This window comes from Diceros bicornis, chromosome 5, assembly GCF_020826845.1.
Source record: "Diceros bicornis minor isolate mBicDic1 chromosome 5, mDicBic1.mat.cur, whole genome shotgun sequence".
In the NCBI taxonomy this organism is placed as follows: Eukaryota; Metazoa; Chordata; class Mammalia; order Perissodactyla; family Rhinocerotidae; genus Diceros; species Diceros bicornis.
Genome location: NC_080744.1, coordinates 21,564,789 through 21,853,146, shown reverse-complemented (window position 1 = coordinate 21,853,146; position 288,358 = coordinate 21,564,789).

Sequence of the window (288,358 nt, the reverse complement as noted above, 5' to 3'; positions counted from 1 at the left end):
AATGAATAGTGTAGTCAGTGTGCCACCAATGGGGATGGTGTACTGTGAGCCATTCAGAGTCTCCTCTGCTTTTCCTCGTGGAGTATAAAACCCAGAGTATGTAGGAAATGAGCAATCTTGAAGGCATAATTTGGCTGTAACTGTAGCTCATGAGCAGAAGTTGGAGTCTGAACCAGATCTCATGACTTCCCTGCTTTTCCTCTTGCCTCACTCTGCTTAATGGTGTTTTGCCTGCAGTACCAAATGTGAGAGCCAAATCGAAGCCTGAAACGTTTGCTGCACGTACAGTTTAATAGGTGCAAGTACATTGCTCCTAGAAAAGTAAAATTCCTACTGAACAAACACTGAATTGGGTTTGCATATCCATATTAGAATAATGAACTCTCAGCTAATCTAATAGACTATGCACAAAACCTTAAAAAATACTGGATATTCTTGCTAGCATTGCTTATTAGTGGTTTGCAGAAGGAATTCTCGTTCTGCATTCCTCTCCAGTAAAAACCGAATTCTGTCGGTACATTCAAAAAACCAGTTAGAGTGATATCGGAGGAAAAAATGACAATGTACTGTCCACATACAAGTGCATTCATCTTGTCTCCAAGCAAACCTAAGCTTGATTCATGAGCCTCCTTGGTTAATATCTCATAATATATTTCTTCTCATTTATTTTACTCCATTGTTTGCAATTTCATTATATAATTTAAATTGTGTTGTCTGTGAACTGTATAGCTCGTCTTGTGAATTTGTTCTGTCAGTAAGATTACTTCTTTGTGTGTGTCTATTAAAATTTTAATGAAAGTTTCACTAGTAGGGAAGCTAGGAGTACTTTCAGAAAATTATTTAGTACATGTTCTTCATGTCGATGAAGACGGAGAAAGGTAAGGTAAATGATGGAGGGATATGATTTGAGCACAGTATTCTAACAAAGATTTGACAATGATCATTAATGTTATTACTATTACTATTATTATTTTATGAGCATTTCCTCCTTCTAGATATCCTTTTGTGAAGAAAAAGAAAACCTAATAAGAGGAATAACCAGGCAATTTTTCCCTCAAAACCCCTTTATCTTCCCATCAAATCCTGATACTCATACAGGGCAGTGAGCCTCTGAAAATAATGGTTTGCGGCCTTGGTAACTGAAGGCAAGAAGCAATATAACCATTGCCGGATCTTATGATGGGAATGAAATAAACTTCTGTCACTACTTTTTATCTTCTTTCTCAATCCTTTCACACCTTCAAATCATTCTTCGGTTTCCAGCCTTTAGCATTGCACTTTATTTCTTTTTCCCAAAAATGTTGCGCCAAGGTCTACAGCCAGAGGGAAAGTTTGCAGAGGACTAAGATTCTTTCTCAAAACTGCTTTAGGTGAGGTTTTTGCATACATTGGTTTGGATCTGCAAAGCTTAAATGGCACTGAATTCATGACTCCAACTCACACAGTTTTAATCTTCCTGTTGAGATGAAGATGGTCTGATAACAGCACCCTCCCAAAATGACCCAAAAGTCCCTTTGGCTGGCATCCAAGTCTCCTTCTTGCCAGCTCCTAGCCATCCACCACCCCCTCATAGCATGTTTTTCTTTATTCATAAATATTATTACCTCAGCTCTCTGGAATGTAGTGAATTTAAAACATTTTAAACCGTCAGGAGACGTTGGATAATTTCCATAGTGTCTCGAGCAGACCTCAGTTGGAGAGGTACCAAGAAAGTTGTGTTTTCAGATCTCCTTTCCTTCTCCTTGCCAGAAACTCCCAATGTTGGAGGGTCTTCCTTGAGTATGACAGTATTTTGTACTGTAAGTCTTCCTATCTTAAAAAGTAATGGCCCCATAGAGGAAAAAGGCATTAATTAAGTTAGTTATCTATAAGGGTCTACATGAATTCTTGCATCTGAGCTCATGTTCTTTCCTTGACATGTAGCTTAGAGTATCAACGGAATGCTGCTTGTTATTGGAAAAAATTAGGCAGGCTATTGTGGTTATTGCATTGGGCATTCTCAGGGGCAGGCATGGTTAGGTAAAAAATCTCTATGAGAACCATAGAGAGATTATGGAGATAATGTTTGCAAGCAAAGAGAAAAGAGGCCCAGAAAGGAGATGAGATGAGAGATGGAATTACAGAACTCACTTCTTCATTCTATTACTCAGGGCCATGGAGTACATCAGGACACTACATATAGCCCCCCGGGATATAAAGTTAAACTAAATCTTCTATCCTGTGCCTTTTAAACTCTGTAACCTAATCATCACATCTTTGAAATGGTTTCCAAATTATTGAAATCACCAGATCTATTGTTAGGTCTAGGGTACATATATAAATATGTATAATATACATATGTACATATATAAACAGGTATACAAATATATATAATAACATCATCATCAGACTGGCATGGGGGTTTTATCAACTTTTTCTTTTGCTTCCACCTGACTGGCTTCCGCCAAATTGAGGCCTATATCATTCCATTTCTGCAGCCAAAAAGAAACTCAATAATCATACTCAGCCCCAGATATCGAATAACGTTCTATTCTAGGGAAATCATTTAACTTTCGTCAATTGTGTATTGAAGGGGTGAAGAAGGTGCCGTTGAAGTGACTGATGCAACATTATACTATAAGACACTCTATTCCTTTTCCAGATGGCTGGGAACATGATTTCTAATAAAACAACCGGAGAAAAACACATTTAAAAAAGAAAAGATGAGAAACTGGGTGAGGGGTATACAGGAACTCTCCGTATTGTCTTTGCAACTTTTCTGTAAATCTAAAATTATGTCAAAATAAAAAGTTTCTTAAAATAACAGAAAAGAAAAAGAAGATGGAGAAGGAGAAGAGAAAGGGAGAGACCATGATAATAAGGCTCGATGAAAAGTCAGGAAAGATGAGTGACTTTTCATGAGTTCCCTCTCCTCGCCAGACACCGAGATAACGCCTCACATTTTTTTGTGCATTAATTCTGACACCATTCTTATGAGGTAGATATTATTATTCTCATTTTAAGATGAAGCACACCAGGCTTCTAGAGAACAAAAATGTATCAAGATCACAGAGACAGGAAGCTACCCAGCTAGAATTTGACTCCATGTGTCCTAGATTTAGAATTCTCTTCTAATATAACATTGTGTATCAATTATACCTTGACAAAAAAAAGAAAAGCATTCTCTGAGTTTTTCCTCAGGTCCACTTTCACTGTTTGCTGCTCCCCGTGGTGTTCCCTTTTGCCCCACAACGATTTGATAGACGGGTGTCCAAGCAAACCCTCATTCTGCTCAGTTGCTGCGATTTTTTGCTTTGGCATAAAATATGCTATCCTTGTCAAACACCCAGCTCTGTGTTTAACTTTGTAAGGCAGTGAGTTCAAGGAAAACCCAGCTGAGGTACCCAACCCTCAGCGCTGTGATAGTTGCATTTTATATCAAATAGTCCTCTAAAATTCTCTTTGACAAGTAGGATCCACACTCCCTCACGTTAAATTGTTAATGGCTTCCCTTGTGGTTGGCTTCTGGTGCTGATTTCATCGTAATTTACACTCCTCATTTTATGTCACTAAAATTGTCTAGAATAACATCACTGTCCTTGGCTAGAAGCCCTTGATGTGCCCAAGAAACAAGGTGTCTGCTCACCTAAACCTATTGCTGTCTCTCTTGCTCTTTCATTCTTGTTCTCCCTCTCTCTGGCTGTTTCTTTTCTCTCTTTCATTTTTTTCCACTCTGCTTGTAATGTTTCTATTGTTTCTTAAAACATACTCCAAGTGAATCTGCAACATATCCATGTTATTAGTTGGCAGATATTCCAAAACAATGTATCTGATCTTGAAATCTTCAGTTGCAATTGAGTGATGTATTTCATTACAGATTTGTGCATCCTTGTTGTATAACTGTTAGCTATCTCAACCTTTGGGAAAGGGGGAAATAACCAACACAATACCTTTTCCTTCAGTGCTTTAGGCAGGTTTTGTGTTTGTTTGTTTTTTTAATGCTCAAAACATTCTGCTTAGACAATGACCTTATTTCAATTTGAGTATACAAATTCCTCCAGTTTTCATAACAAGGATCCATACTTTAGAATGACCTTCTCTGTAATGCAGCACAGGAATTATTCATTCCTCTCAACATTCTCTCAAAGGCTGAAGTTACTTAAAAGGAAAGATTTTATTCTTCAGATGTCCTGGTACCTACTAGAGTTGATGCAGTATACTCTAAAAATTTATTCTTCTAAAACACAGATTAACAGTGCTCTTCTCTCATTTGAGATGTATAAATCCACAACGCTGTACTCTGAGACAAAAACAAAACAAAAAACATAAAAGGAAAGTTTTCCCTTACTTCTTTCAATCAGTCTATTTGTGATGATCAGGCATATTTCCCACCACCAGACCCCACATATCCATTTCCCCACAGAAGTTCATGTTCTGGAGTTCTCTTTGATAGCAAACCTAGAAGGGTGTAGGACAAGGCCACCATTAATTAGTCCTATAGGAGGGTCACCATAGAGCTGACCCTCCAAACAAGCACATTTTGACAGCAAAACTGAAAGCTATTAATAACATATGCTGGGAAAACACGTATGAACTAGGATTGTCGTAGGTAAGCTGGGATGTACTGTCACTTTTTTGTCTGGTATAATTATTAATAGTATCTGCTTTCACTCTCAAAGTGATCCCATTTGGGGCAATAGATTACATTAATGGTTCTCATGCTTTTCAGTCTCAAGACTGCTTTACCCTAGTAGAAATTAATTAGGATCCAAAATAGTTTTAGTTTATATGGATTATAACTCTCGGCATTTACATGTTATAAGTTAAAACTGAGACATTTTTAAAATACGTATTTATGAATTCATTTAGAAATAAAAATAAATACATGTTTACATAAATAGCATATTTTTACAAATTCTATTTTCCAGAAGGTGACATTGTTTTACATTTTGGAAATCTCTTTAACGTCTAGCCAAATAGAAGACAGCTGGATTCTCACGTTTGCTCCAAGATTCAATCTGTTGTGATATCACATGTTATGTAGCTTTTGGAAAACTCTCATGAGAATATGAGAGTGAAAAAAGCAAATAACATCTTGGTATTATACTGAAAATCATTTTGACCTTGCAGACTCCTTAGCTACCCTTCGGGAACTGCTGTGTTATCGTCTCCTTACTTACAGGCAAGAGGAGGCTTCTTAACGGAGCTTCCTAGAACTGGCAAGACCACATGGGCCTTTTCTTGTTGTTTTCTCTGCCTAGAACACACTCCCCCTTCATCTTCAAGGGACCACTTCCTTTATATCATTCACGTTTTAACTTGAATGTAATTTCCTACAGAAATTCTTCCCTGACCTCCAGGAGACTATGCCAGAGACTTTTGCCATTTGTTTTGAAGGATCACTGTGCTTCCTTCATCATAGTACTTACTGTAGTTTCATGTCATTGCTGATGGAAATATCTGTCTACTCACAGCCTGTAAGTCTCAAGATGGTGAGGACTAGGTCTCTATCCTTCTGAATGCCTTAGACCCCTCGGCCATCCTGACTTCCCAATCTATCCTTCTCAATATTGTGTTCTTACCACCAGAATAGTGCCTGACACAGAATAAAAGCTTAATAAATATTTCATGTTCAAATTACTTGTTGAACGAACCACTTAAGGATATGCCTAACCTTCATATCCTGAAAACCAGGGCATCTGTGACTGGACAGAGATGAGGCTACTGTCTGTGACAGAATAAAACTCAACATCTGACGTAAATCTCCTAATTTTAGTAAAGCTGCATTAAACACTTAGATACAGACCTAATTATAACAAGGACAAAGTAAAGGCAGACAAAAGATTTGAAAAGTGATGAGACTTGGGCTACTTCAGAAGCTTTTTATGAATAAAAAGCAGCTAGGTTGCAGCATTCACATATTACTTGTCTTACTTATATTACATAGTCCTTTGGTATCTCATCCTCAGTGAACTCCCCCTCTGCTAAATTTCTTCGCACTGAGTGTTTTATATCCCTAAGATCCTTTTCATATATTGCCCATATACTGTCATGATTTTTCATGAGCTCTGTCATATCCTTTACTAGATAATAAATTTGAGAGCTTATACTCTGTGCCTTATAATTTTTTCTGTCCCCATAATACCTATAGAGGACAACATCCTGCACATAGTAGGCACTGACAAATAGGTATGCATGATATAGAGGTATACATTAGTAGAACACTAGATAACATCGTTTACCATATTAAAAGAAAGCAAAAACAACAAAAAATTGTTGTGTGAACTACGCAAAAGTTTGAAGACAAAAAAAATCTATTCTTGGAACCCTGCCATGTTTCCTGCCTGGGATCCTTTGTGATGAATGCCTAACCTTTAGCAACTTTGATACCCATGGGTATTCATGAGGGAACAGAGGTCCAATTCCACAGCACAGTCTCAGCCTCAGGGTTCAGCCCATCTCATCCTCTTTGAGTTATGGGTCCCTGTTCTTTTACTCAGATTTATGAATTCAGACAGCATCATAGGAGGCAGGTACAGCACATAAATCAAATAACACAGGCACACGGGACAAGCTGCAAAATTATCATTGTCCCTTTGCACACTTCACAATGTCAGAGTGAGGATATGTCTGATAGTTTTGAAACTTGAAACAGTTAACATGACTCATTAAGTCATAGCTTTTTATATGGGTTTCATTTAGGCACAAGAAAAAGACTGGTTTCATATATTTCTGCATTCAACAATAAATTTATAACCTAACTGCATAATATACAACATGGGATTCTATTTGTTAGAAAACGGTGTTGGACTAGACATTCTCCAAAGTTCATCTCATTCTAAAATTCTACAATTCAGTGAGATAATATTTTAATTGTTTGATATTGTTTGATAACAGTGGCCCTGAGAGCATTAAAAACAATTTTCCCCATCAAAAATAACAACATTTAGTGTTTCTCAACGGATCTCCACCATTCAGAGAATAAATAGTGATAAGCGTCAGCAAAGAAAAGCATTACCTTTACACTAACAGATTTTGAATGGCCTATATCAAAATAACTCCACATAAGTGTGGCACAGATAATTGGTTTTCCGTCAAAGACTCATGTCCTGTCTAGGATTTTAGAGCTGTTGCTGGGAACTGACTGCTCAGACAGTGTTTCCAAGTCCAAGTTCTCTTTGCGTCTATGTGGCCGTGTAACATGGCCATGCAACTGTGCCAATGGCATTTGAGCACAAAGATATATATCACTTCCAGGACTAGCCCATACAAGACTCTCAAAAAATCCTTCATGCCCTCCCTCTTGACACTCAGAGCAAACTCGGAAACTGCACAATGTAGATAACAGAGTCTCCATCCGCCTGGGGCCCTGAATAACTGCAGGGAGCAGAGCTCCCTTCCCACTCCATGAACAACCTACCCTACCCCTGACCACTAATAACTGAAATTTACAAGAGTGAGAAATATGCTTCTATTCTGTAAGCCACTGGTATTTTGGAATTTATTACTTATATAGCAGCTACTACTATTGTAGCCAGTACAATTGAGCTTACACTATTTCTTCCAAACAAATCATAACAAAAAGTGCTATTTTTTGTAGAAATTTTAAGAATGTTTTCTTTTTCCTCCCACAAATCTTGACATAGGTGCACATTTGTTAAAAGCAAAAGGATGTGTTTTGGTTAAAATGCTAAACTTTAAGTCCCTAAGATACTTAAATATTAAATTCTGAAGAGAATTTAATATCGACATAGAGTGAGGTCATGCAGAAATAGGATTTCTACTACGTTCATTATAACAAAAAATAAAAACAAAGTTTCCTAGAAGGGTTAGACACAGAGTAGTTCTCATGTAGGAGTAACTACATTTTTCCCCAGGATCTGTCTGTCATTTCAATTAAACTAACTGATCTTTCCATGTTGGTAAAAGTGAAATTTGGGGAAACAGTTTCCCTTGTCATTTCTATTCTTCCGAAAGGCGAAAAATAACTCTTTGATGCTCTATTTTTGACTAAAAATTTTTCACAGCTGTCCAGAGAGATGAGGGTCCTCAATGCTATAACAGTTTGAGGGTCTGCACAGGGCCCCACCATCCATTTCCTCTCTCTGCTTGGGAGTCTTTACACACTTACACAGATGTATCAGTAGTTTTGTTTCCCCATCCTCTTATTCTCGCTCAAAATTTGCCCAGATACGATTCAGCTTCAGGTTTGTACATTTCCCTGCAGGAAATTTCCTAAACACATACTGCTTCTCTGTCTTTCTTCCTAACACACCTGAATCTTTGGAATTTAGTACCTCTTCTCCTTGAGTTATTTCTGTTACAGAATGGTACCAAGTCTTGATTTTACCTATGCTATCATATTCACTTTATTACTTTACAATCTCAAGTTCACTTTCTTTATTGGCTATACTTTGTGCTATAATTTATAGACATTTGAGTCACTAAATATTGTTTTCAGTCCTCATGCCAATTATTTCCTTTTGTGATCACTTTCTGTTGTCATTGTACCCTTATCATATGATAGTTTTGATTTATACAGTTTCTTCAGGAAATTCATGGGAAATTTTGTCAAATGTTGAAGAAATCAATTATTCTACAACATTTTTCCCTGAAATATCAACCTACTAGTTGTCTCTTGAAGAGAAACTGTAGTTGTTTTAACTCAAAATTATCAACTTTGAGATTCTTCTATCGTGTCTTAGACCTAGATTATATGTGTTTATTACTAATGATCATCATATACTTTTCTGAAAGCTATTTACTACTCAATTGATATCGAATTTATATGCCTGAGTTTGCACATTTTTGCTTTTTAGGATTTGGACATTTATCCATTTCCAGTCTTACGACACCAACCCCATTTTTCATCTCTCTACATGATTAATTGTAGTGGCTGTGGAATAATATGCAATTTCCTGGCATAAATTAATCTGAGTTCTGTGCTTCCCTCCTATATCCTAACGTTATCTGGTCAACGATTCCTGCTTCCTATATGATATCATTATCTGGTCAAAAATTTGAAGGTCTTTTTCTAGATTAAAGTAAGAAGGAGTTGAGTTGTTTGTCCCTCTCTGTTATCTTTTATCATCCTTCCCAACAACAAGCCTATTCTTTCCTTACTAACCTTGTTGGTTGGGTGATAAACTTAAAAACACACTTTCTGGTTGTTGTGAATATGTGTAGACATTAAACAGGTCATTTGGAGTTGTAGCTAAATGGACGTTATTCTGATAGTTTCAGACTTATGTTGTTTGTGCCCTTGGTCACGTGCAGATTTTTCTGTAAATTGTCCATGTCTTTTTAAAGTTTTGGTTCATGTAAAAGCATCTTATTATCATTATATTGGTTTAATAAAGGAATTTTTGGAAGCCTAGAAGTTAAATGACAAAAGAATGAAATAAGCAAAGATATATGTTTGTAATGCCTGGAGGAGAATCTTTTAAAACCCATTCTCATGATCCTTTCCTTGGGTTTCTTTCTTGCATGCTTTTCCAAAGCAATCTCATCCTATAATATGTGTTCACGTAACGAGAGCGTTGTATGTGGTTATGTCCACAGCTGTGCAACCCTGGGAATTTTAAGAATAAGTGTCAGTGAGCTTCAATTACACTCGCGCTCGACTGGGACCTACTTGCATTTCATTTTGCTTGCCTTTTTTAGTTTCAATGAAATTTCTACCTCAAGAGGTTTACCTGGTTTCAGATCAAAACTTTGAAAAAGGTTGATGTTGTCAAGCTTCTGAGGAGAGCTTAGGGTCTTTAGAGTTGATACCTTTCAAAGATTTTTCTGGGATCTAGAATTTCCCTTCAATGTGAAAGATATATTCCATAAACAGAGGAGTTTTCAACTTTACGGCTTTCAGTTCCTTTAGAACTATATTACCTTCAAAAGCACGTTTTGATTTTGGTTTTGGTTTTACATTTCAACCAAGATCACTGCTATTAGGCCATAAACTCTGTGCAAGCTATTTCAAAGTATCCACGGAAAACGAGAAAGTCTTTCATACTTTTCAAAAAAATTTAATTCATAAGGGAAAATGAATACTGAAGCCCGTAGATACCATGGCTACAAGAGAAGTTGTTCAGTTGTTGCCCCAGGCCCTCATAAAATACCACTGGCCTTTGTAATCTTGGCAATCTTGTTTTTCTTTACTTCCTACTGCTGTTTACACACCTCTTTTCACTTGTTTTGTCATCTGGTTCAGAACAACAAAAATACATATTTTCTTATTTTGCCCAATACATTCAATGGAGGCTCTGTTTCAACAATTCGTATGAGAACAAGAATGACTTTCTCCATTCCTTCTTGATCAGAGTCCTAAAGAAGCTCTACGCATGGTAATAATTTACTTAGTGAGTACATATTAACTGTGAAAGCAACATTAAAAATTTCTTTTCATTTCTCAAAAACTGATTGCTTTTAGGCTTGTAATTTATTTTAATTGAATGCTGAGAGAATTGCTGGCTGTAAAACAGAGGAAAACCGTTCATTTGGGTCTAAAAAATGAATGCAAACCCAAATGCTCGCAGGGGTCAGGCAGGGAATATAAATGAGTGAAGTCGACAAGCTAGATTCAGCAATGAGGCTCAGGCCTCATCTAAGAGAGGGCGCCCGCTGCCAAGAGCTGACTAGCCAGTGGGGCCTTAAGGGATTTAGGTTTCTGTTTCCAAATCTTCCAAGTTTTAAAAGGATGCCAGGAACCTGGATTTTTATGTGAAAGATGCTGCTTTTCAAATGTTGGCAACAAACTCAAAATATTTAAAAACCCTCTGCACACCAAAAAAAAAAAACGAAAGGAAAAGAAACACACTTGAGGGTAGATCAGGCCTGGACATCAGCATTTCACTACTTGTGTTCTAGGTAAGAAAATGAGTTTTGCTCTCAGTAGAAATGGTCTTCAGCTTTTTGTTTTGACTTCATTCTCTTTTATTGCATCTTTCTTCTATTCTATTCCCTCATGCATCACTATTGAAAGAGTTCAAGATAACATGAAATTAGGAGATTATCTACATATATAAAATTATTAATATTATGTACTAATAATACATAAGTATATGTATATATGCAAATATACTTTTGGCGGCCAAAGAAGAGAGCAAAGCAAGTGTTTACTTTTTTCAGAAATCTTGAAGTAGGAAAATTTCCTGAACCTCTAAAAGGTAGTGCCATTCAGCAGACACATGAGTATAAAGATCAGCACGCTCCGTCATTGTGAAGGAAGGCCAGCCAATCTGAGTATGCATGGATCTGTGTGTTTATTTATAGTAGTAACCCTACAGCACTGGATACGCTCTGATTAGTTTGCACTGTACCATGGCAATTTGTTCCATTGTGGAATTCAAAACAGCTTCTGTATTTTTTTTCCTTCTACCTTTTAAATCTCCATTTCAGAGATTCCCTGATTATGTGATGGTGGCATTTTTTTGTATATGTGTGAAAATTTTCACTAAGCCTAAATAGGATGACTCTAAATAGTCACAACTCTAATTGATTCTCATTCTTCCTCCAGTATTAGAAATTATATATGGTGTCTACTACGTGCCTCTCGTGTTATGAAAAATGAATTAAATTAAATTAACATATTAGATTTTTCGTATTACTGAGTCAATTTTTTCTTTCTTTTCTCACGACATAAGAAGAATAAAATAAGAATAATAACATCAGTTGATTAGATGTCTATATTCATGAGACCTATTAATTGGTTTTAGTTTAGTTGTTCAGGTTATAAAGCAGCTAGTCAGTTTGGTTAACTGATTTCATAAAATAATCTTTGGGGAAAAATAATCAACCATGTCAGTTTTATTTGGTACCTATTAGTTAACTATTATATTCTGTTTCCCCTAAATATTTTGGGTGGTATAAGGACAGCTTTATGTATTAAATGACCAGCTGATAAGTAAAACATATCTATCAATGGGTTTCTTTGTCTAAATTAGTTTAAACAAATGCTTTTTAAATAAATTATTAAAGAAATTATTTCTTTTTCATATATAGCCTTAATTTTGTTACCTCTAATTTTTAAATACTAGATTTGGCCCAACTTGTAAGGATAATTCTCTTCCAATATATATTTGTATTTATATGTTTTAATCTTATTTGACTTTTCCCTCAAGCCTTTCTTTGACTCATTCTTTTTCTCTTCAGAGTCATATTCCTTTTGAGTCTTACAATTACTTTCTACTTAGTTACTATAAAGAAACCATTTAGTCCCTCCACCTCAACAAATAACAATTTGACCCAAATTGTTATTAGTTCTTTTATCAACATTCAGAAGAAAACAGGCATAAAACTTCATTACCTTAAGTTAGGTGATGATTTCTTAGATATGACAGCAAAAGGGATAATAGAAAAAAATAGATAAATTGGACTACATACAAGCTGAAAACTTTCATGCTGCAAAAGATACCATTAAGGAAGTGAAAAGACAACTCAAGGACTGAGAGAAAATATTTGTAAATCATATATCTGGATAAGAGATTTGAATCCAGAATATATGAGAATACATAACAATATATAAAGAATTTCTACAACTCAATAATAAACAGATAAATATTCCAGTTAAAAAATAGATAAAGGATTTGAAGGGATTTTTCAAAGAAGATAAACACATGGCATGAAAAGATGCTCAACATCCTTAGCCACTAGGGAAATACAAATCAAGACCCGATGAGATTCCACTTTACACTCACTAGGATGAGCATATGGAGAAATTGGGACCCTCATACATTTTTGGTTGGAATATAAAAAGGTGCAGCCACTTTGGAAAACAGTTTGTCGGTTCCTCAAAGGGTTAATTACAGATTTATCATCTGACCCAATAATTCCACTGCTAGCTATAAACCCAAGAGAAATGAAAACAGGTTTTGTCCACCCAAAACCTTGGACAGATGATCACAATAGCCAAAAAGTGTAAACAACCCAAATTTCCATCAATTGATGAATGGATGAATAAAATGTAATATATCCACATAATGGACATACAGTATTGAATAGAAGTTGTGAGAGCAGACATACCTATCATTTCCTGATCCTCGGGGAAAGTCGTTCACTCTTTCACCATTAACTATGTTGTTAGCTATGAGTTTTTCATACATGCTATTTATCTGGTTGAAGTTCCCTCTATTCACAGTTTGTCGAGCATTTTTATCATGCAAGAGTGTTGGATATTGTCAAATCTCTTTTGCTGCATCTATTAACGTGATCATATGGTTTTGGTCCTTTTTCTAGTAATATGGTATATTACATTGATGGATTATTAGATGTTAAGCCAATCTTGTATTCCTGGGATAAATCTCACATGCTCATGGTGTATAATCTTTCTTATATTGCTGAACTTGATTTGCTAGTACATCGTTGAGGATTTCTTCTACATTCATAAGAAATGTTGGTCTGTAGTTTTCTTTCATTGTAATATTGTGGTCTGGTTTTGTATTAAGGAAATAACAGACTAATAGAATGAGTTGGTAAATGTTCCCTCCTTTTATTTTTTGAAAGAGTTTGTGAAGGATTCATGTAAATTCTTTAAACGTCTGGTAGAATTCACTAAAAAAGCCGTCTGGGCCTGGGCTTTTCTTCTGGGAAATTTTTAAACTACTAATTCAATCATGTTATAGGTCTATTCAGATTTTCTATTTCTTTTGAGTCAGTTTCAGTAATGTATGTCTTTCTAGGATTTTGTCTATTTCATTCACATTATCTAATTTGTTGGCATACGATGGTTTATAGTATTCCCTTATAATCTTTTTTCTTTCTGAAAAGTTGCTCATGAAGCCCCCTCTTTTATCCCTGATTTTAATCATTTGAGTCATCTCCTTATTTTTTTCGTTAGTCCAGCTAAAAGTTTGTCAATTTCTTTGATATCAAAAAATCAACTTTTGATTTCATTGATTTTTCTACAATTCTACACAAACTCTCTCAGAAAATTAAAGAGAACGGAATACTTCTCAACTTATTCTGTGAGGCCAGCATTATTCTGACAGCAAACCCACAAAAATATTTCAAGAAAAGATAATTTCCCTTGTAAACACATATGCAAAAATTCTATTAAAAATTTAGCAAGTCAATGCAGCAACATACAAAAAGATAATATATTATGGCCAAATGTGATTTATTGCAGAAGTGAAAGTTTGGTTTTACAGTAGAAAATCATTGTGATTCATCATATTAACAGACTGAAAAAGTAAAACCATACGATCGTCTCAGCAGACACAAAATAAGCTTTTGATAACATTCCAAATCTATCCTTAATAAAAACTCTCAGTGGGGCCAGCCTGGTGACGTAAGTGGTTAAGTGCTCGTGCTCCGCTTCAGCAGCCCAGGGTTCTCAGGTTCGGATCCCAGGTGCGCACCGACACACCACTTGTTAAGCCATGCTATGGCAGCATCCCATATAAAGTAGAGGAAGATGGGCATGGATGTTAGCCCAGGGCCAATCTTCCTCAGCAAAAAAGAGGAGGATTGGCATCGGATGTTAGCTCAGGGCTAGTCCTCCTCATTAAAAAAAAAAAAAAAACAGCTCTTAGCAAACTAGGAAGAGAGGAAGAGTTTCTCAACCTCATCAAAGATACCTATGGAAAACCTACAGCTAATATCATACTTAAAGGTGAAAGACTGTATGCTTTCACCCTGAGATGAGGGACAAAGCAAGAATGTCTGCTCTCATCACTTCTATTCAATATTGTACTGGGTGTAGTTCTAGTTAATGTAATAAGGCAAGCCAAGTGAATAGAAGGCATCAAGACTGGAAAGAAAGAAGTAAACTAACCTTTTTTCTCAGATGATATGACCATCCACAGAAGAAATCCAATTGAATTTACAAAACGAGTTACTGGAACTAAGAGATTTTTACAAGACTGTACAATACAAGATCTATATACCAAAATCAATGGGAAATTGGAAACTAAAGTTTTAAAATACCATTTACAACAGTTTCAAAATATTAAATACTCATGTAAAAATCTAATGAAAGATGTACAAGACTTATATGCTGAAAATGACAAAACACCATTGGGAGAAATTAAAACAGACCTAAATAAATGTGTTCATTAATTAGAAAACTCAATATTGTTAAGATGTTAATTCTCCCCAATTTGATTTATAGATTCAACGCTATCCCAACAAAATTGCAGCAGCCTTTTTCTTAGATACAAACAAGCTTTTCTACAATTCATATAGAAAGACAACAGAACTAAAATAGCCAAAACAACTCTGAGGAAGAAAAACAAAGTGGGAAAAGTTACACTACCTGACTCCATAAATTATTATAAAGTTACAATATTGAGACAGGATGGTACTACATCAATATAGACAAAGAGATGAAGGGAACCAAATGGAAATTTCAAAAGCAGACCCACACTTCTATTGTCAATTGACTTTTTTTTTTTTTGAGGAAGACTGGTCCTGACAATCTGTTGACAATCTTCCTCTTTTTTCTTTTTTCTCCCCAAAGCCCCAGCACATAGTTGTATATCCTAGTTGTAGGTCCTTCTATTTCTTCTACGTGGGATGCCATCTCAGCACGGCTTGATGAGCAGTAGGTCCATGCCCAAGATCCAAACTGACAAACCTCGGGCCACTAAAGCGGAAGGCCAAACTTAACCGCTATGCTACGCACCACTGGGCCGGCCATGTCAATTGACTTTTGAACAAGCTGCAAAGGCACTTCAATGAAAACAAGGATAGTCTTTTCATGAAATGGTGCTAGAATAATTGGGTATCCATATACAAAACTGAACTTTGATTACTACCTCACATCATATACAAAAACTAATTTAAAACAGATTGTAGGCACACATGAAAGACCCAAAATTTAAATTTCTAGAAGAAAACACAAGAGAGAATCTTTGTGGCCTTGGGTTAGGAAATAACTTCTTAGATACAACACAAAAGCAAAATCCATAAAAAAAATTAGAAAATGAACTTCATCAAAATTAAGGACTTCTGTTTTCATGAGACAGCAGTAGAAGAGCGAAAAGGCAAGTTCTAGATGGGGGAATACATTTGAAAACCATAGATCTGATACAGGACTTATATACGTAATAAGTAAAGCACTCCCAAAGCTCAATAATAAAGAACAAACAACTCAATAGAAAAATAGGCAAATGATATGAACAGACCAAAAAAGGTAAATTAATTGAAAATAAGCACACACAAAATACTCATCATCATTACTCATTAGGGAAATCCAAATTAAAAACCATAACGAGATACCTCTACACACCTATTAGTGTATTTAAAATTTAAAAAACTAACCATGCCCAGGGTTAGCAAGAATATGGAGTAACTGGGGCTCACACCTACTACTTATAAGCTCCTTGAGGGCAGCATCTGACTCTAATTCAGCTCATTAACCCTATTAGTAACAAATTTAGTATTTAGGAAACTTAATAGTCTATAATTTGTTAATAACTAACCAATTCTGACAACGTAAAACCAATTTATATCTCTAATCATAGTACTAAGATAAAAATTCTCCAAGTTCAAATGCCATGTCTAAATCACTCTGCCATTTATTATAATCCTAAATACACAAATTTATATTGATCAAAAATAAGTAATTACTAATAGGTGCTTCTCTGTTCTATTTTCCCCCAAATTCTATAATTTTATGATGATGGAATTCTATTCCTCAAGTCATTTTCCTGTTTGGAGACTTTGAACTAAAATACGTAAATTCTTACATAAAGGAAAAACCAACAGGGAGAATGTAAAAAACAAGCCCCCTAAAGATCTTCCTTTATCATTTAAATTATAAAGCAATGTCCTCTGGCCATTTCTTCCCTCACAGTGCATGGTCCCTCATGCCAGTTCTGATACTTCAGTTGGTTTTCATTGCATGCACTTGGAATGATTCTGCTATAGGGAACTGGCTAATATGCCCTCAGTCACAAGTTTAACAATTTAGAGAATCTTCTAGTTTTTACAGTGAGAATGAGAGTATCTTTTACTTAAATGTGGCTCATTAGCTAAAACTTGAAAAGCTTTTAACAGCCTTTTTGAACCTACTTTCCAGTTATGAAATTCAATATTCCTATGCTAGAGTAGCAAACATTCCTCGTGGAACGTGATTTTTTATTATCGACACGGTGCATATACCAAGGTGATACCCACATGATTATTTTTTATAATCTGTGCAGGCAAGGAGACTTCATTTGTCTCAGGACCAAGACAACTACACATGCATCTTCCATTAGTTTCCTCTCTCTCTGAATTTAAGATGGGATAAAATTGATAATTTTTCACTTTACTGGGTATTTTGCTGCAAAAACTATTTATCATTCTGCAAATATATGCATTTGGTGAATCCCTGAACTTGTTGCTATATCTAAGAGCTGCACATAGAAAATTAAATAGCTCTGGTTCCTACCCACTAAGAGATTATAATCAGTTACTGATATGAGAGTAGGTATTAAATTTACTCCGCAGAATTGGAATGTCAAGTATGAGGTATGGATTATAGAACCTCACCTAGCCATCTGGCAGAAATAAAGCTCTTAAAAAGACAAAATATTGGTGGAAAATCACCAAGTAAATAATTGTAAAATGGGCTACTGATTTTTGTCCTATGTTAGTTGTTAAGAGATATTTGATATTTAAAATAAACCTTGGAAGATGTAAAGCAAGAAGCAGTAAATACAAGATGCATGCAGACGGACCTTCTTAAAGAGGTGAAACACACCTATTCTTAGCAAATTGGTGCTTTTAAGAACAGGATAAAAAGATTTGATAAACCCTGAAATTCTGCATAGAGGTAATTTATATAGCAAGGAAAGTTTCTGCTACTGTTCACATATGAATTCCCTGCAAAGCTTTTGTTGTTTTGGAACAGTAGTAATCATACTTTCAAATGAGTTGCATCTAAAGGGACAGAAACAATTAAATAATGTTAACTGATTATAATGAGTAAAAAACATGCGTAACTCCAGTGGAAACCACTTGTGTGCTAACGATTTCCACTATGGGGTAAATAGGTTGCTAACATTTTGCATGTCTACTCTGCATATGTTACAGAAAATTATTGTCAAGATGTCTAAGCTGTGAAGACGGATTTGTGGTTTGAGGAGCCAAATGGGAGACTAGAGCGGTAGAGAACGGATTGCCATAGAGACCACTCTTGTGGGCAAACCCCTCAAGTTCAAAAACCTGCAGCTGTTTAGTCTCACGATGATAAAATATAATGTTCCACTGATCAGCTAAAAGCTATCTACTTGGCTCCAAATGAGAGAGACAAAAGACCTACTTGCCGAACTCTGAAAAATAGAAATTTAGTTTTGAGAGGCAGACTTGAATGAGCTAAGAGGAAGAGAAAAAAAGCAGAGTGAGAAAATGGGGAGACTTGCCAAATTGAGGAGCTGTGGGCTGAGGTTTCAGAACTCCTTACTCCTGACTTAGCCCCGGGAAGGGGTAGGATTCAAGTGCAATTAACTGAGGTGGGGAGGGGGGAGGTGATAAGCAGGTTCTCATATTAAGTTGGGAATTAGATTAAATTTCCAAGTTCATCAGGGAGAAGCCACAAAGATGTATTTAAAATTTGCTAAACTCTTGGGAAGACAAAGCCCTTTAAAAAAGGTAAAAGAAATATGAAGGATATAGTTCCTCTTTCCTTTCCTCTAAGAAAAGAATGAGAGTCATTTATTACCCTTAATTATTATAGTCAGACTCCCTTGATTCACCTGGCAACAAATTGGCTTATCAGCCAGGGACTATTAATTGTACATTGACATCAAGTTGAACACTGTATGTCTTCAATAAACTCAATGAATAATAACTTTACATTTGTACAGAGCTTTATAAATTGAAAACTATTTTTAACAATATTCTTACTCTTCCTTTTGAGACCCCAGAGCAAGGGTTGGCAAATTATAGTCCATGGACCAAATCTGGCCAGCTGACTTCAGATAAATATTTATTGGGACGTAGCCATGCTCATTCTTTTATGCTCTGTCTATGGCTGCTTTTATGCTGCAAAAGTGGAGTTGATTAGTTACAGCAGAGACTGTGTAGCCTACAAAAACTAAAATATTTACTATCTAGTCCTTTATAGTAACAGTTAGCTAAGCTTTGCCCTACAGCTCTATATTGGTACCCTTTAAGTCACTTATCTTACTGGCCTATATTTTATAATGACATTTGTAATTGTACTATCATTTTCTAAAGTACAAACTACTTGAAGGCAAGAGCTGTGTTTGACTCATTTTTGTATTCACTGAAATACTTAAAACAGTAGATGATGAAAAACATTAATAATTTAATTTATCTTATTTGATTCTCTTAAAATCCTATAAGATTTAAATCCTCATCTTTCATATCTGGACATGAAATAAAATAAAGTGGCAGTTTGTCTTATTCTAACATGTAGCTGATTTTAAAATGCTATCCAAGTACATTAAAGAGTATGTATTTTTACTTTGTTTTTAAACATCACTGAACACAACATTTTATATTTTAAGACAATTCGTTGATGGTGTTGTACTTTACGTCTGCAATCAGAGCTTACCAAGTCAATGTGTAGTCAATATTTCATTACTCACTATGTATGTGGACGCTATTTATTTGGTTTATAGCTGCAATAATTGTTTTCAAGGCCTTTCTCTGTCTCTATCTATTCATAAACTAGTTAGACTCTTTAAAACAAGCATGTTGCATGTTGAGCCATTACTAGTAATGATTATCTATCAATAGCCTATAACAGCACCAACATAGAAACTATAAGGTCTTTTTAGTAAAGCTATCTTCCCATCTGAGGATGAGCTGTTCCTACAAGTCTCCTCTTCTTCCCCATCCTACCCCTCATCAGCACCTTTGGGCACAGGGAAAAGTACACCTAGAAAGGAAATTAAGTAAAGGTGGAGACTAATTCTCTAAAATCTCTTCCAAAAAGTAAAAGCAGAGACAATACTTTCTAACTAATTCTATGAGGCCAGTATTACCTTAATAACAAAATCAGAAAAGACATTACTAAGAAGGAAAATTACAGACTCCTATTTCTCGTGACCATAGATGCAAAAAATCCTCAGGAAGATATTAACAAATCAAATCCAAAAACATATAAAAAGAATTGTACACCATGACCAAGTGGGATTTGTTTGGGGTATGCAAGGCTGGTTCAACATTTGAAAATCTATTAATATAATCTACTACATCAATAGATTAAAGAAGAAAAATCCTATGTAATATAAATAGAAAGGATTTGACAAAAAAGGAAAAAGATTTGACAAAATCAGACACCCATTCACGATAAAAATTCTCTGAATATTAGGAATAAAGGGAAATTTTCTCAATTTGACAAAGAACATCTACAGAAAACCTAAAGCTAACCTTATACTTAATGGTGAGAAAATAAATGCTTTCCCCCTAAGATGGGGAACAAGATAAGGATGTAATCTCTCACCACTGCTATTTACTATCATACTGAGAGTCCTAGCCAATGCAATAAGACAAGAAAATGACATAAAAGGTATATAGATTAAGAAGGAAGAAATAAAACTGTCCTTATTTGGAGATATGATTTTCTATGTAGAAAATCTAGAAGAATAGACCAAAAAAAAAAAAAAAAACCAGGAACTAATAGGAAATTATAGCAAGGTTACAGAATAGAGTCAATATAGAAAAGTCAATTGCTTTCCTATATACTAGCAATGATAAATTGTAATTTGAAATTTAAAACAAAATGCCATTTGTATTAGTACCAAAAAATGAAATACTTAGGTATAAATCTAGCAAAATATGTGTAAGATCTTTATGAAGAAAACTATAAAACTATGATGAAAGAAATCAAAGATCTAAATAAATTGAAATATTCCAAGTTCATGAAAAGGATGACATTAATAAGATATCAATTTTCCCAAACGGATCTATAAATTCAATGCAATCCCAAACAAAATCTCAGCATGTTGTTTTGTGGATATCAACACACTGATTCAAAAGTTTATGTGAAAGACAAAAACCCAGAATAGCCAATGTAATACTGAAGAAAAATAAAGTCAGGAGACTGACACTACCTGACTTCAAGACTCACTATAAAGTTATCATGATCAAGATAGTGTGATCTTAGCAAAAGAATTGACAAATACACCAATGGAGCAGAATAGAAAGTCCAGAAATAAACCCACATATATATAGTCTTTGACTGATCTTTGACTAGGAGCAAAGGCAATTCAATAGAGAAAGAATAGTCTTTTCAACAAATGGTGCTGGAACAACTGGACAGCCACATGTAAAAAAAAAAAAGAATCTACATACAGACCTTACACCTTTTACAAAAATTAGCTCAAAGTGGATCAAAAACTTAAACGTCAAATGCAAAAATAGAAAATTTCTAGAAGATAAAATAGGAGAAAATCTAGATGACTCGAGTTTGGAGATGGCTTTTTACATATAACATAAAAATCATGATTCAAGAAAGATGAAATTGATAAATTGGACTCCACTAAAATTTAAAAATTCTGCTCTGTGAAAGACAGTGTTAAGAGAATGAAAAGACAAGCCACAGACCAAGAGAAAATATTTGCAAAACACATATCTGATACAGGACTTGTATTCAAAATACACAAAGAACTCTTAAAAATTCAACAATGAGAAAACAAAAGACCCAAGTAGAAAATGGGCCAAAGATCTGAATAGAAACCTCACCAAAGAAAATATATGGAAGATAAATAAGCAAATGAAAAGATTTTTGACATAATATAGCATTAGATAAGTGAAAATTAAAATGAGATATCACTACGTATCTATTAGAATCGGCAAAATCCAAAGCACTGACACACCGAATGTTGATGAGGATGTGGAGTAACAGGAACTCCCATTCATTGCTGGTGGGAATGCAAAATGGTACAGCCACTTTGGAAGACAGTCTGGCAGTTTCTTACAAAGTCAAACAAAGGTTTACCATATAATCCAGCACTCATACTCCTTGGTATTTACTCAAATGAATTGAAAACTTAAATCCACATAAAAACCTGTATGCAATGTTTGTAGCAACTTTATTCATAATTGCCAAAAATCAGAAACAACCAGATGTCCGTGAATAGGTGAATGGATAAACAAACTGTGGATATCCATGCAAGAAGTATTATTCAGCAATGAAAATAAATCAGCTATCAAGCTCTGAAAAGACATGGAGGAAACCTAAGTGCATATTGCTAAGTAAAAGAAATTAATCTGAAAAACATACATACTGTATGATTCCAACTATATATGACATTCTGCAAAAGGCAAAACTATGGAAACACTACAAAGATCAGTGGTTGCCAGGAGTTAAGGGGGAGGGGGCAAGGGGTCAATAGGTTAGTCATTGGGCATTTTTAGTGCAGTGAAACTATGGTACATAATACTGTAATGGTGGATACATGATATTATGCACTCATCAAAATCCAGAGAACTGTGCAAGAAAATATGAGCTGAGGTCATTACTTAATCGTATCAATATTGGTTTCTCAGTTGTACAAATACACCACATTAATGTAAGGTGTTAATAATAGGAGAAACTATGAGTGTGAGGGGTATATGGGAACTCTCTGTATTTGCTGCACGACTTCTCTGTATACCTAAAATTGCTTTAAAAACTAAAATTTATTTTAAAAGTAGAGAGGAGTTTTTTCCCTAAGATGTCCACTTGCACTAAAAATTAGCCTCCAGTTTTTCTGATTTCCCAAATTCTGTCCTTGACAACCTTGACCTTTGTCTATGTACTGACTCCTCCAGAAATGGATATTTTGCTTGACAGCCTGAGGGACTTTCCAGCCCTTTCCCACCTGGCCAAACATCAGTCTTGGTCTTGGGATTTCCTGTCCAAACTTGTCTGGATGATGAATAGTCATAACCATCTTGCTATACCTCCAAAGGATGGCAAGTAAGTATGATCTATGGTGCTGCCTTTTTGACACTCACACTACTGGGCACCCAGAGATGTCACTGAACATGTAGAAAGAATTATTATTATCCAGATCCCTGACCCAGAAATAGTAAGGCCTGATGCTTTCTCTCCTATCCAGGGCTGAAAACAGGTTCTCCTTGGCTACAGCAAATCTTGAACTTGTGCCTAGCCTGTCTTAGCCCAGCCCTTCGGGCGGCATTGCCTAAGAAGTCATAGTATGTTTAAAAGTCAGTCAGGAGTAAGTCAGAGAAAACCATGCTGGTATTCAAGAGATTCTTTCCACTCTCAGTGCTGCATTAACTACCTGGGCTCTCAAGCAAGCCACAATTCCTTGTCTAAGTTTCAATCTCCAAGATTTCTTTCAGCTGTTGTTTTCCTTCATTTAGCAGCACTCAGAGTTTCAGCATCTTCTTTTTTTCCTGCCAGCTTTATTGAGATATAATTGACTTATAACATTGTGTAATGTAAGGTGTACCATGTGTACAATGTGAGGTGTACATTGTGTAATGTTTAAGGTGTACAATGTGATGATTTGGTATACACATCCAACAAGTACATGAAAGGATGCTCAACATCACTAATCATCAGGGAAATGTAAATAAAAACCACAATGAGGTGCCATCTCACACTTGTTAGAACGGCTATCATCAAGAAGATAAGAGATAAATGCTGGTGAGGATGTGGAGAAAAGAGAACCCTGGCGCACTGATGATGGGAATGTAAATTGGTCAGCCACTACGGAAAACACTATGGAGGTTCCTCAAAAACTTAAAAATAGAACTACTATATGATCCAGCAATCACACTTTGTTATATATCCAAAGACGATGAAATCCCTATGTCGAAAAGATATCTGCACTCCCACACTCATTACATCATTATACACAATAGTCAATAACTATAATTGACAGTATTACAATGACTATTACAATTAGTGCAATATTACAATGTAACCTAAGTGTCCATTAGTGAAAGAATGGATAAAGAAAATGTGGTATATATGTACAATGGTATATTATTCAGCCATAAAAAAAGAAGGAAGTCCTGTTATTTGCAACAACATAGATGGACATTGAGGGTATCATGCTAAGTGAAATAAGTTCAGAATTTTCCTAAAGCATTTACTCTATTAGCCCCATATACAACTCCTTATTCTACCTTGCTTAGGGAGCTTTCTTAAATAGCTTCTTATCATTCAACCTTTTCACATGCCTAGCCAGTGGAGCTCAGGCAAGGTGAGCGTCACTCGTTGCTCCTATAGGTACCAGTACAGCCTTCACAAGAGCTTGCCTGCCCATTTAACGGTAAATGTGACTTCAATTTAAATATATTTGTACACCACGTCCTTTCAGAAAGGACGTTAAGTCAGCTTCTAAAATGACAAATACAATATAAAAAAAGTAGTAAAATACAAATTAAAGAAGATGTGTAGCTAAGAAGAGAGAACAAAAGCACCAATAAGAAAGCTCAATATGGTTTTGGGATTGAGCACAAAAACCATGTAAGCTTCCTGGAATCCAAGTCAAGGAAAGAATTGTGCACAAGTGTAGAAAGCATATCATTTCCCTGGGGAAAATAAAGGTTTGTCTAGGCCCAAACTTTTAATGAAAAATCTGATGTTAGGAAACTATACAGCAGGCATTGAAGGGTATGATATACAACATCTTCCATGGAAGTTTCATAGTAAATGCAAAAGTTATACAACTGCTTGTTTATATCTACCTTCCAAAAATCAAAAACATAGCAATACATTAAATGTTATTTTGAAAAAAAGAAAAAAGGCTCAATGATGTAGCTCTCTTATTTTCTCAATTAACTCAAGAATAGGTTGTGGAATACCTAGAAGTAGTAAAAGATGATATAAGATGTGAATTATCTTCCAGCCATTCAGGCTACTGACTGTAAATAGCTGTGAGATAATCTAAGAGTATAACCTCCAGAAAAGGTCTGGGGTAGTGACAACTTGAGATATCTTAGAATAGATCTAAATGCTTTGAATCACAGTAGAATAAATGATAGACTTAATATTCTGCTATTCACATTGGGCATTTTAATTTAGTTCTTGTTCATCTAGAAATCTATTTACCTCTATGTGTGATTGTGGGCTACAAAGGAATTATCAGGTAAAACCAACTTTTTCTTCAAGAAGAGCCTTTGCAAATATTTTAGCACTCCAATCAGTGTTTGCTTAAACTATTATCAGCAATGGCAACTGAAGACTGCATTGACTGTCTATTTTGCTCAGAGCAATGAGTTGTGCATTGAGAATAGCAAAAATGGGAAGTCTGCTTTTCAGTGGGGTTTACAACCTAGTTAAGGAGAAAGAGTATACACCCATAAGATTAAAAGCTAATGGGAAAATATAACTTAAATTTATAAGTTAAATGTCAAATGAATGACAGCCACAATTTTATCTTACTTGAAAACAATGATTAGGCTACTCGTTTATGATTAAAGCTTGTCTTCAATGCAACAAAATTTATAGCTATAACTTATTGTGTAAGAATACAGACACAAGAATAGGCAGCTGAGTTGTCTTGGTTGGTGCCTGGGACAGCTCACTGGGGTCTCTGTGCCTCACTCAGTCACCTTTCATGGGGCACCAGGTAATAAGTAGCTTGCTGGAGGGTGGTCCCACTGAGTATGAGAGCTACATCCCTCTGGAATACGACCCACTTCTACCCATTTCTTCTAGGAATTCCTATTGTACCCAACTCTATAACTTGATATCAATAATTCTTAGGTCACATATAATAAGAAATAGCTGTAAGCAGAGACACAAAATATATTTTTGAGATTTATGCATAATCAGCTCTCTGATTTGGTGCCTTCCTAGAAATTGATTTTAAGGCATCTCCTAATTTCCTAGTAGAGTGAAAAAGACACTAAGTTATACAAGAATGAAGAGAAGGGAACACTCCTTGAGGGCCGTGGGAGTTGAACAAAGCTTGTGAGAGAAGAGGAACATGAGCAAAGCTTGTGAGGAAAGAGGAACTTGAGAGGAAGGAAGAAAAGGATTTAGTTAAGCAGAGAGAAGGGGGCACTGGGGAACAATCACTATAGCAGGTTTGATGAGGCACTAGAACTACAGCCTCCAGAAGGACATTGACTCTCTTAATCTGCTTTCCTTATTTGTGTTGTGTTAGCAGAAAACTCCTCATTAGACTCATCTAGTTCATCTCAGGTTCTCCTTTCACCCAACTATGATAGCTCAAAATTTACATCCCCTTCCTTGCCCCCTGCTGAGTCCTAATTGTGACAAGGAGAGGTGAGTGACCTGTGGTCGATAGTATTTTTGTCAGAATCCTCTATCTTCCACATGCCAGCAGCTCATAAGCTTCATCGGCGTGATCTTTTCCTCCTGCGGTAGATGAAAAGTTTTTGGGTGAAGAGCAGAGGAAGTCCTCCCTATAAAAATTAAGAATAAGTTTTGTCTTAACCCATCAAGACGGATGGGCTGCTCAGCTTGGCATAGAAACTTCAAATTTCATCTTCCACAGTACTCTTCAGGCTGCCACAGTCTATAATAATTTGCGTGTCTTCTAGTTTATTTCCTTCAAGGTCACTTATCAGTACACACTGGAAATGAACTCAGGGAATCCTGAGGAATCCGTTGAATTTGGAAGGAATTTTCAGGATTCCAATATCCTACAGTTGGTAATAATTGTCTTGTAATTGAGGCAAGATTTAAAACTTCAATCTTTTTTATATGCGACATAACTATATCTATCTGTTTTATTTTCTTTGCTGCATTAGAGAAATTCAACACATTTGACATGGGGGGTTTAAAGCAGGGATGACTAAAAAGGAGAAACATGTTTGGGTGATACACTTTCCAGGCAGGGTCAAAGACTAAACATTACTCCCAGGAAAGTTGTCCAAGAAAGGGATAGAGTACGAGAAGAAGCCAGAGGTTAAGATGTAGCCTTTGGAGACCCGGCTTGGAATCCTGTCTCTACCACTGACCATTCTGTGGTCTTGCACATTTGTGACTATTATTATACCCTCAGGGAACAGATAACCTTAGGATCTTGGGGAATTTGTCACAGTTTCTAAACTCTCTTGGATGTCCTTGCCCATTCTAGATATAAATGCAAAAATGACTGGTTGTTGTCTTTCACAAATTCGGGTACCTTTTTTTTAATAAATCACAACCAAAAAGGTTTTAGTTGTGACAGTTCTGATGAGGTGTTAGTATTTTCTCTTCCAACAGAGAACTTTAAGTTTGTGGAAGTTCAGACATTAGTAAATAAACACATTAGAAACAGAGGAGGTCTCCTTGTGATCTTTAAAATCACACCACACTATTATTGTTATGTAAACAAGAGTCCTAATGGTTTAGAGATAAATACTGCCACAATTAGTCAAACCTCTCCTTCAGTGTCTTGGTGACCAAGCTGTTTACTGAGATGATAGTGAGAACACTTTGTACATTAGCTCCTTGTCAAGGCAAAGCTCTTTAACTGAGCAATTGTCCCTATCCAAATATTAAGGATGGTGCTGTCTCTTTATTTCTCCACCCATTTTCTCCCAAAGGATGGCTCAAGTTCTGCCTTTTCCATTGAGCATCCCTTGACAAATTAAGCCCATAATAAACTCTCCTTGATTTTTTTTTTGCATATTCATTCATTCAAAAAGCATTGAGAATTTACAAATACACACACACACACTACACACTTAAGCACACACACATTAAGCACAGTGACTACATGGTCAATGTTCAACGAATACTTATATGCTATTTTTATCAAATAAACGAATGCTGGCCATGTGTGAAGCATCTTACTAGCCCCTGTGTGGAAAGATGAATAAATATCTCCCTCTCGATAAGAGCTTAATATCCAGAGGTCTAAATAGATATGTATACTGATAACTGAAATGAAGTTAGTTCATGGCTGAGCGGAGTTTGAATAACAAACTAGGTAAATTCCAGATTTCTTCCAGGATGTTGCTATCCTCATCTCAAGTTGGCCCCAAAGTTTCCAGAAAAACCTACTAACAAATTCTTGGCCCCCTATCGTCAACTCTACTAATCTAATGAGTAGTAATGATGTCATACGGTTAAACACCAGTCTCATCTTTCATCAGAAGACTGGAGAACGGCTGTTCTAGAATCTGAATCAGTAGCTGTTTTGCCACTGGTTCCCAGTCACCGTTTTTCCCAAGAAGCCATGTATTTAAGTCTGTTCATCACGAGACACAGCAGGGATCCTGGAAGTGCCACGTCATTATTTTACACAAGTTTATGGTGTTCTCACCAAGTTTGCAATAAAAAGTGGCTCCCTGATGTAAAATTAGAATTTGTTTGCCATGACATTTAGTTAACAGTATCTATTAATTGGTTAAGAAAACCTTCCTTATCTTCTAGAAGAGGTGAATACTTGAAAGATAAATCCTTTGCACAGGATTTACTTAGAGCTGATCTTTATCTTTTTCTATTACTTTTAATGAGCTTACAGCTTACCTAGACTTGCTTAAAATTTTTTTCCAATAATAAAACCTGAATGAACTTTTATCCATTCTATAATAAAACTACTAAAATTACATAAAAAATATACTTTGTGCATGTGGTAGCTGTGTTCATTTCTATGTATAGAATCATAACTGGAAATCATTGATATTTGAGCAAAATTTATAAAGAAAAAAATTCAGTGAATTGCCTTAAAAAGGGGTTTGGGAACTTTAATTTTGAGCTAGAAATTCTTAAACAAAATTATTTGGTTTTACAACATCTAAATTTAAATTGTAAGTATGCACTAATATTTTAAGCAAAGAATGAAAGAAATGCTGTCCTTTTCCCCCACAAAATTCTAAAGTCAAATTACTCCACAATTTTCACATCATATAGCCTCTTGCAAGATGATCACAAAAAATTATTTTTGAGAAAATATTCCAGGATACCATCAGTTTTCTCGAAATCTTTATAAAACTTTTGATAATCAAATTGTATTTGACTCACTGGTACAGATGTTTTGCATTGAATTTGTTTATGTTCATCAAAAGATTGATAAGCAAAGTCTTGGTAGACAAGGGTAGATGCTAGCAGAGGGAGGGTTGTTCGAGTGAAAACTTATGTTACATTATTAGTAAAAGAAAATTCCCTTATAATAACTGTTACTTCTTTAGGCAACTTCTGTAACTGGAGAGACTGAGATAGGAGTGCTGAATATTCAGATGACAAGGATGACTTAGTAATTACCTCTTGTAGTGGATGCTGTAGTAGAACCCCAAGATCCCCTTTCAGGCTGAGCTGCTCATTCCCCCAGCTTCTGGGAGTGTTACCTGCTGACACCTCATAGCTGAGCCCCGGTCCAGAAATGGCCCACTACTGAAGACCTTATTATGCCCCTCCCTGGGGTTAGCCCTCACTCAATGTCTAGTTAACTAGGAGGACAAAAGCCCAGGAAACTTACTTCAATTGGAGCAATTCTGAAGAGCCAATTCCAATTTTAAATTTCCCCATGGGATAGTCTGAGTGCTCCCCTCCATTGTAATTACATCACAATTCAAATTTTCCCTCTACCCAGTCCTGTTCCTCTCACTCTTTTACAGGTGTTCTTCCAAGGAGCACTCCTTAATATATCACTGAATGCAAATCTCCATCTCAGAGACTGTTTCCAAGGAACCCAGACTGAAACTGTTGGTGCCTTGAGCGATCCTATTAAGGAAAACCTAAAATAAGAGTTTGGAGTTGGATCACCTACCAGCAGGCTGACAATAAAGAACAATCACTACTCGTAAGTGTAGTACTTACAGCCCATGGCATGAAGTGGGAATAATTGTTAAAAGAGTCATTGGTGATGAACTGGAATGGGATTTTACAGGAATGGAACACACTGGCAGGTGCAATATGTCAGTCATTTAGAGGTTTCAGAAAGCTAGCAATTATAAGGATTTTTAATATGAGATCTATTGATGCATTGGAGAAAGACAGCAAAGACTGAAGGTGAATAATCACCAATTTAAAGCGTGGAAGCAGAGAGCCTTCTTAGTTAAAAATCAGGCTTCTTAATATTTATTTATAAATATTTACTCAATAATACTTATTAATATAGCAGAGCTCCAGAAAATATTGAATTTGCAACACTGGCAAGTTGGCTACACTAGGTCATCATATAGTTGAAATGGAATTAGACCTTGAGATTGGGATGGAGATAATGATCAATGAACTTGAACTGATCAATGAACTTGAAAACCTTGAAATATGAAAATCCTCTGAACCCTTTGAGCCTGAGAACTGGACAACTCCTCCTCATTAAAAGTGGGTGCTCCTCCATCACTTAAAGATGTCTAGCATCCTCTGCCTGCAAGATAATATGCTTCCCCCGAACTTCCACCCTGAGGATCTGCATCCCCTTCCCTCCTGGACAGCAGATCAATAACAAAGATCAAGTCACAACAAAACTTAATCAAGGATGTTTTAGGAAGGGGAATATAACCCAAAGGAGCTTCAGGATCTTGTCAACATGTCCTGGAAGGATCTGGGAGAGTATATTAGCATAAAGTTAAATAAAGAAGATCCTGTTGAGATGGAAGCATTTCTCATGATACAGAAATCAGCCCTCTGGCAAGGACCCTGGAAGATGATGCTAATCCATTGCTAGGTTGGCTGTTAAAATCTTGGAGAAAGCAATGTCTACACTAAGTGATGTAGAAATGCCAGACAGGAGAAGTAGGGGTTGGAAGGCTCAAGGAAGTGGATATGGTAGAATGGATATACCACTGTATTAGTTTGCCATAACAAAATACCACAGATTGGGTGGCTTAATTTATTTTCTCACAGTTCTAGAGGCTACAAGTCCAAGATCAAGGTTTTGGCAGATTTGGTTTCTTCTGAGGCCTCTCTCCTTGACTTGCAGATGGCCGCCGTCTGGCTGTGTCTTCACATGGCCTTTTCTTTGTGTGCACACCCCTGGTGTCTCTGTGGGTTCAAATTTCCTCTTTTTATAAGGAGAACAATCAGATTAGATTAGGGCCCACCCTGATGGCCTCATTTTAACTTAAGCACCTCTTTAAAGATCTTATCTTCAAATACAGTCACAATCTGAGGTACTGGGGTTACGGCTTCAACATATGATTTTTGGGGAACACAATTTAGCCCATAATACTATGTAAAGCTAAAAAACTCATCAGCCAACTACATTCCAGGGCAGGGCCCAGAGGACACTCCTTTTCCCAAAGTGCTAATGGACGTGCTGGCAAGGAGGACACCTATTCCACTGAGTAACTCAGTGGTACCCCACGTAAGCTTGAGCAGACTCAGAATTCAAGAGCAAGTTTGTGCAGCCCCCTATGTTATGCACTCAGTTTGCAGTGTAGCCCCTTTCTCAGGTCACACCTGTGGCTACACAGGGGGATCCTTGTAACTAGCTGACAAGGAAGAACATGTGAGAGCTGGAAAAGAGCTACTGCTGCTGCACATCGGCCCCACTCAGGCATATTCCTGAAAGACAGTGGGAAGGAAGAACCTTCTCCTGATTATTCTCTCTGTGGAAAGATAAGTAGCCTGAGGTAAAAATAAACATGGATCCATGGGTAGTAACAAATAGCTTGGCTGGTTAGTCACAGGCCTGAAAGGACAAAGATTGGAATATTAGGTACAAGGAAGTAAAGACTTCACTCACCATGACTCCCAGTGACCCAATTGAAAGGGTTCTTTTATCTCATCCCCACAATTCTATGCTGAGAGGAAGCGGAGGTCCTGGTTTCTAGGCTGAGCGGCATTTCCACCTGAACCATTGTGAGAGTCCCATTAAGCTTGACCTACTCTGCCACCAACTCGTTTAGGTTCTTTGTGCCAAGAGACCAGCAGGCAGGAGAGGAACCACCTTCCTAGCAGAGAAGGAAAGATTGTGTTTGCACCAAGGTGGTTGCTACTCTTCTGCACAATTTTAACTTTAAATGAACAAGTACAGCAGTCACAGCCTGAGAAGGGTGTGAAGACTAGTTCTCAAAACCTGAGGACTGAGGGCCGGGGTCACATCACCAGATAAGCCAATAGATCAAAAGAGTTGCTAGCCAAGGGCAAAGGGAATCTAGGATGGGTAGATCAGGAGGGATGATGAATATCACCTGTAGCCCCAAGACTACCTGCTGTGACAGAAATTGTACTAATTTAAAAAAAATTTTTTTTTGCAATTTTCCTCAGAAAAAGAGACCAACCAGAATCCTGGAGGAACTGTTCCTACATTTGTTGAACTTATATAAAACAAGAGTGAACTGTAGTCAAAGCTGCGGTGTGTGCCACTGGGAACTTCCACTCCTAAAATTGCTGAAGCTGAAGAGAGCTGCCTTGCCCAGGGTTATTATACCGCTCCTCGGGAGCAGCCTGCATCCACTGACTGACTGATGGGGAACTTCGAAGGCCCCCGACCCCTTTGTTTCGGTACAGCACAATCTGAGCTATTCTGAAGAGTTCTTGCAGCTTCAGAGAGCTCCCTGGGATGACTGAATTCTCTGCTGCAACCACATCGCAGCTCAACATTTCCTGCTGCCAAATCCCGGTTCCCTTGCTCCATCACGGGTGTTGTTTCAGGAAGCACTTCCCAATAAATCTCCACACACAAATCTCCAGCTCAACACCAAGACATTGCTAATCCCACTACTGTACTCAGTACATCACCACTACCCCTACTACTGCTACTACTAGTAAATGCTTACCAATTGTGAAAATTTTCAAAGCCAAATGTGCTGTTCTTTTTTATATATATTCGCAATGACTTAATAGGAACATCTAACATTTATTGAATGCTAAAGTTGTGCCAGCCAGAACTCTGCATACGTTAAATCATGTAATCCTTAGAACTCCATGAAGGGATTCTATTAACAGTCCCTTAAATCAGAAAAGGAGGCTCAGACATCATGAGGTTAAATAAACTACCCCAAATTGCATAAGATGTAAATGGCGGCTGGGATTTAAACATGGGGACTGTGGTTCCAAAGCCCACGCTCTTAGACCTCTACCACTTTACTTCCTGCCTATAGTGTATGAAGTGACTTCATGGTTTGACCAACATTTTTTTCTAAACTTATTGTGATATTCCACTTGCGTCCCTCTGGTTTTGTTTGATGGAAGAAAGGTCAAGATGCAAAACTGGGGTAGCCGCTTTGTCATCATGGACTGTGTTCGTCATTCTAGACACATTCCTTTCTTCATGGAAGCTCCATCCTTTCTTGGAAAGCCTTTTTGTTTGCCAGAAGAGCACAATCACAATGGTTACACAGAGGTTATATATATATTCTGTGTACTGGTTGAAATTTGAAACTATCTAGTTATACTTTCACCTTTAAGAAGCACTACATATACTTATTTGAGGCTAAATCTACCTTGGCAAATTGGCAGCTTCGTGCTTCTAGCTTGCAATTCTATGCAGGACTTCAGTAACATCTTTTCAAATTAACATCTTTTCAAATTTAGTAAATTTGTCAGCAAAATGTAAAATGGGAAGGGTAGAGGCATATTATCAGAAGAATATTTCATTTTTAACATACTCTTTGACTTTTCTCTGTATTTTCTACTTTTCTCTGTAACTAACGGAAATTTCAACTGTCGGCCAGTGGCATAAACATAGGATATTTCTAGCATGTATATTTCTAGCATGTATTTTCTCACAAACATTTTTATGCCTTGTTACTAATGCTATGAACCTACCATAACCAGAACCCTTGCAGAGAGTATGGAAGGGAATAGGGAGGGCTTAAATTGTGGGCGCTACAGTACATCTGGACTATCCCGAAATCAAAAGCAACGGAAGAGAAAGATTGTCTCCACTCTAACCAATTTTCAGTTGACTCTTTTCTTCCATATTGGCTGACTCCTGAACAATAGATTGGACCCCAGCCTTGGATTCTAAATCTCTGTGGTGTCTACTGTGCAAATGCTTTCTACCCTTATAAGGTCTGAAAGCAGCCCTCCCTCCCGGAACGCATCACAGTCTGGTAGCACTCAGAGCTTTTAGCTTGTTAGTGCAAATCAACTTTTATTGCCTGCATTTGAGAGAAAAGGACAGCGAACTCACACATCCATACATTATTGGGGCTATTTGTAAAAGGTTAAAAAAGAAGAATGGAGGCAAAAACGGCAGCATTTTCTGAGGGCTTAAGAAATGACTTTGAAATCCACATGCACGCACACACACGGGCACACACACAGCAGCTGCTAGTGGTTCCTGATAGCACACCAAAGACAAACTACATGTTGGCTGAGTGATTTACTGTCAACACGGGATGACATTTTGACATGCACTGTTTTTATGTTTTCCCATTTTCTGTAGGAAATTTGTGGAACTTTTAAAGCTGTTTGACTCCAGAAGCATGCTTAGCTGCTCTGACCACTCAAACCCTGCAGACAGTAAGTGGCACAGGGTGGTAAAGAATTACCAATAAATTGGGAGTCGAGAAGCAAGAGTGATGAGTGAGGCGAGGGTTGATAGTAGAAACTTTGATTTGGCGGTTTATAAAGGTAACTGAATGTGACATTCAGTCATCTGGATTCTGAAATGGGCGAGTGCAAGGATTACAGATGATAGCTTTTAGTGAAGGGCAAAATCTTTTAAATCTTTTATGGCTGAAGTTTCAAGGCAAAGTCAAAACTAGATCAGAAGATAATCGATACTCTCAGGCTTACTAGGAGGGTTAGGGCATTTTTACTCAGAGCGCCCATCTTAGGAAATGGTTTTGGAAAACAATCTCAAGTAGAACCAGTAAAAGAGTCTTTTTTAAGGTGATGATAGAAAAATATATTGAAAAAATACAAAATAATCAGTGTTATAAGCATCTCATTTATCATATAAAACATGGTCACAATGGTTATCTGTGCAAATATCCAAAACTTCTACTGAGAAAAACCTTTGAATCCATCAGCTTTTTTCACACAAATTAGAGGATTTTGGTGATGAGAAGATGTTGTTTTCTTCTCACCTAGGGACTTGATGATACATTCTCTAGGCCATGGCTGGAACAAATTGGCAAGCGTGGTTCTTATAGTTGCACTTTTAAGAGATTTTTGCAAAAGTTGTGTTGTTGTTGTTGTTTGGTGAGGAAGATTGACCCTGAGCTAACATCTGTGCCAATCTTCCTCTATTTTGTATATGGGACGCCACCACCGTGTGGCTTGACGAGCAGCGTGTAGGTCTGCACCCAGGATTCGAACCTGCAAACCCTGGGTTGCCGAAACGGAGCACGCAAACTTAACCACTACGCCTCCGGGCCAGCCCCACAAAAGGCGTTTTTAAGCTAAGTCTAGTATATGCAAAAATTTGTTGTTGTTTTCCATCTGAAAATTAATTGTGAATCTCTTTTATAACTAAAATGTCATACTTGAATCTATTTGTTCAATAATGTGTATCAAGCCAAATGCTAGGAATACCATCTATGTAGATGCTTCCTACAGCTTGCTAGACATTTCTCCTCTCTCATAATTTATGTCCCACACCTGCCCTACCTCTCAGGTCGTGATTCTGCATCATATTTAAGTGTTAAAATCTAGATGTTGCCATTTTCCACTTCCCTGCATCTGTATCCCTCTTTACCTCATTCTCTATTATTGAAGAAACGTCCTCCATCTATTGAAAATCAAACTCCCCATCTGCTCCAGCCTTCTCACAGGTTTTGCATTCCTTTCTTGTTTTTTTTTTTTTGTGTGAGGAAGATCAGCCCTGAGTTAACACCCATGCCAATCCTCCTCTTTTTGCTGAGGAAGACCGGCCCTGAGCTAACATCTATTGCCAATCCTCCTCCTTTTTTTTTTTTTTTTCCTTTTTCTCCCCAAAGCCCCAGTAGATAGTTGTATGTCATAGTTGCACATCCTTCTAGTTGCTGTATGTGGGACGCAGCCTCAGCATGGCTGGACAAGTGGTGCGTCAGTGCGCGCCCGGGATCCGAACCCAGGCCGCTAGCAGCAGAGCGCGCGCAGTTAACCACTAAGCCACAGGGCCAGCCCTGCATCCCTTTCTTGATTGCATCATCAAACTCTTCCTCTGCCTTACCATTCCCATTAGCAATGAATGTGCTTGTCTTTACTATTCAAGAAGAATCCTCCAAGAATCTCATATTCCCCTCCAGATAGCCTCTTTTTTCCTATTCCTATTTAAGGAACAACTTTTCAAAAATTATTTATACCTGCCATCTCCACTATCTCACATCACATTTAATCCTCATTCCACTCCATTTTGGGCTACATCTCCCCTCTTGCACTCCACTGAAAAGCTATTTATTCCGAGGTTACCAATGATGTGTATCCTACTAAGAGGGCCTTTTTTCGCTTCTAATTTCATCTGCCTCTCGTTAATGTTCAGTGGATAGCCCACCCACGTCTTGAAATACTACCTTCCCTTGGCTTCTAGGACTTTGCCGTCTCCTAGTTTGTCTTTCACTTTTTTGACCTCACCTTCTCAGTTTTTTGTTAGTTTGTTTGTTTTCCTGATGACTCCAGAGCATGGTCCCAGAGTCTCTACACTTCTCTCCAGAGCCTTTCTTTATTAATGACCTCATCCATTCCCATGGCTTTAAATATCATGTCTTATCTCCAGCCCAAAGCTTTCCTCTGGGCTCAAAACTCAAATATCCAACTACACCTTGACCTCTCCAATTGGAAGATGATCTCACGATCATCTCCACTAAACAGGTTGGAATGCATTCCTTGGTTACTACATACTCCGCCTCTGATTTCTTCCCCAGCCTTCGTCTTCTGACTACATGGCACCAATTATCCAGTTGTTCAAGCCAGAAGGCTAAGAGTCACTTCTGATGCCTTCCTCTGCATTCCATACATTCAACTATCAGAAAATACTGACTCTTCTTCCTCCAAAATGTATTTAAAATCCATGTGCCCACTTTGATCTCTACTTTCCCTACCCCTAGTCCAATTTCCCATCACGTCTTGCTGAGACTAGTGCAATTCCCCCCATTGTATCTGCCTGCCGATACTCTGACCCTTCTACAATTCATTCTTCCCATGACAGCCAGGCCAATTGTTTTAAACATAAGTCATCTCCTCTCACTCCCTTGCCTATAAACTCATCAATGAATTTCCATTGCACTTGAGTAAAATCCAAATCCTCACATGGCCAGAGCCGTGTTCTCCACCTGCCACACTCCTTGTCCCCAATTCTCATTCTTTAGACCTGGGCAATTGACACTTTCTCAGAGAAGACATCTCTTACCACCTACATAGATTTCTAGGTATCAGGACTTTATTTCTTTCCTGGTACTCATTGCAACAATACGCTTCTTTTGTTTCCATTTGTTGATACCAGCTCTGGAGAGGAGGGACTATGATTGTTTTACTCGTTAATATACTATCCGGTACCTACTTTTGTGTCTGAAATATTTAACAGTCCAATAATTATATTTCAATCAATGAAGGAAGGAAGAAAAGAATATGCTTTTCAGCAAATTTACTGTCACTTGATCCAAATCATTCAGTTTCAAAATTAGGAATACCTGGTCTCAGCAAGTTATTTGTTCTGATGGCACATTTCACTGAAGGAAGAGCTGAGTATAGTTCACGTCTCTTGTCTTTCAGTCCATAGTTCCTTCATTTACAACACACAGTCACTCTATACAGTATTACTTTTGAAATCTATTTAATCTGTTTAATTTATCAAAATGGCCATTTAACTTCCTCTCCTAGAACAAACCTGAATTTCACTTGCAATTTTAGTTTCAAGCAAAGTATAAGCACTATATGATACTTATTTTTAAAAGTAGCCCTCATTAAGCAATGAATCTTTGTGCTTTGTATTCAGTTTTAAGTGCTCATGAAATGTTAAACATGATAATGAAAGTTTTGCAAATTCCACTATTTTCAAAGATTCTATCTTTCCTTAGCAGTTTGAATTATTTATACGATACACTTACTGACAATATAAATTCTAAGAATGACTAAACTGAATCACAAGTTTTCAGACAAGTTAACAATTAGCCCTTTTGGGCAACTGAATATTATCAAATATTATTAGATGTTAGAGGCATTTCATATTAAATGAAATTACGTGAGAATTCTAAGATGAGGTTTAGACTTGAATGTGTGATATGCATCCATCCTTCTGGAACTGGACAGACTTGTACAAAGGTCTGAACTCAAAGCAAACCAGCTCTGGCCTAATGACGATCTGGGAGGGACCTCATGAGAATTTTAATATGCTTCCACTTCTTTGCCCTTTTCATTTGGTTTTTAAGGAGATCTATAGTTATTGGATGACCACGAGGCCATATTGATATGTGACTATTGAATCAGTCATTTTTTTCATTAAATCAGAGCTTTTTCCTCCTGTGATCCTGATGATCAATATCTACACAATCAATTGGATAGAACACTCAGTCAATACGGCCTTGCCATGGAGAAGTCACTATTCATCTGATCCACATTTCTAAATGCTATATTTTTACCATAAAACCTGGCTTAAAATGGTTTTATTTTGGCAAATATCTGCCTTAATTCAGTATGAGAAAAATAGAAACATTTACCAAAAGAGCACATATTGCCCATGTTTAATAGGGAGCAAGGCGAAGAACCTTAATAGATGCTAATACAGAGCTCTGCTTGCTGCATGCCCTGTAGCACTTCTCTATCATAACTTTCAGCTTTTCATCTAGACTGTAAGTTACCTAAGGCAGTGTTGTAAACTGCATTATTGTCAAAAATATTCACCCACTCTCACTTGCAGGACCTCTTGACAGAAGGATTGTTCTTTCCACCTCATTGACAATTGGGTTGTAGATGTGACTTACTTTGACCAGTGAAATGGAAGTCAATGTAACATATGCCACTCCCAAGCAGAAATTTTAAAAGCTACACATGATTCTGCCATTGCTATTACCACTATAGTGATAGTGGCATGAGTGGACAGCGCCAGTTCCTTCAGCTTAAATTGCAAAATGAAGATTGACCTGGAGCAAAGCCACAGCCAACCATCAAAAGATATATAAGTAACAAATAAGCCTTTGTCATTAAAAGCATCTAAGATTTTTGGTGATTCTCTGTTATTAGAGTGAAACATACCTTAAGCTAACTAATATACATTATAGAACCTCAAATCCTGGCAGAATGTATGGTGCAAAGAAGATGATGATTTGTTGAATGAGCAAATGAACCAGAAAAAGAGACACTGGAAAGCATTTCTATTCATTATATTATTTTACCCCTTCACAAACCACTACTGGTAGAGAGATATAATGTATTTTCTTCACTAAGATAAAGAATTCAGGTCCAAAATAGAGATCTATTTAAGAGTAAGTTGTTACTACCATTGGTACTCTAAGAAAACTAGCAGCAATTTTTATACTTTGAGATTTCAAGGTTTTAAATATAGCAAAATATTCAAGTATATAAATTACAATTACTGCTGAATAAAGATCCCAGTTCTTACAGATTAAAGGGTAATCTCTATCCCTTAACTTTTCCTGCCTGAGGAGCTTTGATAAAAATAAATGATGTTGTGTTGCCTATGCTTATCAGACATGACCACACATTTCCTAAGGAGAACATTCATCAGACAGCCCTGTCGCCTGTGGGGGTTATATTCAATGTAATAGCAGTCAAGCTAGCCTTAATTAGTCCTGCACTTAATTTTGGTAAGCTCTTTGAGTATATTTATTTCTTCTCCCCAATTGAAATATGTTAAAGTATTAATATTTCGCAACACATCACAAGCAGTATCCTGAGGAATTTCTGTGCTTCGTGATCTTTGCAACCTCCTTTGTTATCTCCGTAGGACTGACTATTGGTCTCAGAGTCTTGCCTATTTCCCCTAGGAGTCCTACGTGGGGCAATCATGTACTCTCATCAAATATGATGCAGATGTTTAACTCCGGATTTAAATAGCACAGGGTAAGGAAGAAATCTGGCAACTATGCAGTGAAGTTCACCTGTATGTACAAATGTATTTGGATCTAAGTTGGGATGTCTCCATGATTGGCCACTGCAGTTTTCACTCATGGTTATAAATTGGTCATCTTGAAGACTCCTCCACAATCACAGCCATAAACAGAGAGTAATTTTCACCCTCCTCTAAGAGCAATCTGGAACTATAACCAAGCGTAGTACTAGGGAGCAGAAATCCATCTTTTGGCTCTGTCTGACAGGTCAGGAGCAGAGCTAACTACAAGGAACACTTTCTCCCCACCCCTACCTTTCCTTATCAGTGACACTTGGTTGGAACAAAAGTAGGGTGAGCCAAGATACAAAGATATTTCTGCAGTCATATAGTAACATGAATCACTGTTCTAAATAGGAGAGTATGCCTGTGGCTCTTATTAGTGTTAAAAAATATAAGAAAAAGAATGAAGAAATCAATGTGGTTTCAGATAATATCAAAGATCCATTTACCAACTAATCATTTAAATTCAAAATATCTCATTTGGGGAAGTTTGACAATAACATAGATGCTCAATGCTCTTATTTTTGTCTCCTAACAAATCACAGTGAAGACCTTCTTTGGTGCTTTTCCTTTCACTATATTCCACTCATGATTGAAAGCAAGTAATTTATAATGAATGATGCCTTCAAGGTAGAGTGAGATTGCTACCTGCTTTTATAGCTAGTAATGGAAAACTGCAGACATCGTGGGTAATAACTTACCTCATTAATTTTCTCAGACATGTTTTAGGCAATAAACACCTGATTTAAAAATTTGGGTGTACAGAAACACCTTGGCCTTTAGTGGAATATATCTGCTCCCATAATACCCCAACTTTTGACACATGTCCTATTTCCTATCTAGTGAATTAGGACATTCTGAGTATGGCTTTACCTTCTGTGGGATAATATATATGTGCCACTTTGCCTTGCTCTTATCGTGGAATCACATTTAATGAGAAAAATGCCTCTGTGTGGTTTGTGAATGGAACACAAAGGTAATTTCAGAACATTTGTCTGTAATTGGAGGGCCCTGCCTATGAAGCTACAAAGATTGGGTGACCCTGCAGACTCCTGTTTTGAGAAAGTAACTAAAGTGCTTATATTCAGGCGCTGTCAATATGTGAAAGTTTGCTCTGATGGGTGATTCAGAGAATAGCAATAATGATGATAATGACAATGATGATCATAATGAAAGTGGGCGTATTTTTGGAAAACAATGTTCTGCTTCATTCAAAGCCAACAAAACAGGGACACCAGGGAGCCTGATGGGCATAGAAACTGTCTACAAAGAGTTACAGTTCCTGCTGCCCTTCTCAGCCCCCCCAGCTACTGTGACTGAGCTCCCTCAAACACCTTTCCGATTTCCATGGTGCCCAAAAAGTTTACTTTTATCAAAAACAAAGTGAAACAAAGCAACCCTCTACTATTAACACTATCTTGACTGAAGAGAAAATCCACTGTCAGGGCTGCCCTCACCCAGTCACCTTCTAAGTTGCTCTACTAAGAGAGTAGCAGCTTCAGAAGATTCCTTTCCTGGTTTCCCAAGATGCCACAATCTCTCCTATATCCTTGGGGCTATAACACTTAGAGGTCTATTTATTGTTTAGAATGCAGTTCTGTATTCACAGCAGGTAACGGGAAGTATTCAGACACAATAAGGGAGCTCAAGTCGCCATTGAACATCAGGCTAGAGAAGCAGGAAGTCATTTGTACATTCTCAAATTTACGTGGGAAATTGGCTTTGTGCCTTACACAAAGAACCCCAGACAAATTGTCAAATTAATCTTTTTTGGCCTGCTATATCCCTCGTTTCTCCTTCCTCTGAAAAATTGTACTTTTCACTTGGCCTATCCTGCTCCTTGTTCTAATACAGCTATGCTTTCATTCAGTTTCCTTAAGAAAATAACAGCAGAACAGTGGTATGATTAATATAGCCATGTTGACAAGTATTCAAGCCTCAAGGCTGGAAAGTATCTTCAACAATGGCCTAGAACATTCTCATGATATCAGAGTCAGTAATCCTCTGCTTACTCTTTTTTTTCACTTGTTCCATTAAAAACTACAGCATCAAAAACAAATAAATCTAAAAACTCTGATTATCTGCCAGACAATCTGGAAAATTTATTGCTACTCTATCAGTCATTTAGTCCTACCACAGCTACTCCCCACAAGCTATCAAATTATCACTAGGTGCTATGAAAGTGGGAGGCCCATGTTTTTGTACTCTTGGGATTTATAATTTAGCTGGGGAGTCAGGAGGTAAAGGCATAGATAGTTGCATGACAAAGCAAGCCATCAGCAAAGGACATGCACATGATTCTGATTAAGTGTAAAATGGGTTGGATGACATAGTTTCTGGAGATCAAAGAAGGCGTATATGAGACTGGATCATGACAGACGTGACCAAGGTAGAGTAGGTAGTTCTGGAAAGAGCGAAGAGAAGGTTGGGGACTATTACGGGAGAAACAATATAAGCAAGGTGGAGAAACAGGAAGACTGCCCTATTGTAATTAGTGCACTCAAGTTAAGTGCACTCAAGTTAAGTGCACTCAAGTTAAAAGTCGAAGGATTATATAAAGAAGTAGCTAGCATTAAGTTGGAAAGATATATTTGGACTAGATTACTTAAGGACTTCAATTCCAAGTCATGAATCATCCTAAATTTCACTTCCAGTGCTACTGACAAGAAGGAAGGAAGAAAAGAAGAAAGGAAGGAAAATAAAAATACACATAGATAGATAGACAGATATAGATATATACACATATACATATACATGTATGCTCTTCTGTCCTTTATTTTAATTAAAGCTTAATTATATGTTATGATATAAGCACAAAAGTGGTACAATACAGTCTAAACAAAATTATCTATCCTCCAATTTATGACATAAGATTCCTCTGTCCTTCTATTATTTGTATGTGTATTTAAATTTAACTTAATATCATATATAAAAATTGCATACATTTCTGAATTTTGATTTACTTAAATTCTTAAAAGTCTTGAGAAGCACAAACATGGATTAAACCTTTGTAAGACTGCTGAGTGAACATATGGAGCAAAATATTAGAATATGATCACGTAGATTATAAAACCAAACGGAAACTTTGTTGTAAAATCAATAGAGAATATCAAAAAAAGAAAAAAACTGAAAAAAAGGGGAAGAGTGAAACTAGCACAGTAAAAGCAATTGAATGGATCTAGTCAATACAAATAATCACCAGGCTGGAATATACATATACGTAGAATAAACTGGAAATATGTGTTTTAGTTGTAGGCACTGCCATATACATGTTAAGGACGGTTGGATCATTGAATTATTTGTCTTATCTGGAAGAAAATGTTTGTTTTTATAATGAAAAATGAAAATATATAAACGAATTAATATTTTATTGATAATGATTAAGATCTGCTAGAATGGTAGACATTATGCTAGTTCTAACTGTTTAAATTTTTAGAAAACTATAGTACAGATTGTTGTCATCAAACTTTTAATATCAAGGGATTTAAATTTGGTCATCAATTTTTAACGTGCCCGATAATTTGGTGGTGCTATCCTGCAACACTAGAGTCTACGAGCAACAGGGAAGCACAGGGAATTTTAAGCAAAAAGTGATGTGGACACGACTGGACTTTAGAAAGATTAGCCTGACAACAGAGTGTTGTATAAATTGGAAAAAGGAGTTACTAGATTCTCCTTGGATGGAAACTTCCCTCATTAGCCAACTCTTAGCATTTTCTTATCATGCCCATCAGCATTCCAGTGACATTCCAATTTTTTGGTTTTGTTCTACCTAAATTCATATTTGCCCTAGTCCTATTGGGGAGCAGCAATTCGTATAGCTAGTTTTAAAGAACTTCAGGAAGACACTGTGCTGATTTTTTTTTTCATTCCTGTCCCTGACTTTTCCAGAAGATATATGAATGTGAAGTTTAAAGCTGTTCTCCAGCTCTCTCCGGTAGTAACTGCATTCCCTATTACTGACACTATCTCAGCATCAGTGGAGAATATACGAGGCTGCCAGCTCTTTCTTCTCTTCTGGCTTTGATCACTGCTCGTCTAAATAATATAGGAGATTTTCAGGATTGGGCTTTAGTGTCAATTTATCACAAAGGAAGCACTGTTGCTTGTTATTGGTTCAAGCTGCATTCCTGTGGAGGACTATTTTTGTATCAAAATTATTACCAACTTGGTAAATGATTCAGGCTTCAGTATATTCAAATGATGTCACATCATCGAGAAAAATCCACCCAAAGAATACATTTAGGTATCAAGCCTTTGAAAGTTCTCTAGACTAAGAAATCTCCAATTTCCCACCTCCAAATTGAATGAGAGAAGATTCTTTTAATTTCAGCTTTAAAGTTTCTATTCAGTTCCCTAAGCAGAAGGTAAGGAGGAAAGAAAAACAGAAGCTTTCAAGGAGATCTGTATCTCTTGCATAAAATGAACCAAAAAGTGGTATTAGTTTAAATTGTAGTAGCTTTGCAAACTAGTTCCTTTAAGACATTTGAACCTAACCTTAGATGACACCAAACTCTCTGAGTTCCCTGAAACTTTTAAATAACAGGCATTAACATGAAAATGAAACTAACTAAATAATAGAGACCTCCTTATGTTAATGACACAAAGTAACAATCCTTTTCTACCTAGGAGATGCAGAGGAGCAAAGTACTATTACTTTTTTTTTTATTTTCTTGGTGAGGAAGATTGTCCCTGAGCTAACATCTGTGCCAATTTTCCTTGATTTTGTATGTGGGATGCTGCCACAGCATGGCTTGATGAGCAGTGTGTAGGTCCCGGCCCGGGATCCAAACCCGCAAACTCCAGGCTGCTGAAGCGGAGCATGAGAATTTAACCACTATGCACCGGGCCAGCCTTGGTTTTTGTTATTTTTTTAATGATTCCCTCCCTCTCTACTCTCTTCCTCCCTTCCTTCCTTGCTTCTGTTAAAAAACTAACTGAGGCATATTAAATAATTTAAGAGTTTATTTGAGCAAAAATCTATTTGAATTGGGCAGCACCAAACCAGAAGTAGTTAGGAGATTTCTACCTACAGGAGCTCAAGAAGAGACTTTTATAGAGACAAGGCAGAAACAAGCAAGGAAATTATTGATTGGCTATAGCTTAAGTCCTAGTTGGCTGTTTTGTGATTGGTTGTCCTTGTTGTTTAGATTTCGTAACCCTGATGCATTTACGAGCTTAGATTTTGGTTTGCTTGCATAGGCTGCCATGTCATTAAAGCCACCTCAGTCTAATGGCCTCCTTGTTTAATTAATTTAACACTTCCTTCCTTTCTTTCTTTCTTGACATTAAGCATTGAAGATTTCCTAAGAAGGACTCCCCTCCCAGGAGTGGAGAAACAAGTCAGGATACAGATTTGGAGATGTACCCACACATACACACAAAATAATTGCTCTGTTCATCGTGTCACCTAAGAAAATTGACTCCTCATTCAGACTAATCTCCATCTGGTCTAAATAGCACCTCAACTGGTGTTGCTTTCTGTCTAATGAGAAAGAAACTCAAGGTATATATGGTTATAGATTTTTCCATATTTTTGCCAGCTCATTAAAAGCTGAAATTTTTCTACAATTCAATGAAAGGAAGAACTGAAGAGATTAACTCACCACTCTTCTAAAGTCTTTGTATTTTTAAAATGCTTTAAAACTGTATTTATAAAATGCTTAAAAACTTTCTAATTTCTAATAATCCAACTACCATTTAGTAATAATCACATTGTCTATAAAATGCATTTTAGACCTGGATAGTCAGCAAGTACATTATTTAAACCATCTAATGGTGTACTGTTTGTGAAGGGTCAGGGTTTATTAAAGCATTATTTTTCATTCACCACAAAGTTTGAAAGCTGTGAATTTGAAATATTCTTCTCAGCAAAAAAGAATGAACAAAAAATGACTTTGTTTAAAAAAAGGGCTTTAGTGGGGTGGAATTTAAAACATGGTTTAAATTTGATTTGTGACCTCAAGAAATAGAAAAAATCTAGTGTTGGCTTCTAATCAGTAAGTAATTCACACTTCAGACACCTTCTTGGCTGATCCCTGGTGGACTGGACATCTTTGAACAAAGATTCCTAAGGGCTCATTAGAGCTTTATCTTCCTGAAAGTAAAATCATTTCTCAGATATGAGAGAAGGCACAGAAGGAGCACTGGGGAATATGTGGTTGGCAAGTAAGTTGTCCAATTGATCAAAGACTTTAAATGGAGTTGATTGGTATATGGAAAAATGTGTTACACTCATAAATAAATCTGAAACATTAGATACAATGGAAGTCAACACATGTGATATAGAATACACTAGCATAGAGGTTTTTTCCATATATCCTCAGATAACAATATCAGGAAATCTAATAGGAAAAAATAGATTTCTGATTATCTTTGAATATATGCCAATCCATAGACTAGGTAGCAAAGTCAACTTGAAATTTTGAACAAGTAAGTAAATTTTATCTTCTACCCTCTGAAACTTGGTGACATGAGATTCATGTTTATAATGGGACAATAGAAATATATCATCTCCTCTAAAGACACAGTTTTGGTAGAGGCATATTGCTAAGAGTAGCAGGATCCAACACCTCTGCAGCCATGGCCACAGGAGAAACAAGCCATTTGGTCAAAAAACCTAAGAAGATTTTTTTTTTTGCCTACTCATATTTTCCATGCCCCTGATTAAGTAATATCCCATACCAATGCTGACAGAGAGAGAGGATTTCACAAAATTGTATTATTATCTAAATGACAATAAATTCCCGAGTCTCCTCTCATTATAGCTTCCTGTCAGTAGTACCTTTTCACTATATATATATATGTATATTAGGACTCAAGGGAAAACCTCACTGTTTCCTTGAAAAATCACCTTTAATATTCTAAATAGTCCATGGCAAGACTCCTTTCCTCTCCATGCTAAGTCTCAGAAATTCTAAATATATTTAGTACATAGGGCAAAAGATATCTCTTTGCTTCTCTCCTGTAACCTTGTGTATTGAGTGTGTGTAGAAAAGAGTAAGTGGAGGCAAAGATGGGAAGTGGATTTAATTAATCATGTTTTTGAAAAGAAGCATTCTAATTCAATTAAGTGGAAAGAAAAGGAAAAAGAACAGCCAGTTGAATATAATAATATCTTATGTTTCTAAAAAATGAAGTAGCTGAAAAAAATTAAGAACTTAGCATAGCATTTGCCACAGTACACACTCAACAAATGATAGCTTCCTTCTTTCTTCCATTTCCTTTCCAAATACAAGTTCCAAAATTTGAACAGAGGCACGAAGTTTCAATTCTATTGGAAACATAAACAAAAATTGGTGAAATTTATAACATTTGACAATTACAATCTCACAGAAGACCAAAGAAATAACGCCAAAAAAACACACAAAAACTATGTGGGATATTATTTTGTTTAATGAGGAAAATAAAACACTTTTTAATTTAAAGATACAGGAACTTGGGTAGGAGTGACAAGGTTAACTAGGAGTTTATGGTAATGAGCAAAGATAACATTAGATGTGGTTGGATGTATAAATAGCGTAATAGAGTGAACATATGTGACTTTGGAGTTAGAAATACCTCAACAATTTACGTAATCTCTCTGAGTTTTAGTTTCTTCATCAATAAAATAACAATGTCAACTTTTAAGGTCACTATAAGGATTAAACGAGATACTGTTGGTAAAAGCTAAGTAATACCTAGTAAATATGTAGAATTCAGTTCACTCTACTTTCCCTTCAGGTCAGGAACACACATTTCAAATAGTTTAAAGAAAACATTAGTATGGCACCCTGATAAGCGACTTTGGGAAAGAATGTGGCTTATGCAAGAGAGTCTAGAAAATGGTATTGAGACTACACAATTCCAAATGATCCATGAGAAACAAAAAAATATTCAAAGAAATCCTGCAGTTGGTCAGAGGGCTATCTGATTAGTTTAAATGTTATACCGACACGTGCATAATTTGGAAGAGGGACACAAAACCAAAAACTCACACAAAAGTTTGGCATTAACCTGTGAATTATTTAAAAAGATGAACACTAAAAATGATCTAAGACTTGGTGAGGGAAGAATTCAAAGAGAAAAGAAAAGAACACTTTTAAATCTACATTCTCAGCAGGATGACTAACAAGGAAGAGAGGGATGTGCCTGATGCTTAGGGAAAAGAATATCAGGACATCAGATGTCTGAGAGGATGCAAACCAATAATCACTTTCGGGAATGTGAATGGCCTTCAAATAAGGCATGGAAGAATAGGATAAAGAGGAATTATACCTTAGGATAAGGGAGCAGAAATTTTAAGAGTAATATCCCATTTTAAGTCATTCTTAAATAGATATTTATCCCCTATTAAGCATGTAGAAATGTGCTGGTAATGGAATGGAAATAAAGCAGATATAGTTGCTGTTTTTGTGGGGAGATAATAAATAAATAATCACATAGATAAATATACACAGCTGTATATCTGAAAACTGCCAGACCAGAAGTATTTCAACATTCAAAATTTTTTAGATTTCATAAAGGCAATATATGTATATACTGTGTATTAAAAAAAACAAAAACACAACAACAAGGCCTGTGGCAACACCCCATAATCAACAACATTAAAATTTCTTCAATAAAACATAGGAATAATCACCGAAAGTCAAATAAAAACTGTGAGTGTCATTACAGTTTATGTATACAGAAATAAACTGACAAATGAAACAGAGAGATAGAGATGATAAGCATTTTATTGCTTTTTATTTTTAACTTTTTTAAAGTTTCAAACATACACAGGTTCAAACTAACTAGACTTATAGTGTACATTCCATAAATGTTTACATCTTAGAGAAAGGGCTACATCAGCGAGAAGGGTAGCAGAACATGCCATCCCCAAATATGCCACTTTGGCATAAGGATCATTTTGAGCTGAAGGTAACTGAGAAGAAGCAGATACAAGAAAAGCTCTCTGCCCTCTATTTGCCTAGAAGCAGGACATAAATTTGTAAAGGTGTCCTCACCTCCTCTCTCTACCAGAAAGGACAAAAGCTACCCTTGTCGGCCCAGAGAGAGCACCAAAGGAATCTACCTAATAAACTTTACTAACTAGCCCTTATCTTTGATTAGTTCCCCCATATATTTACCTTCCAGGAATTTGCCACCTTAGAAACTCAAAGTCCTTTTCTTTTGTTATGTCGCTTCTCTAAAAATTTATTGTTCTTTTGTTAAGCTGGTATATAACCCTGAGTTCTAATCACCCCTTTGAGTTAGTCATCTCTGTGTAACTAAGCAGTAACCATTCAGTCTGAAATGCACAAATGGTGAAGGGAGGAATAGCCTGGATTGAAAAATGAAGCAAAGATTTGGAGGAGGTTGGAAATGTAGGAGAATAGAGCTTCCATGTCCAGAAAGTGACAGAAGCAAAATAATGGGCACAGGGGAAAAAGAAGTGATTAGTTAGCTACAGAGTAGACAGAGTGAAGGGAAGCTTCAGTTTGGGGGATGAGTCCAAAACTACCTCATGGGAAAATGAATTTCTGCTCCAGCATCTGCTTAGATATAGACTTGTTGGTCCTCAGAAGACTGAGAGTGTGGCCAATGGCAGACACTCAAAATTCTGTTCTGAAACTTTTTTCTGCAATATACTTTGCCTCCTTTTGGAGATTGGGACTTTGGCACATTTCTGGTTATCTAATTATCTATCTATCTATCTATCTATCTATCTAATTACCATCTTTTAATATCCATAATTTTTCAAATATTCTATACAATGACATAGATAGTATTGTAAATTATTTCAGCCCATGAGATATAACTCATTTGGACCTAGACATTTAAACAATTTGGTTAAAACATCCCACAGCATCCTAGAATGGCAAAAACCTAAAAGGCTTGGAAGCACTAAAGTTTTTTCTTCGAGTTGGTGCTAACTTCCTCTTTTAACCTGAACTTACGTGAGCCATTAGTTTTATCTTAGTGCCTCTACCACATCCCACACGCCTCTGTTGAGAATTAATATTTTGTGGCTTTTTTTTGTTATTTTGTGACTTTGAGTGTAATTGCATGAAGAAAAGACAGAGGGGTAACATGCCACCAGTGGTTAACAGTGAGAAGAAGAATGGGAAACTCTTGTTAATGTGGATGGCATAGAGAGTGGAGTACTGTAGATGCTTCAGCATGACACATCTCTGAAGCGTGTTGCTGAAGGGTAGGGTGTTGGAATCACCACAATGTAAGACTTAAAAATAGAGAAAGACAAGTTGTTGAAGGTTTTCAGTGACAATGATGAATACAAAAACAATGAAAAATAGAAAAACATGCATAGGGCAAAACCTAGATATCTTAACCACTTATTGATAAGTGAGTTTGACATTAGGAAGAGAATATAAGTACTGATTGATTTGTTGGTGATGAACAAGCTAGAATACACTAAGCAAAACAGAAATTGAATATGATTGGGATATTTGGAAAATTGTACATACAAAATTTAAAGAGAATCATCATGTAAAGTTTCAGAAAATCTATCGGAAAGGGGTTTATATAGATCATGATGCAGCTGAAAATCACCTTGATGGATTTGACAGGATAATATCTAAAAAAAAAAAACCTGCATCCTGAGCAAGTTTATAATGCTGATGCACTGGTGCTGTGTTCCTACAAAAACCTTAAATGTAGCCCCTGAGAGAACACCAACAGAGTAAGACATAAGGGATCCATTTCCTAGAAGCCAATACTGTGGGCACACACTAACTGAAGATGTCAGGGATTGAGCAAGCCTAAAGAACATTTAGTGAGGATAAATGTTAATGTTATTTGGTTCCCAAAATGTTTGTAAACTCATTAACATGAAAAAATAATTTAGCCTAGGGCCCCATCAGACAAGTTAATGCCATTAACAGTATCTTCAGTCAGTAATTTTTTACTTTTTAAACCATTGGTGACAGGTATCTCACTCTTGCCCAAAACAGCCTATGTCACTTTTGAGAAAATCTAATAGTAAGACAATTCTTCCTAATGTTGGGTTCAGTTTTGCCTTATTTTAACATATCTCAATTAGTTTAACTTCTAGCTTTGGATAGCAGCTGTTCAGACGTTTGAAGATGAGCTCTCAAAAGAAGTAGCTGTCATATCATTTCTTCTTCATGCTGCCTTCCCAGTTCCTTTGACAGTTCCTCATAGGACATTTCCTTAAATCCCCTAACCATTTTTGTCCTTCACCCCAGAAATACTACAGCCTATCAATATGTCTCAAAGTGCAGGATGCAGAAATTCACACATTGTTGGAAGAGGTCATCGAGAGGACATGACTGCCAGTTGACCCTCGAGCTGGACCTGGGAAACCAGAGGCTCCTTACCCCCTCTTCCGTCCTTGGAATGTATGTTTTGTCTACTGTTTCCAGAACTGGAGCTGTTTCAAGGACATAGCCTTGAAAGAGCAAGGTTTTGTTGGCACCATCTGGACTGTGTAAGTGACTGAACCCCGTTAAGGCCTCTATGTAAGTTTTTAAGATTCTGGTGAGTGGGTGCTGAGATCTACTTGTCTTGTGGCCACACAAGACAAGATTTGTACATAAGTGCTCTTGCTTGTTAAACCCGCCGCCTACCAATCCGGAGTGTTCTGGCTCTTTCTTCTGTCTCTCTTGCCCTCTGTGTACTGGGGCCAGTTTCAGATTTCACCCAGGAAGCTCCCAAGGTTGTGAACCAATGAACACACTTTAGGTGAGAGCTTATAAGCACACAACAGAATGGTTATTTTATCTCTCTTTTCCTGAACACTTTCTGTATTAATATAATCTTATGATACATAAAGCCGAGACAGGAAAGACATAGTAGTGCAAAATATATATATACAAAAATGTCTGACGTTTTTAACTGACTTTAAGCTTACTATGGGCCAATTCTGTGTCACAGCTGATCAACCGTTTAAGCAAATTCAAATGGCATTAGTTGAGGCATGATATCTAGATCTTAGAAATCAATATCCCTATTACACACTGCATTGATTACACCATGTCTGGAATACTGTTTCCATTCTTAGAAAACATTTATTGTTGAGATCTTGACAAACCAGTGTGTATTCAGAAAACAGTAGCCAGGAAGATAAGGATGGTCTTATAACCATGTGATCTGAAGAACTGCTGATGTAACGTGGCATCTCAGGTCAGGAGAAGGGGAACTCACCAGAGATGGCTGCTGTCAAAACCCTGAAGCACGACAGCCGGAAGAGAGTCATTCGTTGTGGTCGTTCTGTGAGGCAGACTAGACAAATGGGTGAAAGCTACAGGGAGGCAGAATTTGGAATAGCTACTCTGAGAGGTGCTAAATTCACTGTCACTGCAAGTATTCAGGTAGAGGTGGATTTCTATTTAGTAAAAATAGTGTGTTATGGATTCAGGCATTAGGTGCCAGTTTGAGTGAATCTGAGAATTTCTTTTCAAAAGCTAAACTAATATGATTACTAATACCAAAGTTCCGCATCAATTCAAGCGAAAACTGGGTATATTGCGAGTAAGATAACATAGATGCCGAAACAGAAAGCTACCTATGCATCATACAACACTCCTGCAAGTCACAGAAGAAGGTGTCCTAGGCCTGGCTGTAGCACTGGCCCATCCTTTCCTCATCTACTTTGATGCTAACCTCTTACAGGTTATTTTCTACAAACCTCTTCTGAGACTTCTGACCACTCTGTCCTGTACCTCCCAGTGTCTGATGCTCCCGGAAGCTGCAACTGAAGGAAGCAACAGGGTGGAGCCACTTAATTCCTTCAATTAGTTATCTTACATTCTAACCTCTGGAGGCCCTTTTGATAGTGTTTTTCTATATTGTTATAATTTTTTGATAAACTATTATATGTCATTTAAATCATTAAGAAAAATCATGTATGTTAGTATATATCCATACATGCATTTAATCAAGTGTATACAAATATTTATTTCAAATGTCACTGTGAAGTCATTTCTCAAAGCAGGCAAAAGGTAAGGTTTTTAATTTCTCTTTTCTTATCTAGTAAGTTAGAAATTAAATTAGTAAAAATGGAAGTTACGTATGAAATAATAAAAATGTAAGATTCTAAGCAGATGATAAATTGGGTATGTCTATGAGGAATAAAAACTGCTGAGAATCGCTTGTGTACCTAACAGACACTGATTTATAGCAATTTTTAAACATTACTTGTTAAAGAAGTATCACAGTTAGTATTTGATGTACCTATCCTTCTTTTTTTTTAAAACTATGGTTTGCCTGATAGTAAACAAGTATTGTAGGTGTTTCTTTCTTCTTGCCAGAAATCATACAAATAGAAAGCCTGCTATACCAGGCAGTTGGTAGATCTAATATTAAAGGATTTAAGAGTTTCCATAAAGTGAGAAAGGCTAAGTCATTATTATAAGTGACTTTTCTCTCTCTTACCATCTTAATCATGTCTTGGTGTATAATTAATAAGGAAACTATAAAGATATAAACCCCATAAACAATCCATATGGAGAGAAGTGCTTATGGATACAGGTCTTTGGTTACTTGACTACCAATCCCCCAAAAGTATGTATTGGTGAGAAATACTAGATAGATGAGGTGTATGAGCACAGAACTCAGGCATGGTTTTGCACTCTGAGAGCTCTGCTTCTCTTATTTCTGCCAACAACAAAGAAAAATGCCATTGTCCTGCTACAAGCATCTCAAGTAACAGATGCTCTCTAGATGAACAATAACGATGCCCTAAGAATTAAATAATGACAACACCATGGGACGGCAAATAAGACAATAGAACATGTAACTGGGGATAGCTATGACTTGGGTATTGTGAAATGTATGTGTTAATATTTTGCTTCAAAGATCGTGTATCAATAGTTCACTCTCAGTTGAATTAGTAAATTTGAATGAATTGTATTGGAATGCTAACTCACTGAACTAATTTTATGCAATGGCATAGATTGGATGTTTTTGATATATTTGATAAAACAGTGGAACTAACTGATCATGCGGTTCCACTAAGCGGAAATATTTCCAGAACAAACAGGACACAGAGAAATAAGTATGTCTGTCTGATAAAGGACCTGTAACAAATTTGAAGATTGAGATGCATCAAAGTGAAACTCATCATTTCGGCGACAGGTGTGGCTATGCATGCACTAGTTAAACATCTTAAATTACTGGGGATTTGTTATGCACGGCTGCTCTTGTTAGTTCAGAATAGAGTCATCCTGGATACTTGCGGCAAAACTTAGAGATTTTTTTTTAATACCTGTGATAGATAATTATAAATATTCAGAAGTGAACATTATTATTTTTTATTTTGAATAAGAAAACAGGAAAAATAAAGGAATCTTTACTAACATTCTGCTCACAATTAGCAAGGTAAAAGCTTGCAGCCTTATTCCCTACACAGCATGACCAACAAGATAAGATTTGGAGCTAAATTATGTTGTAAGTACTCTACAGAATAGTATAGAATGTCCAGAACATTAGTCTCCTCTACTGTACTTTCCACTTTACCTCAGCTCCTGCTCTTGTCTTCTCCAGGTCCTGAATGCTTCTGATGTGTGGCAGAATCTCTTCCTAGTGCATTTCAAAGCCAGAAGCACATATCTGATCACTGAAGCATGTTACAGTGTCCTCAGAGCCCTTTATTGTGTTTCAGTTCCCTTCCGAAACCATTATCTAATATTCCTTCTATTTCTTGACTCTTCAGCTCCAGTTTTGCTTCTGCTAATTTCATCCCAAGACAAAGCCAGACCATGATCTAGTGGTTAGAGCACAAGGTGTGGCAGGAGCTCATTTGGAGTCTCTGTTGCCCACGGAGTGTGTGATTCACTGCATGGTTCTGGGCGAGTTGCTTAGCCTCCATTGCCCCATATGAACCTGAGTCTTAATAATACCTACCTCACCAGGGGTTATGTGAATTCATTAATAAACTATCATTATCGGTCTTCATTATGCACCTGTGTGCAGCCCAAAACAATCCCTCTTGCTCTAATTGAGCAGTGTAGTGTGTGTTTTTTCCTGTGGTTTTATTTTTTATGTGTGGGGAGGGACCACCGTGTGTTTTCTCTACTCCTGCTCAAGACACTTATTAGGACCAGACCACTTTATCCGGGTAATTAGGCTTCATGGAATTTTTTACATCATACAGCAACATAGATGTTGACATTGAGAAATTAAAATGATGATTATTAGGCTGGGCTCCCATCCATTGCAAAGTGACGGGCTCATTTTTCTCTCTTCAAAACTGCCAGCTACCTGGTCCCCTTGCTTCTCAAAGCAGCAAAGTTTTAAAGAAGCGAGGAACATTACCCAAGCCACAGGGCAATAACTCTAATAAACTGCACCTGTGGATGACTCTCTGGTTTATTTATATACTGTATCACAGGTCATTAACAGAAAATAACCCACTGAGATACAACATTCTTGTTTACAGTGAGGTTCTGGTGGTGACAGCAGGAATATAAAACACAAAATCAACAGGGAACACTGAACTAATAAAAAGACAAGGGTCTATAAAGCATAGAAAAAAACAAAGCCAACTGTGCAGGCAAAAATAAAATAAAATAAACTTCCATCATAAAACAATCAAAAGCTACGGTATATTTATAGAGACTGGGGAACCCAAAGACCCACTGAGCTGGAATATTTATGGGTGTCAGATTGAAAGTCAGGAAATCTGTGTGCTGTTGGGAGTGAAAGCTTGATCAGTTGGATACGTCCTTAGAAAAACAGATTTGTTTCCCCTTCTTTTGGTTGTCCATATCAAACTTTCCAGCCAATAAGCTTTCAGATACATTGGTTATTAGGTTTTGGAATTAACTTTTCAAAAAATTAATGTATATTGAATTTAGAAAATGCTTGCTAAGAAATTCTTATGCTAAAATATAAAATTTTGACCATGCTACCACTATTATTCCACTTCTCTACCTTTATTGCTGAGAATGATGGAGGTTTTCTCCACAAAAAGTTGATCACTGGTAGGTAGTATAATTTTAAGTTTTATTGAGACCTTTTGCCTCTGTAAACCTTCCCAGTCCTGAATCACAGTATTTGAAATTCTATACCTTATTTTTACATATAACGCTACATCCCTCTATCACTCATCTCTTAAATGCTAGTACCTTAAAGTTGAATAATGCAAAATTCACAGCAAATGTTATCACAATAAGTGTTTAGGTGATTCTGGAAGAAAAGGAGAAGAGTAAGGGAAAGAAGGAAGGAAGGAGGGAGGGAGGAAGAAAAGAGAGGGAGGGAAGGAGAGAGAAGGAAGGAGGAAGGGAAGGAGGCAGGTGAGTTGGACTCTGAAAAGCACACAATTTACTTCTTAATCATTCCTAAGACTAGCTTAAACCATAGCCCTTTCAGTGCGTATACAACGACAGTGATGCAAACAGTACTTGATTTTAATCAAATTACGTATAGAGTTGCTGCAGGACAATTCGTAATCATCTCCATAACACACCTAAAGTTAGTCTTATTGCTTCCAGGTTTCTGTATTGTGCCTCTTCACCATAAGCATCTCATTTCTTTCTTTTAACAATTGTTTATTTTCTACTGAATGCACAACAAAAACAAACTAACAAAAAGAATAAAATGGGTCCGGTTTTCTAGGAATTTTCATCTATTTAGAAACTAAACTCCATGAAGGCAGAGACTGTTTTGCTCACTATTGTGTCTTCAGCACTTAGACTAACTCCAAGCACATGGTAAATGGTCAAAAATGTCTTAAATGAAGCAATGAATGAATGAATGAATGAAATAGAGCCGAGAAATGACATTAGGGCTATAGAAATCTAAGGGCAAAGAGAATGTGGTATATAAAGAGTCTAGTTCAGTGTCTGTCACATATAATTGCTCAATAAATAGTAGCTGTTTACTTTTTATAATGGAAGCTAATATTAGTAGACAAATATTTGCACAGATGTAGCAAAGTTCCTGGCTCAACAAGAGAAGGTTGGTTTAGGATAGATAAAGATTAGCAAGAGAAAGCAACCTAAGTAGAGAAAAATCATTATCTGAGGAACCAAGGGGTCAAAACTGCATAATATTCTGTTTAGTAAGTTTTGCTAATATCTATAAAATGATCACTGATCAGCCCATCTCCAATACTGCAAGCTTTTATAAAATGCCATTTTTAAGATGATACAGAACCTTTAGCTAATAAATGGCACAGATGCTGAAAATAGGCCAATCCCTATAAATGTATTAATTATTCACAGGTACCTTTGGATCCTAATCAAGCAAGGTGGGCCCCAGCTTTGTAAGATCAGAAGGGGTAGTTCGTGCCAACTTGTGGTAGTCTTTTCTTCATAGTCAGTTTTGAGAGTAATAAACCAAGATGGTGTCAATTAAAACAAAAAAAGACCCAGAAAACCTACTTCAGTGCACCAGGGTGCAGATTCCATGAGGCAACTTGCCAGTAGGAATCCCAGTAGCTATCACAATTACTGGAAAATTGCAAGCACCCAATATATTTGAATAAACGGAGGAGCAGCCAGTTCAAACTGCTTTCCTTTACACAGGCAGAAATTGAGGCCCGGAGAATTCACATGATTTGCTCAGACTCACAGAGCTTGTTAGTGGCAATGTTAGGCCTAGTCTTCTGATTCTTCGCCCAGCGTTGGGTCTTTCCTCCGTTTATTTTAGTTTATAGTGATTCCATTAAAGGAACTGGACCCACTAGCAGCTGCTCTCTAGATATTTTCCTGATTTGAGTCTTTAGCCACGAGACATACATCTCTATTCTTGTTTCTAGTGAGTGATGAACTGGCATCCGTGCACTTGTTTCTGAGGAGGAAATCATCTTGAGTTGAAACACAGCCAGACTGAGGAAGTCCTGCTGAGTCTGAAGGAAGTTCACTCATCCTTTGCAAATGCTCTGGAAGGAAGAAAAAATAATTCTCGTCTTTGCAGTTTAGCTAGCAAATATTGGGCAACAATCCATTGGATTATTTCCTATGCACCTGTATGTAAATAATCCGAATGGAACTGATTAACATTTAAATTCTAAGTTACTGAAGTATCCAAGGGGAAATTGATTAGATTGACTTGATTTGGTGCCAATATGATAAATGCCTTAATGTTTTAAACAAATTGAAGCAGCAATCTGTGATGATTTTGAAACATCACACTTTTTAAAATCCTCATTTTGAAATCTAGAAGAAAGTATCTTATGGCAAACAGTTTGTTTTCCTTCTCTTTAGCATCAAATAAATTTTTATGTTTATTTTTATAGCCATGGAGATACTAGCAATGGGTCACCACTGTGTTCCTCTAGTGGATTATTTCTAACCCAAATGGCTTTTTGTTGTTGTTGTTTGAAGAAACCAAGTGCCTTTGGGGATCAATGTGCTTGGAAAATATGTAAATGATAACTTTCCCTTGTCAATCTGGGGGTGACAATTCAGTAAACCCTTCATTTACATCATCTGTAGCATAATAGCATTTTAATTTAAAGTGAACCTTTTTGCTTAGCTCATATGTATCTTGAGCTTTTTAAGAGAAACTATTTACAGAGAAGTACAAAAGTCCCTAGAGATGCAACATCTCATTTTCAATTCCGTTGGCAGGAATACTAATTACATTATCACCTATTCAGCAGCATTCAGCAAAGTTATTTATTCATTCATCCTTAAGACCTGGGATGCCTACCAGGTCAGTTTCAATAAGCAGTACCTTCAGAATCTCTGCTGATGATACACACAGATAATTAGGTGTAGAGTTGTGAGAAAAATCTCACCCAAAAAAGCTCAGCCTTGGAGATTTGCCTTCTTCCTCATTCTCAGAGTGAAAGAGAAAATCCAATAGTTGCTAGAAACGGGGAAACATTTATCACCCAACTCTCTCATCTCCACAGCTTCTGGTTTCTTAATTGAAGTTTGATTTTAGTTCTTAGAACAGCAAGTGAAGTTGCTGACAGTTAATATTGAAATCAGGGTGAATGATCTTCTAAGATCGTCCTCGATGTGGTAAAAATATTCAGAATTTACATTTGGAACAATTCTGCACCTCAGATGATTTCAAAAGTGAATATTCCTTGTTTAATACTGCATACCTGTGAAATCTTTAATAATGATGATTTACACTGCATACCATCTTTTAGTAATCTTGCTCCATTGAGATGTTAAAGGAACTAGAGAAATGTAAATATGCATATTTTATTATGTATGTCAGATTTTTCTAGTGATATTAACTCAAAGGTATAGAGAAATGAGTGCCTGACAATGACTAGATCTTGGGAGAAGATAGTTCTGTAACATGCAAACAACGTGATTCCAGAAATTGCCCAATTTCACACGCTCATGGTAGCTTTGCTACAAAGCCAGATTTGCAGCAGTGAAAACTGCCTTCTGGTCCATCTCACTCAAAAGGTGGAGAAAAAATAAGGTTCTCACAGACCACAAAGCCAATTCCTGGTGGGATGATTAGAGCTAGCTTTTGCAACAGGTTTGGACTTTCTACCTTTTTGTCTCAAGGGATTTGTGAACGACCTTGGACTGGACTCAACATCTGGGCTTGATCTCATCCCATCCTATGTCCAAGCATCCCTTCCCTTCATTACAGGAAAATTCTATCTTCCCTCCCTACTAGAGGGCCTAATGGATCATACGTAGGAGAGGAGTTTCGCTCTCAAGGCGTTGCTGCACATTCCATGTCAAAAAGCAGCTGAAAGCCCAGTTAGAAATCTGAATTTTTGCACATCTTTAATGTCATTTCCCCCAGTAATAGAAGATAAAAATGGGTAGGCAGAACAAACTCACTAGGAAATACTTCTGAGACCTAAATGTTACAGAAAATTGTAACATTACAAATCTATTCCTTAGAGATTTAAAATTCTTAATGAAGATTCCAGAATTCCAAAGTTTTCTTGGTAGCAGCAGATGACAATGGAAAAAATTTTCCACTTTCTGAGTTCCTTTTCCTAAAGATTATTTTCTTTACTATAGATAATAGTGATTTGGGGGTATCAAAATTTCAGCATTCTTACTAATATTATAAGTAAAAGGCCAAAGAGAATTTGACTTGGGCAAAGAATATATCCAACTTCTCCTTAGGAATAGTCTTAACTTATATAATGGCTTCCTCTTTCTGGCTTCCTTTGGTGCATTCCTCTGTTGTGAATATAACAGCTCACATGACACTGGCTATGAGAAGAGTAAGCTGTGCTCTCTCTCAAGCTGCTGAAGACAGGAGGATGTTTGCATAGTTATACAGTTCAGATTTCATCAGGAAGTTGCTCTTCTGGTCGATAAGATGGAATATAATCTCTTCCCCATCCTGCAGTGGGGACAAAACATAGTGACAGAAACTGAAAGAGCGTAAAAGTTGTGTTGAAGAGAGAAAGGTGCAGGGCCAAGCAAGCAGGCATGCCACTCCTGGGAGAAGAGGCATTGATTAGATTTTAGAGTTTATTTGGAAGAAACAAAACTTCTCTCAAGCAAAACAATCAACAAATGCTTGAGATATAAAGTGAAGTTTCAGTGACTAAAAATGAATGGTTAAAATGTGCAAATATCAATAAAGGTCCTGGCAACAATGGTGCTTGACAGACTTACGTGGGATAAGGAACAGTATTCAGGTGAACAAAAGAAGATGAGTAGAACTTAGACACTGCAAAAACAAAAGGCATCCAGACTGAATTCACATTGAGATCCTTCTCCTGGACAAAACTACCTAAGAGCTTTCCCCAATTCTTTAGTGAAGAATGATATAAAAATAAATATATCTCTTCTAATCTGTTGTATATGATTATTCTTGAGTTAACAGTGAAATGTTTATAGTGCTCATTCTATAGTATGGATTAAGCTATTCCAGTGAATCATTTCACTGTATGCATGAAATTCTATGGCTATCTGGACTGGTAGGGACCCCTTATTATTGCAGTGAAGGTCTCGATGCTAGAATTACACAAATATGGAAACAGCTCACCTTCCAGAGGGCCAGGTATTACACGTTTCCACTTATTTTATGATATCAGCCACAAAGACACAGGAACTATACAAGATTGACTCTTTGGCTCATAACTATCCTTATAGGAGTCATGACTTTTCCAGCAATATGAGCATATGCTTGTCTTTTGAATTACATAATTATTTTTAATATATGTTCTAAGTTCATTTGGGACAGAACTGTTTAGTCAAAATATGATGTGTGTGTTTATGTGTGTCAGTGTGTGTGTGTTTGAGAGAGAGAGAGATGCCCTATTAACATCAAGCAAATGAGCTTTGTAGATAACAATCCAGGAGAAGTTGAAGTAAGAAAATAGTACCCACATTGTGGATTGTTTTTTTTTAATATTTTGCTTTGGCAGTACATAAATAGAAAGATGGGCTATGTCTAATATGCCTATGAATTCAGTATTTTTCAAAGGCATTGACTTGTGCCTGCTTTAATAATGAATTTCCGAACATCATGGTTAAGTATGTGGAGCAGAGCATCACCAGAGTGAAGTAATAGCTTAGGTGGAATTTGGATTCCAAAATAAAAATTATCTTTGAAAATCTCTTCAATCACCCAAAGTGTTAGTATTATACCCTCCCTCAGTAAGTCCAACACAACTGATTTTCCTTTCACTATAACAATAGATTGCCATTTCCTTGGCTGGGCATCAGATGAAATAATTTACCTGCACTTTTAAGGGCCATGTTGAATAGGAATGTGCATCTTTAATCAAAAGAAGCATACTCACATCAGTGAGATGCTTGCATTAGGAGAGGGCTACAGGGACTCTGTTCTCATGTCTCACTCTCATGCCAGCATTCCAGTCCTCCATCAAGTAGAATGCCAGCTGAAATATGAGTAATAATAAAATTGATTATAATGTGTGTATGTGTTGTCTTTAGCTGAGCATGTAGCATGAGTACACTGTGTGAATGCAACCCAACTGTAATGGATTCAATTTGGTCACTTTAATGGTCAGACTCTTTTTCAATCTGGTATTTGTTTCTGAACCACACAGATATTGCCTAATGTTTATTCAAACTTATCAATCCTAAGAATATTCTTTAAGTTTCTTCTTCTGGTAGCCCCCACTGTTCCACCTGCTGAGACTCAAACTAACACCAGTGTGTTTTAGGAACGTTTTTGTTGCTGCCGCAGTTAGATGCTTCCTCAGGGACCCCAGGAATAGCAACAACCCAGGAAACTCCATCAAGGTTATAGCTACCTGCCTGAGCCTTGGTTAATCTTCTAGAACTTGGAGCAGAGGTAAAGGGAGTGGGTGGAAACACACCTGAAAGTTCAGTTTGGAAGAGATCAGAACATTGTTTTGCTGTCTTACCAGTAAGGCTCCTGGCTTGCTGCACACTCTCAGACATCCCCAGTCATGTTCAAAAATAAGATCATGACATAGCACTATCTTCACAGAATTCTTTCTCACTGTTTCAGAGGTTCTCACTTAAAAAAAAAAGTGCTGTCAGGCTTGAATCCACTTGAATTGTCTAAAAACAATTACAGGAGCTTTTATCTGAGCATTTATTTTTAAGTATGCATTAAATCTTATCATTAGTGGCCTTGACGGTAAGCTCTAAGCTAGAGCTTCTAAATAGGAAAGGGTTCATTTTCTAAACAGGCCCTTGTGGGGAAATTGTCCCTTCATAACTGATGACTGATAGAATTCAGTGAACTAGAGCTTAATCTGAGCATTCTGGCCTCTTTGTGGTGTAATCTGATAGTGTGTACTGCAGGGCTTCCGACAGTTATGGTAAGAGATGCCACTCATTTATATTAAAAAATAAAAATGGTAATTTTTCATTTTTACCCTTTCTGGGTGATTGCTAAACTAACAACCACATTTGCATTTGACCCGAGCAATGATTATATAAAGAACAATCTGTAAGACTCAATAACCTTTAGAAGTTAATAGATATTAAATGACGTGCGAATAAAGAATGAAGACTGTATTTACATTCTAGAAGGAATGGTGCCAGAAGTGAGCATGAAACAGACAAGTTAATCTTTAGGAAGTATTATTCCCCTAGTAGAAAAAGAAGAAGGAAGAGAGAGTGGAGGAGAAGGAAGAAGGAAGGCAGGAAGGAATAGGAGGAGGAGAAGGACTTGATAAAACCTGTATTTAAATTTGATTTAAATTGCACTAAGATTTTTGCGAAAAAAAAGTGTAGACACATTCATACTTTTTAACTTTGGAAAAGAGCAGGTTAATAAGGGAAATGCCTTAATCTAAGGGAAACTTTTATCAGTGGGCAATCTTGGTTTTCATACGAGCAGAGTACAACTTAGCGAGAAGGGCACAGAGCTTGGAATCAGCGGAACCGGATAACAATTCCCTGACATTAGGCCAAATGCTTTGCTGCTGGGTCTTTGTTCCCTGGCTTGCAAAATGTACCATCATCTTTCCCACAGTTTGATTATGTGCAAAGTAGAGAATGTATATCAAAGTATTCCACAAATTATTCTTTTTTCAGTAAATCCTATTTGATGGAATAGAAATGAGTTCTACTTTCTACTCTGCTACTGGCGAAAAGCATGATCCGAGGCAATTTCTCACCTCTCTAGACAGGAGGAGAGAAGGGAGAGTGTGGACAAGATATCCCATTGTGGTTCCTTCCAGCTCAGAGGCCTGGTTATATAAGGCAGAAACTACAGGCCAGTAGCTGTTTCAACTAATTCTCCCAGTGACAGGTCAATTTCTAGAAAAAAAATTTTCTAAAGAGGCCCTTCGTGACCCAAAAGAGTTAATGTAGATTGCTAAACAGCCTAGTGACAGTCTGAGAATAGTGATATTTGGTTGACTATGACAAAGAATCTGATCTCCCCTTATTTGTAGTGCCAAAGCGGCATTGCATAAGCTGTCAAGCCCCAAGCACCAGAAACCTATCACCAAATATTAATTTACCTGTTGTGTGCATCCAATAACTGACAGCTCTGAGTCCCGTATCGTTTTTGGTGGCCTTCCTACTGACAAGTTCTTTGATTAAGAAAATAGTCAGCCAGAAAGCCAGTGTGTCCCTAATGTGGCCACCTCAGTTTAGCCTCCTTATTATGCTGGAATAGTTTCCTCTAAATTAGATTTCCTGTCTTCATAGTGGCAGTTTACATGAATTTAATACATTACAAAATGTTCAGTCCCCTTGAGATTCCGTGATAGATTGTGGTATTTGAAACTCATATTTCCATGGGAAATAAAAGCCTAGGCCACGGCCAAATATTTTATCAGCTTAACATTGTCTTAAGATAATGGCACTATTAATGCTTGTCACCCGTGTCTGCTTCCCAGGGCTTACATTGGCTCTTTTCTGCCTTCTGAACAAAGTGCTGAAAGTTTTAAAGCTTTGAGCTCTACTAACAGTAACCAACCCAGATAGATATCTTTTGTTCTACGTCGTCTGGCATATAATCATGCACAGCAGCCCCTCTATTATTTTCCCCTCACTGATACTGAATCTGATCACCAATCATGCTACAGAGGATGTGATCACTATGTATTACAGCTTGGCTATGATGGGCTGGTGATGGTCAAGGGAGGGTAGGACAACTGTGAGCTCTTACCTTAGGATGGCCGAAAGAAGGGAAAAAGTGTGAGGAAAAGGTAGAATTCATAACCCAAAGACTCAGCCAAATGAAATCTATAGCCCTAGGATTATCAAATTACCAGCTAGGAAATATCAGACGCTCCTGGATTAAACAGAAATGGGCAATTGGAGGTAGATTTTTCATTGGTTTATTCAGCTCCATTTAACTACATGGAGAATATAATAAACAAAATCAATGAGACTAATATATACATTTATGTTGACTCTTTTGCTTTCTTCTCTATCCATCTTCGCTATATTCTAGTTATTTGTTCAGGAGTTGAGTGCACACAGGTGGAAGGTTGTTTTCAACTTTCCAATTATATCAGTCTTTTTTCTTGTCCCATGACATTTTCCAAAGATAGAGTTTGTGTCCGGGCAAAGAGTACTTTGCTCCTGAAGGAATTCAGAAAGCGATATCTCAGTACACATTTCTGTTTTGCCCTCATGTTTAAATTCTGGTGCCTTAATAATCATCAACTAACTTCTGTCGGTAGGCTGTGCTCTACATAGTGACTGAAAGCCAAAACTGACTTTTCTGTTTTTAGTAATATTCCAACCATGGTCCAAATAGTAGCCACATATGCATGGCAGTGTTCAGGTGTGATGAGAATGTTCTATTGCTCTGATATGATATAAGCATGAAAGGGCTGAAATCAAAGAGTTGTTAGAGTCAAAAGCAGTGACTTAGAGATTGTTTTTCTAATTTGCATGTGAAAATCAATAGTTCACATTTAGTCACGTGCCAATATAAAAAAGTTAAAAAATGTGGAATCCAGTTTTAATAAAATGTCATCAGGATTGGAAAAGGACCAGTGTAAGTATATCTTGTAACTGCAGTGAGTCAAAATGACCCCGCTCATGTGTTCTGGGTAGTCGCAAATAATTCAGACTAGAATCATACTTACCTTTTCTGAAAAAAATTGCTCACAGACATTGTCAACCATAATAGTTGTACAATTTACATAAGTTTAAGGAAGTTACTTTCTGGGAGGAGGACAACAAAGTATGCTTCTCTGTTCATGGTATGAACTTTTTTGCTTGGAATTGGAAGCAAGGAGGGAGGAAAATACAGTAGTAGGAACACCTTACAACAAGCTGTAGCACTCATGGTATGTATTAGAAGTCTTTCTGAAAGAATTTTTAGTTTGCTTCATGAGTAACAGACAAGAACATGTCACACTCCTCTGATAACCATCTAGCTTAAGACATGACACAGATTGCTGGTCAGTTCTTTGGGAAGCAGAGATTTGCAGGGAAGAAGTTTATTGAGAGGTGCTCCTGAGATAATCATAAGCGGTGGCATAGGAAGAAAGCAGGATTGAGCAGAAGGAGAGGCTGAACTGTGATGTAGTCCCAGCTTTAGTCAGTCCTGATGAGAGCCCTGGAGTTGAGATGCCACTCAGAGTAGTTCTAACATGGACCAGTCACTGGATATGGACTACCCCTGAGAATGGCACATCATCTTAGGTGAGGCTCCTCTCTTTAGATGAGGGCAAGTCCCAGAGAGGGACACAGCTGACACTCTCAACCGTCAACACTCCCAACACTCCCAGAATGAGTGCCTCTGTCCCCGAGGCGGAATCTGGTTAGCACATCACAGCTCCATTACAGGAAGTGTGTGTGATAAGGAGGTAGTATGGTGGATTTGGGAACACATGTGCTTTGAATTCAGACAGATCTAGGTTCAAAGATTGCATCACAAAGTGACAAATTATTGTAATTCTGGTCAAATTATTTAACCTTTAGAAGTCCTGGTTCCTCATCTGAAAATTGAGAAATAAGAATATCTCTCTCACTCTGCTTTTACGATGATTAAATTATGTAATATATATAATGTGTTAGCATTGTGCCTGCAACATATTGGACATGCAATTCGTGTTTGTTCTATGCTTCTCCGCACTCCTTCCAAGTAAAATAAAAATTTGTCAACTAATAAGTATTTGTTGAGTATCTACTACTCTCTAACCACTGTGCTAGTAATGTTAGAGGATAAAAATAAATACAAGACACGTTCCTTGCCCTAAAGAGTACTTATTATCTAGTTAAACAAAACAAACACACATAAAACAATTGCAAACACACATAAAACATAAGAAAGTCTTTGAATATTAAATTAAACCTATGGCTATAGGAGAAGATCACTGACAGCCAGACTAATCAGGAAACAAACAACAAACAAGAACATTTCATAGAAGAGCTAATTCTTGAGCTGGACCTTAAAGGACAGGTTAAATTTAAATGCTTGGCAGGAGAAGTAAAGGATTCTAAATGAGGAAATCGTTACTGAAGACACATGAGAAAGAGCAGGGCTTTCTCTGACTTGAGTGTCATTTTGTATATGGAGCTACACAATCTTGAATAGCCATTCATAAACTGTCACCCTACAGTTCAACCTAATCCCTCTAGAGCTGTTGCAAAGCTGACTCTCTTTAACCTATTAAACCAACATTGGGCCTGTAAAAACTGAGATTTTGTGTGAGAAAGAGAGAAGCCAAGGTTTATTTCTATGGTCACACATTGATTTCTGACTTGTATTGACTTTCACATTATACCCTACTCTCCCATCAGCTAAGTCAGTTGTCCACTACAACTGGTTTATACAACTACTAAAATACTTAGTCATTGGCTGAATTGTAGTCGCATGAGTTGTATGCAGGTAAGTTCTCCATCTACTTCCTGCATGGCTGGTACTGATCCGCTACCGTCAGTATATGAAGGGCAGGGACTATGTCTTGTATTTTTCATTTCGGTATTCCCAGCATCCAGCACAAAATCATTACTTAATTGGGATTGGATAAAATGAACTTGATGACAGTAAATAGATTTGCCTAATCAGAGAATGTTGTGAAGTAAAAGGATGAAAGATCAGATAGTTGACAAAATTATGAAAGGCTTTGGGAAGTAGGTAGAGTAGCTTATACTCAAAGTAATAGTGATTGTGATTTTGGATCAGAAGAGCTATATAATCAAAATTATTTAATGTGGAAGAGTCTAATAGCAGATTAAAAGAGAGAAGAGACAGCCAGAAGCCATGGGGGAAAACTGACATAATTTTATTAGTAATTGGATGAAGTGTAATAGTATAAAGACACCTCCTAGATGAAAGGTCAAAATATAAGAAAACCCAGAAGTCATGGACACAAATATAACAGTTGAAAACAGTATAATAAATGTGTTCTCCAAGAATGAGAATTAGAAGGGGAGAACCCAAAACTAAGAACTAAGGCTTGGGGAATGCTCACAGCTGGTCAAATAACAGGAGAAAGAAGATCTGACATTATCTAGACACCGAAAGGAAAGGAGTGGTTCCACGAGGGTTGAGGTGGCGACGCACACCAAAATGTTACCAAAAGGTCCAGGGTAGTGAAAAAGCCACTGGACGTACTAATAAGGAAATGCTTTATGTCCTTTGAGAAAGCTGTGTTTCACATTAGTGATGAATTTGGAATGTATGTGGCTAATGGTTGAGGGAAGGAGAAAGTGGAGAAGATATGGAGGTCAGACACATTCATTATGATGGTTAATTTTATGTGTCAACTTGGCTAGGCTATGCTACCCAGTTGTTTGGTCAAACACCAAAGGTGTTTGAAGGTGTGAAGGTATTTTTTAGATGTAATTAGTATTTATATAAGTAGACTTTGAGTAAAGCAGATTATCCTCCTTAATGTGGGCGAGCCTCATCCAACCAGTCAAAGGCCTTAGGAGAAAAGACGGAGGTTCCCTGAGGAAGCAGGATTCTGTCTCCAGTCTGCCTTCAGGCTCAAAACTGAAACATTAGTTCTTCCCTGGGACTCCAGCCTGCCAGTCTACAGTACAGATTTAGGATTTGCCAGCCACCTCCACCTCTACCCAATCCCATGAGCCAATTCCTTAAAATGGGAATGTATATCTACATTCTATTGGTTCTATTTCTCTGGAGAACTCTGACTAATACAGGCATTGACCATTCATTTGAGAAGTTTTAAAGTGAAAAAGAGAAAAACAATGGTAGAGGAGTAGGAAGTCAAAATGTTATTTCTGAAATATAGGAGACAAATTTGAGAGCAAGATGACTTCTAGTTGCACTTTGCAACTACGCATTGTTGCCTAGACCCCCTCCAGCAATTAAGGACCAAAGTTGACTTCATCCAATGAGGTCAGATTATCCCCAAATCCACTTAAGACAAGGACCACATCCAGATGAGTCCACCCAAGACTTAATGGACTACTCTTATCATAGGGCTTCTGTGACTAATTCTTTAGACAAAACATATACAGCTAGATCTACCATGTTTCACTCTCTGTCATCTATTGTTGTTCCCAAAGTGTAGTACCATCTTGCAATGTACTACATTTCTGTATTCTCTTCTCCATTGTACTCAAAGCTTTCTTTTTCACTAGGCCAACCTCACATTGCATACCTGTTATCCAATCATGTCTAGGTCCTTACAATGTAGTCCTAAGCACCTTATACTTTCTTTATTTTAACAACTATTATACTGTGTTGTTATTGCTATGTACTTGTATATATCTCACACCAGACTAGACTCCGTGAGACCAGAGACAGTGTTTAGCAGCACCCTAATAAGCAGTCAACAGATATTTGTTTATGATAGAGTAAATGAATGAATGAATAATCTTTAATACAGTAGTCCATACTCATCAGTGAAGTTCTAACAGGAAATAGTATACTTGAATCAGGAAAACTCTAGGAGAGTTTATTTACAAAAGAATGGACCACAGTGGTATAGACAGGACATGGGAAACTACAAAGGGACAATGTGGGAACCTGGGACTCTCAAGGGAAAATTTATTGCCATCCTTAGGCCCAAACCAACAAGGTAAGGGAGAGATTACTAGAACCTGGAAAGAAAGAGAGTCAGAAGTAGAACAGGTCACTTTATGGGTAGTAATGTTCATTAGTCAATGAACACAGCCAGTCTGAGACTACCTCCCAGGGGGAGGCATCAGAGGAACAAATATCTTGATCTCAGGGTGGCCCCATGGCTTAGCGGTTAAGTGCATGCGTTTGGTTACTGGCGGCCCGGGTTCGGATCCCAGGTGCACACTGACACACCGCTTGGCAGGCCATGCTGAGGCAGCATCCCACATACAGCAACTAGCAGGATGTGCAACTATGACATATAACTATCTACCGGGGCTCTGAGGAGAAAAAGGGAAAAAAAGGAGGAGGATTGGCAATAGATGTTAGCTCAGGGCCGGTGTTCCTCAGCAAAAAGAGGAGGATTGGCATGGATGTTAGCTCAGGGCTGATCTTCCTCACACACACAAAAAAAATCTTGATCTCTCTCTCCCCTCTCTCTGGTATTTTCTTGGATTTCCTATTGGCTGGACTCAACTGGAAGCCATAAGGCAAGAACCTCCAGTTACAATTCGTACAGGTCAACACATGAGGCAGAGAGAGAGAGAATGGAGCCACCATTCTCTTTCTAACCATGTTTTCTAGCATTCAGTTTAGTGAATGAAATCTCCCAAATATGTTTTCTCATGTTTTTTTGTGAGAAATATCTTTGCCTTCCTCCCTACAAAGAAGTTGATTAATCCTTCAAGACCTGAGTCAGAAATATTCTTCCCAGTATCTTCTCCAATTCATCTCAGATGATATTAATTATAATATATGCAAATAATGCCATAGAATTTTTCTTATATTCACTGAGTAGTTATAGTAGTAGTAACAGCAGAAGTAGTCATAGTAGTTAATCATTTATTAAGAAAGTATTATAGGGGCAGGCCCAGTGGTGAAGCAGTTGGTTCACACGCTCTGCTTTGGCGGACTGGGGTTCGCTGGTTCAGATCCTGGGTGCAGACATGTGCACTGCTCGTCGGGCCATGCTGAGGCAGTGTCCCACATAGAGCAACCAGAGAGATGTACAACTATGACACATAACTATCTACTGGGGCTTTGGGGAGAAAAAAGGGAAAAAAAGGGAGGAAGATTGGCAACAGGTTTTGGCTCAGGGCCAATCTTCCTCAAAAAAAAAAAAAAGAATGTATTATGTTCTGGGAACTTTTTTGTTTTACATATATACAGTGTATTAATCAGCTTGGTCTGCCATAGCAAAATATCACAGACTGGGTGGCTTAAACAACAGACATTTATTTTCTCACACTTCTGGAGGCTAGATGTTCGAGATCAAAGTGCCAGTAGAGTTGGTTTGGTGAGACGTCTCTTCCTGGCTTGCAGATGGCCATCTTCTCGCTGTGTCCTCACATGGTCCTTCCTCTGTGTGCATGCAGAAAGAGAGCTCTGGTGTCTCTTCCTCTTCATATAAGGACACTAGCCTATTGATTTAGGGCCCCATCCTTAAGACCTCATTTAACCACAGTTATCCCCTTAAAGGCCTAATCTTCAAATACAGTCACATGAGGAGTTATAGTTTAAACATATAAATTTTGAGAGGACTCAATTCAGTCCATAACATACAAAATGTCATTTAATTTTTACAACAACCCATGAGACATATCCACATTTTACAGATAAAGGAACTGAAGATTAGGATTTATTTTACTTAGTCCTTATAGATAAAAAATGACAGAATCAGAATTTAAAGCTCAATCTGTTTTATTCCAAAACCTATGTTTTAAACCACTTCCTGCTAGTACCGTGAGTTGTGTGACTATCCACTAGGCTCCCGTATAGGCAGGGGCCATGTCCTACTCAGTTTTAAACTATAGCACCTTACATAGTGTTTGCCCCTTAGCAGACATTCCGCAAATCTTCCTAGAATTAAATATGAATGATACATAGAAAAAAAACAAAAAGGGCTTATAGTTTCAAAGCCCATTTATCAATCATAAATAATAGAAAAATACAAAATCTAAAACAAAGGAAAAGAAGGCAAAAGCTAAGTACAAGAAATAGTCATTTCGTTTCCTAGACATGCAATAGGTTTACTTTGATCCACTTCTCTCAGCTGGATTCAAGTTAATATTTCTTGTCTACTCACTATTTTGCTAAGAGCTATGAGATCAGCTTGGCTTTTTGGTTTTTTTTTTTTTTGAGTTTGAAACAGCCAGTCTCCTTTTCCTGGAACAGTCTTCTCCCGAAGCAAATACCTCTCTTTTGGAGCAAAGCCTCCCTCCTGGGGTTCTTTGTTCTGCCAGTGCTGAGTCCCTTTGAGCTTCTCTCTGGAGCAGGTCTGGAACCAGTCCCTCTCCCTTCTTTTGAACAGCTAAGCAAGTCGTCTCTCATCTTGGTTGCACTTGCTGTGCTAAAGTCATCACGTACAGTCACATCTCTCTGTCTCAGCTCTTTTCAATAAACCCCCTCCAGCAAAAGCTGGTTGAAAACCTAAGCAAGTTGACTTTTTTTTATGATAGGATTATTTTGATATAGAAGTAATATCTATATAAAAAGTGAATCACTTTACTATAAGCAAGTCCACTCCTTCACAAGCAATGCAGACATAAGACTCAACTTCGATGCTAAGTGGAGAATGAATCCAATGATCATAAACTGTCAAGATTTAGAAAGGATCTTAGACATTGTCAGACCAACTGCCTATCTAATGAAGAAATCCTAGTATAATATACTGGAAGTTAGTTGTCCAGAATTAAAACCTTTCATACTTTGAAAGAAGCACCTGGTTCTGTGTTGGACAGAGCTGTTAACAGAGCTGCCTTAAATTAAACTCAAATTTACTTCCCTCAAAATTTTATTATTCATTATTTTAAATAACATTTACTGACTCTGTGCTCGAGTCACAGGCACTGTCCTAGGTGCTAGAACTTCTACTCATTCATCTACTAAATTAAAATGCAATAACTCTACCTAATCATCTGTGTTGTCAGTTGAGAGGTCTGAAAACGGACTTCGAGTAGAAAAAGATGGAGAGCCCATTGGTGAGAAAGTGGAATAATTTTCACATGACTGAAATAGAAAGCCATAGAATACTTCAAAAAGGTATAGGAGTGGAGAATACATTTGGGTATGGGTGGCCATGGCTTGCGTTGGGTGTGAATTGGATGGTGAGAGGCAGTTGCAATAAGCAAAATAAATTTTGCCAAAAGTTACAGATAAACTATAAAAGTAGAATATATGATGGAAAGAAAAGAAAAATAAATCTCTACATAACTATAGAGCTTGAAATAGAAACATTTCATAACTTTTCTCCACCTCTCTTTTTCATAAGATAAACTCATCCCATTTGTTTTGTAGGGCTAGACCTACAAAACGTCCTCTGTCACTCCCTCACTTCTTCCACTCTCCCGACCAGCACATAGTGTGGATATTGCTGGAATCTGAAAGCAGCAAGAGCAGCAGGGTGGAGAAAATGCAGCGTGCTATAGGTCCCATCAGGACTGCCTTGTCCCGTGATCATGCACCTTTGTTTAACCTACTCAGTTATCCTCCCGGCCCCCTTTCACTCTAGAAATAGATATAGATAAAATGTTCTTATTGCCACCAAGTAGGAGTGGCCTTAATAGATAGCAATACTTTTATCTAGCTCCTATCAGAAAAAAAATGATAAATATAGAGTGTCTTAAAACCAGTATCATCATTTTTTGGTAAAATTTACATTACATGATACTAGATCATCCCCAAGAATGTTAAAACATATTGGTGTATTATCTATCATCTATATGTACGTTTATCTTATTGTCTAATTGTATCTATTACCTATCTTAAGAAATATCTCGTAACTCTATTGACCTCATCTATATCCTCAAGCAAGATAAACTTATTAAAAATATGTCTATGTTGCTATAATTATTTTTATTGTCCTTTCTCCAATTTCTCACCTCCCATTTTCTTCTCAACCTACTCCATTCAGACCATTCCAACAAACAATTTTCATTGACGTTATTAATGACACAGTTGAATATTTCTTGTTTTTCTTTAATGTCAACTTAATTTTAAAGGTAATAAATACAAGTGCTACAACATTCAAAACTGTACAAAAAGAGTCTAAAATAAAGTTCTCTCCCTACCTCTAACCCTAGCACCCAGTTCTCCTCCCTAAAGTAAATTGTTATGCAGTTTTTAGGCATGCATCTAGAGATATTTAATACACACAGGCAATTTTTTTTTCACATTTTTCTCAAATGGTAGCATGCACTCTTCTGTTCATTTCTTTTTTCACTTACTATATCTTGGCATCATTCCATATCAGTACGTAAAACAAAATTTCTTATTCTTGTTCCCCTCTTTCATTGTGTGCTTCTATATTATGTATTTAATTGGTCACCTATTGATGGACATTTTAGTATTTTTGATATTTCGCTATTACAAATGATTCTATAATAAATAACTGTACATATATTATTTCACACATATTGGAGTTTGTAGGATAAATTTTTTTAATGGAATTGCTAAGTCAAGGGATACGTGTATGTTTAGTCTTTGCTACATATTCCTAAATTGCCCTTCCTAGACATCATACTAAGTTATATTGTTTCCCAACACATTTATCAATGTAGTGTGTCGTCAATCTTTTTGATCTTTATCAGTCTAAAAAAGTGTATTTCACTGCAGTTATAATTTGCATTTCTCTGATTGTGATCGAGTTTGTGCAACTATTCACATATTTAAGAGCAATTTCATATCCTTTTCTGTGAACAGTATACACATTCTCTTTTCCCATTTTCTTATTGATCTGTTGGGCCATTTTATTAATAATTTGTGAGCATTTTTTATACAGTGGAAAAACTAGTCCTTTATCTGTGATATATGTGGGAAATATTTTTTCTCAACCTGGCCTTTGTCTAAAGGTATTTTCCCATGATTGTTTTTATTTTTATAGAGGCTAATGTATTAATCATTCTTTTAATGATTTCTCTGAGTGATACTAAGAATTCCTTCCTTGATGTAAAATTTTTTAAAAAATTCTCTAGTGGTTTACCTTTTACCTTTCATTTTTTTCTTTAAATTTTTGTCCTTCTAGAATCTGGTTTGCTGCAAGATAGGGCAGCCTTATAGTTGCAGTATCATTTATTGAATAATCTATCTTTTTATATTTCCCCCACTAATTCGAAATGGCAATTTTAACATGTATAAAATACATATATGAATCTATTTCTGGATTTATTCTTTTCAATTAAACTTCTACTCTCATGGCATAACCACACAGTTTTAATTATCAAAGTTCATAAAATATTTTGTCTAGAAAGGTTAGACTTTTCTCATTACCTTTCATTTTCAGACTATTCTTGACAATTGTTACTTGTTTATTTTTTCACATAAAATTTAGAATCACATTGTCTAATACTAAAAATAATCTTGTCATTTTTATTAGATCATTTTTATTTAGATCACGTGAAATTTGTAGGTTAATTTCAGGAAATTTGACATTATTATGATGTTGAATCACCTCATGTAAGGTCATGGTATGTTTTACCATTTGCTCAAGTCTTCTTTTTCTTTACTATTATTATTATTATTTTTATTTATTTATTTATCTTTTTGTGAGGAAGATCAGCCCTGAGCTAACATCCATTCCAATCCTCCTCATTTTGCTGAGGAAGACTGGCTCTGAGCTAACATCTATTGCCAATCCTCCTCCTTTTTTTTTCCCCAAAGACCCAGTAGACAGCTGCATGTCACAGTTGCACATCCCACTAGTTGCTATATGCGGGACGCCGCCTCAGCATGGCTGGAGAAGCGGTGCATTGGTGTGCGCCCGGAATCCGAACCCGGGCCACCAGTGGCGGACCGTGTGCACTTAACTGCTAAGCCACGGGGCCAGCCCCTCAAGACTTCTTTACCAATAACATTTTTAAGGTTTTTTTTCAAATATAAAAACTGCTCATTTCCTATTAATTGTATGCCTAAATATTTTATTACATTTATTGCTGTCATAAAGAGAGTTTTTCTTTCTTTATATTTCCTAATCTTACTTGAATGCATGGGGGCTATTAATTTTTTATATATTAATTTTATACACAGCCATTTAGCTGATATTTTATTAATTGTAGTTGTATCTCAGTCAGATTCCCTTTGGCATTGAAGGTATAAAAGCATATCATCAGTTTACAATGATAACTTCACCTCCTTCTTTCCAATTTGTATACTTCTATTTTCTTTTTTTTTTTTTTAATTTTTAATTTATTTATTTTTTCCCCCAAAGCCCCAGTAGATAGTTGTATGTCACAGCTGCACATCCTTCTAGTTGCCGCATGTGGGACGCGGCTTCAGCATGGCCGGAGAAGTGGTGCATCAGTGCGTGCCAGGGAACGAACCCAGGCCGCCAGCAGTGGAGCGCGCGCGCTCAACCGCTAAGCCCCTGGGCCGGCCCTATTTTCTTTTTCTTGCCTAATTGCTTTGTCTAATGCTTTTTCTTGCCTAATTGCTTTGTCTAATGCTTCTAGGACAGTGTTAAGTAACAGTAGTGATAGGAGACATTCTTGTCACATTCATAATTCTAATGCAATTCTCCCTAATGTTTCCACATTAAGCATAATACAAATTATTATAGGTTGAAATTGTATATGTGACCATGTTCAGAAGGTATCATATATTCCTATGTTATTAAGTTTTTATGAAGAATGGATATGAAACTTTATCAAATGAAATTTCAATATTGATAGTTATGATTACGTGAATTTTTTGCACTTTTAGTGTATTAATATACTATAACATATTAGCAGATTCCTAAAATGGAACCTTCCTGCATTCCTAGATTATCTCCATCTTCTCATGATATTACTCTGTTCAGGACTTTTACATCAATATTTAAAAGTGGTTTTAGTGTGGATTCTTCTCCCCCACCTAAGTTTTTATATCAGTGCCCGTGTTTCTATTTACAAAAATATTCAGAATTATCCTTAAAAAAATCAACAACTGGTTCAAATATATAAAAATACCAGGTAAATATTAAAATATTTTCAACATTGTTAAATATAGAATTAAATTGGCAATAAATTTATGAAAATTCTCATTGGCCAAGAGTTATTATAGAGTACGAATCTAGACAAGAAAGTAACAATGACACTGTGCATATATGTGTTTAGTGTGTTTATGTGTTTCTTCCAATAATTTGCAATTCTTTTTCTGGTATTAAAAAGGAAGAGTGATCTTAAAGTTGTTATTCTTGTCATCATGATTTAATATAAGAACTGTAAGATTTATCAGAATTATACACTTAATTATTTACCCATACAGTTCCTTTTCAATGCTATACAAACAGTGATTGTTAGTATATAAAGGATTTTTTCTTTCCCATTTCCCTCTCTCCTTCACCATCAATTTTATCAGACTATATTTTCTTTCTTAGTATTTAGCTTTTTACTGTTAAATGGCTTTACACTTCTATTACTAGACTTATTAGTTCTAAGTGTATATTTTGTTCCATGGTTATAAAATATTAAAGAAATAACCACACTTACTCTTTCTTTCTTGTACATACTTCCCCTGTCTTCCCAACTTTTCTTAGTTACATAATTTATTCTTTGTCAAGATTTACGACAATTGCATTCTATTCTGTAACTATAACTCCCACACTTGTTTGACTAGTAGTCTTGCAACCCTAAAACTTAGTCTTCCAATTGTAGCCCTACAATTATAGTTCTTACAACTCTAGTGTCTCAGTCCTACATTCCTAATGCTTTTCACCAGAACTTTCCCTAGAGTTTTTTATTCGTCTTTTGATTGCCTGAATATCAATTTCCAGCACTGTCTTCAAGAAGGCCTCAAGGTAATTATATTATCTGAGCTCTTGGATGTTCAAAAATATTTATTGCCTTTTATCTTAGAAAATAGATGCTGCTCTGCTATTTTCTGGTGTTGCATATTCTCATGGAAAAAGTCTGATTATGATCTCAACCATCAGAAAATACAGAATGACTTAGGCCAGATTGCAAATAAAAACAGCTATTGACATTCACATGTATTTGGGAATACAAACTCTCTGTAGGACTGTTTTTGTTGTTGCTGCTGCTGTTGTTGAAATATTTACTCTTACATCATGCTTCCACGAAAATTGGCATACATTAAATATATCATTCAATGCCAAATAGCAAATGTTAAGCAATGGGTACTCAAGCATTGTACATTTAACATTTAGAAAAAACAACAAAAAAAATTCCATTCCCTCTGGAATTCTTGCTGTTAAATACAGTGACGCATAACTTGGGATTCCTGTCACAAAGATTTCACAAGCAGCCTGTCCTGTGCAGGAGTCTGCCCTGAGCCAAGCTCTGCCTCTACCTTAGATAAGGTAACATTTTTCTTCCACTGAAAATCAGAGATTGTTAAATATTTCTAACATCTATCAATTTTATTTCCTTCCCTAAGTCGTACACTGTGTTATTTTGTTTTAGTGAGTCAATAGAGATCTTGACTTTAATAACTATGGACGCTATTTTGTATTCTAGTATCTTCAAAACACATGTGTGAAAAATGTGCCTTCAATGCCAATGGACTCACTGTTCTGGACATAATTATTGGATACCTAACTAATATTCCCTGATGAGATGTCTGTCAGTTGTAAAATCCTTAGTGAGACTGCTTAATGATGTTAGCTAATTTTACTGAGTACTAAGTGGCTGGCATTGTGTTAAGCCCTTTAACACATTTTATAGTTGAATGGCTTGGCACATTGAATCCCAACAGCAAAACTGGGATAGATACCCTCAATACTAACATTTTACAGTGAAGGAAGTTCAGTCCCAGAAAGGTTAAGTAACTCACCTAGGATCACACAGCTAGAGAGGGGCAGAGCCATAATGCAAAGCTAGGCATTCATATTCCAGAACCCAAGCACTTGACTGCTATTGTTAACCCAGCCACCCAGCTGATGTCCGGGATGACAGTGTTGTTACTAATACTAATTGTGTCTACATTTGATATCATTGAGAGAGGACTGTTTTGGTTTATCATTAGGCCCACAGATTTCCTTATTCTGGCTCATATTAGTAACATTAAAAGAATGGTTAATCCAGTAAAATTGGTGCACTGCTGTCAAAACAGTTATTTAGCGTTTGTAGTTGTTTGGATTTTTCACTTTTAAATCCATTATTTAGGGATAATATTAATATTTCTAGAGAGGTTGTTAAAGAATACAAGGTTGGCACACACACATCCACCCCCCCGACACACACACACGTGCATACTTTTGAGAATGGCAGTACTATAAATTTGAGATCTGTGCAAGGCTCTTTCCGTGTGTGTGTGTGTGTGTGTGTATGTGTGTGAGGAAGATCAGCCCTGAGCTAACATCGTTGCCAATCCTCCTCTTTTTGCTGAGGAAGATTGGCCCTGGGCTAACATCTGTGCCCATCTTCCTCTGCCTTATATGGGACGCCACCCTTATCAGCACGGCGGATAAGCACGGCATCCATCCGCGCCCGGGCCATGCGAACCCTGGGCTGCGGAAGCGGAGTGCGTGAACTTAACCGCTGCGCCACCAGGCCGGCCCCAAAGGCTTCTTTTATGCTTCAGATTATGCAGAAGCAGGACTGGGAGTGTGGCCCGACTGTGTACGTGCTTCATCTCTCACCTGTGCTCTTTGGGAAGCAACAGTAACAGCATCATTATCACATCCTCATGTTTTTCAACTTAGGGCATGATAAAGCTACAGTGAGAGCAATTTCTTTCAGGTAAATAAAAGTTTTGCCTCTTCTCTAGTAATTTGCAAAAATGAATAAACGCAAAACAAAACAGAAAAAAGAAACTTGAGTGTGTTGCTCTGAAAAATATGCTCCAATAGAGAAAACTTGGAAAAAAAAAAAAAAAACATTGTTATCAGGCAAAAAATAACACATTTGAATAAATATTTGTATACGTTTTCATAGTTTTCTGGCTTTGCTCCTTCATGTACCTTGCAGACAGTTAAAGAAACAACTATAAATCATAAACAAGGAATAAAATGAACTCCATGAAAGTCTCTGATTACTCCATTACTGAAATCCAGCTTAGCAATCATTTCCTTTCCTTCCCAGTATATTTCTATAAACAATCCAAAACAAACTTGTAGGATTTATAGAATGCATTTAATATAAATGAAAGTAGGACCATGCACAGAACTGGCAAGAAGTTAATTCATATTTCCCTCTAGCAAAAAAAATATGTATTTTGGGAAAACAACATATTCTTAAGAAGAAACACCATGAACACTGTGAAAGAATTTCAAATAACTTGATATAGGGTGACTCTGTGGGCTATGAACCAAATAGGAAGCTCATGGAATGAGTATTTTAATATTTTTCCTGCCACTGACTCTTGCGTGCACTTGAGGACATCACTTTACTCTGGTTTCTTTAATGATAAGAGTGATTAAATGACCAAGAGCCAGCCTAGTTGAAGGAATGACAAAAACTAATCTACCAGAAACGAAAATGTGTGGTTTTGGCTAAGTACATTTTGAAAATAATCTGTTAGAGTTATAGAGCTTTCATATTGTAATTGGAAGCCCCAAAGATCATACAATGGAGCCCACTTATTTTCTTCATCCATATATATTTGATCAAAATCATGATTTTATTATTCCTGTTTCTCCTAGGAAATCTGGACCCTCATATTTCCTTATGTTGGGGAATCTTCTAGACATCTTTACCTCTATACAAATTTCCTGTGACTAACCCAACACAAATTTCATCCATTATGGATATGTACACTCCAAATGTAATACAAAAAAATCAAGTGATTTGTAATTCATAACTCTAGATTATAACTGTATAAAGACTTGATCTAGTATTAATTAAAGATTACGTATGATTTTAAGTATATTCAAAATGCATAAGAACACCTGATAATGCAAGGCGATCCTCATGCTTCTTATAGTAGAAATATAATTTCAAATAAATTCCCATTATTGCCAAAAATATATTTTTGAAGTAACTGGATATTGGCTCCATTTTTGAAAAAGAAGTTCCAAGTGAGTTCACAGCAAGGTAGAAAATATGTATTTTTTTCAAGCGTGTTAGACAAGGCCACCAGAAACTATGTTAGGGGCTAAAATTAGCCATTGTAATAAAGCATAAGGCAATACTGTTATGTGCTGTCCACTGTGTTCCAATATATAATATGTTTTGATGGAATTCAGTAGTTTTGTAAGTTGGAGTCATTCAAAACACTTTTTTTCTTTGTCTATATGTGTAATGCTAAGCAATCAGTTTTATAGGCTTAGCACTTTTTAGTCGAGTGTTTGGTATAACTCAGGCACAGTCTTTGTGTAATTATTATAGACAGTCAAACATAAGGTATAAAGCATATATTATTGTATACTTAATATGCCATGTAGTTTTCAACTGAATTTAAGTCAGTTTTATACATAGAGTTTATGAATATCCCTTTAATTAAAAGCTACTTTAAGGCATCATCAATTAGTCACAACAACTATACCAACTCAGAAAATTTCAAATTGAAGTGGCAAGCTTAATTTATTGCACAATACAAGCAAAGAAGAATACACAGTAAGGAATAATTCCAAAATCCTACACCAAAATAACTGAAATTAAGTTTATCACTGGAGTGGCTATGGGAGAAAATATTACCATTAATGTTCTCTCTGGAGAATTTTAAAAACAATAAATACATTCATCTGTTGAATTTAGCATTGGTCTTATGTGAAAATTAAATAGTCATAAGTTCCATGCTTCTAATTCTCTGCTAGCTAAAATTACAATATTATTTGATTAATGATAGACACTGTGAACCCTTCTTATCAAAAAAATCCTGATGCATCAGAGAGTTATTGTAAGAGGTTTATGAATTCCTACATCCACCAAGTTTTGTAGACTAAATAAATCACACCCATATATTTGTTGCTATTTTTCAAATAGGGCTAGTGTTGAGAGTTTAGCTAAACTAATCCATGGTATTGCTACCTCGGCATTCATTTTGTTTGGCCAAGTGGCCTGCAAGGACCTTAAACTGACACTAGCTTGCTCTTACAAGTGTGTGCCCTGGATAATAGCCACAGATTCACAAGCTGTGTGTTCCTGATATGACTTGCCCAACAGCCCTTGTATTCAGCAGTCTCCCATGTCTCCCAGCACCTGAATGCCTTATGTGACCCCTAGACAAGACCCCCCTGAGACTTACCAAAACCCACATCTTTTGGGTTGAATTGACAAATCTGGCCCTAGCTGGGAAAGCCCAAAGCACCCCACTCAATAAAGACATGTACTCCAGGTCCGGCCTCTCTCTCTCTACACTCTGCCTTGACCTCCACGTTTGGCCCCTCAAGGTCTGCGCTGTACTTCCTCCAGGACCTGTGAGTAATAAACTTCTCTATTTCACTTTCTTTTGCGATCTGTTGTTGAACTGCGACTCACCATCCCGCACCCTGTGCTCCACTTAACAAATGTTAATTTAATAAAGTCATAACAGCTAGTCACCATTGTGTTTAATAAAACACAAGCTAATTAAACATATCTCACAAAGTCAGTGCCCCCCAGATTCCATGGGCTCCCTTACATTTCCCAGCCTCCACTGCAAACGGGTTAGTGCTATTAACTAGGCTTGGCCAATGGACCATAACAAGTGGTATGGGTCACTTCAGGGCCAGTCAGGGCAGTTAACAGCCTACTCCATTCCTCACTCCCCTCCTGCAATGACCTTAGAGTCCATGTCTTCTAAAGGGCATGACCATAGATGTAGGAAGATCACCTGATCCGTGCTGTTTCTATGTGAATGAGAAAGTAACCACCTTATGCCAAACAATGAAGGTTTCAGGTTTGTCTGCTGCAACAGCTAATGTTAATTATGCTGACCAATGCTAAGTGAAATACGCCAGTCCCAGAAGACAAAGACTGTATAATTTCACTTATGTGAGGTACCTAGTGTAGCCAGATTCATAGAGACAGAAAGAATGTTGGTTGCCAGGGGCTGGGGGCAGGAGGAGATGGAGAGTTGTTAAATGGGTATAGAGTTCCGTTTTTGCAAGATAAAAAGAGTACTGAAGATTAGTTGCACAACTATGTGAATGTACTTAATACTACTGAGCTGTGCATTTAAAAATGGTTAAGATGGTAAATTTTATGTTATGTATATTTTACCACAATTAAAATTAAAAATAAAGAAGGAAAGAATTAAGGTGTCGGGGTGAAAATTTATTCCACTTTTGGTAAAAATAAAAAATCTTACAAAAACGAAGCCTTTGTTGCACAGAACCACAAGGTGATTCCCTTAAGAGACTTCCAGAAGAGTTCTAAACTGTGGCCATATAATTGGCATAAGAATAGAACAGCTTTACCTAAAATGACTGTCTGGGTCCATTAGATGTCTGGAGAAAAAGTGCTTCCTGGCCAAATATTCCATCTTTGGAAATCACAGTGTCCTTTAGCGAGTTGAAAACTCTGAGAAATCCTGTAGAGAAAAAAAAAAAAAACTCCTAATTTGTGTAAGCCAGCCTTTCTTAATCATTTAGCTAATGGATTTTTTTTTTAAACAATACCTATCTCTATCACTATTTCTCCACAATGCTCTTTTCAAAATGCTGGAATAGCATCTCCAAACTGACATGTTAAACTCTTATGTTTGTTTACAAACTGCCTCATTTTTTTATACGTATTTATGATTATGCCTTGAAGAGCAAACTGCTATCTTTCATGATCAGATCTTATCTGGTATCACAGGAGTAGAGCTAAAAGTTGTGCCTGGCAGGTAAACACACACACACACATTATACAAACAGCCAACATTTAATTGAACACTTACTATGAGCCTGACCCTATTACATATACCTTACCTCACTAGTCATCACAACAGCCCTGTGACAAAGTGTTATTATCACCAGGGTTTTGAGCATGAGGAAACCGAGTTTCCAAGAGATTAAGGAACTTGGCCGAGGTCACATGGTAAGGAAAGAGGTATAGCCTAAATTTAAACCAGAGCTCTGAGACGCCAGCACCAAGCCCCAAACCATTATTTTATATTATAGAGTGGTTTTCTATAAGTTTAAATCTGAGTCAATCATGTGCTTTATTCCATAGAAAAAAACCTGCTCATCATAAGGGAAAACAGAAACATGCAACAACAAAAACAAAACCCACACCACCAGAAGAAATACGTGGACTTCCAAGTTTCCTAAAACTACAATTTTTATTTTAAAATTTTTAAAAGTCAGTTAATAGCCTTTGTGGACCTAAAAGTTGGAGAGAAATAATAGAGTTTTGAAAAAATAGAGACTCATTTATAATATACAACATGAAATGGCAGAGCATTGGGTTAAGGGCTAGGCTAAGAATTGGGAGACTTAGATTTTAATCCTGGGTCTGCCCTTAGCTAACTAGCCCTTATCTGGGCAACATCCATCCACCCTTTCATGCCTCAGTTTCCTCATTTTAAAAGTGTGGAGAGAGGTCAAACTATCTGATCTCTAAGGTCTTTTTCAAAGACCCAAACTTAGTACAATTCTGTGAATGTGCTCAGTGGAAGAACAGGGCAGGGGAGTCTCTACAACATGATGGAAAATGTATTCACCTTAAATTTGATAGATATCAGCTTTCTAAGTCCAAGATTCAGCTCGAAAAGGGGTCCTCTCTCCATCCAGATTCCTGTCTACTCTGTGACTGGCATCAAGAATGTTGACAAATTTTCCCACTCTTGAAGATGGAAGAAAAGAGAAAGAATAGCATTGGATGTGGAAGCCAGAATATAGGTCTCAGAAAGAAACACAATCAGCTGGCCTCTTCTTTCCGAATTTCATCTAGAATCATTATGAACAGTAGAAAAGTGATAGAAAAGAGGTATATATTTCCCCTGTCACCTCTGCACTTGTCCTGATGATGTTAAAAGGAGTAAGAAAGAAAAAAGAACCGTTGAGGTAGATCATATTCCTACACTATCACAAGGGTTTCTATTGAGGCAACAGGTTCAACAACAGACACACAAATAAAGAAAAGCAAAACAGGATTCATATGAGACATTATGTGTCACACACAGTAACTGGCATGGATAAGAGTGTAAGTAGCCAGCTTAAGCTTCTGGTCCCAGATTACCTTTGTATATTTAAGAAAAAGTACAAATCTAAGTAACATTTTGATGGAAAAAATATTGTTACTGCATATAAGCACCTGTCATGGGGTAGATGAATGTTTCCACAGTCTCCTTTAGTCTCAAAATGTCACTGCAAATATTAATACTGTTTATTGTGAGTCCCCCCCCCCAACTCTGTTCCACTCTTTCAATAGCTCTGCATTAAAAATTCAACTGGTAGGGCCGGCCCCGTGGCTTAGCAGTTAAGTGCGTGCGCTCCGCTACTGGCGGCCTGGGTTAGGATCCCAGGCGCGCACCACCGCACCGCTTCTCCGTCCATGCTGAGGCCGCTTCCCACATACAGCAACTAGAAGGATGTGCAGCTATGACATACAACTATCTACTGGGGCTTTGGGGAAAAAAAGGAGGAGGATTGGCAACAGATGTTAGCTCAGAGCCGGTCTTCCTCAGCAAAAAGAGGAGGATTAGCATGGATGTTAGCTCAGGGCTGATCTTTCTCACCAAAAAAAAAAAAAAAAAAAAAAAAAATTCAACTGGTAACTAAATAGCCTCTTCCAAGTTTTTGCTGCCTGGCATTTGGTGCTTTCATGCCTCTAAGTGGAAATACAGCCTTAATATTGCAAGGGGGGCTGTAGGGATTCCTTTCTTGAGTTACTAGTCCCTATATTGTTCTCTATCTCTCCATCCCTCCTCCTCCACTCAACCACTTCAACCTGAACTCTTCCCAGTCCTAGTTTTTTTCTTTTTTTTTTTTGTGAGGAGATCAGCCCTGAGCTAACATCCGCCAATCCTCCTCTTTTTTTTTTTTTTGCTGAGGAAGACGGCCCTGGGCTAACATCTGTGCCCATCTTCCTCCACTTTATATGGGACGCCGCCACAGCATGGCTTACCAAGCAGTGCGTCGGTGCGTGCCCGGGATCCGAACCAGCGAACCCCGGGCCGCCGCAGCGGAGCGCACGCACCCAACCGCTTGCGCCACCGGGCCGGCCCCATTCCCAGTCCTAGTTTTGTTACTGAGTTTTTGTCACTACCTCAGAGTGGATACCTGAGCCTTCATGTTCTCATAATTATAAATCACATTGTGTCAGATGATCTTTGTTCTCCTACAGTTGCTCACCAATGGCTTTCCACTTATCTAAATGAGGTTGTCTTTGCTTACCGTTCAACTCCCTAAGGCTCATGTCATCATCACTTGAATCAGTTGGAAGGTAACCATTTACAAGGCAAGAAGCCAATGGAGTCAGCTAGAATTTCTGTTTTTGTTTTTTTAAATTTTCTCCTCCACTTCTTCACATTAGATATGAGAGTTTACATTAGAAAAAGAAGCTTTTCGAACAGGTAGGTGGCATTCTTACTTGGTAGTTCCAAGTCAACTTCTACAGCGCATTCTCTCCTTTTCTCCTTTCACTTGACATGGTCTTTAAATAATGTCACACAGTTGCCTTCCCATAAACTAGCCATGGAAAACAGGCTCGGGGCTTAAAGTACCCCTCACACAGCAGGAGATGTATATGTTCTGGTATAAAAGAAAGTTCCAGGGACCCAGTAGAGACTAATAAGTCATTTCTAAAATATAAGTCTTTAAATAGCGTGAGACATTCACAATCTTTCTTCAAACTCAGCCTCATTTCTTTTATAAAGCTGTTCTCAAGAACTAGCTTCTCAAGTCTTAGACAAGAACACCTTGAGAGTGAAATATCAAACTCTCCAGTAAAGAAGGAGCCAGTACTTCATACAATCTCACTCTAGGTCGAGTCAGGAAGATTTGGGCGAGGGTGAACCAACATGGACAATTACTGTGGTTCTTCTCTCTTGGGTATTATGACCATGGGTCAGTTGGTAAACTGTTCTGGCCTCCACAGCTTCACCTGTTTTATGAAGTTTTAGTTCCAAAGTGTCATATCCTAGGGAGAGTTTAGAATCTCAGGGAGAGAAATAGGACCATCACCAACTTTATAGACTAGATATACTGTATCAAGTGTTTTTTAATGTATAATTATGCTTCGGTGCATATGTCTGTGTCTTGCAGTGTGCAGAGTTACTATAATTGGAATTGTACTATATGGCTATATAGGTCAATTGAAGCATAGGTGCTGACAAAAAAAAAATAAATTTTCTCACCCATATGCCATTTCAAGGACACCATTCTTTGATGGCACAGTGAAGGACTCTGTGGAAGTAAAGTCAAAAGCAGAAATGCGATCCATCCATTGAATACTGCCTTGATTAAACACAGACAACCTATCCCAGATAATTACATCATAAAGAAATGCCTTGAAATAAATTAATCAAAAAACGGAATGAGGTTAATAAATAAAATGGAAGAAAAAAGGGAAGAATAAAAGTTCAAGAAAATATAGAAGATGGGAAAAAAGTAAGAGGGAAAAAAAGGATGAAGAGGAGGGAAGGAAGAAAAAAGGTAGGAGAAAGTGGAAGAAGAAAAGGTCTCTCTGGAAGTCTTTCCATGTACCACAAGCTAGTTAATAATTTTATGAATTTAAAAATGTGGCATCATGATTTACAAAGGCAAACAAGTCTATGAAAACAAGAATCAGCTTTTCTTCTTTCAACCTGAATGAGTCCTGTGCCTTGTGGAGTACAATTCTAATGCTTTTAGAAAACCTGAAGTTTTCTCTTTCCTGGCCCTTGGGCCCATGCAGCCAGCAATTCCAATCCCATGAAAAAGTCATTGAAGCTAAAAAGCTACCATGCTAGGCCTTATGCAGAATGTTATAATATTTCTTCGGAGGGTTCTAATCCCTCTGTGGTCACACTCAGTATATACATTCTATTTGTAGAATTAGTGATAAAGAAAAAGAAAATAGAAAAAGTGGGAAAGAAAATGGATTGTTGGAGGGACTTAGATGAACTTTAGGAATAGCATGGAACTACTATAGTCGAATTCTTCTAGAGATAGAATGGAAATCTTTAATCTAATTTTGTTCATTTCAAGATACCCTGAGATTATCTAAACTTTCAATGCTCAGTTCAGTCATAAAACATATAATCTTAAAATGCTGAAAAGTTGAGAGGAAAGTTATTCTAACTGAAAATGTCATGATTTCAAGTATTCTCAAGTTTACTACTATTTCCACAAATAGTATGTGCATACTGTGTGTGACTGCAGAGGGATTAGAACACTAAATTGCTACTATTTACCCATGTTGTGCCTTGCCTAGCATGTAATAAATGCTCCATAAATGCTACTTATTATTATACTGTACTATGCCCAGCTCTAAAAACTGGAACAATCAGACCTTTTTTTTTTAAATGCATGTATTTAATAACTGACATACATAACTAGAAAATAAAAAAAAATTCAAGAACTAATTTAATATCTGGGTCACATTTATGGTTTGTAAATTTTTTGTGTGTGTGTAAGGAAGACTATCCCTGAGCTAACATCTGTGCCAATCTTCCTCTATTTTGTGTATGGGACTCCACCACAGCGTGGCTTAATGAGCGGTGTGTAGGTCCGTGCCCAAGATCCGGGCCCGTGAATCCTGGCCACCAAAGCGGAGGGTGCGAACATAACCACTATGACACTGGGTCGGCCCCAGTTTGTAAATTTTTATAAAAGGTTCTTTGTAGTGTTGCACAATGATTAAGAATACAAACTTAATGTCAGACACAGCTAGATGTGAAAACAACTCTGCCACTAACTATTCACCATGAGTACGGCCTGTACAAGGGCAGGGTGTAGCCAGTCTTGAGTCCTACCTTAACTAACCCCTGGGAAGGACCTCTGTGCTAAGAAGCACAAGCTGGGGAAGATGAGAAACTGTCTCCTGCCTGGCTGCCCACCTAGGTTCTCTCTGTGGCGTAGGAGCTGTGTGTAGCTAGGGGAAACGGGTGTCCCGCTGGCTGCTGCCACCACGCAGTATGGATATTCTGCATCCCAGAACCAGGGAGGATAGGATGGGCTGATGTTCACAGTTGCCATAACTACCCAGAATCGGTCTTCTGCCCTAGAAATCTGGGAGAGATGGGAGCTACCACTGACTTGCTGAGCCCGCCAGAGCAGCTTCCTTCAACACAGACCCAGCAGAAAAGTGGGACTTCTTTCTCCACCAACTTCTCTGCCCATTTCTTCCTGACTAGTTAGAGTCCTGGCAGAGGAACAGGGCTGGCCTGTCTGCCTCCAGTTACTCGATATAGATCTGTTACAGGACATAGCTGTGGAAAATGGGAACTGCCAATGTTCATTGGCTGCCAAAACCACCCAGAATAGCTCTTTCACCCTAGGGAGCTGTGGGAGATGTCAACTTCCATGTGGCTGTTGAGCCACTGAAACATTCTTCTGTAAGGCAGAGCTGTTGGAGAGGGGTGCAGTTGTGTTGAATGCCATAGTCCCTCATTGTTCTTATTGAGTTTCTGTACATTTTGGTGAATAAACGCTTCCAAATTTGCTGTGAGCCCTTTGATCAACCTCCAGGAGACTTTAAATGATTGCCTTTAGGGCTAATTTTGACCAGCATAAAAGATGTTTGTTTGGGAGAGAGCTTTCACTGAGTGCCTCATATCACTATTCTGGAAGTTAGCCTCCAATTCTGTCCATTTTTGGGTTACATATTTTGAAGTTATGTTGATAGGTACATTAAGGTTAATGATAGCTATATTTTCTTGTCAGGTTGTTCCTTTAAATATTATATACAATATCTCTTAATTCTTATACTGTTTTCATTTAAAGTCTATTTTGTTAAAATATAAATATCGTCACATCACTTTATTTTAGTTAATATATGAATGATAATACCTTTTCTATCACTTTATTTTAGCCTTTTTCTTAGTTTCTGTTTTTAATTTCCTTTCCTTTAAACTCTTTGATCTTTTGATTTATGAATTTTTATTAAATTATTTTCTCCATGTTTTGGAAATTAGACAATCTATATTCTTTTAGGTGATCCTTACAAAGAGTATACACAGTTAACCATGAATTAATCTAACATGTATCCACCCTCCTTCTGAATGTGATAAGAAACCCTAGCAGGGTCTAACCTTTCATTGAACAAACTCCTTCCTGATCTTGTTTGGTTGCTAGATTTTAGAGTTCTATTTAAAAGTGTTTATAATGTTTTGATTAGTGTTCTTATTTTACTGTATATGGTTAATTAGGTTTACTATTTTTTATCATATATCTTGGCTTCCTATTTTTCTGATAAGTTTATGCATTTAATAGCAATTTTATTGTCCATAGTTGATAAAATCTTAGTTTTGTATATGTTATGGATCTTTTTTCAACCACTTTGTATTATATTTCATATGTATAAGTCCTGGAATGAAATATGTACTTTTCCAAAGTTGAATTTAACTTGGAATAATCTAAAATGTTCTAAAAGGTAGTCTGTCTCTTTTTAAATATCAAAATTATAATATATGGTATGGAAATCTAGAAATGGCCACAGAAATTTTTTTCCCTAAGGATAAAACTCTGAAACTTCACTGCCCAATAGTTCAGGTTCTGAATATGTACCATCAACTTCAAATAACTGAGAGCTCTAGAATATTTCACCTAGCACCAGAAGAAGACATATTCTTTTCAAGTGCACGTGGGATATGTTTCAAGATAAACAATGTTCTAGGCCATAAAACAAGTCTCAGTAAGTATAAAAGGATTTAAAATATACAAAGTATATTTCCTGACCACAATGGATAAAATCAGAAATCAATAACAGAAATATATATGGAGAATTATCAAATATTTGGAAACCAAATAGCTCATCTTTAAATAATAAATAGGCACAAGAAATCAAAATGAGAAATAAGTATTCTGAAATAAACAAAAATAAAAAGACATAGCAAAATTGTGGGATGCTGGTAGAAGTAGCACTGAGGAGAAGATAGTTCTCAAACCAAGTATCTTAGCTTCCAACTTAAGAAATTAGGGGAAGAAATGAAACTCAAGTAAACAAAACAAAGGAAATAATAAAGATCAGGGTACAAATGAATGAAAGAGAAAACAGAAAAACAATAGAGAACATCAATGAAACCAAAAGCTGGCTCTTTGAGAAGATCAATAGAATTAATAAACCCTTAACCACACTGATCAGGAAAAAAAGGGATAAGACATAAATTGCCAATATCAGGAATGAGATAAACGATATCACTACAGATTCTATAGTAACTAAAATGATAATAAGGATATATTGTACACAACTTCCTGCCAATAAATTTTACAACTTGGATGAAATGAACATATTCCATGAAAGACACAAACTACCAAACTTCACTCAAGAAGAAACAGATAACATGAGTCATCCTATATCTATTAAAAGAAATTGAATTTGTAGTTTAAAACCTTCCCACAAAGAAAACTCCAGGCCCAGATAGATTCACTGGTGAATTATACGAAATATCTAGAGAAGAAATTCTACACAAACTCTTCTAGAAGAGTGAAAGGGAGAGAATATTTCCAAACTTATTCTATGAGGCCAGCATTACCCAGATGCTAAAATCAGACAAAAACATTACAAGGAAAGAAAACTACATATCAATATCCCCCTTAAACATAGATGAAAATGTTCTTACAAGAAGTTTAACAAATCAAATCCAACAATATATAAAAAGTATAATATATCATGACTATATTAGTTTTTTACTGCTACAAAACAAATTTCTGCAAACTTGGTAGCTTAAAACAATACAAATTCTCTAAGTCAGGAGTCCAGACATGGGTTAGATGGCTCCCTTGTTCAAGGTCTCAGGAGGCAGACTTGAAGGTGTCATCCAGGGCTGCAATCCCATCTGAGGCTCATAGTACCCTTCCAAGTTCATTCAGGTCATTGGCAAAATTAATTTCTTGTGGTTGTAGAACTGATATCTCCATTTTCTTGCTAGCTGTTTGTTTCGACAAATGTCCAAAGGCAATTCGATTGAGAGATGATAGTCTTTTCAATAAATTTGTACTAGAATAATTTTATATCCATATGCAAAACAAAAATTTTCACACCATAAAAAATGAAAAGACCCAAATGTAAAATGTAAAACTATGAAACTTCTAGAAGAAAATATAAAGGAAAATCTTTATGAAATTAGGTTAGGCAAAGATTTCTTAGCTAGGTCATAAAAAATATGTATAAAAGAAAATTGATAAATTGGACTTCTTCAAAATTGAAAACTTCTTCCCTTTGAAAGACATTGTACAGAGATGGAAAAGACAAGTCACAGACCTACAGAAAATATTTGCAAATCATCTCTCTGACAAAGGACCTATATCCACAATATATGAAGAATTCTCAAAACTAAATAATAAAAGAAATAACCCAATAAAAATGGCCAAAAGTTTTGAGTAAACACTTCATCAAAGATATATGAATAGGAAATAAGTACATGAAAGGATACTCAGCATCATTTTTCATTATGCAAATGCAAATTAAAGCCACAATTAGATACCCCTACACAGCTATTGAAATGGCTGGAATTAAAAAGACTGATCCTACATAGTGTCGGTAACCATGTGGAACAGCTGGAACTCTCCCACACTGCTCATGAGAATGCAAAATTGTATAACCACTTTCAAATGCAATTTTGCAATTTCTTTAAATTTAAGATGCATCTACCATATAAACAGTCATTCTCCTCCGAGGTATTTATCCAAGATAAATAAAATCATAAATCCATAAGAAGATTTGCACATGAATGTTCATAACAGTTATATTTGTAATAGGTAAAAACTGTAAACAACCCAAATGTCTTTCAACAGGTGAATGGATGAATAAATTGTGGTGTAGTCATACATTGGAATACTACTTAACGAGAAATAAGAATCAACTACTGATGCACAAAACAACATTGATGAATCTCAAAATAAATACGCTGAGTGAAAGAACCCAGACACTGACATCCCCTGTGAAAAAGAGTACAGAATGTGTGAGTCTTTTATATAAAATTACAAAAAGTGCAAACAAATCTGTAGGGAGAGAAAACAGAGCAGTGGCTGCTTGAGTATTAAGGGGCAGATAGAAGTGTGATGCATATGCTAATTGTCTTGATTATGGTGATAATTTCCTATATGTGTGTGAGTGTGTATCTGTGTGTATGTCACAACTTATTAAAGCGTACACTCTAAATATATTTTGTTTATTATATGTCAATTATACCTTGATAAAGACATACATTGCAATAACCTTTTAAGTAATTAAAGCAGTACTGAAATATCTCTCTTGCCATCCCTTCCTTACCAAAAGGCATTAAGCTCAGATCTTAAAATTTTCCAGACAATAGAATAAGAAAGCAAGCTACCAAAATTATTCATGAGGCTAATATATCTTTGATATTAAAACCAAAGAAGGAAGAACTGTACAGGGTAGAAAACAAAGGGCCAATCTCATTTAGGAGTATAGGTGCAAAAGTCCCAAATAAATTATTAACAAAGTAACTCTAATAAGAGATTGAAAATGAAAAATATTACATTGTGGCCATCAGTCATACATTGAAAGAGAAAAAGCACATCATTAACGTTCAGTAAAATTCCATATTCTCTCATAAATAAATATATCCGTACATAAGTACACCTATATGCTTGTATACATACATACATACATATACTTTACAACCTAAAGTGAGATACATCCTTAACCTGATAAAAGATATTTATCAAAACTTTAAAGCAACCTTTGTACACACTGATAAAGCATTGGAAGCATTCCTATTAAAATTGGGTACAAGACAACTATGTCCATTTCCACTATTAATGGACAATTCCACAAGAAATTAATAAAATTAAAACTACACATTAAGGTAATATTTTTACTCTTAAGTATAATATCACTGCTTTATAGTCAATAAGAAAAAACTTTCCCATCTCTTCTAACTAATGTTGTTAATTTTATTTCGCTTTGAACAATTTGTAAACTTTTGTTCTTATACCTGTATAAGTGCTATGCATATAAATATGTTTGCATATATTTCATTAATAGTTATAAAAACCTAAGTCAGCACTGAGGATAAACAATTTGTCTCCTAAAAAAATGGGTAGTGTAATCATTGAGTTTAAAAAACACCATTCTAAAGGGATCATCTATAGTGATATTCCCCAGGTTACTGACTCTTTCATGTTCTGTTTAATATTTGTATCAGTATTTAACATTAATAAATAATTTAGATGAAGACATGGAAATCATGTTGATAACATTTATGTATACAGAAGCCTCCCCTCACTCTTGGTTTTGCTTTTCACAGTTTCAGTTAACCACAGTCAACCATGGTCCAAAAATATTAAATGGAAAATTCCAGAAGTAAACAATCCATAATTCTTAAATTGAGTACAGTTCTGAGTAGTGTGATGGAATCTCGCACTGTCCCACTCCACCCCACCTGGGGTGTGAATCATCACTTTATCCAGCATATCCACTCTGTTTATGCTACCCATCCGTTAGTCACTTAGTAGCTGGCTCTGTTATTCAATCAACGGTGGTGGTATCTCAGGGCTTGTGTTCAAAGAACCCTTATTTTACTTAATAAAGGTCCCAAAGCACAAGAGTAACGATGCTGGCAATTCACATATGCGAAACAGGAGCCGTAAAGTGCTTCCTTTAAGTGAAAAGGTGAAAGTTCTCAACTTAAGGAAAGAAAAAATCATATGCTGAGGTTGCTAAGAGCTACAATAACTTTTATTATAGTATATTGCTATAATTGTTCTATTTTATCACTAGTTACTGCTGTTAATCTCTTACTGTGTCTAATTTATAAATTAAACTTTATCATAGGTATGTATGTATGTATAGGAAAAAACATAGTATATATAGGGTTCAGTACTATCCCTGGTTTCAGGCATCCAGTGGGGCTCTTGGACCATATCCTCCTTGGATAAGGGGGGACTATTGTATCCTAAAGTTGGTAGAGAGAGCTAATGCTGAATGAAGTAATGAGAATTTTTAAAATCTCTTTTATCTAGAATTCTGAGCTTCAAAATCAACAATGAAAATAACCATTGTAATTTTAAATCCTGTGTTAAGGTTTAAAAAATAACTATCTTGTTAAAATAATCTAAGAAAACATAATACCTTGATTGAAAGCAGTTCATACACAAAGTCTTTTGAATGAGCTGAACATATGCTCAATAAAGTCCAATCAGAGTCTAGGGTTGATAGGAACCTGGAAACCATATCACAAATAGCAACTGATCATGTCTTAACCTGGGCAAGAGAAAAGTTAGAAGGAGATATGCAAGCTCACATCATATATTTGAAGGATCCTCTTAGGAAGCAGGTTTTTAAAAACAATATTATACATGTTATTCACAAAAATGAATCATTGACTCACATGTCTTGAGGCTAGAGGAAATCAAAATGAACCTCGTGCATGTCAACCAGTGATTGGTGTTTCTTTTCTATGCTCCACCAGACTGTGCCAGATATAGAAAGTAGATCTACTATTTTGACTGAACTGAAATATCCATTCATTTTTATCACTTACAATGACTCAACAGCTATAATGAGACAATCCAGCCCATCTTTGAAAACTCATATCAGAAAGGTTTTCTTATCATCAAAGGGGGGAAATGTCCCTCAATATAACAGTCAGTTAATCCAGATAATCAAATTATCAAATAGGAACTCATTAGTGACTGATTTGTTAACTAGTCAGTTTGGTTAAATTGCTCATGGGAGAATTTGTGAGAAAATTCTCCGCACAGGTAACCAAGGAATTATGTTCCCTCAACAGAGACCCAGGGAGCACTTAGGATAGAGCAGGGAGACCATCAGGAATATCAGAAATTTGAAAAAGAAGTGCTTAGGGTTTAATGTTGCCAAGTTCAAGGCAAATTTTGTAGCTGGGAAAAAATGTCATAAATCGCATAATTTTGTCAACTATTCTCATAGCTGATGTCAATCAAAAGAAAAGAAAGAAGATATATTAGGGAAGGAGGGGGTGGAAGAATATTCTCCAATTGTCTTATTCTCTAGATTTTCAAGAGCAGAAAAAAGCATTCCCCTCCTAACAAACAAACCTCATGGCTCTTGCATGATGTTGTCTCAGATTACTTAATAAATAAAGGCCCAGCATTCAGGAGCTGCACTTAGCATCCTGTGGCCAGTAAATCCAGTCATTTCCACATTCTATTTTCTTGGTAATGCAAGGTGGCTAAGAAGAAAAAATGTCACCGGGCCTAGAGCAAGCAATCTACCACCCTTAATTCCCATCCCATTAGCTGCATAATGGTGTTTATGACCTTACTTTTATGATCTTAGAAGCTTTATTTTTCCCATTTCAGCATATAAAATTGAGGCAATGTACTGTACTTACATTTGTTTACCTCATTTTTCTAGTTAGAAATTATAAATGTTCCTGTCTGAATAATAACTAGATTCTGAGGCCTGTTTGGTAATTTTGTCCTTTTCTGTGACCTGTTTGGAAGATGGGAGATGAAAGGAGATTGATTTGAAAGAGGAGAGGGGCCGGCCCCGTGGCTTAGCAGTTAAGTGCACGCACTCCGCTACTGGCGGCCCAGGTTTGGATCCCGGGCGCGCACCAACACACCACTTGTCCGGCCATGCTTAGGCCGTGTCCCACATACAGCAACTAGAAGGATGTGCAACTATGACATACAACTGTCTACTGGGGCTGTAGGGAGAAAAAAGGGGAAAAAAAAAAGGTGGAGGATTGACAATAGATGTTAGCTTAGGGCCAGTCTCCCTCAGCAAAACGAGAAGGATTGGCATGGATGTTAGCTCAGGGCTGATCTTCCTCACAAAAAAAAAAAAAAAAGAGGAGAATGCATCTGGTATGTAGAAATAAGATAAGGATAGAAAAGAGCTCTTCTTATGTAAAAAAAGAAAAGAATCATTCTTTTCTTGTGCTTGTCTTTACTACCTGGCATGTTATGCATAGAAACTATTCAAAACAAAAATCTCTTCAAAACACCACTCTTCATATAGCCCAAGTGCTTCTTTAAGGTATAAAAAATATGGTACTTCTAGAAAAAAATTAAAGACCTTAATGGAGAATAAAATACTGTGCTTCACAATGCATGAGGGAGAGTGTACACGGACTAAGTAAAAATGTAATAAATCTATGTAATTTGTTCTGCCTTGGAAGAACCATCCTCTATTGAAAGTAGAAGCTATTAAGTCCCTAAACTCAGAGAGTCTTCACTATTTTTCATCAAAAGCAAACTTATATAAAAGATAAAGCAAGATGCTTACACCAAGAGCCATGGCATTTGTTCCTTATTAATCGTTTAACAAGGATTGCTGATTCCTTCTGCATCATTAGGCATCTTCAAAAATACTGTGGTATTGAGTCTGCTTTGGTCTCATGAATGACTAAAAGGAAAATCAGGAGAGTAAAGACTGAGGGAGAAATGGGACTGTTAAGCTGGAGAGAGACAATGACAATGAAGCCGCAGTTCCAAGATACCGCACATTGGCTATTTTCTAAATAATATAGGTCATTTGGAAACACTTTTCTAGCCCTAAAAAGTGGCTGCTGCCAACTTCTGTCCACTATTCAGTAACTCTGCAAGAGGAAGTCCTTAAGAAGAGACAACATGTCTTTTAGCATATTATATACTTTACAGACCCTGACATCATATTACTACTTGTACAGGGGCATTCTGCTCCAAACAAAACACATGCCAACAAGTTGCATGTAAATTTGCTTTTGGAAAAGTAGCTATATTTTAAATATTATAAGGAACTTGTTTTTGTTATTTTTAATGGAGTGAATCTTTTGATAATGAAGTTAACTTTCTCATAATCTTATGTTTATTATTTTTGCTTTGCTTAGAATTTTTTTAAGTCAACATTTGTTTTTTAGAACTCTGTCAAAGTAGAAAATGTGGCACTAAAGATTGAGAAGACAGAGGTCCTAATTCCATTTCTCTCACCAAGTACATTTGGCTACTCACTTTACCTGTTGGGCCTCAGTTTTCCTAACTGTCAAATGATCACAAAGTCCCTTGCAACTCCATAATTCTAACAGCTGTAGTATTTTTTTCAATACTTAAGTAAAAAAGAAATCTCTAACCTCTGCTGAACTGCCATATATAGTTGTCCAGCTGTTTACAACTAGGGGGCACCATTCTCATTGGAGACAATTTCCTAGCAGAGGGTACTAAATTGTCTTAGGGCAGGATATCTTTCCCTCAAGTGCCATATGGGCTAGCAGGGAACCTGTCAATTTCCTTAGCTTTTTGCTATCAAGAAACAACAGGAAATATTTCGTAAGCATGTATACAATGCCCACTATTTCACAGAAAGGTAACCTTGAAAAAGATAATTTCCGGATATAGAATTCAATTGTATATGACATGTCCTCCATTTCACTGGAAGAGTTTATAATGCATGGATCATGAAGATTGGATAAGAAGTATATTCCTAGTGACTGGTGTCCACTGAATACTCAAAACTTTTCCCAAAATGTTCTGGAATTCAATAGACCACTGAGGTTCTTTTATTATCCTAACAAGAGTGAAAAGTTTCCCCTAAAAATAGTCAGAAGTTTGTTTCCCGCCAGCTCGGTGTGTGGGGACTCAGAGCAGATTAATTGAGTCACAAAATAAATGAACGTGATATTTTTGCTACCTGCATTTTGTGGAGCAAAAAATCATGCCTGCTAAATATGTGAATATTTTATGAATAGTTCGTAATAACACACAGACATTTTCATTTCTATGTATATTCTTTGGTCGCTGAGAGCCCTGAATGACGGAATGTGGAGCAACCTGCACCAAAATCTCTTCATGATAGAGACCTTCTCTTCTCTTGGACGTCATCTCCTACTAATCAGAGTAAGTAAGGTGTAAGCTCTTTGAAAAGTGGGTTTATGAGAAACCTTACTACTTTTGGTAACAGTCACGTTGGTCCCAGGAATAAGGGGAGGAAGGAAGTTTGTGCTGTCTGGGTGCCTTACAACTTCCATCGAACTGGTTTCTCAGCGTCTGTTATGCAAACAAAGTCAAATTAATTAAGATGCCATCCAATGATGCATAAATCATAAACAGAAAGGGTACAGAAAAATATCCCTTTCTATGCCCTCTGTTATCCCATCTTGGAGGCCAAGCTTTGTCCTTGAATGAGCATAAATACCTCATATCTAAATGACTCACTGTCAGATGCTGGCTTTAAGTCTATTAGATTATCATCATGTCATCTTTGTTTTTGGCAGTGTTTGAAAGCACCTCTAGCAGCTTTATTTGAACACTGTTTTCATACCTAAAATCTTGAATCTGTAAAACAAACACACAAACATTTATAGACATCTTTATATCACTTCAAATTGTTATGATTAGTGTACACACTTTGAATATTATTACTTAAACAACCTCCAGCTGATGTTAAAAAAGTAACACTTTTGGAACAAGGCATTCTCCAAATGTTCTATTAAGGATGCTGTTTATTTATATCAGTGTATAGAAAAGTACAGCTGTACAAAACATAAATCAATGTCAAAAGTAAAAGGCATTAAAATTCATAAGGTTCATTTTCAGACATCAGAGCAAACTGTAGCTGAGAGTTTGTCACAGACTTAACATCAGCAATAAAATTATATAACTGCTGATGTCACGTTCTTTGAGGTACACTCAAAGGCATCTAAAATTTTACATCTTAGTTTGGCTTATTTTAAAACCAAACATATACTACTCTTAATTTTGTTTTTTATGATACCTAGAAGACCTGAATATAAAAACAGCATCAGAGGGGAAATAACTTGCAGTCCACAGAGTTTTAACCAACATGAAGAAATATATACATATGCATCCATTTTACTATTGATTAGGAAACCACAGGAATTAGTGTTGGTTTAACGCCTATTAAGGGAAACGGTGTTTTCTATAGCAGAATGAAGAAGGATAATTGCTAAGAGAGAAAGAACGAAAAACAAGTCATGCAGATACAAATATTCATTCACAGTTAGGTAATTTTCTGCTTTAGCTGTCACGTTTTTAAAGCTCTGGTGCCATTTGTCTCCAGGGATTTGTTAGATTTTGATTCCTACTTAAATACTCACCCGGTTTGGGAGAATATACGTTTGTCATATTATCTGGAAGTCTTTTGGTATTTTCTACCAAATTCCAATTATCTTGAAGGCAAGGACCACATAGCTACATCTGCATGTCCCCAAGACTCTGGGGTAAACTTGTTAGTGATTTTTTTTTTAGATGGTGGCATAGTGACACTGAGATCCATTACTGTGAAAATAGAGGTTGAGGTGAATCAGCCCATTTTTCTGTTCCGAGAAGGAATAATAGTGACAATCGCTTATACAGTCCTTACTGTGGACCAGACCCTGTTCTAAGCAAGTTACTCATAGAAACTCATTTAACTTCTTCTGCAGTCCTATGAGTTTGGAACTATTATGATCCCCATTTTACAGGAGAGGACACTGAAGCAGGGGGAGGTTATGTAGCTTGCCCAAGTCACACAGCTGAAGTCTGAGCAGACAGTGTGGTGCACGAGTTTGTTCTTTTAAGCACCACTTTACACTACCTCTCTCAGAGATTCACAAATGCACAATAATGCTGCAGGGGGCTGGTACTTTGATCCTCAATATCTTTCTCTAAGAAAATGTAGCCTACAGTCTGTAATCTATTAAAAGATATACGTCTTTGCACTGGAAATAACTGCAGAATAGTTTTCCATTTGGAGAACACATATTTCATACTCACTCCACTTCTCTTGGGACTTTGAGTAGGTTTATGAAAAATTTTATGCAAACACATACATATACACACTCTCATATGTACATAAACCACATTTATGTGGTAAAAACTTAGATTATATGTGTGAAATCACCACTGCCACACACAGAACCTGAATTCAAATGTCTTTCTTGAGAACATAAAAGAGAAAATAGAGTTTTGGAGGCGACGGAGGCAATCCACCCACAGCCATTACATAATTAGCCAAAGCTAATTTCAGTTGTTTTCCATTTGCCATGTACCATTCACAACATCCATTTCTGCGTTTATTAATGTAGCCAAAATGCCTCATTTTGTATTCTCCTTTGCTCACATCTTCATGCAGACGACAAGGGAGACAGCCTGCACAAAGCACGATTCTCAGGTACCGAGGCGCGTCCTCCGGCTCCCTGCGTCATGCGCAAGAGATGGATGTGCAGGTACCTCTGCTCCGCCAGGAGCGGCCTGCAGGACCGGTCCCCAACGCGGGCATCAGAGACGCAGCGCGTGGAATGCAGCCTAGTCTGACTGAGAACACCACCGTGAATACAAATGTGTTTAAAATGGCTGGCGCTGTACAAGAGTAAAGAAGAACCCTTCGAGCTTTTCATTTAGTCATAGGATCAGGAGGTCTCGTCACCCCAAATAGAGTAGAGAATTGAGGTAGTTTTCCAGCTGAGAGAGGCAAAGTAGGGAGATGGGGGAATGTTCTTTTTAAAAGAATAGAGCTCAGACTGAACTAATCCCCCACATGAATATATGCCTTAGGAAATAATTTTTATTAATGGCTGAATATTTTTACCTTCATCCACATGCACCCAAGTATTGGGTTTATGGTATTTAGTTGATGCATATATCACTGCGTCAAAGACAAGAGGGAAATCTAGCCTTAATAAAAAATGATTTATTAACTTCTCCACGTCCTATAAATTTAATATGCCATGGGTTCCTGCTCTCATTGCAGATTTCTTTTAGAAGTATATTTCTGAATATGAGCTCATAATATTTCTGAATAATGTATTGGTAAATACCAACAAAATGAAACATCTCTGCTGCACATAATCCACAGACACACGATGGGGGCGACTACGTGTCAGTTAGCCATGCTATTTATTTTGCATCCCTTCACTCTTAACCAGTTCATCACGCTCCTCAAGAGGAACAGCTGAAGCTGGTTTATATTGCTCCGTAATGTGAAGCACTGACATATTCATTTTCTGCACATAAAATAACACAACAATGATTTTTGTTGTCACTCTCTTCCTAAATCACACTCCCTGTTCTTAGTAGCATTATTATTATTATTTTTTGGTTAGGATGCAAACTAATTTCATTCATTTTTGGGGGGTCATAATCATAATAATAACAACAAAGTGTGACCTCTGTATAAATATAATTTTTCTTCTCCGTAATGGCACATAAAATCCATCCTACTTGGAAACTGCAGAGAGTAGAAGCACTATAAATGCTGGCCTCGGGGAATCTATGCTTCCTCCAAGATTTAAGGGGGAAATATTCAGAGGCCATGTTACTCAAACAAGACCCAACCATTTTTTGTTGTTAGTTTCTTTCCTTTTCTTTTCTGCAGAATATTACCTAAAGGTAGCTCTAAGCACTAAAGGATTGAGGTTTCTATTTAGTCTACAAGTGAACTAACAGGTTTTTTTCTACCTGTGGGTATCAAGTTGGGATTTCAGTTAGCTAAGCAGCTTTGGATCTAGAATAAAACACTTAAAGGACTAGGGAAAATGTAGGCAGCAAAAAATCTGCAGACTGTGGCCTTTCTTTCTTTCTTTTCTCTCTAATATGCTTTATTTTTCAGAACAGTTTAGATTTACAAAAAATTGAAAAGATAGCATGAAGAGTTCCCCCATCCGGTCTCCCCTATGCTCTCTCTTTTACGTGACTGTAATAAAAACTATGCATTATTATATTTCTCTGTTTTCCTATTGTGCTCGTGTGTGTCTATGCCTACTGTGCCTCAATAATTATTGGAGATAGAGAAATTGATATTTCATATTTTACATTGGGGAGTGAAAACCTATAGTACCGTGCTAAAATGCCATCCCAATGTGGCTTAAGAGGCCAAGAAAGCCTTTCAGTGGGGACACAGCCCAAGTGAGCTGGAAGTTGGCCAACCTCTGATCGAATTCCATCCTCTGGGGAGGACTACCATTCAAGTAAAGGATGGTACCTCTGCCATGAAAACCAGTGTGTTAAATCTGGAGCTGTTTCGAAGGGTCAAGGCAGGCAAGTCACATGGAAACGGTTGCTTAACGTTGTCAAATATTTAAACCTCTGATCTTTGAAATAAAGCATTGGGGCTAAATTATCTTTAAAGCCCCTTCACAGCCGTAATATTGTATGAGGCAGAGGTAGAAGTGCTCTATATGAAAGAAAAAAAATTCCCAGTCTGGATCCCTTGTCTCGCGCATTATCAAAAAAAAAATGAAAAAAGATTGAAACTATAGAATCTGTTCTAAGCCATATTTACTCCAAGATCACAAAAAATGGAGAAGTTTGAAGCAACTTGGAAGGCTTTTCGAAAAATGTCATGTCTTATATGCAGGAGACATAAATTTAAACTTATCCTTGCCTTTTCTTCCACCTCACTAAAGACAGGAGCTCTGAGTAATATTAGCCTGAGGGTGTGTTGTTTCTCCCTCACCATTTCTCTATCTTCTTTTCCTGTTAGGCTAATAAACAAATTCTGAAACTTGTGTTTCTGTCTCCCAAGACCCCGACTATGCAACAGGGAGCACTAGAAAAAGACCTGACTGACTCCTTAAAGTTACCCTGCGGATATTTGTCCATTTTGCTCTTATTTTGTCCTTAGATTGGCTTTAGGAATCTGTAGTCTGCGCTTCTCCAATATAGTTAGGGGTGGCAGAGGTGCTGTATGTGAGATTTGTACTTGTACCTATTTCCCAATTCCATCTGTTTTTAATATATTCTCTTGATAAAATTTTATCCCTTCTTTCCAGTCAGGCTTTTGCCTGATTTGATAGAGAGGCCCTCTGGCTCACGTTGAAATTGAAATGTATATCTTATTGTTTGCCTATATACCCAGATGTCCAGGCACTGAGTTTACTTTTATAAATGAAATATTGAAAACAAACATAGAGCATTGGGGATGCGGTTGCAAGGGACAGGATCAATGTTACTACGTTAGAAATGGTTAACGTAAGACCGGAAGCTTCTATATCTCAGGTGGCAGATCTGTGGGCTTCCCCGAACACACTTCTAGTAACAATTTTCTCATTGCATGAACTTTTCACAGGCTCCAGGCACCACACCATCAGCGTCAGAAAGTAGCACAGCAGTGTTGCACAGAAGAAAAAGCATACACTTGGGGGTTAGATCTGGATTTCATTCAGATTTTGCCATTTATAAGCTTCTTGACTTTGGCAAGTCATTTAACCTATCTGAAACTAACTTTTCTCACCTGAATTTTAATGCTTCCCCCATGGAAACATGATAAAGATGAAACCAACAATCCACTAAAGAGACTGAAGAAGTAGGCAATATCACAGGCCCTGGGGCTACAGTGGTGACTAAGAAAGACACTGTCTCCCCTCTCATGGGTTTTATAGTCCAGTGGAGAGGTATAGCCCATAAACAAGCAATTACAATACACTGTGATAGGCAAGTGGGAACAGAGGAGAGGGGCAAGTAACCCAGACCTGAGTGATTAGGGAGGTTTGCTGAATGAATACAGTGACATCTAAGCTGTTAATTAAAAGATGGATAAGGAATACCCACATATGTATAACGAGTTTAGCACTTGCCTGGTGCTTTATAAGAGTTCAATGAATTGCATTTCTCTTCCCCTTCCTTTCTGCTATGTCCCTTGAACCCCTTCAAAGAAATCCTACATAACGAGTTTCATTCATTGATTTAAAAAATATTTACTGAGCACCTGGTATACGCCAGGCTTAGTGCTAGTGACTAGGGATACATCTGTGACAAGGGGAGAGGCTCTGCCTTTCAGCAGTTTACGGTCTAACGCAGTCAGTTCAATACATCAAACCCAAGAGACCATTGCACTCATTCTGGAATGGGTAAGATTCATCTATTGCGCCCTTTAGAAAGAACCTGAAGAGACCCAAAATTTAAAGAGCCACACTGGTGCTGGAACACTTGACCCATATGCACTGACAACATAGATTTTGATCTATGCCTTTAAATTATTTCTTTTAATGAAAAAAAAAAGCATAAAAAGAAATATATCAGAAGACTTAGAAATGGCAGTGCCCTAGATTTCATTGCTTTCTTGGCAAATATGAGTAATATTCAACCACTTATTGGAAACATACCCATTCTAGGGGAAGAGAAAGGAAAAAAAAACAAAACCAGGGTGGTGGGTGATTTTTTTTAATATAGAGTCTGTCTCTCATTTTCTACAGATATGGCTGTAAAGAGAAAGATTCTGGCTTTTTTCTTTTGGAGGAATACCTATTGTGATTTCCTAGGCATATTAATTTGCTGCATTCACTGCAGAAGCTAATTCTTATTTTTTGGAATTAATTGAGCTGAAAGCTGGACTCATGACAGCCCGTCCTTTCGGTGGCCAGCACAGAAGCTGAGGACAGACGGCCATTTCAACTTTACTAGCCTGACATCCTGCATAATCAATGCACGTCAGCCACAAAGACTGACTGCCTGAGCTCATGCCCGTTTGCCAGTTGGCCGAGTTCCACTCACAAATTGGGATGCCAGTTCCACTAGGGCATACAAGTGTCAACAAAAGATCACTTCAAACAAGAAGCCTGCTCAGTTTTGCAAGAGCCATCATTTTGTTAGGGGAAAAAAAAAAAAAAGGAAAAGGTTTAAGATGGTTAATCTCATATTGCTGACAAATGGCTATTTACATCCCATCATACATTCAGCCTCAAGGGGCATTTTATTTAATGACTTAATGCAATCTTCCCTATCCTCTAAATTTGACTTTCAATCTCTGCATTTCAAATGAGGCAAAGAGGAGACGGTATGTTAATCCTGAGACTCACTGGAAATGTCCACTTTCTTCATTCCCATTATATGCATCAGATGTGGAAAGAGTAAGCAAAGCATTATCATGTGCATAATGTCTCTAGACACTAATTAGAATGGTGACTAGTGCACCTAACAAAATGCAAATACATTCTTTAATATTCAATTAACTCAGCAAATATTGGTTAAGTGCCAGGCACCCAGTAGGGACTGGTCTCACTGCCTGGAGTCTCTTCTCTTCCAGTGGAGCCTGCACACTGGCTGTCACACTAATCAAACTCACTAAAGCATGGGTCCCATCTCAGGAAGTCCATGCTCATTGCTCTTAAGGCTTGCCACTGACCACTGAATAATTTCCAACATTTACATGGAAGTGAAGACCTCTCATATTCTGGCTAAAATCAATGTTTTTATTCTCATAAATTCTTACAGATTCTCATAAAGGCTAAGTGGATGATCCCAAAATGTTCTCCATCTCTGCCTTGGATCTCATTGCATCTACAATGTCTTTCTCTATTCCCACCATCTCTAAATGTTGAAATTCTCCTCATCTCGGTAGAGACAAAATATCCCCTCAGATTCAAATAACTCTTTCAAGATCTACTATATGACGGCCCAGACCAGATGCTTTTATAAAAATTAACTCCTTTCATCCTCAATTCAAAGTTGAGATGAAGACATTGCTACCCCCAATTTTCATGTGTAGAACCACGTTGAGAGAAGCTGAGGACTGGCAAGGCAGCCAGTTGGTCATCGGCAGCGCTGAAGCCTGAACTCAGGCTCTCTGAACTCATGGATCTTCCACTCTCAGGCTTCCGTCTTCCTTACAAGACCTTTCCTGTCTTCATCTCCCCAAAGCATGTCCTTCCTCTGAAAGTTTATAACATTTAATCCAGGCCATTCTTGAGATTTTAATTGCTTTATATGTGCACTATTCAAAATTCATTAATTTAGTGAGCAATTCAATAACTTTAAGGAAACTGAAGATGATAATAATGGAAAGAAAAGAAGAGAAGGGGAATGAAGAGAAGAACAGCAAGCCTTTTCTGATCTCACCATATGTGTCAGAATTGGGGGCCGGCCCCGTGGCTTAGAGGTTAAGTGCACGCGCTCCGCTGCTGGCGACCCGGGTTCGGATCCCGGGCCCGCACCAACGCACTGCCTCTCCGACCATGCTGAGGCTGCGTCCCACATACAGCAACTAGAAAGATGTGCAGCTATGACATACAACTATTTACTGGGGCTTTGCAGGGAAAAAATAAATAAATAAAATTATTAAAAAAAAAAAAAAACAAGAACTATACTGAGTACTTTCACAGATGTGACCCTGGATCATTACAACAAGCCTCAAACACAGGTATTATTATCTCTGAAATATGGAAAAGCAAACTGAGCCTCAAAAAGGTTAAGTGATTTTCCCAAAATTTTAAGTCAGTTAGTTATTAGGTGAGGATTCAAACCTACTTGTTCTTTCATTCATCCAACAGCATAGTTGAGTGCCTGCTATGTGCCAGACACTGCTCTAACTGCTCTGTATCCGTAATAGAACAAAATAAACAGAAATGAGGAACTTATATTCTAATGAGGATGGACAGATAGTAAACAATAAGCCTAATTAAAAACAGAATATACCGTATGTTAGAAGATGAGATGGAGGTGAAAATTGAGCACAGTAAGGGAAATCAAAACACCAGGAGTGGGGGCCGGCCCGGTGGCGCAAGCGGTTAGGTGCGCGCGCTCCGCTGCGGCGGCCCGGGGTTCGCTGGTTCGGATCCCGGGCGCGCACCGACGCACTGCTTGGCAAGCCATGCTGTGGCGGCGTCCCATATAAAGTGGAGGAAGATGGGCACGGATGTTAGCCCAGGGCCGTCTTCCTCAGCAAAAAAAGAGGAGGATTGGCGGATGTTAGCACAGGGCTGATCTCCTCACAAAAAAAAAAAAAAAAAAAAACACCAGGAGTGGAGACTGGGTTTGCAATTCTAAAGAACATGGTCAACAGAGGAAGGCGAAGTTCAAGAAAAGAAATGAAGAACTGAGTGGATAAAGGGAAGGTCACTCCAGGCAGAAGTTAGAGTCACTATAAAGGCCCAAAGGTAAGATAGGTGAAAATGACACAACCTGGAAATTTTTTGATTTAGAAAGAGAAAATCTGTTTCTTACACATTCAAAAAAACCAAAAAAAGCAAAAAAAAATACCCTTCCTAAAGTGATAGGTAGTATGCGAAGCTATGCGTCCAGTATTATTATAAGTGAATCGCATGCATTTACATTTATTGCTCACAAGAAATAAGGTAGATACTCGCACAAGAAACAAGGTAGATACTCTCAGTGTTCCCACCTTTGCGATGAGGAAGATCTGGTAAGGAGTGGTAGGGATCTTGCTCACGGTCACACAGGTTTTAAAAGCTGGAGCTACGTATGAACCAAGGTGGTCTGGTTCAGAGCCTTGTTCTGAACTACAGTTGGGTTTCATTAGTTTCTACTGCTAAAGAGTATTCCATGTTATGAGTATATCACAATATATTTGTCTATTCTCTTGCGGATGGGCATTTTGAATGTTTCCAGCTTTGTTTTTATTATACATACTGCTGTTGTGACGTTTTTGTGTATCTGTGTGGCATTACATGCAAGAGTTTCCCTAGGTGTTGTAGAATGGCTGGGCCATAGAGTATATGCCAAAGAAATTGTGCACAGCCCTTTCCCATGCAAGACAAGGAGACAAGCACATTTTCACTTCATCCCTTACTCTTTCCCAGAATCACCCAGGATGATTTGGATTTTATTATTGTTTAAGATAACTCATGCATTCTCTATTTAATATTTTATATTTTTCTAAAATTATTTTTGATCATTGCCTTTAGTGTTTTATCACTGTTACAAAATTATTTGATTCTATTTTGAAGAGAATTTATTGCTCATTGCTTTTTTTACTATAATGTAGAATTAAAACAGTGAACATTTCAAAAACTGAATGAAATAAAAGTGGATCATATATGATTAAAAATATTACAGTTTATCCACACAATTAGGTATTTTGCATCACTAGAATAATATTTTCAAACATCATTTAATAAAAAAAGGAATAGTTCTGGTAGACCATGAGATAAATTCAGAATATTAAGTTCTATAATCCTAGTTTATAAATAGTGTATATATTATTTATAAAAATTATAATAATTATACTATACTTAGTATGTATTGTGCATTATATAATTACATATTTATATTGTATTGCAATTTATAAAATGACCAATATATAAAAAAAGATAAATTTACGTATATTTCATGCATATAAAGTTTTATTCGACTTACATTTAAAAGTACATCTGTATCTACATATTAATATCTATATCTATAATTTTAAAGGATTATAGCAGATTGTTTGTAAAAGAGCCTCAATTTCCCACCCTTCCCTTTGCAATGTGTCTTTGGAGATTCTACCACCAAGAAGTAGAATTTATTTTCCTGCTCTTTGATATGTGCTCTGATGAACAGAATTCAGTAGAATTGACACTGTGCCAGTCACAAGCCTAGGCCTCAAGAGCCCTTGAACATTTCTCTTTTCCCTCTTGGAATGCTACTTCTGTCAAGAGGACAATAAACTTGGGTTAGGCCACTGGGGGACAAGAGACCACATGGAACAGAGACAAGTCATCCAGGCTGAGGCCATCCTAGACTAGCCATGTTCTAGGAAGCCCCCAGCTGACCTGAGCTGCCCCATCAGCTAATGATAGTTGCAAAAATGAGCCCAGCTGAAATCAGCCAAGTCCAATCCTGATCAGAAGTACTATCCAGCTGACCTGTAAACCCAGGAGCATTAATAAATGATTACTTTTTTAAGTCATTGAGTTTTGAGATTTCGCAAGAGTTAATACGGGAATTTCTTTGAAAGATGGAATTAGGGTGATTTTTGTGTAATATATGTTCTTTTTATTTGTTTATATTTTTATCAATGAGCATGTTTTATATTTTTAAGAAAAGCTTAATAAAATTCTGAAAAGATATGCCTTGGATGACCTGTCACTATTCTTTCTAGATCTTGAAAAAAGAGGCAAAGCTATCAGCTACAGTGAGGAGAAGTTCAAAATCAGTATATGAATAACAGTACCTACAGGAGAATGTAGAATGAGGAAGGGTGGCATTTGACTAGAACTCCAGATCAAAGTGTTGACAGATATATCCTATGCTATTTTGTCACTATGGCAGTAACTTCTGCAAAAAAAGTGTATAAACTCATATCATTACAGAATCAGGAACCCACTTGAGTCCAGAGGAGAGTGAAAACATCCCCTGGTATCATTTTTCCGACATTATAGAGTCCTTCCCACCAGTGTCCAACTGTCTTCTTTGATTTCTCTTCTTGTTATTGACTGAACGTTTGTCCAAAATTTGTATGTTGAAATCCTAAACCCCAATGTGATAGTATTAGGGGGTGGGGCCTTTGGGAGGTGATTAGGTCATGAGAGTGGAGCCCTCATGAATGGGATTAATGCCCTTATAAGAAAAGACACTAGAGAGATGATCGCTCTTTCCACCATAGGAGGATACAATGAGAAAATGGTCATTTGCAACCCAGAAGAAAGTTCTCCCTAGAACCCAACCATGTTGGCACTCTGACCTCAGACTTCCAGCCTCCAGATGGTTTGTGTATAAACCACAAAATGTCTGTGGTTTATAAGCCACCTGTCTAGCTGTTCTGTTGTAGCAGCCTCAACTAAGACACCTCTTCCTTTTCTTCCAGCCCGTCCCTTCCAGCGACCCAGCTCCAGCCTGCTGCTCTACCCTGTGCTCAGCACACCAGTTTTTACTTTATGCCGCTGGTCTTTGAATTCAAGCCAGGAAATCTATTAGTCCTGTATCCCTGCGTTTTCGACAGTAAATGGAGTTTGCAGGGGGGCAACTTCCTCTTGCTACTATTGTTTGTCACTCCTAGCATACTTCTGACGCAATATTGCTGAAGGACCCCCCCCACCACCCCTGGAGAGAGGGTAAGATGGACAAAAGGGTGTAAAGGGGGCATAGAAAAGAGTGTGACCCCCCTGTGGGAATGGTTAATGTGGTCAAGAGAGCAGAGCACCACATCCTGCCCTGCCTGTGAAAGGAAGACTGGGACCTGTTCTTTCCTGATTATGGGCGAGTCCTATCAATTCTTATTTGTTTTTCCTTTTCGTGCCTACAGGCAACATTATGAAAATGGGCAAATCCTCTCTGACTCATTGTTTATATTATTGATGTCCAAAAGCCCGTCTAGTCCCAGAGTGGAGAGAATCCATACTTATAGGATGCACAGCAAATAATATACCAATTTTGTTTTTTCAGCTTGCTTTTTATTTCTTTTACCATATTCCCCTCTGTAATGTAGTGTGATGGTAGTAGTAGAGTGTAACTACTTGTCATTATGTCAACGGCTCTTTAAAGCCAAATATAGTCACTGAAACCTCAGATTCATATGAGCAGAAAGGGAGAAGCAGAATGGTATGGCCAGAAAGAGAAAATAGACATTTGGAAAGGCTTCTCTTACTGTGACAAGCAACCTTTAGTGATAACTGGATGAAAAAGAAAACTTGAGAGTTCAGGTTCAAGATGGTGACGGAGGAGGATCCTGAACTCACCTCCTCCCACACACACACACCGAATCTACAGCTACATATGGAACAATTTCTTTTGAAAGAAACCCAAAAACTACCTTAGCGACTCCTACACAACGGGCAGATGAGAAAAAAACCCACGTTATCAAATTGCGTAGGAAAGGCTAAGACACAATCTCACCATAAACCCCACCACAGGCGTGGGGACCCACAATTGGTAGGAAACTCAAAACCCCTGAGGAGTGAAGGGTTTGAACCCCATGTCTGACACCTCAGTTTTTAAGACCTGCACCCAAGAGATGAACCCCCAAAACAGCTTGTTTTGAAAGCCAATAGGTTTTGCATCCACCAGACCCACAGGCTATAGTGAATTTAGACGCCGTTCTTAAAGGTCTCCAGCGGATTCACCTGCCTACACTCCAGCGCCCAGTGCAGAGGCAGCCAACTGAAAAGTGCCTGGTCTTTCTGGGAAAGAGACCTATTTGCTCATCTTAAAGCCTCAGTCTGAGGGACAGGCATCTAATTTAACACACATATAGGAGCTTATTGAAATACTCTCCAAAGAGGAGGCTGGTGGGCGTCATCTTCGAGCTCTCCCTCTGCCTCACTCCAGGTCACGAGTATCTCTGTAAAGCAGCTTGACCATGAGTCTGACATCCTGGTTTTTGCAGCTGCAGCCTAGGAGACACAGCAGACTCACAACTACTCCGGTTGCATGTGTGAACTCTAAATAGTCATGAGACAGAAAAGAGTTGTGCCAAAAAGAAAAAAAAAATTTGAAAGATGGAACATCTGGAAATGACTGGAAGGTGACATACATTAAGAGCTGGATAGCTGCAAAGAAGGAACTAATCAGTGGTGAGGGCCTCACCTCTTTCAGGGCTGTCTGATGGGAAAAGAGATTCCAAGGAATTTCTGGATTCTCTAAACAAGTGTACAACAAGACAGACAAATACAAAACCCAATTCTACTGGCAAGATGGAGAACTGAATGACATGTATGTGCAAGTTCGTTATACTATTCTCTCTACTCTTGAGTGTTTGAAAATTTTCACAATATGTAAATGAAAAATAAATAAATTCTATATCAATAGTAGCTAGTAACAACCAAGAAAATCCGTCAATTTCAAAATGTTCCCAATGGGGCATCAGATTGGCAGATGTGCTCCTCAAATCCCCGCTGAAGTTACAATTTATACTTAAAATAATATATATTGAGAAATAGAAAAGCAGCCCCCATTTTAAGCCCATTTTGAGTAGGCCCACTGCTGTGATAGAACAATGTTGCCTCTTCTTTTCTGCATAACTAGGGAGTCATGGTACATATCCAGTTGTAAACCTGCTTTACAGAGACTTTTCTCATCATCTGAACTTGAAATGCTTGCAGTCAGGGTGTCAAGAATAATTGAAACTGTGTGTCTCAGCGTCTTGACTCGTAGGATGCCCAGAAGTGGCCCCAGAAGGGAAAATTGTAGGAGAAAAAATTATAGAAAGAGCACTTCATTTCCAAAAGTACCTGGAGTTTCTTTCATACATTTTAGGATATTTTCTGAAAATATATTCATATTTTTTCCCTTAAAGAAATATTCTGAACACTACTGGTTTTCAGATGAACTATCTACGGAATTAACCTCTCAGCCTTTTAGAAACCCATAGTGGGCGGCCTCCTTCCTCATCTTAATTTGTGATCTTTCCTGTGGCTATATATACAGAATATAACTCACTCATTTTCAGTTATATGGAGCTATAAAGAAAATACTGTTACACAACTAGGTATAATTTTGCAACCACTAAGTCAATAGGCGAGATATTTCAGATTGCTGGCAAATTCATTATTGCCTCCGACACTGTGTATCATCTGAATGAGATGCTCCCCTTTGTTTTAAACTCTCGGAAAAAAAAATGAAAAATGAGCTAGCAAGACCAAAGTAAATATTAATTCTCTTTTGTTTCAAGTCTTTTTCAGGTGTGTATTGATTGGAAACCAACTCAGCAATTTAATTAGAAATACAAGCTTTTCTCCTTCCCTTAGGTTCAGATCAAATTTACCAATGTTTTTTCTTAGATTTTGTTATGCTGAAGCTATAAACCTCAGAAAAGGAGTGAACTGCCAGGTAGTCTTTAATTTGTTCTGGAGTAATTATGATCTAGAGATCAGAGATAATAACCTGCTACTGTGCACTACATCGGCTTGTCCCTGGGGGCAGCTGTGGAAGTGATTGGTGACAATGTGCAGGGGCATAACCCTGAAACCCCACAGACACCACGACCACCACCAACTCCCTCAGTCGTTTACCAGTATTTTCTTAGGAAATCCACCTGGGGAATGCAAAATAGGATGCTTAGGACGATTTCTATTCACCAGTCCCAATAAATTGTTTTTGGTTTTTTGAAAACACAATTCCATTTTACTTAGAGTTCTTAATTAACAAAAAAGAAAAATGTTGGTGAAATAAACCCAAACAGATATCCAATTTCAAAGCAAAATATAAAATGATATTTTGTTTGGTTTGGGGGTATTCTTACTGAAGCAGGGCAAATACTAAGTGTTTATGTTCAAAGGCGAGATCTTCCATTCATTACGGCCTAAGTGTTCAGAAACAGCAGAGCGGTGAGCATATTTGTCTGATGAGACAAGATGGCCAGGGGCACTGTTGGTCAGAGAATGGGAAGGGCTCTTGGTTGCTGCCACCAGGACCCTGTGAAAGGCCTGAAAATACACTGATACCTTGGGCGATGGACCCTTGCACCCCTGGAATCACCGTGGCCAAATGAAAGCACACAGACTATCCAGGGTCGTCAGGCCAAGAGACCTGAAAAAGGGAAGCCAGTTCCAAGAACAAATTGTACTCATTTATGTAACCCAGCAAAGCCAATCGGACTGTAGCCTGTAGCAAAAGTCTACATTACTTCCAGATGCACATGTGCTCCTTCGCATAGTGTCGACATGATGTCAGACCATGGAGGGTTCCAGTCTGGGATCTCTTCTTACTTGTGTGGAACGGTAACTGTTTAAGACTGTTGCACCAGCGAGTGCAAAGGGGAGAGAAGGACTTTGTCTAGGAAAGTGATAACATATTAAATATTAATTCTATAGCCTCGTAGTGAAGACAGCAGACTCTGAAACCACGTTTCCTGGGCCTGAATCATAACTCCAAGACCTCTTAGACTTGGGCAAATTCCCTAAGGTGCCCAGGTCTCAGCTTCCTCATCTATGCAATAGGAAAATACTACAACTGTACCACGTAGGATTGCTTTGTGAGTCAAGCGAGCTATGACACACAAAACCTTAAAATAGTGCCTCACGGAGAGACTTCAGTACACGTCAGTCATTGTGACGGGAAATCCTGCTTTTCACTTCTCTCCAGCTTCTTCCTTTCAGATATCAAACTACGGAGGGAAAATACATCAGGCCTCCTTCCCCAGCAAAGACGAATTTCACAAACTTTGAAACACCGGAGTGGTTATCATGGTTCTCCAGGATTAGATGGCAGGGGGAAGGAGCCTGAGAAATAATGGAGACTTGAAAAAGCCCAAAGCAAGCATCAGGGAGCAGAGCGGCCTGGAGGCAGAGAGAAAGAGACATCTCGAAAGCCAGCAGAAATTAGAAAAGAATACAAGGAGAGAAACAACTCCCAAAGCAGAAGCAACGTAGAAGGAAACCAGAACCTTCCGTACAACACCAAATCAAAGGTTATTGTCCATAAGGTTGCTTGTTTATTTTCAAGACAGTTTTTTTCTTTTGGTCTGAATGAGGGTGTGGCAGGGGTGAAACAAAAGTACTATCTTGTTTTTTTCTTACCCTTATTGAGCTCTGTCTTTGAGAATTTGCTCCCCTAATTGTGTTTCTTCAGAAAAATTGGCTGCAAAAACAAAAAAGATCCCAAAATCCGAAGGATGTTTGCAATCAGCATCTGGACAAGACTATAGAAGGACAGCACAGGAGATTGTAAAGCTGGAATTTCTCTCTTATTAAGTCATCACTTATAAAATAAATGGAAATTGGGCTCGGTTGCTTTCCTTCAACAAATCATTTACTGGAAAGCGCTAGGGCAGGGATTATTTTCATCAACTAGTTTTTTGCCGTGTCAGATAATATTCAAAACAGCCTGTTACCATTTGCTTCTCTTCTGTGTTGAAAAATCACCGACAATATTCACATTCTTCTAAATAATTACCAAAAATATTTCACAGAACATCTGGAATTCTGGGAAAGATGTTAAAATGAACTACAAACTTGGAGAATTTTCCTAAACTGAATTATGCCTCCCCATTTCTGTCACTACCATTTAAATCATTGAATTTTTCACCACACAGTACTTCTTCTCATGGTTTTTCTTCTTAAAGAAACTTTTGCAAATGTGTTCTACATGTGCTGAAACCCCACACCATTTCAAGGCTTCCAGAGAAATTCTCGTGAACTTAAACCTTTCTCAAGGCACTAAACACTCATGTGTTGATTGACCTAGCAATTTACCTGGGTCTGATGGACTGTTCTCTCCAGTTCATTCGTAGCTTCTCTATAGTTAAATTAATACTAACTCCAAACTTGACGGTTACTAGAAATGGTACATTATCTTTTCTCCACCACATCCTCAATACACTTGAAAATCCCACACACTGGAGAGAATTACGTAAGAGGTTCAGGACTGTAGCTTCAGAAAGTATGCTTTCAATTGTTTGAATTATGCCCTAATTCTCTTTTTCTCTTAATGTTCTATAAATACAACATCCCTGTGAAAACAATTTCTTTAAAAAATGCAATTAAAAAGACTCACGTGAGGAATGTTTTGGATTTGTGCAGTTAAATAAAACATTTCTTCTTAGCCTCCTGCATTCTATCACAAAAATTATTTAATCAAAATAAAACTTTACATCACTAACTCTTTCAGCAAATAAACTACTTTTAGATGCCAAAAGTGATTTATATTATCTATTTTTTAAAATACTTTTGACATGATTAAAAACTATATCCCAAAGCAGCAGGGAAAAATTAGCTATTTATTAGAGAGTAAATAATTTATTCTTTCTTAAGACTATCTTCTATAAGTAGACATTGATATTCACATCAAGATTTGAAAAAATTTTTCCTTTGAAACTAATAATAATAATGTGAAACGTCTCTTTTTTACAGTTATCTTTGTATCCATTGAGTCTACTGTGTCCCAGACACTGTTAGGTATAGAATCTACAAAAATGAGTGAGGTCCAGTTCTTGCCATTGGTGAGTTTAGAGCATCACAGGAGAGAGAAAGAAAATCAGCCATCATTAAGTGGTTTTATTAATTCTATTCTAGGGGACCATGTACGACATCATAGCTGAGGAACCCTCAGTTCAGTCTTACGATGAGGTAGGGGTTATTCAGTCAACAATTACTTAGCATTTATTGAAAAGTTTCCTTGAAAATGTGTTCCTTGAGCAGAGCCCAGCAGGATACATTCGAGATGACCGGGTTGACAATGCGGGGGTAAAGAGATTGAGAGAAAACTATATACAGAGGCATGGAGGGAAGAAGATGGCATGTTTAGGAGACTCCAAAAAGATTAGCATGGTTGGAAGATAATGTGGTATATACGGAAAGGGTCAGCTTATGGATGTCCTTTTATGTGATCCTAAGGATTCTGAAGATCCTCCTGAAGGAGATGGTCCAGATGTACAAGTTATCGATCTATTGCCACTCAACTCCAAATCCACCCCTCATTGCCCTGCTTGTGATACTGAAACATTTCTCCATTGCCAGCTAGCATGATAGCAGGTCTCATCGATAGAGGATGCTGGAGGCACCATAGCTGAGGAAGGGGCTTTCCTCCTGGATTGTGCTGTACGTTTTGATGGCAGGCTGCTGGGTATTCCAGTGAGTGGCTTTCCAGAGAGTTCTGTCAGTGAGATACCTCAGCAAACTTCTCTGCCATGCAGTGGCTCATGTTCACACCCTCTTCAATGAGGGCTAGATATCAGCCTTGGTGGGGATGAGGAGACTCTTCCAGATTTGTTCCTACCTTGAATATTCTATTTCAGCCCTCCAGGCAGGGGCTATTCCTTATACTTTTTACATCTGCCAGTCCAATAACTCTAATCCCCTGTTATAGTTAATAATTCTTTATATTGAACTTTTCTGTTCCAATTACTGTGTTGTTTATGTCTTCTGATTAGATTCCTGTTGACTCAGAATTGGTACTGGAAGAGATCCCAGGAGACAGATGCAGAAAGGTGGGATTTGGGGATTGGTTTTGTCATGCCTCTGGCCTTGAGCTGAATGCTGAGCTCCTCGCCAATGGGGAATGGGATGCTAGAATCCATGGCATGCAGTGGCATCACAGTTAATCAAGCTGTCACCTGTGGTTGATTGTGATGAGGTGCCAACTGAAGCATGTGCCTTGGGAGCCCAAGTGGCTGTAGCACTTAACCGTTATGATAGTAATTCAAGGATGACTAGAAGGATTAGGAGGTGGGATGGATTCTTCTCAGTGTATTGGAGTCCTTACAGAAAGAAAATAATGAGTTTAGGTACTTTAACTCTCAGCTCAAGTCTAGGTTTGAGAACCAGAATCTCTTATTAAGTATAGCTATTGGCAGCTATGGCTGAAAATGGAATATAGCATTTAATTGTCCAGTTTTTTGATTTACAACAACAGTTAAATTTACAACCTCCCAAATTTCTTTTGTGAATCTCAGGGCATTGATTGGGAAAGTACAGGATCCTGAAATTTTGACTGAAGACAACTGATAGACCCAGAGGAAGATGACATTCTTCAAAGTCCCTGAGCCTCCTTTGCCAATGAAAGTAACTTGCCTTACAATGTCTGAGGATATTAGTCTTCCTCTGTTTGAAAGCCCTGTGATAACCTCACATGGGGCAGATACACTCAAAAGGGATGGTTGTTCTCCTCAAGAACCCCCACAACTACCCCATGTTGCTAGTAGACCATAACTAGGATGAAATCTCCGCATGCTCAACGGCAACAGGTACATACTATAACCCAGGAGAAAATAGCTTACACACCCAAAACATTGCAAGACTTGCTAACATATGTTGGTAGAAACCTTGGAAATACACAGGGGAGTAGATTCTAAGAGTGTTACCAAGGAGAATGGAAGATAACACTAGATCTAGCTTAATTTATTGATATACCTGGGCATACTAGAGATCCTGGATTTAATGTGTTAGCTCATAAGCTGGAGGTGGCTCTAGCTGGCTGGTTGGCTGAAACTTGGACTCACTGGTGACCTGCCATTAATGAGCTTTGACTGCCTTGGCATGATTTGTAGGAGAGAATCCAAAGACTTTGGAAGATAGGAATGTTCAACTGGATTTATTACATGTGACCTGCACCCCCTGCCAACTACATTTCACAAGAGAACCCAGAAGACACTCCTTCACTAAGGCATTGAGAAATACATTAGAGAAGAGAGCATCTGCATCCTTGAAAACTCCGTGGTTGTTCTCCTTATAGGCCAGGTGTGACCATGGGGGGAGGGGAAACACTCTGGCTAATACAGTAGGTAACTTGATTAAAGTCAAGCTTGGGGAAAAATATTAGTGGAAATGTGTAACATAGAACATAAATGGTAAGACTAGAAGGAAACCAGATAATAAGTTAAGGCTGTAATGCAGGTGAAAAATTATGAAAGACTAAACTAGGGCAGGAGAAGTGAGGATAGAAAAGAAGAAATGGATGAAAAAACATTTAGCCAGTAGACTACATATTGCTTAAATGTCCATCTAATATTGAGTATGAGGGAGAATGAGAAGTCCAAGCTAGTCTCTGTTTTCTTGTTTTCCTTGGATGATGAGGGGAATCATGGTATGATTCAGAATGATTTGAAATACAGGAAGCAGAGTGTTTTCTAAGGAATGTAATAAATTTGTTTTGGGAGTGTTGGGCTTAAAAATCCAGGTAAAAGTAGACAATGGCGCATGTAGATCTGGACTGTGAGAGAGAAATCTGAGCTCAAAATACAGTTTTATGCATCATTAATGTGCACATGGAAGCCTTGGACATATATAGTTTTGGTAGATTGTGCAGAAAGGAGAGAAAAGAGGCCAGAAAACAAAACCCCTGCAAACCAACATTTAACTGGTGAGTAGAGGAAGAGAAAACCAAGACACACAGAGAAGAAGCAACCAGAAATGTAGGAGGAAAAACATAAGAGAGGTCAACAAGGGGTCACCAACAGTGGAAACCCCACAGAATGTTTAAAGAACACAAGCTAAAGAGTGTCCATTGGAAGAATATACCCTTGGAAGTATATTGACAACCTTCTCAGGTCACAGGGGATTGAAGACATATTTCAGTGGGTGAGAAGTGACTTGGAGGTGAGGAAGTAGAGATGCTGTGGCAGACACTGTTTAGCCATCTTGAAACAATTCTTAACCACTTGTCCTTTACCTGTCTCCACACTATAAGCTATAACACCAAATCTCCTTTGCAAATAGGGTTCACCACTTATGAGCAACAAGCCCTAAAGGAAAATCTGCTGTGGGTCTTTTGGGAAAGATATTTTTCTCCCAGATAAAGATAATTATGGGTGGGGAGGCAGGGTATGGAGAGTGAAGAGCACTGGTCATATCCTTGCTTCCATTTAAGTTCAATTTTGATGCCTGATACGGCAGCAGCTATATTGGCACCATGAAGTGACAACCCTACAGAGGAAAAGCCATCATGTTGAGGATGACAAAATAGTAAAATGATCCTTAATGACATCTGTGACCAATACCAGTAAAAGTCTAACTCCAGATTTTTTATGTGAAAATATAAACTCTTAGGGGCTGGCCCAGTGGAGCAGCAGTTAAGTGCGCACACTCTGCTTCGGCAGCCCGGGGTTCGCAGGTTCGGATCCCAGGCTCGCACCAATGTACCACTTGTCAAGCCATGCTGTGGCAGCGTCCCATACAAAGTAGAGGGAGATGGGCACGGATGTTAGCTCAGGGTCAATCTTCCTCAGCAAAAAAGAGGAGGATTGGCATTGGATGTTAGCTCAGCGCTGACCTTCCTCATAAAAAAAAAAAAAAAAAAAAAAAAACCTCTTATTTATTTTAGTATTGGCCTGTCATGTTTTTTACAATTTGCAACTTAACTAGGATATAAGTAATTGAAATTTGTGGGAAGATGTGTTATGCTATTTTGCTTGGAAAGTTGGGTATTTGTTTTAATTTTATTTTTTATTTTAAGAAAGGAAACATCGGTGCTAATTTGTAAGCTAAAGAGAAGGAATCAATGGAGAGGGAAAAACTGGATATATAGGGAAGCAAGATAAGGAGTGACGGAGAAAGGTCTCAGACACGACTTAAGTGATGGAGAGTACAGGTGGAGAGATTAGCCCCACATAGATGGAGACAAACTTCCCTTCCTCTGGACACAGAGATAAATTTGGAGACAGAGTTGGAAGGAAAGGGCAGAGGGAAGCTCAGATTGTCAATTGTTGCCTGCTTCCTTGTAATATTCCCCAGGCAAGCCAACCTTGCCATTCAGTCCCACTCACCTAGTCTAGAAAGTCTCCTCCACCCTGCCAGGAACCCAAACCAGCTCCAAAAAACTGAATCACAATTAGACTAGTGATGGATTCATTTCTCTTGCCTCTCTCCTCCCCACAGCCTATCCTGAATTTCAGTACAGGATTTATTCAAAAGAATAAATCTACTGGTAAAATTGCAGGCAGGCAATGAGAAGAGCAATTTCAAGGACCTTCAAACCAGCCCTGTAACAGGCAGTGACCTATTTAGCCTTCAGGTGAGACAGGTCCTGCCAAAAGCCTCAGCACGTGCTTCTGTACTGTCCAGGAATTTAGGAAGGGGGTACGAGATCCCGGAGCAAAGGATGCAGTATCAGAACAAGCTTGACTTTCATTATTTGTATCTCTGGGTTATCTCGGGCTGCAGTGATTTAGTATTTTAAAATGAAATCTCAGTAGGACTATGTAAAAGCAAAAAAAAAAAAAAAAACAAAAAACCCTTCCTTTTTCTCCGCAATGAATATGGGAGTAAAAATTCAGCTACTGCTGAACTTTGCTGCCCACCTCGATTGTGTCACTTGGTTTGCACACTACTTATTGACCTTGAGGTTTAGCAATTGCAAAGGCTGATTTGATCAAAGATGGAACAAACTGTCTTATATTCTGACCTCCAGGAGTCACTTTGCCTATTTTAGGATTTTAGCGTCATAGCAAAATGGTCAAGTATTTCACAGTGCTGGCACGTTCTCCCTGGTAAACCTCAGGAGCAGTTTAGAGACTAGGGAAAGCTTTAAGCCTCTCCTCTTGGCTAGTGGGAAACTTTTAGGGAACTGGAATCACTACTGCCATCCACCCTCCTATCCCTGGAATTGGCTACAAAGGACTCTGCAGCCTCACATTCAATAGAGTTTAATGCACAGCACTTGCAAGAGGCTTCACGTGATCTGAAGAATTAGTATTCGTGGCTGGGCTGTGTCTAAGCCAATGCAAGGTGCACACTGCACTTTCAGAGGCAAAAGTTCACACCCTGAAGAACTTACATACTCCATTCAGTTCTAAGCATTATTCAGTGCTTACAAAGAGAGGGGGGAAAAGTAATGATGACCCTATTCCCTTATGGTAGACGCCAGGGAGTAAGTGTGTGTTTAGCCCCCTTTCAAGAAAGCAAGAGAAGGATCTGTCAAGTGCTGATTAGCAAATTTCCTTTCACAGATATAATGCAAGACCCACTATCACCTTCTGCTGTCCAAAATGAAGGAGAAAGTCAGAAAGCCAGGCAGGTGATATGAGAAAGCTTTCCTGAAAGGAGATACGGAATCACTAAGCATTGACAATGCTGAACTTGACTTGAGCCCTGTGCTCCTGGAAAAGAACTGTGGTCAAGAAGGCCCCTCTCTCCTTTGTGTTTCAGCAACTGGCTTACTGTAAAGAAACACACTTCTCCATATGACTTAGATAAGACTCTCAGGGACGGCCTCCTTGTTTGTCTACGACAAAGTTAGACGCAGACCCTCCAAATTCCTGTTCTTTGTCTTATAAGTGAATACCTGAACTGTTGTTCCCCACAGACCAATCTGGACAAAATACTTGCTAACTTGACTTGTCCAAACTTCCAGGCTTCTCCCAGCCCCACAGGACCCTGAACTTTGACCCACCCTCAGCCTGAGCTCCTTAAAGACCCCTCCTGAAAATCGGCTGACCACAGAGACAAGTGTTCCCTGATGACCTGTGCCCCACACCCGGTTCTTTCTAGCTTTGTTTACTCTTTCCTGTAAAAGAAAAGCCGTTTTCTGTCTGAACTTTGAGCTGCTTAGAGACCTTACGGTCTGAGCATTCTCCTATTGCAATAGTCTTTTCAAATAGTCTCTCCTTACCTAAGTCCAGAACTGTTTTTATTTAGCAAAACTTATGCTTACTTAGCTATAACTTTAAACATGTCTTTCTTCGTAGATAGCAGTTTAATCTGCATCTGTGTTACTAAACTAAATCTGAGGTCCAGAAGGCTGAATAATCTGACCAAGCACTCTCTGCCTCAAAATTCAAAGAACTTTGTAATTCTGATTTAATTTGTGACTAACTTTGTCTTGAGAAAGACAGTACAACATAACCTGTGCCCATTATGAAGCTATCACATAATACAAAATAAGGGGAGTGAGGAGATGGTGTTATAAAGTGGGGTACCCAGCGGGGCAGTGTAGTATGGAGAGAACCGTTGCTGGCCTGGGGACCAGGTGTCCCACTTTCCAAACCCACATCTATTAAGTGACCTTTAGAAGATGAGTTATTCTCTTTGGGGCCTCTGTAATTTTATCTGTAAAATGAGGGGATTGAACTTCATGATCTCTAACCTCCCTTCCAGCTCTAGAAGTCTATGATTCTAAAACAATTTAGAGTAAATCACAAAGATGGACCTTCAGGCGGTCAGATCAGCAAAGGTGACTTCAATGAGGGCTCCATGGTGTTATGGCCGGGGCCGTAATGAGATTTGTAATTAAATATAACAACATGGGGTCATAATCAGATCTCATGCTTCAGAAACCACATTAATCATGATAGGGATCAGGCAGGTCATTTTCCCCAGAACGCAATGGGGACCTTGAAAAGGAAAGTGAAGCATCCCTTTCCCTCTCCAGCTCTGAGCAGGATGCTCTACAGGGGGAAGCCTGGGCCAGGCTCGGAGACGAGCTTTAATCCTATGCTTCACTTTAGTTTCCTCCTGAGTAAACTGAGAAATATAGATCCATGCTCTCAAACTTTCCCAAAGTTTCTCTCTAAAATAAAGAGGAAGAAAATCTCTAAAATAAAGAGGAAGTTAAAGACCCCTGAAGGCTGCCAAAACATCCGTCATATTTTTATTTTCTTAAAAAGGAGTTGGCTATTTACTCCTACTCCTTATTATATCTAATTCTATCTCAAACTTATAATATTTAAAATAATTTATCACATCATAAAACTAATGACCCCTAATGACCGTAAAGTTTGGCTGTGACTTGAAGACACTGCAATGAGATGGGTAGGTAGGAGTCTGCAAAGAATAGATGTAGGTGTACCCCAGGTAGACCCTTCTAGAATTGATAGTCTATGATTCTTATATTTAGAAATGCCCTTGCTTCTGGAGTATTACTCTATCAAATCATAAACTCTGATGTGTGTGTGTGTGTCTGCGTCTGTGTGTATGTCTGTGTGTGGTGGAAGAATGAGTGTTGGTTAGGATGAGAAAGAGGGAGCAAGTCTGGAATAGGAAGTGGCAGGGAGGAGGCCTTTATAATGAGAATTTTGATTCCTAGGAGAAGGAAAAGCAGGCAAAATGAAGCCTCAGACTCCTTGGGGCTCAGATCAAATGCAGCAGCTCTCCCAGGCCTGAGGCAGCCCTGAGGCAGCCCTGAGGCACAGATACAATAAGATGGCACAGCCTAATAAATGCCTCAAACCCCGCTCTGTCTGATTCAAAACTAGCCCTTTACACAGTGCGATACCATCTATATTTAAAATGATGTCGTCTAGCCACGTTTCAGGCACGCGTGCCCATACCATTATCAGGGCCACTTGGGTGGCTCAAGGTGAGAAACAAACGAGCTCTAGCCCTGCACCTGCCTAAGTCTGCATCCCTGTGTTGAAAGATCTTGGACTTGTCCACAAAGGTCACATTGGTTTATCATGGAGCTGTCCCTTTCAAGGCTCCCCCAGTGTACCCTATGATCTTCCCAACCAACCCTCCCCCTGTTCAAGACTGTTGTACCTTTACGTTATACCCTTTCACATCAGAAACTTACTGAGGGGTCGTCTCAAGATGGGAAAGCAAGTTGAACAAGTTGCAGATCCTGCCCTCAAGTAAGGTACAGAAAGTTAAGTAGCTGATTACAACGCAATTCAATTCAATAGATTTATAAACTTCTTCTACTCCTGCCTCAACCCTGGAGCAGGCTCTAGCAAAAACAAAATCCTTCTTGATGCCTGCTTCTCTGAGAAAATGGATGCTAATTTAGAGACAACCTGAAGCTCCTAGGTTGACCCTGGTACGTAATGACTGTGGAATCTTCTTCAAAGTGCCAGAAACTAGACATCATAGAGAGACTTAGGAACGCTAAGGTCTACCATTAATTTGTTATTCAGTGGTTGAATATTTGAAATAATCCTTTTACTATCTGAATGTGTAGAATATTCTTCAGAAATTGGTCCAGTATAAAAACTGGTATAGAGCAACGTCTGCCTCTCTGATCTTATGGTCAGGTTTCAACAAATTCAACCTTCCAGAAGAGGAGAAAATGCCACCCAATCTAGGAAAAACAGCTGCCACAAAATTATAGTCTTTTGAGATACGGAATGCATTGGGCTAATTGTGCGCACATTATTTGGTAATTTTTTTTTCTTGGAATAGTTTAGTATTCTCCTAGGTGAGATAGTCAGAATAATGGCCCCCCAAAGATGTCTGCTTCTTCATCCTTGTAGCCTATGAATATGCTATGTTACTAGGCAAAGGGTAATTAAGATTGCAGATGGATTTAAAGTGCTAATCAGCTAACCTTGAGATGGAGAGATTATCCTGGGTTATCCAAGTGGGCCCAATGTAACTATGACGTATAAGTCGAAGAAGGAGGCAGAAGGAGGAGAACCAGAGAGACAGCAACATGAAAAGAACTCAACCCAATGTTGCTGGCTTTGAAGATGCAGGAAGAGGACTGGGAGCCTAGGAATGTGGGTAGTTTCTAGAAGCTGGAATGGACAAGGAACAGACTCTCCCCTAGTGCATCCATAAAAGAATACTGCCCTACGAACTCTTTGATTTTAGCTCATAAGACCCATTCTAAACTTCTCACCTCTAGAACTGTAAGATAATAAATTTGTGTTATTTTAAGCCTTTAAGTTTGCGGTAATTTGTTACAGCAGCCGTAGAAAACTAATACACTAGTTATATGGAATAGAGAAAAAAGCAGCTGAGGCAACCAACAGCTCAGATAGGGAATAGGGAGGCATAGACACAGCTGAAGTAGACCCATGGATAGCTGGAAGGAGTGCCTGAGGAGAGGAGAGAGTAAAACCACCAACCAGGAAAAAATTACAGCGTGGGGAGACCACAAACCACAATAAGCCCCAAGACAGAGGGGCATAAAACCACTAAGAAGTCAACTACAGAACAATGGGAGTTCTTTGAAAACTGCCTCTGAGGCATCATTTAATTCTAAAGTTGACTGCCTTATGTTCATAAAACTGGCCCTGAGTTGTCATGAAAAAGTTAAACTACATTTTGTGTATTCTTAGAAGGAAAGGAATTGTAGCTTATTTAGAACTATTTTAATTGCCAGAGCTAAGAGAGTTTTCACGTCTTACCTATTTTAACCTATGGCTGCATTTCTCAATCTTTTTTTTTTTTCTGCCCATAAATCATTTGCACGCATAAAAGCCACTCATTAACAGTAAGTTATTCTTAATTTGGGGACTCACTAGAAAAATGTGAATCCAAATCTCTGTGAAGTTGAGGGCACGTATAGCTTGAAAAATATCCTTTGGTTTCCATGACATTGCTTTCTCTTAGTTGTTCCTTTCCCGCACTAGCCACATCTTGTCTTCCTGCCTCAGTCTTCTCCACCCATTACATTTTTTTGGTTCTACTAGGTTGACTTTCCAATTTTTGTCCTTCTTACTCTCTATATGGTATGTGAGGTCCACCAAGTGGGTGACTTTCACCACCCTGTACATGCTGATGTCCCCAAGCCTTGTCCCTAACCCAGGAGTTCCTTCTGAGGTTCTGATCAGCATTTCCATCATTCGAATGCCCACAAGCATCAAAAATGCAAAATGCGTCCACATGAAGCTCATAATCTCTACTCTCCTTTGCTTCAGAAGTCTAGCTAGTCTTCATTCTTCGCCTCACGAATCGTAACACCGTGCATCCAATTGCTCAAACCAGAAAGCTAGATGTTGTCCTCTCTCTGAGTCCCACAGTCTTGACACCAAAATTGCAGGTAGGAGCACTTTTCTTAGGATTTATACATCCTTTATTATGGTACTTTTATGGTTGTTGTTGCTGCATCACAACATTCTAAAACTTAGTGACATAAAGCAACCATTTTATTATGCTCATTTATTCTGTAGGGCAGGAATTTGGACAGAAGACATTGAAGACAATGAAGTTGGCTTTTCTTTGCTTCATAGGTGATCTCAGGAAGATTCAAAGGCTGGGGATGATTCCACTGGCTGGGGGCTAGCATCCTCTGAAGGTGTCTTCACTCGTATTGTGGCTATCTTTGGAAAGCATAGTCTGCAACAAACACCATACTATTATGAATTTTTTTCTTTACATATCTATCTCTTTTGTCACATTACAATTGTTACAGACATTTACACTCACCCCTACTTTGAAATTATGATAGCTATTAGATCCACTGCTAGATCCTGTCATTTAATACATTAATAAAGAAGCACATATATATCACAAAATTTTAAAAATATTTTGGTAAAAATATTTAATGTGTTCTTCGTAATCCTATATATTTTTTGGTTAATACATTAAAAACGTTGTTTTGAGAAAGATTCCTCAGTCAATGGGATTCAGGCACAATAGAAAGCTAAGAACTGTGTTACTTTGAAAAAGCGAATAAGTTAATAGCAGAAACAAAATACTATTGGCATTTAGTGGTAAACTCTAGTTATGTAGATTTTTTCTTAATACAGACCACCTCACTTCCCAAGAATGCTAAACAAACATGGTGATACTCTCTTTGGCTAAAAATACATTTTATCTCGTTTGTTTTAGTCCCTATTTCTTTAGTGCTGGGGAATTCTGTAAGTATAATTACATAATAATTAAACAATAATTACAACAATATATTGTGGTTCCTGTACTGTAAGACTTTGACTAGGTCTAGATTCCATATGTAGAGGAAAAACAAACAAACAAATCTAGAGAAGGTCCATTTAGTCCTACATTTTCCACAATGAGTTCCTAAGAATGCTGGTTCTGCAACACATCAACAAACTATATAGGAAAAGGAAAAAAGAAAAAGGAAAGAAGAAAGGAAAGAAAGAAAAAAAGAAAATAAATTGGGTATTGTGTGGCCAACTTAGATGGGGAAACTCTTGGTTAAACCGAATATAAAAAGATTTCTTTGTAATTGGACGTCCACGTGCATAGTGGGTCGCTGAGAAGAGAGAAGAGAGAGTGTAGTGTTTTCCAAGCCTGCCTTCTCATGAGTATCACATTTTATGGAAAGACGGATCCAGTCCAGTTCCCTCACTATGCATCTGCAGAAATCAAGGTCCAAAAAGGGAAACGACATGCCCAAGGCCAGCCAGCTGTTGGGGGAGCAGGGCCAGAACTGGAACTTGTCTCCTGGCTCCCAGTCAAGGGCTGTTCCCACTCTCCCACCATGCCAATTAATTAAAAGTGCAGGTGCCTGCCTGTGCAGAAAAGAGCAACAGTCATAAATGGAAAAATCAGTTACAGACTGATTGTTGGAATAAATAATCTGAATGGGCAAGAGTGATGAGACAGAAGTAATCCTTCTTCTTAAATGAGAATTACTGACACATTCTTGGTATCTAAGCTCTCCATGAGCTTAGATACCAAAGGAGGGAGCTTTTCACCTCCCTCTGGTCCTGAGATCTCTGTAGGACTTGGAAGAGATGAGGCTTGAGGAAAGTGTGGCTCTTGGCAAGATATAGAGCAGATGGCTGAGTTCTACAGTCAAATAGAAAGCAGGCAGTGGTTTTCTACCCTTCCTACTGAGAAACCAAAGAGGAGAGTGTGGCCCTAACAGCTGACTTGGAGTACCACTATGTAAAATTCATTACTTGTAGATCTAACTCTTGTTTTCATTCACATCTACTGGTTGGAAAGAGTTTCTCCTCCTAAAATAGTCACTTTTAACATAACAGAGCAGATGAGAAACCCACAGGATTGTCGTAACAATCCTAAGGGCAGTCACCAGGATTTGTCTCATTTCCCCTCCTTCTCTACTCCCAGGATCTAACTTGTGCTGTAGCTAGCAGGAGCTTAAGGACTAACGACCAGCTCAATAAAATGGAGTTCTTAGTGGTAGGGTGCAAAAGATGATTGGAGATTCCAAGGCCATGAGGGAAGAGGAGAACAAATGGGTGGTCCAAAGAAGAATCTCCAAGGCCCTGAGGTAAAGGGCAATATCCGGGTCAGAGAACGGAGACTTCCGACCAGTAAGTGAAATGGGATGGCAGGCCAAGGAGGTGTGGGGAGGGAGCTGATGGAAGAGGGCATACAAAGACTGTTTTAAACTTTATTCTCAGCTATGCGTGAATGGCTAACAAATAGGCCATTGGGATTATAGACAGCATGGACTCTTCCTTCCAATAATGAAACATAGTGTTGGAATTATGGTATCTCACGACGGAAATGGTAGGACTGTTTTCAGATACTGTAGTAATCTCATTCAATCTGTACCATCCTTTGCTTCTATTGCAGCCACTTTACTGCAAAATTTAATAGTAACAGGATATGTGATTGGACTGCAAGGTAATTGTTGTGGTACTCTTAGAAATTCTCCTCAGAGATAATACAAAGTTGTCTATCATGTCCCAACAAAAATGCCAATTTTGAAAGGGAGGAGTGGGGAGGCGGGTAGTGAGACACTTTGAAAAACAAGCTAAATTAACTGAAAAACCCTGCCCACAATGAAAAGCAGAGAGAAAGCAAAAAAAGAACAACTCCTCATCTAAAAAGAACACATTCTGAGTGTGAAAGCTTCCAAGCCACATTACTGAGGTGAAGGGAATACATATTAGCAAAAATGACAAAGAAAATATTTCTGAAATGCTGACCGTTCCAGAGAGTAAGATCAAGTAGTTATGCTAATAATTCTAACGCGAAACAACAGCCAAATCTTTAGTTCAGAGATAATCCAGTCTCTACAAATTCCTCTTTCCACAAAATCTTCTTCTCCCCACCTTTTAAGCCGGGTAACTTGGAATTATCCCTCTGGAGAAAGTCAGCAACATTTTTCCTTTTGTCTTTTTACAAAGAAGACAGCTGGCTCAGATACCCCGCTCTGCAGCTAGCTAGGAGGCGAAGGACTCCCGCCGGGCGGGCTCTGCAGCTCCACTGGTGGGTCTCCACTGGTTTGTCCTTCAAAGTCCGGAGAATGACTATTCCATAATTCTCTCACCTGATTAATTCTTAACTATCAGCGTAATTACATTCTCCAGAAGGTAAATCGGTCTTATAAATCAGTCGTCGCTGACAGTTCACTGTGCGCGGCGCAATCGGCTCGGGTGGGTGGAGGGATGCTCGCCGAGCGCGGCGTCCTCCATCCCCGCTCCCGCCCCCGGAGCGCGGGACCCCCGCGCCCGCCGCCGCCTGGGGACAACCGGGCGAGCAGGAGGCGGGCCGAGGTTTGCAGAGGGCGCGATTTCCTTTCAAAGCAAGGCGAAAGGGAGATGGGGAGAAGAAGGCTTAGAGACTTCTCTATTAAAGCTGCGCTGAACTCTAGCCTTCTGGCAAGCTGCGGCAAGCCGCCAATTTGAAGCGTGTGAGCTTTAATCTGCTTCTGGCCTGATGGGCTCTGGGGTCCACAGGGAACTGGGAGGCATCCATTACGCCGGACCGAGGAGATGGAGCGTCTAGGAAATATGTTAATACCGGAGCCCTCCCCGCCCGCCCGTCCCTGCCCTTGCCTCGTCTGACAGCCTCAGGAAAAGTGACATTTCGGGAGTGTGTCGCTCCTATCAGGGCATCCAAAATTCTATTCATCCTATTAAACTTTATTTTACGTTTTTTTCAGGACTGTAATGAGCAATTCACTTGTCAAAAATGTGAGGTTTGGTTTTGTTTGTTTTTTTAATTCCTGGGGGGTGGTTTTTGTGCACAGAAAATCCCGCTTAACTTCTTAAACAATGTAACCACTAATGAAAGGTTTCTTTGTTTTCCAAATTGATACATGAAATATTCAAGTTATAAATTTAAAAATCCAGATTTCTTAGGCTTTTGATTTCCATCTATAAATCTTTTTTGTTTCATAAGTGTAGCAAATTTAGCAACAATTTTATCAAGGAGACTTTAGCTAATATTTGGTCCCATTGACAAAGCTTTTAAAAATATTTCAAATGTTTTAAACTGGATTTATACGTTAAATATATTCTATTTCCTATTTAAGTTCCTCAAAAGTCTGATTGACACACTTTCCTAGGTATTTTAGTATAATAACCCTTATAAATTAAACTCATACCATGGTGAACCCCATATTCTCTTAAATGTCCAAACTGAGTGTAGATCTAGTAAGATGTGAACTAAAAATTACAAATAGGAATCAATTACACAATTAACATGTTCAATTGGAATTATAAACTGACCTGTTTCTTTCATAGGCCCAATTCTCTTAAATGTCATAATACTTAAAGTATGAAAAATGCTCAGATTTCTTAATACTAAAATATCAATACTATGTATTTGGTTTTCTTAAATATTTCTATACTTATTTCTAAACCTTCCTCAAGATTTTCTTATTCATTAATAAAAAATATACATCTTAAATATAATTTGGGGATTGTCTTTCTAAAAGAATGGCCTCAGCTTGCTGAAGTCTCTTAAATAACCAAAGGATATCAGTCCTATTTGCTGTTCTGCAGTCTTGATGGAAAATGAGAAGTACTTTTCACTGTAGCTATATCAACAACTTCAAAATCTAAAGAAGGTGGCCGTGGCCCATGGCTTTCAGTTCTGAAATCTATCACCACCTAATTTTCAGGTCAGTTTAGAGTTTGCGACCACACCCAAACTGACTATAGCACTGAAGTGAATACTCCATACCTTTTCCTCTTAAGTTATATATGCTTCCCGGTCTAAACCTAAAGTTTAAAAAAATCATTTAAAAATCCTTTTTTTAAAATTATGAAGAACTTCAAACATACACAAAATTTTTTTTAAGAAGTTAATGAAACCCTTCTCCACATGCCCATCATTCACTTCTAACAACCATCAACTCATGACTAATCCTGTCCCATTCTCATACTTACCCACTTGCCTCTCCTGCGTTATTATGAAGCAAATCTTAGTTGTCAAATCCTTTTATCTGTAAATAAAAGATGAGGACTATTTTTTTTAAACATAGTCATTTACCATTACCACACATAAGAAAGTTGACAATAATTCCTTAATATTACCAAACATCCAGTGTATGAATTTCTGATTCTTTCATAAATGCAATAAAATTTATGGTACCGTTTGTTTGAATCAAGATCTGAAGGGGAAAAAAAAAAGATCCAGGTGCCAGCCTGGGGCACAGCATTAAGTTTGCATGCTCCTCTCCGCGGGTTCCGATCCTAGGCGCCAACCTACACACCGCTCATTGCCCATGCTGTGGCAGTGTCTCACATATAAAATAGAAGAAGATGGGCACAGATGTTAGTTCAGCGACAATCTTCCTCAAGCAAAAAAGAGGAATATCGGCAACAGATGTTAGCTCAGGGCCAATCTTCCTCACCAAAAATAAAATAAAGCAAAATGAAATAAAATAAAGAGATAGGTAGCTCTATTTTCAGATGTCTTGCTCTCCAGTGAAAAAGCATCATTCCCAGCTTGTGTAACCCACCAGTCCGTGCCTTAGAAGCCTTTATTTTAGGAGATAGTTAACAGGAAAGTGTTGAGGAAAGGACCCTTATGAAACTTTAATATCCTGTGCTCTAGAAAAATGAAAATGATTGCCTCTTTATGATTGCTGTGTCTGGGTAGAAATAAAAATTTTATTGGCAATTCTTGTGTGTCAGGTTCTGTTCAAAGCATTTTAATTTTATTAACACATATTAACTAATTTAATCCTTATATCAATAATATTACTCCCATTTTACAGATGAAGATACTGAGGCAAAGCATAATTAAGTATTGTGGCCACCATTATCCAATAAATAAGTAGATAAGATGAGATTCATATTCAGAGCCTGAGCCCCTAAGCACAACATGTTTTTGCTTGTGGAACTCACTCAGTATGGGAATTTCAAAAACGAAGTAACTCATCTCTGTTTTGAACAGCAAGGAACTTTTAAATCCCTGTATGGCATTGAGAAAACAAGGAAAGCAATTCATACAAACTAAGCACAAGAGCAATCAAAGATATTATTTCTGGCAAAGGGAAAAGATGATCTTATTTAGAAATGAAATACAGAGCTTTCACTTTAGAATGTACAGTACTAAAGTTTTAAAAGCATTCTGAATCTAAAGACAGTTGGAAACCAGTATGGTAGAGTAGCAAGTTTAGTTGGAATCAGACACATCTAAATACAAATCCAGCCTCTATCACTTACTAGCAATGTGTCCTTGGCATTTACTAACATCCCTGAAGCTTGGTTTCTTTCCCTGTAAAATGGGACGAGTACTATCAGTCCCTCCATTTAATTACTGAATTGCTAAATGATACCCTATACATATTCAATAAATGGTGGTTTCTGATCCCTTAACTTATGGAGAATTTTAATATTCAATTTCATGTATTTTTCAGTTAACTCTCTTTAACTCTGTAGAAAATTAAATGAATGTGAGTTAGCCTATAAATGTAAGCATTGTTTCTTTTAAACAAAGGATAATTATTTTTGTCATCCTAACCCAGGCCGATTCCTTATATTTCTGCAGAGTTCTCTAGGAAATAGGTAGGTAGAAAAATACAAGGCAACAACTTCCATTAGATGACAATTTGTAATATGGTGGGACCGTAGGGAATGCTGAGCAAAAGAGGGAAACTGGTCATATAGAGTGGAGAAGTCAAAAGCAGAGAGAAGAGGTGTTGTTTCCAATTCCTTTATCAAAGCAAGGCAATGGCATAGGGAGAAACTTCCACACAACTCAAGGCAGAAAGGAACGGAAAGAGAAGTGTTGGCACAGTCAATAACAGAAGCATCAAATTCACTGGCCAGTTGTGCCCATAAGCAGTTTATGTTTCTTTAATAACACACTGAAAACCACACACACAGTACTCATTTGCAGTATCCTTTCAACTACGTCATTGCTGCTGTTAAAATATTGGCCCTTTGCCTCCTGTGTTAGTCCCATGCACTTGCCACCGGTCACTTCCCATACCAGCACTCTGGCAAGTCCCTAACGCCACTCTCCAGCCAAGCTTCCAGGCATGGCAGCACCAAGGCATGAAACAGCAGGAGGAGGCCAGGCTGGCCTCTGTGCCCGTTCAAGATGAACCGTGAAGATTTTGCTCAACACATACAGGTGTAAGAAATGCCATATCTCCTTTATTTTTAAAAAACCAAAATTTAGGATTTCATAAATTTTATAATTTAAGCACCTAGTTGCTCACGTGCGAGATGCACTATACTTGCCAGAAAGTTTAGGGAAAGCTTCTATTCTAAAGTCAAGAATTTCTGCTGAGATTCAGTTGTCCAAATCATACGGTCAATCTAAATGAAGGACATCTACTTCCTATTCTAGCTGGGGCTTAGGGGATCTGTCATTTTTCATTCATCAAATAAATATTTAGGGAGCACATACTATGTGCCAGGCACTGTCCTAAAGACAGAGTATTGAACAAAATGGACAAAAATCCCTGCTTCCCCAGAACTTATTTGCCCTTGTGGTCCATTTCCCTCTTGTCCAAGTAGAAATTAAGTAAAGAATAATCAGTGCTAAGGAGAAGTGATGAACAGGGAAAAAAAAAAAGAGTCAGGGTGAAGGGCTGACGTTTTAGAAAGAAGGGCCATGGAAGACCTCACAGAGAAGGTGAGCAAAGACCTGCAGGAAATTGGAGATCAGCCACGTGACTCGGAGAAGAGCCACCCACACAGTAGAGACAGGGAGCAAAGGCCATGAGGTGGGAGAAAGCCTGGCTGGCAAAGCACTTGGAAGGCCGGTGGGGCCAAAGTGGAGTGAAAGAAGAAAGAGATAGAGATGAAGTCAGAGTTAAAGGCCCTAGATAAGAGGAGATCCCGCAGACTCTAACAAGGGCCCCTATGGCTGAGGCATCAAAGGGGGACACAGGTCCGTGTCATCCCACCCTCCCTCTGCCCACTAATCTCCTCTTTCCAGCAGTTCTGCATGAAGCTCACCTTCTTTCTCAGGGGTCAGCCCCTCTACTTTAAGAACCCCAGGCCATCCCTGTCCCCACAGGGAAGGCGGAACTCAATTTCAATCAGCCTAGAAAGCCAAACGAAAGCCTCAGAGCAAAATGCCAGACTCCTCTGTTTACTGACTGAAGGGAAAGGACCTTTTAAAATGGCCTGATGCAAGAGAGACCAGACCTCAGACCTCTGTGGCTCAACCTTCTAATTCTGATAAGAAAGGCTGAGGAGGGGAACGTTACCCTCCTGTGGAAGTGAGAACACAGAAATCAGCATCTCGGCAAATTACTCTGCGACTCTGGGGGATGTGGCACTTAACATGGTTTGTGGCAATTACTGACTTACTCTCTATCTCACCATCTTTAAACTGTGAACTCTATGAGGAAAAGGCTGAGCTTTATTTAATTTTCCATCTCCAGTTTCTATGACATAACTTGTCACAAGGTAGGTGTTCAATAAATGACTGTTGAGTAAGTGAAATCAGTGAATGACAGGGATAATAAATATTCATGTCTCTGCAAAAAGTTGGTTGCTTGTGAAAGCCAATGCAAAAGAGCGGGCATCATGATATGGCATAACCCATCTTGAATAGGTGACTCAAAAAAGTGAAAGAGTTACTGTGCCAGAAACTAAGGGTTGTTCTCCAATATCCATTCTCGTCACCCAAAGTTACATAATTTTTAGCTGGGCTCTGGTGCACCCAGAAAAAAATGATCACTTTTCCCATCATTTCCTGCATCTTGGTATGGTCACGAGATCAAGTTCTGGCTATGGGATATTTTGGACGGATGTGGAAATGATGTGTGTCCTTCAAAAGAAGAAAGTGTAATCCTGTACCCCTTTTACACATGTTGGAATGAGGATGCGATAGTGAACCATCTGGGATCACGCTGATCAAGCAATACCCTGTGGCTGGCAAAGTAAAGAGAGAGGAGAGTATGTCCCTGATACTGTCAAGTCTTTAAACAGATTTGGGTTACTTATGCCTGGACTGTGAAAATTACTGTCATTGCGGGTCTTGATTACAGCAAGTGAACACCTCTCCTAACTAACACTGATGGTCACTCAGTTTCCTACTTTATTAGGACTGACTCCCTCAGGGACCAGTATAGACTTTCTTGCTGAGTTAAGTGGAGAATAAACGTTGAGAATGCTTAAAAGAACTTCAAAATCATCAAAATGAATAACTATTTAGAAAAGATCAAGATTCATCCTTAATTTGCCACAAAATAACTGAAAAAATGTAAACTTTTTGGGTCCTGTCTCGTGTGCCATTAAAATATAGCACCATTTATAAATTCTGCATTTCTTCTTCAATTTGGCAAGATTTGTTGATTGTATAAAAAAGGACAGCATCCATTTTCCCCACTCCACCTCTCATTTCCCTATATTAACCTGACCTGCGGGTCTATGTTGACACAGCAAACAAAGACAAGGTCAAACATTACATGGTAAACTCAACCAGTAGAGAAAAACATGGTAACCGTCAGCCCTGTAGATTCTATAATCTAAATAGTTTTTTTCTGATTTATCCTCACCCCACTGCCACTGCCTCAGAGCCCCCTGAAAAATTCCTTGCCTTTAATCCCAGCTCCTTCCAATTAAGCAATTGGAAATCAGAGTGCTTTTTACAAAGTGGAAAAGTAACTATGTTCTTTGGCAGCTCAAGGATGCTTTAAAGATCTCTAATATCTTTGAGATATGGTTCCAAATCCAGAAATAGAAAGCATTTTGTGATTGAGCCTCTGCCTTCTGTGCAGCCCATCTTCCTTCATAGTCACTTCTTACCTCACTGAACTGCTCAACATTCCACAAATTCCTCCCACTCTCCCCTGTCTATGCTTTATGCGTGCTCTTGCTATCAACTTGAGCAGCATTTCTCCCAATGCATCTTATAGTACTTTCAATTCTTCCTTCTCTTTAATATTTTCTCTTATTTCCCCCTAAGAATCATTTTTCCACTGTGTTCCCAGAGCATCCTCTAGATACCTCTATAATGAGATTTAGAACTACACTGTTTATGTACCCATTCCTCTTAAATAGATCTTAACATGCTCTTGAAGGCAGGTGCCATGAGTCTGTATTTTTTCATTTCTTGTATCTAGCACCATGCATGCCATAGAGGAGCCACTCAGTAAATGTTAGATAAATGAATGAGACCTGATTATACAACTATCTCCTCATGTTAAAAAATATCTCCCTTTTTTCGCATTAGTATGTTTGGCTTGAAATATCTGGAATATTGACTCAATTCTCCCTTTTCACTTGAGTCTGTAGGTCAAACTAAGGCAGTTCCAGAAGGGACAGCAGGCATCTACAAAGGACCCCTGCCAACACTGATCACTTAACCAATCCAGAAGGGTGTCTGCTTGAAAGCAATGCCATTGCCTTTACTATCACAGAAATCCGAATCAGAACAGAAGGATTTATGCACACGCAGAATTCTTACTCACGACTATTAATAACATAGCAGAGGAATACAGGCAAAATTGTCACAGTTACATGCAAAATAACAACTGTAATTGGCAAAATTAAACTTCTAATAGCCAAAGCTATATCAAGGTGGCTGAACTCCTTTTGGAGCTGAAGTGACTTGGATAGTGGAAACCACGTCTGATGTATTTTAAGGTCTTCTGTTACCATATGTGCTCCACTCATAGTGACAGATGGGTATTGATATTTTTTTCTCAACTGCACAAAAGCTAGCTGAAGCATATGCAAAACTCTTAATGGCATTAAAGTTTTGCCAATTAAAAACATGTTCAAGCATTTGATACAGTACTTGATAACATGTTTCACAAGTTCCATGCTGAATTTTAAATCATGATTTTTATTAGATTGTTTGTCAAGCTAGTGTGACTAAAACAATTATCACATGGGTCATATTTTTAGCCCTTTTATCATTTTGGCACCTGTCAAATTTAATGATGAAAAAGCAGTAGAGTGATTAAACAGTTATAGAAAAAATAAAGTATTAAACTACAAATAGTATACATGAAAAGAGATCAGGTTTCATGTTTTCATTGTATCCCATATATTACTGAAGATAAACAGATTGGGAGGGCGTGTAAAGTAGGCCATTTGTAGAAAAGTATTCCCCCAACTGATTCTCCAAAGTTATTTATTTCTTTTAACTAATCATAAATTTAGAGCAATTCCTATTGGATGGGATGATTTTAAGAGATTGAGTTTCCTGAATTGTCTTAGCCAGTTTGGGCGTTTGTTTGATATCAGGATTTTAAGGGACTTTCAATGTGTTCCCTGCTCCTTGGGCTGGTCTGTCGACCTGGATCTCTCTGGATCTTTGACTGAGATCTTGAGAAAGGCTTTTTACCTTGTGATCCTCCTGTTTTTCCATTATTTATGCACAGGAATTTAAATGAATCAGTGGACTTTCTCCTGAAGATAGTGGAAATTTTCGAATGGGTCCACTTGCATATTTCAATACTTTTGCTGGTTTTCAGTTAACTGATTTTATCAACTTCTCTTTGCCGAGTTGCTATGTCTCTTGCAATGACCTCAAGAAGATATTAAGAGGAGGAAGGAAAATGGAGAGGAGACACAAATCAATAAGAAAGTTCCAAAATGATTTAGCATATGATTATTTTTAAATCCCTCCAGAATCAATCACACAAATGTATGGAAGTGATTTTCGGAGTTAACTTAGTTGAGGAAACATGATACTCAGAGAGGTGAAGACCGTTGCCTAAAGCCTCAGAGTCAATTGACAGATCCTGGATTAGAACTCTGGTCTTCTGACTCTTGTAGGGGAAAAAATACCTTGGGTACTACACCACTGCACATCTCACTGCCTGACAGCAACTGCTGCTCTGCCTTCCAGATGAAATTCTAGATCTATATACGATGCCTGTCTGCCCGACGGGCGAGGATAACACTGATGGTAGGAATCAAAAAGCCATAGAATATCAACAATGACAACTATAGGAAAAGACGGTGAATGTCTAGAAAAAGACTGAACTTTTCAGATTGGAACATTATACTATTCTCTAAGAGGGTTTGGTAATGCCTAACATTTATAGGGGCTGTCAAGTGACTGCCCTCCCAAATCTCTGTTCACAGCAATGAGTAGACATGAGCAGTGGCAATATTCTTAAATGACAATAGACTGAAAAGAGAGAAAAGTCTTCTCCAGCCTCAGTTCCCATTTTGCAGGCAACATAGGCTCTGCAGCCTGCTCCTGCTCCACAATGCACATCACTGAGTTGGTAGGCTACACTTTTTAGAGAGACCAACAGAAATTTTCATTCTGTTCTAACCATGGAAATGTCGCCAAAATCTGAAAGGCTGAACTCTGCAGGAATGAGAGAACAGTTGGCTCCTGCATCTGAAATAGGCTCTGGCAGTGGTGTTGCATGTAGCTAGGTCGCATTTTGCAAAATAGAAGCCATTATCTTTAGCATATCAACCAGACAAAATTAAATTGTAATTACATGGAGACATCCAAAAGCAAGCTATTTTGTCTTCAGTTAAATTCAAAGAAGTGTAATGGAGATTACCAATTTGAAAAGAAGTTTAGACAAGCAATAAACGCAGCTAGAAGAAACATGGAATTAGAAATTTAAAAACCACCAGTCTGAATTTTAATGACTGGTAAATAATATTTCAAAAATCCAAGTAATGTACTATAGTACGTTTTTCCAACTTTATAGGAAAGGAATGTGAATTTTCTTCATTTCACTGATTTATTAACCAAATTCTTTCATTAATAGATTTTTATTTGCTTTTTAAGAAGTAAATATAAAGATACTCCTATTGATAAAATGTTGTAAGGAGCTCATACACTGTCAGAAAATTGCTTAACCAAAGAAATAGATTAATGCCATTTTACTCTGCAGTCTTCTTTAGTATGAGAATTAGGCCTTTGCTGAGGGAGAAAAATATTTTTAGAAGAGATAAAAATCGAATCAGTCACTGTGGAGACTTTGAAACAATAATTTGTATCTATTTAAGATGGTCAAGAAGAAAAGGTAAGGAAAAGGTCATCCTCCAGGGCATTTCCCGATAATCAAATCCTTCCTGCCGGAACTTCAGTGGCTTTCTGTTTTACAGCCACTTGATTAGATTCTGATCAAAGGAGTTAACAGCCAGTTAACTTTGCAAACCTTAGTCTAAAATTTTGACCTACCAGACTTGAGAGTAAACTGCAAATGAGTTTTTTAAAATTCCATCTCTTGGGGCTGGCCCCATGGCGTAGCAGTTAAGCGCACTTGCTCCGCTGCTGGCGGCCTGGGGTTCAGATCCCGGGCGCGCACCCATGCACTGCTTGTCAGGCCATGCTGTGGCGGCTTCCCATATAAAGTGGAGGAAGATGGGCACATATGTTAGCCCAGGGCCAGTCTTCCTCAGCAGAAAGAGGAGGATTGGCATGGATGTTAGCTCAGGGCTGATCTTCCTCACAAAAAAAATAAAAAATAAAAATAAAATAAAATAAAATAAAATAAAATTCCACCTCTTTCAACAATCTCTAATGAAGCTAAAGGGGCATCAGCAGTTCTCCTTCTCAAGGTCTATTGCCACAATGGAATATAGCGTCAAAGACATTTTCCTGAACCTTCTTTCCAAAGTTCAGTAAGTATGTGTAACTTCTACACACACGTGCACACACCAGTTAGGAAAGAGACAAAAATTAAATAACATTTTGAAAAAAAAAATTTTAATCAGATGACACAAAAGAATACAAAAGGAATTATAAGTATCATGTTATTCATTTTATAGCTAATGTTAACTTTATACCCACAAAAAGAAATTGGGATCTAATTGTTTCCTCGCATATTTATTTTGGTGTAAATGTCACAAATAAGGCAATTGGCAGAATACATTCATCAAACAACGTGCTGACAAGTTTCCCTCTAGGTCGGGTGCCATTCAACCTCTGCCCATAGCACTGAGAGGCCTTTTAAGTTCAATTGTACAAATGAGGAATTTGGACATATTGCTACCTTTAAAAAGTTTCAAATCCAAGGATCAATGCCTCCTTCTCTGCCACTTATGCACATAGACAGATACTTGGCACCACCTTGATGGATGCAAGTGCTATTTGCCTTATACATGAATAACCCCAACCTCCCCTTGACGGACCTTTCATAATCCATGTTTTCATCTCTCCAACAATTTGCTTCTACCAGGTCAATCTGAGATCGTGGCAACCTATAATGGTCCTTGTGAATAAATAGAAAGCTAATATTTGAAAGAGATAAGGTGGCTGCCAAAGTTGGCTGATGTCCAAGACAGTAAGTAGTTTAGTTAGTGGAAGAAACCTGGGTTCAAGAGCATCCTCTAGGTGCAAAATTTCCTATAAGCACCCGAAAGAAAAAAACATGGTGTGTGTATGTCAGTTCACCATGAATATCAAAGCCTTGTTGAAAATAAACCTAGCATGAGACTAAAAGCAGCTGGCTTTTTTATTTTTTTATCTTATTTATAAGCCCATCAAATAGCTTAACTAACAAATGTACCAACTCATTCTCTGGCCTGGATTTGAGTTACATTTGGCCTTAACAAATACTGTCCAGATGTTGGCTAAATTGTGTCTGCTTTCAACAGAAGGTCAATAAACTGAGAAAACTGGGTTTGTGTTTCCTACAAATGTATTGATCCAAATCCTAAAAATGAAATTAAACCACAGTAGGGATAATCAGGTCTTGAGATAGGGAGAAAGAGCCAAACATTTTTCTCCTGCTTTCTGCAAGCACAACTATAATTTCTCCACATATTAATTTACATTTTGGAGAGGGCCAACGGTTGTTAAAGAAGAGGAAGAGGAGAGTGATGATGGGGAAATTAGGGGGAGAAGAGAACAAAAGAAGGAGGGTGAGAGACTGAAAAAAGGACTGAATGCAAGGCAAAGATAAAACATGCTAAATAATCAATGGCTACGCTACCCTCAAAACAACTACACAGAATCCCCACCAATCCTCTCTCTCCCCTTTTGCACACCTACACATTCCTGAAATTGTAGGGCTACCATAGATGCAAGTAATGTGCTGCGCAAGCATCTGTGCTTCATTTTCTTAACCCCTATAGCAATAATGAAATGTTTTTCTCACTTAAGATCCCAATGCTTAGGATTCTATAACCAAAGTAATGATCCAGAGGAATATAGTGTCACAGGGTATCTCTGGGCATCTTGTGATCATCTTTAAAACTGTCTTAATTCTTTCAGATCACTAGGAAGTTATTCAATATATACCATCTCACTATGCTAAATGGCATTTTACAAAGAGAAATGTATCATGATGGCGTAAATAAGACACTAATGGCGTTTGATTTGGCTAGAATTTGATTTTTTAAAAATTCTAAAATATACACAAAATGAAAAAAATGTTCAAAATATTTAGAGATAATCACACTTTATAATGGTTTTCTTAATATAAAATATACATCACATAAGTTATGCCAGCCTTAAAAAGATGTATGCTGGGAAAGAAAATAGAAGTATTATTTTATTTTAGATTTAGCTGAAGATCAGTCTACCAGAAATTTAATTACCCAGAACAGAGATTGAAACCAGAAAATCATGAGTTAAACCTTTCAGCTCAAGTAAAAGGGTCATAAAATGCAAGATTTTACTTATAAGAAAACCTTGAAGCCAAGAGATTGCCTTCACTTAGAATTGCTTGAAACACGTGGCAGCCAATTAGAAGAAGAAAAAACACACACTGATAGTAATGAGAAATGGCTGTTAAAAGAAGAGACCATAAGAAAAAAAGGAGTAAAACTGTGCTCTGGCATGATTTGGAGTGGAGGAAAATAACCCTAAGAGCCTTACTAGTTTCTAAAGGCCTTACTAAATTATAATTAAGCATAGTATTTTAACACATTTTGACAACATTGAAAGTCGAAGAAAATATTATCAATGAGACAAAAGAAAATATTATATATTTTGTAAAGATTTTCCTTGAAAAAATACTAAAATATACTGCTGATGCTTCAATGGGTGAAAATAGTGAGATAATATGAATGGGTATGAAAGAAAAAAAAATGAAAAGAGTAATCAATCAGATATTAGAGGATTAAGGGGCACCTGATTAGATCAGTAAATTCATGAATGCCAATATATTTCTTTACTTCTTTCACTGTGGAGAGAATATCTTGATGGAGGCAATTTTGGGTACAATGTTATCATATGTATAAGGCAGTCATTAAATTAATAGATGAAAATCTAAAAAAGGAAGATGGGCAGAGAATGCACCTTTATTCTGCTGAAGACAAATTATTGTCCCTTCCACAATAAAAGGGACTCTGATTGGAAATAAGAGTGGAGCAGAAGGAGAGAGAGGAGGAGTGGTGTGAGATGAAGCTGGGAATCTAAGTGGAGACGAGACCCTGTAAAGCCTTGTAGGCATGTTAAGGATATTGAATCTTCATGTTGTAAGTGAAAAGAACCCATCCAAGTGTTTTAAACAGGGAATTGACATGACTGTATTTGTGCTTCTATAAGGTCACTCTAGAAGTATGATAAGAAAGGATGTGGATCCTGGGAAAGTCCAGGAACAAGAAAACGTATTATGGTGGTAATGGAGGGGCAATATGGGAAGTGGAGATGAAGGATGACATAATGGGGCCAACCTGCAGAGAGGAGTTAAGAATGATCCTAAGTTTGGGGGTGATAAGTGATGTCTGGCATTAAGATAGTGAGCATGGAGATGAAGGAGAGATTATGAGTTTAGTTTTGGACATGATGAGTTTAAAGAAGTTTTAGGACATCTATGAACTAATGAATGCCCCTGGGCATACAAGTCTAGATCTTAGAGGATGGGTTTGGGCTATTTATATACTGAGTTCTAGATACAGAACCATAGAAATATTGTTTATGGGTCTGCTTAAGATGATTACTTCCCTTCTGTACCATAATTCATGTATGCCCCAAAATTCATATATTGAAATCCTAGCCCCGTACGTGATGGTATTAGGAGATGGGGGAGTTCAGGAGTTAATTAGGTCATGAGTGTAGAGCCCTCATGCATGGGATTAGTGCCCTCATAAAAGAAACTCCAAAGAGCTCTCTTGCCCTCTCTCCAGCATGTGAGGGTACAAGAAGATAAAGTCCATCTGCAACCCAGAAGAGAGCTCTCACCAGAACCTGACCATGCAGGCACCCTGATCTCAGACTTCCAGCCTCCAGGACTGTGAGAAATAAATCTGCTGTTTATAAGTCACTCAGTCTGTGGTACTTGGTTATAGCAGCCTGAACTAAGTCACTCAATGAGAGTTGCAATATTTTAGCAGTATGCTCAGAACTAGTGCTAACTATTACATAAAGTAATCAGAAAATCCTCTGAACTGAAATGAGAAACCTCTGATGAAGTTTTAGGTGAAATTATAATTGGGCAGCTGTATACATGTGAGCAAATTTTCTTATAACTTGATATGGATGTTTATTATCTGTTTGGGCCCGGACCCATAGATACATATGGCAGAAACTGTTGGTTACTGATTCAAGCATTCCTTATTCTTCTTTGTTACTAGAAACAACTTCCTTACGTGATTGAGAGGACACTCTCGTCCCAGTTTTTGGGGGGCTAAGCCAGTGGTTGGTTTAGAAGTGTTATCTTTTTCATTCCTAATAAAGCTTTTCCACTATAACTAAATAATAAAAAATAAAAAACTACCCAACAAGCTAAGAATTACTTATATTTAATATATATTAACACAAGAAATTCTGCATTCTCAGAGGATGGTACGTGCGTGCACTTTGTTCCTACTGTGGAATAAGCAGATGAAAAGCTCCACTGAGCAGGCCTGTGCATGTCTTGGTCAATGGCCCCCAACAGGCACTCAGTAATTGGTGCCTGAAAAGACGATGACCCAATGGAATTTCTGCATAGGGAAGCTGGGGCTTGTCATCCATTTCAGAAAGGCATCTAAAGCCCTCTGGAAAATATTTCCTTTCCCTTGGGAAGGAGATACTAGTAAAAATTATCTGTTTTTTATATCTCTGGACAATGTTGTGTCTGTCTTTGACACCAAATACTGTGGCATCTATCAAGCTGTAGCCTAAAGATGATGACACCAGAAGGATGCAGAGGTAAAAGAACCACAGAGAAGCAGAGCTAGCATGCTGGCTTGGAGCCCTCTAACCATGTAAGTTTCCCATGTGAGATGATAAACTTCGTTATTGTGCAGGCCAAGTTAGTTAAGATATCCTGTTATTTGTAGTCGCAGGCATTCTAATTTACAAAACACCACTTCCACTTGAAGATACCATGCTTCTAAGCATAACCAACTTGGTGAATATGTCAGATGACATCCAATTCCTGCAACTTATCCCTAAGTTTTGGAGAGAATATTCCAATATGCCTCAAACTATTAAAACTAAGGAGCCATAACGAACTAGCAAGGTGTCAGCATCCTGTGTTTTGTCAGACTATCTTTCATCATTTTCCACACATATAATTTACCAAGACAGCTGAGGGAACTTTCATTTTTTTTGAAGATTATCAGCCTAGCATTGTTATTACAGTAAATCTGCATCATGTATATAAGTAAGATGCAATGGGGTCAAGGTCCCCATAAATTAAATTGTGTCACAAACCCCATTATAGAGTTGACTTCTCCCTGGGTAGCACAATAATAGTATTCCTCTGCCCTGCCAAGTGAAGGCAGACTTTTAGAATTGATAAATAGAAATAAAAGCGTGTTAGCGAAACCAATAACCATGTCCCAAGTGCCATGATTTTTATTAATTTGGAAGTAAAGGAAATTACTTCCAGAAGAAGAGTAGAATTAAGGTCAACACCTTGATAACTACACTGTAATCTATGGCCATACCTAGATACCATCAATATACCAACAATCTTTCTGTACTAGCCAATGTGAATTAAATGAGAAGGTGATAGAAACATCATGTGTGATAGACTGATTGTTTTAATGGCCCTGATACTCCACCCAACACTGTATCCACACTCTTTGCCATATGACTTCATAATTCTAACTAAAGATACATAGTCTATTTTCCCACCCCTTGGATCTGGGATGTTCTTGTGAGTTGTTTTGGCAATGCAGCAGAAGAGATTGGTGTCCCAGCTTTCAACATAGATCTCAAGAGACCTTGTGTGTTCCTGCTTACTTTCTCTCTTGGTTCTCTCCATGAAAACATGCCTATGCTAGCCAGCTGGAGGATGAGAAGCATAGAATAGAGAGGAGTTTCCCCAGTCATCTCAGCCTAGGCTATCCTAGATCAGTAGACAGCCATGTGCCACCCAGACATGTGAGTGACCATAGCCCAAATCAGCAGAGTCACCGAGCTGATCCATATGTTTTCTTGAATAATACTTGCTAACATCAGCTGAGCTCAACCCAGATCATCTGAATCTCAGATCTCTAACCTAAATAAATTATTGTTGTTACTTGACATCGAGGTTTTTGTGGTTATTTATCATACAGCATTATTTTATCAAAGTTTAACTGATAAACCATGTGTTCATTACTCAGGTCTTTTATGTTAGCAATAATTTCTACAACACCCCATGTTTGTTTTTGTTTTTGTTTTTTAATGCAGTATTCTACTTGTTAAGAATGGAGATTTCAGAGATCATTCATTTGAATCTTCCTACCATAATAGCTCTTATTCTAGAGGTCAGGAAGTCACTGGGGTGGTGGGGAGATTCTGGCAGTTGCCAACAATTTCCATTCTAAACTATCCCCTAAACTGCAGACCACATATGGCCTACCACCTACTGATCGTGGCAAAGCCTTCTCAATTCAATATGTCAATAACTAAACTCATAATTTTTTCGGCAAACTTATTTCTCTTCCCCTATTCGCTGTCTAAATAAATGCCACTACCATCCTCACATTTGCTCAAACTCGGAAGTGGGTGTTGAACTCTTTCCTCTCGCTCTCCCTGCAAATCTAATCAATCACAGAATGCTGTAGATTATACATAAAAATATCAAGAATCCATCCACTTCTCTCCACATTGGGTGCACTACCCGGGTCCAAATAACTTTATCTGAGCTACTATAAACCAACTGAGGCAAATAGGCAATTCATTGGAGGTTATGGCCCACCTCCCAAAATCAAAAGCAAAGCTTCAGATCCTGGCTCAGAAATGACAAGAACCAGAGCAGCTCCTGAGATGTAGGCAGCTGGCATTAGTGGATAATCTGTGGTCTTGGATCAATTATTTTAATCCATTTTTCCGAGCTTGGTCACTCTCTTCGAGATATAAGGCCAAGGCAGACGGGCTGATCAGCTTAGCTTGGGTCATGTGCCACCCTTGCCTAGGGGAACACAAGTCACCTTACCTGACTATCCCACCTAAAAGGAAATCAAGATGCTGAGAACAAGAGAACAAGAGACTGAATGAATGCTGCATGGAAGAACAATATTGTCAACTTCTCTGGCATATCTGATTTCTTTCAAATATTCCTATTGTAGTTGTCAGAATCTCTGTTAATCTGTGTTTAAACTTTTATCATGGAAACCTGGTACTGCTGGGAAATGAATTGGTGTTGCACTTTGACATCTTCCAAGATTATCTTCTGACCTTATCTTTAAGCAGCTTCAGCATGTTGGGTGCAGAAAGAAGTCTTCCTGCATCAAGGTTACGTAATGACTCTGTTTCTCAACGCACATAAAACCAGTCATTTTAAGACTAAGGTTTATTCACTCCCCTCCTCCCAAATTTGCCTAATGAGCAGCTTTGCCTCTGAATATCATGGATTATTATCTTCCCATCCTGGAATATGGAAGGGAGTCTCATTTTTCATATAAAATTGATTATAAGTTCTCAACCTCCCACATTCTTTATGCAGGTCTATGGTATATATTTCTATTAAAGGCAAATAAAATGTGTTACAAGAAATGGAAACACAATTCAAAACTAGCTTAAATAAAAATGTAGGAGACGTGCGTGTGGATGCAGGTATTGGAGGAAAGCAGGTAATTTTAGAGATAGATACAAGATTTCTCATTTCCTGCCGAGTACTCAGATTTCAGGAAGTGAGCATCAAGGCAGCCTAGTGAATCTCAGCAGCAAGAATTCATAGATATTCACTCTTGTGCTTCACTGTCAATTTATCTCAGGTGCTCCACATATGTTGACTAATTTCACTTGTGACCAAATAAAGCAATTCTTAATGTCCCATTCCAAATTTCTTAAAATTTGCTTCAGAATTTTTTGTTTTTATTTTTGTTTTGTGTTTTCCCCTCTAGAGGAATAGATAATCTATAGATGAAACACTTCGGGCCACGTGTCTATATATGATTTAGTCAGCAAGGTGTGGGTTGGAGGTAGAAACCCTTCATAGAGCTCTGGGTAGGTGTGGCTATGGTAGACACTGTTGATTGCCTTCTCAACAGCCATTTCCTTCATCTCCTTGCTAACAAAGCCAATATGCCCAAGACAGTGAGTCTTAATGGACTAAATCAATCACAGTGTACTTTACCGGTAGCTGGCTTGGGCATGTGACCCAATTCTGCCCACTGACATGTAAAGGAAAGTCTGTTGAGAGGATCCTGGGGAATATTTTCTTCTATGATTCAAAGACATCCTAAGAATGAATTCTTTCTCTATACTTTCACTAGATATTGCCCAAGATTGCAAGATCTATGACCACAAAGGGATAAGTCGGAGGACTAAAATGATACTCTGATTATGTTGGAGAGAGCTTGATCTATGGTGATCTTGTTGATTTACTGACTTAATCAACAAATGTCCTACCAGGATTCCTCTTGTTATATAAGGTGATAATTCTTTCATTAAACTACTTTTAATTGAATATTCTATTACTTGTAATTGAAAGATCCTGTTATAGTGGATTTCTGTTTTCTGGGGCCATGGGATAGGAATGGTACCCAAGAAATGTCTAATATAGAAGGATAAAGCATAGTGCTTAGTTGTATGTCTATCTAATTATGACTATTTCTACCTCTTTGGAGATTCATGTATGCCAACATTTTAGATTCTTTAATAGGAGCCTCTGAGTGATTAAACTATTGATTAAAGTGACAACCTTCAAGAAACTATAAAACATAATTATTAATGTCTTCTAAAACCTAATCCCTAGCCCTAACCTTCATTTTTTATCTCTTTTCTTCAAAACTATAAATAAAGGATATGTACCAAATGTCAGATCCTATAAAATCTGAACATAGCAAATATTGGGTACTAACAAATTCTGTTACAGCCTTTCTTACTTTTTTCAAGGCATTTGGGGTCACCTATATTCTGTGTCCAGATTCTAGATGGTAGTGGAAATCAGAATTATTGTTTTAAGAGAAAATTCTTATGAAAATACAACGAGATCATCATGTCCTCCTCAAAATGGCTACCTTCAAGACAGTATCTCAACGTTTATACTAGAGTTATAGTAACTTTTAAATTGTAAAAAGAAAAAATTAAGTGTGAAAATAAGAAAACATTGATTATTTCTCTTGTCTTTCAAATGGAGAAAGTGGCACTAAAAGAAACAGTGACTTTCCTGAAGTCAAACAAGTTAATGAAATTTCTAGAATCTCTTTATCTTTTAATGTTTTGCGTGAATTTTTTTGTTAATTCACTGTATAGTCATAGATAATTGCAGACAAGTCCCATAATTTTATTATTCAGTTCCTTTATCAGGATTAAGGGGATTACAAATATGTTTTGAGTCTCTAATTTTTATTTCTTTTCCTCAACTTGCCCATCTCCCTTTCTACCTCCTCACTCTCACATACTGCTATTTAACTAGAGAAATATCTTTTTAACTTACATGAATTTATCTGTGAAGAGCAAATTTTTTCAAAGGAATATGTTCTCTGCTGGGACAGAGGTGCGCCATCAATTAAATAGCTTATTTATTTAGAACTAGAAACATGCATGGAACGGATGGGTGCAAACAAGTGTCCTGAGGTAAAAGTCCACTTTTGTAATTTGACACAATTTTTGCTAATATAGATAGTCCCACCCCTCGCTACAAATAAGTAGAAAAACTGGTTAAATCATGATAGCAAAAAAAGTCACTGTTTTTATATAACCAAAGAAATACAACTCAAGGAAAGCCAGAGCTATAATTGAATCCCCTGTATATAGAATAAAACATTGAAGAATTACTGTATCTGTGGAAAAATGCATTAGAAAATTCTCACCCAGTAGGCTGAGATTCTCCAGGTAAGCTTGCAAATTACCTATAACCATAGGTGGGGAAAATATCACTTAGAAGAAATTAAAACTGCAGACCAGCACTACACATGAGTATGAGGTTCAAATTTATCATATTTGCTTGATCGGGTTCTACAGAGACTGCTGGGTATCTATCACATATACACTCTCCCCTTCTTCCTTACTAACAGAATGCCTATGTTACTGGGGTTGAGAATGTGTCTCATTAAATTTCTATTTGGGGGGGATTACCTTGCAGCTAGGTGTGGTTATTCGAAAAATGCTGGCTAATTATCTGTAGTCAGATATCTTAGAATGCCCCTTAAATGGCAGGTAAGTACATTTGTTTTTCCTCCCACTTTCTCCTGCTTCCTCTTTTGAGGAAGGATGAGATAGTTTGAGCTCTAACAGTCAAAGAATGTAAGCTGTGTATCAAGGCTGGTAAAGTAGAGAGAAAATGAACCTGAGTCCCTGAGGACTTCATCAAGATGTACAGCAACCATGGGCTGCCTCCTTGCAAACTAATTTTAACCAAGAAAATTAACCTTTATATCTAGGATCCCTATTAATAGCAGCAAAATCAGTTCCAACTATTTTATATTGGATTACCAAACTGTAAAATTTACATAAAAATTTTCTGAGGCCTTTGTCAAAAGCAAAATGAAACTGCTTTATGAAGCACTCACTATTCTGAACACAAAGAATTTGCGTCTGCACGCACAAACACACACACCCAGAGGAGGTGTTCTCAAAATAAATAGATAAATAAACCAAATATATACACACACCACTGGGGGAAAAGAAAAGTCCACTAAGAGAGAAGATCAGCAGGAGAAACAAACAGGAGATTTAGCACCCCAAGATATAAAACTGTACAACAATAAAAAGAATCTATACAAATTTTAAAATTTTAATCATCATAGAGTTTAGACAGATCAGAAGTTGTAATGGGAGAAAAGAACAGTACTGTTTAAAACTACAGGATTTGAACTCCCAAAAAGAGAACCTTGAAATGAAAAAATCTAGCCATTAAAATACAAACACACACATACGCACAAACACAAATTAGTCAAAGCTAAAGCTAGATCTAGGAAACTATTTGGTATGTAGCACAAAGCAGTAAAAAAAAATGGGAAAGATGACAGAACTGTTAGATGAAAGGGAAGATAAAATAAGAAGGTCCAATCTATATTAATTGAATTTTCAGGAGAAGAAATTAGAGAATTGTGAAGAGGAAACATTTGAAGAAATAATTGTCAAGAATTTTCTAGAATTAAATTGAGATCTATGTGTTTAAAAGGGGTAACATGAGTACAAAATAGAAAAAAGTAAAACAAATACCTAGATATAGTGTTGGGAAAAAGCAAAACTTAAAGATAAAGATAAAAATCTTAAAATCAACCAATGAAAAATGCAGAATACCCAAATAAATAATCAGAAAACCTTGGAATAATATCTTCAAAGTGCTGAGGAAAATAACTGTTGGCGTAGAATCCATTACTTAAACAACTATTCAAGATGAAGGAAAAACTAAAAAATAAATACAGGCTGAGACATTTTACTACTCACAACCCCTGATGAAATATAAAATTTAATGAAGAGAAAATAGAAACTAGAAGGATGGATGGGTGCAAGAAACAAGGTAAGCAAGAAATTGATAAATATGTTGGTATACCTAAATAGTTATTAGATGTAAATACTACTACTAATAATAACTAATTTGGTAAAATAGTATGGAAGATGAGGATGAAGCTAAGTGTTTAATTGCTTGAGAATGGTCTAGAGATAAGAATTTTAGAATTTTTAAATCGACTATGTTTATAAATTTAAGGATGATCACAAAAAATAGATGCATAATATCTAGTTGCTAAAACAATAGAGGAAAAAAATAACACTTAAAGAAATCTAACAGAACAGGAGGCATGAGAAAAGGATAAAAGAAGCAAGAAAAATTACAAGCATGACAATACAAAAAAATCATTAAATAAAATAAAATGATGGCAATATTTCAAATACATCAGTAAGCGTAATAAATATTAACAGATTAAACTTGTCTGTTAACAGATTGTCAGTTTGAATAAAAATAATATTAATATTAAGCTGTATTAATTTTATAATAGACACATAAAATAAATGACAAAAAAGACTGAGAGTAAAGAGTAAGGAAAGAGATGTACCAGGGGAATAGTGTTCAGAAGAAAGATGATGTGACACCATTAATATTGGAGAAAAATAGGCTTTAACATAAAAAAAATATTCCAGGGGATGAAGATGTCATTGCTTAATAATAAAAGGAACAATTCACCAGGAACATATATCAATTTTGAACTGTATGCAACTTACATTATAACTACACAATATATAAAGCATTAATTGACAGAATTTTGAAAATAATTTTAAAAATTAACAACTATGGTTTGAGATATTACCATGACTCTCTCAGAAACCAAGAGATTAAGCAGAGAAAAGAAACATCAAAGATGTAGAAAATTTGAATGAAATAGTTAATAATCCTTTTCTAACAAATAGGGAATATTTACTCTTTTCAAGCACACAGGAACATTTACAAACATGAAATAGACAATTTCTATCTTATACACAATATTCAAAGATTAGAGAGAAAAAAACGCTTTCCACTTCTGTATGTGATTAGAATAACCTTGAAATCAAAACCAGAAGACAGCATGAGAAAGAAAACTTATATCCTAATCACACAAACTTGGCTTCAAACTTCTTAAACAAGTTATTAGCAAACCAAATTCAGTTTACTAAATTAGTTTTTTTACTACAAAAAAACACATTTTGTGATCAAGTAAGTTTTATCCCAGGAATGCAAGAATGGGTTAACATTAGAAAATGTATTAATGTAATTCATTACATTACCAGATAAATGTAGAAAAGCAATTTGGTCATTTCAATATATGCAGAAAAGAAAAAATTCAATACTGCTTTGTTAAAATCAAAACAAAGTGACAGCAACAACAACAGAAAACCCTCCTGGCAAAGTAGTATTGGAATGTAATTGTGTTAATCCAGTAAATAGTTTAAAGGTGAAAGATCAGAAATATTCCCTTTAAAGTCAGGGGAAAAAACAAGGCCACCTACTCTCTCCACTTCTTCAACATTTTCTGGAGCTCCTACCTAATGCAAGGTTCTGAGGAAAAGAAATATGAAGGAAATAAAACTTGTCAGATGACTAGATTATCTGCCTAGAAAATATATGTACACAAAATATTAGAACGAATAAAAGTTGAGTAAAATTGTAGGATCCTGAGTAAATATTTTAAAAGAGTGATATTAATATATAACAGCAACGATTGATTAGAAATTGTATGTAAATATAAATCTCATTGATAATTACATCACAAAGTTTGAGGAACCTGGGAATAAATCTAACAAAATAAGTAGAAGACATATAAGCATAAATTTGTACATTTCATTCTAGATTGAAAAATAGATAAGCAAGTTTTTATGGAAACTGATAAGCTGACTCTGATCCATATGGAAGAGTAAAGGTCCAAAGAATAACCAAGTTCATTTTGAAAAAGAATGTGAAGGCCCTACCAGAGAAAAATATTTATTATGAAACTATAGTAACTGTAGAAAACTTGGTTGGTGTCCATCTCAGGTCCTCAGGGATCCTTTTTACTGGCTGCTATGGTTGCTGCAACTAACTGCCGATTTCTGCACAGATTGTCTCCCTAGGACTGCCCTTGGGCAATAAGGGCTGCCCCAACAGAGAGAGTTCCGGAGTTACCACCCCCGCTCAACATGGCCTGGAGCAGTGACCATCTGCTGCAGAGGTACAAAAGCCCTACACCCTTGCTTCAAGACAGACAGATCTGCCTTGCAATCTATGTCCCAGAGTTCCTTGAGGGATCAGGCTGAGGCTAGATCTGAAAGCACCTTCTTCTTTTATATATATATAAGTTTTGTGTGTGTATATATATAATATATAATATAATATATGTTTTATTGAGGTAACATTGGTTTATAACATTGCATAGATTTCAGGTGTACAACATTATAATTTGACATCTGTGTATACTAGAGCGTACTCACCACCAAAAGTGTAGTTTCCATCTGTCACCATACAATTGACCCCCTTTATCCATTTTGCCCTCCTCCCACCCCGCTTCCTCTCTGGTAACCACCAATATATTGTCTGCTTCTATGAGTTTGTTTTTGTTTTGTTTTGTTTTTTCTATATTTCACATGTGAGTGAAATCATACGTATTTGTCTTTCTCTGTCTGACTTATATGCACCGTTATGTTCATTGCAGCATTGTCCACAGTAGCCAAGATATGGAAACAACTTAAGTGCCCATCGACAATGAATAGATGAAGAAGATGTGGTATATATACACAATGGAATACTACTCAGCCATAAAAAAGATGGAATCTTTCCATTTACAACAACACAGATGAACCTTGAAGGTATTATGAAAGCACTTTCTTATTGAGCTCCTCCCTCTTCTCTATCATGCTTTCCTCACTCCCTTATAGGCTTTTCCTGAATGTGTACCCTTAATAAATTCCTTGCACAAGAATCCTTGTTTCATTCTCCGCTTTTAGAAAACCTGACCTAAGATAAAAATTAAGAAAGTGTGTATTGACACAGATAGACAACTCAACCAATATAGCAAAATCATACATTGAGGAGGATATCAGAAGGACCAATAAATATATGAAAACATACTCAACCTCACCTAGTAATCAGAGAATGCAAATTAAATAGCACTGACCAAATTGGCAAACTTTTTAATGTCAGAAAATCCTAAGTGTTGATTAAGATGTGAGCAAATGAAAAATCTCATACATTGTTGGCGGGAAAGTAAATTTCTTAACAACTCATTTTGAAGAGCAGCTTATTAATATCTAATAAGACTGAAGATGTGCCTTAGCTATAACCTAGCAATTCCATTTTCAGGTGTACACCCAGGAGAATTCTCAGATATGTGCTTAGAGAGACATGAATGAGGATATTCACTGTGGCATTGTTTATAACAGTGAAAAACTGGAAACAGCTAAATACTTGTCAAGAAAGGAATGGATAAATTATGTATAATGTACCCATCATGTGCAGCAGTTAAAATAAATGATAACCAAATTTAGATATGTCAACATGGATAAATGCCAAAAACATAATTTTTAGTGAATAATGCAAGTTGAAGAAGGGTACCTTTATGGAAATTTTAGAAATGTAAGTATCAAACCAAATGATATAATATCTTGTTTATGGACATATGGATATATACATATATGTGAACATATTATATAAATATACATATATAATATGTTAATACTGTATAAAATATGTCAGGAAGGCACTTCAGAATAGTGACATGTCTGGGGGAGACATGAGAGTAAAGGATACAAGGGGCCTTCAACTCTAGTTTTAATTTTTATTTTACAAAAAGTGATCTGAAGCAGTATGGAAAATTGTAACAATTTGTTAAATCTGGGATGAAACACTTGCGTGTTTTTTACATTGCTCTCTGCACTTTTCTGTATGTCTGAAATATTTCATAATAGAAAACAAATAAAAGAGAAATGGTATTCAAAATATAATCAAACTCTAAATCTTGTTTCGATATAACCATCTGAATTGAAGTTTTTAGTCCTATTCTTGAAACGGTTGTGAAAAAGATATCCCATGTTGTAAAATATTCTCGAATTCATCTTCCTTTTTTATCCTTTTTTATCCTTTTTCATATACCTTCTCAGAAAAGTAGGAAGATGGTTTGCCACCTTTCCTTGGAACTCAAGATTTTCCTCTTCCTTCCTTCCCTCTGTTCTTCCTTCCCTTTCTCTATCCTTCCTCCCTCCATCTCTTCCTTCTTCCCTGTCTTCCTTGCCTTTTCCAAACGATATACAATAATCTCAATTTCTAATCTTTCCCTAATTCTTTTCCTAACTGCTAGAGTTGTCAAATAAAATACAAGGAGCTCAGTTAAATTTGAATTTCAGATAAATGAGGAATAGTATTTTTGCATAGGTTATATGTATACTAAAAAGTTTGTTTTCTATCTAAAATTCAAATTAACCGGCAGTCCTATATTTTTATATGCTAAATCTGGCAACCCTATTAACTTCAACTTATCATAATTCCAGTTTATTTACAGAGATCATCTATCACACAAATATTCTTTTTAATTCTCAAATATGTATACAGAATAGGTCTGATAGTCTTCTCATCTTACATCTGATGAACAAAGCTATCTGTCAAGGATAGATACCATCTATTTATTGAGGATGCTAATATCCTAGTACTAGTTCTAGTATTAAGGATGTGATTGTGACTAATTCAGGCACAAATTACTTAGATTTTAAGTACAAGATTCCCAAAGGCACAAGCTAGTGTTAGACCTGATACCTTTGTTTGAAGCAAGTTCTACAGGCACCCCAAATTTTACTTTTTGGGCTTTGCAAATGAATTAACTATTTGGCCTTGTCTGGGCTTCAAATTTCCTCTAAAGGAATAATGTCTTCTTTATGTGACATATTTGTCTTGTTTTGTTTCTTTCTGTGAGAAAAAATGTCACCTCCTAGATTGTCTTTATAATGCACCATGGTTCCCTTTTCTTTCAATCCGGTGCTTTCCAGAATGTGATCCTCCAAAGGTCCTCCTTTGGTCCTTACCATCTACCTCCCTAGCCTGTTTCTTTCCTTAACCGGTTCTCTTACAGAGATTCTCAGCCACTGAGCACAGTGGAAAAGAAATATTACTAAAAAATTTGAATGAGAGCATCATAGTAGGGGCACAATGCCAGTTGACTAAATGAAAGAAGGAAGGAATAATCCAAGGATCAGATATAGTAATTGTCCTTTAAAGTATTAACAATTTGCAAAGAAAATGGCAGCAATTATTTAAATGGTTAAACAGGCAAAAGTTAGCTTTTGGGTTCTGTATCTCCGTTTTCCAGTGGATTCTTTCACACTATTCCTGTAGAGGTGCTTTGAAATGTGCCTTCCCTACAAAGCACCCCTATTTGTTTTAAAATTGCCTGTGACTTAAGAAAAATAGAAATCACTATGGTATTAGAGTGGTGGTTCCTTGCATGCTTCTTCCTCTTTGAAATATCTTTCCTTTTTGCGATAAATAATCAAATAAAATGACAAATTTGTACCAATCTTTTATTTTCAAATTGGTCTTTGTTTATGTAGACTAACCACTCTGGAAGAAGAACCTTATGGTATTTGTTATTTCCTATTTTCTGTTCGTTTCCTTTTTGCCTTTACAAATTTTTAAACCTTATTATGAAATCAAATATATTCATAAATAAATAAAAAGAAAGAAAAGAAAAGAAAATAGAAAAGCAAACAACCATATATTTTTTCTATACATATATAGTATAGTGTTGATAAAATAAAATTTTTATGAAATCACTTACATACCGTTTTGGATTTTTTCTTAATATATGGAAAACATTATCCCTTCCTATTAAATATTCCATCACATTTTTTCCAATAGTTTCGTAGTACTGTATTATCTTTTTAAAATGAAAGTTTGACTTTTTTGAACATTTTTCACCCTTTGAAATTCTGAACTTTTATCTATAAAATAGAATTTGTGGAGAGAGAGAGGCATGGGGGTTGAGCGTGATGGAGTGTCTGTGAAAAAGAGTATGTTCTTGTCAGTGTAACTAATTCTACTGAGGACGAGAGGACAGTCACAATGTGAAACTATGTTTTACAACTCCAGGGATAAAAATCAGTGAAAGGAAAGGTGAAAATGATGAAAGTCAACGTGGTGACACTGTTAAAGATTTACCTCAATGTGCCTTTGTTAGTTAGAACTCAGTGTGCCACCTGCAAGAGGAAAAAAAATGAATTCACTTTATTGCACTCATCTATCATAGATAATACCCCGTACAAAAAGGTGGAAGGCAGTGGTGAACTTATAATCAGTCTGTGTACACATACAATAGGAAGGCAGTCTGGAAACCCGGCAGGCCTGGGAAATGAGTGGCTGTCATAAAAAGGACAATGACAGTCAACTGAGATCAGTGAGCTCGAAGCTCCAAAGAGAGGGGCAGGCCAACTTGATCTTTCTTTGTGTGCAGACTATTGGGTGTGCTCCATGCACCTTCAGACTTGGTGGGGAGTCACATTTAATTGCCAGACAAATGCAACCCACTCTGTCACCAACAGGAGGAAGTGAACTTGTAGCCCTTTAAAGGATTCCACAGAGAATACATTGCTCCTGTAATAGTGATGGATGGAGCCTGCCTCTCTCTGACCAACAGGGTATATTCCAAAGCTGCTGAGATCAATGCTTGTGTGTCAGAGCAACTGGTAGGAGCAAAATTTCTAGCAAATTCTGAAAAAGCTAATTTATTTAGGCAGTGTTTGTAACTTTCTAGCTATCCCCACAAAAAAGGCACTAGAATGTTTTTCTTACGAATTTCCCCTATTTTTTACCATATCCTTGAGAATTTTTATGACTCAAAAAGCAGTGATAGCTTTTTCTTCCCTTCCAGCTTTGTATATTGCACATGTACTTGCTTTTCTGGCATAAGGTTATGTTAAGAAGTTTAGCTCTCAGACAATACTATCTAAGAATGATAATGCATTGTCTGGTAAATGAAGTAGTGCCAAATTCTCCGTCTTTGAATATTTTCTTTAACCTCTGGATGGTCAACTTTTCAGCCTGTTCCCTAAAACTCATACTCATGTCACTTAGCCCTCCCCCTGTAATCCCTACCTGCATCCTCTAATGAGGGGTTCTGCTTTGCACCATTCTGGGACACTCAGGCAGTATGATGTCCTCTGTAGGGTCTTTATATATGTTTCATTCTCTTCTGATTTCCTATGAATGCACAGAGCAAAAGATGGATACTTGAAATATTTTGCAAAAAAGGAGTGGTGACCTTCCCCACCCCCTTTTAAAATTCCCGTCATTTTCTCCACCATGGAAGCTTCTTGCGTTCCTCCATGCTTTTTTGATGGTAGAGATTTACTCCATCCCTCCCTTGGAGGCTCTCCGTGCTGCAACCGTGTACCTTTCTCCACGATGGCCCACCATCAACGACACACCATGGCTAAGATAACGTCATAATTATTGATGAGGGAAGTACCTGATTTTTCAGAACTATACACTCCATTTTTTTTACAAGCCATTTCTAAATATTCCAGCCTGTATTCCACTAGACAACTTGACCATTTAACGCACTAAATATTTCTTGACCTTCATGTAGTACAAAACAGCCAAAAGAGTGAATTTACAATCACACAAAACAAGATGACGAATCAGATATAATTTTCTTCTTTTTGTTTTTGAGGAAAATGTTTAAAATTCTGAAAGAAAGGTATTTGGGGAATGCCGTTTTCAGAGAATCGGCAGAGGATGCATCTATCCGACCTATCATCAGGGTAGGGCTTCTTAGGGAGGCTGGCGTAGAGTCAGGTTTTTGATAAGGGAATACACGTGGCTTTGTAGACAAGGACTAGAAGGCTATTCTCAGCAAAAAGTAGAGCCATTCTTTGACAGGAATAAGAGAAAAGAAATAAAAAGGTGTCTAGGGTGAATGGCTTCTCTTTACCCCTTGGAACTCTCATTGTCCATCTGACAAATCATATCTATCCCAGTTTCCAAAGCTCTCTTCAAAGCTTAGGAAAACAACTGAAATCCACTCACGTCATTGTATCTGTCACAGAATGAGCCTCCTCTTTTCCCCCAGATGTATCTTGCAGTTTATGCAAATGTCAATTTAAATTGTGAACTGACTGATTAGAGAGCATGTATACTTCATATTTCCTCGGGGGGTATATCACATTTGCTAACGTACTACATGTTAAGCTATGTTCACACATAGACTCTAGGAAATGCAGGGCTTATATATAATGCACTGAAGTTTTGTTCCATTTCTGACACTTTCTGATGACATGAGTTTTGTCAAGTTACTTTTTCTCTCTCTGTCTCAATTGCCCCCTTTGTAAAATAAAGATAATTAAACTTACATTAAGAGTGTTGTGAGGATTAAATGAGGTCATGTTTGGGCAGCATTTTGCACAGTGTTTGGCACATAGTTATCAATAGGTGGTATCTTTTGTTATTGTTATTTTTCTAATTAACGTGGCAAGTTCCTTTTGCAAGTTCCTTGCAAAAGGAACTTGATCATGAATTATGAGTGTCAGAAATATAATGGTGGGTTCATATTCTGAACACCAATTATGCACAACTTTGTTGTGCATAACAACACACTGCTAAAATCTCTTCATTTCTTACTGGAGAAGAGAGAGGCCAGAATACACAGTCTGCGTATGTGGAAATAGGTATCGAAATGGTCTAATATTGTGAAATGTTTACATTTCCAGTGGGTTCATCAATAATTTTATTATTATAAATCTGGAATTAGGACTCTCAGTGTTTAAGAATTACTTACTAAATAATAGTACTTCTGTTTCAAGAAGGAGAGTTTTTGAACATTGTTTTGATTTAATACATTGAACTCTATCACACTTACAGTGTGTGCATATTGTTGGCGATCATTCTTAGGATCTTATTTCCCAGATGCTTTGGGATCAGCCCTTAACTAGGAAAGAGTTATTACTGCTCCATGAAGTTTGATATAGGAAGACTATTTGGGCAGTTTTTGCTTCATTAATACAAGTTTGGTTTGTTAAATCCCCAAGCATTGCTTTACAAGTCTTGAGATTAAAAATTAATTACAACAATTATCAACAAATACAAAAAGTCAAGAAAATAATGAAAGCCCATCTGTCTGCTTGGCTGTGGAAAGCATGACACTGTGGCAACAACAGAGAACTGCCATCTATTACAGTGAGCTCTAAAAGTAATCTACCACATATGCTAATTTTTACTTCTTTTGTGCAAAATATCTAAATTCCTCCTTAAAACAATTGAACTTCTCACCTGTTCACACACCGCAGTTTTATCTCTTAAGCAGAAATTGTTTACGTGAGTCACAGAAATACACCAGCACAGAAATTTTCAAGACGGTTGATTACGTTCCGTCCCTATTTGGAGAGATCTTGAGCAAAAGGACAAATGAAAGCCTTCTCAATGGTTCCTTCTATCAACTTTAAACTTTTAGGACATTTTGACTGTAGGTGAGACATTAAGCCTCTATGTGTGTGGAAGGAGGAAACTTGTTACACTAGATTATTTACATAAGATTAATTACAATTATATTTAAAATGGTCATTTGTTAACATAAAGTGATAATGTTTTCTATAAACAACTATTGTTTTCAAACATGTTTTATCTCTGACTGTCATACTGACACATTTATCATATGTATAAAAACCATGAATATTTAATTCACCTTTAAACAAAACTAAACAATAAATACTATAAAGATAGAACTGAAGAAGTAGTTCTTTTATGGTCAGAGAAAAAAACAAAATTTTTCAAATTGGTAGTTAAATGGATTTTATGTTTATTCCCAAGTGAGTCTGCTCCTCCAAAAAAAAATCTTCTGAATAATAAAGAGATATAATTAATGAAAAGAGAAGCTAATAAATATGTCAGAAATAATTTACTGTTTGTATTGTTGTAAACTGTTTGTATGGTTTGTATATATTCCAAATGCCTCTACAGGGATGCAAATGAACCTTCAAAATCAGGTTATTAATTTCAAAAAAAAGACTGTCCTCACAAGTATGGAAAAAATTATCACTGGATGTTAACATCTAGATTTCTAATAGTTTTTTGAAATTTGTTGGTTTCGCTTTTAAAGAAATTTAAATGATTTGTGTAACATCTAATTGGCTAAATGTGGTATGATTTTGTTGTGCATCACCTATAGACTTTTTAAGTCTTAATTAACTTAAAAGGAATATTACCTATGTTGAAGTTTGAAAATTAAATAGCACAGTCTTAAAGAACTAGTAGAAACACAAAAGAATGGACAGAAGGTGAATTAGTTACCCTGAAGTCTCTTCCTGCTAAAATGTAACCACAGCTTGGATAAGGTACAACAAATCTAGTTTTTAATGAATTGCTGAGTTTGCTAAACATAAGGGAAATTTCTAAAAAGAGAAAAAGTACCTACCTGAATTTAGAGCAGAAAATAATAAGAGGTATATGGAGTGGGGAATTTTAAAGGAGAGTTACCTTGAGGTAGATGCCTTCATCAGCATGGAGGCATCCCATGGAGGGAACATGCCTCCAGGCCTTGGCAAGATTGGGGCAAAACCTGAAACTCTTGCATTAACCATAAAATTACTAAAGAGAGCTAAGCAGCTCCAGGTCAGTACTGACCCTGGATATTACAGAATACTAAACTACTGCAGAGTAAAAGGTCTCTCATTTATGTTCTCAGAATTCATGCAGATTAGGTTCAACAAGAGAAGTCCACAAGGAAAATTCAATAAGCAAACATAGGAATAAGCACCCATAAGTGAGAGTCAACACAAATGAAGACAAACATAATAACCAACAAATTAATTCAGAATCCAGAATTATCAGATATGAAATATAAATTCCCTATATGTGAAATATTTAAAGAAATAAAAACATAGAATACAAAGGAGAAAGAAAAGAGAGATTATCAAATATCGTCAAAGAAATTTTAAAAATAAAACTTTCAGAAACTTTAGAAATGACAAATACAAATTTAAAATTCCCTGCATGGATTAAATAACAGATTAGACACAGCGAAAGAGATAATTAGTGAACTGGCAGATAGATCTGTAGAAATAATACAGAAAGCACAACAAGGAGAGAGAAAATATAAGAAAGAAGTTAAAAGACACAAAGTATACAGTAGGAAGGTCCAAATTACATATAATCAGATTTCCAGATGGAGAAATTTGAATCACTGACATTTTTTGGTGATGTGACTTTTGGCAAGTTATTTATTCTCGCTTTATCTCAATTTTTTCTGATGTAAAATAAAGGTAATTAGGCTTGCGTAAGACTGTTAGCTAGAATGGCTAGAAATAGCCATTAGAAAAAAAATACTAGAAATTTTCAGAGTTTATCAGAGACATGTAATGACATATACAGAAAGCACAGAATGTACTAAGAAGGATAATTTAGAAAAACAAAAATCCACACTTTGTAGTGAGACTGAAGACATAGAGAAGATCTTAAGCAAAAGATAAATGACAGTTCATGTGCAAAAAAAGACAATTAGATTAATAACAGACATCTCAAAAAGCAACAATAGAGCCTAAAAAATAGTGTAGCAATATTATCAAAATTCTGATAATAAATAGGTGTTATACTAGAATTGCATAATCATGAGATTTTTTTCAGTTATAAATCTAAAATATAGACATTTTCAGATTTTAAAACATGAAAAGATTTTTATGACCAACAAACTCTCACTAAGGGAATTTCTAAAGGTGATACTTTAGGAAGATTGAAAATGATATCTAAGATGCAAGAAGGAATTATGATGTCCTATATATGTCTGTTAGATCCATTTGCTCTATAGTATGGTTCAAGTCCAACATTTCCGTGTTGATTTTCTGTCTGGATGATCTATCCATTGCCGAAAGTGGAGTATTGAAGTCCCCTGTGATTATTGTATGTTGACTATTTCTCCCTTCAGATTTGTTAGCATTTGCTTAATATATTTAGGTACTCCAATGTTGGGTGCGTATATATTTACAGTTGCTATATCTTCTTGATAAGTTGACCTCTTTATCATTATATAATGACTGACTTTGACTCTAGTTAACATTTTTAGCTTAAAGGCTATTTTGTCTGATATAAGTACAGCTATCTCTGCTATCTTTTGGTTTCCACTTGAACAAAATATCTTTTTCCATCCCATCACTTTGAGCCTATGTGTCCTTAAAGCTGAAATTAGTCTCTTGTAGGCAGTACATATTTAGGTCTTGTTTTTTTATCCACCCAGCCACTCTGTGCCTTTTGATAGGAGAATGCAATCCATTTATATTTAGAGTAATTATTCATATGTAAGGACTTACTGATGCCATCTTATTGTTTTCTGGCTGTTTTGTAGTTCCCTAGTTCCTTTTTTCCTCTCGTGTTGCTTCCTTTGTGAACTGGTGATTTTTCATGGTGGTATGCTCTGATTCCCTTGTCTTTATCTTTCGTGATTACTATAAGTTTTTGTCTTGTGGTTACTATGGGACTTACAGAAAACATTTTATAGATATAACAGGCTAGTTTACTCTGATAACAACGTCAATCACATACAAAAACTCAACCCTTTCACTCTCCTCTTTTACGTTTTGAATGTCATAATTTACCTCTTTTTATATCATGTATTCATTAACAAATTATAGTAGCGATAGTTATTTGTGATACTTGTCCTTTAACCTTTATACTACAGCCAACAGTAGCAGAATCCACATTCTTCTCAAACATACCTGGGACATTCTCCAGGATAGATCATATGATAGGCTGCAAAAAACGTCTCAGCAAACTTAAGAAAACTGAAATCATACCAACTATCTTTTCTGACCACAATGGTATGAAACTAGAAATCAACAAGACGAAAACTGGAAATTTTGAAAATATGAGGAAATTAAACAATATACTTCTGAACAACCAATGGATCAAAGAGGAAATCGAAAAATATCTTGAAACAAATTAAAATGGAAACAACATACCAAAACTTACAGGATGCTGCAAAGCAGTTCTATTTTAGAAATTCTTACAGCACTCACAAAAATTAACTCAAAATGGATTAAAGACTTAAATGTAAGACCTGAAACCATAAATCTCTTGGAAGACAACATAGGAACAAAGCTTCTTGACATTGGTCTTGGCAATAAATTTTTGGATATGACACCAAAAACACAAACAACAAAGGCAAAAATAAATAAGTGGTACTGCATCAAACTAAAAATCTTTTGCACAGCAAAAGAAAACAATTAGCAAAATGAAAAGGCAACCTACTAAACAGGAGAAAAGATTTGCAAGCCACACATATGATAAGGGGTCAATATCCAAAATTTATAAAGAACTCATACAACTCAATAACAAAAAAAAGATAACCAATTTGCTTAAAAAACAAGCAGAGGAACTGAATAGACATTTTCCAAAGAAGACATACAAATGGCAAACAGCTATATGAAAAGATGTTCAACATCACTAATCATCAGAGAAATGCAAATCAAAACCACAATGAGCTATTACCTCACACCTGTTAGAATGGCTGTCATCAAAGGACAAGAAATAACAAGTGTTGGCAAAGGTGAGGAGAAGAGGGAACCCTTGTGCACTATTGGTGGGAATATACATTTGTGCAGCCACTATGGAAAACAACATGGAGATTCCTCAAAAAATTAAAAATAAAACTACCATATGATCAAGCAATCCTACTTCTGGGTATATATCTATCCAAAGGAAAGGAAAACAGGATATTGAGGAGGTGTCACCACTCCCATGTTTGTTGCAGCATTATTTACAATAGCCAAGATATGGAAACAACCTGTATTTGTCAATAGATAAATAGATAAAGAAGATGTGGATATATATACACAATGGAATATTCTTCAACCAAGATAAAGAAGGCAATCCTGCCATTTGTGACAACATAGATGGATCTTGAGGGCATTATGTTAAGTGAAATAAGTCAGACAGAGAAAGACAAGTACAGTATGATATCACTTATATGTGGAATCTAAAAAACTCAAATTTGCACAGAGTAGTTACCAAGGGCTGAGAGGTGGAGGAAATGGGGAAAGGTTAGTGAAAGAGTACAAACTTCCAGTTAGAAGATGAATAAATTCTGGGGATCTAATGTACAGCATTATGATTATAATTAACAATACTGTATTATATACTTGAAAGTTGCTAAGAGTACATCTTAAATGTTCTCACCACAAAAAAGAAATAGTAATTATGTGATGTGGTGGAGGTGTTAGCTAAAGCTACCATGGTAATCATGTTGCAATATATAAATGTATCAAATCAACACATTTTACACCTTAAATTTACAAAGTGTTATATGTCAATTATCTGTCAATAATGCTAGAAAAAATTTTTAAAAAGAAGGAATTGCGAGCAAAGAAATAAATATAGGTAAGTTTAAAGAAACATTGTATAGAGTTATTATGCTAATGATAATGTTTAATTTAGAGAGTTAAAACTGAAATGGAATTAAAATTTACTAAATTTGCCTGAAGAAGAAATATAAAATTTGAACAATCCTGCAATCATTAAAAAAATCTATTTATTAGACAAAAATTCTACCACAAAGAAAGTCCTAGGCCACTAGGGATTTACAAGAGAGATCTACCAAATTTTCAAAGAACTACAATCTTACATATGTTGTTTCCATAAACATATGAAAAGAGATCACTCTCAATTTGTCTATGACACTAAAACAATAATAGAATGATAAAAAAATACACTCTCATTCATGAACATAGATCAAAAATCTTTAAAAGTTTCTTAGAAAATAAACCTCAACAGTATGTTAAACTAAGTTGAATTTATTCAGGATATTTTGGTCTGATAAAGTGTCTAAATATAATCTACCACAATGACAGATAATAAGAGAAAATTCAAAAGGCCATTTACATAGCCTCAGATTAAACATTTAAAAAATTGAACTCCCCTTATGATAAAGAAATACTTCACAAAACATGAACTAGAAGAGAGAACATTCTTAATCTGATAAAGAGTATCTACAAGGGCCAGCCCCAGAAGCATAATGGTTAATTTCAGAGCGCTCTGCTTTGGTGTCCTGGGTTCAGTTCCCAGGCACAGACCTACACCACTTGCCTATCAGTGGCCATGCTGTGGTGGCAGCTCACATACAAAAAGAGGAAGATGGGCAACAGATGTTAGCTCAGGGCCAATCTTCCTTAGGAAAAAAAAAGAGTATCTACAAAAAACACAGAGTAAACATCATTCTTAAGGGATAAATTTCAAAAAAATGATTCTATTAATATCAGAAACAAGACAAAAATTCACCTTATCATCACATATGGAAATGCAACATTGTAAGAGATGACTTAATGAAGTAAGACAAGGATGAGAAAGTACATGAAGAATGAAAAAAAACAAGTAGAAATAAACTTATTTCTTAACCACAGATAATATACTTGCCTATGATTGTCTATATAGCAAATCCAAAATAATCTATAGGCAAATTAGTTCAAGTTAATAGAATTAATAAGAGAGTTTTACAAAATAATTGAATATAAGATGAATATGAACATTAAATTGCTTTTTATAGGTTCTAACAAAAAACAATAATAACAAAAAAATGTCTCTCATATTCCTCAAGAATTTACTCATGAGTCTTATTAAGAATAACTTCTCTCACTACTTTATTTAAAATTAAGGTCAACTACCAAAACCACTATCACTAACTATTAAGCTTCCTTGTTTGTTTGTTTATTTGTTGATAGCACTTTTCACTATTTTACTTATTTATTTTGTTTATTATCCATTTATCGTAGAATGTAAGGTCTATGAGAAAAGGATTTTTGTTAATTTTTTTATTGTTTATTCTCTTAATTTTTTTAACTGCTCTGTCCTGTGCACCTAGAGCAGTACCTGACACATAGTAGGGACTCAATGAGAATCTGTTGAATAAATTAATGTATATGCAAATATGCAAAATACACTACAATATCAACAAAATTTAAAGTACCAATGAATCTATGTAATTAAAGATGCAAAGGGTGAGATATAGTACTAAGTTGGTAAGTAGAAGTTCTCAATACTGAAAGATACAATTAATCTCCAAATGGATATTAAAGATTTAGGGCAATTTTAACCAAATTCCAGCAGCATTTTCAAGGAATTTGTCATTCTAATTTTAACATGTCTATGAAAGAACAAAGGAATAGCCAGGATCCTTCTAAAGAGAAAGAGAGGGAGGAGGAGAGGGAAGGTAGAGGAGAAGAAGGTAAAGGAGCTTGCTCAGATATTAAGACTTAGAATAAATAATGTCTTGCTATAAGCATAGAAAAAATGACGAATAGGACAGAGTAGAGAGTTCAGAAACAGCTCATCACATACCTGAAAATTCAATATCTAACAGGTGTGATATTGGAAATCACTGTAGAAAAGAGGGAATATTCAAATGCTGGGGCATTGCTTTTCTAAATTGAAACAAAAATAGATTTTTTTCATTTTCATGACACACAAAAATTAATTCCAGAAGAATTACAGCCATAAAGTAAATGGTACATTCTAATGCATTTAGAATAACATATAGGAAAATATTTTTGACCTTTAAAATGGGTAGAATTTCTTAAACAAGATACAAAAAAGATTTAACCATAAAAAGATTGATAAATTTAACTATATTAAAATCAATGACTTCTGTTTATCAAAAGACATCACAAATAAAGCAATCATTCAAGCCACAGATTAGGAGAATAAAATTAGTAACCTAATCTTTGAAGAAATACAAATCAATAAGGAAAGACAATCTATTAGAAATAAAAAGCACAAATGAATTAAAAATCATACTTTAGTAGAGGAATCAATAATGACAAACAATCAAGCAAAAAGATGCTAAACCTCATCGCAATCAAAGAAATATAAATTAAGTTGAAAAATGGACAATATTACACCCACTACATAGATGAAATTAGTAAGTCTGATAACACTGATAATACCAAGTGTTGGTAAGGCTATGGAGCAACATGAATCCTCATATACTACCAGTAAACGTATAAACTGGTTTAATAATTTTGGAAAACACTTTAGTATTGTCTTCTAAATTTGATCATATGCATAGTCTAGTATCAGTAAATGCCACTTGTAGATATATGATCTAGAAATTTTGACATGTACCAGTAGATATGTAAAAACTTGTTCATAGCCTTATTGTTAACAATAACAACCCAACTTTTCATGGCCCAGAGATGGATAAATAAACTGTGGTATATTTAGCTAATGAAATATTGTACATCAGTTAAAGAAGAGGTACAGTTATGAACAACAATATGGATAAATTCTAGTAATGAGTGAAAACAAGTTCCAGATGAGTGCATGTATATTTAAACAATATATTCTTTAGCAGTAACTTAGACATGTGGAAAACCTTTTTAAAATAAAAAATAAAGAAACAATGAACAGAAAATTTAGCAGTTGACTAGAATAAGGGAGGATGGAATGGAATACAGAAGGTCTAGAGTATAAAATAGAGAAGGAACACAGAGATGATTCAATAATATTACTGACATTCAGATTTAAATTGGGTGATGAATTACCGTGTGTACCTTTTGATACAATTATAAATTATTATATAAATTATCAGATGTTACCTAATAAAAAAGAAAAATAAAACAAGTAACATAAACAAAGCCCCCCAAAACTAAAGAAAACTAATACATAATAATATTTTTCCAGTAATGCCAACAGTTGGAAAATTAAGTAAATTTCTTTGTTAACGTTTTCTAAAAGATACCAAACTTCAAGTTTTCAGAAACTCATTTCACTGTGGGATATATAAACTGTGTAATAAGATAAAAGCTAATTTTTTATTTACACTTTTTATAAGGAATTACAAATGAATTATTAAATTTTTAAAGAAAAATATCCTAAAGAGGACATGATTTTGCACCAAATTTTCACCTTATGAATTATGGAATATCCTAGGTAAGACCACCGAATACATATATTTTATAGAAAAATGAAGTAGTACAGGAAACCAAAGTTAAAAATTACTTTTTTTTTAAAAAAAGCTCCTTGTCTTTTAGTAAATGTGGGAAGATTCACTAAAATATTTCTATTGTTACTAGTTGCTAGTGTCTGCAAAGACCACATTGTAATTCCAAAAAAATTTGGAAAAACACAAACATGACTTTAAAAGACACATGCAAATGCCCAATGAAATAACTAAGCTAATTGTCCATAAATGACAAAGAATCAAAGTGCAAGATGGCACAGCAGAGATTCTCAGTCTCTCAGGTCCCAAACCGACTCCAGAAACACGAATCAGTAATACTGCAGAAAATATGTACACAACAAAAACAACACACAAATGCAAATAAAATGAGGTACAGCTCAGCCATGTTCTGTGCTTATATTTTGTAACACCGGGTCTACTTTTACAGTGTAACTTTAGACTTTAGTAAACCTTTATTTGATTTTTCTTATGAAAAATCACCCCAAATCAAGCTTGGTCTCCTTTACCAAACACTAAAGTCAGTTTCCTTTGTTTTAACTCTGTCTTTGTGCTGCTTCTTTTCTTTATTTTGTAAACAGTAAGAGTTCTGTCGAAGCATCTTCCTCAGCTTTGGAAAGATTGAGTCTCTGGGTGAAAGAATTGCCCCTTGCCAGATTCACTCTAATTAAGAATTGTGGTGCCTTCTATGTGCAAAGTTCTTCTCTACGTGAATGAAACAGACAGTATAACGTAACTAATGAGGAATTTCTTAACTTACATAGACACTGAGAGTGCACTAGATAGAGATCAGACTGGAGTAGGGGAATTTGGGAAAAGATGTCATTTTTTTTTTACTATGGCACCCAAAATTATCTTTCATGAGAGGTTATTCTTAGGGTACAAGAGATCTCAGAAGAGGTATAAATTAAAGAGAAAACAAATAGAAATACGGAATCAATTAAATAAGAGTTAAGCAAGAAAAATTCAAGTTCTATTTCAAAATATAATAAAGAAAAGTGTTTACATTTTCAGTATTTTCAAAAATTGTTCAGTGTGTTTCAATGCACTATTCCTATGGAGAAAACAATAAACAGAAGATTCTTATCAGATATATTTTTGATAAAGCATCATGACAGACACTGTTTTTGAGGAAAAGGACATACTGAAACTCAAATATTTAAATATTCACAGACATGCTCTAATTTTTACAGGAAGAAAGAAGAATGGATGGTAATGGTATTTTTATTGCCAAGACAGACAAAGCATGAGACAAGATTGATTTGGGAGAGAGGAAGCAAGATGAACTATCGCAGAATGTGAAATTGAAGGCTACTTCCTGCCAACGTCTGTGGTGAAGGAAGACCAGAGACAACAGCTTCACAACAGGCACCAGCAGCCCTTCCTAACACTGGCTCTATGTGCTTCTGTAAAAATGGCTGTGTATCAAAGAGTGGGGAAATGTAATCATTATTTTTAGAAATGTTTAGACATTTTCCATTTCCTAGCTGACTATCATAATTTATTTCCCAAAGGGTTGTTCATCATCCATAAAAGTTGTGTAGGATTTGTGAAGCAATCTTGAGTTTATATCCTCTGGGATATTTTAGTGTAGAATCAGAAATAGCCTATGGTAATTTTATTTTAGTTTTTTTAATTCAACCTGGAGAAGAAAACTGTGTGTTGATGAATTGTATTGAAGGCACTCAGAACAGAATCACAATTGCAAGGGCTTTATTTTTTTTATCTCTTGAAAGTTTAAAATTCTGGAGGTCATTTGATAGTTGAGGTGCTATGCAATTAGTCTGTGGTGTTCAAAGAAGGACTGTCAGACACTGAAGGGGTTTGAATGGAGGGAGTGTGGGAGAGTCGCCCAGAGAAATGCAGCCATAGTAGATCTTGTTTTAGCTGCACCGTGCTGTATACTCTGTCAGAAGTATTCCTCAGTACTCTGTCTGGAGAAAGCCCAAAATGGCTGTGGGACCAGAGATTACAAATCAACCGCCATTGCTGCTCAAGTTTGATTGAGTTTGGATTCTTATGCTGGGCAGAAGTTCCCGTAATTGTTGTGTGAAATGTTGAGCCTGAGAAAATGGGTGGTTGTCACGGGTTTTCTCTATTCCCTTTAAACTAGTATTCGTAGAATCTTAAATAATTTGCATCTGAAAAGTTAGGCTACAGCAATGCCTTATCAACTGACCAGTTATTTTTAACATAATTGACAAGTTATTTCTTAACCAGGTAAAAATAGTAATAAAAAACACACAAAATATAGAAACAGAACAATGGCAATGGAGTGAGCCATCTAATATTTTCTTATTTTTCTTTCCATGCAATTTTTTCTCAGAAAACTAAGCCTTTGCATTAAATAATATTGATTCAGGCAGATTCTCCCAATTTGAGCATAGAAACATTTATTTATAGAAGATGGTGGTACCTCGTGTGTATTTACTAGTCCCTCACTACACATACTTCCACAGAACTTGAATACACACAAGAGAAAGAGGACAGAGTAAGCAGACTGGGTTTACATCCTGGCTGTGGCTCTGGCTCTTATTAGCTGGGACACCTGGGATGATAACTTTTTCCGCTGGTCCTCAGTTTTCTTGTTTGTAGTGTAGGACACAGTCTGCATAGTATAGCCCCCAAAATATACGCTAGATAGTTCACCACTGCACTTGGCATATGGCATGCACTAAAAGTTGATATATACAATGTTTTGGGCTTAAAATCAGTTTGTCATATTAAATACCTTATTAAAATGCATACAGTATCTTAAAATCGTAAATATTCTAGGAGTTAAACGGGGAAAAAGACAGGAGGCTAAAGACAGACCAAGATGCATGTTGCTGAGTAGGTGGTATATGGCTAAGAGCCACATTGTGTGGTTAATTTCAATACCAGTTGTATGGCTATAGTAGCTAATATTATTGTGTACTTAGTCTTCTGAACGCTTGATATGACTTAAGTCAACAAATCTTCAAAATAATCCTAGCAGGTAAGTACTGTTAATATCTTCCTTTCACATATGAGGAAATTGAAGCACCAAAAGATTAAGCAACGTGCCCTAAATCATGCAGCTAGTGAGTGACTGAGCTGGGATTCCAACCCAGGCAAGCTGGCACCAGTCTCAAAATCACTATGCCCTACGGTGTCTCCATATATTTTTACCAGTACACAGTAGATATATCTGGATATTATACATATTGAATAATCATACTTTTAGTGGGTTCAAGTTAGAGTGAGGACTAGGGTTAAATCAAAAATAAAATCTTATCCTTATATTATGCTATGCTATGACACAATCTATCATAAGCCACCTACATTCCCTTTTCATTTTCTAGCAAATACTACATTTTAATAAATTTAAAGAATATATCATGTGCCTGTCTTCATATGAAACTTGGAAATTTCTTAGATAATTAAACATAAAGAATGAAACACTGACCCAAATTCCGAGAGTGGGAACAGATGTTTTGGAGAGAAGAAAAGCATAAATGTTTCTAAGTCTTCCTGAGCTGTGTAAAATTTCTAAGAGGCCCTGAATGAAGATCATTCCAATTTTGAATTAAAAGCCTATAGGAAGAGTTTTCACCTCAGAAGAAAACACCAATAGATTCATCTACAGACTTTGGGGATTGAAGAGAATTTGTCTAAGTCGTGAGTATACATAAGTTTCCTCAAAAGTTCCAATTGGTAGTGGCTGAATAGAAGGCTGTGTTGAACACAATTTTGAGCTATATTTGGCTCACTGGGAAAGAATGCAACGCTCACTTAGTGACCTAATGCAGTCACTTAGTGACTTAAATGCAGAATTAGGGAATGGTAGCACAGATATCGTATATTTGCCATCCCCAGTATAGGTGACTTCTTTTCTTACATACTTTTGCTCCTCTCTGACCAACTGTCATCTTCCCACAAACAGAAACACACACACACACACACACACACACTCAGAACTTACCACCACCAGAAAAAGATCCTCCAATGAAATCCTGGGCCGGCCTTCAGACCCAAACTTCTGTGCTTCACAGAATTTTCAGTGTGGGGTCAGCTCATATTTAACAACCACCTTTATCAGCCTAAAAGAAGTGATAGTGCTATTGAGCCAAGAAGATGGAAAATACATATTTTTTTTTTGATACTTAAGACCTTACAGTCTATTTGTCTTCTTGGAAGTCTTTCAAGGATGAATAACATCTCTCTTAGCTTACATGAAAATCATGCTAGGTTTGCATGAATGGCATCGGGTGATATTGAGTTTCATGGACCCACAAATGGGGAGCTGGAGGATAGGAAGAAGGAAAGAGTAGGGGAAAGGGTGGGGAGGTACTGAACCGATTTTGGAGAGAGGAAGACTGGAAAAAGGGTTGAAAGAGGGAGAGAGAATATTCAGAGTAGGTCATTCACATAAGGAAATCCAGGAGGACTTGGAAAAAAGTGATATGCTGGGACAGACTTAGTGACCAGCACGGTTTTGTGCTAGGACTCTCCCATAAGTGACTATGTACAGATTATATAGTCTGTACTCAAAGTCCAATGGGCACCACCACCACCCTCCCCAGTATGCCAGTAGAGGGAACCTACTGTTTGAGGGAGCCAGGATCAGTTTTCTCTCATTATTATTTGAAAACATCAACTTTTCCAAGGCAAGCCATTTGTTTCTCTTTTTTTGCTTTTTAGTGAAGAGGAAACACAACTGTCAGTGGTTTATACTGGGAAAATCACTTAATAGGTTCCCCCCATTCAGACTGAGCTCCCCAAAGGGAGCGCAAAATGGCTTTTATTAAAACCATCTTCTATGGGGGCACTGCAAGAGGAATGCAACAAAACTTCTGAATGTTCTTTGAGTTACTATTCATAAAAGAAAAATAACAATTTGATAGTCTTTTCTATGGCTTAGTGCCATCATTAAAAATGGGAGACTGGTCTTAGCAAATGCCCCTTGCTTGAGAGATAAGTGGTAAAACATCAGTGGCCTCAGTATCTAATGATGCAAAACCAAGACTAAATTATTAATGCTACTTTAGTATGTCTGTGTTCTGGCTTTTGGAACACAGCTGTGCAACGGACTGGAGAGAACAATAGCTATGTTTTAGATAAAAGAAACCCAGGTAATACCTTGTTTGTATGTCGCATTTTCCAGTTCAAACATTTTTTGGTATTCACAGTTGGAGTAGAGCAGGATGCTAAGATTTCAACCAATGTTAAGCGTCTCTGAATAGGCTAATTTGGTTTACAGTGGATGGAAATGAAACTAAAAGAAACAAAAACACCTTGACACAAACCAACAGAACAGTCTGACCTTGGACAATGGCCTAGTAATAGCATAATAATAACCCTTAAAAAGCAGGAGGATCAGTTATTGGCGGTAGTTAGTCCTGTTTATTCTAAGCTCTGTTTACAAGACACAAAATGCAAGGAAGATTGGACAATTATCCACCTGATTTGATCAGTGTAGGCAGCCAAACCAGCTAATTCAGCAGGGAGATAGAGCCCTGACTAGCTACACTGATCAAATCAAGAGCATAACTGCCAGATCTCCCCCTTACTTTATGCCGAGTAGACGCTGCCTTGGGGAATGGCTTCGATTCAAAGGCTCTGACTGTTTGAAGTCCCCCCAAAGTCTGTTAATTGGAGCTCTTCAGATGCTTTGGACAGTTAAAATTGCATAGCTTGGTTTGGTTGGCTAATCAGTTCTCAGACACCATAAATTCAGCCACCTTAAAATGGTGGAAAAAAAGATCTTTGTAATAAAAATAATGATTATAATAGCCTGATTTTGCTGCTACCAAAGAAGTAAGCTTGCATTTGGGATACTCAGCTATTCTTCCACTTGGCAAAACAGCCAGGAAATGGGGAGATGAATTTTTCAGTTTAGAATAGTTTCAGATCTGAGTCCTATAAGCACAGGGTCACATGATAATTCCTTTAGTCAGCACCAAGTTTTATTAGTGTCAATAGTTAACAGAAGACTAAACACCAATTTTGGTGCTATATTCTAATTTTATCCCTGAAAAATTAATCTGGTAAGTTTTTCAGGGACATATATAATTTTTTTCTAAGAAATTATCTCCTTTATAAAACAGGAAGCTAGAGTGAGCAGACAGTACTGGGCACGTCTCAACGAAGTTAAAGGGACATGGTGTTCAGGATTAATGAAACTAACAGAATTCAGCACAAGTACTTGAAGAGCTATGTCTTAGTTTATTATCAAGAACGGTCCACTCAGCCCAAAATGCAGATCCAAGTCAAAATTGGTTAGACTCTTCTCTTGCAAATATGTGGATGGTTACCCCAAGTCTCTCTTTCTCTCTCTCTCTCTGTTGTGCTCAATTTTACGTCCTCATTTCTCACACCCTCAGTTATATTATCACCACCAAAACAAACACATATAATAGTTCTTTGAGTAAACTTTAGAAATCTCCATGCCCACAAGGTTCTTGGGACAAAGAAATGGGTGACTTTGACATAATCCTTTGTGGGTGATTGCCAATAAAGATAGTACCCCTGAAGAAATGAACTAAATTATTCCATATTCCTTCTCTGAAGGCTAGGTCAGAACTAAATCAGCTGCCGTAAAACAGCAAAGTCAAACGATTATGAGTGTTTATTCATTCGCAGCCCAGTTCATCATCTTCTAAGGGATAAGAGACCAAATCAACTTCATCCAGAATCTGGAAATATTTAGAGAAAGAAAGAAGAAGAAAAACTTTAGAGAAAGATCACTTACCAGAAGTGAATAAATTAACCGTTCATTTAATGAAATATTTATTGAGCACCTATTAAAACCCAGCATTGTTATTAGGCATATGAAGCATATGCAAACAAAAGTACAACTATCTATATAGTACTTAATAGTTAAACATTTCCATTTTTTTTTAGCATGACAACCCAGTAAAACAACTATTATTACCACCATCATTTCATAAATGAGAAATTTGCCCCTAAGGGAAATTAAGTGACTTAAAAAAGGTTTCTCAACTAGTTGGTAAGAAAAGCAGCCTGACTTCAAGGAACCTAACAAAGAATTAACTAACAATGCAACTAGTGAAACTATGCCATCAGGAAACATGTCACTATGAATGATTGGTGTGAAGTTAACAGCATAAAATTTCAGAGGCAGGAAAGATCAAGAAATATTTGATGGAAAAGGCGGAACTTGAGGACAACCAACAGGAATGACTGGGAATTGGATAAGCAGATAAGTGGTAGGGAACATTTCAGTTAAGGGAAATACTGTGAGTGTTCTGACTGGTTCAGAATTTATAATGTTGGAGGAGGATTTGCAAAAGTAATTTGGGAGCAGACTGTAAAAGGAATAATGGATTAAAGAGTTTGTGCTTCAACATCTAGGTGATGGGTAGGTATTTAAAGTTTTGAGTAGGGAATGGACATGAGAATAGAGTTTGGAGGAAGGTTAATTTGGCAATAGTCTACAATCTTTATTAAAGAAGAAAGAGGTTAGAGGCAGAGGTATGAGTTAGGAGACTACTGGGATCTTGTCTTAGTCCATTTGGTCTGTGCTAGTAAATACCATAAGCTGGGTGGTATGGTGGTATTTATTTCTCACAGTTGTGGAGAGAGTTATCTGGGATCTCTTTTATAAATGCACTAATCCCATATATGAGACCTAAGCACCTCTCAAAGGACCCACTTCCAAGTACCATCACAATCGGGATTAGATTTCAACATATGAATTTTGGGTGGGAACACAAACATTCAGTCTATAGCATTCTGCCCTTGGCCTCCAAAATTCATGTCCATCTCACGTGTCATCAACTCAAAAGTCTAAGTCCAAAGTCTCCACTAAAGATCCTCTAAATTAGATATGGGTGAACTCAAGGTATGATTCATTTTGAGACAAATTCCTCTCCAGTTGTGAATCTGTGAAATCAAACTTGTTATATGCTTTCAAACATGTTGTCTGTGAAATCAAATATCTCATATGCTGTGAAATCAAACATGTTATATGAAATCGAACATTGGAACACAATTGTGGGACAGGCATAGGATAGACATTCCCACTCCAAAAGGAAGAAATAGAAAAGAAGAAAGGAGTGAGAGGTCCCACCCACGCAAGTCCAAAACCCAATGGGGCAATTTCCATTAGACCTTAAGGCTCAAGAATAATCCTCTTTGGTTCCATGCTCTGCCCTCCAGGCCCACTAGAATGGGAGTCTTGCCTTTCAGATGCACTGGAGCCAGGGTCCTGCCTTTTGGACCCACTAGAGTGGCAGTCCTGCCCCCATGGATTTGGGTGACTCTTTAGCAGTTCTTTGCCTGGGCTTGCAGCTCTCTAGGGTTGGAGTCCTGAGCCCGTGGTTCTGCCAAGATGCCTTGTTCTTTGAAATCTTGTTGGAGGCAGCCATGCCCCCACAGCTCTGCTGAGCACAGCTTAAGCTGCATCTGGGCCCACAGAGCCACAACTGGGGTGGCCAGGGAAGGTGGCAATGGAGTGCAGGGAGCAGGAGCCCATGACGTGCGGTGGCACCAGGCAGGGTGCACCAAGGTCCCACAGGCACCAGTAGCCCCATGCACTCTGGACCTGTGATGAGAGGGCAGCTTGATGATCTCTGAATTGCCTTTGGGATCATTCTTCCATTGTCTTGGACAACAGCTCCTGGCTTTGGTCAAGATGGCTGATTAATCTCCTTATTAAATGGTCGTATAGCCGCACCCTTAGTGTTCTCTCTCAAACGGGCTTTCTCATTCTTTTCTGTATGGATAGGCTGAGAATTTTTTAAAGCTTTCAGCTCTGTTTCCCTTTTGATTAACAGTTCCGTCTTTAAATCATTTCTCTCTTATCACATTTTACTATAAGCATCCAGGAGAAACCAGGCTGCTTCTTCAACGTTTTGCTGAGCAATTTCCTCAGCCCAATATCCAATTTCATCACTCACAAGTTCTACCTTCAACAAAATGCTAGGACACGAACACAGTCCAGCCAAGTTCTTTGCCACTTGATAACAAGGATCACCTTTCCTTCAGTTTCCAACAACAAGTTCCTCATTTCCATCTGAGACCTCGTCAGAGTGGCCTTTACCATCCATATTTCTACCAATATTCTGTTCAGGATTACTTAATAATCTAAAAAGATTGAGGCTTTCTCTATAGTTCTCCTCTTTTCTTCCTGTGCTCTCGCCAGAACCGCCCTTAAGGGTCCAGTCTCAACAATGTACGCTTTTTCAAGCATGCACCTCAAAACTCTCCCAGCCTCTACAAATTACGCAGTTTCAAAGCTGCTTCCACATTTTTAGGTATACGTTACAGTAGCACCCCACTCTCAATACCAATTTCTTAGTCTGTTTGGGCTGCTGTAACAAAATACCATAGACTGAGTAGCAGTATATAAACAACAGAAATTTATTTCTCACAATTCTAGAGGTCGGGATGTCCAAGATCAAGGCATTAGCAGATTTAGTGTCTGATGAGAACCTGCTTCCTGGTTCATAGACAGTTGTCTTTTTGCTTGATATAATCTCACATGGCAGAAGGGACAAGGGACTTCTCTGAAGTCTCTTTTATAAAGTGGAGCTCTCATGGACCTAATGACCTTCCAAAGGCTCTATTTCCATATACTATCACATTGGGGATTAGATGTGCATATGAATTCTGGAGGGGACACAAACATTCAGTCTATACCAGACATCTTTTCCTAAAATAATGGAGATTGCCCTGTATGCCTTCAAGCATGGATTAGGGGTCAGGGGAATAATTCAAGCTGGGTAACAGCAGAAGAATTATATAACTAGGAGTCCATTTTATGGGACTATTCCACCTATTATATAATAGTTCATATAAGAAACATCAGATGTATAGAGGCCCCAAGAACTCATAGGTATTGTGAGGGAAAGCAGCACTCATCATTAAAGGATATGGAAGAACTGATGGATGAGCAAAGATTGAAAAACTGAAATGCATATAACAGCTTAAGTGGTGACTGAGAGAGGTGTGACAAGAGCCTGCATGCAAAAACTCCACAGAAGAAAGGGAATCATTTTGCCAGAGGACTAATAGATGGAAATAAAGAAGGAAGACATGGGACCACAGAGAATTTTGCCTGACAGACAGAGCTATTGAATAGTGGAGTGGGCTCACAAGGGAAGCTGTGGAAATTTCATCAGTCAGGACATATAAGGTGAGTTTGAACAAAGCAATAAAACATCTGCTGTGACAGCGGTTCTGCATCTGCATGAAAAGAACAGGATGGCCAAGTGGATCATTTCCACCACCAATGTAATTGACTCCACACTAAGTTAAATCAAAAATCATATGACACTTGCTTTGGTGACAGCATTTTTCATATCTCCCAGCAGGTAGAGAGTTCTCAAACACATATACCTCTTTTCTCAATCCCCATAAATGTTATTTCCATTTTTATCACCATCTTAAAGCCTCAAGCATCCCATTCCTTATCCGTTTACTCTCAACAGTTGACCTTGCCATCTAATTCACAGAAAATAAAAATCATCTCTCTCTCTCCCTCTCTCTGTCTCTGTCTCCTTGTCTCTGTCAGTGTCTCTCTCTTACACACACACACACACACACACACACACAAACTCTTTGTTTCCTTGTCATGATAGCCTCTATTGGTTACTTAGTTACCAGCCTCCACCTTTTCAGGTGTCAGGTGGTCTTCTGCTTGAGGAGGGGTACACATTCTGCAACCTCAATAAGTAAATCATCATTAGTATATGTCATGGTCATTTAAATTCTTCTTGCCAAGGATAGGTTTAGTAACGGACAAGTGTCACAATTCTGGCCAAAGAGACATCAGTAGAAGTCTTTTAGGAAGCTCCTGGTAATGTTTCCCTCACTCATCAAAGAGGTACAACTTTCATTCACATTAAGCTATTTGTATTATGGTTACCAAAATCTAACTGACAAAATCATTGCTCTCTTTTCATTTTTTATCCAAGATGACATCTTTGTGGCTTGGACTCCCTTGTCCAGTTCCTCTTTGAATGTTGTTGGTTATTCATTCCAAATCCATATTTCCCGCTATTTACTAGACATTTCCATGTGGATTTCATGGAAGTAACTCATTCAATTTGTCTAAAATAAGTATATTATCTCTGTCCAAATTGGTTCTTCTTACTGACATCTCTAGGATAATTTCACAACATTTATAAACTGGAAACTCTGAATTTATTTTAGATTTCTTGCTATCTCTCAAATCTCCACTTCTAATCAGTCAACAAATTCCATGAATTCTAGCCCCAAATGTTTATTGTATCTCTCTTTATTTTTTTATTTATGCTGCTCTACTTTAGTTGAGACTTTTATTTTCTACATTAAAAAGTATGCCCTAAAGTAACAGATTCAGGCTATTCAAGGTACTGATGATGTTGTTGAGACACAGCCCACGGGAAGTCTGGTAGAACTGTATAACTCGGATATTATTAGGGTCATGTTAATCTCAATCACAGTAAAATCTTGAATGACTACCTTTTACCCTAAGAGTCAGAAATCTTCAGTATGGTAAAGCAAGATCTTTTATTTGATAGTCATTTCTTCACACACCACTCTGAAATGATTGTGGTTACAATTTTTATGATTTCATTCCACAATTAATCAAGATCAGAAGGCATATGTTAACCAGCAGCTGTTTTCTGTGAATAAATCAGTAAAGAATAAAAAACTTTTATCCATACAACAACACCCTCCATTCTTGCTGGTGTACCTTTTCTACATCAAAGGCCATAAAATAATCTTTAACAAAATAAAAAATACATTCTCCTGTGTAAACAGAAGAAAAAGTCATTGAGCACATCTTCCTTTTTTATGTCATACACATATGCCAAGAAATAATTCCCGTTCTGAATATCAGTGGCGTCATCCAACAATAAATTTACAGGCCTGGAAGAGTAGCCTGTTCTATACAGAATGTTGAGGTGACATTGATTTCAAAACTCACACAATGAGAAGGAGAAAAGAATTCTAAGTAGAATGAACATGAAGAGTAAATTTAGGCCCTGAAGTCAAGGTGATCTTGTTCAAAAACAGAAAGATCAGTATGGTCACATAGCATATCTTGGAGGGAAGGAAAGGATAAAAGTTTGGGGAGGAAGACAAAGGCTGGCTTCTTTAGCATCATTTGGGAAAACTAAAGATACGATGTTTCAATATAAAGGTATATCTTAGATGTGGAATGGTGCGATTTGCATTTTAAAAAGATCTTTCTAGCTGTTTTTCAGAGAATAGACTATAAGAGAGCAACGGGGAGACAATTAGGAAATAATAGCCTAGAAGACAGACTTTGATAGCTTAGATTAAGGTCAAAGCAGTAGAGATGGTGGGAAGTGACTGGATTTAGGATAATTCTTTTTAAATTAGAGACATATTTGATAAATTGTGTGGATTTAAGGAAGGAGCTAAATCAGGACATTTCCTAATTTTTAATCTCATTGCTCAAATTTTATTTGGAATTCTCACAAAAACTTCAATTTCAATGTTTGAACTCTAATTCTTTATTTTCTTTTCCAAACCAACTCCTCCTGCATTCTCATTCTTAGGAATTGGCTTCCCTACGAATCCATCTATTCAGGCCAGAAAGTTGAGATCTGTTTTTGATCTGTCTATTATCCATGCCATATCTGTTGCCATTATCCCCAAAATCTAATCAGTTACCAAGCCCTGTCAATCAAACTTGCAAAAGATCTTGAACCTGTCCACTCCTCGTTATTTCTACTAAAAGCATCCTAACCCAAACTACAACTATCTCTTTCCTGGAAATTTATGATAATTAAGTAATTTACCTACATCTGCTCTTTATTTGCATATATTCATCATATAGTACCCAAAATGATCTTGTTAAAAAACAAAACTAACGTCAAACATCTTTTAAAACCCTTCAGTGACATCCTTTTGTTCTTGGGATGGGGTTCAAAATCTTTTAAGTGATGTACAAAGTTCTGCAGGATCTAGCTCCTGTGCACCTCCCCAGCCCTACCTCATACAACTCTCCTTCCAAGTCCCAGTGTTCCAGTCACACAGTCCGTACTTCCGTGGCTCAAAAGTCCCATACTTCTCCCTGCCTCAGGCCATTTGCATATACTGTTTCATCTGCCTGGTTTAACACTTCACTACTCAAATTCTCCCTTAAGATCCCAGGATAAATGTTATTTCTACAGTGAAGAAATTGCTTTCATATGTTTTCATAGCACTCTATACTCTTATCACATAATTAAAAAAATGACAATTACCTTTGTGAATATCTGTTGAATACCAGTGTGTCTCCCAATATACTGTCAGTCCTATGAGGAAAGGAAATGTGTCTGGTTTGCTTATCTATTCAGTCATTCCCTCCTCTCCTTCTCTAATAACTGTTTCTATTAAGTATATAACAATACTGTCTTTTAAGTAAAATGAAAGTCATTCAATATTTTTAACAAGGGAATAATATGATTCAATGTGATTAATAAAAACACAATTCTCCAATTACTCTGTGGAGAATGACCAGGTAAGCTAGAGGAAGTGTGGTGATAAGGAAATTGGAGATAAATGAGGAGGTAAGGAAGAAGGAGTGGAGAATGGGTACAGAAGGAGTAAAAGAAAGGTACAGGTATCAGTGAGAAGAGATAATTATGCAAGACTTTCCACGATGGTCTCATTTTCCCACTAAAACCTGGCAATGGGGGAAGTAGAGAAATGAGGAAATAGCTCAAAGGGGTGGGGTATCCAGGGAAGTTATGAAGATGAAACATGTTAGATCATGTTTTCATACTTTTCAGGAATAATCTATAGGGAAGGAAAGGTTGATGAGGTAGGAGTCAGAGAGGACAGGATAGTCTTCATCAGAGCACAAGTGGAGGAATCAGTCTTCAACAGAGTGGGTGGGGAAAACTTCCCTGAAACTGGAAGGAAGGAGAAGGCAGTTGCAAGAGAAAGTTAAGTTTGGTCCACTAGGAACTGAGTCATTTGCATCTGATGGCTTTTAATTTCTCAATTAAATATAATGCGAAGTCACCAGGTGAGAAGCAGAAGGAATAGCTTATGTGTGCTTTGAGGAGAAAAGATACAAAATAGTTATTTCTGAGAGTAGGACAGTAAACCTACTCAAGAAACATATTTGGAATTCCAGGCAGTGTTGAGTGACTGTTTGAGGATTGTGGACATGAATTTATACTGAAATTTATCAGTAGATAATTTTTTTTTCCGGAAAGATTTTGCTTATTAGGTACAGGTATAGAAAGATAGTTAAGTAAATGTGGGGCTGTAGGTTAGAAGTTGAGTACAACAGGGAGGGAGGATGACAGAGTTGAGGACATCCATAACGAAGTCTTTATAATGGTGGTAGTAGAAAGGAAATGAAAACAGAAAATGTTGATAAGGTCAATGGATTGGAAGTCCGGAGGAAATCAAAGGATTGTTACAGTGAGAGAACTTGAGAAAGTGACTGGAAGCTCTAAGGTAGTAGTGCCATACTTGGATGTTTGATACTGAAATTTAGAGGTGGTTCAATTTCTCATGATGATAAGATGCAGAATGTGACAAGGGAGTGGGTAGCTGAAGGACAGTGGATGAAAGGTAGATGAAAATGTGCAGAGGACAGGGTATTAGAGAGATCATCCACATACATGTCGGAATTATGAGGCCAATGGCAAGAGTTGAGACATGAGAATGACTGAGTCAGAATCAAAAATTTCAAGTGAATGAGGAAATGTCCCAAGTCTGAATCCGTAAGAGGAAGAGAGGAAAGGGAATATAGCCATATGGCATGTACATCTAAGAGAAGCAGATTTGTTTTGTTTTGTTTTACCTTGTTTTGCTGGAAAGTAGCAGAGTCTGAAATTAAAGAGCGTCAGCAAGCAAGCAAAACAGACCTGGATTCTGCCTTTGTGAGTTTACAGACTAGTGAGGGAGAAAGATATAAATCAAATAATTAAATAAATAAGTATGTAATTACAAACTCTGACAAGCACGATGAAGAAACAGGACAGGCCACTGTGAGAGCATGAAATACCGTTCAAACTGATCTGTGAGGTGGGAGTAAGCCCTGATGATGTGATCTTTGAGCAGAGGTCTGAAGGATGAGTGAGAGTTAATGAGACAAAGGATGGTTGAGGGGAAAGGTGAAAACACAAATCCGTAGTTTTTTAGGGTAGATATGAAAGGAAAACAAAAGGTCAGGAGAATAAAGGGAAATTTTGAGAGTGTCGAAAGTGACAGATGCAATGGATCAAGGAGAGAGCTGTACTTTTAAGAGCAAATGAGTTAGTGTGGGGACTAGGGATGATGTTAAGTTTAAAGGAAGGGCATAGAGAGAGTGAGTAGTGAGAGAGCTACTGGAGAGAAGGGAGTATGTAGAGAGCAGGAGAGTATCCTTCAGAGTTATGACCGTCAATGGTCTTCATAAAATCAAGCATGTGTCCAGATGAGTAGGTTGCATGAATGAAGTCATCATATGTATGAAGGTCTACTAGTGGTTTGGCTAAACTGTTAGACTTAGAAATAATATCATAATCCAGATGGCCAAGTCCTCATAAATATGGATGTTAGTGTGAAATTAGAGCAAAAAGATGGGACAAAAAGCAGTGCTTTGTCTCAGCGTGAAGGAATATGTTCTGTACAAATCATGTAAATTGTATAACCTCTGAATCTCGGTTTCACAACATGTAAAATGGGAATAATAAGGTTCAGGGCAGGCCTCTCCAAGATGTGCCACTCTGGTATGCAGATTATTTCGAGCTGAAAACAATAAAGGCTCAGAATACTATAAAAGAAACTTTGACCTCCTCCCACTTCCACACTAAGTACCTAAATGTATTTAAGGTAGCAGGCCTGGGGACAGGCCATCACCATAGATAACTCTGGGTATGGATAGACTGGGAGGGTCCTTGCTAAGCCCATTCTTATCAAAGTTCTATTTACCAAACATTTACATTTGTAAGGGAAATCTCCATTTGTAAATGTGTCTCTCTCTCTGTACTGGGAAGAAGGGGAGGATGACCTCATCTCTAGAAACTTATCAATGCTGAAGGTGAAGGTGAGGTCTTAAATCTGCATAATAACCTTACTCTTGTTTACTGTGCTTTTCTGATAATCTCGCATAACTGACTCCCCCCACCTCCAACACCCTTCTTTGTCTTTAGCTGAAGATAGTATTTAAGATGAGAACCTTTGCCATTTTGTCCAGTTACTCAGCTTTATCTCTCTCCCATGCATACAAGTTATAAAGCTTTGTTTGGTTTTCTCTTGTTATTCTGTCTCATGTCAATTTTATTTGTACCCCAGCCAGAAAGGACCCAGAGTGAGTAAAAGATATGTCTTCCTCCTCTACAAACCCCTTTCTTGAAAAGCTACTATGGAGATAGCTATAATGTGAAACATCCAGCAGAGTACCCAGCATATATTAGAGAATAAAGGATGGTTATATAAATTGTCACATTAATATTTATCATTAGTAATAATTGAAAGTTATATTATTGATTGTTTAAAGATTTCTATTTTATTCAGCAGCCTAACAAATATAGTATTACTATATTTATGTGCATATGAAGAAAGGAAGCAGCATTAGGAAGAGTGTCTAGCATGTAAATACTTAAGTTTTAAAGACATAGTTAGTTACAGAAGCAGAGCTCATACTACACAGGGATGGAGTGGGATGGGTGGGAGTAGGAAGACTCTCGATCCCTTCTTTGACAGCGCCTCTCTGAAAGGTACAGTCCTAGGAGACTCATCAACCAGCAAGTATCATAATTTCCCAGTCGAGGACGCAGAAGCACAAAGAGGCTTTGCACAAAGTCAAAGAACAATTCAACAGCAAAGGCAAGACCAGAGACACATGGTCATCGACTCCTATTTTACTGCTATATCCACTGGACCATACTGTCTCTCTTATAATTCCTTCATCCTTGGATATGGTGTCTCTGTTTCTCCTTATCTGAGTGGTTCAAATGAATGTTCCTGGGTCCAGAGGCCTAGTAAACACTGCGTATGATGATGTTCTTTCTTGTAAAATCCACCGTGTTGTGAGTTGAGCAAAGGGGTGGCTAGACCATGACTTGGGAGACAAATAGCACTCCAAAGAGATTACTGATGTGCCAAATCCCCACACACTCCTCAGTCCCGGCTCCCCTGCTGTGGCTCTTGGGGCCCCATAGTCACTTCTGGATGAAGCAGCCATGGTTACAAGCCCTTGCCCCTCACCTGGACCCCTAGAAGGCTGAACTAGTTGGGGCAGCCCTAATTCACAGGGTCGCTGTGAGAGGGGACAGCTAGCTTGTAAGGTAGCACTGTGCCTCTTATTTGGAAGCCCACTTAAGGCTGAGAGTAGTGGTGCTCCAAAGGCAGTATGCGCTCCTCCTGTCTGTAATATCCTCAGCTATTATCACAATGAGTATAGCACTTTAGGGGGTAACCCACTGATAGAGTCGAGCTTGACTCTGAAATGTACAGTAATGAACTGCAGCCGCTGTAGTGCTCTAAATCAAAGATTCCCAGCGCCAGCGAGGGAATGGGAAGGGTAGTACAGCCTCTCTGTAAGTACATTCTTTGCCAGGCTGCCTGCCTGTTCTCTTAAAAGTAAAATCCTATTATACCTGTGAAACCCCGCAGTGAGGGGCAGAGAGAGACAACCCTCACAAAGCGACTTGGGCAAATTCCTGGGATGTCAGGCCACTATGCAGAGCTTTCAGGGACAACAACTACCCCATTGGCTGAATCTCTTGAAAAGCACTAAAAATGAGCAGGTCATGGCATAAACCCCTCTCAGGCACTGCTGCTCTCTTGGGCAATCCCTGAGGGCCCATCAGAACAACAAAGCCGGGCATCTTGCAGAAATTTCCACCTTTTTAATCCAGCTAAAGAAATACATAGATTGGCCAACAAAAGCAGTTTTTGGTACACCAAAGCAGAAGATTTTAGAAAATTGCTGTGGTTTCTACTAAGTTTATAAGACAATCCCTATGCGGGAGTAAATGGGGAGATTTGGAGCCTGTGGAAAGTAAAATCTAATATAGGCGCTCTGGGAACCCTAACTATATTAATGCAAATTCATTTGAGAGGTTGCTAAATTATTTACATAGTTGTGGAGCTTGAAAACTTCCCCGTTCTCCCAGAAGCATTTCTTCATTAGGATTCCCTGGAAATCAGAGGGATAGCAAGCAAAGAGAATTAGGTCAGAGCTGCTGCCCCTTAACTGGCTACTAGTTGTTCATCCACAAGTTGAGAAGGTAGAAGGAGGACACGTCCTGATGTGGTGACACAAGGAACCCGAAGGATTATAATCCTCATCTTGCCTCTTCTGTGTCTTCCCTTCAAAATGTTCAGTAGTCCAGACCACAGTGAGGAGGCCAGGCATACCAGAACTGAGCTGAAGACACAGGACCTCTGCCTTCAGAACAGGAGGAAAGAATAGAAAACTTCTCCAAGCAGCAGAATAAGGGCCGTGAAATCGCTGTTCCACAAAAGCGTATTTTTTAGAACTGAAATCATCTGACCTTAAGGTTAGGGATGAGAGCATAAGGGAATTGTTCCTCTCTTCCTTCATCAGATTCCCATCTCAAGATTATTATTCCCTCCTTTTTTCCCTCTTTCTCAAAGTTAAGGCTGATATGTTAATAACCTGTCAACATGTCGCCACTAACACTCAGAATAAAAAGTAAATTATTATGAAGCTTTGCCCTTTTCCTAAAATTTCCAAAAATTCACACAGAAAAATTAACACTTATGCCTAAATATTTCAGATTATGAATCAACTGTCCACTTGACAATGGACTGCTGACCTGCTGATGTTCTTTTCTTCTTCTTCCTCAATGTCCTCATTGATCCAGATGGCTTTTCAAAATTTCTAGTGATTAAGCCTTTCAGGTTACAGTGCCCAGTGACAAAGTGGATTACCTAGATTTCATGAGAAAGCATCCGAAGTTTTCTTCTGGTACAGTCAGTCATTTTTCTGGACTCATTCCTGACCTCATCTTCTTTCTAGCATTTACGATATCTTGTACCACATTTTCTCTGAACAAGTATTATCCCTGGGTAATAGCTGAGACCTTGTTAATTCTTTGAGTTGTGTTCCAGGATATTTTGCTATTTAAATTGTATCACAGTATAGTATTGCTTAGGTATGTTAGTTCATTTGGAGAGATATCAAAGAGTTAACTTCGTTTTCTATTCCCAGTTTAACAAAGGTCTCATGGACGACGTGCTTCTACCAAGCTTACATTTTTAAATTTCCCATGTTTTGCATTCATTGCATGTTGACTACAGTGTAACAATGCCTTTATTTTTTTTTTTTTGGATTCTGCTAAGAAGATAACTTCAGAAAGTTCATATTCTATTCTTTCATTTGTATTGAAATTGAGTTCTCAAGATGACTGAAATGAGAAAGGTTAATTTTCTTCATGAGCAATGGACTGAAAAACAGCATTCTTATAAACCATTATCTTGGCTATAGAATACTATGAGCTTAAAAAATAATCAGTCTTTACCACTGAGAAAGTGGGTCATTATTCTTTCTCTTATTTCAGACATATCACACATACTCCTGGAAATGCTATTCAGTAGTGTATGTCGGTGCTTAGCTCTGTTACCAGTGGTATGGTGCCTGCCCTCTATGAGCTTATGATGAGTTAAAGAAAAGGGCGACACAAATGATGAAGCACAAATTCCGAAATTTAGTTAGAATCATTCCATGAACTCAGTGGTACAATTTGGAGATCAATGGCTTAAACAAAATGCAAAATCTAGGTCCCTAGAGCCCGGTTATTGCTGTTAGATGTTAAATAACAGCCAAAAGAAAAAGAAGGCCTTAATATTTTTAAAAATTAAATTAAAAATTTTTGAATATTACCTATGCATATTACATTTGTATGGTTAAAACATTAAAATAATGTAAAAAGATATAAATTGAGAGCTCGTATTCCTAACCATGTTCCTATCCACTCCTTCTCCCACCTCACTGTCTACTGGTTAGGACTTTAGATAGTTTCTCAAATATCTTTCCAGTGTTTCTCTAGGCAAATGCAAGCCAACATGAATATGTCGGGGGAAGAGGGAGAATCTCCCTCTGCCCTTTCCCTTAAGGTTCTTCTGGCTGGCCAAATAATCAACAAGACAGGTTAGCAGGAGAAAATAATACCAAGTTTAATAACATGTATACATGGGAGAAAGCAGGGACACTGCGTTTCTCAACACAATAGCAGAAATTCTCGTCTTAAATATCATTTTCAGCCAATGACAAAGGAGGATTTTGGGGGTGGGGGAGTCAGTTACAGGAGATTACCACTAAAGCACAGTAAATAAGAGTAAGGTTTATTATACAGCCCCAAGGCCTCATCTTCCACATTGATAAGTTACTAGAAATGAGCTCACCCCCCCTTTTTCTCAATACAGAGAGGGAGATACTTTTACAAATGGAGACTTCCCTTGTAAATGATTGTCTGACAACTCCTCGCAGGGCCATCCAAAGAATGTAGCCAGAGAGACAGGACTCCCGATAAGATGGGCTTGTTGGTGCCTTTTCTATTGTAACCTCTATCCTAAATTATCTTTTATAGCAGTCATGATAATAACCCCTTCCTAAAACAGATTTTTTGGTTTTAAATTCTTTAGGCAGTTTGGGAGGGGAAACTCAAATATTTTTCCTGAGCTCTCTGAGTCCTTATTGTCTTCAGCTCGAAATAATCCGCATATCAGAGTGGTGCTTCCTGGGGCAGCTTGCCCTGAGCACCATCAAATAGTTTGTGTTTTCTTACACAGAAAAATAGCTTACTAGGGACAATTTTTGCACTTTGTTTTTTCCACTTGAAACATATCCTGGGGATCTTTCAGATCAGGATATAGACAAAATTTTCATTCTTATTATAGCTACATATGTTCCATTGGCAGTTCAGCCATTGAGTGAATAGACCAGTTTATTTCACCGGGATCCAATCTGGAATCTGAATTATAGTCAGAAAGGTAGTCCTAACTCTTGTTAGCTAAGGCATTTACAGCAAAGACACTTCTTTCTAGGCATACACACTACAAGAGTGATTGTGAAAAATTGACATTTGAGGCGCAGGAAACTTTTCCTTTTAACTGCACTCACTCAAAGGTCAGCTTCAGAAAGATAATCTAGACATCTCAACAAGGTGACAGATGCTGGGTCCTTTGGCTGTGTTCATAAGAAGACTACATTTTCTCTAATCTGGTTTAATCTTGCTGTGTTGTACACATACATACGGACACAATGCCTGTACCTCTCCGAGACTTTAATTCCCACATATTAAGGGGAAAGAGTGATGGGTGACTGGTGATGTAGGTAGTGACTGTCCCCACGAAGAATCAAGGATACTGCAGTTCTTTATTTCTCCCCAAAGCAGCTGCACGTTGAAGTTATCAGACCATATCAGGCTTAAGGGACATTAAATGTCAGGAGAGCAGACCTGCTATAGAAAGCTGATGGGAGCTGCGGGAACCTTTAGTATCAAATGTTCTCCTGTATAATAATAGGCAGCAGCATCAATCTCAGAAATGCTGCTACAAATGTCAAAGAAAACCTTCCTCGTATATAGATTAAAGTTGCAGATAAAAACAGAGGACCAAATCAAAGCCCTAGTGTTCCTTTTCTGCAACCACCCTGCCAAAAAATGCAATTTCGGAGTTATCAAAAAATAGAATCTCTCAAACAGCATTCATAAAGTTTCACATTTTGGTGTTATCACAGGGGCTTATATTGAGAAAATGCTATTTCTTCCTTCTCTCCTATTCAAGGTTGAAGCAGCATCCTCTCTTTTCTCTCTAACAATGTTTACTTCAGAACGCCAAGCTTGGAGGCAAACAGCACCGTGTTCTGCAGAGCCGGAGAACCACATGCCAACGTGCATTTGCCATTTCCTAGGGACCTCCCCTTTTCAAAAGGATCTGGGAAATAAACTTTTTAAAGTGACCTCATGAAACTAACATCAATAACCCCTGAATAAAATCTCATCTGGTGGAGCAATTTAGACACCATAAATACAATGGAGTGCCAGTTGAGAAATCTCGGTGTAAAAATATAAGCAACGGAGTTTGGATTTATAAGGCCTCTTTTGGATGTGACAATTCAGACATTAAGCATTAAGAGTTCAATCTATCAAGCTGGGAAAAATTTTTTTTTTTTAGAAGGGAGAGGCAATATGACAAAAAGAAATTTTCCTTAGCTTTGGTTACGGTACAGAGATACACACAAACATATCGACATGTACATGCCTAAATGAAGAAGCTGTTGCTCCAGAAGGATACCTGCTGGGGTTACTTTAGGAATTTGCTACAGATTCCAGAGTAGGGAATGTCTTGGAAACAGAGGCAGCGACTCCATTGCTTCTACCCACTTATATTAAAAATGACCCTAATGCGTTTCCCTGACAAATGGTGTTCAGCATAATGTCATTTCCCCTGATGTTGCCCTCAAGAATATCTTGATGGTTGACATCCCTATATGACTGTGGTTATGGAAAGGACTTCATACATTTTTTGATAATCTGCATGTTTATTGTAGAAATACAGCTAAGGAGTTTTTTATAATAGCAAAGCATTTATGTGTAGAGATTTGTCTTTGATTTTCTTATGTTTCCCCAACTATGCTACTGTTTTCCTATGCACTTATGGGAATCTCTTATGCATTCTGCGACTCAGTTTCCTCCTCTCAACAAAGTGTATGGAGGAAAGTTTTTTAAAGATAAAGATTATTGGTATTATCACTGAGATCAAAGTGGTTTCAAAAGCTCTCCGTAAATCTGATAAATGGTCAACAAATGATACTACTTGTGAACTATGCCTTTGCCGTATGCTGTATAATTATTCTTTTGGCTATTAGGGTGGCAGTGCTATTAATGGCCATTGTTACTCAGACATCAAATCTTAGAACAGAATATTCTTAATTTTTTTTTCCCCTAATACATGTCATGTTATTAAAACAAAATTATAAATCGTTTACCAACTGTAGAGGAGGAAGAATTATTCCTCTACCTAGGTTCTTCTAGCTGGTTTAAGAATTAAATTGACGCGAGACAGAATAACAGGAGAAAATCAAAAAAATTTAATAACATGTATACATGGGAGAAAACTGAGTAACTCACCAGAATGGCAGAAGCCACTATCTTAAATACCATCTTCAGCTAAAGACAGAGGAGGATGTTGGGGGTAGTGGTTTGGGACTTCAAAGGGGAGGAAAGCAATTCACATGGAAATGGAAAAGCAAATGTTTGGTAAACAAATGTTGACCATGCCCTGTAAAGACAATGACAGAGGGAGAGAACTTTGATTAAAAGGCCCTTGTTAGGCTCCTCCCTGTCTACCACACCTAGTTTATATTACACTATAGTTATCTTATGGTATTAGCTCCTTCTTGGAACAGACTTTCTATCTTAAATTATTTTAGGAAATTAGGGGGAAGGTCAAAGTTTCTTTCAGAGTCTTTTGTTCTTAAAAATAATCAAGCCAAAGTGACACATATTGGGGTAGTAAATTCTGATTCCCCATACCTACTATATTAAGAGGAAATGTTAACTTAGGATATGGTATTTAGTGTATAAAATGCTTAGGAACAGAATAGTTCTTTTCAAAAAGCAGTAGCTTCCAAACAGTACCTAGCTGGATTTATGCTCCTTTTCTTGTATTCCGTACAATGTCACTTCATAGTTCAGCTCTCTACAGCTAACATTACTTTGAATGAATATCAAGTAGTTCTGTTACTTTAGCTCCTAACCTTCATTTCCACAGCCCCATTCCAAAGATTTCCAAGTGTCCCAAATTTACACCAGCTTGCAGTTCAAAACAAGAACTTGGAAAAGAGAGACTTGGCTATAGCTTCTTCTTAATCAGCTATCCTTCCAGATTGTCCTCTTCTAGATAAGAAAAAGATAAAGATAAAGAAATGATGATGTCAGATCTCTTTTCATCAGAGAGCAAACTCTTGGTTATACTCATCTTCCAAGCCAGGCAAAGTTTTATGAGTGATGATACATTTCAAAACCCTTCCCTTCATCCATTCGATCTTTTTATTTTCCCTCACTAGAATGTAAATTCCTTGAGGGCATACATGTTTATGTTGTGTTTTTTTTTTCACAGTGAGGTATGATAAGCAATTAGAGTAATCCCTGGCATATATAGGTACTCAATAAGTATTAGTTAAATGAATGACTTCTTCCTTTATAAATGTTGGTGAGTTTTCTTCACTTAAGCTAGCAGATTTTTAAAACTTTAGTGCCAAATCCTTCATTCATTCATTCCTGCATGCATAAATATTTACTAAGAGTCTGATATGTGCCAGGTAAAGAGGAGCAGAATTTACCACCTCAAAATACGCGTCTTTGGCATGAGGATTATTTTAAGCTGGTTATTTTTGAAGAAATAGCAAACACAGGAAAAACTTTGAAAACAAATAGAAGTTACACTTTGTAAGGGAATTTTATATTTATAAGGGAAATCTCCATTTGTAAGGATGTCTCCCTCTCTGTACCAGGAAGAGAAGGATAACTAAATCTCTAGAAACTCTACCAAAGGGAAAGGAATGAGCTAAATCTGCAATAACAACGTTACCCTTGTTTACTGCGCTTTCCTCCATAACTCCATAAGTGACAACCCCCAACTCCCAATCCCTACGCCCAGCCCCCAGTTTTTCTTTTGTCTTTAACTGGAGATAATATTTAAGGTGGTAGCTTGGGCCATTTTGGGGAGTTACTCAGTTTTCCTGGGTATCTCCCAAGTATACGGGAGGTATACATGTTATTGAACTTCTGTTTGTTTTTCTCCTGTTAATCTGTCTTTTCATTACAGGAGGATCTCAGCCAAGAACCTAGAAAGGTAGAGGAAAAATTATTTTTCCTCCCCTACACAGGCATAATGTGAGAGCATAAGCCCCGGTTATGTTAGTTGAATGTTCAGGGAATCGCCACTCTGGTGGGCCAACAGGCAGTGAATAGATAACCAAACAGATATAAAATTAAAATTGCAGAGTATGATTGGCATTATAAGAAAATAAATGAGTGCTTTGATAGAGAATAATGGGAGAACCTACTCTCAGACTTTTGACAAATCTTTTTTTTTCCCCTCTTTCTTCTTTCTTTTTGAGCCTGGGATATTAAATGACATTTCTCCCCTTTTTCCTGAATCTTCTAAGTAAAAGAGATTATTTCAACAAAGATACAAACCAGTTAGCTTCTTTACTACAGCATAGGGTTTGTGAATCACAGAAACATCTTAAATGTGAAAGACATTAACCTAGTCATATACTCTACATTTACTTAGGAGAGAAAAATGGCGCATCTTAAAAATAATTGTATCCATTTACACAATATATTGACTATCTTATTAGTTATAACAATGGTGTAAATAGAGTGAAAGATGGCAAATTCAAGAAATCATTCAAATTGATATTCTCCCTTTTATCGTCCAGATTCTCAAAGAAAGGGAACAGCTTCCTTCACTACTTAGCATATAACTCTTCCCTCATACAGTTTGACTGCAATTACCTTGTAGTATGTGATCTTTTAGTACTGGCTTTTTTTGCTCAGCATAATGCCCTTGATATCCATCCCATTTGTAGCACATTGCAATACTTTGTTCCTCTTTAGTGCTGAGTAGTATTCTATGATATGGATGTACCACAGTTTAATCATTCATCCATTGAAGGACATTTAGGTTGTTTCTAGTTTGGGGTGATTACAAATAAAGTTATTATAAACTTTCAAGTACAGATTTTTGTGTGGACGTAATTTTTCATTTCTCTGGGATAAATGCCCAGGGGTGTGGTTGCTGGGTTATACGAGAAAAGTATGTTTAGTTTTTAAAAAACTACCAAGCTATTTTCCAGAGTGGCTGTACCATTTTACATTCCCACTAGCAATGTATGAGAGATCCAGTTTCTCTGCACACTTTGCCAGCATTTGTAGTGTACTGACATAATTTTAGCTGTTCTAATAGGCATGTGGTGCCCATTGGGGTTTTCATTTGCCATTTCCCTGATGGTTAATGATGCTGAACATAGTTTTATGTGCTTATGTGTTATCTGTATATCTTCTTTGATAAAGTGTATGTTCATTGTGTTTCCCATTTTCTAACAGGATTTTTTGTTTATTTTTACTATTTTTGTTATTTTTACATAAATATGTGTTGAATTTTACCAAAGGTTTTTGTGTATTAATTGATATGAATGTTTGACTCTTCTTTAGCCTGTTGGTGTTGTGGATTATGTTGACTGATTTTTTAATATTGAACCAGCTTTGCACTTGGTTGTGATTTATAATTATTTTTACATTTTGGTGAATTTGGTTTGCTAATATTTTGTTGAGTATTTTTGAGTCTATGTTAATGACAGATATTTATCTGTACTTTTCTTTTTTGTACTATCTTTGTCCAGTTTTGGTTTCAGGCTAATACTTGTCTCATAAAGTGAATGAAAAGTGTTCCCTCCTCTTCTATTTTCTGGAAGCAATTGCATGTAATTGGTATTAATTCTTCTATTTGGTAGAATTCTGCAGTGAAACCATCTGGGTGTATCTGAGATATCTTTTTTGTGTGTGTGCGAGGAAGAACGGCCCTGAGCTAACATCTGCCAACCCTCCTCTTTTTGCTGAGGAGGACTGGCCCTGGGCTAACATCCATGTCCATCTTCCTCCACTTTATATGGGACGCACCACAGCACGGCTTGCCAAGCGATGCGTCGGTGCACGCCCGGGATGCAAACCGGCAAACCCCGGGCTGCCGCAGTGGAGTGTGCGCACTTAACCGCTTGCACCACCGGGTCAGTCCCTGAGATATCTTTTTGTGGAGTTTTTATGAACTCAATTTCTTTAATAATTATAACACTATTCAAATTATTTTATATTGGGTGATTTTTTCTTTGTATTTTATTCCCTTTTCTTAGTTGTTTAGGTAGAAAGATTTGTTCAATACCAGTTATTCCTCCATAGCTTCAAACAGATATCTTCTTTGCTTATTTTTAAGACAATAAAGGTCACATTTTTAAAAATTATCTGGAAAGAAAGCAGAAAGTCTGCATCAATAAGACCTCAATAAATAAACTAGATAAAATATTGAGAGGAAAAAACAAGAATTGTTAAAAGGTTTGAAAATGATAAAATAAATTTTGCAGAGCACTGAAAAGACCCAGATAAACAGTATCCTCAATTATAAGCCCCACAATAATCACAATAAAAAAAAGCTACATGCCTCTTAAAGACCAATTGCTGTGTTCTGGGTAGTTCCTTTAAACACACATTTTGTCTGATGCTAAGCAATACCCATGTATATCCCACAAAATTTAATTTGGAAGGCCCTAGCAGGTGAAGGATGGGTACTCTGGACTGCTACACGAATAGGTCCTAGGGATCTATTTAGTTCCTTCATGAAAATCTCATAGAATCCAAAGTCAAATTGTTTGGTCACTACTATTCTTAAGTTCTTAAGTAAAAAAGAAATTTCTTGAAAAGTATGGAAGTAGATTTAGTTTTTAAAGCATCTGTCTCTGCTATGGTTGCTGATTTGCTAAAATCCTGCTAATAGTAGGTTGCTTAGACAGGACTCAGATTTACATAAACATTTGAAAATAATCAAAGATCAGAGTTAGCTCAAATATCAAACCCAGGCAAATGTCAATTTTCCTCTTCTTTGCTCAACTGAAAATCAAAAGGGCTAATTTTACTCGTATCAAAAACATTTCCCCTCTTTAATAACCCCATGTGACCGAGGCCAAATCAAATGTGATATTTGCTTTTACATCAAAAACAGAGCGAACTTTCGTAAATCAGATCTATGCAGTCTATAGTATAAAGAGCCAATGAGAGAGATTTACCTCAAAATCCATAAATTGAACACAAACTCACAAAATAAATTAAATCAAGTATGAAAGGAAATCAACATCTAGGGTTTATGGAACAATAAATATGCAAAAAAGGTTGAAAAATAATGCAGCAAGGCAATCGAAACCTCAAGCCAAAAGGGTAGCAAGGGATAGGTCATGCAGATAGAAAATGAAATGAGAAAGAATGGTATTAAAAGAATTTCCACATAGAAACCAGAAAGTAGCAGGAGGTACCTTGGGATATTGCAGCAGGGGTAGAGCTTCTGAGCAGTGTTCTTTTTTCCATTTCTATAGAGCCGCAGCCATTACTTGTCCTCAGGAAATGAAACATGTTTGGGAAATTATTTTATAACTACTCACTTCAAAAACATGTTTTCAAAAACACTAAAGTTGAAGAAGCCAGTTTTTCTAAAAGGGAAGTGACAGCTACTATTAGCTGGCTGCATATTACTGAAGATTTGAATTATCATGCTATTGTTCTGACAGACTCAGCCAAAGAGGCTAACCCATCATCATCTACAGAGAAATTGTCACCATATCCTGAACGCTTGTGCCTCGAAGGTTATAAACATTTAGTGGATATGTGTGTGTGGCGGCAGTGCAGAGGACACTAGTGGGATATAAAACAGAAGAAAAGTGTGATTTTTAGTTATTTTATAATGTAACTTTATTTGGGAAGGAAAAGGGAAAGGAGAAGACGGAACAAGGAAAAAAATTGAGTTATCTTTGATACTGCCTTCTAGACTCCAATTTCCTATGGCAACTGATATCCATGATGCTAGTATGGCACTTCTAAGACAGCATTAACTCAATATTAATGAGAACAGTTTCTTTTTGTTGATCACTTATCACATGCAGGACGTATCTAAACATTTTAAAAACATGATCACGTCTAATTCTCAAAACAACCCTACAAGATATGGTCTTTAAATTGATGAAATGGATGTCTTCAGGGGGTTAAGTAGATTGCCAAAGGTTACACAGCTAGCAAGTAGCAAAGTTAAATTCAAAAGTCCCTATTTTTACCACTGTGGTATTCTAGTTTAACATTTTTATATAATTCTTCATAAGAACAAGTCTATTTTTACCCACATAGATTATAAACTCCTTCCGCACAATGATTGATCATTACATTAGTTTTATTTCTTCATTTGTTAAAAAGGTTATATTTAAGTGCAATCTCCAAGATTCTTTTGAGCTCTACCGTTTTGTCTAGGTTTCTACTTTGTAAAACTCTCAGCATTTGGAGAGCTTCCATTGACATAATAGGTGCTCAATAAAGTATTCAAAAATGACTTGTTTAATTAATGGATAAATCCCCCATTTAAGGAAAGGAGTGCCATAACATCAACAACCATTGGAATCTTCATTTTGTTTAAGTAATTCAAAATATTTAAAAAGAGAATGCGCATTCAGTTGTTTTACACTTCATTAGTGAATGAATATGCAGACTATTTTATGAAATATCTATTCCAGTTCTTTTAAATTATAGTACTTTTTAGTTTGTGTATATCTAATTTCCTTCTCGCAGTCTAACTTACTCTCTCCAATCCCACTTAACCTGTTTCTACCTAACATTTCTCAAAAGGCAATGACTCTCAGTGATTAGGATGTCTCAACTTATGCTCATTCTATCTTTGTCGTTATATTTTAAATCACAAGACTTTTACATAATAAGATATCATTCCAAAATGACCCCAAACAACAATTTAAAAAATTCCAATCCATTCTCTCTTGTGCCAATGTATTACGTCAGCATGCTTTATCAAATATTTTAAAAATCACACAATATTTTTCTGAAAACATTTAGTCATGAGTCAGTGCTTGAAGTATTTCAGCCAATACTCTGGTAATCCAGTAATGAGAATTCTCTCAAACTAGGCTGATTTGTTAGTCTCATAATCTATCTTTGGCTGTGAGAGAAAAATAAGCCTAAATCTTTCATAAGATTTTAAATACATTGTGCAAAATTCCAGACCACTTATTTAGGTTGCATAACATGTAGCAAATTCAAAACTGCACCATTTTCTTTGTTTCATGCCACAATCCAAAGATAGAGATAAGTGGAGAGCTAGGTAAGGAAAGAAAGAAATTCTGGGCAGCAACAGGGACAAAGGGAGAGAGGTGGTGATTGTGATACTCTTTCATGATGAACAAAGACTTAGCACCAAGTTCTTGGATAAATATTTTCCACTGATAAGCAGCTACATCTGTAAGCATATATATGGATTAATATCTCCTTGGAGTATTTACTGTTGCAGAGAAACAGTCTCAGTACAGGCATCCAGATAGATAGGTACAGGTCCTGAAAATGTAGAAAAAGCTAAGAAATGTAAGAAAAGCTAAGAAGATCAACTCGCTAATGTTTACCCCCCAGAAGACTTAAAGCCTTACCTTGGAATTTGTTCAGGCTTAAAATGAAATAAAAATAAGCATACGTTTATTACATATGCTTATTCTTATTTATATTTCTATGTACATACACAGATACAAATACAAATGTATTTTACCATTTGGGAGATAACATCTATCTCCTTGAATTTAGGAAGCTTTGGTTATAGCTACTGAGAGATTTTTAACAAAATAAGATATTTTCCACTAAATATTTAAATCTAGCAGATGTAGGCAGAGTTGAGACGCTACAACTTCACGGACACTACGACAGTCCGTGAAGAAGAGGAGTACGATGGAGTGAAAAACCTGATCCCTCCATATCATAAGATGTCAAAATATCACAAGATTCGGAATAAGATATGGAGAACAAGCAAGCAGAAAATTCAAGTTATGACATGGAAAAAGAAAGTAGAGCCTTGGGGCCTGTGATGTTTTAGGTCTGGAGAAGCCACCAAAGGAGACTGGAAAAGAAACCAACAAAGCAACAGAAATGTTGTGTTTGCAGGTAATGGTAGACTACTGCCTGGTCAATATTGATGCTTTAAGCAGAAACACATCAGTTACCCAAGGATTAAATCAGACACACACAGAGATTACAGTCTGTTTCAAAAAGTGGAACATAAACTATGGCAGAGCAAAACAAAGTTGACCCTAGATTGCAAAGTCAGAAGACTCTCAGAGAGACTGTCCTTGGTAATCAATAACTGTAATCACTTCAAAAACTGAAGATATTTTATATTAATTCTTCCCTATATATCACCAAATTCTGGAGGTTTTCTCATGCCTATAATAAAGTTAAGGGGCACCGACAAAAGTACTTGCCTGTGTATGAGGCCTTTTTTTTTTTTTTTTTATTTCCCCCAAAGCCCCAGTAGACAGCTGTATGTCATAGTTGCACATCCTTCTAGTTGCCGTACGTGGGACGCGGCCTCAGCATGGCCGGAGAAGCGATGCGTCGGTGCACGCCCGGGATCCGAACCCGGGCCGCCAGCATCGGAGCGTGCGCACTTAACCGCTAAGCCATGGGGCCCGCCCTAAGAGGTCATTTTGGATTGATGAGGGAAAATTTACCAGGAAGCCTGAGAAAGAAATCACTCCCATGAGGACCTCTCTTTAGGTGGGGGTGGCAGTAGTTGCCATGGTAACTCAAGGAATCATATCAAACCGTGAAATCCTGGGGTCCAAAGTGAGAGGCTTTAACTTCGCTAATTCACCATACCCGTTAGTACTGAAACTGCTACTTAGAGAAAACTCTTTATAATTAGAAGCATCTCTTCTACTGGTTATACACCAGTATACGTAGGCTGATAGGTTTATTTTTCAAATATTTTGCAAGACTAAAATACACAATAAATGATCCATCAGTAAATGCATTTTAGTTGCGTAGTTATTTGAAAGCATCTGAATGATGCTCAAGTCTTGGGTGCTATTTTATTTGAAGTTTTTCCCCTTTGGGAGATCTCTAGTAATTAATCTTGACATCTAGACTCACTTCTGTATAGGTCCAATGTGCTGGCCCAGATTTCTTTCATAGTATGTCTTGATAATGTGGGAGAATGCTACATTTCAGGAACTAAAACATTTTAAGGAAAGTTTCCTGGAGCTGGGCCACCCCAACCAAACAGCAAACATTAACACTCAATTGTCTTAAAATCTTAATTAACCTCACATTCCAAAAGGCTTCTGACACTTTCACACAAATAAAGTGTTAATTGGCGGGAAGAAGTTAGGAAATAGCAGACCAAGGATCCAGTATCTCTTTCAGGATTTTCAGCCAAGTCTGGAACTGATTCCTTGTTTTATTTATGTTGAGCCATCTCATTTCTTGAGACCTGAGCTCTGGGGAGCCCACTCCCTAAGCCATTTTCTTAGAAATATGCCTGTATTCTGAAGGAAATCTTCTGGGAAGAGAGCTAAGAAAATGAAAGAGAAAGCAGGAAAAGGAATAAGAGAACAAAACAATAAAAACAAAATCAGATACACAAACAGTTGAAGTCCAGAAAACTAGAAAGCCAAAGCTGAAAGAAAATCTCTTTGCCAATTCAAAATAAAACTCCCAAGGCTTATTCCAAGATTCAAACATAAGTATTACATCTGTGGCAAGGAGCAGAACATTATTAAAATTTTAATATTCTAACACAATTTCTCTCTTCTTCCAGAATACTTAATTCCCATTTCCCTTATTACCTGCATTTGAGAAATACATTAATATTTTTCTAAGTTAATTTACATTTTTATAAAATATCTTTCCTTAAATATTTATTGGAAAAACTTTCAGAGAAGTGGAGTTTTTGAGACAGTTTTTACAATCAATCAAAAATTTCCTTTTCAAATGAATGGATAATTCAAGCTAGATACGTCTATTGGCTATCATATCAGAATGGTTAAAAATGGTGAAAGAGCTCAGAGAAAAATAGAGCATTTCGTTTTGCCATTTACTAGCTGTGTGATCTCAGGTTTCTCCAATATTTTAGTTTGATTTCTTGTAAAATTAGAATAATAATAGTACATTCTCATTTTCAAGTTTAAAAGAGGTAATAATGCATGGTACATGGCAGGCAATAAATTTATAATAAATACTAGATGTTAGTATAACCATTACTATTATTTTTATTGTTAGTATTATTGATATGATTAAAAAGGTGATGTTTTGGGGGCCGGCCCAGTGGTGTAGCAGTTAAGTGCATGCTCTCCGCTTCAGTGGCCTGGGTTTCACAGTTTCAGATCCCGGGCCCGGACCAACGCATCACCTGTCAAGCCATGCTGTGGCGGCGTCCCATACAAAGTAGAGGAAGATGTTAACCCAGGGCCAATCTTCCTCAGCAAAAAGAGGAGGATTGGCATCGGATGTTAGCTCAGGGCTAATCTTCCTCACAAAAAAAAAAAAAAGGATGAGTTTTTCTAGAGAAAAAGAGTGGTAGGTATACAATTCATTTGGATTCCTCATATTCTTCACCAGTTTACAGCTGACTCTCCATTCAGAGTACATAGTAAGAAAGGCAAAATACTCAATGGGAATGAGAAAAATAAATTTGCCCAGCAACTACTTTTACTAATTCAATAGTTCCAAATGTACTTGTAGAGTAAAGTTGTTGACACTCAGGAAGGCTTTTCTTTTCTTTTTTTTTTTTACAGATCAATCAATGTGGCACTAACATTTAAGTTCTTTGAAAACCTGTATGTCTCAGAAGACTAACAGATATACAATGATTGATTCTTCCCCAAATTCAAAGTACTCAACACTTTAACAATATCAAGATTAAAGGAAAAACAAAATCCTCATTATTAAATTTTTATTAGCTCTAAGACATTCTCCACTAGAGATTTTTCACCTGGTAAAGTATGAAATACTACATGGGTCTCCAAATAAATTGCTGCTGTGGGCACATTTACCCATGAAATTGGGTGTATTTAATTCAGATACTTTTATTTAAATTAGGGTTTCTGCCTGAACTATTTTGCTAAAAGCTCTCCGGAACTTCAAAAGGAAATCTACTGAGATATGAAATAGGAAAATAAAATGCAGAGAGGGAGGCTAACGAAGATAAAACACATTTGAGAATACAACACCAAAGTAGAATGTGATAAAACCGAGTCAGGACGACAAGGAAGCCCAAAGCCTCAGGATAAAAAGACATTTTGTTCCAGACTCAATAGATATTGCACAGGCTGGTGGTGAAATTCCAACCCCATCTGTAGGCATATCACAGACATGGCAAAGGATATGGTAGATTTCCAATCAATGGAATTCTAATATGCAGGAAGCTTTATGCTCAAGTTTGGATAATTTTAGACGCAAGATATGTTTCCAACAAGGTCTCTTACCCAAAGCAAATCATCTGCTAAGAGCTTTCCATCTTTGCAACACTCTCTTTCAACAGTTTCTACAATTTCCTGAAAAATACATAAACAGAGAACGCAGCTGGATGGGAACAGCTGCATGAATTCAGCTCTTGATTGATCTTCTGTTCCTTCATTTTGCCCCCTGAGGCAATTCTTAGTATTAGAAGGAATAAGAAAGAGACAAAAAACAAGAGAGAGATTTAGAAACACGTGGTATACCAAATTCTCTTAAGTAAAATTCTTCCCTCCAACACAATTGAATAGAGGAGAATTTTGATATCACTAGTTTTTAACCATTTTGTGGTTGCATAGTTCCATGAATAAAAACCATCTGAAATAGGCCAATCTTACCAGTAGGTCACATAGAAAGGATGGGATTTATAGGTGAGGAAAAGGATGTACTTGCTATGGACGATTTGGCAAGTTGTTGACCTCTGGAAAGGGGTGCTCAGAACGTTTGCTTCTCAAGATCATGGCTAAGTTCCTCACTACTGCTGGAGAAGTTTCACGCAAGGTAGCTGTTACGGAACAAATTGTGCCCCCCGGAAATTCATATGTTGAAGTCCTTACCCCCAGTAACTCAGACTGCGACTGCATTTGGAGTTTGGGTTTCTGAAGAAGTAATCAAATAAACAAGGTCATCAGAGAAGGCCCTAATCCAATATGACTGGTGTCCTTATTAGAAGATGAGAAGAGGAGATTAGGATATAAACAAGCACAGAGGGAAGACCATGTGAAGACTCAGGGAGAAGATGATCATCTACAAGCCAATGAGAGAGACTTCAGAAGAAACCAACCCTGCCAATACTTTGATCTTGAACTTCTAGCTTCCAAAATTGTGAGAACTAAATTTCTATTGTTTCAGCCACTCTGTCTGTGGTACATTGTTATGACAGCCCTAGCAAATTAATAAAGCTTGGCAAATGTTAGTGTGGTTAATTCTTGATTTTTCAAGGAACAATGATAATATATAGGTTATCCAGCTTCTTTTTTTCCCCTCATTTCTATTTCATTAATATATTTCCCAGAAACTGTGAATATGAATTACAAGAAAAATGAGTTTGGTAAAAGATTTGCTGGAAGGAGGTGATTTAGGAAATAATATCTATCTTTTCTCTTCTTAAATTGCACCCTGGCAGAGTTAGGTGCTCTGTTCTCTGTGCTCCTATCATGGCACTTAGAGTATTATGAACTCTCTGCAGGTAGGAATTCTTTTTTCGCATGTCTACAGCTGTCCTCATAGTGCCTGGACATAACATTTCTAGTGCCTTGGGCAGTGCTTGACACACACTGAGCACTTAGTAAATATAATAGGTGGTCAATAAATATTTGGTGAATCAAGGAACCCTACACCATTGGTAACTCTGCTCTTTTTTACTAGCACGGAAACAGAATTTAAGTGCCTTTCCCAAGATTACATTAGCTTCGGTGTTTGAAGGGATGCAAAAATTACACTCTTCTTTTTTTGAATTCTGAACCATTAACGGAGACGAAGGAGTCTGAAAACAGAGACCAGAATGTCACCTTTATTATTAAGACTAAATGGAAGAACATGATATAGGTGTATAAGAACCAAGGGCTTCCTAATACAGAACCCTAAAATAAGTAGAGAGACTTTCTGATCTGTCTCAGACAACTGGATTGGCTGGAGTTCTCACCATGTAAAATATACAGCATGGCAGAGGTGGGGGACAGATTGACTTGTTCCTTGGCAACTGGATCCTACAGAGGAAGGAAGAAGTGGCGCTTTGACACTCGAATAAAGTAAGCCACTCTCCCAGAGAGTAGTATGCAATGGGGTAAAGAAAAATCAGGAGATTTGCTGTAGTGGAGCCCTCTGCAGGGAGGGAAACACCAGGAGTAGGTGTTCCCCAGCCGCCTCCTTCCCAACCAGCATGGTATGTCCAGCACTCAGACGCAAGCTTTCTGACACCAAGACTTCCCTTATTGTATTTGCCTTCTTATAATGACTCAGCAGAATCAAGAATAAAAAGAAAGTCTACCTAACCTGAGTTTGAGTCTCTGTCTAGAATTGAATTGTGGTCATTAGTCTTTAAGAACTTCTCAGCAGCCCTAACATAAGGCTTTATTATAAAGCTCCACATTTCGCACATGGTAGAAACCAAATAAAGAGCATGATGATCATTTAGCAAAAATATCACAAAAAGAACCAAGCTTGGAGCATTTCTGACCTGGCACAAACTTGAAAGGGAAGAGATTGGAAAATGAGGGCTGGGAAGGGAGGGAGGTTGGGAGTTGGAGGTGGGGAAAGGGAAGTTTTTCCTAAGAGATTTTCAGCTGTATTAGTGCAGCTACTTGCTGTTTTCAGAAATGAGGAACAAGAAAATTTGTTCTTTGGTTTGTCAAATGATCCTTCTAATTAGGCCTGAGCACAATAGTAAGGAATTGTTGCCTTCCGTCAGTGGTGTGCTGGTAAATGTTTAACGGCTGCCTCTTGGGGTGGGAGGAGCTCTGATCTGTTGATCTGTGTGGTGTAAATACTCCAACCGTGGCCCATTTCAAACTCCTACATGATGTCAACCAGCACACAAAATTCCTGAAAATTTAACAATCAGCTCTCACGAGTCAGTACAGGCTGGGTCCAGAACAGCACTGCCAAAAAATAGAGATCCCAGGAAGAGAAAAGCTCCATTGGACAGGGTACAGATTGCCACCTGAGGGTCTCAGCTCTGTAATGCATCAGGTGGAAAGACTCTCAGGAGCCCAGAGTTATCTGGAAACGCACAAGGTCTCATGCTTTGTTTGGGAGAAGGATTGAGTTCTGGCACAATCACTGTTGAGGAACAGATCCAGGCTCAAGCTGGGGGGCAATCTTACAGCTCTTCCTTCATTTTCTAATTCCAGGCATTTGAAATAGGAAACGATTTGAAAAAAAAAAAAAGTAGAAGGAATATACCTGGAAAAGACCCTCTCTCTGTCAAAAACAGCAATCCTGGTCTCAGGTTATCTTAATCTTACTAACTAGGACTTGAGCTGTTACTCCTCAACAACTTCTATGCCTGCTGGATGCTAAGAAGACTTTGACAGAAAAAGGGAACTGCCAAGGTAATTAGCACAAATAATACCCTGAGCATTTCCACTGACCACATACTGAGAATAAAACTCGTAATTTACATCCAGTGTGTGTAAAATGACTAAATGCCAGCATTTTTCATATATAAAAGGCTCATATATGCACAGAGGCACAGGATGAAACTTTAATTTTAATAGTGCTTTTTTTGGTGCTAATTAAGCCAATTGTGGATCTCTTTGGGGGTGCACAGTGACTTTCCTTTGGTAGTTAATTAGAGACTATGTCTAACAGAGCACAATGGAGACTTGGAAAGGTAAATTAAGATTGGAAAAAACCTCAGATGATGGAAGACATTACAAACGCTGTTAGAGATTTAGCAGTAGGATGGGGTAATGGAATGCAAACTTTTTACAGTTGGATATCTGCATCCTAGATAACTATTGTTATACTTAGAAATACAGTGAAAAATATAAAAATTAGGTGAGAAGAGAGTTTTTGCCTCCTAGTAATTTGATATTATGCTATCTTTCCCAAGCAATAGTGGATTGCTATTTCCACACATTTTACACACTCGCTGTCTCTCAGTCTCTCTCTCTCATGCTTCGAATATGGTCAATAAAGTCTTCTCTATTTTTGGAAATCTTTGGATTTAGCCTTCCTAACGTTGATTCTTATGGGATCATTCCACCTGGTGGAATGCCCACCTTCCATCTTTTGCACGTGTGTCCTTTAGATCTGAACTCATGCGAGATTTCCTGTGCCATTGCAAGGATGTATTTAGGTGCCTAGTGTGGGGACATTCTAAGAGACTGATTAGACTCGTGAGTTTTCAGCTCACAGGTCACATTCCTAAAGCCTGGGCCTTGGAGCTAGACTGATGAGTTTAGATCGTAGCTCTGCTCCGGCTTCTTGTAGGAGCTGGAGCAAGCGATTTATTCTCTGAATGTTCATTACTCCCCTTTGTAATTTAATAATAATAATATGTTGTCATGTAATACTTGACTTTTAAGAAAATATTAAATAATTTTTGTTTAATTATGTAAGTGTCTAACAGTGCCAGGACCAGAGCAATTGCTCAACAATTGTGAGTATCCACCCTCTGCTAAAATTTTCAAAATTTTTCCTAATATCTAGGACTATTTAACCTAGGCCAAGATTAAATATCTAATATGTTAATATCTGGTGTGATAACCCTGTATCTTTAACAATCTATTAGCAATTCCTTGACAGTCTATTACTTCGTATTGGTTAGAAGCAAATCGAAGACAGTGGTTTTCAAATGTGAAGGGGAAAGCGGATCTGAATCCCCTGGGGTGATTTTGCAAAGACAAATCTGCTCCCTCCGGCCATACCCAAGGGACCCTACTGATCTAGGATATCATTTCTACTGGTTGTTTCCTCAGCCCTCTGAAGAAAGAACAAATTATCAAATAAGCAAGGCAATAATTTATAAGATATTTTGTTTGTAGCAAAATGGGGCTTCAACTAATGTCTGAGTGTTGACTTCTTTCCACTACTGAGACAGCTGAGACTTTATACTGGAACAGAATCATATATGTTACTCCACAAATTTGTAGGTTTTTTTCAATCTCATGATTTTCTCCCCTTTGATTTTTATTCAGTTATCTCTATCAGGACTCTATCTTCTAATTCGTTCTAGGAAACTTTGTATCTTTTTTTTTTTCTTTTTTATATATTCTCTTCTCCTATTTATGGAATCTACTTTTTTTTTTTTTTTTGGTGAGGAAGATTGGCCCTGAGCTGACATCTGTGCCAATCTTCCTCCATTTTGTATTTGGGATGCCACCACAGCATGGCTTAATGAGTGGTGTGTAGGTCCGCACCCGGGATCCAAATCTGAGACCCCGGGCCGCCAAAGTGAAGCATGCAAACTAAACCACTACAGCACCAGGCCACCCCTGGATCTACTTTTTAAGCAAAATATTTTATTTAAATATTTATGGGTCATCTGTCCCAACATCAAAATTTGGTGACAACAACCTTATGAGAATATTTAGCATATTAAATTTAAGGCACACTTTATAACATATTGTATATTAGCCTAGCTCTTGAATTCCTTTTTTAGTCTTCTGTGAAACACTGCTCTACTCTGTCATTATTATTTCATGATATAACCATTGCCAACCTCATAGTAAGTTTTACAGCTTTACCTACTTATATTTCTTCATTAATGCCTTCCCCTCAAATACTGGTTTAAAGTTATTTTGATCACGACAGACAAACATGATCTTTTTCTAATTCCATTGTTTGGGTACCCTAAATGATGGCCCAGAACATCAAATTTTGATGTCTTATGCTCCTCTAGACATTCTTGTTTATTTTCCAAAGTCACAGCCTGAAAATTAAAAAACAGAAATTAAAGTACAGCCCGCCTCCTTCTAACCTTTAGCTCTCCAACAGGACTGCAGATTTGCCAAAGAAATAAATGGGAAAAGTTCTCACGGTATACGTAAATCAGCCAAACTGGCTAGTAGCCCACGAGTTTTGTAAATTTCACCAGGCTCTCCAGCAAATCTCAGATATGTGCTCAAGGAATGCCACACTCACCTTTTAACAAGTCATTGCAAAACTAGACGCAGTAATCTTCGTGTGCCTCCGCAGGAAAGACATCTGCTGGTGTCAGTACACATTCGTGACATTTGCAGATCCGTGTGAAAATTCCTTATTAGCCTCTGATTCTAAAGAGTAGATCCAGTGGTTCAGAGTTTTCCTTCCTTCTCAGCCATATTCCTCCACCCAACAGCCACTTGACACTCATCTTGATTTTCTTCCATCTTTGCAGAGGATGTTGTTTTCATTTGGCCTAGCTTTTTGGATTATTTATTCCATCCTATCTGGAAATAGAGTTACTTGCACTTCTTTACAAATAATCTGAAGCATAGAGGATGGTTCTTCCTTTTACTTGCTTATCTAGCAGGCAGACTTGCTTACATTTATAATGTATAATTGTTCCCCACCCACCCCAGGCAGAAATCCTAAGAACCTCTATCTCTTTGGAAGATTTGCCTCAGTTGTGCATACCACTTAAACTTCTGCACAAAGGAGGATGCAGAAATATGTTTAAGTCTCCCACTCCCCACCAAAAAAAAAAAAAAATCACATCTCGTACACCGTATAAAGCATTTGATGGTAGCCAGACACTGGATCAATTCACTGAGGAAAACAGGGAATTTACCTCTAAAGACTGGTCACTTAAAAATAGATAAGATGTTGAGCTATGCAGTTTATCACTGGCACACAGCCTGGAACCTAAAAGAGATAATGTTGTGGACAAGTAACACTTCATTAAAAATTGAAAATATATTACTCGCGTCAGTAGTATGTTCCTTTCGGCTGTTTACACTGGCTATGTAATCTCTATGACAGTGATCCCAATGAAGCAGGCTGGGGAGGATTTTGCAGACCAGGGAAATTATATAAGCTTTTGATATTTTCCCTCAAATTATTTATAAGGTAACAATAGCCAGGAATGTGAAGCAATGGTTTGAAAAGGGCATTTAAGGCTCAGAGAGTAAACAGACCAGCAATCTCATAGACCTGATTTGCAGATGCTAGTAGTCTGCATTAGGTTTCAAGGGAAGCTTTCTATTAGTTGACATCCATTGCCAGAGATGTGATTTTCTCTGTGCTTTTCTGGGCTATGTTTTGGGGTTTATATTTGGCATAATCTACTCTGAAATTAGCCAGAGAGAGTGCTGAAAAGAGAGAGACTTTGTACTATGAGCTCACGCCAAAATAAAAACAATAGCAGTGTCTCAGGGCTATTTTCTTAGAGATTTATTGGGCCTTATTAAATTTGGAACCAGTCAAGAGAATACAACAGCTGTTGTGCATCTCAAACAAAAGCAAAACAGCCTCTTCTCTGTTTTCCTCCTGTACAGTGTCCCTGTAAGCTGGGAAACTCGCTGGGCAGGATCTGTCTTACTTATGCTTACCAACTGGAAAGTGTTGTTTACATATACAACGTGATAGCAGTAAGAATAATCCAAGAGATTTGTTTTGATTTACTTCTCATTTCAGGGCATTTAGGAACAGCTTGTAAAAAAGAAGCTAAACTATAGAGCTTACAAAAACTGATTTCGACAAAACCAAAGACGTGGGAGCTGTTTTCTGTGCTGTTTCTGCCTTCCTCCACATGCCTAAATCTTCACTAAGGAATTCGAAGAAAAGATTAAAAAGTGTAATGGTGATGTATAGAAATAGATATCGGTATTAATATGAGCTTATGCCTCAAGAAAAGTGGAAATACTAAAGCGAGCTTCCAGTTATCTATTTTAAAGCAAAAGTCAGGGTGTGATGTGATTTTGAAATAGTAAAAGAAAACAACAAGCAAACAAAAACTTCACAATATAAACTTTTGCTTTGGACATTTTTCTATAGGACGAGTATCCAGCATGTGACCTCAAGGTCAAATGGGGAACACCTGGGTTTTTAGGAAAAAAGTTTTCTTAATTACATTAACATATATTAGCTAATAAGGACTAAGATTTCTTAGCAATAAATTTGAGATATTTAGTATAAATACGAGAAAAAGGAGTTTACCTGTTATACCAGGCATCTACACTTAATAAAAAGGGTTGAAAGGACTTAGATAAAGTTTACAAGAAGAACTTTACCACAAGAATTAGTACTTGTAACCTGCAGATGAGGCGAACTGCTTGCTGTGATGGTGAAATTAATCAAGATGGTTCCTTGGGTTTGGGACAGTAATTAGTTAGGAGTATTTAGGAGAAGCTGGATTAAAGCCCTATGTTTGAGTTTATTTTAGTACAATCCTGTGGCTATGTCACTGTATCAGTCAGGGCCCACTCAGAACACAGAAATCATATCTGTTATTTTAACTATGCGATTTAATATAAAGAATTTTTAGCTGAGGCATTGGAAAACTCTACTCAAAAGGGAATGCTAAGACATCAAGGAGATAGTAACAGCAGGAAGCAGCTACAACCCCTGGTCTAGGGGAGAAAGAGGATGAGGTTAGAATTATTAAAAGTTAGACACTTAGAGGAGGAAGGGTACCAGAGAATGGGAACACAGAGTCTCTGCGGAGGGTTCTCTGGCCAGCTAGTGCTGGTATCTCCAATACTCAGAGAAGAGACCCTATGCAACGGAACCCAGACTTTGAGAAGGGGACACCTGCCAGCTGTTGCTGGTATCTCTGAGGAGCTTCAGTGAGGCTGGTTTGGGGAGTATTTGAAAAACAGCCAATTGAAATACTTGCTAATACTAGAAAAAAATTTTGCTGCCAGCGTGAGGAAACATTGCTACGGTAACAATGACAGAGCAAGAAAGAAAATCAAGAATAGAAAATAAACAGGAAGGAACCTGTCCCTTCTTTGTCCTCCAGACTCCTTGTCTCTCTCTAATGCCTCCTATAAGCCAAGTACAACAGGATGTCAAGTCAAAAAACAGAAATGCAGTTTACAGAGTCCCAGCCCTAACCTCCCAAAGTTGCACATGGCCAGATGAGTTTGATGCTCCAAGATGATAGCTTAATAACTGACATAGTCACTGAAACTTGATAGAGAGATTCACTGAACTGTTTTCCCAGATAGGTACTTTTTGGAAATAGATACCTCTGAAATCTCCAATGTGTTGGCTCAACACTGGTTCACAAGATTGTATTTTTTACTGATACAATAGAGTGATTCAATACAATGAACTTGAAACTGCTGGGGAAAATATAAGAACATTGCAGATTTGTTCCAGGAAGTGAGTGCATTTACACTTAAATTGTTCATGTGTATTGGGCCAATGCCCACTGGAAACTCCATTCACTTCCATCGCTAAGCTTTCCTGTAGTCAGTGGAACTATGGTTACTGAACAACTGCAGAGTTATTTACTGGAAATGCAGTCACAAATTCAGGGGAGATTCACAATCTTTGAGCATGAATCATGCTTTAAATTTCCACAATTGCTTTTGGAGTGTGATTCTCTGTGTGTGACTGAATTGTCAAGTATCTACCATATCGTTTCAAGATGGTTTCATTCTGCCTAGTAGAACTATGTCTATCAAGAAGACAGAGTATCCCGCAACTTTGAATATAAACAATGTTAAGCATAGAAAAATTCCAGAACTATTCTGTAATTTCTGGCTATGTACCCATCTTTGCCTGTGAAAAAGCATATTCTCTTTCTTAAAAATAATGAAACTAGAGCTTATAGTCATCTGGTCATTGTCTGAATAAAAAACAAGACATGTCCTGATTTTTTATACCCTCAAAGTATTGAGAATAGTTTACTTCATTAGGTACCAAACGGAATTTTTGTTGATGTTTTAAAACTTCAATACAATGATTTTATGAATAAACCAATTAAACCATCTTTGATAAATGGTTTTTATATTACTTCTAAGAAATCTACATATTATATATTTGCTACGTATAAATAGTCACAAAGATATACTGGTCCACAGACAATCCCAAACCTTTGAGGCCAGATATGTTTCAGAATTCAGAAGTTTTCTGATTTTAGAAAAATAATATGGCATAAACACTCAAGTATCATTTGAATATTCACATTAACTGAGATCAATCTATCTAAAGAAATGCAATAAAGTGTGAAAAATAATCCTAAGGTGGAAATCCATAGAAGTACAGTGAAACAGAAAGGATGAAATAATTGATTCTTTCAAGGAAGGTAGAATCAAAACATTTCATTGATAGAGGATGCTTGAAAAATAGTAATTATTTTTCAGGTTGGGGGTGGGAGAACTTAAGGGAAGGAAAAAATTACTTTGAGACAGAGGAACAGTTTGAGCTAGTGCACATGGTTGCGAGATAGTGTGTCACAGGAATTGTAATCAATAGCATAGATAGATTTATCCAATCAATATCAGTGCAAAAAAATTTTTGTGTCTACTATGTGCTATACTTACACTCTACAATATGGTAGCCATTGGGCACTTGTGGCTGTGGGACACTTGAAATGTGACTAGTGTGACTAAGTAAACTTTAATTTTAGTTAATTTTTTAAAATATGTTTATTAATTCACTTAAAATAACCATAATAAACAGATTATATATTAACAAATAATGTATTACTTATGAAAATAACAATATTTTTCAAACCCCATAGACATAGCCCACTCTGGGTTCATTTCTACCATTCTAGTGTGCCATTTCCTAGTTGCTTGGGGTTCTTCTGGTAAGGTTGACACTTGCAACCTTTCCTGAAGGTTAATGAGGAGTGCATTTAGGCTATTGGATCTGCCATATCCAAGGATGCCTGGTAGTTTTGCTCACTCTCCTGGGGCAGTGCATAGTATGGGGTGGTGCACATATTCTGCAGTTCAAGTTAGTTCAAAGCTCCTGGGGAATCAGGGTGAGATTAGACTTCACTTGAAACCATACCCTTGCTTAACTTTTTCGCTCTCCCTAGCTTGCTTTCCTCGCTCCCTTACAGGTTTCTCCTGAGAACATTCCCTTAATAAGTCACTTGCCCTCAAATCATCTCCTCAAGACCTGCTTCTAGGGAATCAAAGCAAAGAAAATATGTTAAATTTGATATATCTGTGGGACATCCAAATGGAGATGTTAAACAAACAGCTGGATCTTGAGCCAGGTGCTTGGAGAAGCAACCTAGACTGGAGATATAAGTTAGGAAGTCAAGTAATCATCAAAAGATGGCAGTTTAATCTACGAGAATTTATGTTACCTAGAGATATAATGTCAAATGAGAAGAGGAGATTAATTTGCAACAATAAGATATTAGGTAGAGGAGAAGGAGCTAACAAAGGACAATGAGGAGTGACAGATGAAACAGGAAGAGAACTAGAAGACAGCAGAATAAGGAAATTACAGAGAAGATTTTCAAAAAGAAGGTGTGGCCGGAGGCAGGTGGCTGGTTAGACAACTCAACAAGAGACATCCTAGACGATGGGGAACAGAAAAGGCACCACTGGCGTAGGAAACGTGCAGGTTATTGGTGGCATTTTCAAGGGTAGTTTGGGGGGACTGTAGGTACGCAAGTCATATAATATTGGGGAGAGGAGGGATAAAAGGTGTGCAAGAAAATATAGTTTACGGCAAAAGTTTTTGGAAAAATCTGACTATTTCAGGGAGTTGAGAAATGAAGTATATGAGATTGATTCAATGGAAAGAGAGAGATTGAAGGTCAATAAAAGAAGATAAACTCAAAGAAGGCAAATTTTTAAGAAAATGATAAGGACCATTGCTTAATCCCAAATCCAAAGACATATTTCAGATTTTTGTAATGGCAACACCTGACTCCCTGTACCAATGACTGGAACAGAATTCAGTCAAGAAAAGCATAAAAATGTGAACGATATGAAATTGGGATTTATTCTAGGGATTAGGTTACATAATAGTGAAGACTCCTGGGGAAATAATGATCAGAAAGGGGATGGTTAGATGTTCACAGAAAAGTCACTAACCAGTGACCACAAAGGGATGCTGGAAAAAATGTCTGAGGAAGGTTGCTGCCTTGACATCTAACTGTGGGCCTCAAGTCACTGTAGGTCAACAAAGAAGGGAGTCAGGAAGAAAATTGGACACATAGCATGGAAAATCTAGAACAAACTAGAACATATGAAGACAACTGGAACCCACAGAGACAAACTGAAAACTATACTATCTCTCACCATATCTAACCCCAATGAGGCAGATGGCCTGCAGACAGAGCTGGTGCAGATTTCTATAGAACTGAACATATGCCTGGCTCACGACTCAGAGAAGCTGAAGGAGGAGATCCAGCTGGTCCACACTGATGAGATAACCAGCCTGCATGAGCCGCAACAGCGCCTGGAGCCCTGCACCAACCTGGAGAGTAAGGATCAACAAATTTTTTCTTTATAATACGTATTAATAGATATAGAATCTATAGGCCATAAAGTAAAACATTTTAGGCTTTAGAAGTCACATGCTTTCTGTTGTGGTCAGTCAACTCTATCACTGTAGCATGACAGTAGCAGAAGACAGTATATAAACAAGTGTGGCTATGTCCCAATACAACTTCATTTACAAAAACAGGCAGCGTGCTCAATCTGGCCCATGGGCTGCAATGTGCCCACCATGCTTTAGAGTAAACTGACTACTATTTTAATCCATATTCCAAATCCTGAACAAATTTATCTTGTAGTCAACCCTAAACTTGAACCGTGTAGGGAAGGGAATTCTGGGAAATGTAGTTCCACGTTAGATATGTTGACACAATACAAAATCACCAAAAGATGATCTCAAATTTTCTGCAACTATCATGACTTACTCCTATAATCAGAAAAAAAACCAACTCATAAAAACTATAAAAATATACCTGTAGTGTGTAGATAGTAACTATTCAGGTCTTCATGGCCCAGGGGCTTTTGGTAAATATCAACAAGAGGACATGTAGCCTAGTAGAATTGAGGAACTTTCCCAAGGAACGTCACAAGGGTGATGAAATCTTCAAAGGACTCCATGTCTTTTGCAGGATAATTCCCACAGGGATAAACAATTCAAATGGTAATCCTTAATTCAAAGATTTTTGGAGAATGATATTTTACCTCATTCTGTCTCATATAATGTGTATAGTTCAGCGTTTTTAAAAAATAATTTTTTGGTAGCACAACCCTTTCTTCAGATGAAATCTTAATCAGAAGTGGGAATAAATAAAACATAAAGAGGAGCTTCTATGTGGAAGTGTAAAGAAATAAAAGAAATAAAATAAAAACACCTCCAGTTGAAACAGTACTAGAGAGGGAGGCATATTTGCATTGCAAAGGTGGCTATTCACTGCAGGCCTTACCATTTTTCTTTTTTATATAATTTAAATTTTAATCCATCAAGGTACTTCTGTAGGTTTTCGTAAGCACTACTCTCGGCCTGTGCTGTATACTGACATCTCTTTAGACAACGAGGGCAGGTAAGAGAAAATATGAAGCATGGATTCAGGAGCAAAGGTGACTTGAGGTTAAAGAAGAAAGTCGTCATAGTTTTTCCTAACACAAACATTGTCTTTTGTTCTGATAGCTCAGGCTACCTTGATATCCTGGGAGACCAAGGTAAAGATATTCCTATAACCAGATTTTCATTAATCCCCTCCAAAAGGGTGGCAATTTTAACAAGACCTCTGAAAACCATTATTTCCTGTAATCTCTAGGCACAATGGGTACATTAACAACACCGTTGAATGAAGAACCAATTCTTTTTCAAAAAAATTTTCAGATATTGCTACAGAACACAGATTGCCTCCTATAAAAGTGCCTAAAGATCTGAAAATTCTGTCCCTGCATCCTCTAAACACCTAGCAGATCTGCAAAACAATTTGTTTGATTGACAGGAGAGAACTATTTCAGATGCCAGTGGGTAGCTTTCCAGTAAACAAGACTACAACAAGAATGTTTTCCCCCTACTGCTAATGGCTAATCCTGGCACTGAGCCTTCGGCTGCTGCTTCCCAACATGGGTATCCTTTTAGGAAATGTGCCTGCCACAGCTTGCCTCAAACTGATATGGTGTCAAGATGCAGAGAAAAGAAATGAGTTTAACAAAGAGACAACTGGACTCTATTAACATCTTATCCATTGGTGTGCGTGGTGGAGTCAGCTGGAAGGGCAAACCGGCCTTTGCCCAGACAGAAAGTCCATTCGTTCACTATGATAACACACTAGCTTCTGAAGATGAAATATCCTAGCACTCTAACCTCCATCTACGTTTAAGTGTAGAGTGCATTTCTCTTTTATTAGCACTTTTTTTTTTCTCTTTTGGGCCTTTGCTCTTAAGAACAGAAATACTCAGAAATGAAGGACAACAAAATATCTTAACCGAAGTGGAGCTTATACAGTTGTCCATACCCTAAGATGAGACCACAGATGACAACCGAGATCCGCATGTGTAAGCATGGCTTACATGCCCTGCTTCAGGATCCCACAGCATTCAGACAAAGATTGCCCTCTCTCTCTTGGTTGTAGCTGCTGTCTGAAAACCCTGGTGCAATTCTTGACTGTGCTTCCTAGGCTTGGAGTCATCTCAATGCCTTTCCTCAAAAAATTGAACGTGGGGCCGGCCCGGTGGCGCAAGCGGTTAAGTGCGCGCGCTCCGCTGCGGCGGCCCGGGGTTCGCTGGTTCGGATCCCGGGCGCGCACCGACGCACTGCTTGGTAAGCCATGCTGTGGCGGCGTCCCATATAAAGTGGAGGAAGATAGGCACCGACGTTAGCCCAGGGCCGTCTTCCTCAGCGAAAAAAAGAGGAGGATTGGCGGATGTTAGCTCAGGGCTGATCTCCTCACAAAAAAAAAAAAAAAAAAAAAAAAAATTGAACGTAAGGTACAATAACTGCCTTCCAGAATGGTACTTTAATCCAACCAAGAATATGATAAAACAAAGACTTTGTAAGTACCACTTCTTGAAAGATCAGTTTTCTAAAGGAGGCTTTGCAATATTTTCTGCATAAATTATCTATATGATGAGTGTAAGATTAAAAATGGGTCGATCTAATAGACACTAATCAGGTAAAACTAATACGTGTTCACAAAAATCGGAATGATATATACTTCTTCAGAGTTTCAAATGTCTGCAAGAAATGGTTAAATAATCTCAGGAAGGAATATTATTAACTTTTAAAAATAATATGTCAGATATTTTTAAAGGTTAGAAAATTGGTACTTGTCAGGCCAGAACAGGTCAGAAAATCAGAAAAATGCACACCATCCAAAAGCTTTATAATATGTGACTTTGGCATTCTTCCATTGATATATAATTAAATTACATTAGGCATTTATTGAAGCCCACTAGTACCCAGCATTGAACTAGATGCTAGAAATAGAAATACAAATGACAGTTATTTCTTGCCTTCAAAGTGGAGCTCATAATTTAACAGAGGAGATAGAAAGCATCAAAGATTGAAAACAGGGGCCGGCCCGGTGGCGCAAGCGGTTAAGTGCGCGCACTCCGCTGCGGCGTCCTGGGGTTCGCTGGTTCGGATCCCGGGCGCGCACCGACGCACTGCTTGGTAAGCCATGCTGTGGCGGCGTCCCATATAAAGTGGAGGAAGATGGGCACAGATGTTAGCCCAGGGCCGTCTTCCTCAGCAAAAAAAGAGGAGGATTGGCGGATGTTAGCTCAGGGCTGATCTCCTCACAAAAAAAAAAAAAAAAAAAGATTGAAAACAATGTTGGAGTTTCTATGTGGTTAGGCTTACTTGGTAAACCGTACCATGGAAAATCAGCCTTCCCTATTATGCCACTTTTGTACTAAAGTGGCATATCACATCATGTGACAAGCAATGTACAGATAGTGTGAACCAAGTACTCTGGAAATGTACTAGGTGACACGGGAAGACTTCACAAAGTGAGAACAACTGAGCAGGGCCTGGCTCAACAAAAAGCATTTACTCAGCTTAGAAGGAAGGGAGGAAGGGACAGTAAGAAGAGCATGATCTATGAAGATCTGAGAATATGTCATGTCTAAGAAAGCCCAGTGGGAACGATGTCTAGGGATATATAACAGGGTCGGGGGAGTGGGAGGTAAATAAAAGATTGCAGTCATACAATAAAGTAGCTAAATAATCCTAGACCTAATAGGTTTCACTTATGTAAGAAATCTGTCCTCTGAACTTTGTTGTTCTGGAATTGACAATGACATAGCTCTTTGTTTTATTCAGAGTTTTTATTCGCTTTTCTGAACTCCTACATGTTTTATTTCCATTTCACAATTTTTACAACAAAGGATAAATTTGTAGCTATACATTCTGATTAATGTATCAATAAATCTTTAGCACAGAGTCCAGTATACATTAAAAAAGAGTAAGAATTTGAAGGTAAAAATTTATGGACCTTTGTAGTGTATTTCTAATTGGAAGATTGAAACAACGCAAGTATTAGATGGAAGGGTCTTAGACTAAGGTAACAATAGTGAATATGGAAAAAAAGAGACAAATCAGAGCAGCACTCTGAAGCAAAAATCAAAATTAGTATAAAGAGTAGATGCCCTACACTCCAAATTCTGGGGGAACAGAATTACTCCTGTCATTGGGAAAGCTAAGAAAAGTGAGACACAGTCATCTGGGTGAATATTCTTCTCCTCGTCTGCCACCTTCTGTGTTCTGTTATGTTGGCACGTGACAACCTCCCTTGCTGGCTGACTTCTAGTTAGATTCTGCCACTCTGAGATATTGGTGGATATTGGAAGATGGAGGGGGGGAAAGTGACACATTTTCTCCTTCAAGCCTTCCTTTCAAGAGTACCTTTCAGCACCTCCAGCACCCACAGGGTCGAGTCTCTTCCTCAGCCCTCATGCTAGTGTATCACACCCTCTTAGCAGTCCTAGAACATGTCTGTCCAGAACCCTCTTGGTGTCTCTAGTACAGGCTTCTCAGCATTTGCTCCATGGTTTCAGCACTGACTAGGCTTCTTTGCTTGGGTGCCAAGTGCTATCTGCATCCAGGTCTGCAGCAGAGGGGTGTTCCTGACTTCTTATAACACCAACTCTTCTCCTTTGTTGGAAAAGACTTAGGATATTATCCCAGACTTAGGATATTAGCTGCATCCTGCGTTGATCTCTGGGTTACATCACTTTCCTCTTTTTGTTTTCTTAGCTCCTCAACACATTTGTAACTAGTTACCTATATTACATCACCTCTGTTTGAAAAACAAAGCATCATTTCTCTTTTACTGACTAGATCCTGTTATCCAGTACTTGATATCAACAGTGGGCCAAAGAAAGATTCACCCAGATCGGATTCTTAGAGTAAGTTGTTGAGCTGTATGAGCTCAGATGCAGCGTTGCCATAAATCCCACAGCAAAAGGGGATACCAGCAATCTATGGAATGCATTGGAATCATGATTTTTTAAGTTATCAACTGAGATTATTTGGGATGAACTGCCTACAGAAGGCAATAATTTAGGAGAACACTTAGATGCTGTACTGCATTGTTATGATAGTAATGGTGATTTTTAACTACTATGGGGTGATACATCTGCTTCTGGAGAGTTTACAGCAATAAAATCACAAACTCAGGGCCTTAAACTCCCAGCACAAGACATGGTCAAAAATTGTCCATATTTATTTATTTACTGCCATTATTTATTTATTTTAGTGCAGGGCAGACATGGCTGAAAATGAGATTAAAAATCTAGTTATGCAGGATGCTGTATTACAATATAATTGAACTCAGACCCTCGTAAAGTGTGTTATTTTAAAGTAAAGGCAGTGATGGGGAAAGAGTAGGAATCCTGAGACTTAAAATGGAAACCTTTGGGTGGAGGAGGAAAAATCTGAGATACATGAGCATCCCTGGCCAAGTAGAAGAAATGCCTCCCTTCTCGACTAAAGAAACTCATCTTCCTTTGCTTGAAGATCCTGTAATAACCTTACCCAAGGCATTTGCCTTGCAAAAGGATAACTATTCTTCTTAAGATAACCTCACCACCCATAATTGGTTTCATAACCATAACTAGAATCTGTTTCCGTATTCCCCAATGGGAGCAAGTACAAAAGCTGACCCTGGAAAAGATATCTTAAACACCAAAATATTTGCAAAATTTCTCTAATTTATATCAGCACACACCAGCAAAAAATGGATAGGAATAAATTCTAAGGGAGTTAGGCCAGGGAGAATGGAATATAATATTGCATTGAGCTAAATGTTTTACTCTGGGTACACTTATCTGAGACACTGAAATTAATGTGTAGAAATGGCTCTGATAGTTGGCTTTCTTATTGGAGTAAACCAGGACTCAGTGGTGACCTATACTCAATATTTAGATGACAGAACTTCCCTAGCATAATGTAGAGGAAGGAATCCAAAAACTTAGGCAGATAGAAATGTTAGAATGAATTTACTATATATGATCTGTGCCATTTCCCACTGTTTCTCAAGAGGACCCAGAGGTATTCATTTTCTTAGGCATTGAAAAATGCATTAGCGAGGGGAGAACCAACATCACTGCAAAGCTCTGTGGTGTCTGTCCTCCAAACATCGGGGATGATAACAATGAGAGATATCCCATTGACCTGAATTCCCTAATTTCTAAGGGAAACATAGGATCTAAAGTGGCAGAGGCCAAATGCCAGAGAAAAGACGAGTATGCTTAATGTAACTGGCAGAGGGAAAGAATGTCAATCAGCCAGGGATCTTTGTTTTGATAGAGATATTTGATGATAGTTAAAGAACTATGGTGTTCTTAGGAATGAAATAAATGGGTTCACTAACTAATCTATAGCTCTTTAAACACTCTAGGAATCCAAAATGCCACTGCCGTACCACTAGTCAAAGCAGGAATTTATGATGTTAGATGATATATAGAATCTTGACCTAGATTTGCCTCATAATGTGCTCAGATGTCCATGGTTATTTTCTCAGTTCCAGAATATATAATTGAAATAGACAGGCAGAATTTCCACATTGACTCCCTGACCCATGGAGTGAGACATACCAAAATAGCAAACCAAAAGCAAACCCTATCTTTAAGGAAATTGCAAAAATTATTGTTGTCATTAAAACTTGAAAAATGTAGCCATGATGATACCTACAAACTCCCAAAGTTCCCATCTGTACAAAAGGCAGATGGGTGTTGGAGAATAACCATAGATTATGATAAATTTAATTATGCACTGATTCTAATTGCAGTGGCTGTTCCACATGTGGGATCTTCAGATATGGTGTAGGTGTGAAGTAAATCAATTCAGAAATTAATTGTGCTATTTTCCTCTATTCCAATTATAAAGAACCACCAGGGCAATTTTCTTTTGACAGGAAGGGTCACCAGTATTTCTTCATTGCATATTTTGGATAATGTCAACTCTCCTGCTGCTCTTTGTCATAATCTAGTCTTCAAGGACCTTGATCACCTTGACATCTCACAGATACAATGTTAGTGAACTAAATGATATCTAACTAACTTTTGAAATGTGATTTCTGACATATTGCATTCTTTGGAGCGTTTGAAATAACGTTGGTAATCTACTCTTCAAAGGTTTAGTAGAAAGTAAAGCCATGTAAGGTAGTAAATTGACAACTTTCTCTATTTCTTCCATGAAAGTTAATCTAACTTATCTACCTCTGTACTGGTTAATTTTTTGGGGGGGCGGGGGGAGGAAGCTCAGCCCTGAGCTGACATCCATGCCAATCCTCCTCTTTTTGCTGAGGAAGACTGGCCCTGGGCTAACATCTGTGCCCATCTTCCTCCACTTTACGTGGGACGCCACTACAGCATGGCCTGACAAGCGCTGCCTCGGTGCGTGCCTGGGATCCAAACTCGGGCCTCCAGCAGCAGAGCGCGAGCACTTAAACACTACACCAAGGGGTCGGCCCCTCTACTGGTTAATTTTTGTAAATTATACTTTCCTACAAAATTATTATGTTATTCTTTTATGTCTTTAATTTTTTTTAACCACTATCGTGGTCTGAGGGTGAGTTAGAGTCTTCTGTTGCATGGGTATTTCTCTATCTTGTAGTTTTTTGGTTCATGAAGTTGAAGCATTTGGTTCATAGATATTCAACAATGCTGTATTTTCATTGTGAATGGCTCTTTTTAAAATTACAGTGTCCTTTTTCTCAGTTAATGCTTTTTGGCAAGAATTATGCCTTGATTAATAGATTATGGCCCCAGCTTCCTTTTTCTTTGCCTTTGTCTTGTATAATTTGCCATCTTTTATCTTCAATCTTTCTGAATTACTTTATTTTAGTTATTTATCATGTATAGCTATAGAGAGAGTATATTTACACATATTTATATAAAATATTTTTTATTGGAAAATCTTTCTGAAAATATGTAAATTTATTTATATTTATTGATATGAAAGATATTTCTGATCTTATTTCTATTGTGTAATTTTATATTGTTTTTCTTTCCATAGATTTTTAAAGAGATCTCATACAGTGGTCTCATTTCTTCACTTTGTTTTTTACGTATAGTTCTTCTGATAGTTATGAAAATTAGTCTTTTTGTTCTAGTCATTATCTTTGTAATTATGACTTTATATAACACTCCTACTTAATCTATCTCTTTTGATAGTAATTATCCCTACTTTGAATACTGATAAAATAGTGTTCCATTTTATTGCCCCTTCTCTACTTCCTAATTTTTATTGAAAATACTATCTCTATCAATATTTACATTTATACTTTTAAATACATCAATGATTATATTACTGTTTTTCCTACTTTGAAGAATTCCTTGACTCCTAGCTAATAAAGTGCCTTTGTAATCAATGAATTTACCTTCCTTGTTGTTTCTTTCTTCCTCCAAATTTAGTTAGCCGTCTCATTTCTACAAAGATAGGCATGTAACTTTCGCATTCTATCCTGTCGCCATAAGCCCCACGTTTGTTTGAGTCCTGGTTTTAGAGTTACATATGTTCAGTGCTCAACAATATAAGATCACGAATTATTTTGTCACAACTTCCCCAGCTCTTTTTTGGTTTAAATTAATATTCCAGTAGTTTTCTCAAGAAAGACCCACGGGAAAGTATTCCTCGGTTTCTTGCGTGCTACAATCGTTTATCTGAAGTCTTTATATTTGGAGAACTTCTTGGTTGAGTAAAAAAATCCTTGGCTCACGGTTTTTTCCCTTGGGTGTTTTGCAGCTCTTCCCCTCTGCCTGTTACTGTGGAGACATCTACGGCCAGCTTGATTTTTTTACCCTATAAGTCTCTTGTTCTTTTTATAACACTGCCCAAAAGATTCTTCCTCTATCTTTCAAGTCCAAGAAATTTACTAGGCTTGGTCGCAATGTTGAGTTTTCTGGGTCAGTTTTTCTTTCTTTTCTCCTGGGTGAAGGGTGCCCTTACAATATGTAGATTTCCATTTGGTTTTGTTTTTTAAATCTCAAGAACACCTTTTTGAATTGTACCTTGAACTTATTTTCTGTTCCGTTCCTTTGATTTTATTTTCAGACATTGCAGCTATACATCATTTGGGCATCTGTTGCCCAGCTTCTAGAACACTTTTTTCTCTCTAATCCTTTAAAACTCTTTCTTTAATTCTGCATGATTTTGTTCCTGTTTGCTGAGGTATTTTTGGAAGCTTTTATATATATTTTTGCGTCTGTACATTATATCAGTCCTCTAGTTTTAATGAAGATAGAGATTGTGGGTCTTTTTTCGCTAAAAAAAAAAATTGTTGTCAATTTTGAGTGATTTCCGAGGAGTCCATGGTGTCTTATGACACTATGTTTATATAAGAAAGTCCTCTAAGTAATTAAATTAAAACAGTAACAATATAAGGCTGCCCTCCATAACCATTGCTATTTGAAGTTTTATTGCAGATCCTGACACACAGTAAAGAGAGGGAAAAAATGTAACAAAGATTGGAAAGGAAAAAAGTAGATGGTCCTTACTCACAAATGTATGATTTTTTTACATAGAAAGCTGAAACTAATTCACTTATAAATTATTAAAATAAATAAGAGTTTTAAAAGAAGCTAGATAAAATACCAATATAAAAATATCAATGTCATGTTTGTGCCACAAAAGCAAACAGTATAAAATGCTCAAAAGTTTAAACAGAAACAAAATATAAGGAATAATTCTTAAAAATATAAAGAAGTAAAAGACCTGTATGGAGAAAATCATAAATCTCTAAAGAACAACATTGAAGAGTCCTAAGTAAAAGCGAGTCATATGATCTTTATGGTTAACATGACTCAATACTGTAAAGAAGTCAAACCTGCCCATATTAAGCTAAAGATTTAATATGATTAAAGTCTCAGGCATAGCTAGATCTGATAAGAAACTTGATAAACTAATACTAAAATGTATATGGAAGAGAAAAGAGTCAATTAAGCCAAGGTGATCCTGAAGAAGAAGAAAAAAGTGAAGAGTTTTGCCCTACAAATTATCAAGACATTATGGATTTACAGTAACATAGGATAGTGCAGTATTGGCATAGAGATAGACAAATATCCAATAGAAAGCCTGTAAACATGCCTATGTTTCCTATAAATTTATTATGTGACAGAAGTTGCATTGCAAATCAGTGGGTAAATGAGGAACTATTCAATAAATGGTGCTGACATAATTGATTGTCCATATGGAAAAAAAATGAAATCTATTGGATTCCTACTTCAATTCCAGATAGATTGACTTACATGTGAAAGTGCAATTCTTTAGTACCTTGGAAGATAATACAGAAGAATATCTGTATGACCTTAGAATAAGGAATGACTTCCTAAATAAGATGCAAAAACCATTAATTATAAAAGAAAAGATACTAAATACAACTATATTAAAATTTTAAAACCTCAGTTCATCAAACAACATCAGTAAAAGAGTAAAACAACAAGCCACAAACCAGGAGAAGGTATTTGCAACACTTTTAGCCAATAGGGTTTATTCCAATAAATCAATAGAAAGAATATTCCATGTAACAACACGGAAAAAGCAAATCACAGAAGACTACACATAGTATACAGGCGTTTTTTATAAAATCAGCAAAAGCAAACAAGTTTCATTTAGGATTACATACATTTGGGATAAAAACTATTTTTTCAGAGAAAAGGAAAATCAATGAAAAATTCAAATCTACATAGCAGTTACGTCTAAGAAGAGGAGATAGAGATGGGTAAATTCAATGATATTGATCATTTTTAAGTTCTTTGCTTGGATAATGGCTTCCTGGTGCTTATAAGAGTTTAAAGAAATCATTAAAGATTTTTTTGTATGATCTTAAATGCAGATTACTTATATCCTTCTAAAAATAAACTTTATTTTTGAATTTTAATATACGTATAGGAAAGTGCATAAATCATAAGTATATAGGTCAATAAATTATTAGAAAGTGATCACATCCATGTAACCACCACCCAGGTGAAGAAATAGAACATTACCACACATACCAGAAGCCTCCTTTCTCACTACCCTTACCCTCCGAATCTCAAATATTCTTTTGTATGTATGCAATTGTACAAATAAAATATCATTATCCAAAGAAAACAAAAACGCTAATTCAAAAAGACGTACGCACCCCTATGTTCATTGCAGCATTGTTCACAATAGCCAAGACTTAGCAGCAACCTAAGTGCCCATCAATAGATGAATGGATAAAGAAGATGTGGCATATATATACAACAGAATACCAGTCAGACATAAAAAAGATGAAATCGCCATTTGTGATAACAGAGATACGCCTTGAGGGTATTATGCTAAGCAAAATAAGTCAGATGGAGAGAGACAATTACCGTATGATTTCACTCATATGTGGACGATAAACAAACATAGATATGAAGAACAGATTGGCGGATACCACAGAGGAAGGAGTTGGGAGGAGGGCAAAAGGGGTAAAGGGGCATGTGTACAGTGATGGATGGCAACTAGACTTTTGGTGGTGAACGCAATGTAGGCCATACAGAAGCTGAAATATAATAACAAACTGAAATTTACATACTGTTATAAACCAATATTACCTCAGTATAATTAATTAATAGATTAAATTTAAAAAAAGAATTTTAAGCAAGGAAAGCATGTTTCTGCTGAAGTCTACTATTACTAGGAAAATTTTCATCTTCAGCCAGGTAAGAAATTTTATACAGTAAAGGAGGAAGGAGACACCTACCTTGCCTGAAAATCAAACTACTATACCCTGATAGTCAAAGGGGTGGTAAAAGATAACAGTTGGAGTGACCTAATATCTCCTAGGTAACAATTATTATAGTTTAGTCTCAAGGAAACCCTCAGATTAGGCCTAAAAAAACCCTTTTCTGCTTAAGAGCTCGGCAATGTTTGAACACAACTGTACTATGTCCCCAAATCTTCTCTTTTCTGAGCTATCTATGCTCTAGTTTCTTTAGCCATTCTCTATGCAAGTTTCATTTTTGCAGAACTTTACCAGCTGGGTGTTTTCCTCCAGGCATATGGCAATTTTAAAATGCCTGGCTTAAAAACATGGTGCCAAAAACTGAATCCAGTATATCAGCTGTGTTCTGACCATTGCAGAATCCACTGGAACTATTATCTTCTTGGCACTATACCACTATTAATATAGCATAAAATTATATTAACTGTGTTTTTTATATCAGCCTTGTAACTACCCGGGCTATGAAAAACCACCACGTCTATTTTCACAAAAACCCTATGATGATTTTAACCTCTGTTATACTGCTCCTATTTGAATAATTAACTTATTTTTTAGAGCTATGCTTGGCCTTGTCTCATTACATGGTTGTCTATTTTTGATAGTCGTCTATCTTACAGTGTTTTAGTTTGGGAAATAGATTGACATTGAATCTTACATCTGTATGGTAACTGCTTTCCAATTTAAAAAAATCACGTGTATTATTTTATTTTCATAAAGTTCCCTAAGAAAGCACAAAGATTATCATTCTCATTCAAAAATTAGAGAAACTAAAAATCAGAAACATAGGCAACTTCTGCCAAATCCAGTTTATTAAGTGTCAGATCCTACACTTGAGCCACCATATTTTGGATCCAGGGTTCTTTTCACTGAACTACACTGTCTCTCTCACACTAGACTGTTTTAGACTGATTAAACTTATCTTTAAAAAACTCATTAACTGTAAAGACCGAGAATGAGAAAATGTGTCCTGAGAAGAATTCCAAAATCACTCCACTTTCATAAGTTAATGCTAACAATACTGGTGGTTCCAAGAACCATGCAAAGAGAATTACAATACACATTTTGATATCATAAGTCATGGCACACGTGTCAAGGAAAATAATTAGATCATCCTGGCTTCGATTTAGGAAACTGTCAAGATTTTCACAACCCTCTAAACTTGTAACGCGACTCACGTGCTGATGTTTCTACCCATTGCAAGAAGTAAAGTAGACTGACGTTAGGCAATCTGGTCTGGGTTTGCTGGAAGAAAGCCTGAGAAGTCACACATCAGGTTCTTCAGAGGCAGTTTTACAAGGAAATGCTCCACAGGACTAGGACTCTGGAGCCTTCTTTAGAGGGCAAGTCTACGTAAATGAACTGTAACAAATCAGATGCTCCAAATATCTCAGTTTGGCACCATTACAATAGATAAACATGAATGATTGCAATGATCTTCACTTGTGACTTTACTAGTCCTCAGGAAACCAAAGGTGATAGGCGGTTCTTCAAATTAAAGAAATTTAACTCGAAAACCAAATAGTACTAATTGAATAGAAGCATAATGTACTAGGATGGGCAATAAATAGAAACTAGTGGGTGCCCTTGGTCTAGTCATTTCACTATTCTGCACCCCATTTAGCATCTGTAAATTAAAGTGGAAAAAAACAGCAGAATTTTTTTCAAAGCAAAACTGCAAAGAACCTCACAATGTATCCAGATAAAAGTGGTGTAAAGAGAGAAGGGAAAGCAGATGGAATCCTAAGGTGCAGAAACAAACAAACAAACAAACCTAAAACACACTGGAATAGTTCAGTCTGGCTCTAATATATCACACTGTCCTCAGTAATTGAAAACGAGTCTATGTACTAAGTACGGCAAGCATTATATAATTGAGTATGAACTGGCATATACAGTCGTGGTTAGCACTAGATTTGTATTCAGAAAGCGACTTCTGACAGCTTTACGTATTGAAAGAACAAATGACTGCAGGCAGTTTGGAAACTTTTGTCTAAGACAGACTGACCAGGACTTGAACCCAGGAAACAGCTCACCCTGAGAGACTGCCTACTTTTGCCAAGAGCATTCATTCATCGCAATTCTCCTCTATCCAAGTTTTTTTCCCCAGAATCATCAGCAAGTCTATAAGCCAGATTTACAAATATATAATTTCTTCTTTAAAAGCCTTAAGAGCATAAACAGAGATAATAACATATATTGTCTTAACCTGAACTTCCTCCGGTAAATACAGTGATTAAATACAAAATTAGAATTCAGACTCAATCAAACCTAGTTTCACCAAACAGATCTGACATTTTGCTCCCAGAAAATGGATTACTTCTTTTTTTTTTTCATTTTTTAAACTATCGTACAAAAGGACTGTCCTCTAGAAATATTTTGATTAGCTTTCTGATAACCAGAATTTTCGGTTAATAAAAATATTCTCATTCTAATGGCTAGAAAGACAAATAACAGAGAGAGAATAAAAGTTTGGTGTGCCAGCTCCATTCACATTGAGTTTTCTACTTGGTTTGAAACATAAATACCCGCCAACATATTAATGTGAGCCCTCCCTGTTTGTGCTTTCGTGATGCCTGGAGGAAAGAACCCGAGCCAGGATTCAGCCAGGACTTACATCTGTGAGGTCTGAGCAATTCACAGACACTGAGCTTTCAGAAAGGGCCGAGGGATCTATTTCCCCATCAATCGCCAGGGGCATTGGCAGAGTCTGCCTAACACCAGTAGGACCACCTGGACCCCTGAGAAGTCCCGCTTAATTAAGACATTAGCTCCTAACATACCAAAGACAGCTTCCTAAATTCTTATGTGTTGAGAGTGAAATGAGGATTTCCTTATTGAGACATGTTGAAATCCCCTTTCAGCCCTTTTGTGTACAGCAGCCCACACTGCCTCAAATGTCAGCCCAGCCTTGCTAACTTCGTTAGAGGGAGGACCAATAACAACCCTCAGCTGATTATACAAGAAAGGGAAGAGACTCAATGATTATAGAATTCTTACAATGTGCATAGTGTTATTATGGCACTCTGCCCAGGGCTCATCAAAGATAAATGAGGTTTGAAGAGTGGATTTTTTTATGTTAAACTTAATAGACAGTCCCTTTTCTTTCTTTCTTTTTTTTTTTAAACTGGCAAGGGAATGGAAAAGACATCAAAACAGTTTTCCTATAAATCTATAGGAAAATGAATTTCAGAGTCAACTTTTCTGCTTTTATTACTTACGGTGTTTTTATTTTTTTGGAAGCTGAAAGGGAACATAATTCAGTGCCTTTCAAATTGCTTTGGGGAAAATATAATAAATCCAATATATATGGAAAAGTTTGTAGGATTGGGTGTTTTTTTTTTTTTTTTTTTGCTAAATATATACAACTCTGAGATCTTTCTCTGATATTAAGATTGTTTCTAAAAAATTTTCTTCAAAGTTTTTTCATACATATTTCACTAGATTTCCTAGACACTTAGTAATTTATAATTCTGAAGCCCAATGACAGGAAACAAAGTTTAATATTTTGACTATATGAAGCTGTTGTCTTTTCTAAGCTACCTTTCCCAAAACCCTCATCCAAGCTTTAAAATACAACATCAATTCCTCATTTTAGTTTCTATGGCTAAGAATTTTGATGGGTAGGAAGGGGGAGAGTGTCCATTAATACTGCAACATCAGCCTCTAAATGTGCTCCTTGTGTGTGAAATTATATTTTTATGACACTTCTCTGGTTCTGTTTGAATCAGCTCGATTGAAAATCATCTTGAACCCAATTTTTATCCAGTAACTGCCTCTCAATACACACTACTCTTGTAACTGTTAAAGATTTGTTGGTTCAGCTTTTCAGGCAAAGCTATTTGAATGCACAAGGGGGTTGCCAGAGTGTTCTTATGACTATGTCAAAGTTAAACAAATCCAAAGTTTCTGAGTTCTATCACTGGGTGAATCTCATTACAAAACCAATACTTGAAGAGAAAGTTCAAAGTTCACTGTTCTACAAAAGGAACTTAGCACTATTAATGTAGTATTAAATCCTAATTAATAAGTCGAAGTGCCCATGGATTTGAAGGAAAGTTTCTTTGAGTGTGAGGTAGCCTCAGAGCCTAGATTAATCCTTCTGACTAAAGAGTCCTGGGTAAGGATCCTAACTATTCCCCTGATTGCCTGAACACTGGGTTCATCATTTTACAAATGGGTCACCATGTATGAAAATAAATACCAGTTACCAGTTGTGATCAACACCTAAAATCATCAGCCCTCCTTTATCTGTTGGACCCAAGAGGATGCTGTCTATACTGATTGGAAGAACCATGGGTCAGAGACAGACATTTTTGCGGCTTTTCTTCATTTACCTAAATTGCAATTGCCTTACAGGGTGGGAAGTGGGAATTAATAGCCATGGATGAGAACATAGTAAAACTCCAGTGCTTTATATTGGCCACCAAATCATTAGCGCAGCAAGGAAAACTTTAAATAGATGTTACAGAATTGAAAAACATTTACCCTTTTGAAAGTCGACCTTTCTTAAGTGTGCAGGACAAAGGTGGCAGCCATTTGGGGTGCTAATGGTACTGAAACTATCCCAAATTTAGAAGAAGGCTGCATATATGGCTCACAAGATCCTTCTTGATAGACTAGACCAATGGCTCTCAACTCTGGGTAAATGTTAGAACTGCCTAGGGACACTGTGATTTAATTGATCAGAGTTGTAGAGGGGTATATTTTTAAAGCTTTCCAGATAACCCTCATGTGAAAGATGGAGAACTAAACAGATTAGAAATAGTGTAGGAAAATTTCAAAATTTTCACAGTTAGAACATAATGAATGCAGGCTCTCAAAGGAGGAATAGTTTTCCAGAGTGATTGGAAAGAAAATGATTGCATTAGTAAATTGAAACCTGGTAACTAGTATTGTGACCAGGGAACCAGGCAAAGAAAGTGTTACTGAGGATCTGTCTGGTTAACAACTAGTATAATCTGTCAAGTGTTTTTCAGATAAAAAGAAACTACGTGTTCTCTTTTGTAGAGGTTGTTGTCTCTGTTTTGCAGATGTTTTGCAGAGAAATCACACATTTGCAGAAAGACTCCTGCAAATTCTTCCAGCACCAGACATCCTGAAGTTACCTTAACTCATTAGCATCTTAAATTCTCCTCCTCTGGGAGGGTCCAAACAGCCATTTTTAGGCCATGCAATGTATGTAAAAACATGTATACATGGTACACATGTGCCTTAAAAGAACACAGTTGTTATGCAAATAAACCCTTATCTTCCAACTCCTTTTGTATAAAGTCTTCACTGGCAATGAGATTGGGGAGACACTGCTTGGGAGTTATCCCCAGTGTTCTCCATTGCTTGTGCAAGTAATAAACCCTTTCTTCATCCATATCTGTCTTGGTTTTGCTTTTCGGCTCCTCACTCACCAAGAGCTAAACCCACTGAGTTCAGTTGCAGTAGGAGAATTTCTCCTTGTCATATAATCTCCACCACATGTAGCAGTGTTACAAAATTTAATACCCTAAGTTAGATATGCAGAGAAAATATATTTTCTTGATTGTATCTGTACCTTCCTTCAAGATGACATCCTCTGGTTAGCAGGAAAAAATATATATTTAATAGAAGCTTAAGCTTAGTCTGATTCAATAATCAAAGTAGTCCTCTACAAAAACTCAATTTGACAGGTATCTTCCTCATTCCCTGCCTCTTTTCCCAAAATACTAATTGAGCATGATGTGGTGTGTGGCCAGTGAGTCTTAATGACACAAGACAGGAGTGGAGAAGAACTCTGGTGTCATATAGGTCCCCAAGAGTGCATGGAGAGCATCATTTGGTCTCTGGCAGGATGGCTTCCTGTCTGCTATTGACTGGATGCCTTACTTGCTTTGATGCTCACCTCTGGCTAGTGAATGCTTTGTGTGACTTCGGTCAACTCCCTCACGCTGACTTGGTTTTTTCTATCCTTGCTTTCTGGAAGCTCTTGGGCATCTGCCACATTGGCCATTCAACCTTAAGGCTTCATAACCCACCCCTATCCTCTACAGCAAGCTAAACTCACCCTGCCACACTTTTTAGAAAGCGGCAGTGATTCCATCTCTTTGTCTTCTTCCTGGAAATATGATAATTTGATACTAAAAAGATGACTTGAGTTGAAATAAAATAAAATAGCATTCAAATATGCTTGGTACTTGGAGGGCTCTAATTTTATTACTTTGCTGCAAGCTTCCCTCACTCATCACTCGTTGTTTCCCTTTTTCCCTTTTTTTTTTTTTTGTTTTTTTTTAAACTTCTATTCCTTCTCTTCTCTCCCTAGAAATTTGAGAATATAAGGCCTAGTTAGAAGTTTATCCTGTTGGGTAGGGAGAGAGGCAGAAAGGGTTTGCATCAGTTTTGTTTTGTTTTGTTTTTCTATTCTTTTTCACTTCCTAGTTCAAGGGCCAAGGCACTGTGTCAGGACAAGCCCAAAAAGATTTGCCTGCTTGAGACACCAGCCTACTATATGAGGAGTGAAAGCCTCTTGAGGGAAAGGGTGAGAAGTTAGAAATGTGGAAGCCACCATGCAGTTGGCCATCTGGATAGCTAAAATTTTCTGTTTAGACATAGGGGGGCTTTGATAGTTATTTTCTATAAACACTATTTTGAGGGGGTAGCAGAATTTGTAAAATTGGACACTAGAATCAAATGGCTGTTAGAGTTTTTAAGGTTACTGTTTCTAAAATGCTAAACAGCAGGAAATAATAAACTGTATTTCCATAGTTGCTTATCTGTGTAATTTTAAATGGCACATTTCTAAAAATATCACATTCATTCAGTCTTTCTGAAAACATAATGCTTTTGGCAAAAGTACACTTAAAATTTTGGTAAGATAGGTATACAATAATCAGCAAGTGTGTGCGTGTGGTGTTTGTACAGAAAAAGAGAAAGTGAATTAATCCTGGCTGAAAAGATGGAAGCTAGTCTATAAGATCACTCAATGAGTCAACATTATGGTGCAAATGAAAACTCTTTGCATATTTACTTATTTAAAATCATCTCAGGGTGCAGACTCAAGCAGTAAGAATTCATCAGACTATACAAAATAGAACACCAATGACCAAGAACAATTCAATGAATTTTTAATATCTCTCATTTCTTATGCAAAAAATGACTATACAATGTATCTCTCCAACCAGCACAAGAAGCCAATATCTTTCATCCCACATGTTCTATAGCCCATTTTTTTGTGGCTCAGGTTTTCCAGCTATAATTTAGAAATTCAAATTTAGAAATTCAAAGAAAATACTTTCTCCCTGGCTCCCTCACTGGACCACAGTATGGAATTATTGATAAGGATAACACAATATTTACCTATGATCTTTCACAGATAAAAATCATTATATATATATATATATATATATATGATAAGGTATACACATATATAAGTATACACACACACCCATATTTCAGGCCTGAGTTTGTGAACCTCTCAAACTAGTTCCTAGATGCCAAGAGCTTGTTTACCTACATGGCAAGCTCTAGTCTATGCTAAAAATATTTTCTTTAAATATACAATTGGCTACAAAAAGCTTATAAAGCTACCAAACGTCCCTGTTTATCACTGATAGTGCCTCAACTGAAGAATGAATTGTGTTCATTGTGAGACTCTGCCTTTTGATGTGTCCAGCGCCGCTCTATCTATCATTCACCAGAAACCAATCCCAAGGAAAAGAAGACTGAGGGAAGAAAAAAGCAAAACACACATGACCACAAGATATACTATTTCCAAAAGATTCTGTGTGGTTTTGCAAGCATGCTGCTTTTTGCCATGTTTACTGAAAAAGGCGCAGAACAACGGTATCTGTCTGCCACCAAAAAGGAGATTTAGGTCCAAGGTTGTGATAAATGATTCAATAGTGGAGTCAGAAAAGCAGAGGAGGACCTGAGGGGGAGGAGGGTGTGTCTTCTCCATCTTAAGAGATTAAGTTTAGCTCCACACTCATTGAAGGGATGGATTTGAATGGGTCAGATGTTTCCACACAGCAAGAGGGAGTATGAATACAAGACCCTGAGGTCTTTTCAACAACTATTTCCTACTATTTTCATTATCTCATTAATTCTGCCAATTTCCTTGGGAGGCTGTGATGGGGTATTATTACATTTATTTTACTGGAGGAAAAAGCCCAGGAAAGGTGAAGTGAAATTATGTGTTTGAGGTCATATGAGTCATCAGCCAGACCTGGAATGAGCCACTATGTACTTCTCAGACTAGTGTTAGTGTCTGTGATCTCTCTGACAAGCGAAGTTGCAGGATGATTGAGCTCCGGACCCAGTTTTCTCCAAGTTGATCTATTCTTTCTCAAAAATACTAATGTATTAGAAATTAGTCACAAATGAGCAAACATCATGCATGGCTCCCTAAACCAATTAACACATCAGGTCTAATTTACTGTTAGACAAATAATTTGAAATATTTGCAAAAGAGCAGCATGAGAATTTATCCTCTGCAATTAGGCAGAGATATTTCAGTAAATTCTTGATTCCTTGAGAGAACTCATAACAAAGAGAGAACCACCATTTTTGCTGCCTTTGGCTTGTGTAAGGAAAGAACAATGTTGGGAAGCTCTGCAGGTTCCAGATCCTGGTATTAGATAGAAACTTAAACATGCCATCAGATTGATAAGCAAACTAGCCAATCAAGAGAGTTATCTAACCTGGTCAGAAAGATCCACAGAGGTAGAAGTTGCCAATTCTTTAAATTTGAGGTTCCAGAAGGTAGCAAATTGTTTTCCTTGGGTCTTAAATAAGTTTCTTCTACTACAATTAGAGCCTGTTTCTTTTAATCCTATGAAGTGGAATAATTAAGGAATCTGTAATTTCACATACAGTTCCTAAAAATATTAACTAAATTCCTCCCAGCACAAATAATCTCAAATTTTTTTTACTTTCTTCATCAAGGGTATTTTCAAATCATTTTGATGACGGAAAATCTAGAAGATACATTGTAGTCTACATCTACATGACTATAGACTATAGTCTTTCCGCTATTTGCCTATATAGTGTCCTGGGCCTGAACAGGTGGTCACCTAAATGTCAGATTTAAACGGAACTGAAAGGATCATCATATCTAAATACATCTTTCTTCCCATTCTCTTACAATATCTAAAATGGCCACGTTATTTCTTTTGAGTAAGACATAACAGTATCTTGTTAAAATGAAAATACTATCTAGAATGACTTAAGAGCTATTAGCTAGAAATTATCTATTATTTAATTATAAAAGATATAATTATAAAAGATAACCATATGATTTAGAGATTTTTAAGCACTATTTATTTAATTCTAGTCACATGTTGGGCTCTGAAAGTCTGGGACACTGGACAAGTATATTTTGAGGGAGGTTGGAGAAGGTTTAGCACACCCACATGGAAATTTCCAGGATGCTCAGGCTGAGTGCCCATGTATGCATTATGAATGCACCCAAAGGGAGGCTAAAGACCAATGAAAGACGAATGGAAAGATTTTAAAAATAATTTCACTTACTTTATACTTTTGCCTAGCATTGGCTATAGGTATGATATATCCTTAACTGCCAGAGTGAATTACACACTGTACGTGGTAAAGCAGGAACTCACTGTTCTCTGTGGTTTTCTTCATTTTGGTCCCAATGCTTTTAGAACTGTACAGATAAAGGAGAAGGATCCAAATTCTTTCTTCCTTTAGTTCTCGCCTTCTATCTCCTTGCCCCTTTTCTCCATCCCAAAAATTTCCTCTTGTCTCCCACTTCCAAGTCCACAATACCCCTTGCTGGACACACACACTTTTTAGGGCTTTACCTTCTCTGGCACACATGTTAGTCTAGCAGAGATTTACATTTATTGTCAGAAAAACAAGGCAATAAGGTAAGAATTTACCTACTTCAAAATCTGAAACCCACGTCCCCAAATTGAAGGAAAGCGAAAAAAATTCCAGCACAATGTCAATTGGCATCACTCTCCTCTTAGTTTAAACTTCATCTCTGATCTCTCTATTCCTTTCTGTCCTTATTGACAGCCCTAAATAGTTACAGAGCATAGTGTTTTCCAAAACAGTTTGGATCATAAACAAGCAGCTTCAAAGGTAAAGCAAGGAACATTTCAAGGCACACACAGTGAGCTCCCCATCTCCTCTTCTTCCAGCAGCAAAGACAATTACACTCAGGAATCAAAGCCCCAGCCACAAGCTTGACCCAGTGTTCTATCACTGTGTACTGAGCAGGGCCGTTCATTAACTGGTCTTCTGTGCTAGTTGGCTACATATGGGGAGGGCTGTCAGGCCACACTTCTCAGTTCCTTGATGAAAGTTGACCTTGGACATTTCATTAACTACTCCAAAGAATAACACATAAAACAATGGTCAGATATACTCAGAAATAAAAGCCAAATACAATGTGTTCTAAACAAATGGGTACTATTGGCGTCAATGTTACCTTGAGTTTGCTGAGCTCACAGTGAGTGCTTATGATGCTTTCTCCAGGGGCTTCTTTGCGTTATTTACACTTTTCAAGCATCACACCCGTGCTGCCCATGCACAGTCCCTCACAGGGAATACCTGACCATGAGTGGCAGCCATGTAAGGAAGTGACATCATTACAGCATGAAAAATATTTAATAACTTAATTAATGGTCAATAAAGGAAAGCATAGTTAGAACAAATAAATCATATTGCATTGAAGGATGAGCTTTTACATGGTCATTTTTCATTAGTTTCCTTTCTCATCAGGGATCATCATATATTCCATCCGGAGAACAAAAGATATCCCAGTGACCATCACACGCTTAGTGAATGCCTAATGATGAGGAACAATTATCAAAGGCAGTAGGCCACTGTTGCTTCCCCTGCATCTCTCTAAGTGTCCAGTAAAGACAAATTAAGTTCGTGGACACTCCCTCCTCTCATTTGTTCTGCCCAAAAAGCTTGGAGTCATTTTTTAACTTTTCCTCTCTCAGGCCAAATCTAGTTCATCAGGAGATTCTGTTGGCCTCAGCTTCAGTATGTAAACATAATATGGATACTATATGGATAAGCTGGATATATATATTATCCCTATATATGGATATAATATGGATATATTTTGAAGCTGGGCCTTCCTATTCAATATAATTGATTGCCTTTGTAAAAACATTATTCTGAGAAGGAGTCCATAGGCTTCACCAGATGTCCCAAGAGGTCCATGTCACAAAGCATTTTAAGATCTGATTTAGAAGATCTAGAGTTGGTTCCTATCTGGGACCCTATAGAAACTAGTGTCCAGAGAATAATGATCACCACCTAAGCTATGAAGGAAGGCCTATTGTTTTGTTGGGATATGAGCCTTACCTTTTAATTTGAATAATTTTATTACTTATTTCACCACTTTCTTAGGATCTTCTCTCTTTGCTGCACATTCTTAAAATATTCTTAAAATCATTTCTCCTTCTGAAAATTTTCCTGGGGTATTATTCATTTCTAATATAGTTATGATCCTAATCTCAGATTATGCCTAAGGATCTGGAACAAACTTTAAATCTAGGGCAGGTACTTAAGTAAAAGGAAGTAGACATAAAATCCCAAGCAAGGAAAGCTACCCTAGGTCCCTTATGCTCATGGATCTAAAGTTGGAAAGAAAATTAACGTGATTTTAAGTATCTTTTGCAGAATGCCAATCACCAGATTTGCTTTCTTTTTGTGAGGAAATCTGACACAAGGAGTGTCTGACCACAAACTCTAGGTACATAGGATGTTGTTAGCATTCCTTGGAGAACCTAGGAATTATAGGCAGATTAGATATTATACTGTAGAAAATCATTTCTCATAATTTCTTGGAACCCTACATTATGTGAGCAGGGAGATTGGTCCTTTTCTTTTCCATCATGTGGCTTAACCATTTAAAAAGTTTCAGTACCATTAGGTAGCTTTGATTTCAAGTAGCTCCAATTTACCTAAACATAGATGTGACATATATTAAATGAAACAAATTAAATGGAAATTTTAAGAAGAGGCTGCAGCCACATCTATGATGAAGATGGCCCAAATTTTTTATTCTAATCTTTTGTGTTCAGCTAATGTCAAACTCTGTAAAGAGCTCTCATTTGAAGAAAGATCTTCCTTGTCCTTGCCTCAGCTAAATATGATGTCATTCCGAAAAATTATATAAAAATGAGTTCAGCAAGTATTATAACTGCAAAGAAGCAAAAGCCATCTTCTGATGGTAAACTTGAGAGCCAGTCACATGTCAACTGATCCAAATGGCTGAAAATAAAATGTCAGAATTAGTAGCCCTTGCTGACAACATGGCCTTTTACATAGCTGTCAAGAATAGGACTCTTAGAGGTGACTGTGGCCACTCTGCGGACAGGAACTGTGCTCCAGAAATCAGAGAAGTGTATGCACATTTCTCCTTCTGCGAAGGGGAGACTTACTCAAAAACCACATCCCTCTGGTTCCCTGGACTTCCTCCTCAGGAGAGAGCACCTTCGGGGCCCATCAATATTGCAAGCTCCCTGTCATCAAGGGCGCGCGCTGCAGGATCTGAACACCTGGGCACCAGCACCAAACACACTCACACACCCCCCATACACACCCACATGCGCAGCCAGCACATGCTCTTGTTATTAACCAGCTGCAACTTATTAACGTGTTCACTAACCATTTCTTTTATCTTTCTCCCAGGACAAGTTGTGTCTTCGGCTCTTGCATAGTTCAAGTTCAGCCTTTCCTTTCTGGACTCCAAACCCATTCGTTAATTCCAGGTTGAACAGCTCTCTCTGCAGGTCCCCAGACTCAACTCTGGGCTTCTATTTCTCAATCCTGGATTCCCTTGATTCCCCCTCAAACCAATTTTAATCGAGTTTTCTTGCTCTAATTTTTTTTTTTTAATAATACCTCAAATAGCAACACTCTGCTGCAAATCTGGCAGAATAATCTATTTTCTCCTAGGATGATTCTTTGCTCTTCTTATTTCTACCTTAAAAAACTCAAGCTAAAAATCAATTGGTTCTAAAAAGGATATTAATCTCTTTCTTCTGAAGCCAGCCACATTTTTACTTTCCCTATCTCTTATTCTGGATTTTAAGTTTTTTGTAAAAAAAGGCCAAATATAGATTTCTCAGCTTCATTGTCCTTAAAACCCAATTAAATTACCATTATTTTTCTTGCATCTAAAGAGTGTTACATCAAATCCACGTAGGTTAGGGCCAGGGTGTTCACCAGGCTGCACTACATGTGTCCTTAGATGTTGAAAATGCACTTATGGTTTTGAAAACTAGTCCCACTTTAAATATTCTTAAAGTGCAGCGCACTTAAGAGAATCTCGTCGGGGCAGGCCCAGTGGCGCCAACCGTTAAGCGTGCATGCTCTGCTGCAGCGGCCCGGGGTTTGCCATTTCAGATCCTGGGCGGGCACCGACACACTGCTTGGCAACCCATGCTATGGCGGCGTCCCATATAAAGTGGAGGAAGATGGGCACGGATGTTATCCTAGGGCCAGTCTTCCTCAGCAAAAAAAAAAAAAAAAAGAAGAGGATTGACAGATGTTAGCACAGGGCTGATCTCCTCACAAAAAAAAAAAAAAGAAAAAGAATCTCATCAAAATCTTTTTATAATTTGAATTTCACCACATAATTTATCTTCCTTGTGAATTTAGTTTATCTTCTTTGTGAATTCTAATGTTAATACAATTCATTATTGTAAAGCAAGACCCACCAGTACATAATCTGTAAGAACTTTGTGGCACCAAAGATAAAGGCTCAAGATGTCACTTCCTACTTCAGCTCTGCTCTGCTCACTTTGTAGTCCAAGGATTCTCAAATATTTTGGTCTCAGGATCCCTTAACATTCTTAAAATTTGTGAAGGATCCCAAAGGCCTTTTTTTATGTTGGTTGTATCTATCAGCATTTATCATACTAGAAATTAAAACTCAGAAAATTTAAGAATATTATTTATTAATAGTTTAAAATAACAGTAAACCCATTATTATATTAACATGAATAACATATTTTAATGAAACCTCACTGTATTTTGCAAAAGAAAAAAATTAGCGAGGATAGGCATTGCTTTAACATTTTTGCAAATTTCTTTAATATCTATTAATAAAAGACAGCTGGAATCTCATCTGTTGGATGAGATTCACTGGATTCACTTCATGTTGCTTCTGGAAAACTCTACTGTGCACTTGTGAGAGAACAAGAGTAGAAAAGACAAATAACATTACACAAACATAGTTTTGACCTTAAGGACCTCCTGAAAGGGTCTTCGGGCTCTCCCAAGAGTCCCCAGACCACACTTTGAGAACTTCTGCTATTTGTTTGAATTAGAAGGAAAGGCTAAACAGAGTAAGGAAAAGTAGTGGAGACAGCAAATGCAGAACGGCTTGCTGTAGCTAACTGAGAGAGGACAAGGTTATGTCAGGGATGGAGCGAATTTGCTGGCAACTATCTGGCAGAGTCATGCTGAGATGTTTTTCTTGGGATCAGTTATAAACAGGATTGGAGGACGTATTTGATATAAGGAGGGATGGGATGGGGTGGTGGAGTGCTCTAGGATAGGTAAGGCTGTCCTTGTTTCTTTCTCTGCATTTCTGTGGGGAATGATCTCCACCTTCTCCTGCCAAAGGTTCTCCTGTCTGAAAGAGTCCCATTTTACCAGATCATTGTATATATTCTTAAGGCTGCAATTTTACTTGTCTCTCAGCTCCAAGCATCACTCTGCCGCTTTGTTCCCAACCACATTAGGAAGAGATACTTGTCTGGCAGAGTAAACACAAAAATAAAAACAACAAAAAGCAAGCAAATAATCAAAACGTTGACACAGAAGTCCTTTTTATAATCTTGCCTGTAGAGAAGAAAACTCTGGAGTATCATCAGGTTTTATTAATTTCCGTTCGACAAATTTCAACTTGACATCACAATTTTCTATCGCCTCGTTTCTCAAGTTGCTGTTTCATTTTTTGCTATGGAAACAGAAAACACCTAAATAAACCTACCCACAATGGAAATCAGATGTTTTCCTGGGAAGATGTACCATGACCTTGCCTTCACCCGTTGATCATTCTCTTTGCAGGTTTCTGGTTTCAGGGAGGGCAACATCGGGGGGGAGGGGGATATTTTCCAACTTTGGAAATGGGGGAAGGCCCCCAGTTCTACAGTGGGTCCTGCTTTGGGTAAGTGGGTACAGCTCTCTTTCCATAACTACTCAAAAGTTGTAGGAAATACAGTGCATGTCCTACAAAGTCCTCTTGACGGTCCTGGCTTTTTAATGATATATTTAGAAATGAGTTTCTCCACTGAAATAATGATTACACAGAGAAATTTTTTCCTATGGCCTTCATAGAGTGAGGAACGCTGGTTACTTAAAAAATTTTTTTTAATTATTAAAGTTGTGTGTGTGTATATGAAAGAGACAGACAGACAGACAGAGAGAGAAAGAGACAGAGAGAGAAGGAAAAAGGATGATTTGTTGCCAGAATTAAGAAGCTATGTCAAAAAAGATCGACTGGACTGACTTACCAAGACCATAATATGGTTTGGGCTAAGAGAAACCAATCTTTTGTTGAATAGCCTAATGTAATAAATTGCATTTGGAGGGCTTTAGATCTCTGTACAAACTTTTCAACCAGATCTAATTGGAAGTGCTACTCACATAGCCAGGGGCATTCTGAAAAACAGAGCAGTGGATTAATGCCATTTTTAAAAGTCAAGGAGTCTTTTCTCCTCTCGAAGGAGAGTTTTCCAGACATTGACTTCGACTGCCAAACACTATAAAGAAAGTCTCTCTCTCTCCCTTGACGCTCTAGTCTTCCGTCCTCTTTCCACCCCATCTTCCTCCATTCTTCCCCCTCCTCTCTCCACTCCCTGCCAATCCTCCACCCCACCCCCAGCCATCAGTGAGCGCTCTACTGGAAGCAAGGGTTATGCAGTAAATGACCTATCAATAAGCTGTTTCCTAGATATTTTTGATGAAGGAAAGAGGGTTTTAAGAACTTAACTGGTTTCCAGTTGAATAAGAAAATGTTCAACTAAGTGTCTGAAGCTTTTGTTAAACTAGACAGTTAGAGGTAAGAATTGCAATATGTATGACTGCAAACAATCTTTTAGATTTTTTCCTAATCTGTGAACTTTCCTTACGTAGCAACACTTGATTTGCCAATTTATCTGCCTAATCTGAATAATTAGAGGTGTAGACATAATCACATTCAAAGCGACCACCTTAGATAAAGACCTTTAAACAGAGGACAACAAACTCTCTAATCTTGCTTGTTATTCTCTCTCATTCTCACCCACCACTACATCCTCTTCAAATTTTGGAGCAGTTCCAACAAGTGTCTTATGAAAATAAGAGCCAGGGGTAAGACATCAGCACTTTCAAGTTAGCAAAATAAAGTTTGAAAATGGGAAGTAGTACATAAAAGCGAGAGCTTGTCTCCCAGAATTTTGTGTTTTCTCTTCACAATATTTGCATTGTGTGCAGAGGATTTGCAAAATAGAAAGCAGAATATTTTGATTAATCACACAAAATATGAGAGGTGACAGAGTTTGCCAGAGGAAAACTGAGTCTATGAAACATTCAAAATGTGTGGCAAAAAACCCCCAATATTGACATATCCTCAATATTCTCAGCACGTCTAGATTTTGAATGAACATTTTCTTTTCTTGTCAGTGATTCAGAATTTCCACTCCTCCTGTTGAGCAATGAGGGAAAATCATGCCAACTGGGAGAAAGCTTTATTTTAAGGTTGAAGGCATGAACTAAGCACTAAGAAGACAATTGTACACCTGTTTTCAAGAGTAAAAAGGCATCTCAAATCTGCTTTGCTTTTGAAAATTTGGCCAAGGAGTGTATTTCAAAGGCCCAATAGCCCATAACATTATTCCCAGGGCTCTGTGCTCTCTGCCTAATTGGGCTTCTATGCATTTGCATAAGCATGATACTTCATGATTAATGCATAAGACCCAGCATGGAGCCCAGTATCAATTCATCTGTGGAGCCTTTTCCCCCCACTGAAAACAATCATTGTGCCTAAAATATAATCCATCATATTTGCAGGTATGACTGAACTGTAGAATATCAGACTACTTAAACGCCATGACAAAACCTTTATAGAATTATAAACCTCTTCTGTGTAAGGAAGAAGTTTTATTTTAAGATGCCCTCGGCGCTGCTGCCTTGGGACCATCCTTCATGCCAGAAAAGGTTCATTTGCAAAAGGAAGTGTCAGGGCCACATACTTTTTCCTATTTGGCCCAGACACTGAATATAAAGGGGAGAGTACTAAAATAATCACCTTATGATTACTTTTGGATTACAAAATAAACGAAAGCTCTCCCCTTGGCACCTTCAAACACTAAAGAGCAATGATGGCTTCTGGAAGGAGGACTCCACAAAAGTGAGGAGAGACTTAGTCAACAACGCTAGAAAGTGCTGAACTCCAAGAATGAAGTCAGTTCTAACCGAGATGGACTGCCACACAATTACAGAGTGCAACTCTCAGGGTGCATTGGGTGTTCCAGATGGAGTTGCCCGTACATCCCTGCTGGCGGGGTTGTTTAAATAGGCAGGAATCCATTCTCACGGGGGGAGCTGGGAAGTTCGAGTTTACCAACAGATCTCAATGTGCTGTGGAAATAAATACAGAAGACTCTTTGAGAGAACTCTTCCTAAAAAGATCTGAGATGGATTTTTTAAGTATTAAAAAATTAATATATGAGGGCTGGCCCGGTGGCACAAGCGGTTGGGTGCACGTGCTCCTCTGCGTAGGCCCGGGGTTCGCTGGTTCAGATCCTGGGCGAGCACCGACGCACCGCTTGGCAAGCCATGCTGTGGTGGCGTCCCATATAAAGTGGAGGAAGATGGGCACGGATGTTAGCCCTGGGCTAGTCTTCCTCAGCAAAAAAAGAGGAGGATTGGCAGATGTTAGCACAGGGCTGATCTCCTCACAAAAAAAAAAAAATTAATATATGGTTATGGAAAAAAAAAACCATTGGAATTCTATGAAACTAAGAGAAATAGTCTGACATCCCTCTCCTTTCCCATGTAACTTGCCAGAGGTGAATGAGGTGTGAATTCTTCCAGATGTTTTGTTATTTTATAGGTATATGAGTGTGTTGTGTGTGCATCATTGTAAGTTTGGGGGGAAAAATCCTTACTATGCATACTTGCTGTGACATGTTTTTCTGCTTCGTGATAGTTCATGAACTTTTCCCACAAAGTATATCTATATTTATCTCATTCTTTTTAGTAATTTCACGGTATCATGTTGTGCAGATTACCCAAAGATTCTCCCACCATCCAGGGTTTTTTTTTTTCAATTATTATAAGCAATGCCACATTTTAAATTGCTGATACCTTACAGGGAAAGACTTTCTTGGTCACTGGTGTATCCCGGTGTTTAACACAGAGAATGACACATAGTAAGTGTTCAATAAATGCATGTTAAATATATCACTGAAATCTGCAGGGAAAATCCCCAAGCATAGTCTTTTTTAATGAGATACAAGATTTTAAAATTTGTATAGAAATTGCCTACTTACCTACAAAAAGATTGTACCATTTTATACTTATGCAAAGTGTATCAGTTATTGTTTTCTATTTTGCCAACAATGAGATTATAGACGAGTTTAATTTTTCCTAATGTGACTAATGAGAGAGTGTGTTTCACTATTTTAAATTTCATTTTATTAATTCTGAAGAATGTTAGGAATATATTCCTAAGGTTTTCAACCATTTGTATTTCTTTCTCTCTGATTATTTGTTTATATTTGTTGACCATTTTTCTATTGGATTGCTTGTTAATCTTTTCAGCTTGATTTTGATGTGAGTCTCTGTTTATTTAGGGATTCAATCCTTTTGCTTGACATATATTTTACAAATATTTTTTGCTCAATGAAAAAAATTTGTCTTTTGACTCTTTCTCCCATCCACCCATCCACCCATCTATCCTGCCTAACAGAAAATTTTTAATATTTATGTTCAAAATATATCAGTTATTTTCCTTTATGGTTTCTGGGTCTATTCTTAGAAAAGCTTTCTCCACTCAAAGAATAAAAACCAGGGACTGGCCTGGTAGCATAGCAGTTAAGTTCATGCACTCTGCTTCGGCAGCCCGGGAGTCACGGTTTGGATCTCAGAGAGGACAGACTCACTGCTTATCAAGCCATGCTGTGGCGGAGTTCCATATAAAGTAGAGGAAGACGGGCATGGATATTAGCCCAGGGCCAGTCTTCCTCAGCAAAAAGAGGGCGATTGGCAACAGATGTTAGCTCAGGGCTAATCTTCTTCACACACAAAAGAATAAAAACTAACTCACTCGTGCACTTCTAATATTTGTAATTTTCACTTTTATATCACATTTTTTACTAGTTCAGAATTTATTTTGATATAATGAGAGAGGAAGGGATCTAGATTTATTTAAACTTGTGTTATACAAGTAGCTAATTATCCTATTACTGTTTATTAAGAAGTACATCTTTCCAAAGATTTGAAATGTCAACTGCATCATATACCAAATTCTCCCGGGTCCTTGAGTCTATTTTGGACGGCTTGCTCTCTCATTGTCAGCAGCTCTGTTCCTGCAGCAGTGCCATGCTGTTTTAATTACTGTAACATTCATGGTACATTTTATTTTGGGATACATTTAGACCGCCCACGTTACTTTTCTTTTTTCTCTCAGTATTCACCCAAATTTATATTTTCTATTTATTTTGTCAGATTCCAAAAATGAAAAATAAATTTAACACTTTGATATTTTGATGGGAACATATGGTTTTAAGAGATTAATTTACAAAGAATTAATATCTTTGCAACGTTGAGACTTCTAACCAAAAAACAAGACAACGTTTTTTCATATCTTCAGTTTTTTTAATGCCCTGCATCAGTGTTCTAAAATTTTTTTCATGCAGGTTTGCACATTTTCAAAAGCTTTTTTTCTGTTCTTTTCTCCTTGCTTTTGTGACTACAACATTTTCTTTCATAATACTTATTGTTTTTGAAATAAAAGCTAATTATTTTATAAATTAACTTTGTAGCCAGTCACTTTATTAAATATTCATATTGTTTCTAATAGCTTTTCAGCTGAGCTTTTGGGGCTATCTAAGTATATTACCATAAGAAACAAATTTGTCTCCCTCTTTGGAAAACTTACACCTGTTATTTCATTCCCTTGTCCTCCTTTGACATATTAATATGATAAATGATTTTGAGATGAGCCCCAGTTTCTCACGATTTATTACTTATAAAATTATTCATTAAATTCTGTTTTTATTTCAATATTTTATTTAACATATTATTTAGAAATTTTTCATTGACATTTGTTAATAAAACCAGTTTGTCATTTTCTTTTTATGCTGTGTTTGTCAAATTATGTGATCAGTTTGAGTGGGCCTTATAAAAAGAACTCAAAAGCTTACCTTCTGTATCTCTCAGGTTCCAACAGGAAACGTAGAAATCACTCGGGGGGGGGCTGGCCCTGTGGCCTAGCGGTGAAGTGTGCAGGCTCCGCTGCTGGCGGCCCGGGTTCGGATCCTGGGCGTGCACCGAGGCACCGCTTCTCTGGCCATGCTGAGGCCGCGTCCCACATACAGTAACTAGAAGGATGTGCAACTATGACATACAACTATCTACTGGGGCTTTGGGGGAAAAATAAATAAATAAAATTATTAAAAAAAAAAAAGAAATCACTCGGGGTATTTCAAGCAGAGGGGGAGTCAAAAGAGGAAACTAGTTCTCAAAATGTTTGGAAGGACTAGAAGAGCAAGAGAGAAGTTTGTTTCATCCCAAGATCGGGCGCTATAGGAAGCAGCTGAGACTCTGAAGGAGAAATAGCCGTGCATTTGCTGTAGCCACCACTGCCTCTGGACCTTCCATCACCGCTCTCGGGAGCCGGCTCAACCAGCCCGGACCCGCCACGCTGCCAGAAACAGGCCTTGGCTTCTCCATTCCTTTCCCTTCCTAATCTTTCATTAGTGCCTCCAATTGCCAGAACTAACCAGAACCCTGCTAGCAAAAGCCCTGCTTCCAGACCCTTTAAATACAAAGGAGAACACAGATGGTCAGATAAGAGGCTGGATACCAATAAATAATACCTGGCACACCCTTTCCTCAATTTTCTGGGATCATGTAGATAACATTGAAATGATCTTTTTTGAAGGTTTGAAAAAATCAACTGTGGAACCATTTGTTCTGGTGCTTTTGTGGGAAATTTGATATTCTTAACTCCTTTCCACGATTTTTTTTTCTGCCTCTTCTCATGTAAAACTCAGTAAATTATATGTTGTTAGAAAATCATCCATTTCAGTGGGTTTTCACATTTATTTGCATAGAATTTTGCTTTATAATTTATGTTTCTCTGCATCAGTAGTTGTTTCCTCTTCCTCAATTTTTTTTTAGTAGGCAGATTAGTGCCCTGTTTCCATACCCCCTACACCCCAAGATGCCCATGCCCTAAGCCCCAGAATTTGTGACTATGCCACATTACCTGGCAAAAGAGACTTTGCAGATGTGACTAAGGCTATAGACCTTGAGAAGGAGACATTTTCCTGGGTTATTCTGATGGACACAATGAAAGCGTGTGAACCTTTAAAAGCTGAGAACTTTCTTTGACTGGAGTCAGCAAGTGTGGCAGAAGGAATGTGGCAGAAGGAAAACGAGAGAGATTGGAAGTATGAGAAGCATTGACACACTGTTCCTGGTTTCAAGATGGAGAAGCAAGTTGACAAGGAACGCAGGAAACCTGAAGGAGTTGGGAGAGGCTCACCACTAGCAGCCAGCAAGGAAACAATAACCTTAGCCCTGCAACCACAAGGAACTGAATTCTGCCAATGCTTAAATGAGCTTGGAAGCAGATTCTTCCCCAGAGTCTCTGGTTGAGAGCCCAGGTTGTCTGACATCTTGATTTCATCCTGTGAGTCCTGGAGCAGAGGAACCAGATGACCAGCTGAGCCCACCTGTACTTGTGACTCACAGAATTGTGAGATAATCAATTTGTGTTGTTTTAAACTCCTTTGTGGTAACTCATTAAGCAGCAATAGAAAACATACGTTTTTAACTGTATATATATTTGTGTTTTAGAAGAAATTGCATATATATTTGTTTCTTGATTACATTAGATAGCTTCATCAAGTTTATGGTTTGGTTTTGATTTTTCAAAGATCTAACTCTTATAACCATGCATTGCTTCTACCACTATTTTTTTTCTAGCTCAATAATTTCTGAGAAATCATCTCAAGCTTTGCATTTCATACAAATAGAATCACATCCTATGTATCCTGCCATGACTTGCTTTGTTCCCCTCGATATTACGTTCCTGAGATGTATCCATGTCCTTGCAGTAGCTGCAGTTTATTCCCTAACACAAGTTTCTAGCGTTCAGAATTCACTTGTTCCATTCCTGAGTGATATTTGGGTTATTTCCCGAGTTTGTTTGTTTTTACTTTTACAAAATGTGCTGCTACAAACATTCTTATACTATGTCCCAGTGCTCACTTGCATCACTTTCTCTAGGGCATATCAAGAAAGTGGAGTAGCTGAGATGATTATCTACCAAATGATGCAAACTGTTTTCCAACATGGCTAAACTGATTTGTATTCCCACCAACCATGCCTAACAGTTCTGATTGCTTTAAAATTTTGCCAACATTTTCTTTGGGTACCTTAAAGAACAGAAGTCCTGGGTTTTACTTGAGTCAAATTTATCCTTTTTTTCCCCTTTAGGTTCTGACATTTTTATGTCTTGTTTAAGAACTCCTTCTTTACCTAAGATATTAAAATTATTTTCTTCTATTTTCTTTTAAAATTTAGTAATTTTATCACTTTATATGTAGGTCTTTAATCCACCTGAAATTCATTTTTGCAAAAGATGAGGCTGGAGTCCAATTTCTTTCATTTTTTAGGTCTAACCAATTAAGTTCACTCTTCATTACTGATCTGGACCTGTTTTTTGTGTGTATGTGTACATTCATCTTTTAAATTAAATATTATACATTGTGGATGAAAACGAGTAAAGTCTTAAGATAATATTGTTTGTCATCTTCCCCACTCAGCTAGAGTAAAAACAGAAGGCCTTCGTCTTATCCAGGATGGAGCTGAGTACAGACTGGACTTGATTTTAGTAAGCCTCGATCTATCTGTTCCACGTGTCCCCACAGTCTTACAGTAGAGCCTCTAGGGACCCTGACTGAGAGCCTGGGATGTTTACTAGGCCCCTCCTCTTTGACAGATCCTAAACCCTAATTTTTTTCTCTCCTTAAGATTATGAGTCTGCCAACAACTGTTTCTCAGTACATTTTTGCTTAGCTGCTTAAATTCTAACCCTGAGCAGCTTAAGAATTTAACAGGTTCCCAAAAGTGAAAAACACTGAGGGTCAGGCTTACTTCCTTGTACTTCTCTTCACTCCAGGAACTTGGACCCTCAAGTCCTGGCTGCTATGACAGCCCTGAAATCCAAGTTTAGTCTCTCCAGCCCACATGGTTGCCAAAGCCTTGCCAGCTATTTTGTCTCTTAGCAAGAGCTCTCCCCAGATTCTCAACCGCACACCTAGCACCAAAAATCAGCTAATTTCCAGAAGGGCTAAGCAAAGCATGGGACACAGTTTCCCTTGTCTGTGTAATCGTGACCTCTCAAGTATTGACTGCCTCTCTCTAACGCTTTCAAACAGTTGTTTGTTGTATTTTATCTGATTTTCTAGTTGTTCTCAATGTGAATGTTTGTTTGATGCCAGCCACTGTCTCACAGTGACAAGTGCCAGTATCAAGTCTGAACTTCTTAGAACCCTCCCTTTTTTTGCCTCATTTCTTTTTCCAGCCTTATTTCCCACTACTCTTAGCTTCTAGTGGCATATCTAAAAATTGTAGAACACATTATCATCCAAGTTTAGAACTAAAAGAAAAAGATTATCTGACTCAAGTGTTTCATTTTCCAGATGAGGAAATTGAGACCCAAAAAGATTAAGTGGCTTATCTCAGACCACATAGCAGAGTCGGTCATAGAGCCCAAGTGCACTTATTCCTCTAAAGGAGCTAGCAGAGCAAGGTAAAGGGCAGAGCAGAAGAATCGAGAATGGCAAACTCATCTTCATGCTTCATATCAAGAAGAAATCTTTTGGGCTGGCCCGTGGCATAGCAGTTAAGTGCGTGGGCTCTGCTGCTGGAGGCCAGGGTTCAGATCCCAGGTGCGCACAGATGCGCCACTTGTCAGGCCATGCTGTGACGGCGTCCCACATAAAGTGGAGGAAGATCGTCATGGATGTTAGCTCAGGGCCAGTCTTCCTCAGCAAAAAGAGGAGGATTGGCATGGATGTTAGCTCAGGGCTGATCTTCCTCACAAAAAAAAAAGAAAAGAAATCTTTCAATTCCTTTTCCCAGGGAATAAGATCGGTTGCTTTCTAACATACCCCTCTACTGACACCACACTTGTCTCCTAGCATAAACTATGATTTTTTCCCCAGGTATTAATTATAACTGTCATTTCTGAGCCCAGAGCCAGAGGTAATCATCATACTGAAAACCAAGCTGCTTTTTATATCGAGAATGAGGAAACCTGGGAAAACATCTATAAACCACCTCCAACCTGTTTTAGTCAAAAAGAAATCTGTGTATCCCATATTTGATAGTCAAGCCTGTACAGTTAGCAGCAGAATGGTCATATAATTTATTGTCTAAATGGGACATTTTTTACAAGTGATAGAGGACGCTATTAACAATTACACCAGGACAACAGGCGTAAACCAGTACTGGTCTGGGCACCCTAATCACCATATAATTTATCTCTGAATTGCAAATCAGTTCTTCTCTAACACTTCCTTAAGGATTCCAATCACTTTCATATGTGAAAACAAGTATTCATTGTCAGAGAATGCATTCTTTTGAATTAATAGAATTCATTTTTTTAATAGAATATTTTTAGAGCGGTTTTAGGTTTACAGAAAAAATGAGCAAAAAGTACAGAGAGTTCCCATGTACTCCAGATCTCTCCAATTTCTTTTCTCCTATTATTAACACCTTGCATTAGTGTAGCACATTTGTTATCATTCATGAGCAGATACTGATACATTTTTATTAACTAGAGTCCACAGTTTATATTAGGGTTCATTCGTTGTGTTTGTACATTCTATGAGTTTTGATAAATGTATAATGTCATGTATCCACCATTACAGTATCATACAGAATAGTTTCACGGCCCTAAAAATACCCTGTTCTCCATCTATTCATCCCTCCCACCCTCCCCCAAGCCCTGGCAACTACTGATGTTTTTACTGTCTCCATAGTTTTGCCTTTTCCAGAATATCATATGGTTGGAATTATATAGTATGTAGCATTTTCAAATTGGCTTCTTTCCAATCATTTGTTTTTAAATTTTTAAATCCTTGGTGTTAAGTGGGATCTCATCATCTTGAAGAAAGTAGACGGTACTTCAAATGAGACAATAGGATTTAAAGATTCCTGTGCAAAAATTTAAGGAGACAGGAGAGATTTTCTAAACAAAGTATAAAAAGTAAGGTTCATAGAAGAAAAGAGTGATAAATATTACTTTTAAATTAAAAACATTTGTAAGACAAAATAAATGAAATTTAAAAATCAGCCACAAATTGGAAGATATTTACAACTCTTTCATCTGAAAACAGATTACAATCCAGAATATATAAAAGCTTTTATGAATCAATAAGAAAAAGACAAGTAACCCAGTAGAAAAAACGGGCAAAACTGTGAGGAAACACAGAAAATAAACATGCCTTGTTGATAAAATATTTAAATATTCTCCACTTCACTAATAATCAAGGACATAAAAATTAAACAATGAAACACTATCCCATATCCATTAGGTTGGCAAAAATGAATAGCCTGTTAATACCATGAAAATACAGATACTGGAATATGGAAATTCTGGTAAGAGTGTAAATTGGTACCACCATTTTGTTGAGCAATCTAGAATTCCCTTGTAAGTTTGATATTAACATGCTTTAAGACCCAGCAATTACTCTTCTTTGATACCTACTTTAAAAGTCTCTCAAATGTATACAAAAGGAGATATGTAAAGGATGCTGACTGTAGCAATGTTTGTAACAGAAATAAATGTAAACACCCAAGTTGCCTCAATTAGGGAACGCAGTGTAGCTTATTCATGCTGTGGGATTCTAAACAGGAGTGTATATGAATGAACCGAATCCTCACACCATGATATAGAATTGAAAAAAACAAGTTGCCAATTAAAATATATGGCATAATACCACAAACACACACAGAGACATACACACACATGCTTTTAAAGTACTCAAATAATAGTATTTATTATGAAAGGCATAAAAAGGTATAAAAACAAGTGGGAACAATGTATTACAACTTCAAGATAATTCTGGAATAGGGAGGGAAAAGGAATAAAATTGAGAGCCTTAGCTATAAATATTACGTAGTATTAATTTATGTATATAAAGATAGAGATGTGAAATGAATTTTGCAAAATATTGACAACTATTTCAATTGATGGTTGATCTATAGATGTCTATTATATTATTTTCTGTAGTTTTTTGTTAATTTGGTGTGTTTCGTATTTCAACATTTAAAGGGTTTTGAAAGGTCTAACATCTTTTTCTCCTCCATGCCTTGCTAGAGCTGCTAATTAAGGAAAAAATTCATTGCACGATGTGAGACACAAAGTGAATATAGAGTATTATTTAGAAAAAAACAGTCACAAATTTTCAAGCCCTAGCTCTTATACTTACTGGACATGAAGCCCTTGAGCAAGTCATTTTGCCATTAATTTTCTCATTGATAAAATGGGGACACGCTACTGCTGATAATACTAATGTCTACTTCGGAATTTTGGGAGAATCAAATGAAAAGATAAATGTGAAAACATTTGGTAAACTAAAAGTCAAACACAGGGGGCCGGCCCCATGGCATAGTGGTTAAGTGCACGTGCTCCGCTACTGGCGGCCCGGGTTCGGATCCTGGGTGCGCACTGACGCACCGCTTCTCCAGCCATGCTGAGGCTGCGTTCCACATACAACAACTAGAAGGATGTGCAACTATGACATACAACTATCTACTGGGGCTTTGGGGAAAAAAAAGGAGGAGGATTGGCAATAGATGTTAGCTCAGAGCCGGTCTTCCTCAGCAAAAAAAAAGAGGAGGATTAGCATGGATGTTAGCTGAGGGCTGATCTTCCTCACAAAAAAATAAATTAAAAAAAAAAGTCAAACACAAATATTAGTTTTCCTTATTGCTATTGTAGCTGCTGGGTAAGATAGAATTAAATTGCTGAGTTGTATCTTTTTATTTCTTCTACCTGGGTTCTGGCTGAGATGTTTATGACTGAAGAAATGACACAAATAAACAACAGGATAAAGAAAAATGAAATTGAAAGGGGATATATAATTCACAAACTATACATATAACATTAATATATGTTAGACATAGTGTACATAATACATAATGGTCTATATGTAATATAATATGTATATATATAAGATTAATAAAAATTATCAGAAGCTTATTGCATATTTAAAATTTCAGACAGGATTTAGATTCTCTCATGCTATCCTGCATAAATTGCCAAGTATTTTCAATATGTAAAATACAAAAATGTAAGTTCAAAATTAACTTATGCTTTTCTAGATCTTTGGAAAAGAAATACAAAACATTTTTAAAATGTCTTTTTTGTGTTTAATTAGTGTTCTTTATATTTTTAATTTAAAATAGTCTTATAAAAGTTATATTTCTGAATTTTTGTCAGCTATGATTAGATTTTCATTGTTTATACCTCACGATGCATGTCACAGTATAACATTTTGAAAATATAAGCAAATGCAAATAAGAAAATTAAAATAACCTGAAATTACAATTCTACCTGGTAGTACTTCAGATATAAGGCGTGGACCAAAATAAGAGCTGTAACAATAGAAATTAAAAAACAAAAACTCGATTGAACAAGAATCATTAGAAGAATAAGACTTTAGCACCACATTCACTTGCTTCCATCTTATATTTTTCTTCATGCTTCTCCTTCCATGCTTCATTCTGGCATTCTCTCGGGCAATAACCTCAAAAGTAGACATGTGAACCCCAGAGGTTCCTATGATGATTCCTTGGGTTGTGGGAAGGAAGTACTAGATTGTTCTATTTTTCACTAAAAGTTAGAAAAAAACTGAGCTCTACTTTTATGTAACACACAAATTTATTCTGTACCCTTTCTTGGTCTTCACATCAGATGTTCAAATATCATGTAAGATTGGCAAAGGAATCTTGCAGAAAGAGTGAGAGTTCTAAAACACAGAGGGGTAGACATTGTTTTACGGACATTTTTATTTACTTTCAACTTATCCCAAGCATCACAGTACTTAGTAAATGGGTTTCCATATCATATTATCTCATTTTAACAAAATCAGCTCTTACCACATGACACGAGGCTTAAAAGGATTATTGCAGAAAACAAAAACGAACATAAATTAAGAGTAATCCTAAAAATACAAGCGCAAGCCAACCTCAAGTAAATGGACGCACAAACCATTTCCTATGTCTAGAACAAGGCCTGTGTCAGCTGCATTACGAGGTATACACCATGAACATCTAATCATATCTGACAAAAATTCAGAAAGAAAGTTTCAAAATTGTAAAGACTGAAATAAGGATTTATACCCATATCTTCCCAAAGCATATATTATGCCTTGAGATCCTAGTTAATTATAGCAGAAAATAGCATGACAGAAAATTTACCGTTTTTTTCAGTTTTATAGTATCCTTATTTATTTGTATTTTTGTGTCTGTTTTATGATGTATAAAGTATATGAGTACAGTATTCCACATTCATAAGTCAAAAACAAACAAACAAGCTTTGAGGGTGTGTGGAGTCAAGAGTTTTATTCTGATGTGGTGTGATCAAAAGTTTTTTTTTGTTTTTGTTTTTTGTTTTTGTTTTTGTTTTTATTGATGTTTTAATAGTTTTTAACATTGTGAAATTTTGGGTTGTACATTTTTGTTTGTCCATCACCATATATATGACTCCCTTTATCCCTTGTGCCCACCCCCCACCCCCCTTGCCTCTGGTAACCTCAATACAGTTTTCTCTGTCCATGTGTTGGTTTATATTTCGCATATGTGTGAGATCATACAGTGTTTGTCTCTCTCTTTCTGGCTTACTTCACTTAACATAATACGCTCCAGGCCCACCCATCTTGTTGCAAATGGGACAATTTTGTCTTTTTTTTATGGCTGAGTAGTATTCCATTGTATATATATATACCACATTTTCTTAATCCAATCGTCAGTCGAGGGACACTTAGGTTGCTTCCACTGCTTGGCTATGGTGAATAATGCTGCAATGAACATAGGGGTGCATAAGCCTCTTTGGATTGTTGATTTCAGGTTCGTTGGATAGATTCCCAGTAGTGGGATGGCTGGGTCATAGGGCATCTCTATTTTTAATTCTTTGAGGAATCTCCATACCATTTTCCATAGAGGCTGCACCAGTTTGCATTCCCACCAGCTGTCTTTTACACTTAACTGGTTCTCCTACCTTACATTCTTCTAACTCATCTTCCACACTGCAAACAGGGTGCTTTTTCAAATCAAAATAAATGAATTGTCTGTTGAGTGCCCATCATATGCCAGACTCTGTGATGATGGGCACTCAACAAACATTTATTGCACAGATGAATGAATGAATGGAGGAATGAATGAATGGCGCAGTGAGGGAGTATGAGAGGTGAAGCGACGAGTTTTGGAGTCAGTAATTTGCATATTGGTTCTAATAATGAGCAGAAATGAATCTCAATGACATAAGCATAGTGAAAATGAAATAAATGTTTATTTTTAATCCATAAAAATGGAGTATTATTTGAGTTACTGCAGATTCTGGAGTGAGAGTGGACATCAGTAAAGCAGTCAATAAGCGTTTATTGGGAGCCCATTGTACAGAAGTGGACCCAAACCACAAGAGGAATAAAGTTTTAAAATACAGATTGAAAAGAATGCACTTTTCTTCCTACCTTCCCCTATTCTTTTTTTTTTCCTATTCTCCAAATAAAATGGCTGGTCTGACTCTTACAACAATAATGCAGTATTTCCTACTTGCTACCTAAATCACTGTTGTTTCTCCTGTTTTTGCCTCTAATTCACTTATTATTTATTCAATAATGGTTTAAGAAAAAAGAAAACAAACAATATCCCTCCTGTTACTGAGCTTAAAATCTTGTGGTTTAGATGATAGTCACTAAAGATAATAAAATTAAAACTCAGTGTCATAACTGTCTTGATCATGAAAGGGGACCTTAAGTATTCAGAACTATGTCAATGGAAGCTTTATTCAGCAATTATATATTATTTCCTTTAACCTGTTGATGTTCACTAACCATTGACTCAACAAATATTGATTAAGCACTTGCCATATGCCTAAACTGATTATACCCTGGAGATACAGCAATGAGCAGAACAAAGCCTCACCCTCATGGACCCTACCTTTTGGTGGGGACCCTACATTCTGATGTTTTGTCAGGACGTCTGGAGACAAGATGGGGAAGTGAGCACTCTTGCCATCCCTCTAAGTTTATTTTTCCTTTGTTTTTAATTGATATATCTTCTAACTATATTCTGCTTTATGTTTTTCCCATTTTCTGCCAATTAACTATTAAAATATTAGCTGATAACAGTTCTAACTGCTCTAATATATATTTGATTTTGAAAAAAGGCTCTTAAGTACTGAAAACTACAAAAAGTAGACATTTCAGGCTCTAATCTCTGGCCGTGGGGATACTCTACTTTAACATATTTGGTTTTGTAAGAGTTGTTTCCCCAGAGTTCACAAAATGTTGGTGGCAGGATGGCCAGTTAGTTCTGAGAGAACGACCCACTGCATGATACAGTTTGGGTTCCTTGGTCAACAGCTCATGAAGTTTGGCAGGTGACCAAGGACTCTTCACAATGTGACTGACTACATTTACTTAGTTCTCAATTTTTTTACTTTAACCAATTATGAGGAAAATCACTCAATCTTAGACATTCTGTGCCCTACCCCATCTAAAGACAGAGCATACACTTTTGACTATATTTTTCTTTCATTTGATGCTTTTAGGGTTTTACATCAGACTTAACACTTCAACACACCTACTGTGTTTAACGCAGAGAAAGAAAACCGGAAGATAGGACTATTTCTACATCTGCTCTGAAAAGGTTTATTTATCACCGGAGAATCCATTAGTGTCGAGTATCACAATATATCTAGAACACGGAAGACCCCATTCACTCTCATTGCCCGTCGTATTGCATGTAAAGGGCTGTGCAAGATACCTGTTAGGTAGCAAGTGCTATGGAACTGTTAGCTGGTCCGTGAGAACGTGAGAGCCACGAAGGCAAGAACTTTTATTTGTATTTTTTTCACTGCTGTATCTCCAATACCTATAACAGTGCCTGGCACAGAGTAGGAGTTTAATACATATTTGTTGAATAAACGAATGGCAAAACATAAAGCAGTTAGACATTTGGACACATTTATCTAAAGTATGAAGTTGTAAAATGAATTGCCGTCCTGTCTCTCAGACCAAAATGAGGGCTGTGCTGGTTCCTGTGTCTATGCGACAACTGGGGATTCCCAAGGCAGACAGGAAACAGAGCAGAGAGGAAAGTGTGGAGGCTAAAGGGAAGCAGTGAATTTCTCTCCTCCCCAATTCTCTCAGAATGACAATAAAATAAATTCCTTGGGACACTGAGAAGTAGGGAGATGAGGAGAACAGAATATAACTCCCGACAGGGTGAGCCTATGCCTGTTCTTGCCAAGAGTCCAAAATAAGCATTGACAATGACCTAAGCCAGACCAGAGTCAGCACATGGCACGAGAAGGTGAGTGGAAAGGACTCCAGGTTCCTGCAAGGTGGGAAGTGTGTCCAGAAAGGCTTGATGACAGAAATGGCCCCAGGAAATCATAACGAGAGACATCAGCCCTTTGGTGCTGTCCACTTTCCCTTTGAACACCAAGTATCCCCACCACCAGGACCTGAACTCCCCAGCACCCGTCGAGGGTCCTTTTCTTCGGTGAACTCAAGACCCACTGGTGTTCTACCACTCTGCGCAATGAAAATCCACCTGCCCTCCATCTCATTATCCTGGGATTTTCCTCAGCTTTCTGCCCCATTCAGAGAATCTGATAAACTATCCAGAATAAAATAGACATGAGTGAAAACAAGTTTTTGTTAATTACAAAGGAATTCATCTCTGCTGAGTTGGCTCATATTAGTGATGAAAGGCTGCGAGACGATTGGACACAGAGGAGGCCCTCCATGTTAAGGGAGTCCTTCCTAGGCTGGCGAAGCACACTGCACTGGCAATAACTCAGCCTTCTTAGATCAGTCAAGCCTGCGTCTGGGATATGATGAAATCAGGACGAAAATAGGAAAATGAGACTGAGCGGTCAGAACACAACCTAGAAAACTGTTCAGATGAACCCGCTGAAGAGCAGAGAGTACAACACACATGTTTAAAGTGGACCTATCCGAAATATGGTGCACCACCTGAGACAGTTTATCCTCCTATGAAAAAAAAGGTCACAATAAACCACTATGTCCGTTTTGTGGACGAAATTTACATGGAATCTGGTTATTATGAGTTAGCTCTCTTGGTTGCATTTACAGTCATGAGAGAAAAGACAGCTAAATTGGTTGCTTCAACTCCTAATCCTAAGAGCAAATATTGTTGCTGAGATGCTCACATTACTTCATTCCCGGAATGGACGAGGCACATTGGCCTGGATACAAGAACACTGTCTGCCTAGGGCAGGATTCTAGCTCAAAGACAATCAGGCCTCATAGAAGAGGGGATCACCACAACCATACACTAGAAAGGTCAGACTCATTAGGGACCATTTCTAATCCTCACAAGTACCCCGTGAAGTGTTATCATCTCCATTTTTCAGAGGAAGAAATGGTAGCTCAAAAAGTTATCTTACTGCTAATGGAGCCCACAATCTCCTAGCTCAGTGCACAGTCACACAGCTACAGGAGGTTACGTCATCCCAACCCTCCTACCTAATTCAGATGATGTGAGCATAAAGCAAGATAACACAGATAAAAATACCTGGAAAATTAAACTGGTTTATACTCGTGAAAAGCATTATTATGTACAAACTTTTCTTGGATGAGACTAGACATTAAAATCTTGGCCATGTGCAAAATTGTTCTTAATTTAGGAAGTTGTTCAACCCTGTTTTTAGCCTCAGGATTCTATGCTTCTATGTCTGAAGAGGAAAATGAAATATAGTCATGCAAGAGGCCATTTCTTTAATTTTCTCTATTGTCACATTCATTCAGCATGAAATTTTCCACAGAAAGTCAATTTTGGAAAGTTCCAAACTTAATTAGATCTTGCAGTTTTGTGATCTTCATTATAATTATCAAATACTGAAGAGCTAATAAAGGATCAACCTCTGAGCTGCAGAATAACCTAATCTATTCATACCTCAGTGACGTCCTGAATCAGAACTGGGGGCCAATGAACACCAGTGCACTAGCCAACCAATCATAGCCATCAAATTGCAATGCACAACTGAACCTTGAGCAGACCAAGATGAATATATGATATGTAAAATAATCCAATAAAGTTTATCAATAATACATGGGCAATTCAAACGAGACATACACTGGTGTAGCAAGTCTAATTATGAGCATTTCTATGATAAACTGAAGCCCTGTCTGCTGCTATCGTGCAATTATTCATTTGAGTCTATTGTTACTAGAACAATGAGAAGTGAGCATCTTCCATATTCGTGATCCTTCTTCCTGATACTCGCAATTTAACCAAATAATACATACCACCCTTTTAATATTCCAAAGGATATTTCAATACCCAGGCATTTTCCTTAAGGTAGACTCTGTCAGAGACAGAGTGGTGAATTCCGGATCATTTGTTTAGTTTTTCGTTTTCTTTTGTCTTGTTTTTTTTGAAGATTGCTGCAGATACTTTTCAGAAGCATTTCTATAACTTTTTTGGGTTAATAGTAACATATAAATAAATTCTTCCACAACACAGCCATGATTCTAGTAGTACTAGAAGCTTCATTAACTCCCTCACATCCTTAACACTTTAATTTAGTACCACTTCCTCTGCTAGTACTGCAATTACTTCTCAGACTCTTAATGTTTGAGAACCAAAGAGGTAACCCAAATATCGCACAGGGAAAAATTCTAATTTTAACTAAATGTACTGATGTTCATTGGTGATAACTTACATTCTAATTTTGGGGGAAGCTTTGAAGGTAGAGGCTGAAAAAAAACCCACAATCATTTAAAAGTTTACCTTCTTTCCTTTAGAGGTATAAACTTTACATTTGGAGAGACCATTTATTTAAGTCCCTTGAATAAGCCATTGAGTTATGCATGCACTAAATGCTTTTCTAATTGTAAAACAAGTAAACTGAATTATCTTTAATATAAGTGGACTAAGAAAGTCAAGCCAGGACCAACTCCTTAATATTGTATCCCTTTGAGGGGTGAGCGGGAAGAAGAGGTTACAAATTCTTGGAGGACAGGGTTATGACACTTTCTTTGTCTGTATATGGATAGAGAAAGTACTGTGGCTGAACTGTTGTTTGATTCTATACAACAAGTGTGGTATGGTTTGTGTTGTTTGCATTTGTCTATCTGTCTGTTTATTAGAAACATTCCTTTTTGTTTGGGAGAGTCATTGGAAAATTGCTTGCAGGAGCTGAAGAGAGGAGGAAATAACAAAAGGCCTTTGTGAGAAATTTTTTCAGATGCTGAGCCCAAGCGGTATTGCTTTGGGGTCCAGCAGCACAGTATGCCTCAGACCCTGCTGGAGGACTGTTCTCTTATCTTCACACAAAATGCAACTGTATATACCACCTTGAGGAGTAGCAGCTTTGAAAGAGAGGAAGAGCATCCTTGGCATGGACGCTGGTGATCTCATGAAAGCTGTACGAGAATTGGCAAAAGTAAAGCTTCTGCTTGTTTTGAGAGAAGATGACTCTGGTCAAGAGGATATTTCGTAGGAGTGGAAGAACATGGCCTAGATGGACCATATTGAGACATGACGGACTGATATGAGAACACATCTAAATGAATAGGGGAAATTTTGTTGGTAGGAGGTGCTGAAATTGGGCAATATATGTACTTGGGTGTTGAAGTGATTGTAAATGGGTGCTAAAAGTTAATGTATAACCATAGGCTGGTTTCATCGATGATCCCAAACTAGATTTTCTAGCCAGTCTTTGTATATTTTTATTTGAGTAAATTCTAAAAGAAAGCTAATCTCTTAGGCCAAAACATTGTTTGATCCGGCATTAATTTCTCCCGAAGTGTGACTTTCAAGATGTAGTTCAAATGCTTCTCAGAGAATGTTCCCTCCATTAATTTACAGTTGTTTCACTCTTCTTATGAATAGGCCATGAAAACAATTGTTTTGATGTGTTCAGCCAAACTGATATGCTTGCAATTTCTTGACCTGAACTTAGATTTTTCACTCTTGCAGGAAAGAATGTTCTTACTTTTTTTGTCTGTATATCCAAGCCTATTCTGTTTAAGACCTCACTTTAAAATTCCACCTGTTCAATAAAACCTCTCAGGTCCAACTGAGGATAAATTCCTTCTCTCACCCCTTAACTCTCATTTATTTATTCAATATATATTTATTGAGGATGACAATGTGCCAGGCACCCATTAGACACTTGCTTATGCTTTTGGATTGTCAGTTATCTTGTTATGTGTCTGATTGCATCTCCTTCAACTAGATTATAAACTATCAGGAACAAGACAGCATTTTACATGTCTTTGCTCGCTGTCTTAGTGCCTAATTTCTTGGATGTAGGAGGCATTCAACAAATGTATGATGGATTTGACTCAGATTTCAGGCTTTAAATAGAAGAAAATAGCAACTGAATTATACACCTTTACAAGGGCTAGAAGACAATACTTATCATTGATTGAGTTCCTCTTGCGTGTCAAGGTCTTTTTTTTTTTTTAATTTTTTGTTTATTGCAGTAACATTGGTTTATAACATTGTAAAAATTTCAGGTGTACATCATTGTACTTCTATTTCTGCATAGATTACATCATGTTCACCACCAAAATACTAATTACAACCCATCACCACACACATGTACCGAATTATCCCTTTCACCCTCCTCCCTCCCCCCTTCCCCTCTGGTAACCACCAATCCAATCTCTGTCCCTATGTGTTTGTTTATTGTTGTTATTATCTTTTCATAAGTGATCTCTAATCCTTACAGCAGTCCACTGAGATAAACCTTTGGTAGCCCCCAATGTGTCTATGAGGAAAGAGGTACTGTGAGAAAAGAACTTATCCTGGGTTTCTCTGCTGGTAAATGGCAGAACTGGCTCTGAAATCCAGGCCTGGATGATTCTTAAAAACCAGGAGGATTTTTAACTAGGAAGAGATTCTGCCTCTGCAGTTGTCACCATGACAGATTCCTTTATAGAAGAGCCAAGGGAAATACATCTTCATATCATTCAGAAGATGTCATATTTGTCCAGCTCTTTCTGTTCTTTTGCCTTTCTGTGTTTCCTTAGCTAAGATTCCGGTGAGGTGTATCCTTTTTAGAAAATTGAAAGCCACCAAACAATAAATAACACTCTCAGGCTGTAAAATAAAAACCGTTGAATAAAAGAAAAATTTTAATTAAAAAAAAAGAAAAAATCTTTCCTTAATGAGTGAATGTGTGCTAAATAATGGAGTGTTTTCCATATTGTTTTTGTGTAAATTCATTCAAGACTACCCGTACATATCAAAATATTGTATCTAGGTTATAATGACTGGATTTGTTATAATTGTTTTGAAACTGCAAAAACCTAGGAAAGCGTTTTATATAATCAAGACGTATACACTGAAAAGAAGGGAGACGCTAAAATGATTTTCAAAGTAGCTGCTACTCTTCATGTATGATAATACAGTAATAAGAGGGAGATTAAGGATAGTAGGAATTTTAGCAATGTAAAATAATTCTTTATTACTTAACGATATTTGTAGTGCAGCATTTGTAACTACAGATCATTTTTTTTTAACGCATTTTTTTGTAAATGGAGACTTTTCAAATGATTTCTCTAGCTGTTGCCAACACCTGCTGAAGCTTGGCCATCAGACTTTGATGCCTCAAAAGATGCAAGAGGAGATGGGCTATATCAGGAATAAGCTTGGCAAGGAGGAAAAGGAAGTAATCTGCAGTCCCAATCACAGCATCTAAGGAGGCACAGAGAACTTGGCTCTATGTGAATAGATTTTGCTACTCAAGGATGCTGACTCAGTGGGTAAAACTAGGAAATAAGTACCTCAAGGTCGGTGATTTCTAAACGGGGGAAGATGAAGGCGGCATGTTAGAATTACCTGGGGATATTGGGGGCATTTTGCCCAGCTATTCTTAGTTCTCCAGAGATTTTGGTACACCCCCCTCCCTGCCAGCAGCTATTCATCAGTAGCTATTTTTTGTCATAGTGATTCACTGTTCTTAACTCTCTGGTATGTTAGAGATGAAAAAAATAAAGCTGATAATTACTAGTTTAGTCATTGGGGAAATGTATAGGCAGATGGGTGGTATGAGAGGAGCATCCACATTGCAGAAATTGATTCTGATTTGAAGCAGGTCTATATCCTTAGTCTATCCCCTAAGAAGGAGGAATTGGCAAAGATTAACAGGACACCAGGCCCAGAACAAGAGGGCTCAGGCAAGGATCAGTGCCCAGCTGTTTGTTTCTCAGGAAACAAAAGGTTTTAGAAGAAAGGCTGAGGATCAGAGGCTTTCACTACAAGCTCAGGACAGCATTTAATTCCCAATTTACAATGTTGGGAAGGGACTCCATAATGTATTTCTGGACTCGGTTGTAGAGAATTAGATATAACTGACTCTGTAAACTGGGGATAGCTGAGAAGGGCTGGGAGAGGCAGAAACTTAGAGATAAACAATATAAAGATTTGATTATGAATCATTACTGTGGCAACACAAAATCTCTGGGCAGTAAAATACTGTTGTAAAAATGTATGATAGGCAAGAAAATAATGCCCTCTGTCACTGCTTCTACGCAAAACTTTTCTGGAGGTTCAAGGCAATGCAAAAAGATAAGAGAAAATGAAAATAATTATCAGGATTCAAAAGGAAAAACAAAAGTATTCTTTACAGACAATATGATTTTCTATATAGGAAATCAGAGATACTCTAGAGATAAATGAGTGGAATAAGAGAATTCAACAATGATACTAGATACAAGATAAATACACAAAAAAACAACTGTGTTCCTGTATGCCAGCAATAACCAAACAATAAAAAAAAATAAGAAGCATTCTATTCATGAGAAAAACAATAACCATTAGGTATGTGGGGAAAAAATTTAACAAAAAAACGTGGAAAACATGTAGAGAAAATTAGAAACTTATATAAAAGGTCAAGAAGATAAATTTAAATAAATGGAGCTATTTACCTATACTATTATAAACATATAAATTCTTCCCAAATTAATCTCAAAATTCAACCAAAAATTTTAAAAAGGGATTCTGTAGTTCCTGGAGGGCACAATAAAGTGAAGAAAAGTTTGAAGAAGAATAAGATTAGAGACAGTTGAGGACTCATTCTACTGTATGTAAAGCCTTACCATAAAGCCACAGTAAGTTGATAAAGTGGGTTTGGCACAGATGTAGACAAATAGACCAACAGCACAAAGAAACTGCCCCAAAACAAACTATACTGGATTGAGTAGTGTTCCCTCAAAATTCATGTCCACCCAGAACATCAGAATGTAAACTTATTTGGAAATAGAAGATGTAAATATTTAAAATGAGTTCACACTGGATTCGGCTGGCCCTAATCCAATGACTGGTGTCCTTATCAGAAGGTCATGTGAGGACAGGAGACACTCAGGGGAGAATGCCATGTGATGATGGAGGCAGAGATTGGAGTGATGCATCTATAAGCCAAAGAATGCCAAGATTGCTGGCAAACACTGGAAGCTAGGAAGAGGCAAGGAAGTATGCTTCCCTAGAGCTTTCAGAGAAAGCACGGCCCTGCCAACACCTTGATTTAGGACTTCTTGCCTCCAGGTCTACGAGACAATATATTTCTGTTGTTTTAAGCCATGCAGTTGGTGGTAATTTGTTTTGGGAGTCCTAGGAAACTAATACACAAATAAACACATAAACTAGAGATTTATACAGGGCTGCCACATTGCACAGCTCTAGGGGACGCCATATTCCTTATATTCTATGTGCTCCAGGATTGTGCCATTCACATAGAATATGATGTAAATGGTGTCCCCTGGAGTTGTGTAGGGCAGCAGCCCTCTTTATGTAGCAGAGAGAATGCAGTACAAATTAATGTGAACAAGGGCCAGCCCGGTGGCTTAGTGGTTAAGCACACGTGCTCCGCTACTGGTGGCCGGGGTTCGGATCCTGGGCGCACACCAACACACCGCTTCTCTGGCCATGCTAAGACCGCGCCCCACATACAGCAACTAGAAGGATGTGCAACTATGACATACAACTATCTACTGGGGCTTTGGGGGGAAAAAAAACGAGGAGGATTCGCAATAGAGGTTAGCTCAGAGCCGGTCTTCCTCAGCAAAAAGAGAAGGATTAGCACGGATGTTAGCTCAAGGCTGATCTCCCTCACAAAAAAAAAAAAAAAAAATAGAAAGAAAGAAAGAAAGAAATTTGATTAATGTGAACAAGGTTAACTTTTCAATGAAGTGTGCTGGAATTGAGGGCTGGTCACATGGAAAAAGGTAAAGTTAGAACCTGATCTCATTCTATAAAAAAAAATTAATTCTAGACTAATGGCCTAGAGAAGGAAAGAAAAAAATTTTAATTCTAAAAGCAAATATTAAATTAGCTTTATAACATTGGGGTTGAGAATTATTTTTCAAGCAAAACACACACAATAAAACCAAACACTGTTTTGATAAATTTGACTATACTCAAATAAAAATTTCTGTATGACAAATGACATCATGAACAAAGTGAAAATACAAGCAACAGAACGGAAGACATTTGCATCATGTATTCCCTATGAAAGATTGATATCCAGAATATACAAAAAACTCCTACAAATCAATAAGAAAAAGATAAATAATCCAAAAGAAAAAAAATCAGCAGAATATATGAGCACGTAAGACACATAGAAGGAAAGATACCATATTTATGAAAAGATGTTAAACCTTACTATGTTCAAAGAAACACACATTTAAATACATAAAATTTTATTACGTACGCTGAAGATTAGGAATAATTGAAAAGTCTGATAATACTAATGATTTGCTAGAATCTGGGCACGTGAGAATTCCCATGCATTGCTAGTGTATGCTATTCATATTGACACTTTGTAAGGCCATTTGGCAGTATCTGGTAAGGTTAAAGACGTACATCCCCTGTGATCCAGCAAGTCCACTTTTAGGAGTCTATCCTAGAGGAACTTGAACAGGAGCATAAGAAATCATGTAAAAGGTATTCATTGTGTACCATTTAAAATACGAACATACTGTAAACAACCTAAATGGCCATCAATAGGGGAGTGGATAAATTGCTGTGTATTTATATAATTAAATATTTATGTGTTGTATGCTTACGTAATTGTTGTATATTTACAAATGAACTAGAACTATGTATACATGGAAAAATCTCTAAATAAGAACATTGTTTTTTTAAGGATGCTGTAAAGGACATACTGTACAGCATACGGTGTATAGGATGCTGTACAGCATCACCATGTAAAACATTACATCTCACAAAATAATACTAAACATTGCAAAAAATATATGGTGTTTGGGGATAAATACATATATTTTGATGATATAAGAACAGACTAGAAAGATACATACTAACTTCAGGATAATGTTGACTTGTTAGGAAGACGAGCAAGGAATGAGATAAGGTGCCTTTAATCAAATATATGATATTTTGATTATATCTTTAAAACCTAAAGAAAATATGGCATAATGTTAACATTTATAAATTCTGATTTGAGACAGTACATGGATATCTGACATATCATTTTCTAATCTTTTAGTATGCTTGACATATTTGGTAAACAAAACAGAGACAGGAGCCAGCCCGGTGGCATAGTGGTTAAGTTCGAGCGCTCCACTTTGGCAGCCTGGGGTTTGCAGGTTCAGATCCCTGGCGCAGACCTACACCCCACTCATTAAGCCACGCAGTGGCGGTATCCCGTATATAAAATAGAGGAAGATTGGCACAGATGTTAGCTCAGGGACAATCTTCCTCACCAAAAAAAAAAAAGAAAAAGTAAGTACCAAGAAAAATCAATGTGGAACAGGAAATGAGGGTGGTAGTGTCTAATCTAATTTCAAACTTGGAGAAATAGAGGCATACCCAATAGGTACACCCTACCCCGTTAGTAAATAATTGTGATTATTTAAGAATAAAATTAAAATATTTAAAAAAACAAAAGAAAACAGAGACAAAGAGGGAAAGGGAAAGGGAAAGGGAGAGGAGAGAGGAGGCCCGAGGAAGGGAAGGGAGGAAGATAGACATGCTCTTCGGAGAGAGACAGCCCTGCACGTTAATTGTGGCAGGCAGTGTGGTTTAGTAGAAGGAGCTTGTATGTCGGCTCAAGTAGACTTAATTCTAGCTTCTTTCAACTCGGACAAATTAACTATTCTAGGACTCTGTTTGCCTATCTATAAAATAGATAAAAATTTAACAAAGTGCTGTGTGAAGACTAAGTTGGGGGAGGTGTGTAAAATGCCCAGTGCAGCGCTGGTCAGGTGCGCGTTGAGTGCTCCGTGAACAGTACAGCCCTTTCTCTCCTCTTTTAAGCAGTGGGAAACAATACAGTCTGTGCAGAAAGTATACCACCTTAACTCGCTGGGTGGAATTGAATTCCTCTTTCTGATGCAGTCTTTTTTTTCATCTCAGTAAAAGTAATTTTGAAAAGAGATTAAATGCCTTTGGCATGAACAAAGATGCAGACTATAGAGAAAATTGTAGGGCTTCAGTTTCCACCAAAGTATCCATTAAAAAGGTAGGTGAGGAAGTTCCCATGGCTTTGCATTTAAGCTCGAGTCACTTATTTAAGGAGATCATGGCACAGGCCCTTCACCCTTGGTTGTTAATGACCTTACTTTGAAGTACTGAATGGAACACGCAGTTGGGTCAATTGCAGACTCAATGACAAGAATTAAAGCGAAAAGCTCCCTAATGAGATCTGTGCTTGTTCCTTGTGGTTCAAGGAACACTGTGGTTAATAGTTTACAGCCTGGAGGGTCAATCTTCTTGCAGAAGCAGAGTTAACTTTGGCATTCCCTGGGCTGTATAAACAACACGGTCTGTAGTAGGAAGCTTAACCCTCCTTTCATCATGCCAGGAAATTATTGGAATGCAGCCACTGCCTGGAATTTATGGTTCCATAAGCATTTGACTCTGAAAAGTCCCTGATTCTGGAAAATGGCCACTGATCAGGTATTAATGCATGAGTGGCAGGAAAAAAAAGTCAACGTCTAGAAGGAGAGAGAGGACAAAGGGAAAATCTCATGAGGCTAAAAGTGCGGCAAATGTGATGTCTACCTGTAGAGTGAACGTGTGTGCATGTTTAATACATACGTATCAAAGCCCTGTACATGTATTTCCACACAGAGAAGCTAAAATGGTAACACAAATGCTTAAAAAAATTTTTAAATTAAAAAATTTGCTTTTTCTGTATAAAAAGAATAATTGTGGCATACAGTGTTTCTCAAAATAGTGGAATAAAATAGTCTAAATTCTTATAGGCTTCTGTCCCAGTATAAAGTCATTTTCTTGGGCTCTTTGGGCTGAAAGGAACCTTTCATCCATTTTTCTCATCTCTGCACTAAAATGGATCTTCAGGGCAACCCAGGCTATTGTTTACCTTATTATTAAAAAAAATGGAAAAAAAAAGATTTTTACATTTCTTTGGACATACATAAAACTCCATGTCTAAAAAAAGGAAAAATAATCCTCCATTTTGAAATCCATTACCTCCCTTTCTAAAGGATTTTCCAATTAAGCATAAAGAATCACATAAGATATCTAATAACTGAATCAGAGGTAGTGGTTTCATATATTTTCTAAATGTCCTGTCTCCAAGGTAACCTGTTTCTTCCTGACAGGCTGGAGGGGCTGGAGAAAAGTGAGAAGATGGAAACATGATGAAGTCGCATCCAAAGACGAGGTTGCCACTGGTTGATAGATCGATTCCGACAAGAATAAAACAATTCATAGAAATCAATGTCACTGACCCGTAGGTGTATCTCAACATTGCTGCCTCACTAGAGATGAGTTGCAAACACAGCATTGTTTCTCTCAGTAACACTAGCATCCAATAGTCAGATTAGAAACTTTCTATTAAACATAAACTCTACGCTAAAAAGTCACCCAGAGATCTTCAGCAGGTTAGCCTGGTCTACAAAATTCAAGCAGGTGATAGAGAAATCAGAGGCATCTTGGTGGAAATAACTATCTTGCTAGGAGTTTCTGATGTTATTCAAGGAAGTGATGGAATCTTCTTCCCAGGAGTATTTGAAAACATCCTACCTGACCGAACTGGGATGCTCTCACCTGGGAAGTGGCCCAAGTTTGGCAGAGTTGACTGGTTATTACATTCAAGGTGGAAACCATCCCAATTCTGGCCCAGCTGCATGCATCTTGGACTTGTGGTGAGTTAAAAAACACCAGGCAGGTCATCTGACTGCACGGGGTTTGTAATAGAATGAAACTGTGTTTTCGGCCCAGCGGAACCCAGCAATGAATGAATTTACACATGTTGGCGCTCTCCTGCTTCAAGTCAACTTCCACTACAACCCATGTGTCTCCTTCCTAAACTAACACCTTACCCTTACCTTTACTACCACTAGCAACATGAAAACACAGAGCTCCCAATCTGAGAGCTGGGGCATCCTGGAGAGGACTGGCCTGCGGAGGCAGAACATTCAATAACACCAGCTCATGTTTCCTGAGCGGTCACTACATGCTGGGCACTAGGCCACATGTCAACACTCAACGTATCACAAGATCCTAATGAGGGAGTATTATTGTTATTTCCATTTTAAGGAGAAGGAAACCGAGGCTTAGAAAAGCTAACTTATTCAAGGATATGCAGTGAGTAAGGGGTAGAGCTGGGAATCCAACCTTGGGAGTGTTACCTCAAAGTTTATGCTCTTAATATCATATTCTATCACCTAAATTTAACATGACTTTGCCGTCAGCTAGATGTGGAAACTTGGGCCAGTCAAAGTCTCTCTGACTCTTAGCCTTCCTGTGCATAAAATAGGATACTTATCCTTTCTTCTTCTTTCAAAACTATTTTACTGAGTCTATGTGTGGCACCAGGCTATTTACTGGGATACAGAAATGAACAAAAGAGGGAGGGGAAAAGATGGAAAGACTTAAGAAAGAAAGACGGATGATAAAAGTGATCAAGTTGTCTTTTGTTATGTTAATGAGGTGACTTTTGGAAAACCCCTAGATCACCTAAAGATGGGAGTTGGTCACCAGAGGAACCAACCACATGATTAGAGAGTTGGAACTTTCAGTAACACCCCTGACCTCCAGGGAGGGGAGAGAGGCTGGAGGTTGAATCAGTCGCCAATGGCCAATGATTAAATCAAGCGCGCATATGGAATGAAGCCTCCAAAATATCCCAGAGGAGAGCTCCTGGGTTGGTGAACATGTGGAAGTGCTGAGAGAGTGGTATGCTGGAAAGGGCATGGAAGCTCTACGCCCTTTCCTCATTCCCTGCCCTATGCATCTTTCCATCTGGCTGTTCCTGAGTTATATCCTTTTATAATAAACAAGTGATGTAGTAACTAAAACATTTCCCTGAGTTCTGTGAGCCGCTCTAGCAAATTAATTGAATCTGAGGAGGGATTCACGGAAACCTCTGGTTTGCAGCCGGTCAGTCAGAAGTACAGGTAACAACCTGGACTTGCAGCTGGTGTCTGAAACCCAAGGCCAGGGTCTTGGAACCTCCAATCTATAGCCAGTCAGTCAGAAGCACAGGTGATAACTTGGCCTTTTGACTGGTATCTGAAGTGGAGTGGGCAGACTTGTGGGACTGACCCCTCAACCTGTGGGCTCTGATGCTATCTCCAGGTAGAAAGTGTCAGAATTGAGTTGAATTGTAGGACAACCAGCTGATGTCTGGGGCATTGCTTGTTGGTGGTTTGGGGAACCCCACACACACATTGCAACTGGGTCCAATAAACCCAAAAGACCATTCCTAGCAGTGGGGACACCACGTGCAAAAGCCCCCAAAACAGGAAGATGTCAGTGAGGTTGGAACAGAATCTCAAGTAGGACAGTGAGAGGCAGGAGACTGGAGGGTTCTGGAAGCTATTCTGGGAAGTTTGGATTCAAGTCTATCCTATCCTATTAATTCAAAAAATATTTATCTATTGCCTAAATTTATCAATGCAAACAAGAAAGACCAGATTCTTGTAAACAGTAGTGGAAAGTATCTGATGCGGAAAACTGGAGATGTAGAAATTGATGATGAGTGTGACAATGCTTTGAAAAAGCTAAAGTTTTAACCAGTTTAAATTACTACTCTTAGAGTTTTTTGGGAGAGGGGTATTCTTTTGTTTTGTTGTGTTCTTGCCCCTCTCTCTTTCCCTGGAGGAAGAACGCAGACTGAGGTGGCTGGTGGTGGGAGGGCACATTATTCCAAGGAGGAGCCTGGAGGGTGTTGGGGAGTTCTAATACCAAGCCCCTCAAATCTTCATTAATTCGTCCAACAAACTTTTATTAAGTGCGTGGCAGTCACCGACACCAATTGACATGTTCAATTCCACAATTTCCCAGCCTTCTTTCCAGGTGGAGAGGACCATATGACCCAGTTCTGGACAGCAAGATGTGAATGGAAGGTTTCAGGGAAAAAACGGGCTTTCCTAATAAAAACGTGCCTTGCAGACCTCCAATTACAGGGGATGAAACTGAATGAGGGCCCAGCTGCTGCACTCTGAAATCCACCTTGATGTTTCCTAGGAGTCCATGCTCCCCCTGGCTGCTCCCAGCCAATGACTGAGCACGGCAGGACACTGATGCAGGCCCATTCCTGGGAGACGCTGAACTCCTCTGAAGGGTGACTCTAGCTGAGGGCTCCCCAACACTCTTGCCAAACTGGACCCCAGTCTAAGAAGCATCCACCCCACTTTCCTTCTCTTACTTGGAGTCAGACTTGTACTCTGGTCTGACAACTCTCCTAGCCTCTCCTGGCTCCTTCCCATTTTCTCTTACAGGCATTTCATGTTGCATACTGCCAGGTTAGCACAGGAAATATGTAATGTATTTAATGTTATAAGAAAATCTCCAACGTATATAGTTAAGTGAAAGAAATTAAGGTTCGGAACAGTATGTAAAATGTGCTTCCTGTTGTGTTAAAATGAAGAGAAAATAAGAATATGAATATATATTTGTTTTTATATGCAAATATTGTGGTTATTTAGGGGTGGGTTACAGAGGGACCTGGAAGACAGACAGAAGATGGAGAGGAGAGTGAGATTTGTTTTAATTCTCTGTCTTTTTATACGTGTTTAGTTTTTAACTGAGTGAAGATATTACATACACAATTTTTTTTTTAATAAAAGATTCAACGTCCTAAGAAACTATTACATATTTTCTGACTTCTGGTTTCTCTGGAACGTGTGACACATATTCTTAATAAGGCAATTTAAGAGTTGGAAAAGCTTTTTTGTGCGTTGTAAGAAGACATCAATTATTCAACTCAGTAGCATGCTAGAGCCCCACAGCAGCAACACTCCTTACGAAGCTGAGAAAACTATTTAACACCCTTCTAACAGGATTCTGCCACCGCTCACCGTACACATAGCCACATCAACAGAGCCTCTATTCAGAATCTGAAGCTAACATCTTCTGAATTGATTCCTGCCCAAGCTTAAATATGTGACCATACAACCTCTGATTCTAACCCACAAATTCTAAAAATGGCAGATTTAGGTAGTCCCATGACGACCTGGATTAATTTCCACTCAAGGACGTGATGGTTTAGTAAGAAACAATGCCATTTCCCCGGCTGGACACATCTTCAGCTGGGCTGTAAGATGGGCTTTCTCATCTACCTCAAACCAATTTGCAAGATTATGATACTTCGTAAGAATGGAAGTCAAATTATTAAAAACAATGCTTTATTAATAGGCTTGATAAAAGTTTTCTTAAGGCTTGTAAATATATTTCAGCAATTGACAGTTTTGGGCGGAAAATTGTTTATGATCTTGTGTGCCACTTCACATTAGAATTGACAAGAAAAATTATTTGACCATGAGGGGGGGGTAAGGAGGGATAACTTATATCGTCAAGCTTAAATCTTTGAAAATTTCAAAAATTTTAGAAATTCATCTAATATATTTGGGAGAAGAGACTGCAGATGGTTTTAAGAGTAATGGTGAAGGAAATTTAGACTACACAATTACTATTTCCAAGCCTCCAAAAATTATCTATATGTCTTCAAGCACAAGTCCTGTGTATTATACAGGAGCTGTGTTCCGTAAAGAAAACCTTATCATCAGGAGACCATTTTTCTATGAACTTTGATAAGAACTTCAGAGATTTTCTTGGGGACAGCATTGGGAATAAGGGCTATTCTTCACTGAGCTCCTACTTGTTCTAGGCCCTGTGTTAGGGACTTTACATATACTTCCAAATTTCATAACTGCTCATTAGCTAGGTATTATTTTTCCTTTTTTTTTTAGATGAAGTTCTGAAATCAAGGAACCCAGGTGGGGCAGAATAAGGATTCAAATACAGGACAGTCCGGTTGCAAAGCCCACGATCCTTCCCCTGTGCAGATTGCCTTACAGCACAGACAAGGGGGACGTACCCCTCAGAGTATCTGCCCCAAAGCACAGGACTGGCAGTTGTTAATTTTCTTGCTACTTGTGCTTTATTCTCTAGGCACAGAATTCACCCATCTGTGCTGAAGTTGGCCATATAGTTGTATTTCTGCCCACCCTGATTGGATTTATGGTGGATCCAGGAAAGCCAAGCAGGAGAATGTGCTCTGCCATGTCATTCAGGTCAGACTTTCCAGCCAGATTGGAACCAGTACTAGCGAGTCTCATTCTTTGAGGGGAGGACCACACATTGTAGGGAAGACAGCTCTCCTGGCAGTACTGTTCAGGCTTGACAGCCAGAGTTGGAAGTTACCCTGAGAGGAGACTTTCTCCACCAATCCCAGAACACAGTGCCATGGTCAAGGCTGGTCAGCACACCACGGGGGGCATCGTCATGGAGCAGCTCTGGTTAACATCCACCAGGGCTTCCAAAGAAAACTGAGTTCATGGGATGTTAATAAGAGCTCTAGAGAGTTAAAAACATAGAAATAAAATACCTTGGAATTCTTTGATTGGCGTACTGGGTACTATTATGTGTAATTTTATTTAAAGTTTTATTTTACTACACAGCACATCACTACATGGCAATAAAAAAGAAAACACAATACAGCAGGTGTGTTCAAAATGAAAAGTAAAAACATTATTAACCATTTTTTGTTTATCTTTGTATCTTAAACTTTGTAATCATGATGCAGCCTTAATACTACACTCATTATTCTGCATCTCTTTCTTTTCATTAATCTATCTTTGGGATTTTGCTGTCTGAGTACAGAAAGATTGCACCAGTCAAGTTTACCAGCTGTAAGCAACAGAAATCTGCCTGATTGAAGCAAAATGACATCTACAAAAAGTAAGATGGGTGCTTTCAGAATTCAGATCGCCTGAGAACCAGGCCTGGAGACTTCACAAGGGAATTATTCCGAAACCTCATGTCTGAGCTGCTCTGCTAAAGGCACCACTGCTGGGTGTGGCCACTGCTGCTTCCCCAGCCGACACCACAGCATCTGGCCCCTGGGTGCTGCTGCCAGAAATATTGCCTCTGCTGCCCCTGCAGGAAGAACGAGCTGCCGCCTCTGTCACCACCTCATCAGAATGGACTCTGTGCAGCCCCGATTCCTTGCATCACAAGCTTCCACTTTAAAGTCTATGGCAGTTCATTCTGAATGGAAGAGTCTAAGACCTATGCCCATGCCACAGTGAAGGGAAGCTTGAAAAGTGAGTTTCCAGCATTTTCCCCTTCTGTAGTAAATGTGGACCTGACTTCAAAGGCCAGGCATCTCCAAATATAGTTAGTGTGTCAGAGGTCATGCAGTTAAAGAAAAAAATTTACAACCATCTGGTAGAAAGATGCCCCTTTTCTGTTAAATTGGTGTATGCTATACCACTCTATCAAAATAAAGTTAATCAATCCCTAATTGTGACTCTAAAATAGTACTTCAATAAACATCCTTGTACATAATTTTGCAATAATCCCCCTAAGGTAAGTTCATAGCAGTAACATTTCTGAGTCAAAGAACATGTGCATTTCTAATTTTTGTAACTATTACTAACATGATTTCCAAAATGTTGCAATATACACTCCCCAGCAACAGTGTGGAGAAGCATCTAATTCAGCACGCCCACCCTGGTCAACAGTGGATCAAGTGTGCTCATTTTTGCCAATCTGACACATGAAAAGTGGCACCTTGTTGCTCCAAGTTCAACTTCTTGAATTACAGAGAGAGGCTGAGCATCTTTTTTTTCAAATGTTCATTTCTTTTTCTATTAACCACCTTGCTATATTTTAATGCAAGACTGCATTGTCTATTCCCAAGGAAAAATGTTGGCTCGTTAGACTTCCTTTTTATCCTGAAACACACTCCCTTATTGGAAAGTTGCTAAATTGCTACCTTGAAACTCCACAAAAGGCCACAGCTCCTTGCTGGTGAAGATCTTTCCCCCAAATAATTATTTTAAGCAGTGCCACCAAGAACAGGTGGATTTAAAGTCAGGAACCACTTGTAGACGTTCAAGACAAGGATCCTGGAAAATAGTTGGAGAAAGAAGGAAAATGATCCTTCCTTTGCTGTGTGTAACATTTAGCCCTGCAGTGACAGTAGTACTGCCTGGCAGTGTCTCCTTCATAAAACCCCTCCAAGAAGCATGGCAATTTTATCTCTTTCCAACCTTCTGAAGTGGGGAGGTGAGGAAATCTAAGTTCCCACCAGCTCAACAGCAATATCTACAATTTAGCATTTCTCATCGTGTGCTTTGGCATCAAAAGAACAGATAAAAGTTGGGTAAATGGAGAGAGGCTACCTTGCTTATTTAAGGTGGGATTGTGTTTGCAGCACATATGAAAACAGCCAGACTGGATGGGGGCAGGTCATAGATCAGTGTGCTCAAAGTGGGGTCCCCAGGCCAGCAGTGTGAACATTACCTGGCAACTTGATACAAGTATGTGAATTCTCAGGGCCCCCCTAGACCCATGGAATCAGAAACTCAGGGAGTGGGGAGTGGGTCCCCTTAATCTACTTTAAGGAGCATTCCAGGTACTTCTAACACAGGTTAACTTTTGAGAACTGGGTTGTGTTGAGAAAAGGCGCAGTGGTTCAGCTTTGTTCCTTCATCTGGTAGTCTCTGTCAACATGTCTCCTCTCAGAAGAAGACATTAGAGGAGGACTCACTGCCCCTAAGAGCAGTCCCAGGTACTTAATAGTTCCCTTGGATAACCTCGTCCTACCCAGGAGTCATGGCAAACTGCCAAAGCAAATACCTGGGGCAAATATTACTTTTACCCAAGCTCGTTAAAGTTTTGCCATGACTTTAACTCTGACATACCTATTTAAGAAAGGAGCGTTCAAGGCACGCGTATTTACACATCCACATCCACAATTGTGTCCCTCAGTAGAACTATCTGCAGAGCATAGCTGTCTAAGGGAAGGGAAAGATTTGCCTCCATTAAGTTTGCTCACTGTGTTGGAACTATATTTTTGGACTTCCCTTATCACAGCGTGACGTGCATTTGCACACTGCATTTTTCCAGTGACTGAAAAGTGATCACCACAGCTTGGCAGCCCACACTGCAGTACCATCCTTCATTTCTCACAGCACTCCATTCTGGACGTTCCCATTGAGCACAAAGCCTTTGAAGTCCACGGTGCATATAATTCAGCTGACAGTGGATTGGATGAGAGTCTATCTAAATAAAACCCAAGCCTGTGCGGGCATCAAAATATCTCCCCCGAAATTGACAAGTGCTATTATTCTATTGAGCTATTAAACAAAAAGGAAAAAACATTTTCTTGTCTTGCGTATTTTATCCACTTTTGCTGTAATGAATTTCTCTTTACTTTTGACGGTGTTTTGTTTTTCATGTTTCAAATCTTTGTCTGCTCTAACAAGCTCTCCAACTTGCCTCGGTTGATGTTTACCAACTTGCCCGCTAAGAAAACAAGGGAATATTTTAAAGAATTTCTCAGACTTTTTGACTTTTGAGGATCGCTTTGGTTTACCTTGAGCTTTTCCATCTAATTTGCGTAAATCCCTTTTAAATTGGGGTTCATTTACTTAATGTTCAATGTCTGCCATGACTTCCTAAAGCTAATTTCAGAAGACAAGGGCAGTTCCAGGAGACAGCTTCTTCTCTGAATGCACCAACAAAAAAGAGACAGGATGGGAGGGGAATTTAGAGACACAGAGACCAAGGCTGCTAATTCATTATAGTCTTAATGTGGCAAACACTGAGATTGTTACAATAATAACCTTTAGTGTTCTACTTTTTCCCCTCACCCACCCCAAGTTAGGATTTTAAACATTCTGCCTGTGTTAGTATACTTAACCCTACGTTGCAATACAAGTAAACCTAGCCTTAGAAACACCTGGGGTAATTTCATAATAAAGCAGGACACAGAGGATGCTAACAGTTGGCACTAGGGCATAAAAATACAGAGAATATAAAATGTAATAGCAATTGCAAAATGTAATACAATTGCATGAAAATGCAATTAAATCAGGTTGGATAAATAGCTTCCAGGATATAATAGCAAGAAGAGAGAGTTCATTTCAATGAAGCGAAAATGGCAAAAAACCGAATAAATAATTTAAAGCTGGAAATGAAAAAAGTTCCGTATGGAGTTGAGAAGACAATTGAACTCATCTGAACTTGTGCAAGTCGGTTAACCTCCTGGGGCTTCACTTTCCTTATGAGGAGAAGGAGGGGACAGGCGGGAGGGTTAGACTACGTGATCTCAAAGGTCTATTCAGTTCTAAATTCCCCTCCAGGGCATGGGAAGGAATGGAATGTAGGCCATCAACACAACAAAATTAGTGGCTCTAGGAAAAAAAATGCACTTACACAAACTGTGAATTTGGGTTTCATATGAAGCATTGATGTTATCTGCTGAGATCCTTTGTTGGTCTTTATAAAAATAAAAGATAAGAACAAGAACTTGCAATGGTTGAATTTCCCTGTTTCCATCTTTTTCTGGCTAGTTTTCCCTTATCTGGGGTTACAGAAAAGGCAGTCTGCATACAGAGAAAACAGCCCATGTGGATAATGCTATGCTGCTGTTTTAGACTCAATTATTCCCTTCACTTTCTGCCCATCTGCCACTTTTCATTCACCTGATTCTCCAGGGTAGAGAAGTTAGTTGTGTGATAATCGGTGGATAGGGAAAGGGGAAGCCTGTGTTATTGCAACCCGGATGGATCATGGAGCATGGGTCAATCAAGCAAGGGCTCTAGTGAGAGCTGTTAGAGATTTAATTCATTTAATCATGAAGACATGATGAAGGAAAGCAATGCCCTCATGCAACATATAGACACCAGTCAGTCAGAGAGACCAAGGGGGAATGGTGTGTTTATAATGCTTTTTCATAAGTCCATGGGATGTTGAGAAAAAATAAGAGGTATTTTTAATCTCAGTGTCTTTTTTGCCCACATCATGCTTTAATAGAAACAAAAAAGTAATCAATCCTGCATTCTTCATTGTCAGCTGAGGATATATTTTCTACCCTTCTCTACTCCCAAGTAGCTAATCAGCAAACATGAAATTTAAACCCAATCTCTGTAAATAAAAGACTATTGACTATGTCTAATCGTTTAATGCTCAAATTCTTGATTGGAAATGCATCTATTTGTCAGTTATGTAATGAGTCGAACTGTTGATGACTGTTTAATGGCATTAGTAATTTCTCCTTAGTAGGAGAAAGACAGTGGGTGCACTGGTGATGTAAGTCACTGCAACACTATAATGAAGAGATTAGATGATGGACCCTGAAGTCAGACTACCTGGGTTTGAATCTGGGTCCAGTGCTTCCTAGCTATGTGACCTAGGCAAGATACCTGGGTATTAGTGTGCTCAAATGTTAAGATGGTAATATTTACAATAGCACCTTTCTCATTAGTTTATTATGGTGATTAAATGAGCTGCTATAGATCAGATGTTTGGAACAGTGCCTGGAACATAGTAAGTACTGTGTGTGAGCAATTATCACAAGAGGAGGAGGCTTTAGGAGGAGCCAACAATAGCTGTAAGAATAGTCCCATAATTTAATTTCAAGCCTCAAATAGTCCTGAATTATGTGCAAAAGTCACAATTGCAGAATATCTGTCTAGCACCTTGTTCTCCCAGAAAATATTCCCCACCCTCAGTTGTATTATAGATTATTTGAAAAGGAACTCTGTGTGCATATGTTATGAGCTCTAGCTGGTAGTTTGCTTATAGGAGCAAGACTGGGGAAATTATAGTATATCTCCAACAGAGGAAACTTAAGCTTGCCTGGCTCTCTCAGGATGCAATAACATACTCAGGTTACCAAAGATAGTAGGAGTTAATCTTGCAGGAATACAGAGAAGAAATGTAGCTCAGGAAGCGATCTAGCTTTAGAAAACCACAGCTTACGAAGAACTGAATCATCATTCAGAATAGCACGGCAGTCTAGAAGTCCTCTTTCCTCATGACTCAGCTCCTCTAGCTCCAATTTTTCTCTTTCTACTCTTTTCCACTATGGCTTAAAAACCCCCAAAAGAATCTGATTAGTTCAGCTGGGTTTTGTTTTTATTTGTGTGCTTTGTCTGCATAGGAATTCCCCATCCAAAGCCTCCAGCGGGTCCTCCTCCAGCCTATTCAGAGTCTGAAACTCAGGCACCAATCCCTGTTCTAATCAGTGCGGCTCAGTGTAAGAGTCTTGCAGTAAAAGCACAAGTCATACCCAAGGAATGGCTCCTGGGCTGTATTGTTCAGAAGCCAGAGGCTGGGGGTGTGGCAGACATTCACAACGTCACAATCTTCTTTCTAGTGTGAGACCCATAAGATTTTTGAGAGGTTGGAGTCAGATTATGAACCACATCTTGCCTTAGCGATGATGATAGGGTAAAAGGCAAATATAACTGGCCTATAAATTATCGTTAATTCCCCACTATTCTGTTGATATCTACAAGGCCACTAACCGAAGGAGGTGTCTTGGCATTAAAACTAATAGCGAAAAAAATCCTGACAGTACTAGCAGGAAAGCTTTTTTTTTTTTTTAATTATCTTTTTTTTTTTTTGAGGGAAATCAGCCCTGAGCTAACATCCATGCTAATCCTCCTCTTTTTGCTGAGGAAGACAAGCTCTGAGCTAACATCTATGGCCAATCCTCCTCCTTTTTTTTTCTTCCCCCAAAGCCCCAGTAGATAGTTGTATGTCATAGCGGCACATCCTTCTAGTTGCTGTATGTGGGACTCGGCCTCAGCATGGCCGCAGAAGTGGTGCATTCATGTGCGCCCGGGATCCGAACCAGGGACTGCTAGTAGCGGAGGGTGTGCACTTAACTGCTAAGCCACGGGGCCGGCCCCAGCAGGAAGGCTTTGATGCAGATGAGTTACAAAGGCTTTTACAAAATGTATAAACCAAGATCAGCTGAGTTACCAAACCAAAAACAGCTAAATTACTCCTGTGCTCAAACAAATGTTATTGCGAAAGAGGTCTTTCCAAAAGAAAGAAATCTACCTCTTAAAAAAGTTGAAACTTTTAAGTATAGAAAAAGCCAAAAAAAAAGACCAAAAAAAACAGGTGCAGGCCATGCTCAACTCCATATTACTAGCAGAACTTTGCCTTTCAAAGGTTTTGGTATTGCTCATCTCGGGACCAAGTTTCACAGGGATTCAAAATAAGCATAACACATATGCGTCTCACTTGGAAAACCAGAAATTTACATACATGAAGATATTGGGTATTATTATACATATTATGAATAAGTACCCACAGGAGTGACATGGTTTGTGAATTTTCTAGGACAGTGGTTCTCAGTCTTGACTCTAGCTTAGAATCATCTGAAGAACTTTTAAAAGGTGATGATGGCATGGATATCTGATTTAGTTGATGTAAGGTAATTCCAGGCATTGGTATTTTTATTAAATGGGAATTTTTTTGTGTGTGTGTGAGGAAGATCAGCCCTGAGCTAACATCCGATGCCAATCCTCCTCTTTTTGCTGAGGAAGACTGGCCCTGGGCTAACATCTGTGCCCATCTTTCTCTACTTTGTATGGGACGCCGCCACAGCATGGCTTGACAAGCAGTGCCTTGGTGCACAGCTGGGATCCGAAGCTGCCAGCCCCGGGCCACCAATGCGGAGCGCACTCACTTAACCGCTACCCCACAGGGCCGGCCCCTTAAAAGGGAACTTCTATCAAATTTCTCCAGGATTCTAAAATGCAACCAGCACTCAGTGAAGCAGAGGGGTTAGTGTGAGCCAGAAGAGTCTGAAAAGAAGACTGGGTAAAAGTAGGTTTTAGAAAAGACCTTTAAAGGATTCTATGGACATAAAAGAAGATAAAAATTATTCTAAGACAAGGAAAGTTTGAGCAAAATTGAGAATCAAGTTGTGACGTAATTTGTTTTGTGACCATGTGAGGTAGTTATAACGGAGCAGGAATATGAAGAAATATAAACAACAAACTACGGTTCATTTAACAAATGAACCACTGAAAAAGAAAGGAGAGAGAGCAGAGGCTTTGAAGGAAAAATCAACAGGACTCTGGAACTGATTAGATACAGCGGCTGAAGGACCAGGACATCCTCAATTCACCATTGCTTTGAAGGTTGTGAAATATTTTCTCATTCTGAGGGATCCCCTGATTCTACCCAAGCCAAAAAATAAAAAAAAAAGTAATCTAATATTTGTCTGTATACCTGGGGTATCTAGTTAATGCTTGTCCAAAATATCATCATTGGCTGGTATGTTCTACTCTCTGAAACAGGGCATATCCAGTCTATGAAGTCTTTAATATTGAGGAGTCAGGAAATGAATAATAAATCATAGTTATTTTCTATCTTTCAAGCTCATCAAAATAAATAATATCTGTACTATACATCATGTACAAGGACATATTCTTTCTTGAAGCTTTCTGTGTCATTTATAATTGAACTTTCGTTTGGGTGGCTTTCGGTCTAGATGCAATATCAGAAGACGGCAATCTTATCTTTTTGAAAACCTTGAAATTGTATGATATAGGAGAAGCAGCAATAGATTTAAATCAAGTTCTCACATCAAATAACTGTCTGGACTCTGAGCAAGTCAGTAAACCTTTGGAGACTTCAATTTCCTCATCTGTGAAATCAGGAGAGTGACCTGGATGATGTCTAACATTCTTTCTAACTCTAAAATTCTGTGATCCGCGTACTCCCCTAAATCTCTTTCACTAAAAGGTTAATGATTTTGAAAATAAATAATCTTTGGCTTATCTACTTCTCTTAACATTTTTTTTTATCTCGAAGGATTTCTGTTTCCTTCATATTTAACATACATTAGAGCAAATAATGTATGAGGTTATTCAATGTACCCAATGGACAGAGTACAATGAGGGTCAATCTCAAACCTGACCAAGCAAATAGCCATTTGTGTTGCCACTGCCGTTGTCTCAATCTCTTCAGTATCTCCTTCTCTGGCATTGTCAGGAGCTAAGAGTAGATGGCCCCAAAACGCCAACTCTTCTAATTTTCTATTAAGGATTTCCCTATGTGTCCCTTCCCTGCCAAGTATTTTCAAGATTCTATGAAAACAAAAGCATTCAAATGGAAGGACTTCTTGATACTGGTTGCCTGGATTGCCTTAATCAAAAGGATAAAAGGCAGAGGCTGGATTTGACAGGCAAGAGTGCAGGGATCATTCAGAAATGACCATACTCTAGAGGAGTGGTAGCATTCCCACTGTACAACAGACAAGGTGACTTCAGGCCATTGAAAGTATAATATGTAGTGTGATACTGTGATTTATAATAAGAAATATACATTTGATCTCCATCCCTATTTCTGGCACAGAGCTCCTACAACCCTTGGAATTTCCTAATCGATGAGAGGGATAAAGGTGCCTTTTGTTATGTTAATGAGGTGGCTTTTGGACCACATCTGAGGATAGGGGCTAGTTACCAGGAGAACCAACCCTGTGATTAGAGGGTTGGAAGTTACAGTCCTACTCCCCCACCGCCACCTCCACCCCTGCCCCTGACCTCTGAGGAGGGGAAGAGAGAGGGGCTGGAGGTTGAGTTCAACCACCAATGACCAATGATTTAATCAACCACGCCTATGTAATGAATTCTCCAAAAAAACCCCAAAAGGATAGAGCTTCTGGGTTGATGAATATGTGCAGACTTGGGGAGAGTGGCTCTCTGGAGAGGGCATGGAAGCTCCAGACCCTTCCCAGATACCTTGCCTGTGTACCTCTTCATCTGGCTGTTGATTTATATCCTTTAATATCCTTTGTAGTATACTGATAATCTAATAAGTAAAATGTTTCTCTGAGTTCTGTGAGCTACTCTAGCAAATTAATTGAACCTAAAGGGGGTTGTCGTGGGAACCTTCAATCTATAGGCAGTTAGTCAGAAGCACAGGTGATAACCTGGGCTTCTGATTGGCATCTGAAGTGAAAGGTGGTCTTATGGGACTGAGACCTTAACCTATGTATCCTGATGCTATCTCTGGGTAGATAGTATCAGAATTGAGTTGAATTGTAGGACACCCCACTGGTATCTGAAGAATTGCTGGATGTGTGGGGAACCCCTCACACACACACCCCCACACACACACGGAAACACACATGTTGGAATTGGTGATCAGAACCATTATAAGTAGTAATGACAGGTTAGGTCATGCTGAGTTAACAGGCAATCCCATGATCAACAACGAAGTTTTATTTCTTGCTCAAGCTACACAGATTCTGCATACCATCATCATGTGAACGCCCAGGCTAGCAGAGTAGCTCCCATCCAAACATTACTGAGTACAGTGCCAGTTTGGCAGCAGAGCGAGACTGGAGGACTTGCACCAGCAAATAAATGTTCAGCTCCAAAATGACACACATCACTTCCCTTTACAATGCATTGTCCAGAACTAGTGACATGATCCCTACATCCACAAGGGGACCATGAAGTGCAATCGTAATGTGTGTTTAGTAGGCAGAGAGCTGGAAATAATGAGAGCAGCACTGATGACTACTCTAGAATATTACCTTAGAGATAATATTCAGACACTACTCTCTTGGAGGTATCCGATTTTGAGTCACTGGAAGTCCTATCTTGATGCCTAGGAGAGTTCCTATATGTTAAATAAATGAATGTTAACAGACCAAGGTCTTAGGCTTTATCTCTTTAAGAACCATTTGTGTTTATCATTATACAGCCATGCACCCCATTAACGATGTTTCGGTCAATGACGAACCACGTATACGATGGTGGTCGCACGAGATTATATTATATAGCCTAGGTGTGTAGTAGGTTATACCATCTAGGTTTGTGTAAGTACACTCTATGATGTTCATGCAACAAGAAAATTGCCTAACGAGGCATTTCTCAGAACGTATCCCCATCATTAAGTGACATATAACTGTACTACCATGTCCGTGGATAAGAAACCCTCTTTAATGCCAGCAATCTAGATAACCCTGAATAAAACAGAATGAGGCCAGGTGGTGAGAGATTGGCTTCAACCAACATCACAAATAGAAAAATAGCCACAGTTCTTGATCCACACTGCAAATGTATTATCCAGTTAGCATTTCTGTATACAATGAATAGCACATTTGAATCATCTCACTTTTAGAACAAATTCATACAAAAACTTATTAGGAAAAAAAGGTATTACCTTAGTAGGCATCGTTACTCTGATATTCCACACATCCTATGACCCAGAGTTTGTATTTGTAGAATGGAAAATAAGTAAGTTGTGAAAACTTACATTCAGAGCTACTCTCAAATACGAGAAAATATGGAAAATTGTTTATCTTCTGCATTTAACCCACAACTCATGAGCATCCAGATATTTGCTATTTCAGTTAGTGATGAAAGAGTAAAGGTTGAAGGTAACCATTAAAGTGATTTCATCAATATGATTGATATGGAAATTCATACTAACTATTTCAAAATAGTAATCTCAATTTACACAGTAATCTCAATTATATGGACTAAGTTTCTTCATTGATTAACTGTAGATTAATTGCCTCCTTTTAAAAAAATTTTGTGTGGTCTTAGGTTAGAAGTGTGATAGTTAAAGTACAAATTCCTTTTCTCCAAAAGGAAATGGCCCAGGCTAGAAGGGAACCACATGTGTGGTTTGCTCCAGTGCTTTCTCTTTAGAGCTCCCTATACTTTATCTGTTCTCTTTTTCCTTGGTTCTGTTGGGGCACTTTGGATTCCAAGCAGCTACAGGGAGAGGTGGTTTCTGACAAGGAGTCCTGGGCTCTAGACACTCTCTAGTCATCTTCAGTCCAACATGGAATGCAGTCAAAGACAGAAACCCATGTTCAAACATTTGAACAGTTCCCAAGCCTATGCAGATCTCTAGATTTAGACAATCCTGCGTCATCATGACACCCAAGGGACTGGAGTTCTTAGTCCTTTCTAGAACCTGTCTCTTGTTTCTTTCTCTTCTTTCTGTCTTCCCTTCCCCCATTCACTCTAACTTTTTTCCTTGTAAAAATATTTTGTTATAATTGATACATGCACATAATATATGCAATGTAAATATGTAATTAAGAAAAGTAATGAAATAAATATTCATGAACCCAACACTATAATTAAAACTCGAACGGTATCAGTCTCACTATTGCTATCTGTGGGCTCCTCCTCCCAGAATCACATTTTCTACCATTCACCCCCATCATGTATTTTCTGTTTATTCTTCTATTGCTTTTATTTTTGGTTTTACCACACATGCAAGTATCCTTATATCAGTGGTTTTCTAACTTCAGGTTATGACCACGAAATCAAATTAATGGATCACTATCAGAATTTGATTATAATGATATAGAATATAATGGAATGGAAAACATCAGAATACCCTGGACGTGGTAAGGATAAATAATATTGCAAGAACATTTGTTTCACTATGTGTGTGTGTGGTATAGTGTGTGTGTGTGAAATTATTTCCTACAGTGGTCCATGAATCACAGTGTAAAATAGAATTCTTCCTTCGGCCAATTGTCAATTAGTTTTAAAAACACTAAACAACATATTATCAATTCTGTTTGTTTCTAGTTTTATAAAAATTGTAAAATGCTGTATATATTCTTCAATGACTTCTTCTTTATGGTCTAAGATTTATCTGTGTTGATTTATTTTCATTGCTGAATAATATTCTATTGTTGGACTATAATGCAATTTATTTATACAATCTTCTGTCAATTGTCCTTTGGATTGTTTCCAATACTTTATTATAACAAAAAGTGCTGCTGTGAATATTCTTGTGGTCAACTGATGCACTTGTGTAAGATTTTCCATAGAGAATATATCTAGAAGTGAAATAGTTAAGTCTTAGGATATGAGCATGTTGTTAGATATGATAATGCCAAAATATTTTCTAAAGTGATTTCTTCTTTTGTGTACCTTCTCCTGTCCTACTCCCATGAGCACCCAGAAAATACCATCACGTTCTAGAATTTGCAGCACTGCACTTGTACTCTGAGGCTGCATTGACCTTAGAAGTTCTTTCCTAATGCACCTAATGCCACACCTGAAAGGCATTTTCCCACCTGGGCTATGAAACACTTTCTTTGAGACCAATTTCTTTGTACTCTGATGGAGGCCTCAGCAGCTCTGAATCCCTGAGAAGTCTTTCCCTTATCCATGTTCTGTTTGATTCTCAGGAAGGGTATCATGCAACTAGCTGCCATAAAGTGAAGCCCTGTCCCTAAATTCAACTTGATTTCCTTAATATTTGTCAAGACTGAGAAGGGTCTGAGATTTTACCTGACTTGCAAGCTAATAAGATATTCTGCCTTAGTTTCATGGATGCCCGGCAGAAGACGTGAGAATCCTGGGTCAGAAACAAAGGTCTTTATTACTCACAGCAATAGCAGTAGCCAGAGTATCAGCATTCTCTTGCACTGGTCCCCAAGCCCCATTTCCCACAAGGTGACATGAAGAGGGCCAGGTAATACCCGCACACACGATGGGTTGCACTGAAGAGGAACTCTGAGGTTAGGGAACCTGACTTTTATACTGGATACAGTATAAGCATGGCTGTCCATTGTTCCAGAGTGATGCACTATCTCGGATCTTCCAAAGCTGAAAGTAACCCTGCCCTTTGCTCCAAAGAGGGACACTATTTCTATTTTCCAAGGACATTCACTATACAAACATCATTGAAAAGACAGTACAGAAAAAGGCAGTCAGTTGCTCTGCTCATAAAACATGCAGACATGTGGGAGATCCATGGAGAATTGGCTTTCAACAGTATTTTATAGAAGAATTCAGGTCTAAATGTCCTTGAAGAAAGACAACATCAACTTATCTGCATCAAATTACTATCATCCGGTTTTAAAAAGGAAATTTCTATTTCATTGTTTTCTCTTAAATTCTCTCTGTATTAGGATAATCTAGATTACGCTGCAAAAACAAACACCACCACCACCCTCTGCCAAAATCTCAGAATTTTAGTACAACACACTTTATTTCTCACCCACATTAGTCTGCACAAGGTCCTGTTCCGTACCATCATGCAAACTGGTAGAACTCTATCTTCTTGTAGATGCAACATGTACAGTATCATTTCTTCAATTGCCCTGGCATCAAAAGAGAGAATGACTCATGTTTTTCACTGCCTTATCCTGGAAATGACACACATCACATTTCACTTGCCAGGACTGAGCACATGGTCCTATCTAACAGCAAGGGCTTTGGCCAATGCAGGAAAGCTGAAGGAATACTGAGTGAGCATTCCTCTCTTAGCCACACCATATTTGGACCTCCAAACATTTTCCTACCTTGTGTTTTATGAGCAATTCTAATCCACGTTTTAGCTTAGATTACCAGGTCTACTTTGTCCAGGTTCTACAGGAATCTTTTTGATAATATAACCACTTAGTCTTTCAGAACATGAAATCAGAATCCTACCCCTATGCATTTTTATTAAAAGAGCTTTATGTTTGTCATTCTTTACAAAGGCAAAATATACTTTCCATCAAAGGAAAAGGAAGTTTACCCTCTCAAAATATAAGTTTCTTCCAGGTTTAATTCCTTATTGTGTGCCAGGCATTATGCTAGGCTTCAGCAATAAAGAGATTAAAAGACTAAAGTGAAGGGGCTGACCCAGTGGCATAGCGGTTAAGTTCGTGCTTTCCACATTGGCAGCCCGGGGTACACCAACTCGGAT